Here is a 252132-nt window from a genome sequence, read left to right on the forward strand (position 1 = left end):
CATTACGCTGTTACGTTACATTGTTACATTACGTTGTTACATTACGTTGTTACATTACATTGTTATGTACTTTGTTACATTACCTTGTTATGTTACTTTGTTACATTTCATTGTTACGTGACAATGTTACATTACCTTGTTATGTTACTTTGTTACATTACGTTGTTATGTTACTTTGTTACGTCACTTTGTTATGTCATTTTTGTTGGGACCTCACCATTAGGACTACACAATGTGGCCTACAAAAGCCTTCACATGCGGTCAGGACAAAGGAGATAAAAAACTACAACCGCCATTTTAGTTTCACCTCGCACCTAGGAAGTGCAACGTCACACAACTGGTGCCCTATTGGCTGACAACCACAGGTACCCCAGGGGGTCCCCGGGAGCAGCCGTGAGCTATATAAACCGGCGCTGCCTTAAGGACTTCCTCTCTCCACCGTAACATGCGTTACAACATTTTCCTTTGTCCTAGGCCGCAGTCTTATCCCCAAGCTCGCTGGACGAGCAACAGACTGTTTTCCCTCTCTTTTCTCTACTCGCTTTATTTTTCTTTTTGTTTTTATCATTTTGGATCCTGAGGAAACCGCCGCGACTCTCCTGTTTATCCGCAGAAGGAAGAAAAACACTTTCTTCGTCCCAGCTGCCAGCAGAACGGATAACTTCTACGACCCGTTTTTGTCTGAAGTCAGCTGACTAAATCGCCGAGCCCCGCAATTTTATTGTTGCCTGCAGAAGGGAGAAAACACTAACTGTTTTTCTTCAACTAATTTGATCCGCAAGGAGGATAACTTCTACGCCCCAAACTCGCTTGGATTCAGCCGGCTCGTCTGCACCCTCCGTCGCCGAACGAGCGCTCGCGAATTACCGTCCGTTGCCGGCGTCAAGAAACGCCATCACCGCACCGCAACCTCACATCGACACACCTCACATCGACAAAAGTAAGAGGCTATTTGTCTGGGCAGAAGCAGAGATTCGATAGTGTAGGACATGCTTGTAATTCTTGTCAACGTGTTTTAAGTTTTGTTCAAGGACCGCCGAGTCCGTGGCTTTCTGTATTGTTGTATTCAAAGGCTGATTGTGTACCCACGCCGCTGGGTTGATTTCTGTAACGGTGTTTTGACTAACCTCAGCCATATTCGCGAGCTGTGTCTGTGATAGTGTCTACTATCAGTTTAAGGACCGGGGTCCCGCTGAACGAACGCCAGTTCATTCACGAGCTCCCGTGTGATAGTAACACGCCTCCTGAGCCTTCGAATATTGCGCGCGCATTCTTCCCCTCTCTTTGTTTGTGTCCCACTAACACACACACACGCACACATACACCGCCCCCACACGTATCCTCCGCCAGCTGTTTCCGTCTCCGGACGCTAAGGACATAGCTCCATCTGGTGGCTGTACCCGGCCATCTCTCGCTCTCTCTCTCTCGCGCGATTCTATCGGACGTCAGTGGCTCCGCCCCTGAACGCTGTGAGGAATAGCTCCATCTGGTGGCTGCACCCGGCCATCTCTCCCTCGCTCTCTCCCCCTCTCTCGTTACTCCATCTGACGTCAGTGGCTCCGCCCCTGAACGCTGTGAGGAATAGCTCCATCTGGTGGTCGCGCCCGGCCATATCTCTCTCTCTCTCTCTCTCTCTACACACACGCACGCACACACACGCACGCATACACACACACACACACACACGCACTCCACGTGGGTCTCTTCCTTTGTTAGCTTAGCTTTGTGTGTTAGGTAGTTAGGTAATAAGGCTTTGTTAATTGCAGTGTTATTGATTGTGATCATTATTACTGATTTTAATAAATCTTATTATATTATAACTAGCGGTCTCTTGTGCTTGTTGTGTATATGTCACTGGATAACAGCAGGTTGTGAAGGCTGGTGCTCGAATTTCACGCCTTTTGAATTGTTCGATTGTTTTATACTTCTATGCCAATGATCACGATGATTGGCATGTGAGTGTAAAACCTTTTATATTGAGACTGAATACAGTTTTAGGTTATCTTTTCCCTGATCCCAGGGTGGTGCCCCATATATTCATGATTATATCATAATAATATATTAAATATAATTATTAATATCGATAATCATATTGACATTAATAATTAGCTGTTGATAAACAAATCTGCTACTGCTACATCCCCAACACTTTGTTACGTCACTTTGTTACGTCATTTTGTTAAATTACGTTGTTACGTTACTGTTACTTTACTTTGTTACATTACTTTGTTACGTTACTTTGTTACGTTACTTTGTTACGTTACTTTGTTACATTACTTTGTTACGTTACGTTGTTACGTTACGTTACGTTGTTGCGTTGTTACGTTACGTTAGCCCCTTTTAGACAGACGATTCCACCGCAATGGCGGAAAGGCGAGTCAAGATATGACGCGTACCTGACCGTTTAGAGAGAACTTTGTTTGCACCGCAACGGCGTCTGCATTTAGATAGTACCCCGGTTTTGCGGAACAAGTGAGACGTTGCGCAGCGTGGCCGCAGTCTCATATAGACTTGTCGGTTGTGTGACGTATTCAATGAGCGTCAGAAATCTGATTAGTGCCGCTGCATCAAAACAACAACGAAAGGTGAACTTTTGCTGGTCTCGCATAATTACACGACTCTTCAACAAGTGAAGTTGTTGCATTATAAACATGTGGATATGTATAACAGCGGCCTCGTACGAGCAACTACTGCCGTTTTATATTCTTCAGATCTACGCTTTGAGCTTGAAAAATCCGCCAGTGGCGTGTAGCCTTCATAACGCGTCTTCACTACATCATGTCTTTTCTGCCTCAGGTGCTCAGAGCATTCAGATAGAACGCGGATCGCCTCTGATGCAGCTCTGTGATGACCTCCGTTGGGTCTCAGAGGCATTATATTCTGTTACGTCTTTCGGCCTCGTGAACGTTTAGACAGACGATGGGGCAGAATAATGGCGGAATACTCCCACAACGAAAAGGCAGTCTAAAAGGGGCTGTTACATTACGTCATTACGTTAAGTTGTTTATGTTGTTACGTTACATTGTTATGTTACTTTGTTACGTTAAGTTGTTTATGTTGTTACGTTACTTTGTAACGTACTTTGCTACATTACGTTGTTACGTACTGTGTTACATTACGTTGTTAAGTTACATAAATACTGCATTGAAAACGTTCATTTATAGAGAAAGTATTGTATGTACAGGATATATACTCACAACAACATGCTTCATTTAATCAAGTATTGTACTTAAGTACAACGTTGAAGTCAACGATGGACTGGCCATCGGGCATATCGGGCATTTGCCCGAAGGGCCGATGGCGATTTTGGGACGAGCCTTTTTTTTTTTTTTTTTAACTAATGGTACTAGTGTTAGTAATGGTATTAGTCATGATACCTATTCAGTGTTTCCCACACATTGAATGGACTTAACTAGCGGCTCTAATGAGGAGGGCAGCAGCGCTTATTATAAGGGGAAATCCTCGCGGCTGGTTTGGTTCATCAACGTTCTGTTTTCCCCCGTTGCCATGGCAAGGCATCCCCCGCGCCCCCCCCCCCCCCCCCCCCTCAGCTGTGCGAGTTGGACAGTGCGTGCGCATATGTCAAAACCAAAACACCAAGGAAGGCTGAGGAATAGTCACCCACTTATATTAATAATAATAATATAGCCTATATTATAATAATAATAGTCATAATAAACTAATAGTATAAAGCAGCCATCCCCAATTAGTGGCCGGCCCGTGCGGACCCAGTGACACTATGCAATAACCTGCCATAAGGTGAAATAAAGAGTTTGGTAAACTTGGAAATATATTCACAGATTCAGGATCAATAAATCTGAAGTGAAACGTTTTCAAACACAAATGATGCCTCTTTCCCACCGTCATATCTTAGACTACAAGCTACAAGGACCAAAACCCAGATTTTTTTACATAAATAAGTCCTCCGAGCTGGACGGAGAACATTGATCTCTATACACAATAATACACAATAATAACATTTGCACATAAAACAATGTTTAGTGGTCCAATGAAAAAAAAGAGACAATTTGGCCCTCAACTTGGCAACCTGGACATAATTTGGCCCTCAGTGTAGAGCTTTGCGATATTACGATATATCGTAGTACGATATAAAAATGTCTACTGTAGGATATAACCCTCTGTCGTTTATATCGTAATTTTAACGTGTAGGCTACTTGTTTAGCACTGTTGCTACACGCATTTCCAACCGCGGTCAAGCCAGCCGCAACTTCGATCTCCGTGGTCAAATCAGCCGCACTTAAATTTCAAGTGTACAAGTATTCTCAGCGTTGCGGTAAATGCGGAGAAACATCGCATTACTTCCGGTTTTCAAAATAAAGGTATTAAGAACAGTAAGCTATATATCGAACCTACCAAACATTGAAAATAAAATGTTACATTAAAGTGTTTCATGCACCACCAAATGATAAAAAACACTTGTTATCATTTGTTTTACTGTACCAATGTGGAGAAATTCAAGTATAAAAGTCCCATATTTATACCTGGAGATTGCATCGTTGCCCATATTTGACTTACTGTAAAAACACTTTGCTCAATAATTCCTGGCTATGGGTGGTATATTTGACTTCTACACATAGAGGACTACACGTATGTTTAATATGAAGCATTTTTACTGTAGCAATGTGGAGAAATTCAATAACAAAGTCCCATATTTTTACATGCAGATTGCATCGTTGCCCATATTTGAGCTACTGTAAAAAGACTGTGCGCAATAATTCCTGGCAATGGGTGGTATATTTGACTTCTACACATAGAGGACTACACGTATGTTTAATATGAAGCATTTTTATTGTAGCAATGTGGAGAAATTCAATAACAAAGTCCCATATTTTTACATGCAGATTGCATCGTTGCCCACATTTGAGCTACTGTAAAAAGACTTTGCACAATAATTCCTGGCTATGGGTGGTATATTTGACTTCTACACATAGAGGACTACACGTATGTTTAATATGAAGCATTTTTACTGTAGCAATGTGGAGAAATTCAATAACAAAGTCCCATATTTTTACATGCAGATTGCATCGTTGCCCATATTTGAGCTACTGTAAAAACACTTTGCGCAATAATTCCTGGCAATGGGTGGTATATTTGACTTCTACACATAGAGGACTACACGTATGTTTAATATGAAGCATTTTTACTGTAGCAATGTGGAGAAATTCAATAACAAAGTCCCATATTTTTACATGCAGATTGCATCGTTGCCCACATTTGAGCTACTGTAAAAAGACTTTGCGCAATAATTCCTGGCTATGGGTGGTATATTTGACTTCTACACATAGAGGACTACAACTATACTTTAAATCAAGCATTTTTACTGTACCAATGTGGAGAAATTCAATAACAAAGTCCCATATTTTTACATGCAGATTGCATCGTTGCCCATATTTGAGCTACTGTAAAAAGACTTTGCTCAATAATTCCTGGCAATGGGTGGTATATTTGACTTCTACACATAGAGGACTACACGTATGTTTAATATGAAGCATTTTTACTGTAGCAATGTGGAGAAATTCAATAACAAAGTCCCATATTTTTACATGCAGATTGCATCGTTGCCCACATTTGAGCTACTGTAAAAAGACTTTGCGCAATAATTCCTGGCTATGGGTGGTAAATTTGACTTCTACACATAGAGGACTACACGTATGTTTAATATGAAGCATTTTTACTGTAGCAATGTGGAGAAATTCAATAACAAAGTCCCATATTTTTACATGCAGATTGCATCGTTGCCCATATTTGAGCTACTGTAAAAACACTTTGCTCAATAATTCCTGGCAATGGGTGGTATATTTGACTTCTACACATAGAGGACTACATGTATGTTTAATATGAAGCATTTTTACTGTAGCAATGTGGAGAAATTCAATAACAAAGTACCATATTTTTACATGCAGATTGCATCGTTGCCCACATTTGAGCTACTGTAAAAAGACTTTGCGCAATAATTCCTGGCTATGGGTGGTATATTTGACTTCTACACATAGAGGACTACAACTATACTTTAAATCAAGCATTTTTACTGTACCAATGTGGAGAAATTCAATAACAAAGTCCCATATTTTTACATGCAGATTGCATCGTTGCCCATATTTGAGCTACTGTAAAAAGACTTTGCGCAATAATTCCTGGCTATGGGTGGTATATTTGACTTCTACACATAGAGGACTACACGTATGTTTAATATGAAGCATTTTTACTGTAGCAATGTGGAGAAATTCAATAACAAAGTCCCATATTTTTACATGCAGATTGCATCGTTGCCCATATTTGAGCTACTGTAAAAAGACTTTAAGCAATAATTCCTGGCTATGGGTGGTATATTTGACTTCTACACATAGAGGACTACACGTATGTTTAATATGAAGCATTTTTACTGTAGCAATGTGGAGAAATTCAATAACAAAGTCCCATATTTTTACATGCAGATTGCTTCGTTGCCCACATTTGAGCTACTGTAAAAAGACTTTGCGCAATAATTCCTGGCTATGGGTGGTATATTTGACTTCTACAAATAGAGGACTACACGTATGTTTAATATGAAGCATTTTTACTGTAGCAATGTGGAGAAATTCAATAACAAAGTCCCATATTTTTACATGCAGATTGCATCGTTGCCCATATTTGAGCTACTGTAAAAACACTTTGCTCAATAATTCCTGGCAATGGGTGGTATATTTGACTTCTACACATAGAGGACTACATGTATGTTTAATATGAAGCATTTTTACTGTAGCAATGTGGAGAAATTCAATAACAAAGTACCATATTTTTACATGCAGATTGCATCGTTGCCCACATTTGAGCTACTGTAAAAAGACTTTGCGCAATAATTCCTGGCTATGGGTGGTATATTTGACTTCTACACATAGAGGACTACAACTATACTTTAAATCAAGCATTTTTACTGTACCAATGTGGAGAAATTCAATAACAAAGTCCCATATTTTTACATGCAGATTGCATCGTTGCCCATATTTGAGCTACTGTAAAAACACTTTGCGCAATAATTCCTGGCTATGGGTGGTATATTTGACTTCTACACATAGAGGACTACACGTATGTTTGATATGAAGCATTTTTACTGTAGCAATGTGGAGAAATTCAAGTATAAAAGTCCCATATTTATACATGCAGATTGCATCGTTGCCCATATGTGAGCTACTGTAAAAAGACTTTGCGCAATAATTCCTGGCTATGGGTGGTATATTTGACTTCTACACATAGAGGACTACACGTATGTTTAATATGAAGCATTTTTACTGTACCAATGTGGAGAAATTCAATAACAAAGTCCCATATTTTTACATGCAGATTGCATCTTTGCCCATATTTGAGCTACTGTAAAAAGACTTTGATCAATAATTCCTGGCTATGGGTGGTATATTTGACTTCTACACATAGAGGACTACACGTATGTTTAATATGAAGCATTTTTACTGTAGCAATGTGGAGAAATTCAAGTATAAATGTACCATATTTATACCTGAGATTGCATCGTTGCCCATATTTGAGCTACTGTAAAAAGCCTTTGATCAATAATTCCTGGCTATGGGTGGTATATTTGACTTCTACACATAGAGGACTACACGTATGTTTAATATGAAGCATTTTTACTGTAGCAATGTGGAGAAATTCAATAACAAAGTACCATATTTTTACATGCAGATTGCATCGTTGCCCACATTTGAGCTACTGTAAAAAGACTTTGCGCAATAATTCCTGGCTATGGGTGGTATATTTGACTTCTACACATAGAGGACTACAACTATACTTTAAATCAAGCATTTTTACTGTACCAATGTGGAGAAATTCAATAACAAAGTCCCATATTTTTACATGCAGATTGCATCGTTGCCCACATTTGAGCTACTGTAAAAAGACTTTGCGCAATAATTCCTGGCTATGGGTGGTATATTTGACTTCTACACATAGAGGACTACACGTATGTTTAATATGAAGCATTTTTACTGTAGCAATGTGGAGAAATTCAATAACAAATTCCCATATTTTTACATGCAGATTGCATCGTTGCCCATATTTGAGCTACTGTAAAAACACTTTGCGCAATAATTCCTGGCAATGGGTGGTATATTTGACTTCTACACATAGAGGACTACACGTATGTTTAATATGAAGCATTTTTACTGTAGCAATGTGGAGAAATTCAATAACAAAGTCCCATATTTTTACATGCAGATTGCATCGTTGCCCATATTTGAGCTACTGTAAAAAGACTTTGCGCAATAATTCCTGGCTATGGGTGGTATATTTGACTTCTACACATAGAGGACTACACGTATGTTTAATATGAAGCATTTTTACTGTAGCAATGTGGAGAAATTCAATAACAAAGTCCCATATTTTTACATGCAGATTGCATCGTTGCCCATATTTGAGCTACTGTAAAAAGACTTTACGCAATAATTCCTGGCTATGGGTGGTATATTTGACTTCTACACATAGAGGACTACAACTATACTTTAAATCAAGCATTTTTACTGTACCAATGTGGAGAAATTCAATAACAAAGTCCCATATTTTTACATGCAGATTGCATCGTTGCCCATATTTGAGCTACTGTAAAAACACTTTGCGCAATAATTCCTGGCTATGGGTGGTATATTTGACTTCTACACATAGAGGACTACACGTATGTTTAATATGAAGCATTTTTACTGTACCAATGTGGAGAAATTCAATAACAAAGTCCCATATTTTTACATGCAGATTGCATCTTTGCCCATATTTGAGCTACTGTAAAAAGACTTTGATCAATAATTCCTGGCTATGGGTGGTATATTTGACTTCTACACATAGAGGACTACACGTATGTTTAATATGAAGCATTTTTACTGTAGCAATGTGGAGAAATTCAAGTATAAATGTACCATATTTATACCTGAGATTGCATCGTTGCCCATATTTGAGCTACTGTAAAAAGCCTTTGATCAATAATTCCTGGCTATGGGTGGTATATTTGACTTCTACACATAGAGGACTACACGTATGTTTAATATGAAGCATTTTTACTGTAGCAATGTGGAGAAATTCAATAACAAAGTACCATATTTTTACATGCAGATTGCATCGTTGCCCACATTTGAGCTACTGTAAAAAGACTTTGCGCAATAATTCCTGGCTATGGGTGGTATATTTGACTTCTACACATAGACGACTACAACTATACTTTAAATCAAGCATTTTTACTGTACCAATGTGGAGAAATTCAATAACAAAGTCCCATATTTTTACATGCAGATTGCATCTTTGCCCATATTTGAGCTACTGTAAAAAGACTTTGCTCAATAATTCCTGGCTATGGGTGAAGCATTTTCATTATACTTCAAGAATGATGCAGTAATCAAGACAACATTTCACACGTTTAATAACATCTTCTAAAATATGATGATAAAGTCATCAAACCCTAAACACTAAACACAAAATCCTACACAATCCGAAATTGTTTACTTTTCACACAACATGCATTTCCAGTCCACATTCTTCTTAATTTGCAGCTCTGCTGTGTCCATTTCTAGGCACTGTATGTGGAACCACCTGCAACAGCTGTCACACTGAATCTGTAAAAGGGGAAAATAATTACTTGAATTACCGCAAACACCATTGTAGCGGCTGTCTCTTACTCATATTTGTCTCTCAAATAGTTGCTGAGAGGAGACACAAGGAAGACATGCGATTGAGGAAAGCTATAGGAAAAAAGTTAGAATATTGAAAAGCACCCAGTGTGTGTGTAATGTGTGTGGGCATGCTCCTGCTCTGCTATTATTTGTGCTAACACATTTGTCTTTCTGCTCCAGGATCATACTTACCTGCCTGTCTGCCTGCTTCAGTGGTCTCCATTTGGTTTGCCCATGCCAGGCACGCCCTGTCATTATCCTCAATTACCACTCAGCTCCACTCTGCCATTTCCCATCCAAACCTGCACTGCCATTACCCTCCTCCTTTGTCCCCAGAGTCTCTTCCTTGCAATTTACTCTTTATCTTTATCTTACAGTAACAATACCTTTCAGACAACAGATTTGGTCCAGCATTTGTTTTCCTTTTATCTCTCCCCACAACAAAACAACTTCATATATAATCTATATAAAATGATATCTCAAATGATATGCATTATAATGTTGGCACGTAAAACAGTAAATCATGTACTCTTGGTTGAGGCCTTTTTTAAAAGTCCTTTTTTGTCTCTTTACCTTAATTTACTGTAATCTCTCTCTAATGCCCTATTTAGATACAATGCTAAAATTTGCTGATAGAGAGAGAGTTAAATAATCCTTACCCAGTCAGTGAGGGAAGGCCCAGGAGCAGGTGGTTTACTTGCTGCACACATGGCACAGTTGGTTTCTGTGTTAAGCACTAATACAGAAATGCACATTTTAGATCTTGAACACTACATCAACACAATACAATTACTGTACAAAATGCTTTCACACACCTGAGGCTTTCAGTATTTGCAGAGCAAAATGTTTGCGCTGCACTGCCATTTCTTTTTTTGTTGTTCCAAAAGTCATTATTGGAGGTTGTGGAAAGGCCTCCATGACTGCCTTCGCCATCTAAATAATGACACAATATGTGATGTATATCTAATAACAAAAAAGTAAAATGTTAAGACTTAACATGATGGTTGTCCTCCAAATATTTTTATCTTTAATTTTAATCTTACCATGGTGACTATGACACCACAACTGCTGCTGTCCTGTTGGACTGGGTGGTGCATGACAGTCCCTTTCAGTTTTATGTCCACCCAGTCTGTTTTACTGTGGCTGATCCTCCTCATTTTGAAGTAGTCTCTGTGTGTGAACAATGAATTTTATGATGAATGTACATACACATACAATATGTAAACAATAAAAGACGATGGTGTTGACCACAGCTTTATGGATTGGATATTGAAAGACTGAAAAAAATGTTGCACTATATAAAGACATCATGAAATGGGTCATCTCCAAAAGTGCCTTATATGCCCTTTTTGGCTTGATATGACATCCTGATATGCATAATTATCTAAAGTACAAGTATTTCTGTGTCTTTTTGGGGCACATTTGTCAATGATCCTTACATGCTTTTACTGTATTGTGGCACACAATCCTCCTCTCACTCCTGCTCTACATTTGTAATGTGCCCGTCACTGTAACTGCTGCCTAATTGAGGGTTCAGATGATTTCTGTTCTGTCATGATTTATTGATTTGGGTGTTATGATTAATGAGATACCTAAAGTGAGTGTTTAAAAATGATGTTGACAATTGCTGTCTCACATGTTGGCATTTAAAGTCTACCTGAGGACATGTATGGCAACTGATGTGGCAAGGGAAAGAGCTGTTCTGTTTATAAAAGAAATGTGCATGCAGAATATTTTCCCTTATGTCTCTTCCTTGTATCTTAAATGTGAGTGACTGAGATGTGAGGAAAAGATGGAAGTCAGTTAAACATGGATCAAATTGCCCATATGGAGCCTGCATGTACATTCTTCTTGTCTATTACCCTTTTCATGCTGTTGGAAAATGCCTGTTACCTTTTCCCTGTGTTACTACCACTAGTAACAAATACAAAAACAATTAACTAGTTATGCTGATTAGCTGAAAGACAATAACTACCGGAATCTTTGTGCAGCATTGTCCGACTCCCCCTGCTCATTGGAATTGGTTGCTGGATCAACCAAATACAGGCTGCTTTCTGCTGCATTGATGTACTGTAACCATAGGATCCCCCAAAAATATAATTCAAAATGTACATACATCAATCAGGAAATAATTTAACACAATTATATTATACAAATGTATTCACTACTAACCAGAAACTTCCAATGTACATTTCCGATATTGACAAAAGACACAATGGCTTTATAGCTGTCAAAGTTGACCTGTAACACAAAAAAATTACAATACGAAAATCTAATTTGAATGAACTGTTTGAATGAACCCCCCCCCCACACACACACACACACACACACACACAGAGTTACCTTGGACAAACTGTGTCTTCTGATTTGTTCTCTTTCACCAAAGAGGATCACACCAGCAGTGTAATAATTGAGGATGTAAATGGTATTTCCCAAATTATAGTTACTGGCTGTGTCATGAAGGAGGCACTCGATGACCTTAAGAGTTGGTGGACATGCAGACAGACAGTTTATCAGCAGTGAAATTCAACAGCATTTGTAAACATTATAGACCGGCTTAATATATTGCTCTTTTTTTTAAATAACACTTATGGATGAAAAATACCACATGGGCTATTAAACACTTTGGCCGTTGACAGATTCATTTGCTTAAATATGTGTTTCAATGCTTTTTATGCAAATACAGAAATGGCAAATATACAATATGAACCGTCAAGTTGACATTCATCATAGCATGTAGTGAGTCTGCACCATTACTGCAGAACAATTCTGAGAGCCCTTGAAGCTGCGTTACCTACTAATTAGTAAAACCGACACTACTTCTTTTGCAACGTGTAGCTTTTGTCCATCTTGTAATTACTGTAAATACATATCCACTGTAGATGCATTCAAGTTAACACCGTTACAAAGACAACTATGTCAAAGACTAAGAATCAAATGTTGCCTTTATGGGTTGGCAAACGCAATCACTACAAGTACTGTAACTATCACATGCTTTTAATTACTTAGTATTTTCATTTTGTCTTTAGATGAAGTTGTTTTCTCTTCTCATTATGAATACATACCTCGCCTGTAAGCCATTGGTGAGGTTTTAGAGATAGGAGTTCGCTGTGGTGTATGATGAAGCTGTTTCCTCTTAACTGAGAGGGCACCACAGAAACAACCACTTCTGTGGCCATACCTTTCCACAATGCAGTAAGCTGAGGATAACCAAAAAAGTAACTGTTCAAACTGGGACACAAAAATAAGATTCTTGAGTGATGACAACTTAAACATAGGCAGTTCAATAACACAATATCAGGTTGTTTTTGTTTGTTTTTTATCAGTTTTTGGAAATATAACATCACCAAAGTGTTTTATTTGTACTCTTCATGCCAGTGGTATTTCTGTTACTTACCTTTTTTTAATATAATTTTTACTAAAAGAATGTACATCTTTCATTTCCCTGTCTTTTCCATTTGGATTCAGCAATCTATTCCATGTTCACATGGAAGTAGTTGTTTCCTCATGTATTTTTCACTCTACATACAATTTTTACTTACTTACTTACTTATTTATATTATATATATATTATTATATAATGACCACACAGCCAGGCTGGTGGAATTTGGTCTCAGTACAGCTCCTTGGTACAGGTTCCAACATTACATTTAAACATATAACATAAATACATACAGACAGACACATTTCATCGTACTTTAGGGGCCATGCATAATCCTCAGCGATTGGAGTTCAGGATATTGATTGCAGTGGGAATGAAACTGTTTTTGAAGCGGTACGGTATCACTTGTATGTCATAGGTGCTAAGACCTCTAACGGGCTGTGCTATTGGTTTAGGCACCCTCCAGAGGTTCATCTCAGGACCTGAGAAAGAACAATAGAGGGTGCTATAGAATACTATCCCCCTATTATGTATTTAGCTGTGCAATTATGTATTGATGACATTTGGGAATTTACTCACTAGAAAATGCAGTATAGTTTAGTAATGTATTGATTTAATTGGTAAATCTTAGTGTCCATACCTGTGATAGAGTATTCTATGTAATTTGAATGGTTCTTACCTGTGCTGCCTCCTCGTGAAGCTCAGTCTTTTCCAGTGCTGAAGGTTCATGAGATTTGGCCTGGTCTTGTGGATGCTATTTTTAAATATAATGTTATCATAAATAAAAAATCATGTAAGGGTTTAATCATAATCATGTTCAAATATGGATAGGTAATTGCATGCTTAGGCAATTTACTGTCACACTCGTATTAAATTAAATCTTCTAAACATACATATATATATATATATATATACACACACACACAGTATGTGTGAGATTTATATTTATCTTACCTGTAGGCGGACTGTGGCTGTTGGTGGCATATCCTTCTCCTCATGACAAGAAAGTATTTTCTTGCATGCTCTTTCCATTTCCTTCACTGTTTTATTGTCTTTGTTTACAAGGTGAAGTGTAAACGGTGGACAGGTTTGTTTTTTCTGCTGGCAGTACTGTTTTATTGTTTTCACTATGACGTCCGCACATAACGGCAGCGGAAAGTTGAAAATTCCGGAACTTATTGCTGGAATGGCAACAGAACTGATGTTATGCTGTTCTGCGGTTTTAAGTAGACTTACAACAGCCTTCCTCAAAAGGGGTTTTGCCATTCTGATCATTTTTGGTGTGGGATTCCTCTGTAGACAAGGTCCCACCACATGAATGAATTTCTGACACGGCAGGTTTCCTGCTGTCGTGACAAGAGCTTGTCCTGTTTGTAACGGTCCCTTTTTCGAAATGTGATCGTTGCTCTCGGCCTGGATGTCTGGTCCACCAACATCACACAATGCCTTTGCAAGTCCCCCGTTGTGTGCCAGATTGGAATTGGCAGCATTCACAACTGCATCAACTTCAAAGTCAGTCAAATCAGCTTTCCAAACTGACATTGTGACATTGTTGGAAAGCTGTGTTGACAGTCTCTTGCATTTTGTCATTGTGTCCGCTGCTTCATCATCCTCCTAGTGTTATAAAATTTGTGTTAGTCATGATTCACAAGACAATCCCTTAAGAAAATAGTTTTCCAACATAGACATAGTAATGATAACTGCAATGAAATATACTAAGTAAAGTTCACAAATGCAACTACATTATGACTGACTTTCACAACACTTCTCCATATCATGGCCAAACAAAGCCAATATCTTAATAAAGAAAAAATACAGAGATGAAGGAGGGACTTAAATTTATGAAAAAAATCACAGATGTACAAGACAAAGACGTCATAAGACTCATAACACTAAATGTAAACTGTGTATTCAAAACACAATAAATTGAGCTATGTTTTGATATTAGTAAAACATAATGTGTAATATAACCTGCGTTGGAGCATGGACTGGGACGTCTGCAATAGTGGCCTGAGTGTCCTCTTCCAGGGTAGCGTCTTTTGTCTCAGATGCTCTTGATTGAGACTTTGATGTGCGTTGTTTCTGGAAAAAAAGTCATAACAATATAAAAAAGTACTTTATTCATCCTTTAAATTTTTTTTTTTAAGTTTTCATCTAGGATTACAATGGCAAGTTGAGGAACCCTTCAAAAATGTTCTTTTCTGCAACAGCGTGTGGCTGGTACCATGTGAGTCTATGTGTGTCATCTTAGCAATATAAAATGTATATAATGATATACACATGAATACTAATTAACTCTTGTAATAATGTAGTAGTGAGTAGAGAGTATTCATGGCTTGAACGTCAACATGTTGACAGGTGTCACAGCTGGTGTGATCATCACTAAATGGTCACTAATTACCTTTGCTTTGTGACTCTTGAACACAAATGCCTTTGAAAGAGGGGTCACATAAACTCCTCTTCGCTTTGGTTTCCTCTGCTTCCAGCGTTCAAGGTCAACTCTGTGTTTCTTTTTTCAGGAGAGAATAAGTATGATTACTGTACACCGCATCATTTAAGGTTTCAAGGTTAGAATAGTAGGTGTTAAAAGATAATACTACCACATTTAACATACCATGATTATCATGATCTGTAATTAATGGCTAAAGAACAGATGAATAGTTCAAAATCACATTTTGGGTAACATCTTACACTGCTATACATATGTACTCTTTAAGCAGACTAATTACATACATTTGTAGCATATGATGTAGCATATGTATTTTTTTTAGCCATAAATAAGAAAAAGATTATTTCCCTTTTAGATATACTTGGAAATCAATGTTTGTAGTTTACCCTCTTAATCGAACGCAGAGAGTCCTTGTATTCCCTTAAAAGGGCATTGTGGGTCAAACGATACGCCTGAACAAAGTCATCAAGCCTTGTGTAAGTGCGACGTTCGAAACGGACCCTTTTCAGGTCCCACTGGCTCTTTTCCATGACTCCTTGGGTCCGGTTGTCCTTTGTGAAGTTCTGTTATGACCCAAAAATTCAAAACAAACTGTAACTTATAGTTATTATTTTACCAACTCAATACGTGCTCTCTGTACATAAGAGCAACACACTTGTCATACATTAATAATTGAATTGATGATTTTACCTGTGTTCTTTTGTTTGAACTTCTTGTATATCTTTTTCTTAGCCTGTGATACAAAGGGCCTTCACCATGGCGGCTAAGGTCACCTAGCAAATGAAATACATTACATTATGAAGTATCCATGACAGGAATAGTGACAGATCAATGAGAAGTATTAAAAATAACATGGGAATGAAAATGCAGATGACAAACTCACCTAGCATGATGCTAGACCACAGAGCAGCGTGGGGTAGAAAGTACCTCTCTAGTGAAGGCACAAATGTTGGGCAAAAGTACACATTCGGTTCACCATTTTGGTCCAGAACTCCATCGTGTATTACCTGCTCAAAGTGCCTTTGGAATGGTGTTGGTCCCACATCATTCTGGAAGAAAAAATATAGCAGTTTAGGTTTGTTGTGGTGTGGAGTACCAAAAAGGCAATGATTTTCTTTTCTTAACTAAATTTATAACCATGTAAATTATTTTATTTCACTTACATTTTAACAAAGGAATTTTAATATTATTGTCTATTACCATGTACATTCAAACTTGAGTAAAGTAACATAAAACAAGTAAACATACTGTTTATTCAATTAAATGTCATAGAATAGAATAGAATTACTTAATTAATCCCAGACTGGGAAATTATTTTGCCACAGCAGCAGTGGGTCAACAAGAAAAAACACTGTACATGAATAACATAAATATAAAAACAAGATATATACAGTAAGTATAAATACAGAGCAAACATATACAGTAAACAATAATACAATAGAGTCCAGAAAAAGTTCTCTCTGTCAGACAGAGGTGAGGGAGTTATTGTGGAGTGTGATGGCTTGTGGCAGGAAAGATTTCCTGTATCTGTTGTTACGACAGCGGAGCTGAAGCAGCCTGTTGGAGAAGGTGCTCCGCTGTCTGACTGGTGTGTGGTGGAGAGGGTGGTCAGGATTATCCATGATGGATAACAGTTTTTTCAGTGACCTACTCTCCACCACAGCCTCCAGAGTGTCCAGTTTACAGCCGATCACAGAGCCAGCCTTCTTTGAGTTTGTTGAGTCTGTTGGTGTCGCTGGCTCCGATGCTGCTCCCCCAACAAACTACAGCAAAGAAAAGTACACTGGCCACCACAGACTGATAAAAGATCTCAAACATCTTGCTGCATACGTTGAAGGATCTCAGCTTCCTCAGGAAGTAGAGTCTGCTCATCCCCTTCTTGTACACAGATTCGGTGTTGGATCTCCAGTCCAGTCTGTGGTTGATGGTAACACCCAGGTACTTGTAATTCTCCACCACCTCCACATCCTTTCCCAGAATGCACAGCGGTTGGGAAGCCGTCCTCCTCTTCTTCCTGAAGTCGATCACCATCTCTTTGGTCTCGCTGATATTCAGCCGCAGGTGATTCTGTCCAGACCACTCCACAAAGCTGTCCACCAGTGCTCTGTACTCCCCCTGCTGTCCCTCACTTATACACCCAACAACAGCCGAGTCGTCAGAAAACTTCTGCAGGTGACACGACCCGGAGTTGTACCTAAAGTCAGTGGTGTATAAAGTGAACAGGAAAGCTCCTGGAGCTCCTGTATCACTAACCACCACATCAGACAGAACACTGCCCATACGGACAAACTGTGGCCTGCCTGTCAGGTAATCAACGATCCAGGAGACAGTGGAGGTGTCGACACCCATCCCCCGCAGCTTCATGCTGAATGGTGTTAAAAGCACTGGAGAAATCAAAGAATATGATTCTCTGATGATGCTGCCACCACCATCCAGGTGCGAATGGGCTCGTTGCAGCAGGTAGATGACAGCGTCGTCAACTCCCAAGGAGGAGGAGGAGTGCTGCACAGGAGAGCTCACTGTAGGGGGGGGGGGGGGGGGAGCATTTGGGGCAGTGGGGGTGTGTGGGGGTCTGAAGGTGTCGGGGAGATGACAGAAGGCTTTGAACTGAACCAATTGAAGAAACTGTTCAGCTCGTTTGCCCTCTCCAGGCTGCCTGATGGCTGTCTTCCGCTCACCTTACACCCCGTGATCTGCTTCATTCCCGTCCACACATCCCTCACATTGTTCTGCTGGCGTTTGGCCTCCAGCTTCCTCCTGTAGGTGTCCTTACAGCTCCTCAGCATTTCCCTGAGTTCATGCTGCACTCTCCTCATAACCATGACACAACCAATGCGAACATTCAAGAATCTAAAACTGACTGTGGAAGCTTCTAGATGTTTTTTGATTATTACCTGTTTTTAACTTTTATTTATCAGCACAGAAATTGACAACACTAAGCATAAAAAAGTGACACCTGCCTTTGTTAGGAAAAGTAACAGCTCCCGTCATAAATATTGTTACTTCTTTCATCATATATTTTGAGTAACAGAGCGCAATGCTATGTGCCATTTGTAAAATTGATTACCTACCACAAAGTTTTCCTCCTCTATTGTTTTCTCATCTATTTCAGGGGGTCCAGCTCTGGTCATAAGTCTTTGCAGGTTGTGAAAATGTTTTTCAACCTCCTGCCCGCTGCATGAGCTTGAGAACACCACAGTAGTGCTGCGGACTATGTCATCAAGCTCATGGAGCGTGGTGGCTTGTGTCATCAGCCCGAAGACGTGCATAGCCAGGTGGTAGTGTTTGTAAGCACTGTGGAAAAAAAGTAAATACATACTCAAAGTTAAATACATTTGAACACCTTATCATGTTAAACAGAAATACACATAAACAAACCACTTACTGCTTCCGGCAAAGGTCCTTTGCATTTTTCATGATGTGGCTGAGGCATCGGTGTAGAATAGGTGTGTGGTAGGCCTCTTTCTTTCCTTGTCCAGTGACAATGTCAAAGTACATTGACAGAAGTTCTTTAAGACTCATTCCACAAAAGTTCTGTGATATGGACTCCATGAGGACCAGAGAACCATCACAAATGTACATCACACACCTTTTCTTGATATGCCTTCCATGGCATCTGATGCAGTCCGTCATGAATGACCCCAGGAAAAATGACACAGATGCTGTTGTGTGGTCGCATGTGACAAATGTGGCCACAGGGACTGGCGACCCACCTTTCAAAGGATGTCTGACCACTATTTCATAGATGTAAATTGGCGCACTTTCCCCCTTTGCCTTTTTAATGATGCTCCCTGTTGCATCAACATAAACTATGTCCTCCTTAGCCCTTTCAGCAAAAAGCTGAATGGTCTCCAGAGACCACAGCATCACTCCCTTTGGGTGCTGGAGCACCTTTTGGATTACACCCCCCCCCCCTTCCTGAAGCTCGTCTTCAATGATCTTCTGGAGGCTAATTATTTCATTCTTGTCTCTGCGTAGTTTCTTCCTTGCACTCCAAGAAATTGTCTTCAGGACACCCGTTGTTGGTACTTCATCCCTGCACCCGGAGTCCTCCACAGTCTCATCTAGTTGACTAAGCTTTTCCAGGTATAGAGAACGGGGGAGTTTTGAAGTCAATGTTTGTGCAATGACTTCCCTTTGTTTACCACGGACAGGCCTCCTCTTCAACTCGCCACGATTGTGTCTGACACAGTCTCCCTGAAAGGTCAGCATTGCTTTCAATGAAGATTCACTGTCCACCTTCACCTCCACACATACAGGACAGTCATCAAACATACAGTACCCCAAACAGGTGAAGAGTGGGGTGTCTCTTGATCAAGTAATTGGTTTGACACTGTGGCGTTTAAATGCAAAACTGCAATAGGGATGAACTGTGCGAATCCCTTTTGACATGACATTTGTCCACTGACATGTCTTGAATTGATTTTTGTGTTGTCTCTTGCGCAGATATGCCCAGTCCTCTGCAGAAATGAAAAAAAAACATGGCTGCTGTGGCAATTTCTTGATAAAAAATAAAGTATCCGAATCTGCATTGCCTGAAGAGGGTGTGTGATTGTCCGAACTGTCTGATTGACTGAATGTGCTTTGGTCATCTGGAGGAGGAGAAGGAGGACTGGAGGTGCCATGTTCATCTGAAGTGGGGCGAGGACTCAAAGTGCTGCCCTCCTCTAGAGGAGGAGAATGACTGAAAGTGCTTTTTTCAACCGGAAGAGGGGGAGGACCCAAAGTGCTGCCGACAACTTTAGGAGGAGGAGGAGGAGGAGGAGGAGGAGGAAGAGCAGGACTGAATGTGCTACTGTCCAGTGGAGGAAGAAGAGGAGGACTGAATGTGCTGCTGTCCACTTGAGGAGGAGGAGGAGGAGGAGGAGGAGGAGGAGGAGGAGGAGTGTTGCTGCTGCTGTCAAATTGAGGAGAACTTAAGATGCTGCTTTCCACCGGAGGAGGGGGAGGACCCAAAGTGCTGCCGACAACTTTAGGAGGAGGAGGAGGAGGAGGAGGAGGAGGAGGAGGAGGAGGAGGAAGAGCAGGACTGAATGTGCTACTGTCCAGTGGAGGAAGAAGAGGAGGACTGAATGTGCTGCTGTCCACTTGAGGAGGAGGAGGAGGAGGAGGAGGAGGAGGAGGAGGAGGAGGAGGAGTGTTGCTGCTGCTGTCAAATTGAGGAGAACTTAAGGTGCTGCTTTCCACCGGAGGAGGGGGAGGACCCAAAGTGCTGCTGTCAAATGGAGGAGAACTTAAGGTGCTGCTTTCCACCGGAGGAGGGGGAGGACCCAAAGTGCTGCTGTCAAATGGTAGAGGAGGAGGACTCAAGGTGCTGCTGCCATCAGGTGTAGTCTTTCCTGTTAGACCCTTGTTCAGCAAATTACAAGGCCAAAGATTAATGATATTTTAAGTAAAGCACACTCTTCAAACGTCTAAAGACGTAACACACATTAAATCATGCTTAGCTGACTTCAGGCTGACATTACAGATGCCAATACTAACAATACTAACATTGATGATAATAGTAATAATTATAACAATGATAATTATAATATAATAATAACTATCATTATTAACAATTCAAATTATAATTCAATAAACTGCAAAGACAGCTGGTTGAAAAAATTAAAGAAATGTCAACACAGTGATGAATACAAATTAACTGAATAAATTACAAATGTGTTACATTACAACTATGTAAAATACAGAACATTACCTTTTGATGTTTGAGGTACACTTGTTTCAGTCTCACCCTATTTATGTGTACATTAGGGATTGCTAAATCAAGGCATACATCTCCCCAGAAGCCTTTAGCTGAACAGGTTTTTTCATCAGCAACGGACACACCAGCGGATGCTCTTAGCCTGTCAATGCTTGATTGGATTTCATCCACTGTTTTGGTTATTTTCCTGGACTTTAGGACACAGAACAAACAATGATTTATTAAGAAAACACAATTATTAGAAAGCATATTTTTTTGAAGAAGATCAAGATCTTTTTTTGACAATGGAATTGTTTAACACGTACCCGTCCAAATGCAGAGAAAACATAGTGTCTGTAGGTCACAAAAAAACACAATGGAAGAGGGAAAATAAATAAAATAATCATTGAAACATGTGATTGAGATTTAGAGTCTAACCAACTTTTATATGTGAAAACATCCACTTAAATGCAATTGTTGTATTATAACATTTGACATTTTTGGGGTACAGGAAATTTTTAAGGGGGGAAATAAGAGATCAACAGTATAAATACCTGTGATAAATATTGTGCTTCGGCGAGCTGTCGATTTAAATTGGTTTATTTGAGAGTGTTATGGTTAAGAACATAAGGATGAAAGTATATGAATATTAGTCAAAGTATGTCTCAACTATGTTTAATTAGTTGTTGCAGCCCATTTGAGCCCATTTGTTACACAGATTGGCTAATATTATACCAATTTTGTACACCTCAGTATTTTAACGTAGTTCAGAAAGCCATATATCCTCTGAATTTCGTCAAGCTGTCTTTATTGTTGAGGTTCACAATGGGTCATTTTGAAAACCAAAGTTCAAATGTAAAAAATATTTTAAAATAACCTTAATTAATCACACATTTAAAATATAGGAGTGAAAAGTCTCATCTTTCCAGTCATACATAACACAATTCCAATATTGTGTAGACCACAAGATGCAGCATCAGCAGCTAAATTGTAAAGGAAAGGGGTGCGCTGGATTTATAACACATGACAAAACGAGAGCATCATTGCGAAACGGAATGCGGCAAAATAATCGTTTTATTTCAATGATCTTGTTTTCATAATCGTTGGAAGCCAAAATCGTAATCGAGATAAAAATTTGATTAATCAAGCAGCCCTAGTAGCGGTTGCCTTTTGTCTTTTATTGTTATATTATATCATATCATTATAAAGTACGCTTAGGCCGCAGAGAGGAAAAAAATGTCGGACAAGGACGGCGGAGACCTGGCAGAGTTTAAGTAATTTAAAAGCTAAGTTAAAAGTTCAAATTTACAGTGTCTTTATCAAAAAACAATTGTTAACGCAATACTTACCCGCTCTTTCCAGGCATCGTCTTGTAATAAAAGTGAAATACACAAACAGGTTAACAAATTATCCGTCAGTTTGTGTGATGTCTTTGCCAGTGTGCGAACTATACCGCGGCTTTCGGGGGGGGCTCACTTATATAGGGGGGTGGGGGTGGGGGGGGCTTGCGCGTGCCTCAGAGCGAGGACTTTTACTCAAAACACATCCATTATTACAAGCCTGTACGTCTACTTGCCTTATGTCAATACAAACAAGCACATCCAACCTCCACAAACGCATCAAATCTCAATCAAATCAAAATCAAAACCAAAACATGCCAGTCTGGCTACAAGGAATCAAGTCCGCATTAACATGCGCAAAATAACTTGAAATACTATCACACGCATGTAACGCCCGCCACTGTAATAATGTCCACAAACGTAATAAAAATCTGCAGCATTTAATGTAATAAACCCACAAATGACTCTTCGCCAACAACAACCTGCCTCAAGGTATTATGGGGTATGGGTTGTGTATGTGTGAAACCCCCCCCAAAATCTGTCGCTCCACTTCAAGTTAAAAGTCATTACAGGTACTCCTAAACTTTTATAATTACCTTTGATAGAATCTCTGAAAAAGGAATGTAATTTATTAAGATAGATGAAAGACAGTATCGAATACTTAGATAAAAGTTAATAGATATACATTTATTTATAAACATTTTTATACATTTTTGCTCTGAAATGTGTAGAAATCAGATGCAGTATAGCACCCATAGCCAGGAATTATTGCGCAAAGTGTTTTTACAGGAAGTCAAATATGGTCAACGATACAATCTCCAGGTATAAATATGGGACATTGTTATTGAATTTCTCCACATTGGTACAGTAAAAATGCTTCATATTAAACATACGTGTAGTCCTCTATGTGTAGAAGTCAAATATACCACCCATAGCCAGGAATTATTGAGCAAAGTCTTTTTACAGTAGCTCAAATATGGGCAACGATGCAATCTGCATGTAAAAATATGGGAATTTTGTTATTGAATTTCTCCACATTGGTACAGTAAAAATGCTTCATATTAAACATACGTGTAGTCCTCTATGTGTAGATGTCAAATATACCACCCATAGCCAGGAATTATTGAGCAAAGTCTTTTTACAGTAGCTCAAATATGGGCAAAGATGCAATCTGCATGTAAAAATATGGGACTTTGTTATTGAATTTCTCCACATTGGTACAGTAAAAATGCTTGATTTAAAGTATAGTTGTAGTCCTCTATGTGTAGAAGTCAAATATACCACCCATAGCCAGGAATTATTGAGCAAAGTCTTTTTACAGTAGCTCAAATATGGGCAAAGATGCAATCTGCATGTAAAAATATGGGACTTTGTTATTGAATTTCTCCACATTGGTACAGTAAAAATGCTTCATATTAAACATACGTGTAGTCCTCTATGTGTAGAAGTCAAATATACCACCCATAGCCAGGAATTATTGAGCAAAGTCTTTTTACAGTAGCTCAAATATGGGCAAAGATGCAATCTGCATGTAAAAATATGGGAATTTGTTATTGAATTTCTCCACATTGGTACAGTAAAAATGCTTCATATTAAACATACGTGTAGTCCTCTATGTGTAGAAGTCAAATATACCACCCATAGCCAGGAATTATTGAGCAAAGGCTTTTTACAGTAGCTCAAATATGGGCAACGATGCAATCTCAGGTATAAATATGGTACTTTTATACTTGAATTTCTCCACATTGCTACAGTAAAAATGCTTCATATTAAACATATGTGTAGTCCTCTATGTGTAGAAGTGAAATATACCACCCATAGCCAGGAATTATTGATCAAAGTCTTTTTACAGTAGCTCAAATATGGGCAAAGATGCAATCTGCATGTAAAAATATGGGACTTTGTTATTGAATTTCTCCACATTGGTACAGTAAAAATGCTTGATTTAAAGTATAGTTGTAGTCCTCTATGTGTAGAAGTCAAATATACCACCCATAGCCAGGAATTATTGAGCAAAGTCTTTTTACAGTAGCTCAAATATGGGCAAAGATGCAATCTGCATGTAAAAATATGGGACTTTGTTATTGAATTTCTCCACATTGGTACAGTAAAAATGCTTGATTTAAAGTATAGTTGTAGTCCTCTATGTGTAGAAGTCAAATATACCACCCATTGCCAGGAATTATTGCGCAGTCTTTTTACAGTAGCTCAAATATGGGCAAAGATGCAATCTGCATGTAAAAATATGGGACTTTGTTATTGAATTTCTCCACATTGGTACAGTAAAAATGCTTCATATTAAACATACGTGTAGTCCTCTATGTGTAGAAGTCAAATATACCACCCATAGCCAGGAATTATTGAGCAAAGGCTTTTTACAGTAGCTCAAATATGGGCAACGATGCAATCTCAGGTATAAATATGGTACTTTTATACTTGAATTTCTCCACATTGCTACAGTAAAAATGCTTCATATTAAACATACGTGTAGTCCTCTATGTGTAGAAGTCAAATATACCACCCATTGCCAGGAATTATTGCGCAAAGTCTTTTTACAGTAGCTCAAATATGGGCAACGATGCAATCTGCATGTATAAATATGGTACTTTTATTTTGGCATTTCTCCACATTGGTGCAGTAAAACAAATGATAACAAGTGTTTTTTATTCATCATAGGTGCATGAAACACTTTAATGTAACATTTTATTTTCAATGGTTGGTAGGTTCGATATATAGCTTACTGTTCTTAATACCTTTATTCTGAAAACCGGAAGTAATACAATGTTTCTCCGCATTTACCGCAACGCTGAGAATACTTGTTCACTCGAAATTTAAGTGCGGCTGATTTGACCACGGAGATCGAAGTTGCGGCTGGCTTGACCGCGGTCATTTCCACTGCATGCGTCTCCGCTGCGTTGCGTCTCCGCCACGCCAGCGGAGCAGATATGTTTCACTTTAGTCTATGGGTGCCCACCAGGTCCGCTGCGCTGCGTGTACGCTGCGTCTCAGCTCCGGCAGTCCGCAGCTCTCGGCAACAAATACGGACTTTATTTCTGGCGGATGCCGGACCACGGCGCAGCAATTCAGCACAGGGCAAATATAGCGAAACAGGAAGTTCGGTACATACTCAACAATAAAACTTTTCAAAATAAAACACTTGTGTTAATAAAACCACTTGACTACGTCAAAAAAAGTATTGTAGGCCTACTCCTTCATTGGGAACACTGACCTTTGTATCGCTTGGTTGCTGTGTTTACACATATCTTTAACTGCAGCGCGCGATTACGTATTTATCGCGAACGACGGACTGTGCCGTGGCGGACTCTGCGGACGGCGGACCGAAGCCGGATCGGAGACGCACCGCAGCGGAGACGCATGCAGTGGAAATTGGGCGTCGTTAACGTAGGCTACACTACGGTTGTGATTTAATACGCCGTGTAAAGCACAACTCAATGTCGGAATGACCGTTGGATATCCAAATTTTGAGTTCAAAACAAGTTCTGAAGGCGAATGTAACTGCAGCAACGCTACTGCGTTGTGGTAGCATTTTTACGTCACCCGCAAACGTCACCTGTTTACGGCACAGGTCGTAGTAGTGCTGAGATGTGATTTATTTATTTATATATATATATATATATATATATATATATATATATATATATATATATATATAATTCTAAGAAAAAATACTATATCGAAATTTGTCAGTAATTGATGTCATATTTTGGTTCTCAAAATTCACCAAATTGATACATTAAAATGAAATTAGCCTATTAAAAATTTTCTCCCTGGGGGCAAGTACTTTACTTGTGTATTTCCATTTTATGCTACGTCCTACTTTTCCTCCACTGCATTTTCTGCATAATGTGTAATTTCACTTTGACGTACTGATAACACTTACTTTTACTTGAGAAATGCCTTGAATGCAGCACTTTTACTTGTAGTCAATGTGGGAATTTCACGACAGCCATAGCCGTCGTTGCCCCGCACTTTGGCCTTGATGCCCTGTGAAAAAATGTTCAATTTACGGCCAAGGTGGCCTTTGTGCCCCTGTCAGAGTCCCAGTGTAAACAGCGCTAGTGACGCGTGGTGGGCATTACAACCACCCTAGTGCACACAGTAGGCTCATCCCATGTCTGTGGATCAGAGCGCTGCTCTGCTGTGATTGTTCCAAAATACAACCTGCGCAACTTCGCGAGCCGCGCAGGTGAAGTATCAACATCACATGCAAGAATGTCAACCGTTCGTCAGCTTAATTACAGCCACCCGAGTGGAGCTGAGTGAGCGGGCAGTGAAAGCACACACGCATTTTTATTATAAAAAGTACAGGTCCGGTTCCGCTCCGGTCCCGCAAACACCACGAGTCTAAAGCCCAAGCCAGACCCAGAATCCCACTGTGTCCTACACAGTCATCAACAGTATGTTGAGTCATAAAACGGCTTGACAGCGGGGTTGAACACTGAGCGATAATGAGAGGGCAGCGGCGGCACCAGAAAATTATAGGAGGTGCTAATGAATTCTGACACCGACAAATAATAGATGTGCTGTTCCCGTGGCCGTGCTTATACACTACATATTGTTAAATGCATGTTACTAAACGTTTATCATAAAACAAACACAAGCATATTTAACTACTTTTAATGAAATGAAGTGCCAAACAACAAGCACAAAAAACAATACAAATCCACCACAGAGAACATCTGTGGATTTACAAGGGTGTAACTGAGAATTGTAGCACAGTGTATAGTTGTAAACAGTATACTCTTACAACTGTCTCTTAACTCACTAAATATGTTTTCTCTCTCCTTCTGTTCTCCTCTCCTTCACTCTCCACTCCTGTCTTCCTCCTCTTCCTCTCCTCTAAACTCCTCCTCACTCACTCTCCACTCCTGTCTTCTTCTCCTCTAAACTCCTCCTCCTCACTCTCCACTCCTGTCTTCCTCTCCTCTAAACTCCTCCTCATTCACTCTCCACTCCTGTCTTCCTCTCCTCTTCCTCCCTTCTTCTCCTCCTGACTCACTCTCAACTCCTGTCTTCCTCTCCTCTAAACTCTGCTTCACTCGCTCTCCAATGCTGTCTTTCTCTCTTCTCTTCTCCCCTCCTCCTCCTTTCTCTGTTCTCCTCACCTACTACCGCCCTTTGTCATCCTCGCTTTCATCCTCATCCTCCAAGTCCGTCATCACTCTGTCCTGCGTCCGTAAATCACCACCACCATCGTCCACTCTTATTTGCTTTTTGGCTATCACAAATTGGTCCATTTCGCTCTGTTGACACAATCGCTAACTAGCCGCTATGCATCAACCACCACTAACGTGAATGTCAAATTCAGCCTGCCGGCTGCGTGCAAACCAGCCAATCAAATCGCACGACACAGGAAAAAAAACAAAAAACAATCACCATAGGAAAGTTATAAATAATATTACTTCAGATGATTGATTGTTAATGTGTGAGTGTCTTAATTTGTTCTATATTTGTTATAGTTTTCAATCCATAAATATTTCGAGGGGAGGGGGGGTAAAAGGGGGGGCGCAGCCTTTGACAGGAGGGGACCCTGCTTGCCCCCCCCCCCCCCCCCCCCCCCCCCGCGCCGTCACTGTATATATATATAAAGATTTCATACAGAATATGTTTTATTGCACTCAAGTAGTAATTCCTTTGTAAGATCTTATTTAAAAAAATGTCCAATAGGCTATAACATTAACTTGATATTGGTATTAAAACTGTTAAAATGTTTTGTTATGAATTAGGATGTTATGGTATTAATCTGAAAGGTAAAACCATCAAGTGTGATATTAGTACTTTTCAGCAGTAAAGAATATGAATAGCCTACTTCTTTTACTACTGCTAACACTAATTAAATCAAGCTTTGTTATTTACAATATCTGCAAGTAGAATGTATTGCATGTAATGTCTTAATATTTGTATTTAGGTGATTTAATTGATGAATTATTTCAATTATATTGTGTTTATTTATTCACGTTTTTATTAATTCATTCAATGTTTTTCTGGTGACGTTTTAGTAGTATATTACAGTTTTTCTCAATTGTTTACACACAAATACTGGTACTTGAGACACAATGACTACAACATGTAACTCATGCACCAACACCCTGAACTAACTCTGCTAAACTGCAAGCACAATTCCTGCTTTACACTCAAATTGCAGTTTTAAAACACACTTTCTTCAAAACACTACACACAATTCTCTGCATTTGGCACAATTTTCATGAAGAAAATCTCTTGTTTTCACAAGGAACACACTGCCATTCAAAATTCTAAAGTTAATTTCCCTACTATGCACACTGACTCATCACATGGGAAAACACCTGCAACACAGTTTTACAATTTGCAATCAGAGCATTAGCATTAAAGTGCAACAGGTGAGCTCTTCTGTTTTGGAGCAATGGATGCCAACATTGGCAACAGAGGCAGAGCCAGAGGAGTGAGAGTACGAGGAGGAGCCTAGCATGAATTTGCCATGCTAGGCGATATTTCCCCCGCTGCTCGGCCATCGCTTGCATTGCCTGTGATGTGGATGAGGTGCTGTGGCCAGACCGAAACAGAAGAGAGGATGCGGGATAGTTGTTGTTGTTGTATACAGTCATTTCTTCTGGTTTTGTATGTAGACCACTGTATATGCAACTTTGTGTTGGTTTGGATGAACACTGTGTACATTACAGTATTTTTGTGGGGAAAATAAAATATACAAAAACAATATTCTAAAATATTTTACAACACATTTATGTATGTACTGTCTGTAGTGAGTGTAACACTGAACAAAAAAAGGCCTAAGTCATTATGGTAAATGGAGAAGAAGTGTTCATCGTGTTTTACATTGAGCAGATCAGTGTTCAACTGGTTCTTATAAATGTCTATTCATATGATGGTTTGTGTGTGTCATTTGACAACAAAATACCATTTTGAGAAGAAATAACATTGTTTTGAATGTAAAGTTTCATTTTGCAGGAGAATTGAGGGGTTTTGCCCATTGTGTGTGTGTTTTGTTGATTTGTGGGTAGAGTTCTGAGAGTATGAGGCATGCTTTCAGAAAATGTGTGTAAACGATCGAGAAAAACTGTAAACTAAACGTGGCTTACACACTTGTAGTGAGTAGAGGGACTCACACACACACACACACACACACACACACACACACACACACACACACAAACACGCACACACACATTCCGGCGCCGTCGCTACACGCGTGCAGCCTGGAAAGCGACCAGTTCTCGGACTTTTTATATTTCACCAAATTAAATTCGCTCAAAACAACGTGATCCGGTCCGCGGCTGCAACTACCTGAAACATGGACTTGCCCGGGTTCGGAGCTTTGGTGGCCGCGTTTGCGGTCCTCTCGGCCGGCTTAAGGAGCTCCGTGGCCGTGGAGGAGAGGACATTGGCGGGAGGGCTGAACAGTTCCGCGGCGGCCAGAGCGGAGAGCTCCGGGGACGGGGACAGAGGAGCGGCGCGGACAGGCTGCCCGGGCCGCTGCCGGTGCGAGGTGGACGTGCTGCTGCACCGGGTGGACTGCTCGGACCTGGGTCTCCGGGACATTCCCAGCAACCTCAGCGTTTTCACCTCTTACCTGTAAGTTAAAACGCAGGGTTTTCATTCTCCAGGTATGCACTTAGTAAATGAGCTGCTACCCGGTTTGTGCGTGTATGTGTGTGTGTGCAGTCTAAAAATGGAGCTCCTGTCGATCTGCGACATCACGTCATGAACTGGCGTTTAGAAGATGTAAACAAAGAGAAGTAGAGATGAAGATGTTCTCCAAGATGTTCTCAAGAGGGTTTACATGTTCATCAGGAAGGTCTATAGGTTCCTAAAGAGCTTACCAGAGCTCCTCACATGTTTGGGCTTCTTCAACTGTTAACAGTTTATCATTCAGCTGTTATCAAATCACAGAAACAGAAACAAAGTTGAAATGTTAGAGACAATGATCCCTTCATGTTGCTATGGTGACAGTGCTGCTGCAGTTTGATGGTCAAATAAGTAAAGATGTGAGTTGTGCTGAGAAAGAAAAGGCTCCGTGACGTTTCTGCTGCTGCTGGAGTGGAAACACTACAACTACACATTCAAGTCCATTTCACCTCACAGCAGGTGAGCAGCCTCGATACCAGACAGCTCTGGTAAAACCATGACATCACCGTGGTGCGTGAGTGTGTGTGTGTGTGTGTGTGTGTCTGTGTGTGTGTATGACGTTATATTTGTGCCACATTTATGAAGGAGCAATGTGAGATTTTGAGCGCAGAAAAATATATTTTGCGAGCACAGAAATTATATTTTAAAGATAAATGATACGCGAGCAAAACATAATGTCATTTGAGCAGGCAAAAATATATTACTCTCACTCAGTTTTACTCATGCCCTCTCTCAAACTCTTGCTCGCTCGCTCTCAATCTGTCCCTTCTGTGCACGCTCAACTTTGTCGCTAGCTCAACTTGGCACAGCTTTACAAATGTGCCACAATAGCAACCAATCAGAGACTTGGAGAAGCTCAATTCTGATTGGCTGTTTCGTCTCCAATCACAACGCTTCCATAACACGCTGAACGAGTGGGATTTTAGATTTCCAGCCAGCAGAATGGCAGAATCAAATGGTGAAAACAATAATACGCCACAACGTCAGGTGAGTTATGTCTTCCAACAGTGAGACGACCTGGGGCCTGTACTACGAAGCGAGTTCAACATACCCAGGGTATGTTTCAGAGATCCAGCTTAAGTAACCCTAACAAAGACAATCGGAGATAAGCGGTCACACGAAGCTGGTTATCAACTCGTTAAGTCAACCCAGGGTTTACCTGTCCAGCTATGAGCGCGTGCACATGAAAGAGGCGGCGTTTGCAGCATTTGACCAATCACAAACATGTATCAGTCTACGGCAGCGGAGCGGCGTATGTTATGTACGAGGAGCGAACCATAATCTTACAGAAATATGAAGAAGTTAAACATATAATACAGGCAAAAAGCAACAGTTTCATCTGCCAAATGCAGGAAGGACAGCTGGCAAAAACTTGCCGACGGTGTGAATGCGGAAGTCGTATTAATAGTAGGCTATTAGTAGTTGTATAATATGACTGCCCCATCAGAAGGACACTAGAAGATCTGATTGAAGGACAGCAGTAACTTTGCTGTTAGCTTAGTGGTAGCGTTACCGCCCCATGTACCGAGGCTCCTTGCTGCGGTCCCGGTTCGAATCCGCCCTGTGGTCCTCTTTTAAATCATGTCGTCGCTCTCTCTCGTCCCTTTAACTCTTATGACGTCCTTCCGCAATAAAAGGCCAAACATATAACTTTAAAATAATGAATTTGTTACTTGGATGTATTCTTATAACGTGGTTTATGACAATATCAGCCTCATTCTTTCAGCTGCAATCCCGGCGGTGTAAACTTGGGAGCAAATCAAATAAATATAAAAACACAATTCAAAGTGGTAAGTAGGCTGTACACTGACACAGAAGTCTTTCCCTCCGATGAGAATCTGTATCTCTCATATAAAACATCATCAGACACAGACAAAATGGTTTTGCCGGTCCCTGTACACTCTATAGTTCTCCTACGAGACCCTCTCACGATCCACCAAGCTTTTTTTTGTTTTCCCTTATCCGCGCACCAAGACAGCTGGTCAGTAGGTGGTGTTTTTCTCCACGTTGATCTCTTGTCAGGAACATAACCTGCTCCGGAGCAGGTTAGCTCCACAGCGTAAGTTACCATGGCGATCTACCCCGGTAAGAAGTGAACCAGCATCGTAGGACGGAAAACCCAGAGTTAACGCTTAAGTTACCTCGCTAAGCACAAATCCTGCTTCGTAGTACAGGCCCCTGAGCATGAAGATTGAAAAGAGTGTAACAGGCCCATCCTGTCTCAAAAAGAAAAACTAGTACACATGTTTCCTGGAGGCTGGATTGTTCTGAATAAAACTAGAAAATTATGTAATAAAACTGAAAGTAGAATGGCAGAATCAAATGGTGAAAACAATAATACGCCACAACGTCAGGCGAGTTATGAATTTCTAGCCATTCTGCCGGCTGGAAATCTAAAATCCCACTCGTTCGGCGTGTTATGGAAGCGTTGTGATTGGAGACGAAACAGCCAATCAGAATTGAGCTTCTCCAAGTCTCTGATTGGTTGCTATTGTGGCACATTTGTAACGCTGTGCCAAGTTGAGCGAGCGTACAGACAAAGTTGAGCGTGCACAGAAGGGACAGATTGAAAGCGCGCGTGCAGCGGTCTGCAGCGCAGCGAGCAAGAGTTTGAGAGAGGGCATGAGTAAAACTGAGTGAGAGTAATATATTTTTGCCTGCTCAAATGACATTATGTTTTGCTCGCGTATCATTTCTCTTCAAAATATAATTTCTGTGCTCGCAAAATATATTTTTCTGCCCTCAAAATCTCACATTACTCCTTCATAAATGTGGCACAAATATAACGCCATATGTGTGTGTTAGAAAACCTGCCTGTGTTGGCTGTGGTCGAAAATCAGCACAATGTCCAGGCTTCAAATTTCACTCTCATTAAAGAAAAACCTTCCTCTATTCAGGATAGCACACACACACACACACACACACACACACACACACACACACACACACACTCACAGACATGAGTACACAACAGTCGATCAAAGGTTCTTTGTGTCTTCATTAAAGCTCCAATCAGGAATTAAATCCAGCAAAACCTCAAGGAGTTTCTCTGTGTGTGTGTGTGTGTGTGTATGTGTGTGTGTGTGTGTTTACAATCCATTTCAAACTGTTGCCAGGTTTTTTTTGTTGACAGGTGGAGAGACATCAAGTACTCACATTATTTACTCATGCACGAGAACTAATACTACACATATAAAAGTCCCAGTCGGCAACATTTTTTTGATCATATTCACTGAAGCCGACACTATGCTCCGATAGAACAACATAAATCATCCGGTTTTAGAAAAAAAAGCGTGCCTCTATGTGCATGTAGAGCCTGTTGTTTGTTTTGCAAAGATCCGAAAGAGCCTGGATCATCCTGTCCAATCAGCACGCAGGGCTGTGTCCGTTTACACAAAGGGCCCTTGTTTCGTGGCGCAGCGCGGCGCAGGGTGGCGGAGCCGGCGTAATGCAAGTTTCGACCCACCCAGCCTTGCGCACGGTCAGTTTGGCAGTTTGGTGGATCGCCTGCGCCAAGATGGGTGTGGCGGCGCAGCAGGGGGAGGCGTCACAGATTCAGCTTGGCGTAGCGGAAGTTTTGTGGCAAAAAGCCCGGCAGCTCCAACCTAGTCTACTCCTGGCGTAAGGCGCAAGGCGCAAATAAATTGCATGTAACGGAAACTCAGCCTCTCCGACCAAAACATCTCCCTCTCTCTCTCCTGTTTTTTATAATATGGGCATTGTTATTATTATGATACGCACGCACAGCGCGTGATGCGCGTGGTGGGAGCGGCGGCGCTGCTTCTGTCATCGTGTTGTCAAGTGACGGAACTTGCACTGAACCTCCCCCAACGCATTAAAGGTGAGGTGAGGAGCTCGTTTGATTGGTGAAGATCTGAATCGGCTGTATTAATCCCAGTCCACGCCTCGTCTCCTCCTCGTCTCCCACTCACGCCTTCTTCTCCTCCCTCTTTCCCACTTGGCGTGCTTGCGCTAGCCTGCGCGGTGCACGAAACTCGCAAAGTACAGGCTGATACACCCCGTCAGCGTGGCGCACGTGCGCTGATGCCTGTGATAAAACCAGAGTCAACATCAGACCCACGTTTCAAAGGTGGCGTAATCTAAGGGATTTCAAAGGGCACAAAGTCGAGGGGAAGGAGCTCAGTGGTCGTGGGGGAGGAGCGTGAGAAGTGTAAACATTCAAAATCTGCCCTCGATCCACCGGACTTGTGGACTGGGACTTTAAATACTCCATTACAAGTAGGGACGGGACTCGATTAAAAAAATTAATCTAATTAATTAGAGGCTTTGTAATTATCGAAATTAATCTCATTTTAATCGCATATAAATATTTGACCTGAGAACAGTGAGAAGTAATTTTTTTCACATGGATTTTTAGTATACCATTGAATAATGACTGAATACATAAGCTTAAGCAACAAAATATTGTTTATTTTTGTTCAACCAAGTCCAACAGACCAGTGCCCCCCCCCCACACACACACACACACAAATGGACCCCCCCCTGCCCCCCTGTTCAGACCATGCGTGTATTTCTCCGCGACGGTCGACAAGCGCTTCTGCTCAGCTGTTGTTCATTCAGAGCTATTTTTTTTATCATAACCTCATAAAATAAATACGCCATGTTTCTGTAACCAAGAAGTTTGTACACTTCTTTTATTTATCCATTCAGAGAGAGAGAGAGAGAGAGAGAGAGAGACACACACACAGAGACAGAGAGAGTGTGTATGGTAGTAGTAGTAGTGTAGATATACAGTTGAAATACACATATTTGTTTATCTACTCTTCACATTTATTAAATGTATTTTCTCTTCCTGTTTCCCAGTGCGAGTTGAGATACACAAATATCACAATAATATTGAAAATTGCTTTTATTTTGAAAATTGACCGGATTGTCTCGTGTTTCTTTGAGTGATTTCCTGGCAGAATTGACACGATCCCTCGCGGCATGCGGCAAAAAAATATAGCAGACGCCGAAACGATCACTTCACTGCGCGGGACGGCCGCGCCTATTTGCGGCGCTCCGCGTCTGGTGTGAACTACACTATCACTTAACAAGGGCGCCGAAAGGAACCGGGCTCCGCTACGTGCCTATTCGCGGCGCTTCCGCGGCCGGTGTGAACCAGGCGTAATCGGTCCGCCTGAAACTCATCCAGTGAGAAACGTTCCGCGGTGCAAAAATAAGTACGATTAAAATGCGTCAATTTTTTTAACGTGTTAATTAAGAAGAATTAATTACACAAACATTAACGTGTTAAAAAAATTTACGCATCAAATCAGCAATGCAGGTGAAATGTTGTAATTGAAAGAAACATTTAAATTGTTTAGCTGGACTTATAGGACCACAGCCCTATAAGTGGCTCTGTTGCTGACTAAGTAAAGGTGCGTTCACACCGAACGCGACGCATTTTTCGTGTGACCAAGTTGCATGTAAAGTCAATGCACGGATGCACCCTACCGCTTATTCGAGTTCCCTGCGGCGCAAATTCATTTCTTGAGTGACAAAATTTGCATTGGCGCTCTGACGTGTAGCCAATCAGCGTTGAGATGCTCCTCGTGACGTCACTCGTCAGTGACTCGGTAATGGAGGCAAACACAGCGTCTGTGGTCTCCCAGAGATCTACGATAGTATCTACAAACAAGGTCACTACCATATTTATGCCCAGACGACGTTATGTTCAGTGATTACAGAGTAGCTAAGCAGTGGTAGCCTAGCCTAGCTCTAAGCGAGCCGAAAGCCAAAACAAGCAATTTTTAAGTTATTTGCATATTGTCTTAACGGACAGACTTTTTTTTTGTTTGTTTTTATTCATGAAAATAATGGCGAACCACAGCGGGCCTATATATTTTTTTTCCCTGAGTGTTTTTTTATTTTTTATTATTCAAAGTTTTTCCCAGTTTATGGAGACAAGACATGGCATAAACCAAACACACGGCAGGTACGTAGACAGGGCAAAATCATACACTAAATTGGGGAGGGGGGGGGTACATGATCTCCAAAACAATGTCAGGGGAATCACAAAAACTCAACGAGGGATGGATGTAGAATACGATGCTAGAAGGGCAGAATCTAATTCAAATATCTCCTAATAACATCCCATTGTCTACCGAGACCCCTATCGAAGTCTTTCAGAAAACCAGCTGCTCTTTCCATGTTAGGGAGGTCTAAGTATTCCTCAAGCCATACTTCCTTTGAAAAGCAGGCCGGCTTTCGCTCTTTCCAATTACAAAGAATCAACCTTTTAACTGTGAGGCAGCCCAGCACCCATAGGCGATTGATAATGGGGCAGGTTATTTTGCCAGGCTTACAGCCCAAAATGCATACCATGGGAGACAGGGTGAAGGTGACATCAAGGATCTCTGTCATAATTGTATGCATCTCCGACCATAGAGTTTGGATGCTGGACATTCCCATAAGAGATGAAATAATGAGCCACAAAGGCCACAATTATGCCAGCACAAATCATGAACATTTTCCAACATCTTTGCAAGTCTGACGGGAGTCATATAGGCTCTACATACTGAACCATCTTGTATCTTACACATTTAGACAAATGTATCCCGGAATTCCAAATAAAGGTCCACTGTGCAGTTGACAGAGATAATTTAAGGTCACCCTCCCATGCCACTTGAGTGGAGATATACAACTTATAACAATCAGATGACAAAAATGTATAAATACAGGAGACCGAACGTCTTGATCGAGTCGCTCTCGCTAAAACTTCATCCTGTTCTTGGCAAGAGGCAGTCTCTGTCCCCTCAAATTATATATGTAAGTCTAGGCAAAACATTCATTTTCAAAAGTTCAGCCCTGCCCCATAGACAAAGTGGTAAGCTGGACCATCTCTCAAGGTCATCTTTTATTGTACGCAGGACAGATGGGCCATTCAAACTAGGGATGCACGATATTGATTTTTTGAAGCCGATACCGATATCGATAACTTTCTGCTCCTCGGGACCGATACCGATACCGATAACCGATAATATTGTTATTCGTTTTTGAATGTATATTCAGATCAAATTCAGGTCAAAAACACTAATGACTAAGCTTAGGTAGATTTAGCATAGCTTTGCCTTTTACCAAACACCTAACCAGATGTATCACAGTGACATGATAATTATTACTATGAACAAAAGAAAGCCAAGAACAGTTTTGACTCTTCAATAAAATGACAATATTTATTTTTTTCAAATAAATATGTAAGTGAGTCAGTCAGTCAATGACAACTTTCCCTGAGCAGCATGGGATATGCACACACAAGTGCTGCTACATTAAACTGTTGGTCCTGATCCACACAGAAATGTAAACTACGGTAATAGGCAGAAATATCAGCAAAGCAACAGCCACTACTGCGGATGTGATCCCCTCCATTCAAGCGCTGACGCGACTGCTAAAACAAACGTTACCAACAGACCACGGAGTGAAAACATCAAAGGAAACCCCGTTAAAAGCAGTGGAAACGCGTTTTGGTGACATCGAGGAAAAGCCACTGTATTATCTCTCAACTATATTGGACCCGAGGTACAAGGACCGCTACTTCACCCGTGCATCAAAACGCTAAGCTACGGGCTCGCTGCTTCTTTAGCGGCGCCGGCGTCTTCATACGCTTTTAACACACCGTCGTAGCGATGGTGATGTGCGAGGTGACTTTTAAGGTTGGATGTATTAAAGCTCGATGCCTTTTTCCCTCCTCTTGGAACTTCTGCATTGCATTTGTTACAAATGGCAAACGATTCAGTTTCCTCAGAAACTTTGAAGTAGTCCCACAGTACAGACGCCATGCGTGTTTGTTTACTAGTCTTCCTCCTCCACTCGCTCGCAGCCTCTACGTCACAGCCAGGCATGAGAAGGGAGCGCTCGATTTGTGGATTAACTCCCTCCTCCGAAACCTGTGATACCACAGTAACCACATCACATGCTAAACGGGAGGCGCCTAGAAAAAAACTAACGTCCCTCATCCCAATCCACCCGCTGTTTTAACACAAACATCCTATCTTCGGATTATCGGAGGTATTAATAATTGTATCGGATTTATCGGGTTGACGTCATAATTCCTATTATCGGGCCGATAATTATCGGTCCGATAATTATCGTGCATCCCTAATTCAAACTAAATATTTCTGTAACTGGGGCTTTAATAATAATTCCTAAATATTTAATCCCTTTAACTGCCACAAAAACGGTGCATCCCCAAGATCAGACTTGAATGTGTTAGAAGTAAGAGGTATCACCTCACTTTTTTTTCCAATTAATTTTGTACCCTGAAAAACCTCCAAAGGTATTAACCAAGTTTAAAACAGCAGGTAAGGAAAACATTGGTCTACACACAATATATCGTCAGCGTACAAGCTCAGTTTATAATCATAGTCAAATAAGTTAACACCGTGTCTGAACAAGCACAGATTGCACAGGCCAGGGGTTCCAACGAGATGACAAAAAGAAGAGGGCTGATCCGACATCCCTGCCTCACTCTGCGTTTCAGGGGGAAAAAATCAGAAATGAGGCCATTAATTTTGACAGCTGAAATTGGATAACAATAAAGAGCCTTAACCCAACTAATAAACCTTGGACCAAAACCAAACTTTTCAGAAGAATAAAAAAGGTAAGGCCATTCAATTCTGTCAAAGGCCTTCTCTGCATCAAGTGATGCAGCTATTGCAGGCTCATTAAGGTAGTCAGTGCCCAGTAGTACATGAAAAAGTCTGTTCATATTATTAGCAGCTAGGCGGCCCGGAATAGAACCAGCTTGGTATACATGTATAATGGATGGGACTACCCCTTCTAAACGAAGGGCAAGTGTCTTTGCCAATATTTTGTAGTCACTATTAAGAAGATTTAATGGCCTATAATTTCCTGCTAAAGTAGGGTCTTTTCCAGCTTTAGGCAATAAGGATATGACAGCTTGGAGGGAGGCATGGTCTCACGTTCAATGATTTCTTCATGAAATAAAAGTAATATGGGGGACAACTGATTTTTGAAACATTTATAAAATTCTGCACCAAAACCATCCTCCCCTGGAGATTTCCCACAAGCCATCTTCCCAATCGCAGTCTCAATCTCTGACCTTGTTAAGGAGGTGTCTAACTTAAGTTTATCCTCCCTCTCCACAGAAGGGAGCTCAAAGTGCTCAAAGAAGGCATCCATCTTTTCTTTACTGACTAGAATAATACTGTTTAAAAATTTGGGAGATTAACTTAAAGTGATGGTTTCTGAGTTAAATGCACCCTAGGTAATTTCCACCATGACATCGAGCCAAATACCCCCTCAGAAGGATTTTTAGCGGTGGTCATCCTTGGTCAAGATAGGGCTATCAGCCGAATGGCTTAGTACTAGCGCGATGGTACATCTTGATTATCTCGTAAATTACCCCACTAATAATGCATGGAATGTTACCAAACTTTTGCAGTAGTACACATAGGGTCTGTATTCACAAAACGAGGCATTTGAAAGTTTGTAAGTACACCAGGGGCCAGTTGTTCAAAGGTAATCTGATCGGATTTTGGTAATCGGATTGGATCAAATCTTGAAAATGGGTTGTTCAAAAGGGAAAGAAGGATTCTGAAATCGGATTGGATCACAGAATCCAATCCTAGTTTTAATCCGGATCAAACCTTCAGTTTGTGTTGTTCAAAACATTTCAGTAGGATTTGGATAACTTTGATCCAAAAAAACAGGATTATCCTGATCCCAACAGGGGGTAGGATTTCAAGGTGGATTTCAGGAAGAAAATGTAGTAAAACTTTAAAATTTATCAAATAATACATTTTTATCATTTAGTATATATACACTTTTATTTATATTTTGCACTTGACTTGTTTAAGTGTTAGTGATAAAGTAGACATAGGCTACTAAATAAGCCTTTCAGTATGGTAAAGTCAAAATGAAATGAAAATAAAAATGATCTTGTGAAAACAATGAAACCGTGAAACAATCCCCCAGATTTCAGATTTAAATAACAAACAAAAATAACATATTACATTTTTCTGTCATCACTGTACATTCATTTTAAAGAAACAATCATCAGAGATGAAACTATCAAAAATAATGTCTAACAATTGCATCCCTGACTACACGTCCAGTCAGTCCCTCATTCTGACAGAACGCCAGAGGTTGGTCTGGTTCTTCCACAGGCTCCGGTGCATCATAAGCTTCATCACAGAGAGGGACATTGCGCCTGGTAGCGATGTTGTGCAGGACAATACACCTAAGTATGATGTTGCATGCTCCCTGTGGCTCCACTCGCAAGTATTTAAGGCATGCAAAGCGTCTCTTCAGAACTCCATTCAAACGCTCAATTGCACATCTCGTTTTGCAATGAGCAGTGTTGAAGCGTGCCTGCGCAGGTGTGGTTGCTGCAAGAAAAGGAGTCATCAGCCATGGTAGGAGTGGATAGGCACTGTCTCCTAATATTATGCCATCCGGTCGGTTGGTTTGGAGCTCTCTGTATAAAGCACTCTCTCTCAGGATACGTGCATCATGAACAGACCCAGGCCACTTCACAACACAGTTTGTGATGATGAGGTCAGCGTCGCCCACAAGTTGGATGTTGATGCTGCGCCTCCCCTTTCGGTTGATGTACTCCCAATCCCTCTCATGAGGTGCTTGGATATGCACATGAGTGCAGTCAATAACCCCAATAGTATTGGGCATGTTCCCCAAAAGAAAGAATTTGTGCTTGGTCTGGGCAATCTGGTCATCCTTTGGAAGGGAAACAAACTGATTGACCAGGCTGGCCAATGCAATGGACACAGCTTTCACTACATCACTCACAGTTGATTTGTCCACTCCTATATTGTCACCAACAACTTGGTTGAAAGTCCCAGATGCATAGAAGCGCAGACCAATGAGGACCTGTTCTTCCACAGACAGACTGTGACTCCTTCGGGTTCTCCGTTGAAGCTTTGGCCTGACAAGGTCTGCAATGTACCTAATATCAGTATTCCCAAAGCGAAAGCGAGCATACAGTTCTTCATCGGTGTATTGCTCCAGTGGTTTTGCACGCTCAGCATATACCCTTTGACGGTATCCTCTTCCACCAAAATGGTGGTAGCGATGGACAATACCTGCCATGTCAGTGCCTCTCTCTCTCTCTCTCTGAGAAAGGCTGAATATAAGATGGCTGTCAAATACCCACCCACTCATTAGCTGATGTGCTTTGGCTTGTGTTCAATTAAATCAATCAAGCCCAAGGCCTTTAAATACTATGTTCACTACAACAGATGAGGTGGAACCATGGACTCAAAAGGACCTAATTTCACTGTTGCAGAAACCCATGCACTGCTGGAGGGTGTTAAGTGCCATTATGCCTCAATAGTAGGAAGCTCTGTTGCGAGTGGAATGTTGACTAATAAAAGGAAGAAAGACATTTGGGTTGAAATCACCCAGAATGTCAATGCAATGGGGTCTGGCCAGAAGAGGACCTTGGAGCAGGTGAAATTCAGATGGAAGAATCTGAGGGCCAGAGCAACAAAGGACCTTGCTGAAGCAAAAAACACCCAAACGGGCAACAAACCCTTTAAGAAAGGTGAATACACAGATGTGGTTCTGGACATTATTGGAGGTGAGAACTCTAAAGCTCTGCACGGGATTCAAGGTGTTGTAGGGGATGGTGAGCCTACCATTGTAGAGGAAAGTGAGCCAGTTCCTCCAAATGCAGAGGAAACATTTATTCTGGATCTCAGCACTATTTCTGAAGAACAACCTGGATCCTCACTGGTAGAGCCAGCAGTCACAGGAGCTCAGAAAAGAGGCTTGAAGCGTCCTTTGCCAAATAATAATGATGATGCCTATGAATCACTTCTCAAACGAGAAACTGAAAGAGCAGAGGCACAGATACTCCTGGCAGAGGAACAAATCAAGCTGACCAAACTGCAGCAAACCAAAGTGAAACTTCAGATCCGCCTCCTAAAAGCAGGGCTTGAAAATGCTGGTCTCTCCTCAGATGAAGAAGAACCCTGAGATCATTCTTTATTTTGTAACTATTGGACATTTACCCTTTTTTTAAAATGATTATTTATTCAAGACGTTTTCAAAATATCCACAATGCATTTGTTAATGTATATTTGTTGTATTTGTTGTGGCTCCGATGAGGGGTCATAAAATAAATTATGAATAGAAGTGGATATTTGTGATTTTTGTGTTTTGTCTCAAAATAAAAAACACTTACAGTGACCCCATGTTGGCTCTTCTACCTGTTTTTCTTAAGATAGCTGTAGCCCACATTGTGATATGTTGTCCCATTTAGAGCACTGGCAATCCGGATTTGGTAATCTTGAAAACTGTGAATCTGGATCAGGGTGATCCAATCCAATTTTGCTTTGAAAAACCGGCATAAAAGTAAGAAGGATTACCTGATCCCGGATAGCAAAAAATGGGATTTCCAAATCCGGATAATTTTTATCCGGATTAAATGTTTTGAACAACTGGCCCCAGGAGTTTATTTAAAAGAACACTTGCCTGATAGCTTCTATCCTCGGCTACCAACACTAACTAACGCTACTGCAGTGTAGATGCTACTTCGGTGTTCACCCAGCCGATGCCGCGACGCAAGTTTCACGTGAGAGTATGAAAACGTTTCGTTGAATTTTGATAAATGCTTGTATTATCAGTGTCATGATCTGTGTTTTCTTGATTTTGATTTCCTGTTTTATTTTGTAATTTTGCCCTCGTGATTCCCTGTCTCGTACTTCCTGGTCCTTGTCGTTTCCGCTGTCTTGACTCCCCCACCCTCTCGTGTTGATTACCATGCCTGCCCTGATGTGTTTCACCTGTTCCTCGTCAGCTCCCTGCCTCCCTGTGTATATAGTCTGTGTGTTTCCCCTGTCTCATTGTTGGGTCATTGTCGTTGTCGCTGTCGCTGTCTGTCACTCCCTGTCTGCTGCACCACGTCATGTCCATGGATTTATTCGTTTCTGCCTCCCGTGTCTCTTCGTGTTTTGGTTCCTTTTTCGTAAGTGTTTCTTTGACTGGTGTTTTTGCCCCTGAGGTCTTCCTGAGGGGTATTCCACCAAACTCGCTGGTTAAGCCTGGTTAGAACTAACGCCAACTTCCACTTGCGGCTAAACCCGTTCCATTAACGCATTTCAGCCGCGCCTTGTTGAGGCTAATTCAAGCCAGGTTAAAGTTGTCTTGTGTTACGCCGTTCACGGGATATAAAGCCAGCCCAGAATCGTGAATGTTGAATCATCGAGAAAATGGCAGAAAAGACCAGCGCAAAAAATATTGATGGAACTGTATGAGGAGTACAAACCCATCATAACCAATAAAGGGAATACTGTAGTGATAAATAAAAATCGCGAGGCTGCTTGGGCAAGAATTGCCGAACGATTAAATACGGAAGTACCATTAAGAGTAACATGTTCTAATATAACTCTGACTACAATTTGTCGAACGTGACGATAGCGTAGAGGTAACGTGCCGGCTTTGCATGCGGCCGCCCACGGTTCAATTCCCGACTATGGAAGATTGAGAAACTTCTTTCTTTGTCCGGAACTCTCTCTCTCTCTTTTTTTTTGATAGGCCTAGTAAATGTATCTACATTGACCAACTCATTTATCTCAACAATTCAATGAACACATTCAATGAACCTATTAATGAACTCACCTGAAAGGAATTTATGTGGCTGGAAATTGCATGCAGCAATGCCTTTGTCATTGGGATCTATAACATGCTATTAATAATAACATCCTTATGCCTATCATGTTTTTGCAAGTTATATTTGGGTTCTGGGGAAATTGTATGACATATTTATCATAGTTAAGGTAAAATGTTGGTCTAATTCTCTGATCTAAAGACATACAGGCAAAAAAACACACATGAGATGTCTTCGCCGGGATGTGAACCTGCGATGCGCACATCCGGGGGCAGGAGCATCACCACTCACCCAACTGGGGGCTTTAGATAATGATATGGCCAGTTGGTCTTAAACAAAATAAACGATTTATTCATATTTTTTTAATTGCAAGCATGTATTCTTAGACGCTTGATGAAAATATAGTCTGTTTGTACTTGATATATGTAATTTTGGTCATTTTTGGTCTTTCACGTGACGAAATCACGAGGACTAGGCTTGGCGGAACCTTCTGCTGGTACAGTAGTTTCCGACAGACGGACTTCTCTGAAACCCCCGCTAAAGTAAGCCTGATGGTTACACAGCAAATTTCCCAGTGTTAAATTAACACCCACAGTGTTAATTTTAACACCAGCAAAGTGTCTATATGCATCCACTCTCAATCGTGTTAAATTAACATTTATGAAAGTGTTAATAAGTTGACACCCAATTTTAGTTGATTTAACACTCTGTATTGTCAAAAATCAACACTACATAACACTTTGTGGTGTTGTATTCACACTACACTGGTGTTAGTGTTAAAACAAAATGTTAAAAAGAACACTGCTTTCTTCAACACCAACACCAGTGTAGTGTGAAGACAACAAAACTCAGTGTTGAAAATTACTAATTGTTACACTACTAGGTGTATACCAATAACACTATCGGGTGTCAAATTTCCCCATACCCCACCAACTGAAATAAAAGGCAAATGGCAGAAAATGTAGAGAAAATGACCTTTGTATTAAATCCATTTTTTACAATTCAATGCACATTTCAGACAAAACTGCAGTAGGGCACAATATACATACTTTCATCATTTTCAGGTGAAAACTGTCTGTCGTAAGGCTTATAGTACAACAGATCATCCACACAAATTACTCTAAACACATCATCCACCTCCTCAATGCTGAATGCATTCAGGTGATCATCAAAATGCATGGTAATAACTTTGGTGGCCAATAGAAACACTTCATCCTCTTTGATAATGATATTGTTAATCTTATCAAAAGTAGGCATTTCATTTTCAACACTTGTACAGACAAACATTCCAATCTGGTACTCTGTTCCATGGATTTTCACCCAGGAAGTAGTGGAGACACTAGACAGATTCAAAGTTGGACAAGACCTCAAGACCACATTGCCCTCCAGATTGCTAGTTGAGACATGTTTAACAGGACCAAACTGTAATCTTTTGAAATAAAAATTCTCCCAATGAAAAGCCAACTGATGCTGATGTTTCTTCACTAATGTTTTGGTTAAGTTTTTAAAATTCTTCACCGACTTCTTAAAGAAGTTGTGCTTGCCTTCGAACCTCATACACCACACATGTATGAGTGGACCTATTTTCCGAATGCATCTGGGGTAGTGTATCATCAGATGATGCTTTGGAATGAGCCTCTTATCTGTAAACACCAACTTAAAAAGTTTGTGATGGTCAGAAATGAGGTGCTTCAGATAATAAGTCATACCATCTGTTATAATTGGAGAGAATACAATGTTTACAATCTGAATCAAAAGCATAATCACATTCCAATAACTGTTGTTCTGGTCAACTAGGTCTCCAAAAATCAAGGGAGTATTCCGCAGGAGGCACCAAGACTGAATGGCATTGAGCCCGAGGTCATTGCCATCATCATTAACTTTGACTCCACTGGGTCTGTTCTTTCTCTCACTGTAACCATAGTTAAAGCTCTGAATCCTTTGAGAGAGAGCGTTTAAAGAAATGAAGTCCTTCACCAAATACTGAAAAAGAAGCTTCAACTCATACTGTACAACACCTTCTAGTAGGTCGTGCATAATATCCACTGCATAATTGTCTGAGGAATGAAAAAATTGCAGTGCATTTAGGGGACAGGTTCTCTTAACACCAAATGAGTGAACTAGAGTGGGATTTTGTGCCATGGCATTGCAGTGTTCTGAATAGAGCTCCTTTGTGCGAGGAATTAAGTCTGGGTCATCCTCACTAAAGACTGACTGCAAATGTGTTTTGTCAGTTAAACAAAATCGGCAACAGTAGGTTGCACTGAACGATTCAACCATACCAAATAGTCCATGTATAGCTAAATTATCCCCAGTAACCTGAATAACAGACCCCTTTAAGGGTGCATCTGAAAAGGGCACCTGGATCCCCTGAGTCTCCAAAACTTTTAAATCATGAACAAGAGGCTGCAGGATTGGATCGAAACCATATTTCTTCAAGTCCTCTGAGTGAAAAAGCGCCACAAGATGAATGTTCATCAAAACAGAATTCAGCTTCATTGGCAAATTTCGTAAAATAAAGTAAACACAGCCAAGTTTGTGAATTCCCTTTTTAGATCCTAGCGGATTGGCCGTTTCAAAATCATCATAATACAGCTGAATTTGAAGAGCGTGTTCTTGTTGTGAAAATAATGGATGATTTCTGAAATATGAACCATCATTAATGTCTTTGAAAATGCCATCTTCATGAAGCTTTACTTGCTGGAAACAGTTGCTGAGTTCCCGGTTGGTAAACATGGACTCAAGAGTTCCCAAAATAGGCACATAAACAAATTTGTCATTAACAGGAATTTGACTGTATACACCAGTAGTTCTATCTTTGCGGAGATCGTAACGCACACCAAGAACATGCTCTACTGGTTCAACGATTTTCCATTTTTTCTCAAAATGTCTTTGCCTCTTAGTTTCTGTATTGAGGAATGAAAATGGATTTTCAAGTTGCTCAAAACAGTCTTTAACTTTATTTAGAGTTTGTTCGGTTACCTCAGATGAAAGACATTTAAGAACAGCGTCATGTGCTTGGACATGGACATCATTGACAAATTCCTCCATTGAACCAACTAAAGCACAGCACAGTACTTTCAGGGACTCCAGATGCTTGTACTTGAGCGACAATAGAGCTGCACATATCCAGTAACTGTCTTTTTTCAAGAGGAGCTGGGTAACTGACGAGAGAAACTGCATTCGGCAGTGGATCAGGAACAAAAACATTACTGTCAACATTGTCCAAAGGATCAACAGAACTTGAAGCTACACAGTCTGTATGTACTCTTAATAAATGTTTCTTAAATCCACAATATGTGTAAAAAACAGAGGAACACCCACTCTCGCCACATTTCAATCGCAATGTCCGTCCAGGGTACAAAGCATGACTAAACTTCAAATGTTGAAAATAAACAGAGCAACTTTTGTGCTGTACCTTGCACACGTAGCACATTTTCAAACCTCAGTATGATCGACTTTGGCCCGGATTTCCTTGACCCGCGGACTCTCTTTTGTAGTGCCGACATCAATCCCATACACGGTAGTTTGAATGAAGGTGTAGAAGTTGCACAAGGCCTCATCGTAGGATACAGCAAAGACGAAGTGGGCCTTGAACAGTTCGTCGAATGCAGCCACAGCTGTCTGCGCCACACAGGGGATGGCCCTCTGGTCGAGGATGACGTAGTACTTCTGGATACTACTCTTCTTTTCTCCAACACAGAGGAGGAAGGGCTGTGCTGATCCAACTCTGTCAAGGAATGTCACCATGCTTGTCCCAACCTAAGAGTGTCAGAGGGAAAATTAGGAATGGTATTTTATGTTTGTTTACTCACACACACACACACACACACAATTTACTGCATTTACGCAAAAAAACAAAACAAACAACATTTACCACTTTCCTTTAGCTCGATAGGCATCTAAACACCTCTAAATGACATGGCACAAATTCTCAAGAATCAGTGGATTAAGAGTTAAAAGTGGCGAAGCAACAATCAGTCACCATCTATATCCTGAACGTACCTTCATGAACTTGACCACATGGTCAGTAGCTTCAGTGGCACTGATTTTCCCGTGTCTTTTCCCTTTTGCGGTTGGAGGCAAGAGATGAATAAGCAGGAGGATAGCTGCCAAGTCACTGTCCCATCCTAGTGGATTAGTATAGTAACACCCACATCCCATGAGTATACAGACATTGCTCATAGGCGCATATGAAGAACACAGGCAAACACAATACGTGTACACTTACCATAATCATTCGCTTCCTCTTGAGCAGACAGAAGGTCATCCACATGAGTACCAGGGCGAAGGCTTTTGCAGACAGTGATAATCCTAGGTTTGTAGAACGTTGGCCATTTTCCGATAAACTTGCCCGAGACGTCTTCTCCAAATAGCATTGTGAAGTCTTGGTTAATCTAACACAGACAGAAACCATGTCAAAACATGGTACAAAACACATTTATTAATTGGTACATCAAGCTAGTCTCTGTTTTTCTTACCAAGCCTGGTGTATCCAAGAATCGGGGAAAGTGATCTAGGATGACCGAAGACTGGTCTGGATCGTGTAGCATACTCTGACGGTGCTTGAAGGTTGCCTTCATTTTCTCCCTCACAACTGGTTGGTCTGCTGAATGCTTCATCGCAGACATTGCTTCTCTGCATTCATCACCTGACAGCTGCTCAGATGTTGATGTCTCACGCAGGGTCTTAGGGCCATGTTGATCAGCAGACTTGGAGCTCCTCTTGAAATCACTTGTGGTATTGCGCTGAACCGTTTTCAATCTGTAGGCCAGGTAGCCTTGGCCACTGTGAGGATCGTAGTAATGTTCCTGTCAGACAAGAAAACAGGCAAGAGGTACTGTCAATATTAAAAGCCATCAAAACTGATGCCTGTATCAGGACCTCAAAATAAGGCTTTTCTCTATACATGACCACATAAAACTCTGCTACATAATACTTACATATCCAGTTGGTGAGGCCTTATCCTTCAAATTGGGGAAAAGGGTGACTATTCCAAGGGCATAGGTCACACGGACATTGATTGGTGGGACCCTCCTACACCATAGCAAGATATTACCATATCACAAAATTATCCAAAAACAATCAACTTTTTTCTCTGTCAACAGTTAATATGTTGGTTTTTGCACTATTCACGATTAAATAACGAGTTAACATAACTTGTAAATCATAGCATTCTGTTTTCATGAACATTTTACACAGCGTCTAAACTTCTCTGGAATTGGGGTTGTATTTTATTGGTCACTTACCCATGACTCTCAATCATATCTGCGACCAGGATGTTGACGAGTTTCCTTCTTGTTTGATCAGAAAGGCCTTTGGTCGCATTGTACTCTTTGATTATGTCTTCACCCCCATTTTTTTGATGTAGAGCTACATAGACCATCTGCAATATAGAAGTTGCATGTAAACTTGCAATGCATTTTGAAAATGGCTCGACATTCCACAATCTAAGAACAACTTACATCTTTTGCTGCCTTACTGTCAGGTGGTCCTTCTAACAGTTGCCTTCTCCGTGCTTTGTTTAATTCTGTAATTACAGTGGAGCCTGAACACACAGACTCAACTGATGAGAATGATCCCTCATCTGAGCAGAAGGAGGCCTCAGAGACCTCTTTCTCAGCTAAGGGTAGAAAGAGGGTGTGGCAGTTTTATAATATTTAACTTTAATTGGAAAATATATTTTGTCACTGTTCCGAATGTAAATGCAATGGGAGGGGTGTTTCTGTGTCTTACCAGAGTCCTCAGTAAACACTTTGAAAGATACTGCAGCAGATCTCACTAACTCATCAAAAATGTCAGCATCTACATCAACTCCTGAGGAGTCCTTCAGGTTCACATCAGGTTCATTTGGCAGGCTGAATTTGGCTGAAACTGAGATCCAAAACACTTAATTTCCCAACTATTAACCACTTTTTTTTTTTGTTTTGTAAAATTCCTGCATCCCTGCAACTAATACTTGGGTGCCTAACACAGAAATGGCTTATTATCTCATTGGGCTATAAGAAATCTGGTAGTAAGTAATGCACTACCGTGACAAGGTGCCAGTAAAAGCTGTTTGGCAACAGCACCACAACCACATGCCATTAAGTATAACCTATGTTGTGATGAAATAACTTCAGATAAACTCTCAGTAAGGTTCTGCTTTAGAAAAGTACATAAAATAATCATAAGGTTAATACATTTTGCTATTAATAATCAAGAACAGACTCAAATGGGCATGCAATAATAGGTGTGATGTGAAAAATCAATAGGTTACCCTTTTACTTACCTTCCTGAATGAACTGAATGTAATCGTAGCCGTCATCCTTCATTGGTATTCGAACCCATTTCAGGACACCCTTGCACTCCACTTGAACCAGCATTTCTTTGTTAAAAAATAAAACAAGATACAACACAAATGTCAGGCAAACAGTTAAACATGCCAATGCACCAGTAAATATGTTCATGGTGATCTGACTGACTCCATATGCCTAATACTACTACTAAAACAGACTATTTTAAACAAATCTAAATCAAATAAATTCTGAAAAAATAATTATATTACAATGAGTTCAGTCATTAACAGATAAACAGGCTAAAACAAACTTGCCTTCAAATAGAATATATTCAATTTTACATTAATTCCTCCTCCCTCACTCTCTCTCCCTCACCCCCCCCACCCCCCCCCCCCCCCCCCCCCCCGTCACTCACTCGCTCTCCGAACCGCGAAGAAGTCAGAGAATTAACAGATGAAAACAGAGTAAACGGCAGCTATCCGGTCCCGCACGCGCGCGCGCGCGCACGCACGCACACACACACACACACACACACACACACACACACACACACAGGTCTGCCGGCTGCGCAGCCGTGAGAGAGGGGACGGGAGAGCCCCCGGCGCTGCTGCAGAGGAGCCGTGGACTGCTGAGCAGCAGCGCATTTCCCCTGCTGAGTCGCTAAATGTTTCGCTAGTCGCTTGGCTAGTGGCTCTGAAAAGCCGCTAAATCTAGCGAAAAAGTCGCCGAGTTAGCAACACTGCACGTACATTCCAACACGAATATCCCCCAGAAACTACACACCAAACCAAATGTCTGCGGCCAGCGTCTCTGTGGATGAACGAGGGTTAAACAGTTTTTAGACCTGACGAAATGAAATTTAAGACCTCGAGTGAAAATGTGGCCGTTTTTAAGACGTTTTAAGGCCTTAAATTTAAGGTTCAGAATTTTAGACTTTTTAAGACCCCGCGGGAACCCTGTCATGTCAATGAAGGCTAGCATACATGTTTCTCCATCTGAGCTTACAGCAACCAAATGTAGCTACGTTAACGTTAACTTAACGTTAGCCTGCTTGCTTAGCATTAACGTGCTACTCCCGCCGCCATATAGGCCCATTTATACCCTCCGGATCCGGACGAAATTCGTCCGTCCGTACCAAACGTACTCTCCGCTACTGGCCTTCATACCTCCGTCCGGTTTCAGCGTTTTTACGGACGTAACGCGTGTCGTGTCATAAATGACAGGGCCGTTGACATGGCAACCGTTGCAATTGCTCCGTTTCGTCCGGAGCGCTCCGGATTCGTAAGCTCAGAGGCAACGGATCCGTTGACGGATGAAACGACCTCCGGATACGGACGAAAGTGTCCGTATCCGCACAGTAGGTTCATTATCAGGGAGTAAACTGTACACTAACGTTAACCTAAGAGCATTGAGTCATGCTAAAACCATTAGCTATAACCTAGCTATTACCGAACGTTATCGGATAGCTAGTAACGTTATTCCCGCTCATGAGTGGGAATAACGTTACTAGCTATTACCGAATAACCTAGCTATTACCGAACGTTATCGGATAGCTAGTAACGTTATTCCCGCTCACACAGTAGGTTCATTATCAGGGAGTAACGTTAAACTGTACACCAACGTTAACCTAAGAGCATTGAGTCATGCTAAAACCATTAGCTCAGTATTAGGACCGCTTCTGTTCTCACTATACACCAGATCACTAGGTTCTGTTATCACATCGCATGGATTCTCCTACCATTGCTACGCTGATGACACCCAGCTGTTCCTCTCTTTTCCCCCGTCCTCTGACGCTCACATTGCAACTCGCATCTCGGACTGCCTGGCTGACATCTCTGTCTGGACAACTGCACATCACCTCAAGCTTAACCTGAATAAAACCGAACTCCTCTTCATCCCAGGGAAAGACTGCCCTCACATGGACCTGTCGGTCACTGTTGAGGGCATCACAGTATTTCCTTCCTCAACTGCGAGGAACCTGGGTGTAATCCTCGATGACCAACTATCCTGCACCCCCAACATCACTGCTGTGGCCCGATCCTGCAGATTTGCCCTCTACAATATCCGCAGGATTCGGACCTTCCTCACAAAGGATGCAACGCAGCTCTTGGTCCAAGCACTGGTCATCTCCCGCCTTGACTACTGCAACTCTCTCCTGGCCGGACTCCCGGCCTATGCGATTAAACCATTGCAGCGTATCCAGAACGCTGCAGCACGCCTTATCTTCAATCTACCCAAATTCTCCCACGTGACCCCCCTCCTCCGTGACCTCCACTGGCTCCCTGTTGCAGCACGCATCCAATTCAAGACGATGACACTGGCCTTCAGGGCCATCAATGGAACGGCACCTGCCTACCTTCAAACACTGGTCAAACCTCATGCCCCGAAGCGAGCACTCCCCTCCTCTACTTCAGCTGGCCGGCTGGTACCACCATCGCTGAAATCAAACAAATGTCACTCAGCAAAGTCCAGACTCTTCTCTGTTCTGGTGCCTCAGTGGTGGAACGAACTCCCGACCAATGTCAGGACAGCAGAGTCATTTGCCATCTTCCGAAAAAGGCTCAAGACTCACCTGTTCAGACTTCACCTCGACTCTACATAGCATGACCCACTAACACCCTCCCTCGACCCCCCCCCCCCCCCCCCGCAAAAAAAAAAAAAAAAAAAACTCGGATCGTAGCACTGTTACTCTTGAAGTACTACTTTACTCAGATGAGGACCTAGCACTTGTTCTATTTTTAGCTCTTACTGCATCGGCAATGATACGTCGTGGTTTCTTTGTTTCCTTCTTTTGACAAATGTACTTATTGTAAGTCGCTTTGGACAAAAGCGTCTGCTAAATGACCTAAATGTAAATGTAAATGTAAATTAGCTATAACCTAGCTATTACCGAACGTTATCGGATAGCTAGTAACGTTATTCCCGAGCGGGAATAACGTTACTAGCTATTACCGAATAACCTAGCTATTACCGAACGTTATCAGATAGCTAGTAACGTTATTCCCGCTCACACAGTAGGTTCATTATCAGGGAGTAACGTTAAACTGTACACCAACGTTAACCTAAGAGCATTGAGTCATGCTAAAACCATTAGCTATAACCTAGCTATTACCGAACGTTATCGGATAGCTAGTAGGCCTACTTTGTGGAATTCATGCAAAACAGACGGTTACAAATAAATAAGTTATGAAGCTAATATATATTATCATCATATATCATGCGTGTGACTAGTCTTGATTACCAAGTCAGTCAGTGAAATTGAGCACTTACCTTCTACCGTCTTCCCCGAAAGAAAATGGCGCAGGAGAAATTTCTTTCGTCTTGATCACGTCCTGGAGAACCGTTACGTGAGGGTGTGGCTTAGATCTGCATTAACACCGTTGACTGCTAACACTCCGATTTAACAACGTCAATTAGTCACAGGCAACACTAGCAGTGCTATTTTATAACTGGGTGGTGTTAAAATAACACCAACACTCTTTAATCAACACCGACACTGACATATTAACACTCATATATTTGCTGTGTAGCCTGCCCCAGGGCAGGCTAGTTTGGTCGGATAAATTCCCATGGTTACTTAGCGGAGAGTGCCTCAAGTCACGTTGATGGAACGCAACTCTCGCTAAAGGTAGCGAGGCTTATCGAAATTAGCCCGGCTTTGCACTTAGCGAGTTTGATGGAATACCCCTCTGGTTTGATACTTTGTTTTTTGTCTTAGTTTTTGGTTTTGTATTTAGTTTGTTATGGAAATAAAACCTTTTTAACTGCATTTGGGTCCTCACCTCCTTTTTCGAGTCCACGTCTTGTCCGAATCCTGACAATCAGGTCAACACATTTTTATTAATGCTTGTATTATCAGGTTAACAAGTGTTGACAAGTGTTGACCTGATAATACAAGCATTTATAAAAATTCAGCGAAACGTTTTGCTGACCATCGCTAAAAATGCTTCCGAGGGGGTATTTGGCTGGATGTCATTGTGGAAATTACCTAGGGTGCATTTTACTCCGAACCATCACTTTAACCTCACACTGTAGTCTACCTTGTTCATCACTAACAGCTGGAATAAACTGCCTTTTCTCTATCTGTTTTATTCTGTTCGCCAACATCCTCCCTGCCTTGTCACCTGACTCAAAATACAATCTTTGTGTTCTAAATAAAGCATCTGTTTCCTCCTGTAAAATCCTAGGTCTGCCCTAGTAGCAGTGAGAGATTTTCTAAGATCTGAGTTCGAAGAGTCAGCCATATGCTGTTCCTCTAGTTTCCTTAGTTTTACATTTAAATATAACTTTTTCTCAATTTTTTTTACATTTCTCAGCAGTTGCATAGCTGATGATCCATCCTCTGCATGTAGCCTTAAAGGCTTCCCATACAGTGGACACAGTTGATACTGAATTCAAATTTATCTAAAAAAATTCAGAGATTTTGTTTCTGAGGACACGTGGATGCAGTCTATTCTAGAATAGGAGCTATGTGGATTAGAGAAAAGGTATATTCTTGATTATCTGAATTTACCATGCGCCAAATATCACTGATTGATAACTGCGTCTGAAACTCATGCATTGTAGCTGAATTTCGCTTATCAGATGGAAGAGGACCATTCAACCTATCTAACAATGCATTTGACACACAATTGAAATCTCCTGCAATAATAATACCATATAGCAGGAAATCACTGGATAGAGGGCTGATAAAAAATCACCTTAATCATATTTAAACTTTTATCCATCATTGAAAAAATACATTCCAACCCCTTTAATACTCAACTTGTACTCTAACTGTTGGAGCCATTCTTTATTTTGTTTCTAGTCACCTATTTTAAGACGTTAGAAATGGCACCACCTGGTGTTGACCGGTGGTAGTGACAGGAGGCCTTTATGATTAGGTCTCTGATGACACGCAGGTGTGCAAACCAACAGGTGAATGCTGAGAGAGCACACAGTTTTTACTGCTCTGTTTTTGTTCTCCATTTATGTCGATACCAACACTAAGTGACACTTAGAACGCTACATTTTAGATATCACAACAGATTGTGATAATAGCGTATGTTTTGTTTATTTGTACTTTTTAGTTTAATTCAATTGGTGCATGTTAGAGCTGCGAGCCAACACATGCACACACTCGCACACAATCCACCCATAACCAACCGGACAGACGACAAGCAAATCAACAACCAAGTAAGTGCAAACTCAAAGCACGTAAGAACCTCTGACAGCATAAAGGCTTTAGCTAAGCACCACTCGTAGAAGCTATTGACCTAACACTAACCATGTACCAAAAAAGAAAGGGGAGGGGTTAACATACGAATATACACATAAAAGGCTGAGAAACATACAACAATAACAACAGAAATAGCAGCACACCTGTCTGGCAATAAGGCAAGATACACAACATAAACGTCCCTTATCCGTGAAAGTGTGGCGTAGTCACAGCTGGAGTCACTCTGCCTTACCCAAGATAAATTAAACTAAATTCGAGCCCATTATAGGATGAGGGGGAGGAAAAAAAGGGGGACTGAGAAAAGAGAGAGAGAAAAAAGAAAAGAAAAACTCATTCAGAGGGTGGAGGGATTCCCACATAGGTCTCAAGGTATATTGCAAGTGTGTAATTAAAACCAAGTAATGCACACCCATGAAACTGGGCACCACCATCGAATTACCTGATGTCCTGCGCACAGCTCTGGGACCCATTTAGACTACATTTCTGTCCACAGTCATATCAGGAATCAAAGAATCATGGAAGAAGCTGCCTCAGGTCTTTTTCGGCATCATCGCGAGAAGAGTATATAAACTTCTGCTCATCAATGGTGACGATAAGAGTCTTAACGGACAGACTTAGCAAACTATAACTTCAGACTTTTTACCAATCGTCGTTACTTCGGCATTGTCTTTATCCGTGTATTCAATTAAATCACAACAATGTATTTTTATTTCGGAGCATAGCGACCGCTGCTGTGAATACAGCTCTATGAGATTCACCGAACCCGCTCTCTGGTGCGTCCAGCCTGGGCAACGCTAATGAATTCAACTGACACACACGAAAATTTGCATTGCATTCGGTGTGACCACCCCTAAAGACAGTAAGTCAGGGATGAAAGTTGCACCATTGGTCAGGTGGACCAGGTCACCAGGAGGCGCTGCTCTTGAAGCTGCTAGAACAGTTGCCAGAGGGATTCAGAGCAGCAGACACAGTTTGAGCTACCATTAGCACAGCAGACAGAGCTAGCGTTAGCACAGCAGCTGGAGCTATGAGCATGAGCACAGCAACCGGTGCTAACACAGCGCTAAAGGCTTGATTATGCTTCCGCGTAGTGATAACGCAACGGCAACGCAACGGCCACGCAGTTGCTTGGAGACCGTGATGGTTCTGCGTTGGGTTTACGTGTCGAAATGCAATTCAAAGCCACACCGGGAAAGGGCGCTATGTTTTTTGTAAAGACTGACCGACCGACCGAGACTCTTGGCGTAAATCATCGTAAGCTTCGTTATAGCATATTTGTTTACTTTCCGGCTTTAAACGTCCACAATTTTTCAGAACTTGGTGTTTTATTTATTTGTGCAAAAGCGAGAAGGTGCAAACAATAAAACGAGGTGAAAACAATAAAAGTAGCCTTTTAAAAGTTTAAATGGCGGTGTTTATGAGTGGAAACCGGATAGCGGTCTCCAGCGGATGTAGTTAGCGGACCAATCACAGCCGATGCCGCTGCGTTGGTGTTGCGTTGCTGTTGCGTCGCCTCGACGCGCGTCGAGGATTTTTGGGAGGCACACGTCAGGCCCTTGCGTTGACGTAAGGGGGGTCCGCAAGGACGTAAGGGGTCCGCAAGCCCCCTTGCGTTGTGTCGACGCGGAAGCATAATCCAGCCTTAAGATCTTTCATTTACATTTATTGTAAGGTGCTGACCTCTAGTGGTTGTAGTTATTATGATGGGAGCTGAGGAGGAAGTCCAGTTATGTGTGTGTGTGTGTGTGTGTGTGTGTGTGTGTGTGTGTGTGTGTGTGTGTGTGTGTGTGTGTGTGTGTGTGTGGGAGGGGGGGGGGGCATGTATATGTGTGCATGTGTGTGTGTATATGTGAATTAGGGCTGGGCGATTTGGCCTAAAAATAAAATCAAAATTGGTATTGGTACTATTGGATAATTTTTTATTTAAACCTCGATTTGTTTCTGTTTTTCTCTAAACAAACTAAAAGGACCAAGGCAAAATTTAAATCCATATTTTCTTTATTAACACAATAAAAATAAATGAGATTACCAAGTAGTCTAGGCCTATGTGAACAAATCAATTGTTCAAGAGTTCAAGTGCAGCACCACTTAGCTGTCATTATTGTGCAAAGACTTTTTTTCTTTTAAATCAAATTGAAAAAAATGACTCTTGTAGACCATCCCTGAAAAAACGTGTTAAATGAAATACAATAAATAATATGTAGCCCGGGTGTAGAAAGCACGGTTTCAAATAAATTAGTTCCTAAATTAGTGCAGTAATATATCGGTAAGATAGCTAAACTAAAAGTAATTTGGTTTAAAGTTCCAGTCGGCAACATTTTTTTGATCATATTCACCGAAGCCGACACTATGCTCCGATAGAACAACATAAATCATCTGGTTTTAGAAAAAAAAGCACATCTCAAGGTTCAGGTAGAGCCTGTTGTTTGTTTTGCAAAGATCGACAGAGCCCGGATCATCCTGTCCAATCAGCATGCAGGGCTGTGTTCATGCACACACAGAGCCCCTCCCCCCTCGGGCTCGTTCCACTATCACGGGGGGAGGCGGAGGGAAGTAGCAACAAGCTTCCAATTCCTCGTTAAAAACCGAAACGAGGAGGTCCAAAACAACCAAGGAAAAGAAAACGCCGGTGGAAAATAAGGAAAAAAAGAGAGGTTGCGACAGTGCCCGTGATAAAACCATTTACATTTACATTTACATTTAGGTCATTTAGCAGACGCTTTTGTCCAAAGCGACTTACAATAAGTACATTTGTCAAAAGAACCAAACCAGAGTCAACTTCGGACCGGCGTTTCAAAGGTGGCGGGATCTTAAGGATTTCAAAGGGCACGAAGTCGAGGGGAAGGAGCTCGGTGGTCGTGGGGAAGGAGCGTGGGAGTTGTGAACATTCAAAATCTGACAGAGTGCCCTCGATCTGACTGGGGCTTTAATAAAGAGTATAAACTCAGACATCAAGACAAATTAATCATAAATGAGTAAATTATTGCAAATGTTTGTAACAGTTAGGTAAACTGTGGAAAAATAGAGACTGTGCCTTTATTGTGTAATTTGATTCATTGCATGTATCTGTCAGTGTCACCTGTTGTGATTGGCCGCGGGTAAGGAAGAGCCCGGGAGGGGCGGGGCTTCAGGAGGAGGGGCGGGAAGACGTGAGAGGGAAGAGAGATAGGATAGAGCCAAGAAGCAGTAAACGAATAGGGCCTATCCACAAATAGGGCCTGTGCTTACAACCCAACACCGTTGTTGTGGAAAAATGAATCTGCCCAATAAAGATCAACAACCAGGATCAGCTCTTTCTCCGAGGTTTATTTCACTAAGTATTCTAATCTGCAGAAGAAAGTACTGTTCACCCCTGCCTTCTGATACAATGGTTCAGACTCAGCAGGAACGACCCTGAGTCCAACAACAGTCTCCCTTTTAAGGAGGAGGAACCAAAGGACGGATCATGTCCTATCTTACAAAGACAAGATGTACAGGCAAGGTCAAGATTTACAGAACACAGGCGTCATAGTCCTGAAATTATCTTATAACAATGTGGCACTCATGTTCATATCATCTACAAACAGACATTCATTTTCGTCATAGCATAACAGTCAGATGAGGAGATGCGGATGGCGTCAGCCTGACAAATATTCTGATTATAAAGTACAAACATCCAAAATTCCCATTACAGTCCCCCCTTTGAACATTTTATGTTCACTAGAAAAGGTAATTTATAATTGTCTATGTCTCTAATTTATGGCAAGGTTTAACAGGGCATGCATTGAACCTGGAGAAAAAGCCTTTTATATTATGAAAGAATAAAGCATAAGCTGTTCTTAATTGCATTCTTCATTACACATGCATGTGGGAATAGTGAACAAGCAATATTGATCAAACAAGAAAATTATACCATTAAAAGCACAAGCTAAACAATTTCATATCAGGAGTTGCCATCATGGTACCAGGAACAGAACCTCTTTCCCAGGAGTATACAACCTTCTATACTCTACTGATAACATGTCTGCTATGAGCACAATAATCACAAATATACCAATAATAAGGAAAAAGAAATGGATAATTATTAAAAAAAAGAACCCTCCAACCCTGCTTTCTCTCTCTGATACAGACCACCCTTCCCTCAAACATACAGGTCATGTGTAGTGACCTGGTGCTTTGAAACCTTCACCTTACAGGGAAAATGATGCACAAAATATGATAAGCAGGTGAAGTGAGGATATAACATACATGTATCTGATCGAATTTCTACCTCAGGGCCCCATAATCTACCATCGTAGCTCAGCTGCTTTCTAAAATCTACAGCCCCCTGACAAAGTCGTTTGCCATTCTTCACCGGGTTGAGACGAAGGGCTTCTAAACCACCCTCCCCCTTTGTAGCGGACTGGTTGAGCTGTAGAAGGTAAAGGAACTAAGTTCGGACAGGTAGACAGGCGGTTCCTGAGTGAGACAATTCGCACACAATTACATTTCAAGGTTCACACAAAAAGGGTTTTATTAGTAAGCATGAAGTTGTAGTGTGATCCCCTTCTAACATCTATGTGTGAGTTAACATATCAGATTGACTCACTATCTGAGTCCAAAAAGGGCGGTACCCACAGATCTTCATCTGGAACAATGGTGATTTTCGGGTACTGTCCTACGGCAGAGCTCACCGCCGAACCCACGAGAGCTCGGCACAATGGCAACAGAAGGCAAGAGTCTGGCGAGATAGCAAGACCCACACCAGCCTGGTCTCAAGGACTGATAGACGTGCTGTCCACACACCCACACATGCTGTCTCAATGCACCAAACCCATCGCTAGAGGGCATGGTTACCACGGGGTTGTCCTCCCCCTCTCTGCCTAGACTGTGTGTATGTGTGAGGTTCAATCTGCCAAGGTAAGGGTTCACGCCCCTGCACTCAGGTTTGGTGTATGCAGAGTTCCATGCGCTGCCACACGTGGCCTTGACTGTCTGGTTACAAAAGGACGTGCCCAGGTTGTGGTCAAGCGATGTCCGGCACTCTCTCACAAAGCACACAGCTCCTCGTTGCCGTGTGGGATTTGTGATGATTCGTTCTGGTGATTCCACAGGCTTGGCGAAGGCCACCATGACCCCCATGGTCTCAGAGATGTTCAGTGGCCAGGGTGCCACAGGCAGTGCTGTGCCCACGCCATTGGGGAGTTGGGCGCAGACATAACAACTCTCATTCGTCACCAATCTGGCGGCCAGAGCGACGGTTTGGCACCAGGCGTTCTGTTCCGGCCGGGTGACCGGGGCGACGTCCACCGTGGGTAGTTCTGGTCGGTCCAGGCCTGCGAGGCCGAAGTAGGGCTCGATCTGCAGCAGGAGAAGCAGGAGGAGATGCGTAGTCAGCAGGTGCAGCTGACGTCGCCCCCCGTTCTGGAGTGGCGGGCTGCTGAAGGTCGATGCCATCTGGCTCTCTCTGATCGGCCTGTGTAGGAGCGTCGGCTGATGGCTCTGGGATCCTTCTGCAGTGGCTGGCGTGGATCCAGGTGGCTCTCTCTGCGATCTTTACTGCAGTTTCTGTGACCAGCAGCACCTGGTAGGGCCCGTTCCACCTTTGTGATCGCCAAGTTTTCCTTCTCAGATCTCGGACCACGACCCAGTCACCTGGCTCCAGGTTATGCAGTTTTTGTGTGGTGGGTGTTGGCAGTGCGTCTTTCACCTGTTTGTGAATATCAGAGAGAACAGAGGTTAGGTGTGCGCAATACCGCAACATTTCATCCTCACAATGCCCTGTCTCAGGGAGTTGTCTTAGCTCAGGCCCAATCCCGGTTCGCAAAGGCCGGCCGAACAGGATCTCAAATGGGCTGAGGTTATTTCTGGACCTGATTCTCCCCCTCATGTACATCAACACAATGGGGAGGGCCTTAGTCCAGGGTAGTTTTGTTTCCTCGCAACATTTGGCAAGTTTGTTCTTTAGAGTCCCATTTTCGCGTTCTACCGCCCCACCGCTAGCTGGGTGATAGCTACAATGTCGCCTCAGGTCGAACCCAAGGTACTGGCTGATGCTTTTAAGCGTGGCATTTACAAAAGGGGTCCCGTTGTTACTCGAAATCCGTGAGGGCACTCCCCATCTGGGAAGAATTTGTGTAAGTAAGGCTTTTGCCACTGCCGACGCGTCTTGTTTGGAAGTGGGAAAACCCTCGACATATTTTGAAAACATATCGACCATCACAAGGCAGAATTTCTTTCCCTCACTTGGTGTTAGTTCTATGAAATCCATTTGTAGGTGATCAAACGGTCCGCTTGCTGGGGGATGGGCGCTCTGTCTGACCCTGATGCCTCTGCCCACATTGTTTGTTGCACAGATCACGCATCTTTTGCAAAAATTTTGGGAGTAGAGTCAGAAGCATTTAGTGAACCAATGTCTCTGGATGTCACGTGCCATCCCCTCTTTTGACGCGTGGTCTTGACCATGCGTCAATTTAGCGTAGTAGTGAAACAAATAGCCTGGTAGGCAGGGCTTATCGTTGGGACCATACCAGACATTTTGCTTCACCACCCCGCCTGCCCGTTTCCAAGCATGTTTCTCCCCCTGTGTTGCTCTGGTCTGTAGTTCTTGTAAGTCTGCATCGGGTGTTACAGCTGGGCTGGAAGTGATAGTGAGCTGTGTTATCAAAGGTTGCTTAGCAGCGACCTTGGCTGCAGAATCAGCACAGGCGTTTCCTTGTGAAACGTAGTCTGTTTTGTGTGTGTGTGCTTCGCATTTGCATATGGCGATGTGACGTGGCAACAGCAAAGCATCAAGGAGAGAAGCAACCAGTCTGTGGTGAGCAATGGGTTTGCCCGATGCAGTCAGAAAGTCCCGGTTGGCCCAAATTTGTCCAAAAGAGTGGCAAACCCCCCACGCGTATCTGCTGTCTGTGAAAATAGTGACAGTCTTACCTCTAGCCAGTTTGCATGCCTCAGTCAGAGCCACCTGCTCTGCAGCCTGTGCTGAATAGTTAGATGGGAGAGGCTCAGCCAAAAGTGTCTCATGTAATGTGGTGACTGCAAACCCTGATTGGTTGAGGCCTGTTTCCAGGTTCCTTGATGCTGAGCCGTCCACAAAGAGCTCCATGTCGGGGTTGTCAAGTGGTGTTTCCCGGAGGTCAGGTCTGGGGGAACAGATTTCGTTAATGACAGCCACACAATCATGGGGCTCCCCATCTTTAACTGTGGGGAGCAAAGTCGCAGGGTTTAGTATGGTGCAGCGTTGTACAGTGATGTTAGGCAGCTCCAGCAAAATGGTATTGTATCTTAGCCACCGCGCAGGGGACAGGTGTGAAGTTTTCTTCTCTAAAAGGATCATAGAGACTGCATGTGGTACTAATAAGGTTAGTGGAGAGTAACCTACAATGTCACGTGAAGCTACGACCGCTTTTTCAGCTGCGGCCACAGCTCTGAGGCAAGCTGGAAGGCCGGCTGCCACGGGATCAAGTTTGGATGAGAAATAGGCGACAGGCCTTTTTTGCCCCCCATAGTCCTGCAGTAACACGGAAGTCATGTAGTGCCCCTTCTCGTCAACAGTTTGTGTAAAAGGTCGGCTGCAATCAGGGAGCCCCAGAGTGGTGACCTGATTACAGGCGAACTGTAATTTGGATGAGCTGACCTTGTGGCCGTTGTCGGCCAGGTGTTTTAGCAGGGCCAGCGTGTCAGCCACGCAGGCTTCTCGTGTGGGAGAACAAATCATTAAGTCATCCACGTATGCCAGCAAGGCGCTGTTTTGTGGCAGACTTAAGGATTCTAAATTGTCGCGCAGAGCGGCGTTGAAAATGGTGGGAGATTCGGACAGGCCCTGGCACAAACGGGTGAATGTGTACGTTTTACCTTCAAATGTGAATGCGAACCAGTACTGGCTGTCGGGATGTATGGGGACGCTGAAGAAGGCATTAGCCAAAACAGAAAACCACTTACTTTCAGGTGGGACCTGTGAGAGGATTGTGTGAGGATTTGGTACCGTAGGGGCGCGCGCGTGGATTGCTGCATTTACCGCCTGCAGATCCTGGACAAACCTCCATTCATCTGGCGCGCCTGGAGGCTGAATCTTTCTCACCGGGCATATCGGTGTGCGGACGGGTGAATTTTCGCAGGGGACGATGACGCCTGCTTTGAGGAAGGCCTCAAACACCGGTTTGATGCCCTCCACAGCCTCTTTCCTTAGTGGATACTGCCGCTGGCAGGGCCTGTAGGAGGATTTTGGAGTGATTACAATTGGTTCAGCATTCTTTATCAACCCTACATCATGTTTGTGTCATGCCCATACCTCTGGTGGTACCTGTTTTAGCTCTGGGATGTCACTGACCTTATTGACCATCATCCTCGTGTGTGGAGGTGTGACGTGTGGTGCGTGAGATACCTTTGGGTTTTGAAGTTTAATTTCGACGGTTCTTCGAGCAGCGATCGCCTTTTGAATTTTAACTCGGTGCACCTTTAACCCCTGATGATACTCGGTGTTGGGGTCATCCGTTTGTGTCCACTCAGTTGCATCGATGCATTTTTTCAGCCAAGGTTCCAAGTTTTGTGACTCCCCTCCTTTGATCAAGGAAACAAATGGGAACTGCGGCACTTGGAACGAAATATCAGACAGGCACACAGAGATTACACATCGTGCGTCATCCCAATATAGATAGAGCAGTTTTAGGTTATCACACAGGCTGTTCTGTCCAAACCATGTTTGTTCAAATGGTTCATCTTTCCCTGTGTTAGTGTGTGCAGCACAAAACAAGTCTGTGTGGTGCATGACATCAGCGTGTGAGTGCAGCTGTGTGTGTGAGTATGTTTGTTATTGCAGCGAGGTCAAAGGAGGGGAGGTGCCACTGATACTAATAAGTTATTTCTGTGCTGATGTGTGTGAGTTTTCTAAGTGATCAATGGCCTTGAGTATGGAACTGCAATTGTCTTGTGTAGGCTGTGTGGGTGTGCTGGTGTGCTCACGTGTCCCATGGCTGGGATGGGGGTCTGTCTCTGATCCAGATGCGCCCGTCACTCTCCCTGGCCCTCCTTCTTTGCTTGAGGTTGCCTTTTAGAATTTCCAATTGCCTGAGACTAAAACTGCCTCTATCGGGAAAACCGCACTCAGTGACCCAAATTTCAAATTGATCGACGCAAGATTCACCGTAGTTTGTGATCATATACTGGAGGTTTGGGCTAAGAGCCAGGCCATTATCCCGTTTGCTTTGTGCTGACCCCATTTTCGCGTTTAATTTAGGCTTTCGTTAAAGTCGAACCGGTATGCCAATTGTTTGATTGATTTTGTTTTTGTTCTTGAAAACAGTCCGTAGGCTGAGTTAAAAAACAAACGGCAAAAAAACTTTTGAGGAAAGGGTTTTTCCCTTTCTATTCTCTCCCTCCTCTCTCTCTCCCCTGCAGCGGAGGAAGGGGGGGCAGAGGGGGAGCGCTGTTGATGAGACCTTGGGATACCACAAGGTCCCTATTCACAGTTAATATTACTTATAATATATTTCTCCAATCTCCACCACACACACAGACATACAGGCAAAGGATAATCAGAGATGGAAAACGATGAAAAGGGCACAAACGAGAACAACACACAGAAAATGACAACTAGGTCCTGGTCCTCGCAAGGCACCTACACACAATGCAAGCTATAGGGTCCCTTCTAAAGAAAAAAGCGCTTATCACCCATTTGTTGAACCGACTTAACCCGTCTGGGTGAATAACACTGGCAGTGGCCAAATCTGCCAGCTAACTCAGCTGTCCTACTGGCTCGAAGATAGGGATGTGCTTATACCACTGTCTTCCTTTCGATCCAAATACCAGGTGATACCAAGGCTGGTATCACCGATACTAATACCGACACTGATACTGTTGGATGTCCATGTGTATATGAAAATTACGACTCTTACAATGCATTAATATTTCCTGCAAAAGTGGACTTGGAATCGATATTTTGATGTGAAGACTGATTCTAAACAAAACACACTCCAAACTGGAAGTATCGATACTGGCGGACCGATATGCACATCCCCACTCGAAGACAACCAAAGAAAACGTTGCTGTAAATCCCTCCAAACGGAACTAGTCCGTGAGACAAACGTTTTTACCAAACCTTATACTTAACAGACTCGAACTGAAAAGAGCAGTTGATCAAGCTGCTGGCCGACCCTTGCACAGACTCGCACTGTACGTCGATAACAAGTGGACTCGAACCACTTGCAGAGGAGGGACTGGAACCCTCGTCTTTGGTACCACAACCAGACGTCAATAACAAGTGGACTCGAACCACCTGCAGAGGAGGGGAGCTGACAGACTCGAACTGTACCTCAACCCTCGTCTTTGGCCCACAATTTGAAAAGAAACTCACCGGAGAATATTGAAGAGATCCCTCCACCAGGTTCGCGGGCACCAACAGTGAGAGAGCACGCCCGATAGTTGGACGTTAGGCCCCCATTTTCCCAGCTGGATTTTATGCCGAGGTTGGAGTAGGAGCGTCGCTCCACTGTGCACAGATTTCACCGTCAGTCCTCGTCCGCACGCGCCTCTCACTCTTGGTGCGCACCCAGGGACGCCAATTGTTGTGGAAAAATGAATCTGCCCAATAAAGATCAACAACCAGGATTAGCTCTTTCTCCGAGGTTTATTTCACTAAGTATTCTAATCTGCAGAAGAAAGTACTGTTCACCCCTGCCTTCTGATACAATGGTTCAGACTCAGCAGGAACGACCCTGAGTCCAACAACAGTCTCCCTTTTAAGGAGGAGGAACCAAAGGACGGATCATGTCCTATCTTACAAAGACAAGATGTACAGGCAAGGTCAAGATTTACAGAACACAGGCGTCATAGTCCTGAAATTATCTTATAACAATGTGGCACTCATGTTCATATCATCTACAAACAGACATTCATTTTCGTCATAGCATAACAGTCAGATGATGAGATGCGGATGGCGTCAGCCTGACAAATATTCTGATTATAAAGTACAAACATCCAAAATTCCCATTACACCGTGCAATGCGATTGGCATTTGCTAGAGATCACAGAGATTGGCAGATTCGCCATTGGCGCCCTGTGCTCTTCACGGATGAGAGCAGGTTCACCCTGAGCTCATGTGACTGACGTGACAGGGTCTGGCGACGCCGCAGAGAACGTTCTGCTGCCTGCAACATCCTCCAGCATGACCAGTTTGGTGGTGTGTCAGTGATGGTCTGGGGAGGCATTTCTTTGAAAGATCGCACAGCCCACCATGTGCTTGCCGTAGGTACCCAGACTGCCATTAGGTACCGGGATGAGATCCTCAGACCCATTGTGAGACCATATGCTGGTGCAGTGGGCCCTAGATTCCTTCTAATGCATGACAATGCTAGGCATCATGTGGCTAGAGTGTGTCAGCAGTTCCTGCATGATGAAGGCATTGATGTTATAGACTGCCCTGCCCGTTCCCCAGACCTGAATCCTATTGAGCACATCTGGGACATCGTGTCTCCTTCCATCCACCACGCCATGTAGGACCACAGACTGTCCAGGAGTTGACTGCTGCTCTGGTCCAGGTCTGGGAGGAGATCCCTCAGGAGACCATCCATTGTCTCGAGGGAGTGCATACAGACACGTGGAGGCATTCTGACAGGTCTTGAAAAATCTCCACAAAAGTTGGATCAGCCTGCGATCTGATTTTCCACTTTGATTTTCGGTAGGATTCTGAATTAGGGTTGCACATCTCTCTGTGATAAACGATTCGATATGCATCTAGATACACAGGTTACGATTCTATTCAAAAATGATATCCTTTTATTACAGACCGATTCGATTCAAATTGATTCCATACAATGTAAGAACGATACGATTTGATTCTACGGTTAATATTTGTTGTAGATATTTTATAAAATAAAGAAGCCAATTCTATGAAAGTGACAGTACAATAGTTTCTTTTCAAATATGTAAAATACCACATATCCCCAAGCATTGTGGCTGTATGGCACTGGCAAAAAAAACAAAAATAAAACAGAACAACAAAATCACATGTCAATGTATTTATTTTTAGACATGGACCAAACAAAAGTGGCTAAATCATTGGATGGCGGTCACACGGCGGCGTCGCAGCCGCCTACCTGTCCTGCGCCCGCCTCTCCACCTCCACCTCCTCCATTTTCTATGTTGTCCCTTGTTTATCACTCATACCAGCTAGGCAGCTACGGCGTTTCGCGGGCAGCTTCAACTCTCGTGTTGTTTTAAAGAAGCTGGTGTAATGCCGCCAACCGCTTCAAAGTCTTGCAATACTTGATCCATGGGCCCTAGTTTTGTAGACCAGGCGCAGTCGGCGCACCTGCGCCACGCCGACAGGGTGTGTCCACCTGGACTTTGCAAGTTTCGTGCACCGCACAGGCTAGCGCAGGCACTCCTCCCGTCACTCCCACCCGGGGAGACGAGGAGGAGACAAGGCATGGAGTGGGATTAACACAGCCGATTCAGATCTTCACCAATCAAATGAGCTCCTCTCCTCACCTTTAATGCGCCAGGCGAGGTGCAGTGCAAGTTTCGTCACTTAACAACCCAATGACAGAAGCAGCGCCGCCACTCCCACCACGCGCTGTGCGTGCGTATAGTCATAATAATTATAATGCCGATATTATATCACTATAGGAGTTGTAGGCACATTTTAGGCATGTCTATCACAAAGCAGGGTCAGGGCGCACAGCAGTAGACATTATAGTGGCGAGAACCCGGTGCCTGCACGAGCCGGCCGGGCCATTCATCATCATCACCGTCTTCATCATCTGCGCTCCACAGCTGCACCGGATTCCCCGTCCAACACCAGAACGGCGGGACACCGGGACCTCGCGTGCTGCTCAGATCAGCTGCAGCCCCAACTCCGGTTCCAGCTTGCGGCAAAGTTTGCACGGACACAGGCTGCCGAGGCGCGAGACCAGGTACGAGCTGCTGTATTTTTTTTAAAGATTTTTTCAGGCATAGACGCATTTTATTAGCAGTGGATAGATATGAAAAACAGGAGAGAGAGAGGGAGATGTTTTGGTCCGAGAGGTCCAAGTTTCAGCTGTGTTAATTCAGTCAGGCTGAGTTTCCGTTAAGCGTGCCATCCGCCTTTGATCTGGCGTCAGATGTGACGGGACAATCTATAGATATAAATTCACGTGTTGATTCAATTAGTTGCATTAAGTAGTGTTTGTTGTGATTATTTATTGCATTTAAATGTGCCTGGAACTGTGGAAACCTGCCTGTGAGGTCTTGGTGACGTGTGCGCACTGCGCGCCGGTCAGCCAAACTGCCACTGGGCTTTCGGCGCAGTCTCGAGGCTTTTTGCCACGAAACTTCCGCTGGGCCAAGCTGAATCTGTAATGCCTCCCCCTGCTGCACCGCCACACCCATCTTGGCGCAGGCGATCCACCAAACTGCCAAACTGACTGTGCGCAAGGCTGCGCTGGTCGAAACTTGCATTGCACCGGCTCCGCCACCCTGCGCAACCTGCGCTGCGCCACGAAACTAGGGCCCCATGACTCTATAACCGATTCATCTAGGCATTCATTGATAATTCGTATCGATTGAGGAGGCTGCTACCGATGCAGCCATATCTCTCACTTGTTGAACCGAATATCCGGTCGCATCGGTTTATCGTTCACAACCCTATTCTGAATCAAGACCTCCATAAGATGAGGATTTTGATTTCATTAATCATCCTTATGTTGTTTTGTTGTCAATGCATTGCACTTTGTAATGAATAAAGATGTCCAACTGGAATATGTTATTCATTGAGAACTAGCATGTGGTGTTTAGGCGTTCCCTTTATTTTTTTGAGCAGTGTATATTTACTACATTGCAGCACTGATGTGTCCCTGTTATATACTGGGCCTTTCAAAATAAAAACTAGGTTTTAACCAGCAGAGTAATCGGAGCTCAGTAGTTTTTCATTGATAAAGCACTACTGCCACCATTCCCACCATCCTCATCACCATCCTCTGTGTCAGCATTGTCTCTGTGGCATCGAGTCAGCAGGGTTCTCACAGCTTATGCCCCTTTTCCACTGAGGCATTTTGAGGGCCAGTTCGGAGCCGGTGCCTGATCGCGAACCAGTTCTTCCTGTTTCCACAGACAAAAAAACGTCTCTCGGCGGCCAGGAAAACTGGTTGCAGAACTTTTTGCTGGTCTAGAACCGTTCTCAGGGGCTGGGGGCAGGGTTAACACTCGAGGCAACGGGGGACATACGCTGCTGCGGAGTTTTACTAACATTACTGTTCCTGGTAAGTTTCACTTTTAAAATGTTTCACCTCGTTGCTAATGTTGTAGCTTTATGTAATGCTGGTTACTGTTGTACTAGTATTACTCGTGGGTTACTTACTGAAGCATATAATATGAATACACGGAGGCAAGGATGCAGTACGAGCTGTTCTTTTACTGGCGCTCAAATCACACAACAACACAGACATACACAGCCGATCCCAGAACCCGGCAGTAGTGACAGTCCAATACAGTTGAGCACCGAGTGCTCAATCAAATCCACCACATCCCTCTTTTTCCAACTGAGAAATGGCCCACCTATAAGTGACTTACAATATTAACTCTTTGGTAACCATTAACTCTAAGACATCAACGTGAATCAGACCTTTTCTATGCATATTTCAAATATCAACAAAGCCTGTTTTAAATTAACAAATGGCTTTCATTAATAACAGCAAACCACTTTTCTGTTAAGCAATCTGTTGGGTACATCATCTAGCCTAGACCTTCTGAACATTTAACATTTTCAAAACATTTCAAGTTAGCACTTTTTTTTTCTTTCTTTTTTTAGTTTATGACAGGTAGAGAACGATGACATATAAATGCTCATGAGATCAGTCACTGTATCTGACAGGGCGCCTAACCGCTCTGCCGCTCCTGGTGTAGCATGTGGGTGTGCTGTTCATAGTAACATGAGGGGGGGCGTGTGGCGGTGAGTCCACTGAGACGGGAATCTGAGAAGGTTGCACCTCTGAGTCCAAATGTTCATCATCAAGGTCAGAGCCTCTGAATAAGCTAGGGTGTATCTTCCTCAGATGTCGCCTGTTCCTCCTTTGCATCCTCCCTGCCGGTGTTTGAACAGTGTAGGAGTGTGGTTCATCTCATCGTTGGATGACAACCGCGGGCTCCCAACCGCAGTGTCTCCTGGGGTCAACACTGGCAGTGGCTTTGCCCGCTGGTCATAGTGTTGCTTTTGGCGGGACTGCAGGTCCTGTATTTTGCCGTGAACATGCTGTGGGGCTGACTGTTTCAGCACAGCACTGGAACATGGGAGTGTGCTCCGCAAAATCCTTCCCATCAACATTTGTGCAGGTGAGTCTTTCAATCCTGTCACCGGCGTGTTCCTCAGTGACAGCAGCACCAGATGTGGATCGGTGCCGGTCTGCGTTGCTTTCTTCAGCGCATGTTTTACAGCCTTTATGGCCCGCTCAGCCATTCCATTAGAAGAGGGGAAACCTGGGCTGGAGTGTGTGAGCTTAAACTCCCATGAGGCTGCAAATGCCTTCATCTCATAGCTGGCGAATGGGACGTGATCGCTCACTATCTCCCTAGGAATCCCGTGTCTTGCAAAGACCGATTTCATCTTCTGAATCACTGTGTAAGCTGTCTTGTCAGACAGGTTGAGGACTTCAGGATATTTTGTCAGGTAATCTACTAACAACAGGTAAGACTGACCATGTAGCTCAAAGATGTCGGCTCCGACTTCCACTGCATTTCTGCCACTGCAATTCTGGCACCTGATATGAGTGGCTCAGCCTGGTGTTTGGGCTGTAGCTGCTGGCACTGCACACACTTCTCCACCATTGTCTCTATGTCTCGTCCCATGCCAGGCCAGTATAGGACTCTTCTCGCTTTGGCTTTTGTGCGCTGCACGCCTTGGTGAGCCAGATGCAGCTTCTCCAAAATCACGCTCCTGAAGCTCTCGGGTACTATGATTTTGTCTCCGACCATGACAATGTCATTCTCAGTGCTGATATTGTCCTTCACTTGCCAGTAGCTGTGTAGTTTCCTGTCCAGACTTTTCTTTTGCGTTGGCCAGCCTTTTACATGTTTCTCGCACACAGCTTGTAATATGCTATCTGCTGCCGTTGCTCTTTTGAGTTGGCTGAGTGTCTCCTCACTCAGAGCATCTGTAGCTCCCAAGCTACACAACTCTCTCGTCACAGGGGTTCTCATTGATATTGTCACCGTCTCTGCTTGCCGTGGCGCGTGAGAGTGTGTCGGCAATGTACATGTGCTTGCCTGGTGTGTATGTTATGTTGAGATCATACCTCTGTAATTGTAGGAGCATTCCTTGCAGCCGCGCTGGAGCTTTGCTCAGCGGTTTACGCATAATGACCTCCAAAGGCTTATGATTGGACTGCACAGTCACTGGTCTGCCATAGACATACTGGTGGAACCTTTTGGCAGAAAACACAATGGCAAGCAACTCTTTCTCTATTTGTGCGTACCTCTTTTCCGTGTCGGTGAGCGCTCGTGAGGCATAGCACACTGGGCGGCCGTCCTGCAGCAGACAGGCACCCAGTCCATCTTTTGAGGAGTCAGCTTGTAGAGTCAGCGGCTGCTTGTGATTATAATACCTCAACACTGGGGCTTGTGTGAGGGTAGAGTTCAGTGTCTGTAGTGCTGCACTGTGGTGTGGGCACCACTGCCACGCTATATCCTTCTTCAGCAGCTGTCTGAGAGGAGCCTTAAGTGAGGCTTCGTTTGGTATGTACTGGGCCAGGAATTTTGTCATTCCCAGCAGACGTTGGATACTTTGCTTGTCTTCTGGGGTTGGCATGTCGACAATCGCTTTGATCTTTGTGTCGTCGGCCTTCTGTCCTGCTACCGTGATGATGTGTCCCATATACTTTACTGTGTCGAACTGAATCTTGTCTTTGTTGAACTAAACGTTCGCAGTCTTCGCTCTCTCCATTACTTTCTGTAGGATTGCATCATGCTCCTGCTCTGATGACGCTGCTATGATCATGTCGTCTGCTATGACGTACACCCCTGGAATGTCGCCAAAGGTCTCGCAGTTCTTCTGTTGAAATACTTCACTGGCCGACCTGATCCCGAATGGGAGTCTGAGGAAGCGGAACCGGCCCCACGGCGTGTTGAAGGTGCATAGTTTAGACGATGGCTCATCTAGCTTAATCTGCCAGTATCCATCCTTCTCATCTAAAATGGAGAAGATGGATTTCCCAGCTAGTCTGCTCCGCACATCTTCGGGAATAGGAATGGAGTAGTGTTGGCGCTTGACTGCCTCATTCAGGTTGCAAGGGTCCAAGCACACCATTAGCACACCATTCTTTTTCCTTGTGGCAACAAGACTGTTCACCCACTCTGTAGGCTCGTTGACAGGTGCTATCACCTTCCTGTTCTGTAGGTCCTTGAGTGTCTCTCTCAGTGAGTCCATAATAGAGAGGGGTACATTTCTGCTTGCATGAATCACAGGCGTGACGCTGGGGTCGATGTGTATGTGATGAACTCCAGGAAACTCGCCCAATCCTGTGAAGACGTCTGCATACCTCTGTAGTAGCTCCTCTTTGGTGGCTGGAGGTTTTCCTTGTTGTGGAGCTGCTGCTGTGAGTGCATCCACCCTTTTCACCAGTTGCAGCTCTTCACATGCCTCTCCGCCCAGAATAGGCTTGTCTGCTCGGCTACTCACATGAAAGTTCAGCACAGCTTCGCGTTTGGACGTCCTGCATTCTAATGATGCTACGCCTTCTGCTGGTAGGCGTGCTCCACCAAAAGCTATTAGCACAGTCTCTGTAGGCCGCAACTGAATGGGACCTGGTAGCTGCCGGTACACGTGCATGGGAAGCACATTTGCATCGGCACCTGCGTCCAGCTTGAAATTAATTGCTACACCCTTGATTGTGGCTGTTTCGTGCCATACAGTGCCTTTTGCTTGGTGTGCTGCTTTCTTGTTGTTCCCATTTCTAATCATGCCAATGTAGAGAGAGTCCACTTCACTTTCTATGTTATTTATAGTCTTTGATCTATATTTGCTGTTTTTCTATGTGCTACCCCTGCACACTTTTGAGAAATGGTTGTTTTTTCCACATTTGTGACACATAGCGCCATAAGCTGGACATCGACGGGGCTCATGCGTTTTTCCACACTTGCGGCAGACACTTGTTACTAGGGGTGGGACGATACGGGTAACTCACGATTCGATACTGTGACGATATTTGGCCCACGATAACGATAATATCACGATACACGATATCTGCGATATTCGATATATTGCAAGAAATTTCATCAAAGATATATCACGATATGTGACTGAAAAAGAAAAAATATGCATAAAAAATTAATTCCAAAACTTCGTACAATGTACAAAAGAATAAACACTGTTGTAATGTGTGTCTTATGTAAACCAGGACAGTGCTTTCTGATACTGAAAAGTCAGTAGCAACTTGTTTTATGTAAACTTGGGCCCGTTTTAGTTTAACAATAGCTAAACAAGATAAGAATAACATCAGAATTAAATGAAATATTGGGCACATTTCAGTATGCAACCAATTATGTGCAGAGTTATGTTCACCCATCCAGTACCTGGGAAGTCGGGCCTCATGCCCACACGGCTCTGCGGATCCACACATGCGGACCCTGCGAATAGGCGGGAGGGCCGCGCCTATTCGCGGCGCTCCCCGTCTGGTGTGAACGACACCATAGCTTAACAGGGGCGCCGAATGGAAGCGGGTGTGAACCAGGCGGCACCGACGGGAGTCTAAAAAAACCTGTAGACCCAAAATATCGATATTTGCCGTCAGTGTATCGATTTATTTATTGCGACAGAGAGCACAACAATATATTGCAATATCGATTTTTTTTCCCACCCCTACTTGTTACCTGCTTCTTGTGGCTTGGTTTGTACTTGTTCCAGCTGCCCGTGCGTGTTTGCCCTCCTGTTTTGCTTAATGCATCCACTGCGGCGTTGTGGACAACTGGTGACGCTTGCATTGCTTGTATTTGTGTCTTGGAGAGCTCTGCAGACTTCAAAAGTACAATAAGGACATACCTTATTGTACTTTTTACTGCACTACATTTATCTGATATAATATTATAAAAAGGACAGGAAAAACTTGTCATTCTTCAAACTCAAAGTGGTGAAAGAAGTATGTTTTAAGTTATTAAAATGGAGGCTTCAGTAGCATATTTATTAAACACATTCCTACCATATTTTATATTTATAAAACTGTGGAATTAAAATCATTTTTAAATTAATTTATTAGTAAAATCAAACTACTTTACAGATCTGGATTCAACTGAATCAACTGAATTATAATATCACACTTCTGACTGCACAACATTTTTTGACAGCTTTAGTTACTTTACAGATTTAGATTATTATATTGATGATGTGTTATCAATTAGTGTTAGATGTATTATTATTAAATGCTCTTCATTTCTCATAAATTATGACATCAGTTCTGTTTAATATCAGTCTTCTCCTGTTTATCACACAATGATTCATCAATGATGGACATGATGGAGATACTGGGTTGTTCTTTAGTGGAGATACTGGGTTGTTCTTTAGTAGAGATACTGGGTTGTTCTTTAGTGGAGATACTGGGTTGTTCTTTAGTAGAGATACTGGGTTGTTCTTTAGTTGAGATACTGGGTTGTTCTTAAGTAGAGATACTGGGTTCTTTAGTAGAGATACTGGGTTCTTTAGTAGAGATACTGGGTTGTTCTTTAGTAGAGATACTGGGCCCTAGTTTCGTAGACCAGGCGCAGTCAGCTCTCAGCGCACCTGCGCCACGCCGACAGGGTGTGTCCGCCTGGACTTTGCAAGTTTCGTGCACCGCGCAGGCTCGCGCAGGCTCGCGCAGGCACACCTCCCGTCTCGCCCACAAGTGGGAAAGAGGGAGGAGAAGAAGGCGTGAGTGGGAGACGAGGAGGAGACGAGGCGTGGACTGGGATTAATACAGCCGATTCAGATCTTCACCAATCAAATGAGCTCCTCTCCTCTCCTTTAATGCGTTAGGGGAGGTTCAGTGCAAGTTCCGTCACTTGACAACCCGATGACAGAAGCAGCGCCGCCGCTCCCACCACGCGTCCCACCACGCGCATCACGTGCTGTGCGTGCGTATCATAATAATAACAATGCCGATATTATAAAAAACAGGAGAGAGAGAGGGAGATGTTTTGGTCCGAGAGGCTGAGTTTCCGTTACACGTGCCATCCGCCTTTGATCTGACGTCAGATGTGACGGGACAATCTATATAGATATAAATTCACGTGTTGATTCAATTTGTTGCATTAAATAGTGTTTGTTGTGATAATTTATTGCATTTAAATGTGCCTGGAACTGTGGAAACCTGCCTGTGAGGCCTCGGTGACGTGTGCGCACTGCGCGCCGTCAGCCAAACTTCCACTCCAGCTGTGATTCGCCTTGAATGAATGGACTTTATTTACGCCTTGCGCCTTGCGCCGAGAGTAGACCAGGTTGGAGCTGGCGAGCTTTCAGCGCAGTCTCGGCGAGGCTTTTTGCCACGAAACTTCCACTACGCCAAGCTGAATCTGTGACGCCTCCCCCTGCTGCGCCGCCACACCCATCTTGGCGCAGGCGATCCACCAAACTGCCAAACTGACCGTGCGCAAGGCTGCGCGGGTCGAAACTTGCATTGCGCCGGCTCTGCCACCCTGCGCCGCCCTGCGCTGCGCCACGAAACTAGGGCCCACTGGGTTGTTCTTTAGTGGAGATACTTGGTTGTTCTTTTGTAGACAGATACAGGATTGTGTTCCAGCTCTACTGGAGATGTCTTACATGATGTGCTGACAAATTAAATGTTTGTAACGCAATACACATAGACCTGTTGTTAGTGTGAGTAACGTTACATCCTGGTTCCCAACACACAGAGAGACCTGTTGTCATGGTATTGTTACATCCTGGCACCGAACCCACAGAGAGACGCCACTTACCTCACTTTTAGTGGAAACTCTTTCGTAGGACGGATTTACATCTAATTCTGTGTTCACACTGAATGCTTGATTTGATGGAAGTATGATTCACTCGTGCTCAATGAGGAGCTTCCCTCCACGTGGACACCAACCAGGTTTCATCCATCATGGCTGAAATCACCACTATTGCTGCTTTGTACATGTTGAAGTCCTTTGTACATGTTGAAGCCTTTCATCTACACTCACCGGCCACTTTATTAGGTACACCTTGCTAGTACCGGGTTGGACCCCCTTTTGCCTTCAGAACTGCCTTAATCCTTCGTGGCATAGATTCAACAAGGTACTGGAAACATTCCTCAGAGTTTGGTCCATATTGACATGATAGCATCACGCAGTCGCTGCAGATTTGTCTGCTGCACATCCATGATGCGAATCTCCCGTTCCACCACATCCCAAAGGTGCTCTATTGGATTGAGATCTGGTGACTGTGGAGGCCATTTGAGTACAGTGAACTCATTGTCATGTTCAAGAAACCAGTCTGAGATGATTTGCGCTTTATGACATGGCGCGTTATCCTGCTCAGAAGATGGGTACACTGTGGTCATAAAGGGATGGACATGGTCAGCAACAATACTCAGGTAGGCTGTGGCGTTGACACGATGCTCAATTGGTACTAATGGTACCGTGACAGACCATACATACATACCTTCGTTTGTACAGAGATCTCAGCAGTGGCTATGCCGTCTTTGTTGCACTACCTCTTCAATAGTTGGTCATTCTTTCATTTCTGCATGGTGGACCTGAACCGGTTACAACCTTTTCCATGGTTCACTATTTTATGTGCTTCTTTGCGCTTTCTTTTTGTTGTTGCAAGATCCGTGTTAGATACATGGGGCCCATTCATTGCACTTTTAGAGGGGCACTAGTTACGCTGGGGGGCGGGGTATGCGCTGTTTGCCCAGTGGCTGTCAGCTTTGATCAATACTACGTAAAATGAGGAAGCACAGCGTGCACTGTTTGCGAAATCGCAATAACAAACGCAGCGTAAACTGTGCCAGTCTTAGTAAATCTACCCCTAAATGTTTTTTTATGTGACCTGTGTGTGTGTGTGTGTGTGTGTGTGTGTGTGTGTTAAACAGTGTCTGTGTTTGAACAAACTATGTGTGTCTCTTTAATTATCTGTTAATTAGTTGACTGTTTGCCTTCATGGTCTGATAAACATTTGTAAATTCCTCACTTTATTGACTGAATATAAATGGTGTTTGAAGGTAGAGAGACATTGACCAACAAGGTCCTATTTGAGTATAAATTACAGGTACCTTGTATTAGTATTTCTATGCTCTGCTACTTTGTACTTCTATTCCACTACATCTCAAAGCTAAATATTGTACTTTTTCCTGCACCTCATTTATATGACATCTTTAGTGTCTTTGTGGACGACAGTTTTTGACATACATTCCTTCAGTAAGTTGTCGATGCAGGACATTCACTTGTGGAATATTTTCTCTTTGTGTCTCTGCAGTGATCTCAGTATGAATAATATGACTGTGTTGTCCAGTGGAGCTCTGACCAACCTGCACTTCCTGGAGGAGCTGTGAGTCACACACACACACACACACACACACACACACACACACACACACACACACACACACACACACACACACACACACACAATCCCACACAACATTCAAGCACAAAAACCCAGATGAGATCTTCTCCTTTGCAAGAAGATCTCAACTGTGTTTATAGGAGATACTAGATGTTTGGCTGAGAGTTACTAACACAGAGTCTGGTTGGACAATGGTTGTTGAGCAGTCAGCCAGGAGACTGTATGCTGGTGCTGAGATGCAGGTGCAGAGGTGGACCAGGTGCAGGGAGAAAGGGGACACTACTTCTGCCCTGGCACTGTCGGAAGAGTTGTGCTTGAGAACAGTACAGTTGCTCATGCCCCCCCTGGAATTAAACTCCAGGTTCACAACCGGCAGTTCCAGGGAGAAGAGACTCCTGCCGCCGGCCCCATCCTCTCAATCACCTGCGTGGTCCCTGAACCTGAACCTGGGAGATGGAAGAGAGGATAGAGTCCACAACACCGTCTCTGTGTTCGTTCCGCTCTGAGATCTGAAAGAAAGGAGTGAAATTCTTTCACATGAACATTTTTATTTTATAACAAACCAGTGTTTTAGGTAAAACAAGAAGGAATGAAAATAATCAGTTTGCTTCAATTGATTTTTTAATTTAATTTAATTTTGTGTTTATTAATGCTATTGTTGACAACAACCATGTCAACAGCATTTCCCTGTGTATCTGTAGAGAGACAGACAAGTAGAAACAACCACACAGGTAGAGACAAACAGGTCAAGACAGACAGACAGGTATGGAGAGCACACAGGTAGAGACAGGTTGTCACGATACTAGAATTTCAAAGTTGATACCAATACCCACGGAGAAAACAACTTTTATGTTGTTTTCTGACGTAGTGGGAAAAAAGAAAAAACATTTCCATAACTGTAGGGTATATATGTATATCTAATCCCATACTAACTTTTAGTATTGATTATTTTCTGAGTGTCGATTTTTTTGACAACCCTAAGAGACAGACAGACAGGAAGAGAGAAGCAGACAGGCTGTGACCAGCTGACCTCTCAGAGAACTGAACCAGAATCTGACTGCTGTTCTGCTCTGCTGCCAGCTGTGTGTGTGTGTGTGTGTGTGTGCGTATGTGTGATATTTGTCACCGTGGCGTGAGAAACGTCACTAGGGTGATAGGACACTGCAGAGGTGTATGCTGGGTACATGCGGACTGGCTGAACTCTGTTTGGCCTCTAAAAACAAGAAGACCTGCAGGATCCAGTTCAGCCCAGTGTTTTCTACTGGTTGTAAAGTGGAGGCTTACTGGGGAATGTCAGAAAATCATCTGCACCATTCCTATTATTATATCTGTAGTTATTTTCACCATTGTTTTCTATTCCTTTTTATTTGGACTTATATAGTATTTTATTGATTTCACATGGTTTTATTTACTTTGTAATCATTTTTCATACTGTATCTATTTGTCTTTTAGTCTTTGTCTTTTATACGTGGTTTATACATATCTTATTTGATTTATCCCTCTTTATATTTATTATTTGTTATTAATTCCTTTTGAAATGATTTTTTATCATGGCTCTCCTATGACTCCATAAAAAGTTGTGTCACTCTGTAGCAGCTGGTTTTGAGGTCATACTGCAGTATAAATTAGAGGTGTAACGATTCATTCGATTAATCGATGAATCGATAGTCAGTCCTATAGATTCTACTAAATCGATCTGCTAAAATAAATAAATAGAATGAATCGTTTTGGCTTCACCAATAATCAATATAAATGCATTTAATCGGATGAATCGTGATTCTTACTTATGATTAATGTTTTAATACGTTTAAGACACACTCTCCCCTGCCAGCATGTAGTCTATTGAATAATGTTCAAAATAACTGAGCAATGTTTAATTACATTTTTGTATTCAGCATAAAATATTATGCAGGACTAAATAAATATGTTATTTTTCACATTTCAGAAGAATACAGATAGTCTCACTTGCATTATTGCATGTTTATTTCATGGATATAGAATTTTGGTTACAAGTTACTGAATCGAATCGTGGTTTACAGAATCAAATCGAATCGTTACAAAAAAAAAAATCGTCCTTGAATCAAATCGCCAACTACTGTATCGTTAATCGAATAGAATCGCTGTGAAGCCAAAGATTCACACCCCTAGTATAAATGTATACATATAAATGTTAAGTTCAGTGGAATAAATCATCTCTGGTCAAACATGGATGGTCAATTGATGGATGGAAACACATCTCTCTGTCTCAGACGTTTGGCGGGAAACGATCTGTCATTCATCCCCAGAGGAGCGTTCATCGGCCTCTACAACCTTAAAGTGCTGTAAGTCCACACACACACACACACACACACACACACACAAAGCAGCATTTCTGTTCAAATTTTAAGTCAGTTATCACAATGATTTTCTATGATTTGAGTCATAAATCCAACTCTGAGTTAAGTGTTACTAGTTAATATATACATGTAAGTTGTTTCTGTCGTGTCCCAGGATGCTTCAGAACAATCAGCTGCTGTCTGTGCCTGCAGAGGCCTTCAACACCCTGCACAACCTGCAGTCACTGTGAGACACACACACACACACACACACAATCACACACACACACGCAACACACACAAGCATACACACTAGTGCTGTCAAGCGATTAAAATATTTAATCATGATAAATCACATTAATGTCATAGTTAACTCACAATTAATCACACAGTTTTATCTATTCTAAATGTCCCTTCATTTATTTTTGTCCCATTATTTTTATCATTATTGTAATGCTCTTATCAACATGAAAAAGTGGATTGGCTTGCTTTTTATTTATTGAAAAACAACATTGGCAAACAGAGTGACACTAAATGAAATTATAAAGTGCACACGTCAGGTAAACTAGGACTCAGCCTATAGTGCAGTTAAACCATGGCTTAATACTTTTTCTCAAGTTTGAATGTAAAAGTCAGGCTACTGCTCTTTATTCACCAGAGAAACCGTGACGGCTCGGTGCACACTGTGCACACGATGCACGGCATGTGCTTGAAGGGGAGTTGCAATCGTGTTACACTGCACTATCCGTTGTCAGTGAGACAACTTTGTGTTCGATGTCCCACTCTCCAGCTACTTTCAGAAAGTGCTCTGCAACAGCCTCTCCTTTGCCTCTCTTCTGTCTTCATAACAGTAGGTAGTTGTGATTACTGAGAGACGTCCAGTAATCACCAGTGAGCGCGACTGCTTTTGTCTTCTCCAACGCCTGCTTAGCCTTCTGCGTTTCGTGGCTTGTAATGGTGGCTCTCCACAACGTTAACAGGCCTACATGCAGTGGCCACCCATTTAGCTATGGCTGCAATATCTTTGTCTTAGTTGTGGTATCTATTTGCTTCTGTCTGAAGTCATCCATTGTTGCCTGGCTATGACGAGGGGGCAGAGACTTCGCTTGGCCATCAAGTGGTATTTCAGACTGGACGTGCTACCGATGAAAGCTCAGATACAACGACAAAAGACACAGATCACTTTGATCGTGTCAATGGATTGGAACCATTTGGTAACTTTTTTAAGGTAAACTTTCCATCTCTCATCGTCTACCGTTTATCCGGTGTCGGGTTGCGGGGGCAGCAGCTTTAACAGGGGACCCCAAACTTCCCTTTCCCGGGCCACATCAGCAAACTCTGACTGGGGGATCCCGAGGCGTTCCCAGGCCAGTGTGGAGATATAATCTCTCCAGCTAGTCCTGGGTCTTCCCGTGGCCTCCTCCCAGCTGGTCGTGCCTGAAACACCTCCCTAGGAAGGTGCCCAGGAAGCATCCTTACCAGATGTCCGAACCACCTCAGCTGTCTCCTTTCAACGCAAAGGAGCAGCAGCTCTACTGCAAGTCCATCACGGATGACTGAGCTTCTCACCCTATCTCTAAGGGAGATGCCAGCCTGAGGAAACTCATTTTGGCCGCTTGTACACTTTCCATTCAGAATCTTATTGGCATCCATTTCGGCGTCTCACGCTCTTTGGTTGGCTCCCAAGCCCAAACAGCGTGCCTATTGGTTTGTTTCTGATCTAGATCCGGTTTTGTTGCAACACCATGTGAAAAAAAATGGCACAGTTCGATGGGCCAAAAAGAACGGTAATCATGCACAAAAAAAAATGTACGTTGTTACAGTAAAATGGGTTTGCGTTCATGGCGTTAATAGCGCGTTTAACTGACAGCACTAATACATACACACACACACGCATGCACTCAGACACACACACACAATCACACGCGCACACACACACACGGACACACAAGCATACACTTGTACACGCACACATGCACACAAACATACACACACACGTGCACACATATAATCACACACACACAAGCATAAACGCACACACACACAGACACACAAGCATAAACACACACACACACACAAACATTGGAATGAGGCCAAGTTGAAAGTTGATTGAAATTAGTTCTAAATCAAGTAATAACATCAATTAAGCCCCATTCACATACGCCGCTACTCGCCCATCGCCCCTTCCTTTCTCGCTGAATTCTACTTGCTGGCAAAAAAACCTGCCGTTGGCTGGTAATGGCCAGGCTAGTTCAAGCGGTAACTCTCTGTGGAACTCTCTGTTGACGTCTACTGTCAATCATCTCTATTCTACGTTCCGATTGGTACTTGCTTGGTACTTGCTTCACTCGCATCGCAGAAAGTTAAAATGATTTTATCTCAATACCCGCCCACAACTCATCGCCTGTCCTGGCCACATTCCGCTAAAACACATTCACATTCCATTGACAGTTGTCGCTCAGAGATGGGCGAGTGGTGACGTATGTGAACAAGGCTGTCAGTCAGACTGACACACAGGCATATAGCCACAGATGCATGTTAATGTTGGAAAGCAGGTTTAGTTGGAACTGAGTTTGTTAACCCTGAGAAGACGGAGACTCTGGATTCTCTGGACGGAGACTCTGGATTCTCTGTTCCAGAAAGAGTGAACTTAATCTTCAGGACTCTCACTGACAGACTTTCTTCAACAAACCCCAAGTTCTATCTTTCTCCTCCCCTTTGCTGATCCTGAATCAGTGCTTTCATTCCCCAACGATAACTTAGTAGAACGTTACAGTTTCTCCTCACAGTCTCTTACATCTGAACATATACTCCCGTCTGTCATTTCCAACATTTCATATCGCCACATAATAATGTTTAAGGACACTTCTGTGTGTTGAAGCAGCATTCTGTTGGGGGTTAAAGCTGCTAAGTTGAAATAGCCACAGATAGATATAGATAGATAGATAGATAGATAGATAGATAGATAGATAGATAGATAGATAGATAGATAGATAGATAGATAGATAGATAGACAGACAGACAGACAGACCGATAGATAGATACTTTATTGATCCCAAGCTGGGAAATTAAAGTTTAGCAGCAGCATTACACACAGTGACAACACATTAACTAAAGATAAAGAACACATTAGGTAAAGACACAACATATAAAAAGAGCAATGTAAAATGTATAAATAGCAGTAGATTAAAGTGCAAATTGTGCAAAATGGGGCTGATAGGCAAATTGCAAAGGGTCCAGAAACGTCCTCACCTGTGGCCTCAGCTGGGCTAAGACCGGTCTCTCCAGGACCTTCATCACATGCACGTAACTGAGTGAACTTACTCAGAACATAGTCATTGAACTAATCCAGAACAGCTGTTCACACAGACAGATCGTCAGACAGACAGACAGACAGACAGACAGTGTTGCGTGCAGACCTGAGGGCTACTGGACCAAAGCAAATTGAATTTGACAATGAAAATTGAATCAAATGTAAAACGCAGAATTTCGTTGAATTTCTAAAAAACGGGGTTTCCTCGAACATTATACCTGTTTGTCACTGCACCAAAGCTGAATAGAGTAGAAGAAATGTTGGCGAGAGTCTCTACTGTGTTTTAGTGTATTTAACAACAGTGCCCCCAATGGTTTATCAGGACATTACAACCAGAATCAGAGAGGGAGCGAGGGGGGCTCACAGTCTGGTTATCGGACCGTCGGTCTGAAGCTGATGAACACTTGCTGAACAATATGCTGAACACAATAATAACTGTTACCATGACGATCACATGTAGAGTTTAATGGCATGTATGACTATAGGTTGAATGAATGTAAAATAATGTTTAAATAATGACACCATGACGGCTACTTCACTGGATGGTAACATGTACGAGCAGTGGAATAACTGTAATGAACACATGGGTTTCCCAACAAAGTGACTGAGATACAGATCAGATTGATTGATCCTGGCTGTTATATGCAACATGCTTTCATGCAACCGGATCACGGATAACTTCAGCCGGGTAGGTTTGGTGCAATAGCCCCCTGAACACCCACAATATTCATGAGTCATGAAAAGTCATGTTTGTATTTGCAAAGGAGTAACTCAAGTGCTGTAATTAAGAACACATTCTAGGTCAGGGTTCTCAAACTCAACTTACCTGTGGGCCGCTGGAGGTAGAGTCTGGATGTGGCTGGGCCGCATCAAGTATTCCACAAAAAAAGGGGGTTCAAGTATTCCAAAAAAAGTACAACCGATCCAATCTTCTCAATCTTTACTAATAACAATTCAGAACATGCAGAACATGAACAGTTCTTCAGAACATAGGCTTCTCTTACTTCCTCCTACTATATACCATATACTATATTCCGGTGTGCTCAATAGTCCAGAAATTAGGGTAAAAATGACCAACGTTGCTTATTCATGTTGTTCTCACGAGCCTGAGCTGTGGTAGCCCAAAAGTGTTCAAAAATACAAATGACTCCAAGCGGAGAAAGTGAAGAAAAAAACGTGCGGGCCACACTAACACCAAGCTTTGATTTCAGGTAGGGGGCCGCAAAATATAATTCTGGGGGCCGCGATTGGCCCCCTGGGCCGCAAGTTTGAGACCCCTGTTCTAGGTACTTGTACTTTTCTCGAGTATTTCCAGGTTCTTCTACTTTCTATATTATAGAAAAAAAAAAAGAAAAAAAAATATTGTGCTTTTTAAATATTGTGCTTTTTACTACATTTGTCACATTTTTCAGCCACACATCTCCTGATGTGTATTTGTGACGAACTGAAGAATTACTTACTTAGAATTACTTCGGACCCACGACTCTGCGGACAATTAGTGTGTGCTCATTAAAATCCCTGGTTAAATTGAGAGCAAAATGTGTAATAAAAGTCATTACCGACTTTCTGCCTGCCTACGTGTGCTGCATTTGGGTCCTCACCCATTGTATTACACAATGCTTTATACATTAGATGTTTTCAGCTAACTTTACAAATACCCTGATGAAAGCAAAATAATAATATGTTGTAAATAAAAGAGAAAAGATTTTAAAGACTTAACAGCCAAAACATTTTGTGAATACATAAAATAAACATGATTGTTTTTGTTTATATTGTATTGCATTGCATTGAATGTTTGAGTGTTAACAAATATTTATGTTTGACAAAATCACAAAATGTATAAGTTGCCAAATTGAAAAAGTGTAGATTAAAATTACATCTTGATGTTGCGTTACCTTCTTCTGAACCTGACCCTAGGCTGCGGTGGAATAGTCTTCTTCTCAAGGGTCCTAACTGAAGAAGTGACCTGGAAGTAAACAAGTGGCCGCCATGATAAGAGCCGTTCGGATTCTCTAAATGCAAAGGAAAGGAGCTCCAATGCTTCCTTTCAGATTTTCTTTAGCCTCAAATTAAAAGTAAAGGAACTTCCTTTTCCAAAGGAAAGGAGATCACGCCAACCCACAATTCTTTACGGAAGCAACATTTAAAGTGCTGCACAGCTCGGCCGTTCATGAAAACAAACGATATGTGCATTTGTATTGTAATGTTCACAGGTACTCGGACACGGGAATCACTTTATCAAATGTGTGTGGACAGAGATAATAATTGAATGTATTTTAATTTATTTAAATCATGTTACAAATCTTTGACAGAAATTAAACTAAAACCACAAATGAAATGTAAATACAGCAAACGGTCAAACAGGAAGGAGGAGCTGCTAAGCCAGAAGCCGGTCAGTGAACGAGCTGTTTATAAAACCAACAACATGGGGAGAAGTCGACGACGTGCTTTTTTTAGTCCATTATTGTAGTTTCTCCAGCGCAGCGAACGTCAATCGCCGGTGCCGATCATCAGCTGTCAATCATCAGCAGCATTATGATTATGCTCAGATGATTCTCTGAGCACCGCGGCCGTCTTTTCCTAAATCCTCCAGAACAGCTGTTCTGAATGAGTTCAATTAACTCATGTGTGGAGGGGGGATGGTGCACCTCTCTCCTGCAGGTGTGGAGGTGGCTCGCAGGAGCAGTGCAGGTGATGAGGAAGTGGATACCCCATACTCCACGGCAGGAGGCCGAGGGGACACACGAGGGAAGCTGGGACTGGAGCGGTGGTGTCTATATGTGCTTGTGTTTGTGTGAACGAAGGGACAATAAAACACCAGAACAGTCAACAACTGTATGTGTCCTGTACTTACAAGCCATCATCAATGGAGCTCCAATAATACAATTCACCATGGCAACCTAAGAGAGTTAGCGATATTATGTCATGTCAGTCAATTGATCTGAAAGTTCAGTTTAGTTCTACAGTGTACCTGTGGTATAATGGTTAGCAGTGCTTGGTTGACAGGGGTTCAATTCCTATTGTGAAAGAGTGAAAGGAGCGAAATGAAATAATATTCTTTTCGATTGAGGTGCAATCCCACAGGATTGAAGAATACTGTACCAAGGTAGCCTAAGGCATATGGTTTTAAACATATTTCACATATGAAACAAAGTAAATATCAGTGGCTATTCAAGTTGTCGTAGCTTCAACCCCCAACAGAATGCTGCTTCAACACAGAAAAAGACCTAAGAGGTCTGCAAAGAATCTTTTCTGATTGTGGATTATACTGCTAGAATTACTTTTACTTCCATATTGATGGTTGACGAGGAAAGGACCCCCGTTTCTCCACAGCTGGTTCAGGATCAGCAAACGGGCGGAGACAGATCGAGAGAAACTCTGGGTTTGTATAGGTTTAGGTTAGGTTACAGAGTTCACAGAGTCAGTTACCATGGTAACTGACCTAAAGTTTAAGTTCAGAATTTTAGCAAAACTTGCTTTCTGGAATACACCCCAGTTAGATTTATTTCATTTATTATAAATTATATTTTCACAGCTCCTTTCTGAAAGGTTACAGTAAAGCTACAAAGCTTACAAAGAGTTACTGGTCCTCCATTAATCATATACTTGTTGTGTTACTGTTAGGGTTTGTGTGTTCTTGAATACACATGAATGAACATAAAGGAACTCGAGTGATTAACATTATGTGCAAAAGTCTTAATGTCATTGGCACGAAACACATGAGTTGAACGGTAACTAACACTCTACAAATCTCTCTGTAGCCGCCTCGACGCCAATCACATTTCCAGCATTCCCATTGACTGTTTCTCTGGCCTGCGCTCACTCCGTCACCTGTGGTTGGACGATAACTCTCTGACGGAGGTACCAGCAGAGGCCCTGAGTGAGCTTCCCGCCCTGCAGGCCATGACGCTTGCGCTTAACCAAATCAACCATGTCCCAGATCATGCTTTCAGCAAGCTGGGCCGCCTCGTGGTGCTGTACGTACAATACAAACACACTCAGAGTTGTTGAAAAGCCTTAAGTTGTACAATCATATATGTCAGGCAGGTGAGCAACATGTTAGCTTCTATGTTGGGCAGATGGTTAGTAGGCTATGTTAGGTTGTCAGGCAGTAGTTTTGTATGTAAGTATGTCAGGCAGTAAGTTTGTAAATTAGTATGTCAGGTAGTAGGTTTGTAACTTAGTATGTCAGGCAGTAGAGTTAGTATGTCAGGCAGTAGGTTTGTAAGTTAGTATGTCAGGCAGTAGGTTTGTAAGTTAGTATGTCCAGCAGTAGGTTTGTAAGTTAGTATGTCAGGCAGTAGGTTTGTAAGTTAGTATGTCAGGCAGTAGGTTTGTATGTTAGTATGTCAGGCAGTAGGTGTATAAGTTAGTATGTCAGGCAGTAGGTTTGTATGTTAGTATGTCAGGCAGTAGGTGTATAAGTTAGTATGTCAGGCAGTAGGTTTGTATGTTAGTATGTCAGGCAGTAGGTTTGTAAGTTGGGTATGTCAGGCAGTATGTTTGTAAGTTAGCTAGTATGTCAGACAGTAGGTTTGTTAGTTAGTATGTCAGGCAGTAGGTTTGTATGTTAGCTAGTATGTCAGGCAGTAGGTTTGTAAGTTAGTTAGTATGTCAGGCAGTAGGTTTGTATGTTAGTATGTCAGGCAGTAGGTTTGTATGTTAGCTAGTATGTCAGGCAGTAGGTTTGTATGTTAGTATGTCAGGCAGTAGGTTTGTATGTTAGCTAGTGTGTCAGGCAGTAGGTTTCTAACTTAGCTAGTATGTCAGGCAGTAGGTTTGTAACTTAGTTAATATGTCAGGTAGTAGGTTTGTATGTTAGTATGTCAGGCAGTAGTTTTGTATGTTAGTATGTCAGGCAGTTATTTTGTTACAATATATAGCCAGTATGCTAGGTATTTGGTTGGCAATTTGGTTCATTTTGTCGGCTCTTTCTTTGGCCAGTGGATAAGGTTACTCACTAGGTAGGATTAATTAATTGGTTATAGTATCAGTTGAAGATCAGTTCCAATAAACTGGACTTTGATGGGTTAAATTCAAATAAAATCTGAAAATCTGAATCTCTAGTCTTATCTGAACCTGTGTGTGTGTGTGTGTGTGTGTGTGTGTGTGTGTGTGTGTGTGTGTGTGTGTGTGTGTGTGTGTGTGTGTGTGATGGCATTCAGAGCGGCAGCAGATTTGACACAGTCTGCTGTCATTTTTTTCAATCAACTTGAAGTTAATTTGCATGAAATTACCAAAAGATTTTAAAAAAACTTCTTGAGGCCCCGGGGCCCCTTTAAAGACAAACACACACACATATACTATCTTTGTCTGCTGCATTAGTCCATCAGTGTCTCTCTCTCTCTCTCTCTCTCTCTCTCTCTGCATAGGCATCTCAACAACAATAGGATTGTTTCCATGGGAACAAACTGCTTCCACGGACTACACAGTTTGGAGACGCTGTGAGTTTCTATCTCTCTCTCTGTGTGTGTGTGTGTGTGATTTGGGAAGGACCTGCATTTATATAGCGCTTTTAGCTAACTAGTTACTCAAGACGCTTCACACTACATTCAGTCACTTTTTCCCGTTCACACACACATTCATACACTGACGGTGCAGCATCAGGGGGCAATGCTCGCTCTACCTCTGAGCCTCAGCCGCCCATTTGTAGAGGAGAGTTAAATCAATCAAACATTCCAAAATGTTTTTTTATTCTTCCCCAGTCAATAAAGTGCTCAACATCAGTTTCATCTCCAGCATTTAGAGATATCCTGTAGACATCCTGTAGTCATGACAAAAATCCTAGTGATTAAAACACATTATTCAAAGATTTTTTTAATTGATCCATTTTCAAATATTTTTAATATCAATATCAATGCTGATTTCCATTTACACAGAATCACAAATCTTTTTGAAATTGATCATATAAAATACACAGGGTTGCATTTTGAGAACTATATAAAAAATATGTCAAAAGAAGAAATCCTAAAAGTAAGGGAAATTAATAATATATGATCGATAGAGATAAGCTAAATAACAATAGGGCCTTTGCTGGCCCAACGTTGTCATTATCCATCCTTCGTCTACTGCTTTCTCCTGTATTCAGGGTCGCGGGGGTTGGGGGCTGGAGCCGATCCCAGCTGACATTGGGCGAAGGGGCCTTAATTAACAAAGACAAAATAAAATAAAGGAGACAAAATTGAGTTTGACCGGGGGGTCACTGATGTTTTTTCACGTTAGTAGACGTGCCAGAGAGGAAACCAACCAGGTTTCAACCATCACCGCTGGAATCACCACTATGGCTGCTTTGTACATGTTGAAATCCCAGATCCACCAGGCCTGTACTAGGAAGCAGGATTTGTGCTCAGCGAGGTAACTTCAGCGTTAACTCTGGGTTTTCCGTCCTACGACGCTGGTTCACTTCTTACCGGGTAGATCGCCGTGGTAACTTACGCTGCAGAGCTGCTCCGGAGCAGGTTGTGTTTGACAACCCGATGACAGAAGCAGCGCCTTCGCTCCCACCACGCGCATCACGGGCTGTGCATGCGTATCATAATAATAACAATGCCGATATTAGGGGCGGTCGGTGGCGCAGTGGATAAGGCAGCCGCCCCATGTACGGAGGCTCAGCCTCGACGCGGAGATCAGTGGTTCGACTCCCGGCCCGGCATCTCTTTCGCGCATGTCTTCCCCCTCTATCTCCCCTTTCCACACTGTCTCTCTGCATTGCATAAAAATAAAAAAGGCTTGCATGGCACTCCAGCCATAAAAAATAATCTTTAAAAAAAAAAAAAAACAATGCCGATATTATAAAAAACAGGAGAGAGAGAGGGAGATGTGTGGGTCCGAGAGGCTGAGTTTCTGTTACGCGTGCCATCCGCCTTTGATCTGACGTCGGATGTGACGGGACAATCTATTTAGATATAAATTCACGTGTTGATTCAATTAGTTGCATTAAATAGTGTTTGTTGTGATTATTTATTGCATTTACATGTGCCTGGAACTGTGTAAACCTGCCTGTGAGGTCTCGGTGACGTGTGCGCACTGCGCGACAGTCAGCCAAACTTCCACTCCGCCAGCTGTAATTCGCCTTGAATGAATGGACTTTATTTGCGCCTTGCGCCTTACGCCAAGGGTAGACTAGGTTGGAGCAGTCGGGCTTTCGGCGCAGTCTCGGCGAGGCTTTTTGCCAAGAAACTTCCGCTACGCCAAGCTGAATCTGTGACGCCTCCCCCTGCTTGGCGCAGGGTGATCCACCAGACGCGCCATTCGCGCCGCGCCATTCGCTTCATTCGCGTCAGACGCGCCATTCGCGCCGCGTCAGACGCGCCATTCGCGCCATTCGCGCCGCGTCTCATCGCGCCAGACGCTCCATTCGCGCCGCCTCCGCCTGAATCGTGTGTCATCGCGCCATTTACATTGGTTTTCAATGTAGAGTCGCCGCTCAATTCGCGTCTATCGCGTTCGGTGTGAACGCCCCTTTAAGCCTTTTTGTCACACCATGAGTACCCCTTCACTCATGCAATGACTATGCTGCCACATTCGTTAATTTATCCACATACCCCCTGCAGTTTGCTTGCGCACCTCAGGTGGTATATGTACCATATACCCCTTGTTGGGAATCACTGCCTTAAACGATCAATGTGCACTAGGAGACACAAACATTTTAACACTATGAGAAGCATTATGAAAAGTTCTCCCAAAATACTGTTAGGCTTATCAAAAGTATGATCTATTGACCGTAGGTCACATTACTTTTTAGACATGTCATTTCTTTCAACCTTGTTACTTAAATTTAAGTAAAGGAATTATATTAAAAAATATTAATTAATTCATTTTAGTTAATATAATTATAATAAATGTAATACTGTAGGCTAAACTATGAATAATATATCATTACTTGTGTGATACAATGCATTATTAAAGCAAGAAATGACTGGATGACTGTACCAATGACTGGATGCAAAGGCTGACCTAAAATTGCAATACACAAAAAGGCCACAAGATGTTTATCTCACTAAAAGCTACAAGTAACAGCAAGGATTTCTCTTATTACCAATTTGTGTTGCTAATCAACTGTCAATACAAAATAAAATGTTAGGTGTGTGAAATTATGCCAGGACTTGGAAAGAATAGGATTTTCATCCATTTAATTTTGAATATAAAATAAAAAGTGATGACACACATAACAATTGAAGTTAAACACTTATATTTACAATGAGTCAATAATTACTTAACTGTACAAAATAAAATAAATTGCTTAACTTAACAAATCACTTAACTGTACAAAATAAATAGAAAAAATAAAGTAAATAAATACACAATTATACTGTATATTAAGAATATGAATATCAATAAAACAAACATTAAAACGAAAAGGAATGGGTAACTTACATGCAGCATGCAAACCAATGAGAGCTTTCAAATGGACCAGAACACACACACACACACACACACACACACACACACACACACACACACACACACACACACACACACACACACAATCCAACAAGTGGGAGAGATGCTGATGCTATCCCATCTGCCTCTTCTCAGCAGCAACACCCAGCACTCCTTAAGCATGGGAACCTAAAAAAGATGAAAAGACAAAAGAAAGATAGAAATGTGAGAAAAATAACACAGGTGATCATAGTAGTGCATTTCAACCTCTACAAAAACGTTCTAAGACTGTGACACAGTAAATGCGTATTCAGATCTAATGTTTTAATTCTAAATGACAGTGATTCTAATATAAGGTTTCATGTGCACTAAAGGTAGATACTGCTTTACATTTTCTCTGCAATGTACTTTGTGCAAGGACAGAGTTTAACTTAATCTGATCCACTATGAGTGTTTCAAGTCAGCGTATTATTTTACCTCATCACAAAAGCAGCCTTTTCATCAGATCGCTCTTCTCGGCTACCCTGTCAATGATGACATCTGTATCAAGAGACATGAGGATGTCCTTTTCAGTAGCCATCAGCATAAATGCCTCCAACTTGTTTGCGGACAGGCTGCTTCTGAGTCTGCTTTTAATGAACTTCAGTGTTGAAAAGCTTCGCTCACAGGCCACCTGAGTAAGGGAGAGGGTCAGAAGGTATTTGTACGCAAGCCCAAGGAGATGATAGGCATCTGAGAGCATGTTGAATCTACGAAGAACTTGATAGCAGCAGAGTGGGCAATCTTTGCAGGAATTGCAGATTTTGGTTACTATGCCACCATCTTCTTCAAATTCTGCTGAGGCTTCCTCTGCTGTTCTTGTCTTATACTCATCCACATGGGACTCCTTCAGCCTGTCCCACTGTGCGGCAAAACTTTTCAGTTCCGACTGTAGCTCATTCACTGTAGCCCTTGAGTCGAATTTCAGGAGACACATGCTGAGGTTTTTAAGTGCATTGCCCGGAAGAGTAATGGCTCTGATCTGATCAAACCTCCTGGGGTCCAGCCAAGCCAGGTCAGCAATTAGGGTGCCATGCGTGAGGAAACGCCTGTGTATTGCCTCTATAGCCACGTCCAGGATGGGGTTGTGCACCTTAACCTCGTACAACTTGCCAGCCTCCATGGGGACCTCATCGTCTGCCATCTCTCCAGCCATGCGTCTTCTTTTTTTGGCCCTCTTCTCAGGCAGTGCAGCCTCCACCTCCACATCTGTGTTTTCCTCCCTCTCCTCCAGTTTCTCATTTGCCCATTTAACAAATGAGTCTGCGGCCGCCCTCACACTTCTGAAGTCCCTCGCAATGCCTTTGAGGCCCTCTTGGGTGGCAGTCACCATACGGTGGACAGAGAGGATGTCCATGCCCTTGGACTGGAGGTATTTTGAAAGAGGAGTCGTATGCTCAAACACCCTGAGAAATATCTGAGCAGTCAAGACAGTCTCATGTCTTAAAAGGCCCTCTTTAAACCCTCGCGCTCTGGCACGTACAGCTGGCTTTTCTTTTTCTTTCTTCTCGATGGCCTCCAGGGTGAGGACGGCATCGATGAAGAGACCATCCTCTGGCTTCCCGAAATGCCCGAAAAAAAATGAGCCTCGTGCTTTGCCCACCATCGTGTCTCCCCAATTGGGCTGAGGCGCTTGTGTCTTGTCTCCTCCTGCTTGGTTTTCTCCCATAGACTGACCCTCTGATATGACTCCCTGATGAAGACAGCAATATCATTGATAAGACCAAAGAGGGGTCAACACATGTGCATAGCACCACACATGCACATGTGTTGGAGACTGTGCAGTCATCAGAGCCGAGAAGCCTTTGTATTGGCCCTGCATATTTGATGCCCCATCGGTTGCATTCCCAATGCACATCTCCTTGTCCAGGTTCAGGCGCTGTAAAACTCCTGAGATTAAATCAATAAAGGACTGTCCTGTGGATGCTTCACACCTTACCACTGCCACCAGCCTCTCCTGCACAGCCTCATTGACGTATCTCAGTATTACGGAGCACTGGTCATGGCCTGTTATGTCCTGGGTGGTGTCTAACTGAAGAGAAAACATCCCTGCTTCCCGGACATCACTGGCGATGCTTTGTTGAATGAAGTGCCCAACAGCGTCAATCACTGAGTCTACAGTGGTTTTGGAAAGTAGGGTGATGAGGGAGCCTCTGCCTCTTCCACTGGACTGGTGTGCCTTGCTCTTCTCAATGCACTCATTAAGGTGTTCTCTGAGGCAGATATCATATTTACCCAGCAACAGCACCAGCTCCAGGAAATTGCCATGGTCTATTGTTTGGTCGTCCAGGGTGTATGCGGCTTCATTGGCTACATGCCTGTAGCTCAGCCCTCTCTTGCCAAGCACTTTCACCACATCAACCACACGCTCCAAAACTTGGCGTCTCTTTTTGACTTGTTCCCTGTGGGCTGATATCTGGCTTCCAGCGAACAGGGTGCTGATGTCACTTTTTGAGCATCTTAAGAAAAATGCCTCAGCACAGGTATGGTGTGTAGTGCTCTTCTCGTGCTCCATAATGCGCACATGTACATGTCGCCAGTCAGTCATGCCAGTAATAAATGGGCTGGTATCAGTTGTCTTCGCAAATGCCAGACACACAAAACAGAACAGTGAATGACGTTCTTTGCAGTATGTGACCCACTTCCTGCTCGTCCCATCCTTACAAGTAAACACCTTCTGAACAACTGCACTGGTGGTGTTCTGCTGTGGGTGGTGATCTAAGAATGCCTGTAAAAAGGCAGGCTCTGGGCGAGCAAAGTAGTTGATGCCTTGGCTCTCTCTCTGTGGCTCTTCTGCATCTCTCTGCTCCAACTCTGTACATCGAACCGTCTCACTCTCCTGCTCTTCCGTCTCTCTCTCTCTGACTTGTTCTACCAACTCACTCTCCTGCTCTTCTGGCTCTCTCAACTCCTCCCTCTCCTCACTTGCCCCCTTCTCTAAGGATGGTGAATCAACCTGAAGTAACAAACATTATCATTATCACAGTCACAACCTCAAGGCCCACATTTTTCCAAAGAAAGTAGCAGAGGCCAATATAACATTTTATACCATGAAATTGCACAAAATCACATGCACACTGAAACATTTTGTTTCATGATTATAAATGGATTTAGGATTGTGGCCCAAGTAGGCATTAAAACTATATTTGAGCTTTTCATAAATATTTACCAAGTAATAAACTGGGCCCACTATTTACTGATCTGACGAAAGTACAGTATGTTTTGCAGCTTCTGGAAACTGGCAGCAGCCTGGAAGTAGCCTACTACTACAACAACAACAACACCATAACCATACCACAAACACCATACACGACCTTTAAATGAAGTATCTTATGCAGAGTTTATGTTTATTTTAAAATGATAAAACTACATTACTTTTAATCCCGTGCAGTTATTATAAAATTTTATACACATGTCAGTCTATGTAATTACTCCCCTTTCCCTTCCCTCTGTAACTGATACACCTTTGGAAAGCACACGAGCAGTCAGCAAGTTGGGACAATAGAGCAGAGTAGTGCTTTTATTAACCCCGACGGAAATTAAGGAGTTGAAAAGTTGGCTAAAATTGACGAGAATCAAAGATACAAACACAGAGCTGATCAGACTTTCTGCCGCACTCGTCGGCGCCCAGATTCTTGATGAATGACAAAATACATTCTACACAGGGAAGCCGTCATACCACACACCAGCAGACGCCACCGCATCACAGACGGTGCAAAACAGCAAGCTTTTACTTCGTAAGGCAGACGCACGACAGTCACACAAACAGAATGAAGAATAAAGAAACAACCTGGCGGCAGCCACCGCGACAGTCACACAAATGCAATGAAGAATAAAGAATAAATAAACAACCTGGCTGCGGCAGCGTTGTAGCTAGCCATGCACACCATTTAACCTAGCCTAGCCTACATTACATGACTGGCAGTGAGCAGCACCAAAATAATATCCGACGGTCCGACATTAATTCATATCTGAGTGACAAGGTTAGACAGCACTTAACTTCGACAGAAGATCAATATTTCTTTCTCACACATAGATGTCTGATTTATAAACATTTTGCTGTTCATTAATTAATAGCTGAAGTTAACCTTGACTTACCGTCATGGCCGCCTCGTCCACCTGCTGTCGAGCATCTTCTCCTCCACTACCTGTTGATGCTGCTGCTGCAGATGTGGAGGCTCCATGTCCACGAGCAGCAAACATATCAGCTATTTTTAGGCATTTCGTAGCATCTGCCTGAAGGGCTGCTTTTTTCTGGTCCCTGGCTCTTTCAGCGCCACCCTTTCTTTTCTTCCCACTAGGGTCCATATTGCCCGTTTTCGATCTGCCTGCTAGCAGTGGCTAACCAACCAAGTCACCAACGGAGGCTGAGATGGAGGGGTAGGCGTAATTGGCCTGCCCCTCACCTCATTGGCCCAGGCTTCAATCAATCATGATAAAGGGCAGATCTGCCAGTTTAACTTGCATTAACTTGAATTGACGTTAATGTGGCCTGCATTGAAGTTAACGTGGCCTGCTACGTTAGACGCGAGTTTGGCATGAATAAAAAAATAAATAAAAGGCTTCAGGCCACCGGGCATATGCCCGCCATGCCCTATGCCCAGTCCAGCGGTGGTGTCGGCCCTGTGATAGACTGGTTAACTGTCTGTCTCTATGTGTCGGCCCTGTGATAGACTGGTTAGCTGTCTGTCTCTACATGTCGGCCCTGTGATAGACTGGTTAGCTGTCTGTCTCTGTGTCGGCCCTGTGATAGACTGGTTAGCTGTCTGTCTCTATGTGTCGGCCCTGTGATAGACTGGTTACCTGTCCAGGGTGTACCCTGCCTTCACCCAATGACAGCTGGGTTGATTAACCCTAAAAGGCTGTTTTTTAGGAATATATTGTGGATCTGTTAAATAGTGGTCTGTATGGCATCACATTCAAGTCAAAAGACACAAGCACGATAAAAAGCAAATTATATAATTTCACACTTGCAAATGTAACTCCCACTTGCACGATATAAGTCCTCGCTCACAAATTCCACCACTATAAGTAGAACAGTCAGCTGCTAGCAGGAAACAAACATAGGGAGAGGCAGATGGCGATCACGAGAGGGTACACAAACTCATTCTCATCTGTCCCATTGGGGGGCAGAATCCAAGGGAGGCCCTTGTGTGCCTTGTCAGTCTCTCCCTTTGTCTGTCTGTCTGCTGCTGCTCTTTCTGCTGATTCCGCCTCCTCTCCTGATAACACCTGCAGTTAATTCAATCAAGACCCACCTGCTGCCATATTATTTAAACTCTGGTTCTTCATCCAGTATTTGTCCAATTGTGCGTTGAAACATGAGGTAATTATTTCTGTTCATAGTTTTTCTCCCAATAACATTTGTCTGTCTTTCTCACCTGCCTTTCCTGACTCTGTCCATTTTTGTGCTTCAGGTTTTTTCACCTCTATTCTGCTTCTCGGGCTTCCACAAGCAATTTGTTTTTCCCTGGATTCATGCCAGCCTGTCTACACTCAATCCCCCAGTGCCTCCATCAGATCATCCAGATTCTTCCTGGCATCTTTAAAAAAAAAAAAATTAAAGTATTTTCATTAAAAGCTCTGTTTAACTTCTAACACACAGCACAACTAAACAAAAGAGACAGAGGAAATGCTCTATCCATGTTTGTCAGTACATATGTAAATCACATTTCAGAGTAAATACATTGCTGGCTCCATAGATGAAGCTACTTATCAGTATCACTTGTAAATCTTCAGATGTTGCCTCTGTTTCTCTTCAATTTCTTCAACTCCTTGTTGTCAGACCTCAACTAGCTGGTGAAACCAAAGATTTAAGATGTCTGTTGGAAGTTGTCAATCAAGGTACAGTATAAGGAAATTACCAATCATAAGAGGGCGAGGGTCTCCCCTCGGATCCCCGCGAGCAGAAATGAACCAAGCGAGCAGGAATCAGACCTCCAGTCACAATGAGCTTCTAGAGCATTTTCTTGCCTGCTGGCAGCTGACTGCTCTACTCGCGGTGGTTGGATTTGTGAGTGAGTGGGAGTTAAATTTGCGTGTTTGAAATGATAGAATTTGCATATGAGCTTGTTTTATCGTGCTCTGGGGAAATTAATTGAAAAATATGAGCATTCCAACAATATATGACTCTTGTGAAAAAAGTAACCTAACAGATATTGCTGAGTTGGGAGAGTTGTTTTGGAATGTGATGGCTTGTGGCAGGAAAGATTTCCTGTATCTGTTGTTGTGACGGCGGAGTAAGTTTGGCACATAAAGTTGAGAGCACAATTGAGTTTACATAACACACAGACTTGACATATTTGTAACCTTAATATGAAATGAACAGAGCTGTTTTCATTGACTACTCCGTTCAGAATATTGCAATTATCAGCATCAATTAAAATGTAACATTATGTCACCCACTGGAAAACATACAACGTACTTAGCACCGACATTAACCACACTGCATTACAATCAATATTGCTTGTTGTCTGTAGAATGATCGAGGGTCTAGCTTATTGTTTATCACAGCTTTATTGAAGGCGGTCAACATACAACTGTCCCACTGTAAACAGACCCGGTCCCAAAGCAGTCTACTGCCGTAAAGCGTAACAGTGTTGTAACAACTGCTGTACCTTAACTTGGCATACTATCATCTGCATACATACATGACATCTGCCTTTTTTCTAAAGTTATGTTAAAGTTCCCATATTATACTGTTTTCATCAATTCCACACAGCTGTCAGAGGTCCAACAACACTGTTTTCGATATGCATTGCCCCAAACCCATCTGTGGTCCTGAATTCCAGCTGTCTAAAAGTTGCTCAAATGAGCTCTACTGAGAACATGCTGCTTCTGTGTCTGCACCTTTAAATGCTAATGAGCTCCGTCTGTTATCGCCTACTCGGAGAGAGACAGGATAGCTTGTGCTACGCGGCAGCATGTAGCAATGTTTACGTGGATGTATCACTATGGCTCGCCTATGTGGCTCAGGTGAAGTTGCTGGGGCCCGTATTGTGGGGACAGATACTTTTACTAGGGTCAGTGTCGAGGCAAAGGCAGCTTTGTACTGACCTATGTTACTGAAGCAGCCCGATGTGAAGTGGTTAGCACACACATAGAAGCTAACATGGACCGTAGCCGTAAAAATGAAACGCAAGAGACCAGACCCGGACCACCGTGCACGGTGCTCTGTCGGACACACGCCCCTGTGTTCCGTCCGACCGGAGGCAGCAGTGAAAAAGCACCAGAACGTGTGAGACAGACGGAGGATTGTCTCCAGCTTCACCTGCACAGGGATTTATTCACGGAGCACCAGCCGGATCACCCAGCGCCATGACCGGTAAGTTGGGCTGCACTCTCCGTGCACGCTGTGGGTCCGTGCGCGCTGTCTGCCCGTGCTCTCCGTGCGCGCTCTCCGTGCCGCTCTCCGTGGGTGCTCTCAGTGCACGCTATGGGTCTGTCGGTCGCGCTCTCCCTGCTGTCTGTCCGTGATGTTGGTCCACACTCTCCGTGCGCGCTGTGGGTCCGTGCGTGCTGTGGGTCCATGCGTGCTGTGGGTCCGTGAGTCCGTGCCGGTCCGTGCTGCTGTCGGCCCGGGCTGTCGGTCCTGCTGTCGGTCTGTCCATGCTCTCCGTCCGTCAGCTCTCCATGGGTCTCTCTGGTTGGAGCTGTCTGTCCGCTCTGTCGGCTCTCAGCGCTGTGTTGCGAAACGCCCCCCTTTCGGATCTCCTATCATCGTGCACAGGAGTTCGGGCTTATGCAAATGACTCCTTTCGTTACGTAAAGAAAGGAGCTGAATCTGGGATCTTTTTTTCTAGGAGCACCGTTTTACCAGAGGGTGGGCTGCAGAGACCATGCAGGAATTGCTTGTTTTCCTCATCCTGGGAGTTGGCAGGCTCAGGGAGGACCAGTTTATAGGTGTAGAGACCAGAGAAAACCTGTTTTTCATAATATGGCCCCTTTAACTACAAAGTGTATTAATCATAGTTAATAACAGCACCATAATAATAATAAACAGTATTTCAACTGACTTTTTTCTAAACTTAAAGTGTCCTATCAATTCAGATTAGGCTTGCATTGCTTACTGACACAGGCTAAGTATCAAATATCTTATACAGCACTTTTCAAAATAAAACTCAGGAATTTCTCTTACCAAAACATTGCAGCAGTTCTCTATAACTCTTTAGCTCAAAATATAACATACACATAACCATACACATCCAACATGTGATTGTTTCATTTCTTCTCTTTCTTTCTATAGGTGTTTTTTGTTGTCCTTTTGTTTGACAGTCTTTCTGTTTTCTCAAGTGTAGGGAGCGTCGTCCTGATCTTTCTCCCCATCAGTAGTTCTGCCAGGCTGACTCCCATGGTAGTACAGGGAGTCGATCAATAGCATATGAGGGCTATCAGTGGATCTTCAGGGATTCTCTTTGCAGTCTGTATTTCTCTTTCCGTGTAACCTTCCTTGAGGGTGGAGGGGACTGAATGCGATGTGTCTGAAGTCGAGCTCTTGGGCCAACTCCTGGAAATCTGCACTAAAGAATTAAGGTCTATTGTCACTCACCACTTCTTCTGGAATTCCGAACCTAGCGAAGGTTGCTTTCTCTCTCTGAATAACCTGAGTGCTGGTCGTATATGGTAGATGTAGTACTTCCAGGTACCGTCTGATATCACAAGGTAGTTGTGCTTTGTATTCACAGGGGTCGAGAGCGATTCGTTTCCATGGACGCTCGGGCAGTGGTGTGGAGATGAGCGACTCCTTTTGTTGGGCTTGCTTCTGCTCCTGGCACATCTGGCGTGTGTTTACAGTGTTCTTAAGGTCTACAGAGAGCTATGGCCACCTAACCAAGGCATTTGCGCTGCCTCTGCAATTCAATTAAATTCAATTTTATTTATAGTGTCAAATCACAACTAAAGTCATCTCAGGACACTTAACACATTGAGCAAGACTAGAATACGCTCAAAATTTCCAGAGTCAACACAATTTCAAAGTCCCAACATCACCCACACCATATAAGGTTCTTCGGCTTGTCCTCATAGGAGAACCCTTTTTGGCTCCAGGTGGAACCTTTATAAAAGGTTCTACGGAGAACCCCACATAAAGGGTTATACCTAGAACTGTGTGTGTAAGGTTCCACCCAGAACCCCCCATGAGAGGTTTTACAAATAACCCATACTGGGGGTTCCACCAAGAACACCTTTATTTTCCAAGGGTTTCATCTAGAACCCAAACAGGGAGTTCCACACAGAACCCCTCATTAGAGGTTGTACAAAGAACCAATGCAGGGAGTTCCACTAAGAACCCTTTCATATTTCAAGGGTTTCATCTAGAACCCACACAGGGAGTCCACTAAGAATCCTTTCATATTTCAAGGGTTTCATCTAGAACCCACACAGGAAGTTCCACTAAGAACCCTTTCATTTTTCAAGGGTTTCATCTAGAACCCACAAAAGGAGTTCCACCAAGAACCCTTTCATGTTTTTCATGTTTCATCTATCCCTTTTCAATGTTTTTCACAAATAACCGTCTTGTCTTCTGAGGGTTCTATAAAGAACCATATTGTATTCTACAGATCAGTTTACTTCATATTATATTGTGGTCATTTATGATGTTGACATTGAACAAACATTCAAAACATTTTAATGAGAAAACATTTATTTAAAGATAGTCCAACAGAACAGGCTGTGTAGGTCCCAGGGGAGAACAGGTCAAAAGTCAGCATAGTTCCAGTGGAGTCAGCAACATGACAGGCCAGACACATCATGCTGTCCTCAGTAGGTGAATTTGTGTTAACTCCAGCAATGGTGACATGGCAGAAAGGGGAGACAAAAAAGAGTTTTAGTTCCATCAATCCAAGGTGCACTTATTGCATTTACTGCGCCTTATTGTAAGCTATCTACAAACAATAAAATAATGCATGGTCCAATGAAAGGAATCAGAGTGCATACTGTACGTACTAATTGTGTCAGTGGAACAGAATCATGAGAAAGTGAGGGAACCCCACAAAGTTTTCACATTGATTTAAATAATGTTAAAATACTTTTCAGTGTTGTAACGAGTACTCAAAATGTTACGTATTGTAAAAATAATGGAAATCTCGGCAAAACCCTCTTTTTCAAGCCAATGGCACACTTCGGCTTTCGTCCAAGCTGTGTAAGTCATTTCTACAAGCAAACAAACAAAACATAACAAGAAACAAATGCTTAGTCCACCTTTCACCATAAAAGTCCTCGGCTAGGGTCAAGAATGCTGAAATAAGATATTATATTTAGCTCACCTTGATTCTCTGAAGTTTCTTCTGTTCTCTCTCTCTTCTGTTCTTCTTTGTCGTGTTCTGTTCACAGTAATCACTATTGGTATGTCACACCTGGTTTGTAGAGGGGGAAGACCAGACCATATGGTGCAATCCATGGGGCAACCAGCTCTTAACTCACACATTTAGTTTGTGTTAGTGGGTCATGCTATGTAGAGTCGAGGTGAAGTCTGAACAGGTGAGTCTTGAGCCTTTTTCGGAAGATGGCAAATGACTCTGCTGTCCTGACATTGGTCGGGAGTTTGTTCCACCACTGAGGCGCCAGAACAGAGAAGAGTCTGGACTTTGCTGAGCGACATTTGTTTGATTTCAGCGATGGTGGTACCAGCCGGCCAGCTGAAGTAGAGGAGCGAAGTGCTCGCTTCGGGGCGTGTGGTTTGACCAGTGTTTGAAGGTAGATGGGTGCCGTTCCATTGATGGCCCTGAAGGCCAGTGCCATCGTCTTGAATTGAATGCGTGCTGCAACAGGGAGCCAGTGGAGGTCACGGAGGAGGGGGGTCACATGGGAGAATTTGGGTAGATTGAAGATAAGGCGTGCTGCAGCGTTCTGGATACGCTACAATGGTTTAGTCGCAGAGGCCGGGAGTCGGACAGGAGAGAGTTGCAGTAGTCAAGGCGGGAGATGACCAGTGCTTGGACCAGGAGTTGCGTTGCATCCTTTGTGAGGAAGGTCTGAATCCTGCGGATATTGTAGAGGGCAAATCTGCAGGATCGGGACACAGCAGTGATGTTGGGGGTGCAGGATAGTTGGTCATCGAGGATTACACCCAGGTTCCTCGCAGTTGAGGAAGGTAATACTGTGATGCCCTCGACAGTGACCGACAGGTCCATGCGAGGGCAGTCTTTCCCTGGGATGAAGAGGAGTTCGGTTTTATTCAGGTTAAGCTTGAGGTGATGTGCAGTTGTCCAGACAGAGATGTCAGCCAGACAGTCCGAGATGCGAGTTGCAATGTGAGTGTCAGAGGTTGGGGGAAAAGAGAGGAACAGCTGGGTGTCATCTGCGTAGCAATGGTAGGAGAATCCATGCGATGTAATAACAGAACCTAGTGATCTGGTGTATAGTGAGAACAAAAGCGGTCCTAATACTGAGCCTTGAGGGGCACCCGTGTCCAGAGAACAGGGTTTGGACATAGAGCCATTCCATATGACCTGAAAGGTGCAATTTGTCAGGTATGATGTCAACCAGGTGAGAGCAGAGTCAGTTATGCCAAGTTCAGCCAGGGTGGAGAGGAGGATTTGGTGGTTGACTGTGTCGAATGCAGCAGATAGGTCGAGGAGAATGAGAACAGAGGAGTGGGATGAGGCTCTGGCGTCTCGCAGGGACTCGGTCACTGTGAGGAGGGCCGTGAGCAGTCCTGAATCCTGATTTATTAGGGTCAAGGAGGTTGTTCTGCGAGAGATAGGATGACAGTTGGTTGTAGGCGGCACGTTCCAGATAGTAACAAGTGCGTGAACGTCTTCAGAGGTGAGGGGGCTAAAGCTGGTAAGGCCATCAGAGTTGAGAGTTGGGGGAGATGTTTTCTGGGAGGGAATAGGCGTGAATGAGGAGCTGATGTCATTTACTTTCTTGGTAAAGTAAGTTGCAAAGTCATCAGCAGTAAGGGAGGAAGGAGGGGGAGGAGTAGCTCAGGAGCAGCTCAGGAGGGCATCCATCTCATCTAAAAAGTCACGAGAGGACCGGGTGGGCGATAGATCACTATGATGTTGAGCTTGAAAGGAAGGGTGATAGAGATGGCGTGGAATTCAAGTGCAGATCGGGGTAGGTGGTCCAGAGGAAGGACCTGGTAGGACCACCTGGGTGAGATGAGGAGCCCAGTACAGACTTTAGATTTGGAGGGTGGGGGTTAAAATCCCAGTCACAGCTAATCTTTGCCTGGGTCAACAAGATTTGCTGATGAAGGTCTTGCTTTCTTATAACTAATGGTTGTGAAAATAAATTGGTAACAGAACATTTCAGTTATAGGACTTTGTATGTCTGATCAGAAGGTGTAAGGTAATAGACTAGAATGGTGGACCTGATGACTCAATGCAGCTAGCTGGTTAGCTGAGGCACTACTGCCAGTGACTTTAGACTGGGTGGCAGGTGTTCAAATCCCAAGATGGGCAATTATGTTACAGTTTGATCAACAGGATCTGGAGAAGAAGTAAAAAACAAATAAACAAAAAAAAATGGATATGAAAAGTATTTATATCAGTAGTCACAAGGAATTGTATTTTGCATCATTATTGGTAAGTGTTATCAGGAAGTATGTCCCTGGTGACACAGGATCTTATACCCATGCTTTCAACAATCCCTGAAGAACTCTTTCTTCCAAAAACGGTTCTCTAGATCAAAATAGTTCTTACTGGAACCCTTAGTGTTACCAAGAACCCTTTTAAAACCCTTTATTCAGGAAAGGGGTTTTAAAGGGTTCTCTGGATCAAAATGGTTCTTACGGGAACCATTAATGTTACCAAGAGCCCTTGAAAAACCCTTTCCAGAAGCAAATGGTTCCAGGTAGAACCTCAGCCCTTGTAGAAGAACCCTATTGGAACCCTTATTTGTAAGAGTGCAGGGGCAAGCGTTACAGCAACAGTGGCAAGAAAAAACTGCCTTAATAGGCTTTTAGGCAGAAATGTCGTGCAGCCCAGGCCCTTGGGTTCCAACTGCATTTGGTGTTGGTAGTAGTATAATAGTAGCATTAGCGGTAGTGGTGGCATTAACAGAAGCAATAGTATCAACAGTAGTAGTCCATGGCAGCAGCACGGGAGTAATCCCGGGAGTAGTCAAGTTAGTAACAGTAGAGATGCCGATTTTAGTCGATTACTTTAATCAATAGTCAGCCACCTTAAAAATACTGGCGGTAAGAGTCAAACAAGACCACAGCATCGGTGCAGTCCGGATCAGGTTCCATCACGGCCCAGGGAAACCTGCTAGGCGAGAAAGCACAGGGACTCCGGGGGAACATACACAGTGAGAGAGCGAGAGAGAGGGAGAGAGAGAGAGAGAGAGAGAGGCTCTAACTATAAGCGGTCTCAAAGAGAAAGTTTTTAAGCCTATTCTTAAATGTGGGAACAGTGTCTGCCTCCCGAACCAGAACCGGAAGACGGTTCCACAGAAGAGGAGCTTGATGGCTGAAAGCTCTGGCCATGGATTACTGGAAGTCCTCAAGTAGACTGTTATTGTTGAGAAAGTCACACAGCTGATTGGCGACTACTTTCTCAAGGTTCTTAGAGAGAAAAGGAAGATTTGATATCTGTCTGTAGTTTGCTAAAACCCCTGGATCTAGAGTAGGCTTCTTAAGAAGAGGTTTAATTACAGCTACTTTAAATGACTGTGGCACATAGCCTGTTAATAAAGATACTTTGATCATATCTAGTAACGACGCACTAACTAAGAGTAAGACTTCTTTCAGTAGCCTGGTTGGTATCGGGTCTAGGAGACAGGTTGAAGGGTTAGAAGAAGAGATCATTGACGTTAGTTGGTTAAGGTTGATTGGAGAAAAGCAGTCTAAGTATATATCACGTCTTAATGCTGTTTCTATTTCCTGAGTTCCTCTGCACTTTGTGAGCCCCTGGTGTCCATTGTGTATCTTCTGTAAGATGTCTGCTCTCAATGACCTTGGAACAACGATCCTGCATCCTCGTGCGACCAAGCCATCAGCTTCAGACAGCTCGTTTTTTACTTTCATCTCATCTCTGGTATACAGTGGAATGTCACTACTGTATTTGGGCCATCCTGTTTTGATGGATTTGATGACAGCCTGTAGCTCACTATCGGCTGCTGCATTCTGATGCTCTCCATTCTGGTTGGGGATGCTGGGATGCTGTGTATCACTGTGGCTATATAGCATTCTACATCATTGTGAGCCGCATAAATACTTAAATAAATACTCAAACTTCACACACGCCAGCCAGACACTCTTTCTATATCTTGGCATGGGGTGTTTTGGCTTCGGTGAGACGCCTGGAGCAGTAAGCCACCGACCTTCACTTCTCACCATGGAGCTGCAGGAGTACACCTCCCAAATCGTAGCTACTGGCTTTGGCGGACACAGCTCTGGTCCTAGCAACATCATAGAAGGCAAGAACTGGCGCCGTAGTCAGCATCTCCTTAATGTTCTCAAAGGCTGACTGCTTTGAGTGGCTCGAAGTCCAGGTGTTCTTGCTCTTCAAAAGCTCATACAGCAGTTGACCTATTGTGAATAGGCCAGGAACATACCTACCCAGGCAGTTTACCATGCCCAGTACTCTTTTCAGTCCCTGGACGTTTCCTTACTAACTGGTCAATAAGATGCTTCAGAAAGTGTAGCTGGCTTTGTCTGAGGGGGCATTTCTCTTTGTTGAGTTTCAGGCCTGCTGACTCCACACGTTGCAATACCTTCTCGAGCCTGGTGTTGTGCTTTCCCATCGAGGTCCCATAGACCAAGATGTCGTCCATGAACACTTCCACACCTTCCAGCCCCTGCAGTGTCCCAGCATTTTCCGCATTTTCTGGTGCACTGGAAATCCCAAAAGGTTATCTTTTAAAACAGTATCTGCCAAACAGTGTTATAAAAGTTGTCAGCTTGCAGTTTGCAGATGCAGTGGGATTTGCCAGAACCCACTCGCACCATTGAAAGAAGAAATCACCGCTGCTCCACTCGGAGGTAGGTAAGATACACTGCTCTCTTTTGACTGACTCGTTAAGTCGGTCAAAGAACGGGGACAGAATCGTTATGCCTCTGAAACGCCAACAGAGGTGGTCACAGAGGAGGAACGAGGTGAGCAGTGAATGGAGCAAGCCAGTCAGCTGGAACAGATGGTGACATTGTGAAGATGTCTTACGTGGCTGATGAACCACCGGAGGATGGACAAGCTCAGAATGTGGATCTGAAGAAGATGCAAAGCAGCTAATTGCTCACACAAGGCCGCCATTGTTTCATCAACATGATGCACAGCAACTTGCTTGCGGTTGAAGAATCGTGTTAATATGCAAGATCAGCAAAATGTTTTGGTGCGCTCAAGCTAATCAACGCTTATTTAGATTTCAAGATTCACACACACAGTAGAAAAAGTTCACACTCAGCAATGAAATTCTTATGTGCAGTTTCGCTTGACACAGTGACCTCAAAGAGGCTTAGAGATGATATTGATATAGTGCAAATATGAAGATATGGATATAAACATAAAAGGATATAATGCATTTAATACATCACATGACCGTTGGCGCTGCAATGTTTCACGTCACCACCTGGTTCGGCAATGCCGGAATGCTTCTGTAAAAGGAGACACACAAACGCTCTTTATAAATGTGTGATCGAGGTGTATCGAGGGCTCTTCTTTCTTTGATTATGGAGGAATCTCTGTGTAAAAACACCTATGGTTTACAGACATCTTAGACCTATGTTAACTTGTTGAAAAGGAGAATCATAAGGGACTTTTAAGGTGGCATTCCAAGTTTGACCCAATATTCCCCTTTAAATTAGAGATTCCCAATTTAGATTTAACATATCTGATGTATCATGCTAATCCCAGTCCAGATCCAACATTCCTAGTCTCTGTATATATGTGCTATAGAGACATCTCAATGGCTGCTGATATCTTTGATGTTACATTCTCAACTTTCATTCACAAGTTCTTTCCCTGTCATTCATAATTACTCTCTTTTTAGGGATTTGAACTACAACAATCTGGTTGAGTTTCCAACGGCCATCTGGTCTCTAAGTCACCTGAAGGAACTGTGAGTCTCAACTGTTTGGATGTGTTTGACTGAGAAAACTTATCCATACCATGTTTCTGTCTTCAAGAAAAAAAGGTGTAAACTTACATGTGTCATATTAAAAAGTTGAAATGCAAAAAAACCCACAAAATTATTCACATATTTGCCTGAGAATTACATTATGTCAGTATACGATAAACCATTTTAATTTTATGCACTGGACTTTCAAAGCCACATCATGGCAAAAACGTTATGTTGCTTTGTTTGGTTGATTTTTATAATTGTTCAAGCCCTAAAGAGAAAGAGACTTCACTGCAACTGCACATTTACAATATGTTGCTTTACCATTAACTGTGTTTACATTCAACTGTCAAATTAAATTTGCAGCAAACTTTCGTATTGTAGCGACCCTGCAGTAATGTTACTGTTATAATGTGTTCTGTGTTCTAAAGTTCTGTGATTTCGGACTGTCAGTGAACGTGTTTAGTATAGACAGGTATGTGGTTGGATGAGTAAGCAAGGGGGCGGGGTGAGTGTAGGAAGGAGTGTGTGTTGGCATGAAAAAGTGTGGGAGCTATTGAGGAATGAGAGCTGTAAGACAACCTCAGCGCTGTTGTCATTTTGGCGTAGTTACGGCCGACAGTAACTGTTGTGTTTCTAATAAATGAGAAAGGTGAGACCAACTCCTCGTCATTCTTCTGACGTCCGGTCGGACGTTACAGTATGTTGAAAAAATGTATTTGAATTACCATCAACTGGTTTGCAGAGAATAAACTCAAGTATTAGAGTTTGAGATAGTGACCAGGAAACAAAAGAAGTTGACAAGAGACGTCTTCAGGAATTTGCTTCAATGGGAAAACAAAGAAAACCCCTCAAACTTAAAACTTTCATAGTTCTTTCATGTCGGTGACTATTGGTCATGTTTCATGTTGTCTGGAAAAATAATAAATATTGATTAGCAATTCAAGCAAGCAATCGAAAAATGTAAATTAGATAAATCACAGGGTAGCTATGGATTAAGGTTGAGTAGGTGATTGTATTCAGAAACATTTTCTGTTATATTACTTGAAATCATTGTAACATACCGATAGCAACAAATACATTAAATACTCTGACATAAAAAAAATAAAAATGTCATCTGTGGCCGTGGCAGGACTGTAAAATCCCCTCCAATCAAAAAGCTTGGGCCGGCGAAAATAATTGGACGGCCTACCTTGTCTGTCAATGATTACTTCCTGATTACGTGCACTCTGCCGATATCGAGCACTAGTTTGGTGTTCTAGAGGAGCAACTTTGAATGGAGGTCTGAACGAAGGTGGTGGGAATTTTTGGGTTCGGCGATGGATTCAAAGTCAAAGTCTTCTCCTAGTCTGCTTTTAATAATACATTTACATTTAGGTCATTTAGCAGACGCTTTTGTCCAAAGCGACTTACAATAAGTACATTTGTCAAAGGAAGGACAAATGCTAAAAATAGAACAAGTGTTAGGTGTAAGTAGTACCTTAAGAGCAACAGTGCTATGACCAGAGTGCTAAAGGTAAGGTTTTTTTTTGGGGGGGGGGGGGGGGGCGGGGTGTTAGTGGGTCATGCTATGTAGAGTCGAGGTTAAGTCTGAACAGGTGAGTCTTGAGCCTTTTTCAGAAGATGGCAAATGACTGCTGTCCTGACATTGGTCGGGAATAATACCATTAAAGTTCTAACAATAACTTTGAAAACATTCAACTTTGTGTTTTCCTGATACTTACAGATCAGAGTTTACAGTAGAGATACAGTAGAGGGGGGGGGGGGGGGGGGGTGTTAAACTAACTGACTAAAACTAACTTGTGTTTTGTTTCCTGTTTAGTGGTTTTCACAGTAACAACATCCAGTCCATCCCGGAGAATGCCTTCACTGGGAACCCCTCACTGACCACCATGTATGTACTACTGACTCATCAACTAAAGGCTCTATTACTAGCTTTTTCTGGGAGCTTTCAGGTGTAATGAACTTCTTGTCCATGTTGGCTTAAAAGTTAAGCTACAAAAAGTATCCTACAAGTCTTATGGATTAAAAATGAGCTCATGTGTAAGCAGATCCATCTCCAATATGAACTTATGAAGAACATATGACACAGTTGAAAGTTCAGGAAAAAGGTCATAAGGGCACCTTGAGCTGGGATATTGTTCAAGATTCAACTCATGCTGTAGGCATGCTTCTGTTTAATTCTTCTATTAGTCTTGTTTCATGTGTCTTGTTTAACGTGTCTTTTTGTATGAGAATCAGTTTTATTGGCCAAATAAGTGTAAACACATATAGTATAGTAATGTTGGGGTAGTAGCAGGAGCAGATTTGGTTATCAACAGCTAATTATTAATGTCAATATGATTATCGATATTAATAATTATATTTAATATATTATTATGATATAATCATGAATAAACGGGGCACCACCCTGGGATCAGGGAAAAGATAACCAAAAACTGTATTCAGTCTCAATATAAAGGTCTTATACTCACATGCCAATCATCGTGATCATTGGCATAAAAGTATAAAAACAATCAAACAATTAAAAAGGCGTGAAATTCAAGCACTAGCCTTCACAACCTGCTGTTATCCAGTGACATATACACAACAAGCACAAGAGACCGCTAGTTATAATATAATAAGGTTTATTAAAATCAGTAATAATGATCACAATCAATAACACTGCAATTAACAAAGCCTTACTATCTAACTACCTAACACACAAAGCTAAGCTAAACAAAGGAAGAGACACGTGGAGTGTGTATGTGTGCGTGCGTGCGTGCGTGCGTGCGTGTGCGTGCGTGCGTGTGTGTGTGTGTGTGTTTGTGGAGAGAGAGGGAGAGAGAGAGAGAGAGATGGCCGGGCGCGACCACCAGATGGAGCTATTCCCCACAGCGTTCAGGGGCGGAGCCACTGGCGTCAGATAGAATCACGAGAGAGGGAGAGAGAGCGAGAGATGGCCGGGTACAGCCACCAGATGGAGCTATGTCCTTAGCATCCGAAGATGGAAACAGCTGGCGTAGGATACGTGTGGGGGCGGTGTATGTGTGTGCACATGTGTGTTAGCCAGAACAAAGAGTGTGCGCGTAATACAAAGGATCAGTAAGCTATTACCATCACACGGGAGCTCGTGAATGAACTGGCGTTCGTTCGGCGGGACCCCGGTCCTTAGACTAATGGTAGATCACTTAGTGAGCTTGTGAATGTGTCCGAGGTTGGACACGCACTGTTTACCGAAATGAAACCCAGCATTCAAATACAACGACGCAGAAAGCAACGGACTCGGCGGTCCGTGATCAAAACTTAAAACATGTTAACAAGAATTACAAGCATATCCTACACTATCAAACTTATGTCTCTGCCCAGACTGATAGCCTCTTACTGGTGTCGTTGCGTAGGCTGTGAGTCCGCCCCGGCGAAGGCGGCGTTCCTTAACGCGGCGGCAGCAGCAGCGACGGTATTTCGTGAGTCCCGGCGGCAGCGGGGGACGTGAGTAGGCTGAGTCCAGACGAGAGCGGGGCGTTTTTCCTCTCGTTGATCAAGCTTGAATAAAGAAAAGAGTTTGCGTTTCTTCCTTCCGCAGGCAACAATATAATCGAGTAAAAGAAAAGGGGCGAGTCGCGGAAAATGGGGAAAAACAGTCTGTCGCTCGTCCAGCGAGTTCGGGGAGAAGACTGTGGCCTAGGACAAAGGAAACGCTGCAGACGTTATAAGTTCGCCTCCTGTTGCAGCGGTGTGCTGCGGTGGAGGAGTCTACCTTGTGTTGCAACGTGGTGTTGCGATGGAAGAGAGAGTTCTTAAGGCGGCGCCGGTTTGTATAGCTCACGGCTGCTCCCGGGGACCCCCTGGGGTACCTGTGGTTGTCAGCCAATAGGGCACCAGTTGTATGACGTTGCACTTCGCACCTCGGCGAGAAGTGAAACTAAAATGGCGGTTGTAGTTTTTATCTCCTTTTGTTCCTTTGTCCTGACCGCATGTGAAGGCTTTTGTAGGCCGCATTGTGTAGTCCTAATGGTGAGGTCCCAACAGTAAGTATCGGTGCCCACGATCCCTGCGGCAGGGGGCTCGAGATGGTACCTAGAGGACTCTTCTTGGTGGGCCTAACCTTGGAGACGTGGAAGGTGGGGTGCACTTTCATCGTCCTGGGGAGCTGAAGTTGGACCGCTGCAGGGTTGATGCTCCTTGAGGTGGGAGTTTGATGTCTGACCACTGCTTTCGTATAGCTGCCAGAGGGCGGGAGTAGTGCAGCCCTGGCCTTTTCTCCAGGTGAGGTGGCAGGATAATGGTGGGACCCATGTGGGTGTCGACCAGCTTAAACTGGTGGGAGAGGGCATCTGGCTTGATATTTCTAGAACCAGGGTGATAAGACAAGGGGAAGTTGAACCGGTTAAATAATAATGGCCACCTGGCCTGTGGGGATTTAAGTCTCTTGGCGGTTCTGATATATTCAAGATTCTTATGATCTGTCCACACTAGGAATGGCTGTTCAGCCCCCCTAGTCAGTGCCTCCAGTCAACTCCTCCAACACCAGCTTTTTGGCCAGCAACTCCCGGTTTCCTACTTCATAGTTCCTCTCTGCAGGAGATTAGTCTCTGGATAAGAAAGCATATGACTGAACTCTCTTGTCTTAAGGGGCGGAACTTGTGGATTAAGTCTCTTAAAGTGATGGTTCGGAGTGAAATGGACCCTAGGTAATTTCCACCAAGACATCCAGCCAAACACCCCCTCGGAAGCATTTTTAGCGATGGTCAGCAGTGGTCAAGATAGGGCGATCAGCCGAACGCCTTCGTAATAGCGCGATGGAACATACAGTATATCTCGTAAATTTCCCCACTAATAATGCATGGAATGTTACCAAACTTCTGCAGTAGTACACATAGGGTCTGTACTCACAAAAAAAACGGCACGTCGGTGTTTACACAGCTTCTTCTTCGTTGGTGTTTAATGGCAGTCGGCATATACAGATACGTTCACGGAAACAGCTGGGTATACGCCGACTGCCATTAAATACCAACGAAGAAGAAGCTGTGTAAACACCGACGTGCCGTCTACGCAAACAGCGTAGCTTTAGCAGTAGAAGCTATCAGGCAAGTGTTCTTTTAAATAAACTCCTGATGTACTTACAAACTTTAAAATGCCTCGTTTTGTGAGTACAGACCCTATGTGTACTACTGCAGAAGTTTGGTAACATTCCATGCATTATTAGTGGGGAAATTTACGAGATATACTGTAAGTACCATCGCGCTATTACGAAGCCATTCGGCTGATCGCCCTATCTTGACCACTGCTGACCATCGCTAAAAATGCTTCCGAGGGGGTGTTTGGCTGGATGTCTTGGTGGAAATTACCTAGGGTCCATTTCACTCCGAACCATCACTTTAAGGCAGGGATAAGTGAGTATAAGTGGCAAGTCAGGTGAGTCAATGACATGTAGCACAATGTTCTCAGTCCAAGGTGTTGGACACCATGGGACGTGGAATAGGTTCCAACCGCACCCTGACCCCCCCGGTTCACTGATAAGCCCCGCCTTTTAGTGGACAGCCTGTCAGCCTTTTAGTGGAAAGACCTAAAGGGGGACATGGCTTGAGACAAGACATTGTTCACCTGGGACAAGAAATCAATGGTTGACTTGACAAACTTGTGGCAGAAGCTCACAGTTTGACTGAATAAGTTGAGGAAGCGGAGTCCCATGTGGCTCAGGTGGAGCGGTGGGTGGCGGAGGCCACCGCGGTGCTCTGCACCTGCTTGGAGCACCAGACCACCATGCAGTGCAAAATAACGGACCTGGAATCCCGCTCCCGAAGAAATAATCTACTGGAGTTGCGGCCAGAATTAAGATCAATGACTATTTGACAGACAGCTTGATGCTGTTTACAAGGACCCACCAGGGATGCTGCTTGAGCCCCACCCTATTCACAGTTTATATAGAGCCTCTCACTCAAGCCATTAGACAGAATAAAGAGTTGACAGGAATCACTATAGCATCAGATGAACATAATATAGGACTTTTTGCAGATGATATCATCATATCTCCAGTACCCAAACTCAACATTACCCAAACTTATCAGGGTAATGGAGGAATTCGGACAGATGTCAGGCTACAAATTAAACATCACAAAAAGCAGGTACTCTCTTTAAATTACACGCCACGTAAAGCAATCAGACAGACATATAAATCGAAGTGGGAAGCTAAATCTATAAAATATTTGATTTGGCCTTCTCAAACTCCCAGGTTTAGACTTGGAGAAACTGATCATCACTTGCTCAATTGACCAAAAAGGAATAACAGCTTTTTATAGATTTGTAGAGGGACAATCTTTTAAAACATTTGAAAAACTTAAAACGGAGTTTGACTTAGAAATAGGGATATGTTCAGGTACCTCCAGTTGAGACATTTTTATAATAAAGAAATTAAAAAAGTAATCTCAATAGATGTTAATGAAGTAACTGAAGTGCTGACAAGTGCATATAAACAAACACTCTCAACAATTGTATCTACACTGTACAGGAGTTTACAAAAAAGAAATGGGAGAAATACCCTAATGTTAAAACAAAATGGGAACTGGAATTGAACACTGAGCTGACAGTTGGTGATTGGCATTCCATACTGAACACCCAAAAAACTTTGACGAACTCAAAAAGATGGAGGGAATTTGGTTGGAAAAATGTCATCTGTTTTTTCATCACTCCACACATTAAAAATAAACAATTGGATAGACAGCAGCAATGTTGGAGACACTGTGGTCAGTAAAATGCTCACTCACATATTTTTTGGTCATGTGTAAGTACAGCCATTTTGGATCAGTGTCATTCAGATTATGGAGGAGATATTAAGGTGTAAAATCCCCGGTGACCCCCGGATTATGTACCTGTGATTGTCCCCAGATGGTATGATTGAAGAAGAGGATACTTATCTTTTTAAGATATTGATAATTGCGGTTAAAAAGGCCATTGCGAGGAACTGGTTGAAAATCGACCCTTCTGAACTGGGTCAGTGGACGGACATTGTAGAGAAAATGTACTCCACGGAAAAGAGGACCTACTGCCTGAGAACTTAAGCAGAGTTCTGTGGACACCGTTGGGGAAAATGGACTGCATATAAGAAAAAGTATGGGGCAGGTATCTAATTGGACTGAGAAGGGCAGGGGTAAAACAGTGAGTTAAGTCAGTGAGGAGTCGGGTCACCCAGTGTTTTTGGTGTTGTTTGTTTTCGTTTTTAAGTTTTTGCCTTCTATTGGTATATTTGTAACTTGATTGAAAAATTAAAAAATGAAGAGTTAAAAAAAAAGGCAGAAGTATCCAAACATCCTGAACTGATTCATCCTGTTTGTCTTTAGTGCACTGGAATGTAAATGGATGGACTTTTACAAACTGCAAGCTCAGAAGTTTACTACTACTGTCATTAAATCCAGATATTATTTCCTTAAATGAGACGCATCTATCCGATGAGGGTGTTATTGAGGTAACCGGCTACTCCTGGTATGGAAACAACAGAAACAAACATAAACATGCCCCTAAGAGTTCGGGAGGACTATTAGTTAAAAATTAACTTTCTGAACACTTTAAAATGAAGGTCGTGGATAAATCTGTGGATGGTATACTTGGAGTGCGGTTTGAACATCGAGATCAGCAGTATAGTTTTGTGGTTTTCTCCTGTTATTTGTCCCCAGAAGGATCTGTAAGGGGAAGAGACTGCAACACGTTTTTTAGTTTATTAACTCAGGTTTATTCTTTGGATACAGACGCAATTTATATTTGTGGCGACTTTAATAGTCGTATTGCTGATAAAGAGGACTGTATTGGGGACTTAGACAATGTTCCACCAAGAGTGGCCTTAGATATATGCCTCAATAGTCATGGTGAATCCTTCCTTGAATTTCTTAAGGATTCTAAATGCTCTGTCTTTTAATGTCTTTTAAATGTTAGGATAAATCTAAATGATGATAATTTTACCTCCATATCAGTAAGAGGAAAAGCTGTGGTGGACTATATAGTGACACCCCATAATTGCCTTGAGTCTTGTCTTGACTTTAAAGTAATTACTGCTACAGATCTTATAGATCAAAATGCTGCGACCTGTATTAATCTCATTGGAGAAAGACGTCACTTACCTGATCCTTCATTATTGCTGTTAACATTTAAAGTTGGAGTTCAAATAACAGAAGAAGATATACGAGTTTCGCAATCCAAAAGGAGATGCAGAATCTCCCCTGAGAACTTTATGTCCTCTGATACTTGTTGCTTGGCATTAGCAGAGTTAACTAGAAAACTTGAAACTTGTCAAGGTTCACAAAATAGTGCTGATAGATGGTACAATTACTTTTGTGATATGATCAGTTTGGAAATGGAAAAATGTCAAAACCAAAACTTAAATGAAAACAACATTCAGCAGGTAAAGAGGGGCTCAAAGCCTTATTGGAACTTTTACCTTCAAAAATTGTGGAATGAGCGAAAAACGATGGGATGTGATGATCCTTTGAGGAAACAACAACTGAGAGAAAATTACAGGCAAGCACAGTCTATATTTGATTTAAAAAAAAATTAAGTTTCTACAAAAGGAAATTTATGAGAGGGCAGTCCTTGAGATTAGATTATTAACAAACTAATAATCCACAACAATTTTGGAGGGAAATTGATAAATTAGGCCCGAGGACGATACAGAAAGTACCCATGGAGGTTGTTCTAAGTAATGATGTCCTGGAAAGTAGGAAAGAGTTTGTAATCAAAAAGTGGGAGCAGGATTTTGCTGATTTATATTCAGGAAGTCATATTCCTCTTATTTTTGAAGATGAAGCATGTGAATTAAAGGATGATTTGGAGAGAAATATGAGGCAAGAAAACTACTCATCAAATTTGTTTTTGAATTATGATATCACTCTAGAGGAAGTGAGAACTGCTATAAACAGGTCTAAGCTGAAAAAAGCAGTTGGTGTGGAAGAAATCCCAAATGAAGTATTAAAGTCACCACCTCTCTTAAACATGCTTTTTTTTTAAAAGATTTTTTGAGGCATAGACGCCTTTTATTAGCAGTGGATAGATCGGAAACATGAGGAGAGAGAGAGGGGATGTGACATGCAGCAAAGGACCTCCGGCCGGGATTCGAACCGGGGTCGGCTGCGTATGTACGTTCGTACATGGCATGCGCTCTTAACCACTCCGCCAACTGCGCGCCTCTTAAACATGCTTTTCTGTTTATTTAGGTTTTGCTTTAAATATAATAATGTTCCTTCTGCATGGCATACATCTATTATCAAACCTATTCCTAAGTCATCTAAGAATGATCCTAGAATACCACTCAACTACAGGGGAATCAGCCTTCTTAGCACAGTGTATAAACTATGTAGTAGTATTTTGAATGTGAGGCTGACCCAGTATCTGGAAACAGAAGAATATTTAGTTGATGAGCAGAATGGGTTCAGAAGAAATCAAGCCTGCATTGATCATATTCACACGATTGCAACAATAGTTAATAAATCTACTTTCATATGTTCTGTAGATTTTCAAAAAGCTTTTGATTGGATAAATAGGGATTTGCTTGCTTTAAAACTTTTAAAAGCAGGGGTGGATGGTAAATTCTATCAAGCTCTAAAATCACTATAAAGTTGCTCTGTTGCTTGTGTTCAGGTAAATGATTTACAAACTGATTGGTTTAAAACCCTCTTTGGTGTTAAACAAGGTGATGTCCTGTCCCCAAGCTTGTTTTCTTTTTACATAAATGACCTGGCTCTTGAAATCAAGTATGCTAATTTAGGTGTACATTTGAATGACTTAACTGAGGGTATTTTGCTGGGGCTGAATCAGAAGATGATTTACAGATTATGTTAAATTTATTAAAGACCTGGTGTTACAGATGGAGGCTGTCAATAAATCAGAGTAAAACACAGAATTCATTTTCGGGGGGAAAAAGGGTTCCAAGAAGTGGGAACATTTTCACTTTCTGGAACATGACATTGGAATATGTATCTGAGTACAAATATTTGGGATTCCCTCTTGATGAATTTATGACTTACGAAAATGGAATTAAACTCTTTAAGCTAGCAGAGCTTTGGGGTCTGTTGTTAACTAGTTAAAAATATGTAAAGACCTCGGATATTCCACTTACTCTTAACTGTATGATGCATGTGTTTCTCCTATTTTGAATTATGCTGCAGGGATATTGGGGATTTAAAGAAAGGTCAATTTCAGATGCAGTACAAAACAGAGCTATACGTTGTTTTCTGGGCATTCATAAATGTGCCCCTTCTCTTGCTGCTCAGGGTGACATGGGTTGGATTCCTGGGTCAATAAGGAGGAAATGTGAAATGATTAGACTGTGGAATCGTTTCATTAATATGTCAGATAATAGGATCAGTAAGAAGGTTTTCCTTTGGATTAAAGTTCAGAATGGTCCATGGGCTGCAGAGCTTCATGCTGTCTTCGGAGAAGCTGAACTACAGTATATCTATAGAAATAATTTCTCATGCAGTGTAAACACAATTAGAAAAAAGTTACTCTTTGGATTTGAAAAAAAGTGGTTAAATGACATCTTGTTAAAACCGAAATTACGAACATATATTCAAATCAAACATAACTATGCTACTTAATTTTATGTAAAAGCAAACTTAGCGAGAAATCAAAGATCCTTGTGTGCTCAGTTAAGAACAGGAATCCTTCCTCTGGCCCTTGAAGTTGGCAGATTTAAAAACATCCCAGAGGAACACTTTATTTTATATTGTCCTTTTTATGATGAGCTGAGAATACCTTTTTTCAACGAAATGTTTATTCAGTATCCTGAAATATTTTGGAGCACTGATGATGACAGGATTGAAGGGTTGTTTAATTTCAATGTTTTTAAGTTAGCCTCTTTTGTTGCAAAAGCCTGGAAGAAACGTCAGGATGGTTTATTTTGTTAGTATTAGTATTGTTAAGCATCTACTTTTGGTGTCTGGTCTTTTTGTTGTCTAATATTGGTGTCTTGTAAGCCCTTGTGGGCTAGGCATATTGATTATGCATGACACAATAATACATTTAATTAATCAATCAAAAGAAATCACTGCTTGGGCTAAAGGCAAGTAAAAAAAAACAGAACTAGGTCAAGAACACAGAGATTAAACTGAGGAACGACTGCTGGAACACTCACTGAAACTCACTAGATGAACTGGCAAACATTGAGGGGAGCACAGAGACTAAATACACGCCACACAAGTGTAACTAATCAGGGCGAGGCAGGTCAACACACACAGGAGGACAGGAAGTGAAGGTCTGAAATCTGAAATGAGAGGCAAAGGTAAGTACAAAATAAAACAGGAAGTGACTAAAAATGTACAAAGACAGAAAACCATAATAAAAATTCAGGACTAGATAAGACAACATTCATCTTTGTCCTTACCCTCTTTTTTTCAACATACCTATTCCTCTTGAATAATACTGGCTCTCGCATTTCAAAAGTCTGAATACAGTTAGGAAGTAGATTTGAGTTAAGAGTTTATGCTATATACATTATTATCTGTGCAGCGTTAAGTTAATGGTAAGTTGTTATTCAGTACGTCGCTTCATGTTGTAGTGAGTGTGAGACGATGAAGCTGTTTGTCTCCTTGTGTTTTACAGATTTTTCTATGACAACCCGATCCACTCTGTTGGCAGATCTACCTTTCAGAACATACCAGAGCTACACACACTGTGAGACACGCATCAGATAAAATACTGAGATTTAAGGGAAAAATTCACCACCTTTTTATGTGGATGTCCCAACAGTGTTGATGGGAAATGTGGTCGATTGAAGCAAAACATTTCTCACTGATATAATGACCCAGCTGTTAAATCTGTTAAGACCTGTCATAGTGAAGTAAGCAAGAAATAAAGTTACCGGTACTATAGATCGCTGCACGAATGAGTCCTAAATCCATTAAATTACTATTTTGCTCTTCTTGTTCCCTCATCTCGAAAACATTGCGTTGTTTGAATGGCTTTGTTTTTTATGATGCCTGAAAAAAGGTCCGTAGTTTACACAAGCTTTAGAGATTTTAATGTTTTGTTCTACAATTAAAATGTCAGTACCTGTTGACAGAGTGACCTGTCAACAGGTAGCCCCGCCCCCTAAAGCATCCCCTGCTTTCTGGTCTGTTGGACTCTAAATGGACCTCTCAATCAGCAGGTAAGCCCCACCCCCTAAAGCATCCCCTGCTTTCTGGTTTGTTGGACTCTAAATGGACCTGTAGAAGAATTGAAACTAGAGATTGAAACCATAAACTCATGTTTACAATGTTTACTTAGATATTATGGGGGGGGGGTTAGCTCAGGAGGTAGAGCAGATGGCTGGCCTCCACAAGATTCGCCGGTTCGTTCCCCGGCTCCTCCTAGCTGAGTGCCTGGTGTCCCTGAGCAAGACACCTTACCCTAATTGCTCCTGATGAGCTGGCTGTCGCCCTGTGTGGTTGACTCCGGCGTCGGTGTGTGAATGTGTGTGTGAATGGGTGAATGTCAGTCATTGTTGTAAAGCGCTTTGGAGAAAAGCGCTATATAAATGAGGCCATTTTATATTACATCAAGAGAGAAGTAGGACCATTTTCTCATAGACTTCTGTACAACCAGAGAGGAGTCGCCCCTTGGTTGCCAGCGGAGAGAAGGACATTTTATTGACCTTCAGATTTGGCTTCACTTTTCAGAACCAGATGTGGCTGCCTACTTAGTGATGGTGATTTCAAGTCATGTAACAGTAGTTCCTTCATAGCCCATGTTAGCTTTTTACTTCTGTCGAATGCATTCATGTTTAGGAAATCATAAAAGTGGTTTTAATTTGTGAAGATTATTTGTTGAACAAAACGTGTAAGGGGTTTTGTTCAACAAATAAAAATCTCCTTAGCTTTTTGTTTATTTCCAGACGGTGGCTTGCTCGAGATGCTGCTCAAAAACAGACTTCTTTGTTCTCTTTACATTTGAGGTAGCCTATCCCAAAATATGACTGCAGGAGATGTTGATGAAAATGGACAGGGATATGTTTGTACATACATACATATTTTGATATACAGACATATTTATTGTAGTCAGAGTAGGAATGCAACGGAGAGATACGCCGGGTTCACACTGGACGCAGAAGCGTCGAGGAGCGGTGTGCTCTGTCAATTGCTGTGTGAGTAGTAGTCTAGCTCTGGGATGCATAATTTATCAGAGTGAAATAATTTATAATATAGAATTTAAACTGTACCAGATTATCAGAATCATTTCTTGACAGATTCGCTCATGACAGAAAAAAAAATAGAAGAGCCTGCACGGCTCTCCAAGCGGGAAAACTCAGCTTGCTAGGTTAATAAAGCAGCAGTAATCTAGTGCTTCAATTTACCATCAACGCTGATTGGACATCCACGTAGAACATTTTTCCTTTCACTAAAAAGGAAATCAGTAAATCAAACACTAATTACACAAACTGTTCGTGTTTCCTTGACATAAATCTGCTTCTGTCAGCTTGAAATGAACACTAACTTTCTGCCTTTCTGTTTCATTAGCTCTCTGAACGGAGCAGCAGATCTCACTGAGTTTACAGATCTGACGGGAACTAAGAGTCTGGAAAGCTTGTAAGACACAGACACACACTCACACGCACATGCGCACAAACACGCACACAAGAATGCTTGATTATGTTTCAGTGTGTGCTGTGTTAGCCGAGATTAGTGTGTGTTTTGAGAGTTGAACCTCAATCAAACTGCTGTTATTGAGTGGCAGCAGTTATTATTCTATCTGACAAACTTTCACGTTGTTATGACCCACATTTTCTATTTAAACTCGGCCCCTGAAAGCCCTGTGTGCTTTACAGTCACCTCGAACTGAACCAGTTGGTGGAAATAAAAATGCCAAGCACGCCAAACATTTTTCATATCTTTGCTTTAAAATGATCCCTCCAAGTGTTTTGGTACGCCTCAACATCCTATCTCAACAGGACATCGAATGGAGCGAAACTGCCCCTCAAATCTTTAGTAAATCAAGGTATTTTTTTTAGACTACTAACATGAATTTCATGAGGTTTTGTTATTTTTGTATTCCACCTTAAGACATCATAATGCTCCTGAGAATCAACTCAACACACTATATTAGATTTGATTCACATAAACACACCATAAGCACATGCAATGCTCACACTTTTACGGTACCTAAACATGCCAAAGTACAATGTACTTCACCGTTGAAGCATTTGAACACACCATAATGGTCATTTAAATGCACCTCAAAACACCAGAAATCACCTAAACACAACATTGTACATGTTTAGGATTCCAGAACACACCGTAAGACCAACTAATATACCTTAATTACACTTGAACACACCATCATTCAACTAAGCAGGTCATCAGCTTGTCCAATACGAACTGTGTCTTGCTTGGGTAGTAAACAAGATCAGGCATCAGTAGCAGGTGGCGGAGACAAAAAAGCAAATGGCACCCTCCAAAGAATTTACAGGAAGTCATAGACATAAGTACATCCTGTTCGATGTGATCTGTAGGCTATCTGAATTCTACATTCAGGTTGAATTCTAGTGATGTGGATGTGAGGTCTTCTGGAGAGAAACCGTCATGCTCGCAAACAGCTGCTGTGTGTCTCTTGCTGGCAACACACCTCCATCTCCATCTGTGCCGTCATCCACTTGCAGAACATCTCCTGATGGTGATGCAGCTGCTCGGCTTGCATGAATTCATCATGCTGTTTCCTCTGTTACCCCTTTTCCACCGAGGCATTTTGAGGGCCGGTTCGGAGCCGGTGCCCAATCGCGAACCAGTTCTTCCTGTTTCCACAGACAAAGAGCCGACTCTCGACATGGAAAACTGGTTCCCGAGCGGCCCCAACTCTTTGCTGGGCTGGAACCGGGCCCGGCTTACGTTAGGGGCTGGGGGCGGGATTAACGCTCGAGGCAACGGGGGAAAATACGCCGCTGCAGAGTTTTACTAACGTTACTGTTCCCGGTAAGTTTCACTTTTAAATTGTTTCACCTCGTTGCAAACTAACGACACATTTCTGTTTAGTTTACCAAGCTGGTGATTACGTTCGTAACTGCAGCAACTAGTGGCTATGCATCCTCGGGTAATGTAAGCTGACCGGCTAGCTAGCCAGCTAGCGTGATATTGCTAACAACAACGTTAGCATGCCACTTTCTGACTGCCGTTGGCTAACTAAACGTTACCAACTACCAACGTGACTTAACATCTGTGTTTGCAGCGTCGTGGACACGTTTGTGATTAAACCGCTGTTCTCTGGTTTGTGTTTGTAGAGCTGTCGGACATCGGCGATATTGAACGGAGGTCCAACCTGCAGATGACTAAACATCAAACACTCCGATCTATTGATCACACACTGTTCTACACTTTAAAAAATGTTGTGATTTTAGTATTGTGTGTATTTTATTGTTATTGTATTATTTACCAAAATAAACACTTTTTCTGAAGAGACATGTCTGCTATGCTTGAAATTAGCGCTGCGGGGAAACCTCAGACGTATACAGTGACATAATGACGTGGTTCTCTGGGCTCTCTAGCCGGTGGAAACGCAAACAGGTTCTCGGATGGTTCGCAAGTTAAACCAACTGCGAACCAGCACGGCACCGGCCCGGCTCTTGAACTAGGTTCGCGTTGGTGGAAAAGGGGTATGTGTGTCCATTAAGGCCTCTATCACATCACTCACATCTCTCTGCGTCGTCCTCTTCCTCTTCCTGCTGGTTGATGGTCTTGGGGTGCTGGTACTAGAAGGGGTAGGGGCAGGGCTCCAGAGTGCGACCATTTTGGTCGCATATGTGACCAAAATGTTTATGAGTGCGACTGAAAAAAATTGTAGGTCGCACTGGTGCACCTAACGCTGCTCGGGTGAAAAAAAAAATCATAAGCGCAGCATCTCTTTATGTTCTCCTGACGGTATCGTGGTCTAAACCAATAAGAGACAGAGCTCGGGCGGGTCCTTGCCTCTGATTGGCTGTGGTCCTTTTCACACTGCTGTAAATTGTGTCAGTTCGAAAATGCGAGCGAGCAGAGCAGGTACTCCTGAGCGCTTCGACAATGAGCGCTTCGATTTTCTTTGAAAGTGAAGAGAGTCAGAAAGCCTCGCCCCGAGACTAATTAAAAAGCCCAAAAATATGCCTTCAGACAGGACTGGTTGAAGCAATTTCCCTGGCTGATGTACGATGAAGAAAGGGACTCAATGCACTGCATTTATTGTCGGGAGTGCGGTCAGCATTTGGCCGGTAATAGTGCGTTTGTGGAGGAGTCAACAACATTTCGCATCGAGACATTGAAAAAGCGCAATATGTCCAAAAAGCATACTACATGCCGTGATAAGTGTGTTAATAAAGTGGCCCCTCATCCAGCTGCATTTCAGCGTCAGGCTGTATAAATCACGTCCGCTGAGGAATCTGAAATGAATATAAAATTCAACGTCGCATACAATATTGCAAAGGAGGAGTTGCCGTTCACTAAATTTAAGTCCGAAATTATTCTGATGAAAAAAATGCCGACACACTAAAGAACAAGACAGCTGCGGAGGTTGGAAACGCCACGTACACGTCATTCATGACTGACGGCGACACAGACGTCTCTACGAAGGAGTGCGTTATTGTCTACTGCCGCATTTTGCATAAAGGGAGGCCGGTCAACATGTTAATTGGACATGTCGGGTGGAGCATGGACACGCACAGTGTTTGAAGGTCCACATTACAGCATGAGAGATCATGAATAGGAAATTGTATAGTAGCCTATTCCTAATATTATTATTAAAAATGAATAGCCTAAGTAAAAATATAATTAGGCTAGGCTAAGATCACATAAACAGTTTTCCATTTGCAATCTATAGGCTAGTGACCTGTATGATCTTTTTATTGTGCCACAAAGCAAGCATTAACTGCGCTTGGGCATCAGTGTGCAGATTGGCTGGAGAAAACGGTTCCTCTGGGTGCTGATGGTGCTGCAGTTAACCTAGGCCATAAGGGGGTGTCATTATGTAAAAGGAGAGCGATAAAAAGGTGACCTTTTGGCGTTAAAGGCGACGCGATGAAAAATGTGGGTGCACCTTAATTTTGTGCTGGTGCACCTAAGAAAAAAAGTTAGGCGCACCAGTGCAACCAATGCAAAAAGTTAGTCTGGAGCCCTGGGTAGGGGGTTCCAGGAGATGCACTTGTACCCTCTTGGGCTGTGTTATATCATCCGAGTTTGACTCCTCTGGTGTCAGTGAAGTGTCTATCAAAACAAAGGTGGAAAAACATTGTAAATACCACACTGTAAACCCGAATAAGTTCAGAAAACTCAAAATGTATGCATATTGATACATTTTTTGAGTTACACTTTACTTAAAAAATATGTGTTCAGTTGACCTATATTAATCTATATTCTAAGTTCAATATAATTTTTTTAATTTTCCTTAACTTAATATTTATGTCTTCGTCATACTTAAATTATTTAAATTGAACTTTCATTAAATTGAAGTGCACTGTACTTAAAAAGTATTTTAAGCAGTTATTAAAACTTGTATGTATACAAACTTAAAATGTTTTTACTTCAGTCTTACTCAAAAAACATACTTGTACTCATAAGCTCATGAAAATTGTATTGATTTAAGTTCTGAATACTCAATTTTTACATTAAACACACACACAACTTCAGGTACAATTTCAGTTTGTTTTTATTTTGCATTAACATTGTTTATCCAAACAAGTATGAACAATTACAGCAATATTTCTTTAAAACCCTGCTGCAAATGTAACTGGACATTAAACAGCTCAGTCACCTCCTGAACGGGTAAGGTGTCTGTATATCTGTGTGTGTGTGTGTGTGTGTGTGTGTGTGTGTGTCCATCTACATGTCATGACATGACTGAGCATGTTAAAGTGCTGAAAGTAAAACATCTGGCAAGACTTTGTACACAAATTAAAAGGATCTTACAGCTCATCAAACTGCAAAGCAATTTTAAACATAAATAAAACTGAAATAAATAATACCACTGGCCTTTGTGCATAAGTCTTACAACAAAGGACCAATAGCTCTTTCATAAAATAAAATAAAAAATAAATAAATACATTATTGTAAAGGGCATATCTCACACTATTCCGATTTACAGTTGTTAACTTTTTAAAAATGCAACCATGAACAAATGAGGTAGACTTGGTGGATAAGGGGCATGTAAAAAGTGTGTGACCTGCTTGTGCTCCTTCACTTGCACCAGCTCTACACATTATAAAGGAATTTTCAGTGAATAAATGACAGAATTATACAATTGCTAATAATTAAAACTGTTATCTTTTTTTAAAGTGAAAACATGAACAGGTAGCTTTTATGGTTAGACAGCCTACCAGGTGTAACTTCCATTCAGATGCTTTGGGCAAAAGCATATTCAACATACTGTCACATTAAGACACTTGGCACCAAAAACACGCGTCTGTATGTGCATACAGACGTGTGCATGTCCATAGACACAAAGTATAATGTGGTCTACTCTTTCAGTAACAGGTCATTTTTTTAGATTGAGTAGGCAGGGTTTGAGTAGTTTACCATCATCAAGACCCATCAGCACTTTCTGGATGAAGGTAAAAGTGTGAATGAGTTTCCTGGGGTAGTCCAAATGCAATACATACATCAAACCAAACAACAATACAAATGCTTTAGCCAACCTGGGGATGTTGCTCATCACAAGCTCATCTTCTACCACAATAGCAATGGATGCAGGAATGAAGTCAACTGGACTTGTAGTGCTCTCGGAGACCACCGTGACAAGGGCAACAGGCGTGTCAGTGATGTCTGGCTCAGGTGAGTTGTCCTCCTGGAATATGCAGGTTATACAAGGTTAACTTTCAGGAACTAGACAATTGCATTATATTACTATTTCACAGGTCATGACTCAACAGCTAAGTATTAGGTAGGTATTTCAACTGACTATTCTACTAGTCACCATCCAACAGGTAGGTATACATGTAAGTATGTCAATGTGTCTCATATAGGTCTTTTAAACCCTCCAGCGGTCATCGGGTCAAGGAAGGAAGCTGAAGGAAGGGGGAAGAAGGGAGGAAGGAAGGAAAGAAGTGAGGAGGGATGGAGGGACAGAAGGAAGGAAAGAAGTAAGGAGGGATGGAGGGACAGAAGGAAGGAAGGAGGGGAAGAAAAAGGGAAGGAGGGGAAGAAGAAAGGAAAGAAAAAGGGAAGGAGGGGAAAAAGGAAGGAAGAAAAAATGAGGAAGGAAGGAATGAAGGGAGGAGCAGGGAGGGAGGAAAGAAGGAAGGGAGGAGGTAGGAAAGTAGTGTGTGTGTGTGTGTGTGTTATTTCATGAGTGGTAAGGTCAGAAGGTCAACCAAATGATTAGCCCTCTGGGGAAGGTGAGGTCAGGGCTTTGTGGGAAGTTAAACTTAAGGATTACAGGGCTTCTATACCAGATACTGTATGTATCCATATGCATCCACACTCACGCCTCCACACAGGGTTTGGAATGTGGTTGCGGTGTATAGTTAGGCAGCTTTTAGTGTTGAAAATAATGCTATCCATACAAAGCAAGCAATATCACCTCATTGATACTAACAGTTCTGCGAAAGCAGTGCATACTTACATTCCGTGTCTTGAAGAACGGTGGGTCCTCCTCACACAGATATACTGGGAGGGCACATAGGGCTGCAATGCGTCTCATGTTGACATCTTGTTCTTGCTGAAAGGACAAGAAAATTGAACATAATGAACTTTGTTGCTGTCACTGTTGTCCGTATAACTTGATTTGGACCAAATTCAACTTAACTCACCTGGAGGTCATAAATATGTAGGATGTCATGCAGCGCCTCTGCTATCTTGCTGGTGTGTTCTGCCTTCTGTCTGTATATGGCCAACAGTTGTGGTGTGTGCCGGTCAAGCTCAGCATAAAACTGGTTCCGTAGACTGACGTTTGTGATGCGGTGGAACTCTACACAAACCTACAAAACTAAATAAAAAAACACAATAGGACAAATGAATTGTGATGAAACATGTTTAGAGAGGGCAGACTGAGAAAGATGTGTAAAGATTGGTAGAAATGAGAAAGAGTGAGCCTGTTTTACCTGCGATTCCATCCGAAGAGCCGGCCATTTCTGTAGGAACTCCTTCACCATTTGATCCCCCTGAACGATCTCTTGGCGATGCAGGGCAAAAGTCATCAGTATGACAGTGTTGCCTCTGAGAAGGGCGGTCTGAAGTCACACAAGGGACATGTAAAAACTGTGTCCTGCTTGTGCTCCTTCACTTGCACCAGCTCTACACGTGTCTTTGTGAAACCGCGATAAATGAATTTTCACTGCATTAATTACAGAAATGTACAAATGCAGGAGGTGTAGAGACATGGCAAAGGACTAACTCTTGAATAATGGCTATGTAGTGCTTAAATAACTGTGTCTGGGTGTCTGAGGACACAGCACCGAACTTGCACTTCCACTCCATCATTTGAAGTGCTTACTTTCAAACTAAATTAATTCTCCTACAAGTGAGTTTAAATCATTTGGCTTACCAAAGAAAAAGGTCAGTGCTGGTCCATATTCTCAACTTGATCCTGTGGAAACAGATGCAATAAGCAGTAAGAAACCAGTTAAATTATGTAGGCTACTCAACAACAGCTTTACAATTTATTAACCCAGAATCTCAAGTGTTAATATAACTTACCAATAAAGTTGTTCTCAGATGATATAAGTGACTGTAGGTCATATACAGTCAATTACATAGATCTTCAAATGCACACACACAGACAGACAGACTTGATTATTACAAATAATAATAAAATGTTAGCCCATTTATGGAGTGGGAGCAGCACAAGCTAAATCTCAGTTACCTTGATTTGTGTGCATGCTCGCTTCTCTGCATCCACTTCAGCCTATGAGGAAAGAAAAAATGGAGGTTCAATGTAAGCTTGCAGATTGCATAAGCTAACCAACTTCATGTCCATGCATTACCACGGATGTAACTAGCACTGAAGTGCATAAAAGTTACTGCCACAAGTTAGCCATTAGCCTCAAAGTGAGCCGGCTAATGGCTAAACTAGCTGCAACTTAACGTTCGTCTTAAGATAGCTACTAGGCCTACGTTAGTTCATTCGGGTGCATATAAGAAGAAAAAAAATATTTACCAGATAAGGGCGCTTCACATAAATATCAGCGCCACACAAAGAAACGCTATGGCTGCTAACTGAAAAGAGTTACTAGCTAACATCGTCATCATTAACGGCAGCACAGGCGCCGCAATTCAAAAATGAGCGTGAATCACCGCGGCCATTGCTCGGTACCCTAAATGTAAAAACAGCGCAGTCTAACGATCAAACACTTTATTATTTGTTATACCCATGCAACATTATAACAAGCAAAGCAGTTTTGACAAGTTTGTTTGGTTTACTTACAAGTTAATCCATGAACGAAGATGAGACGCGGACTCTCGCACACGGCAGCCATCTTAGACAAAAAAAATTACGTCGGTCAGGGCAGCAGATTCACAACGTCGTGACGTCGTGACGTCCCTGTACGTAGCGTTTACTCATACGTGATGGGGGATACTTTACTCATAAGTGCTGTGCCACAGAAAATTAAAACTAGATTAATCGTTCACATCACTGATTAGTTATAAGTTCTTTCAACTATTAAACAGATTTTAATTATTGTGCCCTCAGTCCTTATAAGTTAGTAGTACTGTTGGGGTTTACAGTGCAATATAAAAACCAAGCTAAGAACATAGACTTTTTACAGCATTTGCAGATTTTGAATGCAGGGCTTAAAAACATATCAGGGGTTACTCAAATGACCCTCTGGGAGAGTCTGGAGGCAACAATTTGTTCATTTATGTCTATTTGTGATGGTCACGTGAGCTAAGCAGGCTAATGAAACCTATAGAAAGTAGCGATAGCTGCTTAGCTAGAATGCTGGGACCGACGTGCAAAGACTCATTGGAACACATAGACATGAATCACACAAATTAACATTTCTTCACTAAAACCTGCAGCATTGCCACGACATGAGTTAAAGCTAGCATAGGCTAACAAAGTACACCTCTTCCAAATGTGCCAGTGCAAAGGAAGTGTACCGAGCACTCACACTAGACAAACAAACCTGACTTGAATGTGCTCTTCGGAGGAGAACATTTTAATATTGTCCAGGTAAACGAACCCAAATTAGTTGAGCATGTCACGGAGGACATCATTGATCAGAGACTTCAGAAAGGCATTACAAAGTAATCAAAATGTCCCAAAGGTGTTACATCGTGTATAGCGGGGTGAAAACGGTTGGACCCAAACACAGGCAAAGACAAAAAGGTAAATGACAAAAAAGGTTTATTTTAACTAACAAAACAAAGTCTAAACTGTACTGGCTCTGGAACTTAATACCCATAACCTTTTGGTCAATCATCACGAAACTTACAACATGTCAACATATCTACCAGGAAGTTAGTCATTATGGCATTTTCATCTGTTTTATTTTAACAAACTCCTCCTACACCTTACAATTTCTTCCAACAAATTTACTTATTGGAAGTTGCTTTGGATAAAAGCCTCTACTAAAGAAGAAGTGTTTATGAATACACCATAGTACTATGTATTACACCGTTGATGTACAGGAATGCACCACAAATCATCTGAACACACCATTACACATGATCCGTATTCCTGAACACAACATGGTCTCTAATGCACCTGTGCTGCTGCAACCCAACAAACCATAATGTACCATGTTTGACCCTCATATTGCAATAGAATTGTTGGTCAATATGCACACCTTCATCACATCTTTCTTCTCTGTGTGTGTGTGTGTGTGTGTGTGTGTGTGTAGGACCATCACAGGGGCTCGGATCACCTCTCTGCCCAGTTCAGTGTGTGAACAGCTTCCAAACCTTCAGCTGCTGTGAGTTCAGATATAACCTGCATCCACATCTGTAGACTCGTTTTAAACAGGAATGTGAAAGTAAAGAAACCAAGAGGAATCCTCCATTTCTGAAAAGTGAAGCTCATACTGAAGCGCTTTAAAGCTGCATTTCCTCAGCTGGCAATAAGAGTGCGACTCCTTGATTATATAGCAGTCTATGAGAAAATGGTCCTACTTCTCTCTTGATTTATTATCTCAGTAAACATTGTAATTATGAGTTTATGGTCTCAATCTCTAGTTTCAAGTCTTCTTCAATCCAGCATGATGTTCATTTAGTACATTATGGTCCATTTAGAGTCCAACAGACCAGAAAGCAGGGGATGCTGATGCTGATTGACAGGTCGCTACCAAGCTACTAATGCAGTTACCTACTAACAATTAGCTGTAAAGTTGACCTTGAATTATGAAGCTAAGCAGCTAAGCAGAGTCCAGATGGATCCAGATCTAGTTAAGGGTGCTGCTCGGGGTGCCGCTGTGTTCATCAGATCCACCCGTCGCTCCTCCACAGTCCTAATATGGTCACTTCCATTAATGTGATGGTCTTGTAGTCTCTAAAATAAAATAATGGGTTGGTTTTTTTTGGGGGTGAGCATTTGATTTATTATTGATTGTCTTTTGTGGGAGAAAAGTATCAGTTAAACCCACAACTGAAATTTACAAGATACAAAAAGTTTTTTTTTTTATTATATTAGTATTTATGAATGTTCATAAAAGACCACAGGAAACGTAACAATAAATACATGTTAATGCGTCTTTCCAAGCCTTTGCCTCACTCAGTTTGTCCTTACTGTCCTTACCAAAAGTCAGATGACAGTTACAGTTGCATTTCATTTTAGATAATTTCTTTCTGTTTTCGTGAAAAATATTACTTTATAATCTCAGACAATATTTGATTTATTGTCTCGTAAATGTACAACTTTAAGTTGAGTTTACCTCTGAATGTTACCCATCTCCTCTAGCTCCATATTTTTTTGACCTATGACAATATGACGTTCTCCAAGATGTGACAAAGCCAGATGAGAGTGCCGGTCAGCAATCATCCCAGGAAAAAACAGCCACATATTGAACTACCAAAGAGCTTATTAAGATAAGACCAATGGTGAAAACACACCAGGGCAGCAACAAAAGACAAAGTGTATGGAAAGCTGTGGTGGCCGCAGCCGTTGTTATTCTGCTGCCGAATAGCTGCTGTTTGACTGACTGCTGTGACATGTTGACTGATTCTACAAATAATGTCTTCCCACCTAAAACACATGCACATAAAGAAAAAAATGATTATTGAGGCAAGCCGCATTTTGCTGCTGCCTTTCTGCAGATGTTTAGTTATAAATCAAAGTACTGGACATGTTAAAATGTTGACCTGAAGATAGAGCTAGATGGAAATTATTTCATGATTTCATCTATTCAGTAATTGTTTGGATATTTTCTCTGGTTCAAAGTGGACTGATGGACATAAAAAATATATCTGAAGCTGGAAATCTTTCTTCTCTTGATATATTTTTTAACATTATGGCTGATGCTGTGAGCTCCTGCTGACATGCAGGTCTGTGATGCTTACTATGTGTTTTGGACTGATGACAACTGAAACTTTCTCTCTCCAGAGATCTCTCCTATAATCAGATCCAGACTCTTCCTACCTTCTCCAGCTGTGAGAGCGTTCAGAAGATGTGAGTTTTATGTTCTAATCCCATCATCATTTTCTTTTATCCGTTTTTATTGTTCTTCATTTGACACTTAATTTACCACTTCCTCAATCACAGGTTCAATTAAATTACTAATTAGCCTACCTGTTAAAAATGTACTCAGTAAAACAAGAACCACAATATTAAAGTACCTACAAGGAACATTAATTTGGTGTTGATTTTGTGCACAAAATGGGTAGTGTTTCTGAGCACCAGAGTTCCTAGAGAAAACCTCTCTTTTTACTGCAGCAGGGTCTTGCAGTTTGTCCTGCTCAGTCCTTGTTCTGGTTGTGCCTCTTACCTCCAAGGTGTACAGCAGGAGGAGTGGCTGCTCTTGGGTGTGGAGTTCTCAGCCTCCCACCAGAGCACCGACTGCAGGCAAAACCTGGAAACCAAGTTTCTGATGAACATGCATGACTTTATCTGATTTCATGAGAATCCAATGATGACAAGCATTAAGAATAACTATATAGAAATGGCCAAACTTCCCAATGATCGGCTTATTTACTTCTGTAGGTCATATAGAGGCGTCAGTATTTTTTCTGATCAAATTTTTTGAAATAATATAACAATATATAAAAAGCATGCTGCTTTGTTAAAACTGTCTTTTATACTTTACATATGAAAACCCGGGGAAAATATATTGTTTAATAATGCTGGAGGCGATTGGAGGCAATTGTGTCGGAAAGTGTTGTAATTTCTGCATAATTAAAAATGTATTTTAAATAATAATCCTGCTAATCCCCATTTTTTCAAAATGTATCTGTAATCTTAATATTTTTACGTAACGTCATTTCATGTATCCTGTTACTCCCAAAGCCAGTTTTCAGACCTGCGAAGCCTCCAATCTGCTCCACAGTCTCTGTATTCTTAACATTTACCACTGCAACCAAGAAAGTACACAAGTGCAGCTAGCTGGGCATTGTGGGAATAATTAGCACCATTGTATTCCATGTTTGACCAATCAGATCACAAGTTTCTGTGCTGTAAAACAGATTGATGAACGTGATGTAATGGAAATATCAGAGCGTGTGTGTCTGTGTGTATGTTGCAGTGATCTACACCATAACAAAATAGAGGAACTGGAGGAGAACACCTTCCACGGTTTGATGTCACTACGCTCTCTGTAAGAAAACACACACACACACGCTTTCATTAAGCTGGAGATCCTGAGCAGCGATCCGAAGATGCCCTCTTTAAACACTTCCACATGGAAACACACACAGGTCCAGGTGGTCCGGTTGTTGATGGGGCTGGTATGATGCCATGGATTGGCTCAAAGTCAGGAATCTACACAGAAACACTGCTGCTGGGGGCGGCCAGTGGCGCAGTGGCAATGTGTCTTAACGTCCTTAATGCGGTGGTCCAGGGTTCGACCCCTGCCCAGGACGCATTTCCCGCATGTCATCTCCCTCTCTCTTTCCCCATTTCCACAATGTCTGAAAAAGTAATAAAAGAGGCTTGAACGGCACTCTAGCCCCAAAAAAAGAAAGAAATACTGCTGCTGGAAGAAGTACTGAGAAGCGTTAATGATACAAAATCGATGTACTTAAAGGAATACTTAACCTATTTGCATTAAGCTTTGTATTGTTAGAAACCCGGTAGTATTTTTGAAAGGTCGTCATCATTCCCTCATTTTCCCAGAGACTGAGATCTCCCTAGTTCTATTCTGAAAAAGAGCCTCCGATGATGCAAATATCCTTGTCAGGGACCAAGCAGTGAGGCAATGAGAAAACCAGGATTTAAAAAAAAATAAGGGTTTTTATTTACCCAAAGACAAAGCACAAGCTTAGCAATTAGGCCTATAAAAGAGGTCAACTGAATAGACTCCTAAACACAGAAGAACATATATAGTGGCTTGGCCAAACCAATTAACAGAACAGGGGAAAACAAAATGGAGGTTAAAGGAGTCATCACCTGGTTTTATACGTATCCAGCCCCCCTTGGATCGCTTTGGATCAATTCGTAAAACTTATTAGAAAAAAAAAAAAAAAATTTAATCAAACATTGAGCTTGTTCTGACCCTTTTTCGTACCGCGATTTTATCACGCGAGATTACGCGCGAGGTTTTGACTGGTCCGGATGTGCATTGTATAATATGTAATGAGGCGCGCGTTGATTCGCCGCAGGAAGGACAGAGCCGGGGGGGCTTGCCTGCATGCAGACTCCAAAACATAATGGCGGCGCTTCGGCGATTTCAGGTAGCGGACGGGGCGGGGTTGGGTGGTGAAAGAGGGGTGGGCTTATGCAAGTAGCCGCCACGGTGACGTCACCGAAGGCGCAGAATCAAAATCTCGTGCTTTAGGAATGCACACCCTTGTGTGCTATTCCTGTTCGGAAAAAGAGCAGAAGCGAAAAAACGGCGCCACTCTCAAACTCCAGCCTTTCAGGCAAGTTTCAACTGAGGTCAAACACAGATATGCATGTTTTAACAAGAGAAATTGCGATTTCCGGGTGATGACTCCTTTAAGTAGAACCCCCCCCTCCCCAACATGGCTGGAGATGACCTGGCCCAACTGACCGCATAAAGCCCTGATTATGCTTCCGCGTAGTGATCGCGCAACGGCCACGCAACGGCCATGCAGTTGCTTGGGGACCGTGATGGTTCTGCGTTGGGTTTACGTGTCGAAATGCAATTCAATGCCACACCGGTAAAGGGCGATATGTTTTTTGTAAAGACTGACCGACCGACCGAGACTCTAGACGTATATCGTCGTAGCTTCGTTATAGCCTATTTGTTTACTTTCCGGCTTTAAACATCCACTATTTTTCTGAACTTGGTGTTTTATTTCTTTGTGCAAAGGCGACAAGGTGCAAACAATAAAACGAGGTGAAAACAATAAAAGTAGCCTTTTAAAAGTTTAAATGGCGGTGTTTATGAGTGGAAACCGGATAGCGGTCTCCAGCGGATGTAGTTAGCGGACCAATCACAGCCAATGCCGCTGCGTTGGTGTTGCGTCGCCTCGACACGCGTCTAGGATTTTTGGGAGGTACACGTCAGGCCCTTGTGTTGGACGTAAGGGGGGTCCGCAAGGACGTAAGGGGTCCGCAAGCCCCCTTGCGTTGTGTCGACGCGGAAGCATAACTCAGCCTTGAGTCTTTCCTCCGCCCCTGGCCACGCCTTTTGCCTCTCCTGGATAGATCCCAGCTGCACCACGGTAACTCAAAGAGATTAACCCAATAGAAAAAGTTAATACTGAAAATATACGGTATAAACTTTACAGTGTAAAATGTGTGCACGCCATTTAAACAGTGTAAAGTTAAAAGAAATAAAAATAAACGATCAAATAAATGGTGGTGTGTGATGAATGAATTGTTTGGGGTGTGGTCTGCAAAAAAACTTAATTAGTGAAATTAAAGTAGGTGAGTGTGATATTATTGTGTGGCCCTGGCCATCACAATCCTCATGCTGCATCATCAGAGGCTCTTTGGTTAGAGAGGGTGAGACTACAACACTAGTTCCTCATGTTTTCAACCCGCCTATAGGGGGCAGCACTCACTGAGACTTCAGACCTATTACAGACCAGTGGTGGGACCTCACTTCAGAGTTGGGGTGTTAGTGGAGCTGAACCGGTCCTTTTAGAATAAAAATGCTGCTCTGTGCTCTGTCCAAAATCCACTGGCCAGCTCTCACGCCGTCCCACATGCACTGATCCAGAGGCCAAGTCTTTACTAAAAATATGTGCAGACTTGTCAGTAAAGTTTCAGTCATGCTCTCTCTTGTAAATGACTTTGAGATGGCGTTTCTTGAAAACAACATAAAGCCATGCGTGTGTTATATTACAAAGTGCTGACGTATGTACAACAGGCATTCGGGCTGAGGCCCATTTAGTCTCGGAGTTGTGTGAGTGCAAACTGGCGGGGGACTGGGGAGGGTGGACAGATCAGTGGGAGGGGCCTGCCGAGCTGTGCATTGTGGTAGTTGTTGTCTTTCATCCACATGGCAACAAATTAGTTAATTTGACAACATATATGACCCACTTTCGATACAGATTCATGTTTCCACCGATGAGGTATGCCTTAAGTAAAAGTGCAGAGTTTTTAGAATCAAATATATTTAAAACACCAAAAGTAAAAGTTTGTGTATTATATAATTATATATAATATTTTTGTAATACTATTGAAGCAATAATTTGTTCATCATTTAATGTTGCAGCTGTATAATGACTTCATATACGGCTGTGTATTTAATTATATAAAATAATACGTCTACAAACTACAATAATGGACTACAAAAAGCACATCGTCGGGGGGTCGCTTCCGGTCGAGTGAATGGAGTAGTCGCGTCTCTCCGAGCTCCCACCACGCGGCTCTCAAATTGCCAGATTTAGATAACTTTGCCGTTCGGCCTTATTGACACGAATATATTAGGACTACAGGAACAAACTCACCAAGATGACTTCTAAATCGGAAAAATCCTCCAAAAAATCTGAACATTCTGATGCTTCTTCAGCTAGCATCGACAACACCACTTTGGCTAACATGCTAACCAACCTGCGGGTGGATTTACTGACTGGCCCAAACTCGCTCTCTGCCCGGTTTGAAAACAAGCTGGCAGCAATCGATTCTAAATTAGACGGAATGCAGGCCACAGTGACTGCTCACGAGCAGCGAATTTCTTCCCTGGAATCTGGGATGGACAAGCTAGAGAGCCTGGAGTCAACGCTAACGTTAGTTGAAAGCTAAACACACCGACTTGGAGGGGAGAAGCAGGCGCTGTAATCTTCGTCTCCTGGGGGTGCCTGAAGCAGTCGAGGGCCCCCGACCATCTGTATTCTTCAACGAACTCCTGGTTGTCATAATGGGAAAAGATGTGCTAACATCCCCTCCAGAGCTCGACAGAGCCCATCGTGCACTCAGGCCAAAGCCAAGTCAGGGGGAGAAACCCAGGGCCGTGATAATGCGCTTCCACGAATTCCAAACAAAGGACCTGGTAATCCGTGCAGCCCGGAGGATGCGAGGCAAGCTCAAGTACAAGGACAGTCCGGTTTATGAAGATTACTGCCCCGAAGTCAGCAGTGGAGCAGTGCGCCGAGTATAAGGAGGTAATGCATCAGCTGTTCCTTCGCGGTCTCAAGCCGGCACTACTGTACCCGGCGCGACTGTTCATCACTACAGAAAGCGGACACAAACAACGTCTCTCATCGGTAAACGAAGCCAACCGGTTCCTGTCCGCATACCGTAGCCGGGACAATCAGACGACCGAGGACTGAGCCAGGATAACGCCGCTTCTTCACAATCGTATCCAGGCTGTCCCATCTGAGCTATGCCGGACTGTTTCGGGAGCACAGGGACATTATGTTGCTAAGACCCACTCACTTTTTCTGGACTTATTATTTTATTGTGATGGGATTGTGTGCTGAAGGTCCCAATTTACAAGGTAACGTCACGTGTTAAACCTTACTTGTTTTCCTATATTAAGAGTTAACATTATTTGTGGGCAGTCTTTAGTTGCTAGTTGCTGTCTCTGGGCTTGAGATTTATAAATGATTTATAAATGATTTATAAATGTTGTTGAGTTGAGAGTTTATGTGTAAAATGTGTACAGTAATGCAGTGTTAAATGTATACTGTAATGCAGCGCTCACATCACCGACGGCCTAAAGCCTCGGTTATGCTTCCGCGTAGTGATCACGCAATGGCCACGCAATGGCCACGCAGTTGCTTGGAGACCGTGATGGTTCTGCGTTGGGTTTACGTGTCGAAATGCAATTCAACGCCACACCGGTAGAGGGCGCTATGTTTTTTGTAAAGACTGACCAACCGACTGAGACTCTTGTGACGTATATCGTCGTTAGCCTCGATAGCCTATTTGTTTACCTTCCGGCTTTCTCCTAGTCACAGTGAACGATGGAGACCGATACAGAGAGACTGCTGGCATTGGAGATCGAAATTATCGAAGCAGAGGAAGAAATACTTCTATTGCAAATAAGGGCGCAACAAAGACGACAAAGGAGACAACAGCGGAGGTGGTCTGTACGTCCTTTAAACGTGCCGAGGCAGAGGACAGGCCAATATGTGACTCTTGCCCGACCAATGCGAGATCTGGACCCAGAGACGCACTTCAAATATTTCCGAATGTCGGCGGAAAGGTTTGACGACCTACTTCGGCGTGTGCAGCCGTTCATACACAATCAGAGCACACACAACATGCCCGTGGATGCCGCTGAAAGACTGGCCGTGACGCTGAGGATTTTGGCTTTGGGTGGAAGCCAACAGGCTGTAACTACCAACTGGCTTCCTGCACGGTGTCCGGCATTCTGTCCGAGGTGTGCAAAGCGTTGTGGGAGGCATTGCAGCCAGAATTCCTGCCCTGTCCTACTACTAGCCAGTGGGAAGCAATTGCTGGTGATTTTTGGCGCCTCTGGAACTTTCCAAATTGTGATGGGAGTTCAGATGGAAAGCATGTCACCACCATGCACCGCCGAATGCCGGGAGTGATTACTTCAATTACAAAGGAACTGACTCCATCGTCCTTATGGCTACTTGTGATGCAAGATATCGCGTTGGAGGGTACGGACGGGAGAGCGATGGTGGTATTTTCCAGCGCAGCACATTTGGAGAAATGTTGCTCAAACAAACACTGAATCTGCCCCCGCCAGCTGTTTTTCCTGGCACCATGACCAAGGCCCCACACCTGATCATCGCTGATGCTGCTTTCCCTCTGCACAACAATATCATGCGCCCCTATGGAGGTATGTAACAGACTATATTCCACACACATTGTCCATTAAAACCATAACATCTCATGTATGTGAGTTTGCTGCATTTACAATCGTGTTCCTAACTTCATACTGGTGTTCATACTGGTGTTCATGAGGTGCATACTCTCTCTGCAATCCAAGATGGCAGCACCCTAGGTTGCATGTGTGTTTGTCTCTCTGTCTGTCTCAGTTTCAGTTTTTTTTTTTTTTTTTTTTTGCTTCTATGTCTGATTTGTCGTAAAAAAAAAATGTCTGCATCAACTACTACTGAGCACACTGGACTTTAAATGAAACAATTTTGAATCGAATACGGACTACGTGGATACATCTACCTTCAAGCCACCTGCCTGACCTGCTAGCATCCAGCTACCTGCATGACCTGCTAGGATCCAGCCTCCAGCCACTTGCTTGGCCTGCTAGCATCCAGCCTCCAGCCACCTGCATGACCTGCTAGCATCCAGCTTCCAGCCACCTGCTTGGCCTGCTGGCATCCAGCTACCTGCATGACCTGCTAGCATCCAGCATCCAGCCACCTGGCTGACCTGCTAGCATCCAGCCTCCAGCCATCTGCATGACCTGCTAGCATCCAGCTACCTGCCTGGTCTGCTAGCACCCAGCTACCTGCTTGGCCTGCTAGCATCCAGCTACCTGCATGGCCTGCTAGCATCCAGCTACCTGCATGACCTGCTAGCATCCAGCCACCTGACTGACCTGCTTGGCCTGCTGGCATCCAGCTACCTGCATGACCTGCTAGCATCCAGCTTCCAGCCACCTGGCTGACCTGCTAGCATCCAGCCTCCAGCCACCTGCATGACCTGCTAGCATCCAGCCACCTGACTGACCTGCTTGGCCTGCTGGCATCCAGCTACCTGCATGACCTGCTAGCATCCAGCCTACTATCATCTCAAGACCCCAAAGCAGCACTGCTAAAATCTCCAGGCCTACAATCTGCAACCCATCTCAAGTACTGTGACATATACTAACCATGTCAGGTAAAATTTTTGCCCTCCTGGCCTTGTTCTTTATACCTGTGTGTGAACATGAAAGAATTGGGAAAAGAGTGTGTCTTTGCATACAGTGTACTTGCTAGATAAATCAAAGGTGACCAGTGCACAGGAGCTGACAGGCTCCCAGGGGTGCTTGGTATCTTGTGTATGCCCTATCCTTAAACAAGCAAACTTTAAGCATCTGTTAAGCTTCCTCCTGTTAAATGACTATTTCATCCCATCCGAAAACTCTTGGCCTGTTTTCTTAAACAGATCTGATATTATAAAAAACACAAAAAATGACAGACACACACTTAGGTGTGTCATCATGCTTCTGTTACTATTATCAGGGAATGTGCAGCCTAATCCAGGGCCTGCCACCACCACAATGTGTTTACAGACCCCTGCAGACTTTTTAGATAGAACTGGTATTGGTTTTATCCATATGAACGTGAGAAGCCTATTGCCAAAAATGGACATGGTTAAAATTTGGGCAAATTCTACAAATGCTGACATTATGGTTATATCAGAGACATGGCTGAGTAGATCTATTCCAGACAGTCATGTAAATCTGGATGGGTATATAACCTCTTTCGTGCAGATCGCCGCGCTAAAGGTGGAGGAGTGGCAATCTATACAAAAAATACATTTCAGACAACAGATCTTATATCAAAGTCAGTTCCTAAACAATATGAATTACTTGTGTTGAAAGTTGAATTTACTAAAGGTTGTGTTATGACAATAGTGGGATGTTATAGACCTCCGTCTGCATTAAAAGATACATTAACCTCAATATCAGAGTCCTTGGCTAATGTTAAACACAATGAACTGGTTTTCATAGGAGATCTGAACTGGGACTGGTTGTCTCCGGTCTCTGATCCTTTTAAATGTTTTTGTGATGATGCACACTTGACACAAATGATAGAATCTGCGACAAGGCCTAACCCTAAACACCCTGAAAAGTCATCGCTTATTGACCTGTTTCTGACAAACTGTCCTCTCAAATACAAAGCCACTGCTGTATTTGCAAATGACATCAGTGACCACTGTGTAATTGCTGCAGTGAGAGACATGAAGCTTCCAAAAGTAAAACCACGTATCATAACCAAAATGAATTTTAAATCTTTTTGTGAGCAAGCCTTTTTACATGATCTTTATTTATGTGACTGGGTAAAAGTTGGTCTGATGCCCGACTCTGATATGGCTTTGTCTTACTTTAAATCACTTTTCCTAGACATTACAAATAAGCACGCTCCTCTTAGAAAATACAAGGTTAAAGGCCGTGTCAATCCATGGTTCACTGATCACCTTTCTGATAAAATTCATGAGCGAAATCTAGCTTGGGCAACTGCAAGAAAATCCAAAAGGCAGTCTGATTGGATTCATTTTCGACATCTGAGGAATAAATGTATGTCCTTGATACGTAAAGCTAAATCAGACTACTATATTAAAGAAATGTCTGACATGAAAAATACATCTAAATTCTGGAAGGTTTTTAAGTCCATGTCATCAAGCACAAGTGACAGTGTGTTACCAAAGGAAATTTGGGTTGAAAATGAAATCATTACAGACAAAACAAAGATGTTATATATTCTAAATCAGCATTTTATCGCCTCAGATAAGCTGTTTGAGAAGGTAATGCCACTTAAAACGGCACAAAACTCCTCTTACTCCGAGCAAAAGCTCCCTTTTGACTTTAATGTTACTCCCATTACAATTAATGAAGTACGTGATGCTCTGAAAAAGATAAACATTAAAAAATCAGCTGGCCCTGATGGATTGGATCCACATTTGTTGCAGATTGCTGCTGAGATTATTGCTGAACCATTAACCCACATTTTTAACCTGACTATAGAAAATGGTCAAATTCCGAAAATTTGGAAGGCAGCCAACGTTGTTCCATTGCTGAAGGGTGGTGATGCAGCAAACGCTAACAATTATAGGCCTATATCCAAACTCTCAGTGCTTGGCAAGATTTTGGAAGGACTTATTAGTAATCAGTTAAAGGAGTTTCTATCGAAAAATTGTATTCTAAATGATCTGCAATCCGGGTTTAGAAAGAAACATGGTACTGTCACTGCTACAATGAAGGTTCTAAATGACATAATAACAGCAATTGATGAGAAAGAACACTGTGCTGCACTATTCTTAGACTTATCAAAGGCTTTTGACACAGTCGACCACTCTGTTTTATTACAAAAGCTAGTGAACATAGGATTTTCCTCAAAATCAGTTAAATGGTTTGAGAACTATCTGAGTGATAGAACACAAAGTGTCCAAGCTGACGGTTTATCGTCTAGCTGTAAGAATATACACTATGGTGTCCCGCAAGGATCCATTTTGGGTCCTATTTTATTTATAGTTTATATTAATAATTTGTGTTGCAATGTTACAAATACAAAATTCCATTTTTACGCAGATGACACCATTATGTATAGCTCTGCTTCATCCTTAGCAAGTGCAACTAAGGACCTCCAATCGGCTTTTAATGTTGTTCAGCAAAACCTACATGGATTAAGACTTGTACTAAATATTGACAAAAGCAAAATGATCTGCTTTACAAGAAGTAATATAAAATCAGATATGGATGACAACCAGATTGTTACTCTAAACAACAAAGTGATAGAGCGAGTCGCAACCTACAAATACCTGGGCTTTTTTCTAGAAGAAAATCTCTCTTTCAAACACCACATTGAGTGTCTTACTAAAAAGCTAAGAATTAAACTGGGTTTCTTGTATAGAAATAAATGTTGTTTTTCTTTTGGTGCCAGGAAGAAAATTGTCCAAGCCGTTCTTTTATCTGTTATTGACTATGGTGATATTTTATATATGCATGCAAATTCATCATCTCTGAAAATGCTAGATTCTGTGTACCATGCAGCATTACGGTTTGTCTCAAACTCTGGCTTCCGAACACACCGTTGTAAATTGTATGAGAAAGTTGGTCTGTCTTCCTTATACACCCGTAGGATGGAACACTGGTATATGTTTCTTTATAAGGCAATATTGCACGATCTGCCTCCGTATTTGTGTTCTCTAATGGTTCCTAAAACAAACAGTGCTCGTATCACTCGGTCTAGCAGTTTGATTATGTATAACGTTCCTCAGACTCGCACTACGTTTGGTGAAAGTGCTTTTAAATCTTTTGCCCCGTCATCATGGTGTAAGCTACAGGAACACCTTAAACTGGAATCCCTAATCACCCTGAACAATTACAAAAGCAGGATCAAGGACTATTTAACCACAAACTGGACACTGACTTACTGCCAATTAGATTGATGCTTTGTCACTTTTTATTGTGTTTGTGTCTGTTTTTAGTGTGAAATTTTGTGTTTTTGTTGTTTTTAATGTGAAACTTTAAATGTTTGTATGCTGCCTTCTTGGCCAGGACTCTCCTGAAAAAGAGATTTTGAATCTCAATGAGAATATTCCTGGAAAAATAAAGGTTAATAAAAAAAATAAAAAATAAATAAAAATAAAACTTGCAATATTTGTTTTAATAGGGAGAAAAGAAGACCTTCAATTACCGCCTCTCCAGAGACGGGTCATTGAAAACGCCTTTGGAATCATGGCAGCACGGTGGCGAATTCTGGGCCGGGTGATTGAGTTCCGACCTGACAAGGCTGTGGATGTCACCAAGGGGTGTGTTGTGCTTCATAACTACCTGTCCTACACAGACGCAGCGAATGCACCAGAAAACCGCTATGCACCACCCCAATTTACAGACACAGAATCTGGCGGAACTGTACAGCCTGGTGAGTGGCGCAGGGAGGTGGATGGAGATTCAAACCTGACACCCATAAATCGTCAAGAGATGACCAGTCGCCGTTCTGGCCCAGCTGCATTAGGTGTACGGGAGGCCTTGACGAAATTCTTTCTGTCGTAAGAAGGAACTGTGCCATGGCAGGCTGACATTGTCTCACGTGGCACACTTGAACAGTGACGCTTATAAACTTGTGTAAATAAACATCCACAATTTTTCTGAACTTGGTGTTTTATTTCTTTGTGCAAAAGCGACAAGGTGCAAACGATAAAATAAAACAAGGTGCAAACAATAAAATAAAACAAGGTGCAAACAATAAAAGTATTAAAAAAGTTTAGTTAAAAAGTTAAAGTGTTGTTGGGGTAGTAGCAGGAGCAGATTTGGTTATCAACAGTTAATTATTAATGTCAATATGATTATCGACATTAATAATTATATTTAATATATTATCATGATATAATCATGAATAAACGGGGCACCACCCTGGGATCAGGGAAAAGATAACCTAAAACTGTATTCAGTCTCAATATAAAGGTTTTATACTCACATGCCAATCATCGTGATCATTGGCATAGAACTACAAAACCAATCGAACAATTAAAAAGGCGTGAAATTTGAGCACTAGCCTTCACAACCTGCTGTTACCCAGTGACATATACACAACAAGCACAAGAGACCGCTAGTTATAATATAATAAGATTTATTAAAATCAGTAATAATGATCACAATCAATAACACTGCAATTAACAAAGCCTTATTAACTAACAACCTAACACACAAAACTAAGCTAAACAGAAGGAAGAGACACACGTGGAGTGTGTGTGTGTGTGTGCGTAGAGAGAGAGAGAGAGAGATATATCGCCGGGCGCGACCACCAGATGGAGCTATTCCTCACAGCATTCAGGGGCGGGGCCACTGACGTCAGGTAGGATCGTGAGAGAGAGCGAGAGATGGAGCTATGTCCTTAGCGTCCGCCGGAAACAGCTGGCGTAGGACACGTGTGGGGCGGCGTATGTGTGCGTGTGTGTGTTAGCTGGGCACAAACAAAGACAGGGGGAGAATGCGCGCGCAATATTCTGAGGCTCAGGAGGCGTGTTACTACGGGGCTCGTGAATGAACTGGCGTCCATTCAGCGGGACCGGTCTCTTAACTGATAGTAGACGCTTACTGGGCTCGCGAATATGGCTGAGGTTTAGTCAAAAACACCGTTACAGAAATCAACCCAGCGGCGTGGGTACACGATCAGCATTCAAATACAGCAGCACATAAACAACGGACTCGGCGGTCCGTGATCAGAACTTAAAACACGTTAACAAGAATTACAAGCATATCCTACACTATCAAACTTATGTCTCTGCCCAGACTGATAGCCTCTTACTGGTGTCGTTGCGTAGGTTGCGAGTCCATCCTGGCGATGACGGCGTTCGCGGCGGTAGTTCGTGGGCCCCGGCGTCAGCGGGGGACGTGATGAGTCGGCTTAGTCCAGACAAGAGCGGAGCCTGTTTCCTCTCGTTGATCAAACTGGAATAAAGAAAACAGTTCGTGTTTCTTTCTTCCGCGGGCGGCAATATAATCGCAGCTTGGCGATTTAGTCAGCTTACTTCAGACAGCGTCTGGTAGCTGGAATGCAGGAACCGGTTTTGTTCCTCTTGTTGCAGGCGAACACAGAGATAATCGCGCGGTTTGGCGATTTCTCGTGGAAAACGTGGAAAAACAGTCTGTAGCGAGATGACTGTGGCCTAGGACAAAGGAAACGCTGCAGACGTTATAAGTTGGTCTCCTGTGGCAGCGGTATGCTGCGGGTGGAGGAGACCACCTCCTGTTGGTGGAGAGAGCTGGAAGCAGAACCAGAAGAGAGCTTCTTAAGATGGCGCTGGTTTATATAGTTCACGGCTGCTGTAGTGTAGTTTTTAATCCCCTTTGTCCCTTTGTTCTGACCGCATGTGTAGGCTTTTGTAGGCTGCATCGTGTAGTCCTACTGCTGAGGTCCCAACAGTGTAATGAGTCCATCCATCCATCCATTTTCTACCGCTTATCCTGTATTTAGGGTCGCGGGGGGGCTGGAGCCAATCCCAGCTGTCATTGGGCGAAGGCACTGTACACCCTGGACAGGCCGCCAGTCTATCGCAGGGCCGACATGTAGAGACAGACAACCATTCAGTGTAATGAGTCAAAAGTTAAAAGTACTAAAAGTGAAAAGTTACAAGGTGCAAACAATGAAATTAAATAAAAACAATATAAAATATGACACAAAAAATTCTAGGACAGCAACTATTTACAAACACAATGAGATACAAGTGCAAAAAGGCAATGATTCCAAACTTTGCAGGAGTGAACTACCTTCCATTAACATAAATGACTGTCAGTAAATGACAATGAAGTGATAATGGCTGCAAAATGTGAATATTTAGGTAGGCTGTGATTGTGCTAAAGCTTCAGTCTTTTTTATGTCTTCTCGTAATAACATGTACAGATTGTCCATGGAACCAGACCTAAACTGTGGTGCCACCCTCCCCAGCATGTCCACCACGATCAGGCCGAACCGTGAGAGCTCGTCCGAGGATGCTGCCACCCTTTCCTCCAGTTCAGCTCTTCTTGTTTTTAGCTGCTCCAGGTCAGCCAACCGCTGGTTGATGTAGTCATCATTGTGCTCCTTCCTCTTCCTCTTTTGGCCCATCCGGGGCAGTGGAGACTGACCTGGGGAGCCTAGGGATGGCCGGGGCAGTGGAGACTGACCTGGGGAGCCTAGGGATGGCCGGGGCAGTGGAGACTGACCAGGGGTGCCTAGGGATGGCCCAGCTGTTGGACAGGGGAGCTGGGGAGACACTGGTTCTTCTGAAATGTCTTGTGGTCGCAGGGAGACAGACGATGTTGATGGGGTAGGCGCAGGTGATGATGATGATGATGATGATGATGGGGTAGGCTCAGGTGATGATGATGTTGATTGGGGAGACTCAGCCGATGGGAGAGACTCCGACAAAGGACACGGTGGCAGACTGGATTCTGTGGGGGTGGGTGAGGTCTGTGGTAAACAGAGAACAAAGGCAAAACATGTGCAATGTGCTACAAAACTAGAGGATAGGCTAGCGCTAGTTGGTCGTCGTCATTGTCCATTCTGGTCATTACATATGGATTACTAGCGAGTAAAAAAACTGTTTACAGCCATGAAGGCACACGTTACATATATTTTGTTGCCAATCAGTCAAAACACTCATCGTGAACACAATAGGATAGGGTTTGATGAGACTGCTAGTGTGCTAGCAAGCCCAAACAAAGGCACGCATGGTCACGTAACAATGCCTTTGATTACATACGGACTACTAGCAAGTAAAAAAAACAGTTTACAACCATGAAGGCAAAAGTTACATATGTTGTTGCCAATCAGTCGAAGCATTTATCACACCGTGAACACAATAGGCTATGTTTTGCACTCTGACGAGACTGCTAGTGTGCTAGCTAGCCCAAACAAAGGTTGACCAGACAGATATTTACCTTGGCAGGAAAATTCGATGAGGTGGCCCGATGTTTGATATGCGGGCTCAACCAGGAGAGCATATGGTAAATGGGAGGGACTTTCTTGCCCCCTGCATCGCCGCTGCATGTGGACATCTGTTTTCCGACACGAGTGAACCGGTCCCTCACATTCTTCCACTTCAGTTTGCATTCCTCCACCGACCACCCGAGGTTCTGAGAGATCTGCTCCCATGAGTTGACGGACATTTGGTGGTCCTTGTAATTTCTCGCAGACACCTCGTACAGGTTTGTGTGCTTGCGAACCTCCTCCGCCAGACGCTCTTCCAGGTTGTTAATTTTCACTTGACCAACTAAACAAAACTGACTCGAAGACTTTTAAAAATGGCGGTGTTTATGAGTGGAAACCGGAAAAGGGGTCTCCAGCGGATGTAGTTAGCGGACCAATCACAGCCGATGCCGCTGCGTTGGTGTTGCGTTGGCGTTGCGTCGCCTCGACGCGCGTCTAGGATTTTTGGGAGGTGCACGTCAGGCCCTTGCGTTGGACGTAAGGGGGGTCCGCAAGAACGTAAGGGGTCCGCAAGCCCCCTTGCGTTGTGTCAACGCGGAAGCATAACTTGGGCTTAAGCCGCGCACCAGGGTTTTTCAGAGGGCGTGCAGGTGCCTGGCTCTGTAGAAGGACACTATCCTCTGGTGGACACTCTCATAATGTTCATAGTGTTAGGGGGGTTGAATTGTGATTGGCAGCTGCGTGGTGGGGGATTGGGTTGAGTTTCGGAGTATGCGAAGCACTCATGTGATGGACGTCGTCAGAGTTGGTTTGGTAGGCTTCGGGTTATTGTTGTTTGTGTGTTTGTTTTTTTTCTATTTTTGCTTTTTGTTTATTATTCCTCCCTCTTTTCATTTGGTCATCGGTCCCATTTATTATTCGATTTCTCTCCTCAGCTTTGCAGCTTTTCTTTTTTTCTCACAATACAGATGTTAAGTTACACAATACGATTGATACAGAGCCAAATGTACATTAAGTTTCAAATATGCCGGGTGTAAATAACAACATTCGATTCCTATCTTGGAACGTTAAGGGGGCGAACAAAGTAACTAAGATAAATAAGGTAATTTCCCATCTTCAGGATCTTGGCGGAGATGTCGTCTTTTTACAGGAGACACACCTTCGTAACGGGGAGACACTACGCATCAAAAGGGGCTGCTTTAGCCACTTATATCATTCAAAGTTTGGAGTAAGAGCCAGGGGTGCTGCAATTTTAATTCGCAACAATATTTCATTTGAGGAAGAAAATGTTGTAGCTGACCCCAATGGACGGTTTGTTATGGTGACAGGCAAATTGTACAATACCTGGGTCGTCTTGGTGAGCATTTATGCACCCAATTGGGATGACGAGCGATTGAGGCTCTTTACCTCCATCCCCGATGTTGAGTCTTACCATGTCATTATTGGTGGGGACTTTAACTTGGTACAGAATGGGGACCTGGACAGGTGTTCTACCAGACCATATTCTTTAACCAACTCCGCCAAATCATTAAAGTCCTTTACTGGGGAGCTGGGCCTGTCCGATCCATGGAGGCATACATTTCCAGACAAAAAATCGTTTTCATTTTTCTCGCATGTACACCATACATACTCCCGAATAGACTTTTTTCTCCTGGACAACAGATTACTTCAATATATACACTCATGTGACTACCACAGTATTGTAATTTCTGATCATGCTCCCACTTCTTTAGATATAATATTCCCCAATCGTACCCCCATTCTTAAACAGTGGAAACTCAAATTTATTAGCGGATGACTCTTTCACAAACCTTTTGAAATCAAACATTTTGTTCTTTTTCTAAATGAATGATACACCTGACTTGGCAAGAGGAACTTTGTGGGAAACCCTCAAAGCATTCCTTAGGGGTCATATAATATCTTATACGACCCACTCAAGAAAGAAAGAGAGATCACGAGAATTTGAAATATCGCAGAAACTTAAGGAGATCGATGACAGCTATGCTGGTCACCCAGACCCATCACTTTACAAAACACGACTGCAGCTTCAAACAGAGTTTGACCTTTTAACAACAAACAAAGCTGAACTACAGTTACTTAAGTCAAGACAACGTATTTTTGAATGACAAAGCTGGTAGGCTTCTGGCTCAGCAGGCCAGAGCTGCAGCAGCGTCCAGGTTTATTCCTAGTATTAAATCCCCATCAGGTGCTGTCTTTTCAGACTCAACAACCATTAACGAAATCCATCCATCCATCCATCCATTGTCTTCCGCTTATCCGGGGCCAGGTCGCGGGGGCAGCTGCCTGAGCAAGGACGCCCAGACTTCCCTCTCCCCGGACACTTCCTCTAGCTCCTCCGGGAGGACCCCAAGGCGTTCCCAGGCCAGCCGGTCGACATAGTCCCTCCAGCGTGTCCTGGGTCTTCCCCTCTGGGTCTCCTCCCGGTGGGGCATGCCTGGAACACCTCCCGAGGGAGGCGTCCAGGGGGCATCCGGTACAGATGCCCGAGCCACCTCAACTGGCTCCTCTCGATGTGGAGGAGCAGCGGCTCTACTCTGAGCTCCTCCCGCATGATGAAGCTCCTCACCCTATCTCTAAGGGAGCGCCCCACCACCCTGCGGAGGAAGCTCATTTCGGCCGCTTGTATCCGGGATCTTATTCTTTCGGTCACGACCCAAAGTTCATGACCATAGGTGAGGGTAGGAACGTAGATTGACCGGTAAATTCTCTTCACCACGACGGACCGATACAGCGACCGCATTACTGCAGCCGCTGCACCAATCCGCCTGTCAATCTCCCGTTCCATCCTTCCCTCACTCGTGAACAAGACCCCAAGATACTTAAACTCCTCCACTCGAGGCAGGAACTCTCTCCCAACCTGGAGGGAACAAGCCACCTTTTTCCGGTCGAGAACCATGGCCTCAGATTTGGAGGTGCTGATCCTCATCCCAGCTGCTTCATACTCGGCTGCAAACCGCCCCAGGACATGCTGGAGGTCTTGGCTCGAAGGAGCCAACAAGACCACATCGTCCGCAAAGAGCAGGGTTGAAATCCAGTGGCTCCCGAACCAGATCCCATGGCTGCGCGTAGAAATCCTGTCCATAAAAATAATGAACAGAACTGGTGACAAAGGGCAGCCCTGCCGGAGTCCAACATGCACCTGGAACAGGTCTGAGTTACTGCCGGCAATGCGAACCAAGCTCCTGCTCCGGTCGTACAGGGACCGTACAGCCCTTAGCAGAGGGCCCCTGACTCCGTACTCCTGAAGTACCTCCCACAGAATGCCACGAGGGACACGGTCGAATGCCTTCTCCAGGTCCACAAAACACATGTGGACTGGTTGGGTAAACTCCCATGAACCCTCGAGCACCCTGCGGAGGGTATAGAGCTGGTCCAGTGTTCTACGGCCAGGACGAAAACCGTATTGTTCCTCCTGAATCTGAGGTTCGACTATCGGCCGAATTCTCCTCTCCAGTACCCTGGAATAGACTTTCCCAGGGAGGCTGAGGAGTGTGATCCCTCGATAGTTGGAACACACCCTCCGGTCCCCCTTTTTGAAGAGAGCAAGGTCCATTCGGACTCAATGTCCCCAGCCTCCCTCGGGATCTGGTCAAAGCTCTCCCGAGGTGGGAGTTGAAGACCTCCCCAACGGAGGGTTCCACCAAACGTTCCCAGCAGACCCTCACAGCACGTTTGGGTCTGCCAAGTCTGTCCAGCTTCCTCCCCCGCCAGCGGATCAGCCCCTCTCTTCACCCGAGTGTCCAAGACATACGGCCAGTATGGCCTGGAATCCCCGGTTGGAGCACTCTCCAGTACCCCTCCCAAGGACTCCAAGAAGGCCAGGTACTCTGCACTGCCGTTTGGCCCATAGGCCGAAACAACAGTGAGAGACCTATCCCCGACCCGAAGGTGCAGGGAAACGACCCTCTCGTTCACTGGGGAAAACTCCAACACATGGCGGCTGAGCTGGGGAGCTATGAGTAAGCCCACACCAGCTCGGCGCCTCTCACCGCGGGCAACTCCAGAGTAGAAGAGAGTCCAGCCTCTCTCAAGGAGTTGGGTTCCAGAGCCCAGACTGTGCATGGAGGTGAGCCCGACTATCTCTAGCCAGTAGCGCTCTACCTCCCGTACTAGCTCAGGCTCTTTCCCCCCCAGTGAGGTGACATTCCATGTCCCCATGGCTAGTGTCACTGTCCGGGGATTGGGTCGCCGGGGCACCCGCCCAGGACAGCCACCCAAAACACACCGCACCCGCCCCTTCTGAACCCTCCTGCGGGTGGTGAGTCTACTGGAGGGAGGGCAGAGACCCGGCCACCAGGCGCTCCCCTGCGAGCCCCAACCCCGGGCCTGGCTCCAGGGTGGGGCCCCGGTGACGCCATTCCGGGCGACGTAAATTAACCATTAACAAAACATTTGCAAAATTCTATTCTGACTTATATACCTCTGACTGCTGAAAGCAATTCAGAGATCATTTTGGCCTTCACAGATCCTCCACACTTGCCCCGATAATCAATAATCACCATTTTATACCAGCCAATACGGACTCCGCATTTCAACTTTGGTCCGACAGGGGTATTGTCTCACTCAACGATCTTTACGACAGGGAAATAGTCATGTCCTTTAATGACTTGTCAACCAAATTCCAGCTGCCTGTACCTTTTTCGTTTTTTTTTTTAATTAGACATTTCATTCAGAAACGGTATCCCAACTTTCCAAATTGTCCACCAAAAACACTAATTGACACACTTCTCACGATGAACCCTGACCAGAAGAGGATTATTTCATGCATCAATGGTTCTATGGAGTCCACCAGCTCAGCTTTTCCCCGTCATACTAGAGAGGCATGGGAGCAGGATTTGGGGCTAAGTATTGATGATCAGCAGTGGGGAAATATCCTTGATCTTGTTCACAATTCCTCTGTTTGTGCCCGGCATGGACTGATTTAGTGTAAAATCATACATAGAATTCATTACACTAACCATAGATTGTCTAAGATATATCCCAATGTCCAGGATGTTTGTAACAGATGTGGTCAATCCCCTGCAAATCTTGTTCATATGTTTTGGTCATGCCCCAAACTGTCAAACTACTGGTCCAGAATTTTTGACACATTGCAAAAGCCTATAATGTTGTGATAGCTCCAGATCCCCTTTCCGCCATTTTTGGTATCCCAATGGGTAAGGGACTTCCAGTTGCGTGCCGCCACGCCATGGCCTTTAGTACCCTGCTGGCCAGACGCCTAATCCTCCTAAACTGGAAACATGTCCTGCCTGCATCCTATGACTGATGGATCAAGGACGTTATGTATAATGTGGCGCTGGAAAAGCTGAGGTTCTCGCTGAGAGGTTCCCCAAAGAACTTTGAAAAAACATGGAGGCCATTTATATCTCTAATGGACACGATAGATGTTATGCCTGATGAACCAAATGACTGACTGAACTATATTACTATATTTATAACTATTATAACTATATATATTATAACTATCTTCCCTCCTTCTACTCACTATAACTATTAACCATTTATTATTTATTTATATTCGTTAATGTCTCATGTTTTTTTTTCTTCTCCAGTGCGTTTGTTTGTGCTTGTAGCCCGAGGCCGAAAGGGTGAGGGAGGGGTGGGGTGGTCGAGGGTGGGAGGGAGGTGGGGAAAAGCTACTTTTTTTTTTTTGGTGCTCAAGAAAACATTTGTTAAAAAAAAAAAGCACATCGTCCACTTCTCCCCATGTTGTTGGTTTTATAAACAGCTGGTTCACTGACCGGCTTCAGTCCAGCAGCTCCTCCTTCCTGTTGACTGTTGCTGTATTTACATTTCATTTGTGGTTTCGCTTTTGTCAAGTTTGTAACATGATTGAAATAAATAAAAACACCATTAAATTATTATCACTGTCCACACACAATTCCAATTACTATATGTCTGCATGAAAGTCATTGTTAAATATGCAAATGCACATATCGTTTGTTTTCATGAACGGCTGAGGCTTTAAATGTTGCTCTCGCAAAACATTGTGGGTCGGCATGATCTCCTTTCCTTTCGCATAGGAAGGTCCGTTGCATCCGATGCTAAAGGAGATCTGAAAGGAAGCATTGGAGCTCCTTTCCTTTGCATTTAGAGAATCTGAACGGCTCTTATCATGGCGGCCACTTGTTTACTTCAGGGTCACTTCTTCAGTTAGGAACCTTCCTAAGCAAAATAGTTAGCTAGGTAGCTAACTATGCATATAGCTGGCTAGCTGGGTGTCTCTCAGAAACCAGACTTCATTCGGTCGCCTCGACTTCAGCCACATTCCACCTCTTTGCTCATTTTTGGATTAGCCAACCGTGTTGCCAGATTGACATGTGTCCACTCAGGTCAGTAGATAGTAGCTGGTTTTAATCCCTAATTCCTCCCTTTCTCTCTCTGTAGCGATTTATCGTGGAACAGATTGTCATCAGTGAAACCAAACTCCTTCTCTGCTCTGCCTGCTCTCATCAATCTGTGAGTAACCAGACGACATACCCATGTCATCACCTATGTTTCTTTGCGGGCTGTTATGAAACATGGCTCAGTATCAATGAACCGGAACCAAAACCAACAAGTGAGAAGAGCTGTTGTGGTTTGAGTAAAAAGCTCAACACTGACCTCTCTTAAATGAGTTTGGAGAATCAAACAACAACAAAAAACAAATCATTATTACATTGAAATTTGCTTGACTTATTGCTTCCTGGAAATAAATCTCAGGAGAATTCAGGTTGTTTCTTAAAACAGATATTTGTGCATAAACATTTACATCAATGAGGAATTACAAAGGTAAAAAGTTCAGTATTTTAAGAGGAAAAACCTCAATGTTTGTTAAAGTAGACAGTACTTGAGTAAATGATTAGTTACATTCCACCACTGTTCAATGACATCAGGTAGAAAACATGAAAATGATTGAATATCTTGTCTGTACCTTTCTGCAGTGACCTGTCGTCCAATCAGCTGTCCTCTCTGCCTCTGATTGGTCTGCAGAGTTTAACTCACCTGCGATTGGCTGGAAACACACAGCTGATGGAGTTAATAGGACGAGAGGACCTGCCACGAGTCAGGTGAACACAATCACACACAGCCGAGATGAGTCACATTAGTCAGAGGCCTGTAGCCTACTACTCAGCGAGTTCAACATACCAGGTATCTTCCAGTTATCCAGCTTAAGTAACCCTAACAAAGGCAATCAGAGATAAGCGGTCACACGAAGCTGGTTATCAACACGGTAAGTCAACCAGGGTTTCCCTTTCCAGCAGGAGCGCGTGCACATGAAAGAGGTTTGCAGCATTTGCCCAATCATTGGATCAGTCTACGGGCAGCGGAGCGGCATATTTCACGTATGAGGAGCAAACCATAATCGTACAGAAATACGAAGAAGTTAAACATATAATACAGGCAAAAGGCAACAGTTTCATCTGTAACATGCAGGAAGGACAGCTGGCAAAAACTCACCGACTGTGTGAATGGGTAAGTCGTATTAATAGTATTATTGGTAGTATAATATGACTGCCCCATCATGAGGAAACTACTAGACCTGACTGATTAATTCTATCAGTTAACTGTGCTGATAGCTCAGTGGTAGAGTTACCGCCCCATGTACAGGCTCCCTACAGCAGTCCCGGGTTCGAATCCATCCTGCTGCCGTCTTTTAAATCATGTCGTCCCTCTCTCTCGTCCCTTTAACTCTCACGTTGTCCTCCCGCAATAAAAGCCCAAAAAATAACTTTAACAAATTAATGTGTTGCTTAGATGTATTTTTATGGTGTGGTGTATGACAATATCAGCCTCATTCTTTCAGCTGCAATCCCAGTGGTGTAAAACGGACTTGGGAGCAAATAAAATAAATATAAAAACTAGTGCTGTCAATCGATTAAAAAAAATAACTAATTAATCGCAATTAATCGCTTTTCTTCTTAAGAATAAAGTATGTTCTAATGGATATTTAAATGTAAAATAATGGAATTAATATAGAATCAACACAAAGGAAGTATTTAAATTCAAATACTATTGTTAAATAGCAGCTTTTTTAACTTTAAGCACAGATTCTCTCATGTGAACTACAGATTTCCAAAAAAACCATCAAGGCCATTCAAGAACATTCAAAAAGGTCCACAATAGAACATGCAAATGTGGAAAAAAGAACAAGGAAATATTCTGCTGTGAAGTCAGAATGATAAATCCTTTTCACTCCATAGAACAAGTCAGCTTAGTCCTCCTTAACATTCAGCCCGTTACTGAGACAGACCAGTCTGTTTACATTGTCAGAGGACAAAGCAGCACACGCCACATCTAGTGTTTCTCACGCAGACAAATTACCTGGATAATAAAAAAAAACTGCTCGGCCATCGCTTGCCACGATCCCCCCCCTCCCCGCTGATGCTGCAGCCTCAGCCAAAATCTTACGCTGAACTCCGTTAAAAACTAATGGCTAACGGCTTTGCGGCACACGTCGTCATAGGTCTTACGTCAGCCGCCACGGGAAGTAAACAAAACACAGCTGCGTTAATTTCGTTAAAAAAAATTAACGCGTTAAATATTTCATAATTAACGCAAAGATTAACGCGTTAATTTTGACAGCACTAATAAAAACATAATTCAAAGTGGTCGGTAGGCTGTACGCTGACAAAGTTAAGTCATTCCCTCCGATTAGAATCTGTATCTCTCATATACTGTAAAACACCGTCAGGGAAAGAAAAAGGGTTTTGCTGGTCTCTGAACACTCTAGTTCTCCTAAGAGACCCGATCCATGATCCACCAAGCTTCTTTTTTTTTCTACGCGTTGATCTCTTATCAGGAACATAACCTGCTCCGGAGCAGGTTAGCTCTGCAGCGTAAGTTACCATCTGGAGTCAGGTGAAGAATATGAAGAGAGGTTTGGTCACCATTCATCACCAGTGAACCCCCATAAACAACCCACCATGAACGCTAATTTCAAAACAGCAAAGACTGGCTTCATGTTAAATCAGGATGGGCCAAGGCCACAAGTTCATGTGGTGCTTTTTATTTTCTGTATCAGCAGCATGAAATCACGGTGGATTTAGCAAGCTAGCTCGCTAATTAGCCAGCCCCTAAATGAGTATACCAAGGGCATAGGTTTGCATATGGACGGTACTATTCACCATGACTTCAATCAAAAGATAATGTGGATGATTTTGTTAAACATTTTGGTAGAGACATAATTTTTCTCCCAAAATATTGGGACATGTCTACAAAACACATAACATCATGTTGTCCCATGAGCAATCGGCTTGTGAATTTGTAGCTCCTGATGTGCAGACGGCTCCTCTGCCATCAGTGTATGAATGTGTGTGAATGGGTAAAAGTGACTGAATGTAGTGTAAAGCACCTTGAGTAGCTAGTAAGCTAGATAAGCAGCAATTGGTTTGAACAGGTAGGTGTTCTCACCTGCTAGGCTCTGGGCCTGCCGCACCTCCACCCGTGCCCTTTATGCTAGCTACGGGGTCATCAGCTGGGGACCACCATTCACAGATGTTTGCCCCTTAGCCCAGAACATCTCCTGGTGGCGGGGCAGTGAACAGGGACGTCTCCCAGTCACCCCCCGCAGCTAGCCTTTCTCAGGAGTTGCTCACTCCCCATGCTCTGCCCCACCTCCTCAGCTAAAGCCAGAAACTTGCTTTCTCTGTCTCCTCAACCAGCTCCTTGGTGGCTTTGTGTAGCTTTTTGCCTTAAGTAGGCAAGTTGTTGAGCATATTAAAAAGAAAATCCAGGTCCCAAGACTGAACCTTGAGGTACACCAAGAGAATTTTCTAAAATTGCAGATGTAGTGTTGTGTACTTTAACACACTGTTTTCTCTGTGTAATGTATAACTCTATCCATTTCATTGAAGCCAAGGAGAAATTAAAATAAGATAATTTAGTCATTAAAATGTTGATTTACAGTGTCAAATGCCTTGCGCAAGTCAAGAAAGACAGCTCCTATGACGCCACCTGCATCTAATTTTGATTTCATGTTTTCCAAGAGATAGCAAATGGCCGTCTCAGTTGGCAGTTGGCTTTCCTAAAGCCAAACTGCATTTCATTTAAGGTGTATGGACTGTTATTTAAGTGCACAATAAGCTGTTCAGCCACTAATTTTTCAGCTATTTTGGAGACTACCGGGAGAATGCTTATTGGTCTGTAGTTACTTATTATTGTAGTGTCTCCTGATTTAAAAATAGGTGTAATGACTGCGGATTTCCAGGAATTAGGGAAAGTACCTTCATTTATCGATTGGTTAATAATACTAGTGATTGGAGCAATAAGAGGTTGTTTAAGAGTTTTAAGTAACATAGTGTCCATATCAAATGCATCTTTGGCTCTGGAATTCTTAAGACCACAGATAATTCTATCAACCTCTAATTGTGTCACTTCTTTCAGATTAAAAACTGCAGCAGCAGTGTTCAGAGTCCTATTTGGTTGTGTTAAATAAATAACTTTATGAGTCAGGTTCTTTACAGAATCTATAAAGTATGAATTTAGGGCTGTTGCAATCTCATTTGAATCTTGAGTTATACTTTCATTTAGCTGCAGCTCCTTAATGTTCTTATTTGCAGCATTCTGTCCCGTTAGTTTCTTTATGTTTGTCCAAATCTCCTTTGCATTGCCTCTTGCATTACTTATTGCATTAATGAAAAACTTTGCCTTTGCATTCCTGATTTCTTTAGTGACTTTGTTTCAGAGAGAAGTGAATATTTGTCTGTTATGTGTTGTTTTTGTCTTTAGGGCAATCTTAAGTGCATGATCCCGCTGTTTCATCAGTGACCATATTTCACTATTTAGCCATGGAAGGTGATATATTTTTCTTGGTTTCAATTTAATCTTTCTCATGAAACCGTTCATAGTTTGTTGAACTACTGTCATAAATGTATTACAGTTGTCGTCAACATGTTCATGAGTAAGATGATCAGACCAATTTATTCGATTTATGGCATTTTCTAAGTTGTTCATTTCACTCTTAGGTATCCTTATTCGTTCTGTTTTTTTTACAAGTGGGATTATTGAACCTATTTTTGGAAGGTTTTCTTGAGAAGAGTATTAGGTTATGATCAGATAGACCTGTAACCATATTGTATATTTTTTGTATTCTTTCTCCTTTGTTGCTAAAAACCAGATCTATGCATGTTTCTGATGAGCTACTTATTCTAGTAGGCTCCTTATTAAGTTGTGAAAGGTCGAGTCTGTCTGTAAGTGACTTAAGTTGTTTCCTGCTTATTCTGTCATTCCAGTTTACATCAAAATCCCCAAGTAAAATGATTTCTTTCTTAAAATTACATTCTTTGAGAATGGCCTGCAATTGCTCATAAAAAATACTGGGGGCTGATGGAGGTCTATAGATCCCAATCAATATGAAAGACATTTGTGGGGAGAGTGTTATGTTAACACCTAGACATTCCAGATTGTTCACACATGACCAGTGAATCTGTTTACATTTTATGTGATCCCTGATATAAAATATCACCCCTCCTCCTCTACCCTCAGACCTATCTTTTCTAAAAATGTTGTAACCTGGTATATGTAACCCAGCCAGTGGAGATCTGGCATGAAGCCATGTTTCAGATAAACATAAAAACTCTAGGTTCGACTCAGCTAGCAGATGCTGCACTTGGTCGCATTTTGATACAATACTTATAATATTCAGGTGACCACCCAGTAGGCCCCTTGGTTTAGCTTTTTGGTCCCATATGACTCGAGCATGGTTGAGGGTTTGAAAGAACTTATATTTGCGATATTTACTAATGGCCTTATTAATTTGTTGCTTTTGATTTATGATAGTCAGGGACAAAGACTCACTCAACCTAACAACAGTCCCAGGTGGTAATGTCTTTGTTGTATTTGACGTACTTGATGAAGAGGCTTGTGGATCTTGTGGTAGTAGTAGTAGCCCAGCTAGTGGTGGTAAAGGGCCAGTTGGCACTGGTGTAAGCCCTGCTAGTTGTGGTGGTAGCTCAGCTGGTTGTGGTAGAAGCCCAGTTAGCAGTGGTGGGAGCCCAGTTAGCAGTCCAGCCGGGTGTAGTTGTAGCTCAGCTAGCCGTGGTGGGAGCCTGGCCTGGTGTGGTGGTAGCCTGGTCTGGTGTAGTAGCAGCCAAGCTAGTGGTGGTAGAAGCTCAAATTGCTTTGATGGAAGGCCTGCTAGCTGTGGTGGAAGCCCAGTTAGCAGTCTGGCCTGGTGTAGCTGTAGCTCAACTAGCAGTGGTGGAAGCTCAGCTAGTTGTGGTGGTGGTGGTGGCCCAGCTGGTTGTGGTGGGAACCTGGCCTGGTGTGGTGGTAGCCCAGCAAGTGGTGGTAAAAAAAGCCCAGTTAGCAGTGGTGGAAGGCCTGCTAGCTGTGGTGGAAGCCCAGTTAGCAGTCCAGCCTGGTGTAACTGTAGCTCAGCTAGCAGTGGTGGAAGCCCAGGTAGTTGTGGTAGAAGCCCAGTTAGCAGTGGTGGAAGGCCTGCTAGCTGTGGTGGGAGCCCGGTTTGCAGTCCAGCCTGGTGTAGCTGTAGCTCAGCTGGCAATGGTGGAAGCTCAGCTAGTTGTGGTGGGGCCCCAGCTGGTTGTGGTGGGAGCCTGGCCTGGTGTGGAGGTAGCCCAGCTAGTGATGGTAAAAAAAAGCCCAGTTAGCAGTGGTGGAAGGCCTGCTAGCTGTGGTCACACTAACTCTCCTATTGGCTGACAACCACAAGGACCCCAGGGGGTCCCTGAGAGACAGCTGTGAGGTATAAAACCCGGCGCCACCTTAAAAACTTTCTCTTCCATGGCAACACACAGTTGCAACAGGGGGTGAGCTCCTCCACCGCAGCACCCCGCTGCAACAGGAGGCAAACTTTTAACGTCTGCAGCGTTTCCTTTGTCTTAGGCCGCAGTCTTTTCCCCAAACTCGCTGGACGAGAGACAGACTGTTTTCCCTCCTTTTTCAGCGACTCGCCTTTTTCTTTTATTATTTCGGATGCTGAGAAGATCGCCACAACCGCGCGACTCTTTGTTTGCCTGCAGGAGAGGAACACAAACGGTTCCTTCGTCCAAGCTTCCAGCAAGGATAACTGCTACGACCCGCTCTTATCTGAAGTCAGCTGACTAAATCGCCAAGCCGCACGATTTTATTGTTGCCTGCCAAAGAAGAAAGACGAATGGTTTTCTTCATTCAAGTTGATCAGCGAGAAGGATAACTGCTACGGCCCGCTCTTGTCTGGACTCAACCGATTCGTCGCGTCCCCCGCTGCCGCCAATGACTCGCGAACCACATCCCGCCGGCGCGTCAAGAAGCACCACCAACGCACAAGACGGACTTATACACATCGACAAAGTAAGAGGCTATTTGTCTGGGCAGAGACATAAGTTTGATAGTGTAGGATATGCTTGTAATTCTTGTTAACATGTTTTAAGTTTTGATCACGGACCGCCGAGTTCGTTGCTTTCTGTGTTGTTTAGGCTTGGGCGGTAATAAGGTAATACGGTATACCACGGGTAGAGAGAGGATGGCGAGTCGCGTCTTCTGCAGTTTGGCAGTATATTTCGGGTTCCGACCTAATGAGAAGTAGAGCTTAGTTCGGGCCCAGAAAATCAAGTCCGACCCTACCCGAGCCCAAGTGTAATTAAGAGCCCGAGCCCGATTTCAAGCCGACAATTATTTTTCATGCATGAGGCTGTTGTATTTGCATATCCGTGGGAAGTGGGGGTGCGGCTGCGAATGCACCGCTAATCAGTCACAAAAATATACGAATAATTTTATAGGCTAAGTTAGTGCCGCGATTAGGATATGACACGTATGTTATCGCCTTCTCCCACTAGTCACTTGAAATGATCCCGTACCTCGGACTTTCCTGATGACTTGCTCAACGTTAATTGTCCTGTTTTTAATTAATCCTTTATGTCTCCAAGTTCCATGTTGCACTTTAGCGTAACTCCTTTATTCTTTGATTTAGCTGCACAGAGCGGAACCGTTATGAATGATGCGTGCGCACTATGTGTAGCGTCTTTTTTTTAATTTACTTTGTGTAACTTTGTACACATTTCTTACATAGACCTACTCTGCTAAACATAATCATAACCAATAATATTTAATGTTTATGCCTAGCCTTCTCCTCAGATTAGGGGCATAAATGCAATGATAGAAAAAAAAAAGAACAAACGAACACAAACCCTTGTTTAAAGGCCCGGCCCGGGTTCGGGCAGAGAAGCTAAACTCTAATAAGTTTGGTGACGTCGTCTGAGCCTTACGTCATAGTTTTTAATTAGTCACGGTAATGCCGTATAAAATAGGGAGGAAGTTTGACGGTATCAAAATTTGGATACCGCCCAACTCTAGTGTTGTTGTATTCGAATGCTGATTGTGTACCCACGCCGCGGGGTTTCATTTCGGTAACGGTGTGTGTCCAACCTCGGACACATTCACGAGCTCAGTAAGTGATCTACCGTCAGTTAAAGGACCGGGGTTCCGCCGAACGAATGCCAGTTCATTCACGAGCTCCCGTGTGATGGTAATAGCTTACTGATCCTTTGTGTATTACGCGCGCATTCCCTCTCTCTTTGTTCCGGCTAACACACATGTACACACACATACACCGCCCCCACACGTATCCTACGCCAGCTGTTTCCGTCCCCGGACGCTAGGGAAATAGCTCCATCTGGTGGCTGTACCCGGCCATCTCTCTCTCCCTCTCTCGCTATTCGATCTGACGTCAGCGGCTCCGCCCCTGAACGCTGTGGGAAATAGCTCCACCTGGTGGCTGCGCCCGGCCATCTCTCCCTCTCTCTCTTGCTATTCTATCTGACGTCAGCGCTTCCGCCCCTGAACGCTGGGAGGAATAGCTCCACCTGGTGGCCGCGCCCGGCCATCTCTCTCTCTCTCTCTCTCTCTCCTCTCTTCACACGCACACCCACCCGCACGCACACACACACTCTCTTCCTTTGTTTAGCTTAGCTTTGTGTGTATTTAGGTAGTTAGGTAATAAGGCTTTGTTAATTGCAGTGTTATTGATTGTGATCATTATTACTGATTTTAATAAATCTTATTATATTATAACTAGCGGTCTCTTGTGCTTGTTGTGTATATGTCACTGGATAACAGCAGGTTGTGAAGGCTAGTGCTTGAATTTCACGCCTTTTTTAATTGTTCGATTGTTTTCTACTTCCATACCAATGATCACGATGATTAGCATGTGAGTATAAAACCTTTATCTTTTCCCTGATCCCAGGGTGGTGGCCCGTATATTTATGTCTATATCATAATAATGTATTAAATATAATTACTAGTATCGATAATCATATTGACATTAATAATTATCTGTTGATAACCAAATCTGCTCCTGCTACATCCCCAACAGCGTCATGAGTGGATTTGCATTTAATCAACACATGTCTCTCTACAGAGGAAGAGACATCTGTGGATGTCTACAAGGTGACTGTTCTCGGGACAGCTAGACAATGTCACAACCAGGAGCACAACCAAGACCCGATGAGCCACTCATCAGGTCTTGATCAATGTATGTGAGACAAAGATGTCTCGGAGACAGTTCAGGAAGGGGGAAAGATCAAAGGGTCTTTTCAACAAGAGAAACGAATAGTAGTATGAGATTAAAATAAGAATTGTAAGGTAACGCATTTTCTTCTACAGTATCTTATTCATCATTGAATCATTTAATTCCACATAGGAATTGAGTGAAGATGTTTTGGGGCAGGTTCGGGGAGAAGCTGCTAGATCTTCAGGGTTTCATTCTGCATAATGAGTGCTTTCACTTTCAATACTTGATACTTTTGTACATTTAATTACCATAAGTAAGATTTTGAATGCAGAACTTTTACTCATATTTCTATACTATGGTATTGCTACTTTTTATAAGTAAAAATACTTCTTCCGCCACTATAATTAACAAAGAATTAAAAAGGGGTTTATCTGTGTGTTCAGGGTAATGGAACTTCCATACGCCTTCCAGTGCTGTGTCTTTGTCTCCTGTGAGAGGAGAGGAGGAGGTTCATCCTGGGAGAGAGAGGAGGCAGCAGACTCTACTGGAAAAGAAACCTCTATCCTCTCTAGCCAAGGTGACACAAAACACACCCTCCCATCTAAAAGAAGAACTGCAATAAAACCTCTAAATACTGCAGTCAACCTAGGCTTAATTGTTTGAGTAAAATGATATACCAAATTAAAAGTCTTTTGACGACTGATGTCCTGCTCTCCTCGCTGTGTCTCAGCAGTGGATCGCGGTCGGGAGGATTTTCTGGTGAAGTTTAATGATGAACCTAAACTTCAGCACTCTGTGGACTGCAGCCCTGCACCAGGTAACACAAACTACCATTAGTAATACTTGAATCCATTCAGTGACATTATACTTGTTATTTACTTAAGTAAAGGAGGTGAGGAATCCTTCTGTCGTGATCAATACCTCATTGCCTTTCCATGTTTTTCATACCTGTTATTTTGTACCTGAAAATAAAAATGAAGTTATTTATATTATTTATATACCGTAGTACATATTTTTTTATATGAAATTTTATTTAAGTCAGTCAATGAATGATGTCAGTATGTAAGGAATTGGGGACCTGGGACCATGGCGGCAGCCTAGACAGTCTGGGGATCCACCCTCCATAAACTTTTTTAAGAAAGTCAACAAGTGTGTGGGCAGTTTCTCATGTTGTGACATTCATTGGTGGGAAATAATTTTGACACTGCAGCAGTGGGTCGATAAAACACTGTACAACTACAACATAATATAAAAACAAGATAAATACAGTGTATAAATACAGTGCAATCTATACAATGAACAATAGTAAACTATACAAGATGCATGTGAAAATAGTCCAGAGTGACAGACAGTTCACAGACAGAAGTGAGAGAGTTGTTGGGAAAGGTAATGGTTTGTGTCAGGAAAGATTGTTCTCCTTCTTTATAAGTTTATTGAGTCTGTTGGTGTTGCTGGCTCCAATGCTGCTCACCCAACAAACCACAGCAAAGAACAGTACACTGGCCACCACAGACTGATAAAAGATCTCCAACATCTTGCTGCAAACGTTGAAGGACCTCAGCTTCCTCAGGAAGTAAATAAAGTCATGGGGCGAAAGTCATGAAGGAGGTAATAGCAAGATACTTCAGGGAGGTGACGAGAAATCAGAAGCTTGTGTCAATAGTCTTGAGAAATTAATTGATAATATACACTATTTTGTAACGGCACACTGAAGATATAAGAACTAATTGCCCTGAAATTGTAAACCTCCAGGAGTGTGTCTCTAATGAGGCAAAGTACACAGATGTGTGCATGAAACTAAGGACACTTAGGAATCAAAACGTATTAAAAGGGAGGACAGGACACACAGGGATAACTTGTTCATATTCAACCTTAAAGAGGTAGTGGCTCGAATGCCCTGGCTTACTTTACAGAGAATATCCCAAATGGTTCCCCGTCTTTGGGTCTGCTGCACTGGAGCTGATGAGATGCCATCATCTTGGACATTTACCAAAGCTTGGAGACGGCAAGGTACATTGCTTTCACCCACTAATTATAAAGTGACTCCACTATACTGATGTACTGGATTGCTTACTAAACTAAGCATGGAAAAATCCCTACTGCATGAGGCCGAGCACCTCAGCACTTGGTTGTAGCGACAGGCATACATTCCTTGGGTTATGCTGCTCTTGCAACTCACCAGGATGTGTTTGAGTTTTTCCAGGGCTGCACACCGGAGACAGGCTGGGTCCTCTCCAAAACATAGATGTAAATTACTTGGGAAGGGATGAACATCATAGGTGGCTGTGATAATAAATCTAAAAAAGCCTGCTAGTATGCATGTTCCACAGTTCACCTGTGTGACTCTCCTCTGGTCAATGACATCCCACTTCATCCAAGGGCCTTGCTGGGATTGGGAGACTGTGGCACTCTGGCACATCTGCCATGTGGGTGTTGTTGCTCCCAACCCAAAGCCCCTTCTGCCTTTTTTGACGTGCCTCAGTATGTCGCGGTGTCTGAGGGCAGCTTTTGCCTCTGCTATTGCTGCAGCATGTTTCCACTTCCTCCCTGTTGCTAGGGTGGAAGCAGCGGCACTCAACAATAGAACATATCCAGCCTTGCTTTGGCACACTTGCACTCCTCCACCAGGCCTGAGATTGCCAGAGAGAGGGCTCCATTCCCATACAGCCCGATGCTGCTGAGACATCTTGACAGCCCAAGCCACTTCCTCACTTGAGCATTAACCAGTCTCTCCAGTGGAATGGCATGGGATACTGTGACCTCGTCAGATGGAAATTGGCCACATGATGGGCCATACTGAGGGATTCCCATTCGTGACCAGTTGATGTTTTATTAACAGTAGCAGTTGTATCAACAGTAGCAATGCATGGCACAGCCACCCCAAGATGAATCCATGCCAAACATGTCCCCGTAGACCAAAAAGCAGTAGTAGTCGAGCAGTCGCACAGCAGGCAGGCGGAGCTACATTATGGTGTATCCAGCATCAGGTCAGTTAGCAGTCTGCATCTGTCAGGACCTCAGTAGACAAGAAAGCACAACCAGACTCCCGGGAGTAATCCTTACTAGCAAAATACTAGCAAGACCATGGTGTCGGTGCAGTCAGGATCAGGTTCCACCACGGTCCAGGGAGACTTGCAAGATGAGAAGCTCAGTGTGTCCGTTACGGTTGCGTGTATTGAAAAGGGGAAAAGAGGGTTGGACCCAAATGCAGGCAACTGAACAAAAAGTACAAGGCAAACATGTTTATTTAACTAATTAAAGAAAGTATCAACTAAGGGAGGCCACAAGGCTATTTCAAACATTCAAAAAGAAACACTTAAGATAAACAAAATATCACAAAAGGAGATGGGAGGCTGGACACAGGAACACGAGTTACTCCGCGGAACGCAAGGTAGTGCAGCATGGAGGGAACAAACAGCAATGACACATACAATGACCCGACAGAGACACAGGGAAAACATTGGGTGCAGTCGAATAGTCAAAAAATAAGGTCCTAACTCCTATTCCTATCTCCTATTCCTTGACCTCTGGGGAAAACGTCACGGGGTTAAGGAAAGACGATAGGAGAACGCAAAAGGACTTGGGACTTAGGAATAGCCTAGTCGACCGCGGTGCTCAGAGAATCCGACCGGACTTTCACTAAGATACGTCATTATAACGCGGCCGCTGATGATTGACAGCTGATGATCGGCACCGGCGATTGACGCGCGTCTGCGCTGGAGAAACTACAATAATGGACTACAAAAAGCGCATCGTCCACTTCTCCCCATGTTGGTTTTATTAACAGCTGGTTCACTGACCGGCTTCAGGTCCAGCAGCTCCTCCTTCCTGTTTGACCGTATTTACTTTTCATTTGTGGTTTTAGTTTCGTTTTTGTCAAACATTTGTAACATGATTGAAATAAATAAAAAAAAAACATTCAATTATTATCACTGTCCACACACATTTATTATCACTATTCCAATTACTATATGTCTGCATGAAAGTCATTGTTAAATATGTAAATGCACATATCGTTTGTTTTCATGAACGGCCAAGGTGTGCGGCACTTTAAATGTTGCTCTCGCAAAGAATTGTGGGTCGGCGTAATCTCCTTTCCTATCGCATAGGAAGGTCCGTTGCATCCTATGCTAAAGGAGCTCTGAAAGGAAGCATTGGAGCTCCTTTCCTATGCATTTAGAGAATTCGAACAGCTCTTATCATGGCGGCCACTTGTTTACTTCCGGGTCACTTCTTCAGTTAGGAACCTTCCTAAGCAAAAAAGACTATTCGACTGCACCCACAGACTATATACACAGGAAGGCAGGGAGCTGATGAGGGACAGGTGAAACACATTAGGGCAGGTAGTGTAATCAACATGAGAGGGTGGGGAAGTCAAGAAACAACAAGCACCAGGAAGTACAAGACAGGAAACCACACAGGGGACAAAACTACAAAATAAAACAGGAATTTTACCAATGAAAAACACAGATCATGACAGTGTCATTATAAATCCCAGCAGTCTAGGCCTATAGCAGCATAACTAAGAGCTGGTCCAAGGCAGACTTGAGCCAGCCCTAACTATAAGCAGTGTCAAAGAGAGAAGTTTTAAGCCTATTCTTAAATGTGGGAACCGTGTCTGCCTCCCGAACCAGAACCGGAAGACGGTTCCAGAGAAGAGGAGCTTGATGGCTGAAAGCTCTGGCCCCTGTTCTAATTTTGGAGACTTTAGGAACGACAAGTAGCCCTTTATTCTGAGAGCGTAGTGCTCTAGCAGGACAGTAGGGTTTAATGAGCTCTTTAACCCATTTATACCGGATGCTGCGCAATGCGACATTGCCCCTCCCGCCGGCTGCTGCGCACATGTATGCCTGATTGATGACGTTATTGTCGACGAATCACACATTTTGTTGGTCATGTGGTTTTAAAATATCAACAAGACCCACCACATGTGTATTTGAACCAATGATAGTGCACTATATGCTGCATGCGGCGACGAATCAACAATGCTGTGCGTCGCAGCAACCGCCGGGAGGGGGTTGCACTGCGCAGCATCCAGTATAAATGGGTTAAGATATGATGGTGCCTGACCATTAAGAGCCTTGTAAGTGAGGAGAAGGATTTTAAATTCTGTTCTGGATTTTACTGGGAGCCAGTGCAGAGAAGCTAATAGAGAAATGTGATCCCTTCTTCCAGTTTTAGTCATAACACGCGCTGCAGCATTCTGGACCAGCTGGAGAGCTTTAAGAGATTTATTAGAACAGCCTGATAATAAGAAATTACAATAGTCCAGCCTTGAGGTAACAAATGCATGGACAAGTTTTTCTGCATCTTTTTGAGACAGCATTGGCCTAATTTTAGTAATGTTACGCAGGTGAAAATAGGCTGTCCTTGTCGTTTGTTTAATATGTGAGTCAAAGGACAGGTCCTGATCAAAGTTTACTCCAAGGTTTCTTACGGTAGTATTTGAGGCGATGGCAATCCCATCAATAGTCGCTATATCTTTAGACAGCGAGCTTCGGAGGAGTTTAGGCCAAGTACAATAACTTCCATTTTATCTGAGTTTAACATCAGGAAATTGCAGGTCATCCAGGATTTTATGTCATCAACACATGCCTGGAGTTTAACTAGCTGATTGGTTTCTTCAGGCTTGATTGATAGATATAATTGAGTATCATCAGCATAACAATGGAAGTTTATAGACTGTCTTCTAATGATATTGCCTAAAGGAAGCATTTACAAGCTGAAAAGAATTGGTCCAAGCACAGAACCTTGAGACATCCAGACCTGAGACATCCAGACCTGAGACATGCAGACCTGAGACATCCAGACCTGAGACATGCAGACCTGAGACATCCAGACCCGAGACATCCAGCCCTGAGACATCCAGACCTGAGACATCCACGTCCGCGACTACTTGTGTTCTCAGGAAAATAAAAAAATACCTGAGCCGTCTCAGATAAATCATTCACTAAAAAATAATAAAGAACACAAAAACGGAATTGTCCAGGCTGCGTTGATTATTTATTTTCTCACTTTTATTTACAATCAATTTCAGCATAACATAGATCAAGTCCAGTAACTGTATACTGTAAAAAACAAAACAACAACAATAACAACAAAAAAGACAAAACAGAACCAATAATATCCCAAAGCACTCACTCATACATCATTCATTCACTCACTCATTCTACCCTAACCCAGAAATTTCATGACCACACACATAGCCAGTATGTCTGTTGCATGCACATCTGTACATGTACATTTTATATGTTTTAGTCAAATAGACAGAAACCAAAGTACACAAGAAATAAGCAGTTCACTGCACAGCCAGAAAAAAATAAAATAAATAAATAAATAAAAATAAAAAATACAATTCTTACATTAAACTTTCAATTTTTTTTACCAAGTTTGACCAACAGCTGACATTTTGTGTTTTAGCTGAATGTAATCGTGCAGTGGTAAGCTTTAGCTGTGCAATGTCCTTGTATGAAGAAAGCCATTCCTTGATTGACATTACATGTGGGGGTTTCCAGCGGCAGGCTATCATCCTCTTAGCTGCTGTAAGCCCAGCAAACAGAAGACGGCTATTATTTGTTGTTAGTTTCAGAGAAGAAATATCATTAAGTAATAGTAGAGAAGGAGAGCAAGGAATAGTTCTCTCCACTACAACAGACAATATACTTGAAATATTTTCCCACAATCTGTTAACTTCCGGGCACTGCCAAACTAAATGAAAAAATGTACCAACGGTATTGCCTGAAAAAAAATCACAAAATGGGTTACTTTTAAGTTTCATTTGATAAAGTCTTTGGGGTGTAAAATAAAATCGATGGACAAACTTATAGTGAATCATCTGATGATTCGGGTTTCTAGATGAGATAGTAATATTTGACCATATAGATTGCCAGTTGAACTCTGAGGAAGCATTTATAATGTGACTTTTCCAAAGTCTATTTAAAGGCAGATGTTTATATGAAGCCTCCACAATCAGTTTGTACAACTCAGAGGCAATACCCTTATTTTTACCTTTAGTATTCAGTTTAATATGAAAGGGATGATCTTCTAATTTGGAGTCCCACGGAACACCTTGAGCGCGCATTGCTGCCCGTAACTGTAAATAAAAGAAAAAGGAAGTGCCCGGAAGATCAAAAGTTTTTTGTAATTCCCGGAATTCAAGGAGACCTTGTATCCCTATAATGTCCTGGAGTGTATTAACTCCCTTATCACTCCATTGGGGAAAAGAAATGGGTTTCCCATCTATTAAAAGACTACAATTATGAAAGATTGGAGACTGACGAAAACATTTTGAGTATATTTTTGCAAACTGTTGGACTTTAAGCCACACAGTGAAGAGATAGGAGATAATTGGTCCAAAGTCACGTTTCACTAGCTTATGAGAAATATTAGAATGTATCAAGTTATGCAGGCTATATGGAGATGTTAATTTCTCCTCGATGGGGAGCCATGAAACCTGACTGTTTGGATTTAACCAGACAGCAAGTGGACGTAGGACAAAGCTCCACGAGTACCACTCAAAATTGGGCAAGTTCACACCACCTGCTGATTTGTGCCTTTGCAATGTAGAGGTTTTAATTCTCGGTTTTTTCTTGTTCCAGAGAAACTGATTTATGATAGAATGCAACTTTTTCCAATAATTGTTTGGAGGGGCAAGAGGGATCATTGAACTTATAAAATTTACACGTGGCAAAACATTCATCTTAATCACCGATAATCTAGAATGAAAGGAAGTAGGGAGTTTACCCCATTTCATTAAGTCTTCCTCTACATCCTTCAAAGCCTTATTATAATTATTTATGGTTATCAAATCCAAAGAAGGAAAGATAGAAACACCCAAATATTTAAAATTAGTGACAACAGGTATAGGAAAGTTTAAAGTAGGAGTCTGATCGCTTTGTTTACCCAGTAACATTAATGCTGATTTGCTCCAGTTGATTTTATATCCAGAGATATTACTAAAGGTCTCAAGTATTTTCATCAGATGTGGAAGTGATTCTGCCAGATTCTTTATGAAAATTAAAATATCATCTGCGAATAAAGAAATAGAATGAGGTGTATCACGTACAGTGATCGGCTCTATAACCTCTGACTGCCTTATTGCCTGAGCTACAGGCTCTAATGACAGTGAAAAGAGAAGAGGGGACAATGGGCATCCCTGACGTGAAGACCTCGAAATTGAGAACCTAGGAGAAAAAATATTACCCGTTATCACTACAGCAGAAGGATTAACATACAACAGTCTGATCATGAGAATAAAGTTATCACTAAAGCCCATATGTCAGAGCACAGAGTAACACCACTCCAGCCGGTCAAAAGCTTTCTCAGCGTCCAAAGTAAGAATAGAACTATTATTTTCTGAACTGGAGGCTGAGTGTATGATGTGAAGTAGTCGGCGGACATTATCCGAAGCTAGTCTTGATTTTATAAACCCGGTCTGATCATGGTGAACAAGATGGGGCATATAGCACTCTAACCTGGATGCCAAAACCTTTGCATACAATTTAATTTCACAGTTAAGGAGACTTAGAGGCCTGTAAGATGAGCAATCGACAGGAGGCTTATCTTTCTTTAACAAAAGAGATATTATAGCAATATTGGAGCTTGTAGAGAAAGATCCTCTGCAGATAGAAGCATTTATCATATTCAACAAATGAGGTCCGAGCTGAGGCCAGAGAGCCAAATATAGCTCTGGAGGTAGACCATCAATGCCTGGTGATCGGCCTTTATTCATTGATTTGATAGCTTGGCCTAGCTCCTCTATAGTGATTGGTGCCTCTAATGAGTGTACAGCATCCAAGGGCAATTTAGATAAAGATAACGAATTCAGAAAATTATTGGAGGTTTTTTCATCATAAACCACCTCCGATGTATATAGTTTTTGAAAAAACCCTTTGAAGGTGTGATTAATCTTTACAGGATCAGGGGTTAAAGTTCCTTCTTCATTTCTGATCGCTGCAATGTTTGCTAATTGGTTATTTGCTCTAAGCTTTAGCGCGAGAAGGCGACTAGGTCGGGCGCTATTCATATAATGATTTTGTCTCGTGCGATGCATAATAAACTCTGTTTTTTGTCTCAGCAGGCTACTAAGTTCATCCAATAGGTTCTGGCGCTTGTTAATGTTTTCAAGCGACATATCATTTACCAAACTTTGTTCTGTTGCTACAATTTCAGCCTCAAGAAAATCAATACGGTGCTTTCTACTTTTATTAAGATTTGATGCGAATGATATGGTTTTATTTCTGATGCAACCTTTAATTGCGTCCCATAACACTCGTGGGTCGTCAACGGATGTGCTGTTTATTTGTATAAAATCTTTTAATTCAGCCTCCAGTTCTGTTATATACACATCATTTTGGAGCAAACTAGCATTGAAACGCCAACGAGGGGCTCTGGGTTGGCCAGCTCTTGAAAAGGTGCATAATACAGAGTAGTGCTATCAATATTACTAAAAAGAGTTTGGGAGACAAAAATATAATAGATTCTTGAGAAAGTCTTGTGACAAGCAGAGTAGAACGAGAAGTCCCGAATAGAGGGGTTCATCAAACGCCACATATCCTCTAGTCCATAATCAGCAGCCAATTTTCGTAATGCTTTAGAGGACAACTGTTGATCTCTACTCTCTGTTACCCCTGTTCGGTCTGTCTGATGCAGCCACACAGCATTAAAATCACCTCCTATCAGGAGCTCAAACTCAGGGAGGTCTAGTAATATTGATGTTAATGAATCATAAAAATGTTGATCAAAACAATTTGGAGCATAGGCACAAATCAGAGCAATTTTGACACCATCAAAATAATATTACAGAAAGTGATTCGCCCATCATCACTGCCCCCTGTTCCCAGAATACTATAATTGAAATTACTTTTAGCAGCTATAAGGACGCCTTTACTTTTTTTGTCAAAACAGGAGGATGCGATAACATGATAGTATTTATTCTGAAATCTATGTACATCAGACTTCAAAAAATGTGTCTCCTGTATAAATGCAAAGTGTATATCTTTCCTGAACAGTTTCTCTAATTTGCTTATTCGTTTCTGGGGGGAATTAAGGCCCCGTGCATTCCAGGATAAGACACTGATTTTATTCATAGGCTTTCAAATTCATGTATAGCATGATCAGGCAAACAAACCCAGCTAGGTAAATTGAGATACAAATTAAATCTGGACTGAATCTGGGTCCCCATCCCACCCCCCACCATACACACCCACACCCACACACACGCACACCTCCAAAAAAAACAACGAGACAAGGAAAAAAAAGGGAGAAAAAATAAGACACAACAAAACAACACAAAGCAAGAAAAAAAAAAAAAAAAACTATCGTAAAAAAGTATACCGGTGTCCATGAGGGAAACAAAGAGTCCCTCCACCCTCCATCCAAAGAAAAAGGAAAGAAAAAGGCCTTTGTACCACGGGGCAGTGAGCGGCTTATTGCGGGCTACAGTTATCAGCGAAGAGGAAAAAAAGTAGGAGCATGTAGTGCCGCTTAATTAATGTAGCCCACATAAAAAAGGCTGCCACAAAAAGTGTGAGAAAAAAAAAAGGAGAGCAAAAAAAACGAAACAAAGGAAAGTTTGCATTGTTAAACTGTCACTGTGGCGATTTAGCGTCAATAAATCCAAGTAATTCAGTCTTGTTTCAAGTTGAATCTTTTAGGATCAGTCTAGAATCAGTCTTACCAACTCCGGAGATCCTTCACCGCCACATTTATTCGTCCATGGTTGCAAGGAACCGCTCGGCTACACTTGCCTCCTGGAAAATGTGCACGTCGTTTCCCCGGGATAACTTGATGGTGGCCGGGTAGAGGAGGAAAGCTTGGAAGCCCTTGGTCCTCGCCTCGTGCATAAGTTTGTAGCATGGCTTCCGACGCTTAGTTGTGGCATCACTGTAGTCTGCGGTGAATCTCAGCTGGATATTATGCACCTCCGGAGGGTTTTTCCTTGCTTCGTTTAGCAATGTGTCTCTGTCGGTGTAACGAAGGCACTTGATTATCAGCGGACGGGAGCGTTGTGTTTTACCGCTGGCCGGTGGACGTCCCAGCCGGTGGCCCCTCATTAGCTCCGGCGGTGCAGACGCCAGGGCAGGGAACCATAATGGAATATTCTCCGTAAGATAGGCGAGAGCATTTTGTCCTTCTGCTCCCTCTTTTAAGTTGAAGATGAGGAGATTTTCCCTGCGCGCCCAATCCTCCATTTCCGTGAGTTTAGTTTCCAGAGCTTGCTGCTTCTTCAGGCATTCAGAAGTCGTTTTTTCTGTTGTGGCAACACGCTCCTGTATATTGACAGTTTCTGAGCGAATCGATTTTATCTCTTCGGTGTGACGAGACAGAATAGAATGCATACTTTCAATTCGCTTTTCAAGTCTGTTCATCCGTGCCTCGGACTTCTCGTCGGCGTCTTTGAAGTATCTTGCCATTGTCTCTTCAATGACTTTCACGAGAGACGCATTTTCCTCACCGAGCTCTTTCTGTAGAGAAGGCATCAGCACTTGTTTAGCTGCCGTAGTTTGTCTTGTGGTTGGCATTTAATGAAAGTTATCTGATTTGAATGGCTGCCCACGCCGCCGTAGATTTTGGAAAAAGTTTGGAGGAGAGTGGACGCCAGAACGGTCTATGCTGCCGCCATGACACCAAGTTTGGCACACAATCTGCACTTTTTCCAATACCGTTCCATGTTTTTACGTGCTAGTTGCGAATGGATTGCACCTCAAGTGGGCGCGAATGCGTTAGTAAATCTGGCCCTGAGAGTAGTAGCTTTTTTTTAGGATAAGTAGTAATAATTCAAAAGTTATCAAGTAATGGTCGGATAAAGAAGAATTTTGAGGAAAGATTATTAAGTTAAATTACACATTTCTAATCAGAAATGTCAAGGAGAGGCAGCACGTTCCTGCAATCAGGTTTGGCTGATTAGCTGATCAATAACTACATAATTGATCACAAAAATAGTCAGTCAATGAGGTGACCTCTTCTTAGTAGAAATCAGCTTGTTTTAGAAAAGTTTTTCCTCTCATTGAAACTCATTTAGAAAGGTATAGAAACCAGGGGGATTAACTTTCTTTGTTTTAATCCAAGTTTAGAGCTAAAACTTTTAGGGTCCTAGATTCGTGGTGCAGCGCAGGGTGGCGGAGCCGGCATAATGCAAGTTTCGACCAGCGCAGCCATGCGCACGGTCAGTTTGGCAGTTTGGTGGTGTGGTGGTGCAGCAGGGGGAGGCGTCACAGATTCAGCTTGGCGCAGCGGAAGTTTCATGGCAAAAAGCCTTGCCGAGACTGCGCTGAAAATCCGCCAGCTCCAACCTGGTCTACTCTCGGCGAATTACAGCTGGCGGAGTGGCAGTTTGGCTGACCGGCGCGCAGTGCGCACACGTCACCAAGACCTCACAGGCAGGTTTCCACAGTTCCAGGCACATTTAAATGCAATAAATAATCACAACAAGCACTATTTAATGCAACTAATTGAATCAAGACGTGAATTTATATATAGATTGCCCCCGTCACATCTGACTTTGGATCAAAGGCGGATGGCACGCGTAACGGAAACACAGCCTGACTGAATTAAGACAGCTGAAACTTGGACCTCTCGGATCAAAACATCTCCCTCTCTCTCTCTCCTGTTTTTCATATCTATCCACTGTTAATAAAATGCGTCTATGCCTGAAAAAAAATAAATAAAAAATACAACAGCTCGTGCCTGGTCTTGCGCCTCGGCAGCCTGTTGTCCGTGGAAACTTTGTCGCGAGCTGGAACCGGAGTTGGGGCTGCAGCTAGTCTAAGCGGCACGCGAGGTCCCGGTGTCCCGCCGTTCTGGTGTTGGACGGGGAATCCGGTGCAGCTGTGGAGCGCAGATGATGAAGACGGTAATGATGATGATGAATGGCCCGGCCGGCTCGTCTATTATGTCTACTGCTGTGCGCCCTGACCCTGTTTTGTGATAGACGTGCCTAAAATGTGCCTACAATTTCTATAGTGATATAATATCGGCATTATAATTATTCTGACTATACGCACGCACAGCGCGTGATGAGCGTGGTGGGAGCGGCGGCGCTGCTTCTGTCATTTGGTTGTGACGAAACTTGCACTGCACTTCGCCTGGCGCATTAAAGGTGAGGAGAGGAGCTCATTTGATTGGTGAAGATCTGAATCGGCTGTGTTAATCCCAGTCCACGCCTTGTCTCCTCCTCGTCTCCCACTCACGCCTTCTTCTCCTCCCTCTTTCCCACTTGCGCGGGTGGGAGTGACGGGAGGAGTGCCTGCGCTAGCCTGCGCGGTGCACGAAACTTGCAAAGTCCAGGCAGAGACACCCCGTCGGCGTGGCGCAGGTGCGCTGCGCGCCGACTACGCCTGGTCTACGAAACTAGGGCCCTTAGAGTGTGTAGACATTTACTAGCTGTATTTATTTATTGATTGTAAAGTAAATTAATATTTGGTGTTTCCATCCTCCAGGACCGTTCCGCCCCTGCCTCTATCTGCTCAGCAGCTGGTTGATCCGCGGTGGGGTGTGGCTCATTGCAGCACTCTCATTGGTCAGCAACAGTCTGGTCGTCCTGTGTGTCTTCTTTTCCCCCGCCACCTCTGTGACTCCACCCAAGCTGCTGATTGGTCTCCTGGCCCTGGTGAATGGCCTTATGGGAGTGTGGAGTGGGTGGTTGGCAGCGGTGGATGCCTGGACGTTTGGCAGTTTTTGGAGGTACTAAACAGAATCAGCGGGAAACTGGGCACTTTGTGGTGCCTTTGGGGATCTGCTTTGACAGGGCTTGTGGGGGACTGAGAATGCCACAAAATTTGGGGGATTCTTAAGGTTGTGGCAACTGAGAAAATACAAATAGGTTCATTAAACTAGAATAAAAAGAATGAAGTGTAATTTCACTTAATAAGCCATGTGATTTTAAAACAATAAATTACTCACAGATAACGACCTGGATCTTATTTTAATAGATTTGTTGATCTGTCAAAATGGTGATAAGGCTATATATTATGGACCCCCCCCCATCTTTATGAACAATTTAAAGACAAAATGAGTCATTAAGTACTGTATGTTGTTGTATGTTTTATCTCAAAATGTAACCACTTGTGAAAATGTATCAACTCCATCTGTGATGATCAATTTATATTAAATAGAAAATAAAATACATTTAAAATAATAGTTTTATTTAAAATAAATGTAAATATTATATAAATACATTTATATAATTTACCCTCTTTGCCAAGCTATGATAAATTCCCCAAAAAGTAATAACGAATTTTAAAATAAAAGTACTTGGACTTGCGTTGTGCATGCATTGCAGGTATGGGGCGAGGTGGGAGAGCAGCTTCCTGTGTTGCCTCAGCGGCTTCCTGTGTGTGTTTGCATCGCAGACCGGCCTCTTCCTTCTCACCATAGCAGCTCTGGAGCGATTCCTGGCTGCCACCGGTGGGAAAAACATGCACACATAAACACACACACACACATCGTGTGTATCATGTACTGTCTGATTTCCCTCTCCTCTCTCTTCAGGTGGCTCCGCGTCGGCTCTTGCCCTCCGTCTGGCCATCGGTCTATGCTTCCTGTTGGGCCTTGCCGTCACACTGCCCCCCCTGGTGGCTGGACACAGCAACACTTCCCTCTGTTTGCCACTGCCTTCCTCCTCATCCTCTCTGGCCGTCTCCGTTTCCCTGGTGCTCCTCGACTCGTTGTGCTTCCTCGTCATGATGCTCGCCTTCACTCGTCTCAACTGTCGGGTCAACAAAGCTGTGCCCGCCACTGCAGAAGATGTGGGATTGACTCGACATGTTGCCTGGTTGCTCTTCTCCAACTGCCTCCTCTATCTCCCCGTCGCCTTCCTCTCCTTCTCCTCCCTGCTTCGACTCTCTGCTGCCGGGCCAGAGGTGGCGAAAGGGGTGCTGCTCTTCGTGACTCCTTTGCCGTCCTGCGTCAACCCGCTGCTCTACATCCTCTTCAACCCGCTCGCGCGGCAGGAGCTGGTGGCGCTGGCCAAACACACCTGTGGGGCTGTGGCAGTACCCACACTCTACAGGGTAGGAGGAGGAAGAGGAGGAGAGGGAGCAGGAGCTGGAGGAAGGTCAAGGCCAGACATGATGGATTCGCACAACGAGGATGCAGAGAAACAGTCATGTGATTCCACACAAGCACTGGTTGCAGTTAGAGGCACGAAGGAGATGTTCGTTGTTCCTCATCAGTAGATTGAAACACAAACACACACCGCATCTTATTGTCTGCCAAATTTATAAACGATAAACAAGACATTCACCTGAGCTCATTGGTTAGATTCAGTCTGTGGTCCTTTTTAAGTGTTTTGGTGAATTTCTTTCTTTCTTCTTTTATTGTAAACCAAAGCAGAAGGACTTCAAGATTGCATTTCAATGAGGGTGTTAGGTTTTGATCCTTGCAAAAGAGAATGTAAATTACCAAAAGTAACAGTAGTTAACTTGTGATAATCAGTTTAAGTGAAGTATTAATTGATGAATTATAGAGGTGTGACGATACACTCCGCTCACGAGACGAGACGAGACACGATATTGGGTTCACGAGAACGAGACGAGACGAGATTTTAAGAAAACTACAATGACAAAATATATGACTGGACTAACAGACTTTAATTTAACAGAGTTGCACATGCATTTTGAAATATTTTATTATAACTCTTTACATGCATGATGTAAGCATGATCTTTTAATAAACTTCTTTCATAAATTTAAACTGAAACTAAAATTTATAAAAGTTAAAATGAAATAAATAAAATAAAATATTTCTTTTTCCCAAGTGTAAATATGTGCAAAACCAAATCAAAGTTCTACTTTGTCAATATAGAGTGCAAATAGTGCAAACGGAGCCTGACCAAGTATGTCATGAACAACATGCTGCAACTACAGCATCTTCAGCATCTCTGACATCACAGCTGTCAAGTGTATCAATGCTTCGGGAGTTTTGTCTCATCTCTGGGCTGGTGATGCTGCTATGGCAGCTTGCTGCTCAAGGTAACGAGCCAGCATATCCAACGTGCCTGTCATTAACTTGTTTGATGGTAATTGTAGCCGTTTCTGCTTGGACATTTTCACCGCGGTAGCCGCTGAACTACGATGAAAAAAAGCAGTCACACGTCTCACCCGCCCGAGTAAACGAGCGACGCGGGGAACACCGAAGCCAGCTTGGGTTGCAAGATTTATAGTGTGCGCAAAACAGATGTACGACTTCAATCCCGCGTCGCGCACGGCCACGTCCATATTACGTGCATTGTCGGTAACAATAAGCGATGCCGGGGTTGGGTTTTTTAAGCTCCGAGTCAGTAACAGCTGTCTGTAAAACCTCAGCTATGTATAGCTCACAAATCTCGCGAGACGGATTTTTGACGCGACAAGAATTATCGGTGACTTTAATCTCGCGAGTTCTCGTGGTACGAGATCTCGTCACACCCCTAATGAATTATTAAAGCAGGACTTTTGGCAGGTGAGACAAAAACATGGACACCACACACACACACACATTTACAGCATTGTGTTACCAACATCCACCAAATGCTGTTTTGCATTGTGTATGCGTCTGTCCACATGAAATGTGTTTTTGTGAATGTGTGAAAACTGTAGTGTCTGTCTTTTGTCAGTCGACCGCCCAAAACTGAAAAAGAGGAATCAGAAGACCTTAAACTAAATAAATTCATATTAAGCTGCTGAACAATGTCAAGTGAAAAAGAGCTGCTTCTTTAAAAGTCGTTATTATTGATAACATTTAAAAATAAAACATTTTCCAACTCTACATTCAAAAATTACATTTAAAATATTCCACAGCTTTAATTCACTTTTTTTATTGTGCATTTAAAGGTGCAGTTTGGCATAGTGTACACGCTAGTTCTTCAGCAATTGCTTTTTCAAAGACACTATAGCATGAAAATACTACAACTTTTTTTTTTTTAGAACTTAATTTTTATTTAGGCAATTTTTTCACAATAGTAACATGACAAATCCATTTCCCTTTATGTAAATTTTTTACAGCTGCACATTATCTTAACACTTGTTGTAGTTGTAGAATAAAGCAGTGCAATAAAATAACAATAAATAGAACATAAAATCAATTATACAGATTTAAAGTAAGAGAAAATATAAAACAAAAATAAAATAAAGGAAGATGAATTATGGAATATAATACAAAGAATGGTAATATTGTTAATAATAATTTGAAGGAATTAATAAATAAAATAAATAAATAAATGAAAGGGAGAGAAATCCACTCTAGGTATCAAATTACATGGTGTGATGGTGTGAATGTGTTTAGTACCTGATCAAGAGTCTTATGCTACAAACTTATTGTATTAGCAGAGCTGTAACAGGTTTCCATCGTTTAATAAAAATAGGTTTTTGAAGTCTTAATGAATATGTCATTTGCTCCATCTGGTAAATGTCCCATACTTTCTGGATCCATACATTATAAGTAGGAGGATCTGGCATTAGCCATCTGATGGTTATGCATTTTAACGCTGCTGTGAGCAAAATGTTTAAGAGATACTTCACATCCCTTCCTTCTATACCCTCAGGAACTGCTCCCAATAATGTCACTATAGGGGTTTGTGGAATATCCCGTTTGAAAACCTCTCTGAGAGCATCAAAAACATCCTTCCAAAATAGGCTCAATTTGGGACACAGCCAGAATATATGGGTATGATTGGCATTCTCAGTGCCGCAATTCCTCCAACATGAGCTACCATGTGCTGGTCCCATCTTAGTTGTTATTGCTGGTGTTCTGAAGAACCTAGTAACTACTTTCCACTTAAATTCCTTCCATGTGTCGAGTGATATGTTTTTGTTCATGTCCGCCTCCCATCTCAGTCTTATATATTCAGAGTTATGTACATTTGTTAAGAATATATTATATAATTTACTAATTATTTTCTTATCGCCATGACTTATTTGTGAAATGAGAAACTTTTCTATAAGGGTGGGTCTTATAAGTTTTCCCCAATCTTTGTGTGTCATCAGAAAAGATCTCAGCTGCAGATATCTGAAGAAGTCTGTCCTGAGGAGATCAAATTCATTTTTCAACTGTGCGAAGGTTTTCAAATTGTCATTCTTGACTAGCTGGTGCAGATAGTTTAGGCCATGGTCTGACCACTTCCTAAAACCAGAATCTAAATTATTAGAAGTGAAGATCTTCATAAGTCCAATATTTGTTAATGATGAGAGTACCTTTGGCAACCCAAAGGCTGACCGTATTTTATTCCAGATTTTTAAAGTGTTTTTTGTCCAGTCCGACATTTCTTTTGTAGGAGTGTCTAAAAAGGCTAAGTTCTCCAAAGGCTCTGGGCATATACTTTTCTTGATATTAAGCCATCGTGTAAAGGTATCATTCTGAATCCATACTACAAGTGGCTTGATCTGTGCAGCCCAGAAATAATATCTTAAGTTTGGAAGTTTAAGACCTCCATCTGATTTCAGTGACTGTAAAGTTTTAAGTCTAATTCTGGGGCGTTTTTTTTGCCATATAAATTTTGATATCATTTTCTCAAGGTCATCAAGGGTTCTTTTAGGAATTTCCACAGGTAGCATCTGAAATAAATATAATAGTCTAGGCAAGACGTTCATACGAATACTTTCCACACGACCCAGTAGGGAGAGTGGAAGTGAGGACCACCGTTCTAAGTCATTATCATATCACTTGTCGACCTGATAATATAAGCATTTATGAAAAAAAAATTAAGCGAAACCTTTTCATACTCTCGCGTGAAACTCGCGTCACGGAAACAGCCAGGTATACGCCGACTGCCATTAAACACCAACGAAGAAGAAGCTGTGTAAACACGGTGCCGTCTATGCAAACAGCGTAGCTTTAGCAGTAGAAGCTTTCAGGCAAGTGTTCTTTTTAAATAAACTCCTGATGTACTTACAAACTTTAAAATGCCTCGTTTTGCGAGTAGAGACCCTATGTGTACTACTGCAGAAGTTTGGTAACATTCCATGCATTATTAGTGGGGAAATTTACGAGATATACTGTAAGTACCATAGCGCTATTACGAAGCCGTTCGGCTGTTCGCCCTATCTTGACCACTGCTGACCATCGCTAAAAATGCTTCCGAGGGGGTGTTTGGCTGGAGGTCTTGGTGGAAATTACCTAGGGTCCATTTCACTCCGGACCTACACTTTAAACAGCTCTTTACAGCTTTGTAAACATACATTACTAGTATAACAAGCTCTGAAAAAGAGTTAGAAGTAGTCTACTCTTACTTTAAAAAACTTAGGATAAATGATAATGGCGAGGACTACTATAACCTTATATTGCTCATGGGGCATGCTGGTGTATGTTAAAAGGGATATAGATTGCACTGTTAATGACCCCATGTGAAATTTCAGATTTGATATGATATGATAACAGAGAGGGGAAAAGAAACAAACAAGCGAACAACAAAAAAAAAACATCGCTCATAATATGAGAGTCACTCGTCATTATCATAACCGGTTCTTACTGTTAGTGTCACTGTATAGTACTGTATAGTACACTCAGCCTGTATAGTACACTCAGCCTACTATCTCGGTTGCTGGGAGGATTTTCTTCACATAGTCCATGGCCTTCTGGGGGTCCACAAACTCCTTGTCCTCGTCCCGGTGTGTGATTCGAAGTCTGGCCGGATAGAGTAAACCGTAGCGGGTCTCTTTCCGACCTCGTAGTGCTCTCCGTACATCCGTGAATGCAGCTCAAGCTTTGGCAACACTGGCGGTGTAGTCGGGAAATATGGCAATGTGGTGTCCATTATAAGACAGTGGTGCTCCGTCCCGGGCTTTCCGTAGGATCTCCATCTTATTTTATTATTTTATTTTTTATCATTTTCAGGTTCGGCTCAAAGAAAAACGATATTTCAAAAGACGGCTGTGTCACAGTTTGTGTGTGTGTGTGTGAGAGAGAGAGAGAGAGAGAACGAGAATGACAGGGAGAAAGAGTGCTATGCGGAGATGAAAGAACCGAACGATATTTAGATTTTTAAAAAAAAACCTGAATAAATTTGTGGCTCGGTGTTAAATCTGTGGCACTGCTCCACACATTGGTCTATGTATGGGAAACACTGCAGTTAGATTGAGACAACTAAACTACCTTTGAGATGAACTGCTCCTCGCCTGGAAAGTAGACAAGATCAGGCGACAGCAGCAGTGGAGACAAAAAGCTGCTGTCCAGTCGGACAGTTTCAAGCAGCCTTCAAAGCATTGACAGCAAGTCATAGAAATAGTTACATGTGATCTGTCGGTGACCTGTTCAGGACTACGTTCGGATTCATATTTTAAAAAAGCGCATTTAGATTTATTTATATTTGTTTGTAAAAATCTGTGGAAATGTGTATATCTGGCTTTTTATTCTCTCCTTTCTTGTTTTATCTCTGCATCTGAAAGCACACTGTAATTGCTCATTTTGATAAGTTCTATATAAATTACCTATAATATTGTCATTATTAGTAGTAGCAGTACCAACCACAAAAGATATATATAACAGAACTATTATTGCACAACATGAGACTAATAGCCTACAAGCTAGCGTTAAATATTAGAATTACACAGATATTCACATTTTCTACTAAACGTGGTGTTTGTTGTAAAACAGCCGATTATCTCTTAGATGTGGCAACAGCCAGGCATTTCCCATCATCCCCCGGGTCTTGCAGTTGGTGTAGAGCAACTGCAGCTTCTGGCTCTAAAAATGGTGGCCGCTTTGATCTTTTTAGTTATTTTTGGGCGGTTCTTGCCCTTTATTGAGAGAGAGTGAAGGGGGAGAGAGGGATGGGGACAACACTGCAGAAACGGCTGCCGGTCGGATTCGAACCCAGGGCGCTGTGGTGAGCACTCGGCCTTGTTACGTGGGGCGCCGACTGTACCACTGAGCTATCCTGGCGCCCCTGATCTTGTAAGATACATTACCCACATGTGCATGATGCCTGAGCAAGTTGGGATCAAGTCGGATACAAATCTAACCTGCATGCATTGTGTGTCGATCACTGGCTCGTCTCCAACAAGCTGTTACTTAGGTTGAGACAACTAAACTACTTAGTTAGGTTTAAAATACTAAACAAGTTAGGTTGAGACTACTAACCTACTTAGTTAGGTTGAGACTATTAAACAAGTTAGGTTGAGACTATTAAACAAGTAAGGTTGAAACTACTCATCTACCTTTTTATTTCACACCACAATTCTGAAGCATGCCCAAGCCCGACCCAGAATCCATCTGTGCCTTGCAGTCATCAACCGTATTTTCAGTCAAAAATCTGCTCAATAGTGGGATAATGAGCAGAAACAAAACAATTATACTTCATGTCCACATTGCATACCCATGATTTTGCCCGTGCATGAGCAACTGTACTGTGCAGAAGAACACCTCTTCCAACTGAGCCAGGGCCAAGGAAGTGTACCGTGCTTGATTACAATACGGAGTTTCACAAACAAACTGGACATTGGGTGGGAAACGTGCTTGGGCATGGTATGGATTGCCTAGTGCGAGTGTGTCCATAGTTGAGGCAACTTAACTACATAGTTATGTTGAGATAACTAAACGCTATAGTTAGGTTGAGACAACTAAACTACATGGTTAGGTTAAGACATTACATAACATTTAGCTGATGCTTTTATCCAAAGCTATTTCCAATAAATGCATTCAACCGTGAGGGTACAAACCCAAAACAGCAAGAATCATGTGCTGCACTCATGTGCGGAGGATACAACTTGGCAGTCAGATAAACTCTTTCTCCACATCAACTTGTATTAATATCAAGGAAAACACACAGTGAGAAGTCATACGTTTTCACAGTGTTCCCATTTTAACTTGTTTATTTTATTATTTTATAACATTTTAACCTCAAATGAGCTGCATCAATTATATTCAAATACAGTGGCAAGAAAAAGTATGTGAACCTTTTTGAATTTCATCGTTTTCTGAATAAATTTTTCATAAAATGAGATCTGATCTTCATCAAAGGTATTGACAAATATAATGTGCCTGAAATAATAACATGACATTTTTTTTAACTTTCATGTCTATGTATTGAGAACAACCAAAAAAGCATCTCTGTTCATGAGTCTACAATACGTAAAACATTGAACAAGCAGGGTATCTATGGCAGGACACCACCAAGGAAGCCACTGCTTCCTAAAAAGAACATTGCTGCACGCCAGAAGTTTGCAAAAGAGCACATTGACACTCCACAGTGGTATTGGCAAAAAATGTTGTCGACTGATGAAACAAAGATTGAACTATTTGGAAAAACACACAGCACTACATCTGGCGTAGAAAGGGCAAGGCATCATGAAAACATCATCCCAACCGTAAAGTATGGCAGAGGAAACATCATGATTTGGGCCTGCTTTGCTGCATCAGGGCCTGGCCAGCATGGAATCATTGAGGGGAAAATGAATTCCCAAGTATATCAGATGTTGGGACCTAACCGTTAGGACTACACAATGCGGCCTACAGAAGCCCACACATGCGGCCAGGACAAAGGGACAAAGGGGATTAAAAACTACACCGCCATTTTAGTTTCACATCTCACCCAGGTGAGAGATGCGACGCCACACAACCATCCTATTGGCTGACATCTTCAGGGAACCCCGGGGGGTCCCCTGGAGCGGCCTGAGCTTTATAAACCGAAGCCGCCCGGAGAACGCTCTCTTTTTCACTCTTACTCCGACTCCTACTCTGGCCTCTTCCTACAACCGGCGCAACACCACGTTGCAACGGGAGGCGACCCCCTCCCGCAGCGCACCGCTGCAACAAGAGGAACCAAGCCGGTTCCTGCCGTCCAGCTACCAGACGCTGTCTGAAGTAAGCTGACTAAATCGCCAAGCCGCGATTATATCGCCGTCCGTGGAAGAAAGAAACACGGACTGTTTTCTTTGTTTGAGTTTGATCAACGAGAGGAAACCCGCTCCGCTCTCGTCTGGACGAAGCCGACTCATCACGTCCCCCGCTGACGCCGGGGACTCACGAACCACCGCCGTTACGGAACGCCGTCATCGTCTTATGCAACGATACCAGTAAGAGGCTATCAGTCTGGGCAGAGACACAAGTGATAGTGTAGGATATGCTTGTAATTCTTGTTAATGTGTTTTAAGTTCTGATCGCGGACCGCCGAGTCCGTTGGTTCATGTGCTGCTGTATTTGAATACTGATTGTGTACCACGCAGCTGGGTTGATTTCTGTAACAGTGTTTCCGACTAACCTCCGCCATATTCGCGAGCTCAGAAAGCCTCTACTATCAGTTAAAAGACCGGTCTCGCGGAATAAACGCCAGTTCATTCACGCGAGCCCGTGTGATAACGGCACGCTTTCTGTCCCTCCGAATATCGCTCGCGCATCCTCTCTCTCTTTGTTTGTGACCCGCTAACACACACACACATACACGCCGCACACACGTGTCCTAAGCCAGCTGTTCCCGGCGGGCGCTAGGGACATAGCTACATCTGGTGGCTACATACGGCTATCTCTCTCTCTCTCTCTCTCTCTCTCGCTACCCCATCGAACCTCAGTGGCTCCGCCCCTGAACGCTGCGAGGAAGAGCTCCATCCGGTGGCCGCCCATAGCCACCTCTCCCTCTCTCTATCTCCCTCTCTCTCTCTCGACACGCACGCACACACACACCACGTGTGTCTCTCCCTTTGTTTAAGCTTAGCTTTGTGTGTTAGGTAGTTAGGTAATAAGGCTTTGTTAATTGCAGTGTTATTGATTGTGATCATTATTACTGATTTTAATAAATCTTATTTTATTATAACTAGCGGTCTCTTGTGCTTGTTGTGTATATGTCACTGGATAACAGCAGGTTGTGAAGGCTAGTGCTTGAATTTCACGCCTTTTAATTGTTCGATTGGTTTTGTACTCCTATGCCAATGATCACGATGATTGGCATGTGAGTATAAAACCTTCATATTGAGACTGAATACAGTTTTAGGTTATCTTTTCCCTGATCCCAGGGTGGTGCCCCGTTTATTCATGATTAAATCATGATAATATATTAAATATAATTATTAATACCGATAATCATATTGATATTAATAATTAACTGTTGATAACCAAATCTGCTCCTGCTACAACCCCAACATAAATGGTGCCCCGTGTGAGGCCTTCTTAAACCAGCTTTATCCAGAGATTTATGCACAATAACCTGAGAATTATAGTAATAATAACAATAATGGGAATTGTTGTTATTGATATCATTGTTTAGAAATCGATGTTCAAGGATCGATTTGTTTGCTCCCTGTTACTATTTGCCAAGCAAATACAGTTGAGGGTTGCATATGCATGTTGTGATTAGCCATTTATTGTTTGACAACAATACTAACAAACACAGGGTTAGGGATACTAAGACGCGTTATAACACTGTTATTACTCACCAGAGGTGCTAGAGACACCTCATTGACAGTCCACAGGCTGTAGAAGAGTACTAACATTTCCATTGTAAGTCACAGGTCGACGCAGCTCACCTGTGCACCCACATCAGTATAACAACAAATACATTCTTTTTCTTGCGATTAGCACCGAACAAGTAAAGCCACCGTATTCTCCCTTTACTAGAAGTAGAGCAGAGAATAGAGCCACAGAGTGTACCGACTCTGTGAACGTTGAAATTGTACCTTGCTATTTCCACCACGGGTTCTAGCTCGAGTTAAAATTTCAAAATAATTCCCTAACTGTTCCTGCCGTGCATTTCAGTTAGCGTGCCTTTGGCAAAGAATTAAGTAAGCAGCCTACAGTAAGTCTGAGTTGCTGTATAGAATCATTAGAGCGTGAAGCTGACCTCTCTAAAAGAGAACCGCCAGTCACCTTATCAGGTGATTTGCATAACCCCCCTCCTTTCTCTCCAGACACAATGGAGAACTTTTGTGAACAGTTCATCTCATCTGTGGCACAGAGCCTTCAGACAGGCTACTCTGAGTTTTTGCAGAAACTAAATCTCAGTGAGTGCCAAGAGGAGATCAACGTGTTACTGAACAGCAGATCTGATGAAGTAACATCATCCAAGGGTCCATTATTAAAATGCTTGCTACTGACTTTCTACAAACAAACCTGTCTCTTGGTTCAGAGTAAATCTGCCCTAGAGAAAAAAGTGGTAGCACTAGAGGAGCAAAGTGCTTGTCGCCTCCACGACGCTCAAGCAGCAGACATGAGAGCCATGCGTTATTTAGATGTCCTGCACACCACAGAGTCCCAGTTTTTGTCCTACAAGAACAGGTGGTCGAAGTCTAAACCAGAATGTCCTCCCTCAGCCGACTCGGCCAGTCAGTGTGATTCAGGCTTCTCCGACTCCCACTCTTTTTGTAGTGAAAATACGACTCCCCCGCCATGCAGAAGATGGGAACAGTTACCAGCGGACACAAAGTCCTTAAGACAAACTCCACTGAGAGATAGCGGTAACGGCTACGCAGCTTCCCATTGCTCCGACACAGACAGCGAAGAAACCAGCAGTGGAACTTACACAAGTTCTCCTCCAAAATCTTCCTATCTTTGGAACAAACCTGTAATTTGCGACGCGCCTCCTCAACCTAGCTTAGTCTCGCCTTCACCAGAAAGGACGCCACAGCGCTTCCGCTTTGAAGAGCTTGAGAGCATGGCTAAAGATATTCAACATTTTGATCCCGACAACTCGAACCATAATATTGACGAATATTTGAGAGAGTTAGACAGACTCCTGATTGACCTCCCCCATGCCTCCTCACGGGAGAAGCTCAGACTAGTCAGGAAGACCACAACCAGACATGTCCGCAGTTTCATAGGAACACTTGCACCCAGAACCCAGGACCGATACCCCAGACTTTGTGCAGCACTCCGGAAGGAGTATAGCCGGGACTGGGATCCCGCCGCCGCTACGATCAGTGCCCTCGCCGTCGTACATGAGGAGCAGGAATCACCCACGGAGTACTATTGGCGCTTCAGGGCCGCCTATGCTCAGGGCCGTAACTCCCCAGGAGTGGAGGAAGAGCCTGCCTTCAAGGCCCTCTTCCTGCATAACCTACACGAAAGTGTGCGCTACGATGCCACCATACACTTCAGGACACATCGACTCTCCATGCAAGAGATTCGTAATTACGCACAGATGGCTTGGGAAACCCACTCAGCGCGCAAACTTAAAAGCCAGCCCGCTAACTTCGACACATCTGCGTCCAAAACGTCTGCCGCCTTAAAGCATAGCCCTCATAACAGCGCGAAAGGGGGTGAGCGGCCAGCACGCCCCAGGAATCAGACAAAACCAAGCAACGAGAGTAACTCCCAAACATCCGCCGCCTTAAAGCAGAGCCCTCGTAACCGCGCGAAAGGGGGTGAGCGGCCAGCACGCCCCTGGAATCAGACAAACTCCCAAACTGACGAAGATAGGGATCCGTGCGACCCGATCGAGAAGCTGATAAAAACGATAGCGCTATGGCGTGACTCGACCCAACCATCACTAAACTCCCCCCAGAAGCCTGGTAAGAGACGGCGTGGGGATACTGAGCATCACCGACATGCCCACCAACTGCGTCGAGATGGGCATTCACACAGAAGTAGTAGGAAGCCCTACTCCGAAATTCTGTCCCAGTCACGTGAACCAGCAGTGTACAAACATGACAACTCAGATAATGACAGCGCCTCTGACATTTCCTCTGTTTCTGGCTACATGGAGCGTTACAGCCCTGAGCCACAACATAGTAAATATGGCTAACTTAAATCTTCTCCAGGAGTAAACCAAACGACCACTAACCCCTTCTCCTTTTCCTCCTTCGTTCCGTTTCATAGTTGGGGTGTGTCCTGTTTGAAACTACCTGAGTGTAATGACAATGTTGATGTTTGTGAAAATTGTGTCTTAGCAGATGTTTGATATAGGTTAGATGGTTAGAAATCTCTGCCCAGACCGTAGAAATCTCTGCCCAGACCTTGCCTCAATCTCTGCCCAGACAATGCCTCCATCAAGTTATGGACTTTAACCTGAATGACTGTTTAACCTTTTTTCCATGGAATATACAGACTGTTTGGACTCCCCCATGTTTCAAGGAATACATGGACGGTTCGGCCCTTATGTTGCTCCGAAGGTTGCGTCCCACACCTCGACCTTCAGACCAAAAGGGGGACTGTTGGGACCTAACCGGTAGGACTACACAATGCGGCCTACAGAAGCCCACACATGCGGCCAGGACAAAGGGACAAAGGGGATTAAAAACTACACCGCCATTTTAGTTTCACATCTCACCCAGGTGAGAGATGCGACGCCACACAACCATCCTATTGGCTGACATCTTCAGGGAACCCCGGGGGGTCCCCTGGAGCGGCCTGAGCTTTATAAACCGAAGCCTCCCGGAGAACGCTCTCTTTTTCACTCTTACTCCGACTCCTACTCTGGCCTCTTCCTACAACCGGCGCAACACCACGTTGCAACGGGAGGCGACCCCCTCCCGCAGCGCACCGCTGCAACAAGAGGAACCAAGCCGGTTCCTGCCGTCCAGCTACCAGACGCTGTCTGAAGTAAGCTGACTAAATCGCCAAGCCGCGATTATATCGCCGTCCGTGGAAGAAAGAAACACGGACTGTTTTCTTTGTTTGAGTTTGATCAACGAGAGGAAACCCGCTCCGCTCTCGTCTGGACGAAGCCGACTCATCACGTCCCCCGCTGACGCCGGGGACTCACGAACCACCGCCGTTACGGAACGCCGTCATCGTCTTATGCAACGATACCAGTAAGAGGCTATCAGTCTGGGCAGAGACACAAGTGATAGTGTAGGATATGCTTGTAATTCTTGTTAATGTGTTTTAAGTTCTGATCGCGGACCGCCGAGTCCGTTGGTTCATGTGCTGCTGTATTTGAATACTGATTGTGTACCACGCAGCTGGGTTGATTTCTGTAACAGTGTTTCCGACTAACCTCCGCCATATTCGCGAGCTCAGAAAGCCTCTACTATCAGTTAAAAGACCGGTCTCGCGGAATAAACGCCAGTTCATTCACGCGAGCCCGTGTGATAACGGCAGGCTTTCTGTCCCTCCGAATATCGCTCGCGCATCCTCTCTCTCTTTGTTTGTGACCCGCTAACACACACACACATACACGCCGCACACACGTGTCCTAAGCCAGCTGTTCCCGGCGGGCGCTAGGGACATAGCTACATCTGGTGGCTACATACGGCTATCTCTCTCTCTCTCTCTCTCGCTACTCCGTCAGACCTCAGTGGCTCCGCCCCTGACCGCTGCGAGGAATAGCTCCACCTCTCTCTCTCTCTCGCTACCCCATCGAACCTCAGTGGCTCCGCCCCTGAACGCTGCGAGGAAGAGCTCCATCCGGTGGCCGCCCATAGCCACCTCTCCCTCTCTCTCTCTCCCTCTCTCTCTCTCGACACGCACGCACACACACACGCACACGCACGCACACACACACATACGCACACACACACACTCCACGTGTGTCTCTCCCTTTGTTTAAGCTTAGCTTTGTGTGTTAGGTAGTTAGGTAATAAGGCTTTGTTAATTGCAGTGTTATTGATTGTGATCATTATTACTGATTTTAATAAATCTTATTATATTATAACTAGCGGATATTATAACTCTCTTGTGCTTGTTGTGTATATGTCACTGGATAACAGCAGGTTGTGAAGGCTAGTGCTTGAATTTCACGCCTTTTAATTGTTCGATTGGTTTTGTACTCCTATGCCAATGATCATGATGATTGGCATGTGAGTATAAAACCTTCATATTGAGACTGAATACAGTTTTAGGTTATCTTTTCCCTGATCCCAGGGTGGTGCCCCGTTTATTCATGATTATATCATGATAATATATTAAATATAATTATTAATACCGATAATCATATTGATATTAATAATTAACTGTTGATAACCAAATCTGCTCCTGCTACAACCCCAACACAGACAATTCTTCAGGATAATGTGAGAATGTCTGTACATCAGTGAAACTGTGCAGAAGGCGGGTGATGCAACAGGACAATGACCAAAAACACCGGAGCAAGTCCATAAGAGAATGGCTTCAGAAAAACATAATCTGCCTTTTGGAGTGGCCAAGTCAGAGTCCAGACCTCAACCCAATAGAGATGCTAGGATTGACTTGAAGAGGGCCAAACACATGAGACGTCCAATGTGACAGAGCTAAAGCAGTTCTGCCAGGAAGAATGGGCTAAAATTCCTCCAACAATGTGCAGACCTGATCCACAGCTACAGTAAGCGCCTGGTTGAGGTTGTTGCTGCCAAGGGGGGGTCAACCAGTTATTCATTCTAAGGGTTAACTTACTTTTCCCACTGCCATTTTGAATGTTGAATGTGTGTTCAATAAGGACAGATTTCAGATTTCTTTTGTTATTATTTTAGACACATTGTCACTACCCTTGACTTAGATGAAGATCAGATCACCTTTTATGACTAATTTATTCAGAAAACAATGAAATGCAAAAAGGTTCACATACTTTTTCGTGCCACTGTATATCATGAATTATTTATGTACTTATTTACTTGTATTTATACTTATATTTATCATGTATAACCTGGGACATTCCCCGAACAGTTTAAAGTGTAACTCTAAGTCAATAAACAAGAGATTGCAGAGTGAATCGTACATACCGAAGATGCAACCAAAATGCGACCCCAGAAAACACTGGCACTCCAGTTACCCTCTCAACTGCCGACTCGTTTTCACACTCTCCAAGACGAACAGGTCGAGGAGGAGGAACTGGACCCCTAATCTCACCCAGGTGGTCCTACCAGGTCCTTCCCCTGGACCACCTACTCCGATCTGCACTTGAATTCCACGCCGTCTGTCACCCTTCCTTTCAAGCTCATCATCATTGTGATCTATCCCCCACCCGGTCCTCTCCGTGACTTTTTAGATGAGATGGATGCCCTCCTAAGCTGCTCCCCTGATGATGGCACACCACTTGTCGTCCTCGGTGACTTCAACATCCACCCGGGAAAGCTGCATTCATCTGAATTCATTGACTTCTTCTCCACATTTGACCTCTCCACCCACTCACCGGGCCGGGAACCAACTTGACCTTGTCTTCACAAGATCCTGTGGCATCTTGGCTCTCTCTGTTACCCCGCTCACCGTGTCCGACCACCACTTTCTCTCTTCACATTCTCTCTCCCCATGAAGTCCACCACGTCCCTCCCCTCTATGCCTCGAAACTGCCACCACCTGCTGCAACCTGAAATCCCTCACTCCCTCCGCTCTCTCCTCAACTGTTCTTTCCTCACTACCATCCACAGAACAATTCTCCCTAATGCCTACTGAGGAAGCCTCCTCCATCCTGATGTCCTCACTCTCCTCTTCTTTGGACGCTCTCTTTCCCCCCACCTCACGAACAGCGCAATCATCTCCCTCCCCTCCCTGGCTGTCCGAATCTCTGCGAACCAACAGATCGGTGTTGAGATGAGTGGTGCATAGATTCAATACATGGGAAAATCCTGGGAAAACAGAAAGGTGTGACTTCTCTCGGAACAGCTGGGTTCTTTCTACACAATGTCACAACAGGGGCCATTCATCAGGACTTGATCAAGTATGTGAGATAAAGATGTTTCGGAGACGGTCCAGGAAGGGGGACAGATCAAAGGTCTTCTTATCAGAATAACAAGTTAACCACAATCAAATAGGGACAGCAGGACATTTGATGAGTACAAGAGAAAGGAATATTAGTATGAGGTAAAAATAAGAATTGTAAGGTAAGACATTTTCTTCTACAATTCTCCATTTTGTCCTATAGGACAACACTAAATTCACAAGAAAATGTAATCAAATGGCACATGAAAATTACAACACAATACATCAAAAACATCATGAAAGAGTTCTTCAGGTAAGTGGGTAGTTGACTGAGCCATCATTTTAGCAGTCACCTTAGCTGTAGTAGTTTTGCATATTGTTCTTACATAAGTAAATAATAAGAGGTAATGAAAAACAGATAATTCCAAAAAAACAACAAAAACAAACAAACAAACAAAAAATACAAGACTATATTCGTTTCCAATCATTCAAAAGTTTTGCTAATATTGCTGGTGTGCACCTCATCAGTGCGTGCAATGATAATCTGTCACATAAGTACAACATTCAACACAAATCACTGCACAGGTATCACCCTGGGATGCTAAAAGATTGTCTAAAGCTGTAGGCAGGAGGCAAAGGCGAGGTTGAAGTCCAAATTATTAAAGTCCTTGTTGGTACTAGAGGAAGGCACAATTGTGACAATTGAAATGACAATTTGAAATTCATGTCATGACCACTTCCGGTGCCTTTTATACACAATTTGAATGGTCCTGGAACTACACTAAGGGCGTTTTCACACCTGTGGTTCGTTTGCTCTGGTCCGAATCAGGGACCAACTTGTTACAATGTTGCAAATTGCCTCGAGTTTGGTTTGTGTTCACACGGCAGCATTCACAAGCCGACCAAAATGTTTAATGCGCGGGGAAACTGCTCTCTAATTGGTCGGAATTTCCTCGTGGGGAAACTCCCGGAAGTAAACAAAGAAGAGCAGCCTCCAGAGCGCTACTTTTCAATTTTACAATGGAGGGAAAGCTACGCGGGTTGCTCTTGGCCCTGGTCATCGTGTATTACGTATTGCACTTATCACTGTAGGCAAACGGTATTGTTTGAAAATGAGGCAAGGCTAAGGCTGGAAAACAATGTCATGATTCACTGGAGTCGCCGACGATGCATATCAAGACACTTCAGGCGGAGGCGCGCATTAATCCTCCTGAACTGTGACATGCTCATCAGCCAAAAATATTTCCGCAGATCCATCAGGTATGCCAGTGGTCTTCAACCCAGCCTTCACCTGATAAGCACTGATTTGAATAGAGACAGCAAGCGTGTGCTCTTTTGTTGAGTCTGCTTTTAAAGGCTGAGTTTCTCCAACGCATTAGCATGAAATTACAAATGTGTAAAATTACAAAAAGGTAATTAATTGTTAGGTATTATCTCTTTTTGTGGGTAGCAAGAAGAGAAGAGACATATGCTGTTTTATATCTGTCCAGATTACATTTATGTTTATATTAGGGTATTTAGTACTTTTATCCAAAGTGACAAGCCTTATTAAAAATGTAGATTCTCAAAAACAGCAAAAATGACATTGGCCTAATTCATTCAACAATATTAATAATAGCAGTTTGCCTATGATAATAATCTATATTTTACCAAATATATCTTTCTGTTACACAGGAGCATATGGACATATCCACGTAGCGATAGTTGGTGGCTCTGCATCAACAATACCTGGACGGACAAGGAATGGCTGAAAAATGTCAGAATGCGAAGAGGCAGCTTCAACCTACTGTGCGACACTCTCCAGCCCTGGCTGACACGCCAGAACACTAAATACAGGCAGGCAGTGCCTGTAGATGTTCGTGTGGCAATTTGTATTTTGAGGTTAGCCACGAACCTAGAGTACAGGTCTATCTCACACCTGTTTGGTGTTGGCTTATCAACATGTTGCTCTATAACTCAAGAGGTTGTGACTGCTATAAATGCTGTGATTAAGCCTCAGTACATTAAGCATCCCTCTGCAGCAGAGTTCAGGCTGATTGTACAAGGTTTTCGAGACAGTTGGAGATTCCCTCAAGTGGCAGGAGCAATAGATGGAACCCATATTAAGATCAGAGCTCCACCTGACAACTCATCTTGTTACTACAATCAAAAGGGAGACTATTCAATTATTTTTGCAGGGTGTGGTGGACCATAGGATGAGATTTTGGGACATTAATATTGGGCGACCAGGCAAGATACATGATGCTCGTGTGTTCTCCCTCTCGTCACTGTATGAACTTGGCAGTGCAGGCACTCTTTTACCACACTGGACTGAAACATTTGAGGGGATCAACGTGCCTCTTTGTCTGTTGGGTGATTCGGCCTACCCTCTACTAACTTGGCTCATGAAACCTTACCCAGAGGGAGGAGGAGTAACACTACAGCAGCTCAACTTCAACCACAGATTAAGTCAAGCCCGTATGACAGTTGAACGTGCCTTTGGGCGCCTCAAAGGACGCTGGCGTTGCCTCATAAAAGAATGTGATGCCAACATAACTTTTGTAAGCCGCATTGTGTCTGCTTGTTGTGTGCTGTATAATTACTGTGAGGTACATAATGAAGACTATCTTGAGAGGGAGTACGGAAGAGTTACAGAGGAGGAAGAGGGTGAGGGTCATCATGAGCAGGGGTATGCACAACAGCAACACAATAACATCAGAAATGCACTGTGTAGCTACTTTTCTACAATGTGAATGTTAAAAATTATCAATACAGGTCAGTGTTAGCTTCCCAAAGGGTGAATGTTAAAAGAATGTTAAAAATGTAGTTATGGGATGTTATTGGAGTTATGAGCTGTTATCTTCCTTGATGAATTAATTTGTACTTATTCATGTGTGCTAGTGTAAGTGCTACCATTTTCTGAAGGCTGGGAGCCTGTTTTGTGTGATTCAAAGAGGATGAAGTGGAAACACTTTTGCTTTTAAATACTGTTTATTGCCTGTTTAACTTGTGACAAATGTAACGTTGCCACATGTACAAACTGAAACTTATTTAGAAAATAAACTGTTTTCAACAGTGTTTTTTGGTAGATTGCTTGAAATTACAGTAAAAGAAAATTCCGCTTTAAGCTTGAAATGACAATAAAAATGTCTTGTGCAAATATAAACCTAAACCCTCTTTTTATTTCAATCACAAATACTCAAGAGTGCTTCTCTTTATAGGATATTCACCTCATGTGAAGCCCAGGAGCTTGAAAACAACAAACGAGGAAAATGAGGTAGCATGTTGCTTAGAAATGTAAACACACACAGAAGTAGGGTTGCAAAATTCCGGGAATTTTCAAAAGTGGAAACTTTCCATGGGAATTTATGGGAATTAATGGGAATTAATGGGAATTTATGGGAATATACGGGAATAAACTGGGAATTTTTAAAATTGATGGTTGGCTCTTCAAAGGGGACTTAAATATAGCTGAGGAAAGTTATTTTGTAGCATAATCTTGACTAAAACAAACAGATGCCATTCAAATACACTTGAATATCCATGCCATTCCTCAACCACATGCACAGAGCACACTGCTTAGTGCATGGCTATTGAGACCACACCCTCTACTGGCACTGTGCATGCCTCCATCACATGTACAGAAGATCACTAGAAGACTGGACCACACTTTTGAGCCTGAAGCACAAAGACTATTGAAGGCACACATTTGAGCTTCTGGACTAAACAAAGTGAAGTAAGTTTTGATGCTATTATGGGGAAATATATTTATTTTATTAAAGCTCTAGTCTACGATTTGAAAGGTTTGAAAAAAGCCCCCCCACACACACATTTATGCTTGGATATAATATTTTCCCAGTTAGTTCCCCTAAATTCCCATTAATTCCCATAATTCCCATTATTCCCATGGAGAGTTTCCAAATATGGAATATTTCCAAAATTCCCAAGCTTAAGTTCCCGTGGAAATTTACCGGAAACTTTCCGGAAATTTACCGGGAATTTTCCACCCCTTTGCAACCCTACTCAGAAGCCATACTTCTTCATAACAAATCTGTCTATTCTTGATAACACTAAACCAAAAACAGAACCTTCTGCATAGCAAGAAGAAACTCAAACTCTGAATTGTGATATTAACAATTTTAATGAGGTAATAATACAAATATTTATTTTCTCCATAACTGAATAAACAAGCTGTCAGAGGAAAATAAGGTCCCCAGAACATTGTCTGAAGCTAGAAAAGGTGGCAGGGTCTGACACATAAAAACAAAGTAAAACCGTATGAAACAGTGATGTCCTTTAGGGTCAGTTTGTCTATTCAGTCATGAAAACAAAAAAAGGTTGTTTATTTAGTTGAGGCATCTTCTGATTAAAGTGTCTTCTCCAAAACCACAGTGCACCTTTTTCAAAAAAGTGAAACAAACAAACAAAGCCAAAAAAAAAGCAGAACAGTAGGCTGTGTTGGCTGATACAGCTGTGGCATGGCAACGTATTCTCATGAATTTTCCTATGGAAACTTACGAAAAGTTATGTACAATTTTTTCGTGTATTATCCTACGAATATCAAAATGACGCCAATGCGCATGCGCGATTCCCTGCAGTGAAAAATGGCTTCCATTCCTTTCACTCATAATGGAAAATGCAGCATAATGCAGCATTTTAAAGCTGTTTCGGCATTAAAGTATGTTTTGATGACATTCCTAGCGAAAAATATGCATTTTGTTCTCATATTAATCCTTCAGTGAATGTATATGATCTTTCGTTTGTTGGTTAGGGTTAGGGTAAAAGCTAAGGTTAGGGTTAGAATTGGAGGAGCCTGGTATCGAACCAGCAATCTTGCAGTCGCCGGCTTAGCCCCTCTACCTCCCGAGCTAAACCCCCTGAAGGTTATGGTCAGGTTTAGGCCTGATGGTCTCTAACTACCAGCATAAACGTAGGAAATCATACGAAATTATCGTGCTTTACTTTTCGTACTTTTTAGTACGAAAGCTGAGTGAGAGCAGCCTGGGCATGGACGAGGCACTAGGTGGTGATGTTGATGGGGGTGCCCAGGGTGGATTGAGGTTGACCGGGATGCAAAGCACTTGCGAGAGTGCCCATTATTTGCATAAACATCTGGTTGGTAGCCTGTTGCTGTGCCTGCATAGACCGGAATCTTCTCTCCTCAGCCTCCTGTTGTGCCTGAAGTATCTTCTCAAAAGCAGAGCCATCTGCCTCTGTTCAGCTCTGTGTATATCCTCCATCATCCTTCTACTGTCAGCCATGTGTGTACGAAAATCATTATCAGTTCGGCATGATTTAGCCTTTCTTTTTCGAGCCTGAGCTCCAGGAATGGCCAGTCTCCCTCCTCTGGTGCACTCCTCACTGTCCCTGCTCTCCGTGCTCTGGGCATCTGACACGTCTGCATCAGCAGGGGTGTTTATGGCAGAATCAGTATCACAGGATACATTGCTTGAATCTCCCCCTGTTTATTGAAGGAAACAATTTCTCTGTTACTCATGTCAATACTGCAGGAAGAATAAAAATAATGCATTGTGCCATGTACACAATACAGTGTGGATGTGTTGTAATGTCCTAATGCCAACATTAAGGTAAATATATATTATCGAATAATTGCAAAGTATACTACTGTCTATACCTTCAACATAACTTCTGTAACTTGGATGGTATTGGCATAAAGTTGAATAAACTCACCATCAACATCTGTGTCAGTTGCAGGAGCCAGGCTAGCTGTGCTAGCATCATTAGCATCAGTGGAAGCGGGCGATGTTGTTGAACTCTCATGGGACTCCACAACATCCACCGGATCAACGACCGGTTTTGTCCCAAGTATTTTGTCCAGGCTGTCGAAGCAAGGACATTTGTCTTTCTCTTTACCAGAACTTCCTGTTTTTTTTAGTGCATCACGCACTTTGATGTACTCCTGACAAAGTTTTTTTGATTTGATGCGGCACTGAGCAGCAGACCTCCGGAACCCCCTTTCCCCGAGCCGTTTGCTGAAGAGTGAGTAGATTTCGGTGTTTTTATGTGTTGTCGAAAGTTGTGAGTTTATATAGTCATCCGACCAAATCTCTATGAGGCACTGCACCTCCTCACGAGTCCACGTCTGTCCACGATTACTCGGATTCATCTCGACCATCTTCTACCCAAATGCACAGCGCAGCTGGCTACGGGAGACGGTTTAGTCCAAAACAGGCTCAATGCGGCCGCAGTTGGGTCGGATCGAGGTCTCGGTCCGGTTGTTTTGGTCCGCACCCGAGTGCGATTGATGTGTTCACACCTTCCCAAACGAACTGCACCAAGGGGGGAAACGCTCCAGGATTCGATTCAACCGAACTAAACAAGGCAGGTGTGAAAACGCCCTAAGAGAGATGGTAGCAGGGGCATCCATGCACGCCTGACACTTGTTTGTGGATATTTTGCAGGGTAAAGTTCTAATTTCAGGTGAAAACTGGAAAGTTCATGGGTGTGAGATGTGTGTATTCCCGCAGTCGGAAATGGGCAGAGTCATCAGTAGGAGGAGTTCATTGGTATTATGTGGGATGAATCCACATACATAACTGTTGGTAGAATTGGAGCTTTGGTCAGCTATCATTCTAGGCAGGTTGATATAAGTGTTTGTAGAAATAATTTGGTCATGTGTGAGAAATGTATTGGGTCCAGTTTCTCGTCTCTGTTGAAGGATGGAGCATTCAAGGAGGGACGAGATATTGCTAATATGCTTTTTCTGGTGGCTCCGTGGTTTCAGTATTAAGATGGGGATCTTCCAAAGCAACCTTCTGTCCCCATTGGTTGATACTGGTACTGCAAAGGAGCCACAGAAGTGATAATCTGGGCCCAGTATTTCAAAACTTGTAATCCGGATCAGAATAATCTGGATAATGAAATCCTCCTTTTCTCAGTCATGGATCAAGGTGATCCTGCTGACTTTATCTGAGTATTTCAAAACACTGGCCGGGTGGATCACCGTGATCCTGACCTGGCTGGATACGACTTTCACATCAAAAATGTAAGTTTACCGTTGTCTAATGTTTAGCGGTTTAAGGACCATATGAACGCCAACCAACATATCGTGCTAGCTAACTATGTGAATTGTCACGTACTTAAAACCAGGCTGTAGCGATCTCTAATTGAGCCGCGGTAGTTAACTCGGCTCCATTGACTTGCGTGTTAAGCAGCTAGCGGGCTAGCGGTAGCTGGCTGTGTTTATGAATTTTGCGGTCCATGGTTTGATTTACGAGGTAAATAATCTGACGTACATTATACCATAACTGTTTAAACTAACATCAACCTGTTCGGAGTTTATTAGCGTAACGTCATTGGCAACAAAGCCGACTTAAAATAGGCTACATGTAAAAAAATAAATAAAAATAGGCTACATGTGAACAGACCAGACTGCTACAGTGCTTTGGAAACCTAACATTACACTGTGTATGCGTGTTGTGTATGAACTATGCAGTTCATTCAGAAGTGTCAGAATGCTACAGTAATGCTGGGAAAATCATGCTGTTGTCATCATGCACACAATTTCTGTGACTATTTTGGATTCCAAATGAAGACAAAGATATATCTCATACTCCTTCCCTTTCTTCTACTTTCAGAGCCCACTCAGCTATTAAGGACAGGGTCTGTATGAGTGCTGGAAATCCTTGAAAATGCTTCAATTGCAGTGATAAATTGTTGGATTTTGAGTGCTGAAAAGTGTTTGAAATTGTAGTTGCGTTATTTTCCATGTATTATAGCTTAATCAGTGACACAATTAGATACATTTTTTCCATCCTAATTTGTCTCCCTTTATGTAGAAGGCTCTCACTAAACATAATTGTGGTCATTTAAAGCAAAATAGCATCTGATTTGGTTAAGTACACAAACACTTACTGAAATACATTGCTGCATGTCTTTGTTTTGTTATAATTGATTCAAGTTTGTTTGGAACCTGCATTCATGTCTTTGTCTGATTAAATGTATGTTGTGTGTTTTGGTACATATGTTAAAATGTTTGACACTAGAATTTGAGAAATAGGTCTGTATTTGTCACTCTCATTTATGGCAGTTTCAGGAAAAATAGCCAAACACTTTTGCTACACCTTAAATGTTCTTAAATTACTCCAATTTGTTTCAAGTAATGCACTGACAATTTAGATTAAGTGTAATGAACATCTTGAGTAACAATATCTAGGAGAAGTGGAGCTGAGACATTGTCAATCCAAGTCAAATCGACCTCTGAGGTGGGATCCAAATTTTGGTATCAAGTTGATCCAGATCTCTGCCATAAGTTTTGAAATACCCAAATCCAGCCTTTTATCTAGATTCAAGGGAGGATTGGATTACCAAAGCTGAATCCTGATCTTCAGGAACAGGATTCTCTGGATCTGTGTTGAAATACCCAGTTTTCAGATCAGATCAAGATTTAATCCAATCCAACCAGGATAATCCAGTCAGATCACTTTTGAAATACTGGACCCAGGTCACAAGCAGCAGCCATGTTGGTGTCCTCCATCAGCATCTGGTCGGAACAGCACCATGGACCGTCAGCACTGGTCCATGTTGGGAAATGGTCCTCATTTATATAGCGCTTTTATCCAAAGCGCTTTACAGTAATGACTGACCCATTCACGCACACATTCACACACCGACGGCGGAGTCAACCACACAGGGCTACAGCAGCAGGAGCAATTAAGCCCTGATTATGCTTCCGCGTAGTGATCACGCAACGGCCACGCAGTTGCCACGCAGTTGCCACGCAGTTGCTTGGAGACCGTGATGGTTCTGCGCTGGGTTTACGTGTCGAAATGCAATTCAACGCCACACCGGTAAAGGGCACTATGTTTTTTGTAAAGAATGACCGACCGACCGAGACTCTTGACGTATATCGTCGTTAGCCTCGTTATAGCCTATTTGTTTACTTTCCGGCTTTAAACATCGACAATTTTTCAGAACTTGGTGTTTTATTTCTTTGTGCAAAAGCGACAAGGTGCAAACAATAAAACAAGGTGAAAACAATAAAAGTAGCCTTTTAAAGTTTAAATGGCGGTGTTTACGAGTGGAAACCGGATAGCGGTCTCCAGCGGATGTAGTTAGCGGACCAATCACAGCCAATGCCGCTGCGTTGGTGTTGCGTCGCCTCGACGCGCGTCTAGGATTTTTGGGAGGTGCACGTCAGGCCCTTGCGTTGGACGTAAGGGGGGTTGGCAAGGACGTAAGGGGTCCGCAAGCCCCCTTGCGTTGTGTCGACGCGGAAGCATAACTTGGGCTTTAGGGTAAGGTGTATTGCTCAGTGACACCAGGCACTCAGCTCGGAGGAGCCAGGGATCGAACCGGCAAACTTGCGGTTGCCAGCCAACCCGCTCTACCTCCTGAGCTAAACCCCCCCATCCTGCTGGGCTGTTGATCTTCTGCAGTGTGAAGAGCGGATCCATGTGGGGTGTCCTTCACACTTCATGACAGTGTTGTTGGTCAGCAGTATTTGAGATGGACCGGTCCAGCTGGGCTGGAGAGCGTTCCTTCGCTTGAACTGCTTCAGGGTTGAAATCACCAGGCTGGAGGTTGTGACAGTCCCCGTCAGTGGGAGGCGTCTGGGCTGTGATCACCTGTTAGTGCAGAGCTTAGTCAGAAGAACACAGTTCCTTGCAGAGTTCTCGTGTGATAGAGGAGTTGAAATGGGTGCCTTTGTCGCTGTTAATGCAGCGGGGATCCCAAACCGGCAGACAATGTCTCTGAGGAGCACAGTAGTCACTGTTGTGGCGTCTGCTTTTCTGTTCGCCAAAACTTCAGTCTATGTTGAAAACATATGATTAAATAACAATAACGTTAACATATGACTTTGTACAAAGTCAATCAGCATATTTATAAAAGAGTCCTCAGGGGGGAATGTGCTTCTTGGTTTGTGTCGACAAAATTGTTTGAATTTAGTGACGTAACAGGAGCAAACGTAAATCTGCTTATTGCAGCAACCATTCCCCATTTGCTCCTTTGAGACACACCATGTGTCACACAAACAAGTTGAGGAAGCAGGAAATGTGTCGTCGCAGGAGCTCCACAAACCATAAAACAACACAACCAGGCAGAGTGCTCAGAGGTGGGGCAGCTTGTAACGTAACCACGTTAAAGCAAAGAGCTCAGCTTGTTGGGCTGAGCATGGGGGGGGGGGGGGGGGGGGGCAGTTTCTAGGGTCTCAAATAGGGCACCAATTCCATAACCTGAGTCAAGTGTAGGGCTCTCTGATTTCCATGATGCGCATAGACTGAATCGCGAAATCCAACAAGAAAAACACCTGTAAAACGCGGAATTTCGTGGGATTTGTCAAAATCTGAAAATCAATGTTTTCTCTAACATTATAAGCGTTTGTTCCCGTACCTAAGCTGAAGGGGGAAAAAAAGGGGGGGGGGGGGGGGGGGGGGGGGGCGTTGTGGAGAGTCTCTATTGTGCTTTAGTGTAATCAACGGGAACACCGCTTCATCCAGCATCATTGAAAAGTGAAGCGTAAATAGCGGCGAGTGGATCGACAGACGCTGATTTTAGACACAGTGAAAGTCGGGGGCGGGGTGGAGGGGTGGGCTGCTAGAATGTTCCTTCAGTAATTTTCTATAGATTAATTTATCACTTACATGATTACCTAATCAAATGGCAACAACAATCGCACCGCAGCTGAATCACTGATTGTAGATTCGACACTAGCCAATACAACGCTAGCTAATTCAACACCAGCCAAATTAAGAGCTAAAAGAGAAATCGGACCGCAAATTGTATAACTTTGTGTCTCTACCCGCTGACAGGAACTGCACCAATGTTACACCACTTGTTTCCCCCTGTGCCAACTCACACACGGCCACCCTGGTTTGAGCCATATGACGGCAACTACACCTGTCTGTCTAGAGAAGAAGGTACGGTTAGTGTAGGAACTTTGGCTCCCTGTAATCTAACCCTGAAGTTATCAGCAGGAGACTGGGGTGTGCAGGATGCCTGGGTGAGGAGACAACTTGTGACCAGGGCGGACATCTGGTGGTTCTGCGGTGGTAAGACACTTAGACCAACATTAACAATTGATTGGATAAACTATTTGTACTATAACCAACAGAGATTCATCAATTAGACCAGAGACGGCATCAAGGGGTTAGCTATACAATTAGATAGGACTAGTCTCATGGCATGGCAGAAACGGCTGACGCTGGACATGCTGCTGGCCGAGAAGGGAGGCGTGTGTAAGATGTTTGGGGATATGTGTTGCAATTTCATTCCCAATAACACCGCCCCTGACGGCAGTGGGACTAGGGCGCTGGCAGGTTTCACATCGCTATCCGAGGAGTTCGCGGAAAACTCAGGTATTGACGATCACCCTTACTTTTCATGGATGGAGAACATGTTCGGGAGGTGGTCAGGGCTCATACAATCAGTTCTGGTAACCATAATCATAATAACCACAATTATGACTGCGTTGTGTTGTTGTTGTGTTCCATTCCTGAGAGACTTAGTTCAGAGGCTGATTGACGTTGCTATGAACAAGATGTTACTGTACACCAGAGAACCGGATGAGGAGGATAAAGGTGATGCAACATCATATCTATCAGATTACAGTGACGATGAAATAACCCCTGTGAAGTGTGCTTCCTGATTCCTAGGTGAGCAGAAAGTTCCAGGTGATCTGGAAGCTGAGGACATGCGCGGGGACTTCTATGATGACACTGGAGTTTTAAAAAAACTGTTAACTGTCAGTGACGCGTTATCTCCTGTGCCTTTAAAAGACTCAAGTCACAACAGTGATTTGAACACTTCCTCTGTAGCATCCTCACACGTTGTTGCATTGTAACTGCTCCTCTTGTACAAGATTAAAGTCAGACGTCGACTTTACTTATGTCTCCGATCTCCTCCTTGGGTGAATTAATTAGTTTACGGGCAAATTCTTTTAACAGACACAATTTGATGAAAAAATGCTATAAATTGTAAAATACAGAATTTAGAAAAATGAAATTGGAAAACAGAATTTAGAAAAATGGAAAACACAGAATTTCAAAAAATGAAAACAGAATTAATTAATAAAAAATGTATGTGGAAAATGCAAAATTTCGAAAAATGAAAACAGAAAGCACGGAATTTAGAAAAAATAAAATGGAAAATACAGAATTTTGAAAAATTAAACTGGAAAACAGAATTTAGAAAAATTAAAATGGGAAAACACGGAACAAGGGATTTAGAAAAATTAAAACAGAAAACAGAATTTAGAAAAATTAAAACGGATCAACAGATATCTCAACTGATCATGTCTTCCAGGTCTACCACTTGTCAACTTGATCCACTTCCTACCACACTGGTCAAGGCCCGTCTCCCCACACTCTCCTCACTCATCACACAAATTGTTCACTCCTCTCTGTCAAATGGTATTGTTCCCTCTCTACTCAAAACTGCTTCAGTAATACCGATACTAAAGAAACCTGGCCTAGACCCGAATTAATTCAATAACTATCATCCTATCTCAAACCTCCCATTCATCTCAAAAGTTCTCAAACGTACAGTAGCCTGCCAACTTCACGACCATCTATCAAGAAACAACCTCTTTGAGCCTTTCCAGTCTGGTTTCCGTCCCCATCATAACACAGAAACAGCTCTCACTCAATTAACAAATTACCTTCTCTTAGCAGCGGATTCAGGCCTACTCACCATCCTCATACTCCTAGTCCTCAGTGCCACCTTCGACACAATATCTCACACCATCCTCTTAGATCGTTTGGCCGGCACTGGGGTCTCTGGCACTGCCCTTCAGTGGTTTCATTCTTACCTGTCTGACCGTTTGCAGTTTATCCAAGGAGAAAACACCAGATCATCACCCTCACCACTCCTCCACGGTGTTCCACAAGGTTCTGTCCTCAGTCCCCTACTCTTCATCATCTACATCCTTCCCCTTGGTATTATCTTCCATCATTTTGGTATCCACTTCCACTGTTATGCTGACGACACCCAAATCTACATCACCACCAAACCAGACACTACATTACCACCTACTGCCCTCATCGACTGCCTGCATACCATCACAAACTGGATGTCAAACAACAAGCTCAAACTCAATGGCAATAAAAGTGAAATTCTTCTCATCGGATCCAAATCATCACTCTCCAAATCCCACCCCCTCAGTATCCTCATTGACGGTTGTCTGGTCCCCACTTCAACTGAAGTTAAAAGTCTTGGGGCCCTAGTTTCGTAGACTAGGCGTAGTCAGCGCGCAGCGCACGTGTGCCACGCCGACGGGGTGTGTCCGCCTGGACTTTGCAAGTTTCGTGCACCGCGCAGGCTAGCGCAGGCACGCCTCCCGTCACTCCCACCCGTGCAAGTGGGAAAGAGGGAGGAGAAGAAGGCGTGAGTGGGAGACAAGGAGGAGACGAGGCGTGGACTGGGATTAATACAGCCGATTCAGATCTTCACCAATCAAATGAGCTCCTCTCCTCACCTTCAGGTTCAGTGCTAGTTCTGTCACTTGACAACCCGATAACAGAAGCAGCGCCGGCGCTCCCAGCACGCGCCTCACGTGCTGTGGGTGCGTATCATAATAATAACAATGCCGATATTATAAAAAAAATGGAGAGAGAGAGGGAGATGTTTTGGTCCGAGAGGCTGAGTTTCCGTTACGCGTGCCATCCGCCTTTGATCTGACATCAGATGTGACGGGACAATCTATATAGATATACATTCACGTGTTGATTCAATTAGTTGCATTAAATAGTGTTTGTTGTGATTATTTATTGCATTTAAATGTGCCTGGAACTGTGGAAACCTGCCTGTGAGGTCTTGGCGATGTGTACGGACTGCCGGTCAGCCAAACTTCCACTCCGACCAGCTGTAATTCGCCTTGAATGAATGGACTTTATTTGCGCCTTGCGCCTTATGCCAAGAGTAGACTAGGTTGGAGCTGGCGGGCTTGATGGGGAGGCGTCACAGATTCAGCTTGGCGTAGCAGAAGTTTCGTGGCAAAAAGCCTCGCTGAGACTTCGCCGAAAGCCCGCCAGCTCCAAGCTGGTCTACTCTCGCCGCAAGGCGCAAATAAAGTCCATTCATTCAAGGCAAATTTCAGCTGGCGGAGTGGAAGTTTGGCTGACGGCGCGCAGTGCGCACACATCACCGAGACCTCACAGGCAGGTTTCCACAGTTCCAGGCACATTTAAATGCAATAAATAATCACAACAAACACTATTTAATGCAACCAATTGAATCAACACGTGAATTTATATCTATATAGATTGTCCCATCACATCTGACGTCAGATCAAAGGCGGATTGCACGCGTAACGGAAACTCAGCCTCTCGGACCAAAACATCTCCCTCTCTCTCTCCGGTTTTTTATAATATCGGCATTGTTTTTATTATGATACGCACGCACAGCACGTGATGCACGTGGTGGGAGCGCCGGCGCTGCTTCTGTTATCGGGTTGTCAAGTGACGGAACTAGCACTGAACCTCCCCTAACGTATTAAAGGTGAGGAGAGGAGCTCATTTGATTGGTGAAGATCTGAATCGGCTGTATTAATCCCAGTCCACGCCTTGTCTCGCGGTGCACAAAACTTGCAAAGTCCAGGCGGACACACCCCGTCGGCGTGGCGCAGGTGCGCTGAGTGCTGACTGCGCCTGGTCTACGAAACTAGGGCCCTCAGACTCACAAGGTCACAGAGAATTCAAATCAAATCAAACTTTATTTATAGAGCACTTTTCATACACCGGGTGTGCAGCACAAAGTGCTTTACACAAGAAAGATAAAACAATAAAGAAAACCCCTCCCTCCCACCCTCCATACTACATACACGCACACACACACATGCACATCTGCACACTCTTACTACCGGCAATAGGGGGACATGGCAAGGCACTGAGGATTGAGGAAGCGCCGTCGTTGAGGCCATCCACACTGGGAGGAGCCACAGGCTGTGCCACGGGGGGCACCAGTGCCCAGGCCCTCCGAACCTGACAGACAACAGCTGGTCGGGCCGAAGGGACCCAAGTACAGCACCCCCAGCAGCAGCCGAGGCTCAGCACACCAGCGTGGAGGACCCCCCTGAGGAAACTCTGGAGTTAAACCTTAAAAACTAAAGACATAAGATAGGATAAAAACTTTGACAAAAGATAAATAAATGGAGTGAACAGTTAAAAGGATAAGAATAGGTAAGATAATAAATCAAATTAAATAGAACCGTAGGTAAATAAAACAAATAAAATAATTTAAAATTAAAATCGTCTTAAAAAACAAGATAGAATGAACAACATAAAATACGATAGAACCACATAAGAATTAAAAAGGAATTTAAAATATTAGTTAAAAGCCTGATTAAAAAGGTGTGTCTTTAACCTGCCTTTAAAAATATCAACAGTCTCTGCAGACCTGAGGTTCTCCAGCAGGCTGTTCCACAGGTGGGGGCCATAGTGGCTAAATGCTGCCTCACCATGGGTTTTAGTTCTTGGTTTTGGTATGGATAAAAGGCCAGTGCCAGAGGACCTCAAGGTCCGCGAGGGTTGATATGGTAAAAGCAGTTCAGATAAATAGGAGGGCGCAAGGCCATTAACACATTTAAAAACCAGTAAAAGAACCTTTAAATCGATCCTGAAGCGGACGGGGGAGCCAATGCAGCAATTTAAAAACTGGTGTAATGTGCGGCTGAGTTTTGTCGTAATTGGAGATTTAGAGCACTCTTTTTGGTAAGACCAGAGAGCAGGGCATTACAATAATCTAGACGACAGGAAATAAAAGCATGCATTAGCACCTCCGTACTGGCCTGGGAGAGAAACGGGCGGACTCTGGCTATGTTCTTAAAGTGTAAGTTTGGCGGAAATTGAAAATAAAGCTATTTTCTGAATGAAAATACATCAACTAAGCCGTGGAGGAAGTAATTATCGCTCATCACGCAGTTCAGAGCTAGCACGGGTCGGAGCTAGAGTCCAAAATCGCAAACAGTGGGTTAGCATGGGGCAGACAGCCACACGCTTTCAAAATCGCATTTTTAAACCACTAACATTGCTCAAAACAGCGCCAAACCTCGTCAGCAGCTTGCTCTGGGTGTCTACACATAAAACGAAGCACCAACAACTCAGTTCATGAACCCGAAGTTTATAACAGAAGACAGTTAAGAACACTCACCAATTCTACCCCTGCCAGCTCCTCGCGAAGGATAGTCCGTAAGTGTCGATTACCGAACGCAATGCAAAAGTGAAAGTGAAACTGAAGATTTCGCCCAGAATAAAACGAGTATACTTTTAAATTAGTGGCAGTTTGGCCAAATATAAGTTAATAACGGTGGGTAAAAACGTCGGGATAGTTTGTATACACTTCCAATCAGTTCAAGACAGCAGCCTTATCTGAAGCACATACATGTCACGCGAGATCTCACACGGGAACACGAGAGCTGCGTTCGGTAATCGACACTTACGGACTATCCTTCGCGAGGAGCTGGCAGGGGTAGAATTGGTGAGTGTTCTTAACTGTCTTCTGTTATAAACTTCGGGTTCATGAACTGAGTTGTTGGTGCTTCGTTTTATGTGTAGACACCCAGAGCAAGCTGCTGACGAGGTTTGGTGCTGTTTTGAGCAATGTTAGTGGTTTAAAAATGCGATTTTGAAAGCGTGTGGCTGTCTGCCCCATGCTAACCCACTGTTTGCGATTTTGGACTCTAGCTCCGACCCGTGCTAGCTCTGAACTGCGTGATGAGCGATAATTACTTCCTCCACGGCTTAGTTGATGTATTTTCATTCAGAAAATAGCTTTATTTTCAATTTCCGCCAAACTTACACTTTAAGATGATAAAAACCTATTTTTGTCATATTTCTGATATGTGGGATAAAATTCAGCTCAGAATCAAAAATCACGCCCAGATTTTTTACTGATTGTGTTGGTTTAATATCTTGAAGTTTTGGTAAAAGTTTCTCTCTCTGGCCTTCAGGACCTATAACTAAAACCTCAGTTTTGTCCTGGTTGATCTGTAGGAAATTCACTGCCATCCATGACTTGATGTCTACAATGCAGTCAAATTGCCCTGTGTCATCAGGAGACACGGCCATGTACAGTTGTGTATCATCAGCATAGCTATGGAAGCTGATGCCATGTCTCCTGATGACATCCCCAAGAGGAAGCATGTAAAGATTCAAAAGAAGTGGACCTAAAATTGACCCTTGGGGAACCCCACATCCACTTTCATAAAAACATCGGTCTGTGAGATAAGAACAAAACCAGTTGAGGACAGTACCAGAGAGGCCGACCAGATGGCTGAGTCTGTTTAATAAAGTGTGATGGTCTACTGTATCAAAAGATACAGTAGAACCAACACTGTGAGCTTTTTGTTATCTAAATTCCATCTGATGTCGTTTAAAATCTTTAAAAGTGCTGTCTCGGTACTGTGGTTTCTCCTAAAACCAGACTGATGTTTCTCTAAGATGTTATATCTGTTTAAAAAGTCATTAACTTTGTTTTTCTAAAATTTTACTTAAAAACGGTAAGTTGGATACAGGTCGGTAGATTAAAAACATTGGGATCCAAGTTGCTCTTCTTAAGAAGGGGCTTCACCACCGCTGTTTTGAAGGCGGTGGGAAAGACGCCCGTCTGAAGAGAGCAATTCATGATGCTTAAAAACTGTTCCTCAAAGAATCCATAAAATGATTTTAAGGGGTTGGGTTTACTTGGGAGAATACTCGACCAAGTGTCCTTGCATCAACCAGGGCAAAACTCTCCAGTGTTTCCTCAGGTAAGGACATCAGTTCAGGTGTGTTAACAGATCAAACTTGATAAGATAAAAGGCAGGATCTGATGTCCCTGATTTTGGTTCTGAAGTTTCCACTATGCAAAGTGTTCTCATACTACAATAGGAATTATGATACTCTAGTGTCAGACTGATTCACTCCACTAATAATATCCACCTCATATAAGAATCCGTTACATGGAGAAACACTCAGGCCCATAAGGTCACGGAGAATTCCACCATGCAAAGTGTTCATATACTACCAATAGGAATCAGGATAATCTGTATGGTAGCCTGGTTACTCCAATACAATATTATCCATCTCATATAACAAACCGTTACACAGAGAAAAACTCAAACCCATAAGTTCACTTCATAGAGAATCGCACCATGTAATCTGTCATTATACAACAAAAGGCCTTTTTGCTTAAAAACTCACCAGAACCGCCTGCAGTCGATCACTGCTATTTGAAATTTAAATCACATTACCTGGGTCTATTGAAAATCCGGACCTGAGACAGGGCATTGTGAATATCAGCAAAAGTTAAACATTTTCACCTGTTCAGACTTCACCTCGACATGACCCACTAACCCCCCCCCCCAAAAAAAAAAGAAATACCTTACCTATAGCCATTGATGGGAATAACGGCGTTATAAGTAGCTTTACTTTTTTCAGTAACGAGTAATCTAATTGATTACTCATCTCATTATTATAACGTCGTTATCGTTACTGCCAAAAAATGTGTGCGTTACTTAATTGAAGGCAGAAAAAAACAAATGTTACACTATAGTAAACAGAGGTGCGTCACGCACTAGGACCAGGCGGAAAACGGCTGCTCAAGCTGAAGCCTGTGTGATTGGCCGTCCCCGCTGTCACTCCTTCTTGCTTGCACACCGGTCTGCTAGTCTGCGGTCAGGAGTCCTACAGGAGTCCGCTACTGTAAGTTGGGAGTTTGTTCTGCCTGGTTCACGTCAACTAGAAGGATTGTAATATCAGAGGTTTCATTTACATTAACGTTTGAATCGGTGTCCGTGTGCGTATGTGTTTGGTAATTAGACGCAGCCAGGATGTCTAAAAAATGAAAAGTGGACATAAGAGACTTCTTTAGAAGTCAAAGTGTAAGTTACTCAAAGAAATGCGTTACACCCACCCTGCAACACCTTCACTGGCTCCCAATAAACAGCATATCCACTTCATGATCCTCCTCATCATTTACAAAGCTCTCAATAATCTGATCAATAAAATGTATTATTATTATTGTTGTTATTATTACTATTGGATTAGAATTGGGTGATAATGTTTTTCTACATGATTTACAACCAATCAAACCAAAAAAGGGAACAGTAAACTTAAAAGTAGCAATAGAAAACTAGAAGAACTACTAGAAAACACAGTGAACTGAAAGAGTTAGACTTTTATTAAAAATACTTTTGTCCCCCCCACCTCTGAAATCAAAATTTCCTTGCATACAACATTATGTAAAAACATACGTACAGTATGTCTACTGTTTTTTTCCCCTAATTTACACAAGAGTAAATATATTTATTATTTATTTTTGGTACATTGCTTAACAAGCATAATTTCATTTTGCTTAGTTGTGACCTGTTGAGGTGCAATAAATATCAAAAGTTCCAAAAGATATATTGTGTTATTTTTATCAATCCACTCTATAAGCATAGTAATTATAATATCTCCAATAAAATTGTTTAGATTTGTGCACTGTGGATTTCTGTTTGTAATGTATTGAGTATCCATTTCATTATAATACTCAGATTTATCATAAATAATTGAACACACACACATGTATTTTAAGTTCTGTCAAAGAGGGATGGAGATGGGGTCCAAATTATTTGACACATCAGTATTTAAAAATTATTTGAAAGTAACGCAATAGTTACTTTTAGAATTTGTATCTCAGTAAGTACTTTAGTTACTTTCTGGGAGAAGTAACTGGTACTTTTTAGAGTAACTTGCCCAACACTGCCTATAGCACTCTGATCATAGCATGTTGCTCTTAAGGTACTACTTTACTCAGATGACGACCTAACACTTGTTCTATTTTTAGCTCTTACTTTATCGGCAATGATACGTTGTGGTTTCTTTGTTTCCTTCTTTTGACAAATGTACTTATTGTAAGTCGCTTTGGACAAAAGCGTCTGCTAAATGACCTAAATGTAAATGTACATTTTACAACAGGCTTCCTTTGAATTTGGCGCCGATTGCTAATATTTAAAATCACTCCCTCCAGTCCAGACGTCCTCTAGCCCAGGGTTAGCGAGTTGCCGACAACGCCATATTGTGGAAGAAAAACTCTTCAGGTCCAATTCTGTGGCTGGTTCAGATTCAATTTAATCACTGCAGTGGAGAAAGGAAGTTACAGCGTTGCGATAAAGTCCATTCTGAAGAATATGGGGCAAAAGAGAGCCTTATACACAGAGCCAAAGGGGGAGGTTGATGAGTGGATTTGCATAGATTCAATACATGTCTCTCCCAAAAGGAAGAGACATCCTGGGAAAACAGAAAGGTGTGACTTCTCTCGGAACAGCTGGGTTCTTTCTACACAATGTCACAACAGGACTTGATCAAGTATGTGAGATAAAGATGTTTTGGAGACGGTGCAGGAAGTGGGACAGATCAAAGGTCTTCTTATCAGAATAACAAGTTAACCACAATCAAATAGGGACAGCAGGACATATGATGAGTACAAGAAAAAGGAATATTAAAGGAGTTCGTTCTAAAACCGAACTACTGAGGTGCCTGACACCGGAGAAGCGTGGCTGACGTGCTAGCTGTTTTTGCGAGTGCTACGCTCACTTGATTGCTCTGTGCTGAACAAACGCATGTCGACAACTTCTTCATGTTGAAATCAGACGGTCCATTTATTTCCACGAGCATAGTTCCCAGCAGCAAGCGAAGTGTCCGCTCAAGCGGTCAAAAACCCTTTGCCCTTCCGATTCAAACCCCTGCCAACAACATTGTATACCTATATACCTGAGGCCAATTAGCAGACATGCGCCACCCAGTGTTACACAAAAGAAATTACAGTGGTTGAGATTCTATTAGCCACGAATGTGTGAAACCGTCTATCGTCATTCTTGATATACTTTAGAACTGAAATACTGTCTATCCTCCAACTTGAAATACTGTCTATCCTCCAACTTGAAATTTAGTTCCATCTTTAGCATCGAGTCTACCCGTACAGCAAGAACTGCTGCTGTCAACTCCAGTCGTGGAATAGTTATGACCTTCAGTGGCGTCACTCTAGCCTTGCCGAGCAGAAAGGAGACTTGGATGTGATGTTGCTGGTTCAATGTCCTCAAATATGGGACAATCCCATATCCAGCTTCACTGGCGTCAGCGAAGTGATGTAACTGGGCCTGGGCGACCTCACCGAAGCGCACTGGCTTGACACATCTGGGTACCTCAAATGCATTGAGCTGGTCCAGGTCTTTTAACCATACTTTCCACTAGCTTAAGATGTCAGGTGGTAAGACATCCTCCCATGCACATCCTCTTCTGCACAGTTCCTGCTGCATAATTTTAGCAGGTAGGGTCACTGGTGCCAGGAAGCCTAGAGGGTCGTACACTGAGCAGATGGTTGACAGCATACCACGCCTGGTAAATGCCTGTTGCCTCACCTCGATCTTAAATTTGAAAGAGTCGGTTTCTATGCACCACAATAGACCCAGCGCTCTCTCTACTGGGAGCTTGTCTCGATCCAGATCCAATTGTTTTAGATCCTTAGCCCTTCGCGCTGGTGCGATGGCCTGCAAGACAATGCGGCTGTTGCTAGTCCACTTCTCCAAGATGAAACCTCCCTTCTGGCACAATACAGTTAGGTCTTGGATCATCTGGATAGCATCCCCTTCGGTGGCTGAGCTCTTCAAAAAATCATCTACATAAAAGTTTTCCTTGACAGCTTGACATACACTGGCAGCAAACTCAGACTGATGATCGTCAGCGCTTTTCCTTAATACATAGCTTGCACAGCTTGGAGAAGACACAGCACCAAACAAGTGAACAGTCATCCTGTGCTCCACCAGGTTTTTAGTGATGTCTCCATTTGGCCACCAGAGAAAACGGAGGAAGTCCCGATCTTATTCGGTGAAACATAGCTCTTATATCGCCCATGAATGCTACAGGTTCCTCTCTGAAGCGAAGCAGGACTCCAAGCAGTGAGCTGGTAAGGTTAGGGCCCTGAAGCAGCTCCTTATTCAAGGATGCTCCTTGAAAAGTGGCTCCACAATCAAACACTACCCGAAGGGTTCCTTTCCTTGGGTGGTGGACCGCAATCTGAGGAATGTACCACACTCTGCCAGGCTCGCCCTGAAGCTTCTGGCTCTGTGTAGGTGCTAGCGATAAGGCCATTCACATACTGTGCGTACTCTTGGTGTAAGCTACCATTCCTCAAGAACCTTCTTCTTAAGCCCTGCATCCTTTGCTTCACCACAGCAAAGTTATTGGGAAGAGAAACATCCTTTTTCTTGAAGGGTAACTTTAAACAGTACTTTCCATCCTGCAGCACTGCTGAATGCTCCATGATCTCCATAAATCTGATGTCGTCTCGAGCATTTCCCTTTTCTCTGCAGCCTTTTCACTGAAGTCCTGGTTGTATTGACTGACAAGCATGTCTTCGAGTCTTTGCAGAGAGATGCGGTTCACTGTGGCGGAGGATAATGATGCATCACTGTTTCCACTCAGTGGGCCATTAACCACCCATCCCAGCACTGTCCTAATAGCGTATGGTCCATTCTGGCAGCTATTGATGACCTCCCAGGGTTCTAATACCTTGGGTACCTTAGTTCCAATTAACAGGTCAACGTCCGCCTTCACGCTTGAGATGCGCACCTTTGAAAGATAAGGCCACTTAGCCAGATCCTCAGACCTTATCATATTATCCACAGTGACTGGCATTTCTTTTTGTGTGAATACCTCAGGAAGGGTGTAAAAGGTTTTACTGTCCAGATCAGACACCTCCAGACCTGACAAAGAGTATGAGACAACCTTTTCTTGCCCCATGGTGCGCAGCAGGAAACTTGTTCCTTTGCCTGTGGGGTCATTCCGTGTCATTTCATCAAATTTCTGAAAATCTTCCCACCTGACCATCTCAGAATGTCCTGAAAAAATTCAAGTACAAAGACACACTTGTTAATAGGACTAATCCAAAATATTAGGTCTCTACTGTCAATAGTTTTCTCATGAAACATCATTGAATGAAGGGTAGTTTAGACGGTTTTTGGCATCATGCTCTGAAAAGCCATTTTTAAACAGCAATATCTGGAAAACTATCTCACCTGTGGCCTTCAATTTTTTTTACAGAGTATATATGTTACTAATAGCCTCCAGACATGGAATATCAGGGATGTAGCTCAATGATAACCTAGTATGGTAGGTACTTAAAAAGGGGCTTGTTGAAATAAAGTAGTACGTTTGAAGAGTGGCTGAGCTCCCATTTTTGTAGATAAAAGACTTCTATCATTTCTGCCTCTATCTCTGGTGTTGGCTTAAACATTCTACAAAATATGGTCTCTCTTAGATTATTAGTTTCACAGATATTAAGGCTCAAAAATGGAAGTAAACACATCTTTGCCCAACTTCAGAGTCATATTCCAAAAAACTGACAACAAGTATCAGGTTTGAAAGATCATATTCTTTTTAAAATCATATAAAAAAAATCTGGAGGGTGTTTTGCCTCATTTTGTCGCAGTGATTTTTTAAAATCCTGATATTGGTGGGGTTTTTGTGTCCGTTTTTGGTACTGCATGTCTTAATATCCTACAAGTAAACATCACAGCAGGGCAATTCAAATGTGTTTTTTACCATTTACCAAAGACTTACATGTGACTAAATGCTACTGATAAATTTAGCCTTACGAAAACATTAAAATGTAGCACAGTTGTAGTTACAGAGGCAATACGTCCTTGAATGTGAGTTAAACATGGTGAAAGCAGCTTTTAATGTCTTAAACCATGAACAAACACAGCATAATATTGAAGACTGTACATTTTGTCATACTTTAAGTATATAAATTACACAACCAAATCAAATAATAATCTTAATTTGAGCATAAAGATTTTACATTACAGTAGAAAAGTCTCCAAAGTTTGATATTGAATAACAGTTTGTCTCTATGCTCACTATGAGACAATATGTGAGTTATGATCAGAAATGGTGGATAGGAAGTATCAGAGATGTTTCAGATGAAGATGAAGATGTACTGGTTCAGTTCATGCACCAACATGACCCTACCAAGAGTTTCTACTGGCCAAGAAGAGAAGACATGTGCAATGTCCCACTGCAGCATAGAATTGCAAGATTTGACGTTCCCTCTACAGAAACTGGGCGCATGTATGCCATCAAAAAAGATGAGCACAACAGAGCAGAGATGTACATTAGACAATTTGTGACTGACAAATTAATGAATGTGACGAAGGAATTGGATCTAAAAGATGAAAAATGTGTGATCCCTCATAGTGAGCATAGAGACAAACTGTTATTCAATATCAAACTTTGGAGACTTTTGTACTGTAATGTAAAATCTCATGCTCAAATTAAGATTATTATTTGATTTGGTTGTGTAATTTATATACTTACAGTATGACAAAATGTACAGTCTTCAATATTATGCTATGTTTGTTCATGGTTTAAGACATTAAAAGCTGCTTTCAGCATGTTTAACTCACATTCAAGGACTTATTGCCTCTACAACTGTGCTACATTTGAATGTTTTCGTAAGGCTAAATTTATCAGTAGCATTTAGTCACATGTAAGTCTTTGGTAAATGGTAAAAAACACATTTGAATTGCCCTCCTGTGATGTTTACTGCTAGGCTATTAGGACATGCAATACCAAAACCAGCCACAAAAACCCCACCAATATCAGGATTTTAAAAAAATCACTGCGACAAAATGAGGCAAAACACCCTCCTGATTTTTTAATATGATTTTAACAAGAATATGATCTTTCAAATAAAGTAAGTTTGGACCAGATACGTGTTGTCAGTTTTTTGGAATATGACTCTGAAGTTGGGCAAAGATGTGTTAACTTCCATTTTTGAGCCTTAATATCTGTGAAACTAATAATCTAAGAGAGACCATATTTTGTAGAATGTTTAAGCTAACACCAGAGATAGAGGCAGAAATGATAGAAGTCTTTTATCTGTAAAAATGGGAGCTAGGCCACTCTTCAAATGTACTACTTTATTTCAACAAGCCTCATTTTAAGTACCTACCATACTAGGTTATCATTGAGCTACACCCCTGATATTCCATGTCTGGAGGATATTAGTAACAGATATACACTGTAGAAATTTTGAAGGCCACAGGTGAGATAGTTTTCCAGATAATGTCGTTTAAAAATGGCTTTTCAGAGTATGATGCCAAAAACCGTCTAAACTACCCTTCATTCAATGACGTTTCATGAGAAAACTGTTGACAGTAGAGACCTAATATTTTGGATTAGTCCTATTAACAAGTGTGTCTTTGTACTCAAATTTTTTCAGGACATTCTGAGATGGTCAGGTGGGAGGCATTTGATGAAATGACACGGAATGACCCTGTGATGTTCAACTTCCGCATCAGATTTTCAGAGCAGAATGTGGCTGAACTTCCAGGATCTAGAAAAGCATATGTTGTAATTACATGACTTCCCTTTGCAGACTTCACCTTGACCCTGTATGTCCACATGTTTGAAGAAAGGACTGTTGCTGGCCAGGTGAGGCTCCTAACTGTTCCTGAGCCAGTTGTCTTTTAATGTGTAGCACAGTAGGGTGAGATTGTCCACAGATTTTACATGCCAAGCGACTCTCACAGTCCCTGCTCATGTGGCCGATGCGTAGACATGCAAAACAAACTCCATTTTGCCTCAAGAAAAGGATCTTCTCCTTGTGCATTTTGCCTTTAATCTGCTTGCATTCCTCCATAGGGTGGTGACGATCACAACAAAGGCACTTAGCTTCCTCAGTGTGCTCTGTGCCCAATGGTTGCTCCTTTACGTCCTCAGATACGTCCTTGAAAGTCACAGCAGTAGCAACAATGTTACCCTTTACATGGCCCCTGGGCTGTGATTTAAACCTTGATGGAGGCCTTGGTGCAGAGGCAGTAGGTGCATCCTGTATGTCGCCGAACAGAGGGTCCGAAAGGATTTTGACACGGCGTTCGATAAGCTGGACCAAGTCAGTGATGTGGGCTCGGTCATTAGACTTTTCCATGATGTCATGTTCATATAAAGTGTTCCTGCAGAAGACCCTTTGCCACTAGGTAGCCATGGTCAGGTGCCATGTGCTGACAGCTACGTACCAACTCTTGTGACTGTCCTCTGGTGAACTGCTCTAGATAATAAAGACAGTCTGCACTTCCAGCTTTGCTTTCTACACCTTGTTCAAAGGCTTTAATGAACGGTCTGAACTGGAGAGGGTCCCTATCAAACACAGAAATCTCTCTTGATGGCAGAGACGATGTATGATGTTGGCTAACCAGGGCAGCTGTGATGTCATTTTGCCTTTGCATGATGGCCAGTAGATCTGCGGAGTGTGTTCCATTGACTGGCTGGTCTGTGAAAAGCCTTTGCTGCTCGTGTTGTTGTTGTTGCATGGTTGTCAACTGCTGCTGATAGTCAGCTGGTTCCAATGTTCCTTGCTGTAGCTCACGTGGATTGTACTGATGTTAAGAGGCATCCCTATACCACAGCTCAGTTTGTCCTTTGAGCACATCTGGTGACAGCGGGTTGTTGGCTGGTAACGGTCCTTTGGTGGAGATGTATGGTGTTAGCTTTGATAATCCAGGTTGAAATTCCTTTCTTTAGGACTTAAGACATTTATTGATTGCATTTTCCTTTTTTCATTTTCCACATAGGAGTTCATGCCATTTGAGGGTGCTGCTGAACAACTTTTCTGTTCGGCAGCCTGTAGCACAGACAACTTAGATGTAGATGTAGATGCAGATGCAGCCAACTCTGCATCTACATCAAGCTGCTCCCTTCTCCTCCTTAGTTGCTGTTCCTGCTCCTCGAGGGCGTGTCTTTCCTTTAAAGCTGCCGCTCTAGCAACAAGTGCAGCTCTCTCGGCCTCAGCCCTTATCCTAGCTGAGGACGTGCTGGATCACCCACTGCTAACAATTTTATGTGACCATTTGCTACCAATATTGGACACACTGTCGTTTTGATTGACACCATCGCCACCCTCACCATTTTCATGCACAGCTTTAAAACCCAAATTTGCTTTACCATGACCATTTGCATTTAAACCAACATCCAACATTTCAGGTAACACAGTTGACAAAGCCACATCACCATTTTCAGAGCACATTGCAACAAAAACCTTTGTTTCAGAAATAACATCATTGTTAGATATCATCTTTGCTTTCAACCAAGTCTCATGTCTTTCCTTTTCATCAACAGGCAATAAACTCAACAAAGACTCATGAATGCATTTTGGATCATTACATGTTTCTATCAGTTCCTTCAGAGCAATTTGTAACTGTGGTTTGTGATTTTTTAAACCTTGCATCGATTTTCTAATGATGCTTGCGTTGTCCAACTTAAACTTTCTGTCCGTTTGCAACGTAATTAGTTGATCCACAAACGTTTCTGCGCGTTTAGAATGCTTGTGGTCAACAGCGCTAACCACACTGCCGCTTTTACTAGCGGCCTGCATTACCGTCTTTTCAATCGCGGGGGTATTCTCCATGATAAACAATCGATGACACAACTCGCTGTTGAGTCAGTAACGCAAAGTCACACAAAGCTCGCAAAGTCTCCACAGTCAACCCGCCGGTGTTTGGCACATGCGTTTGTTTTTATACCCGGATATGTGTGCACACAATTTAAATGGCCATTGAAGATTGTAGCGCTACAAATACCTCTTTCGTTGGGCGCCGTGCAGTCATCGGGTGGTCCTTTGTACTCCGTGAACTGATTTCGGTATCAAACCAGTAACTCCTTGTCACCGGACGGCCCCCGTAATATCCAAACAATAATCCACAAGTAAACAGACGGCTCTTGGCTGCTCCTAATTCCATGCACGCATGCCGAAGTCTCCGACGTTTGTACGATAAAGTCCGAAGTGATGCGGGGGTTTTGACTAATGTTAAAGGAGTTTGTTCTAAAACCGAACTACTGAGGTGCCTGACACCGGAGAAGCGTGGCTGACGTGCTAGCTGTTTTTGCGAGTGCTACGCTCACTTGATTGCCCTGTGCTGAACAAACGCATGTAGACAACTTCTTCATGTTGAAATCAGACGGTCCATTTATTTCCACGAGCATAGTTCCCAGCAGCAAGCGAAGCGTCCGCTCAAGCGGTCAAAAACCCTTTGCCCTTCCGATTCAAACCCCTGCCAACAACATTGTATGTGCTACCTATATACCTGAGGCCAATTAGCAGACATGCGCCACCCAGTGTTAAACAAAAGAAATTACAGTCGGCACACAAAGCAACATTTGGCTCCTACAATTAGTATGAGATAAAAATAAGAATTGTAAGGTAACGCATTTTCTTCTACACTCCCTCACTGCTGATGACTTTACAAGTTACTTTACCAAGAAGGTAAATGACATCACCTCCTCATTCACTCCTATAACCTCCCAGAAACCATCTCCCCCAACTCTCACGCTCTGATGGCCTTACCAGCTTTAGCCCTCTCTCCTCTGAAGATGTTCACGCACTTTCCATTTCATTCAATTAAATTTTATTTATAGTGTCAAATCACAACAGAAGTCATCTCAGGACACTTAACACATTGAGCAGGACTAGAATACGCTCAAAATTTCAAGAGTCAACACAATTTCAAAGTCCCAACAACACCCAGGGGAAAGCGTTACAGCGACAGTGGCGAGAAAAAACTGCCTTAATAGGCTTTTAGGCAGAAATCTCGTGCAGCCCAGGCCCTTGGGTTCCAACTGCATTTGGTGTTATAGTATAGTAGTAGAAGCATTAACAGTAGTGCTGGTATTAACAGAAGCAATAGTATAAACAGTAGTAGTCCATGGCAGCAGGCACAGCCACGCCGAGATGGATCCATCCCAACCACGTCGCCGTAGACCAAAAAGCAGGAGTAGTTGAGCAGTCACACAGCGGGCAGGTGGAGCTAGAATGTGGTGTTTCCAGCGTCAGACCAGTTAGCAGTCTGCATTGGTCAGGACCTCAGTGGACTCTGCTGGACCAGAAAGCATAGCCAGACTCCCGGGAGTAGTCAAGTTAGTAACAGTAGAGATGCCGATTTTAGTCAATTACTTTAATTAAAAATACTGGCGGTAAGAGTCAAACAAGACCACAGCATCAGCGTCCTCAAGTAGACTGTTATTGTTGGGAAAGTCACACAGCTGATTGGCGACTACTTTCTCAAGGATCTTAGAGAGAAAAGGAAGATTTCTGTAGTCTGTAGTTTGATAAAACCCCTGGATCTAGGGTAGGCTTCTTAAGAAGAGGTTTAATTACAGCTACTTTAAATGACTGTGGCACATAGCCTGTTAATAAAGACACATTGATCATATCTAATAGCGACGCGCTAACTAAGGGTAAGACTTCTTTCAGTAGCCTGGTTGGTATCGGGTCTAGGAGACAGGTTGAAGGTTTAGAAGAAGAGATCATTGACGTTGGTTTTAGGTTGATTGGAAAAAAGCAGTCTAAATATATATCAGGTCTTAATGCTATTTCTAAAACTCCTGAGTTTGAGGGTAACGCGGTTCCCATTGAAGGCAAGATGCATGTTATTTTGTCGCGTATTATTGCTAGAATTTTATCATTAAAAAAGTTCATAAAGTTGTTACTTCTAAGATCTCTAGGAATGCATGGCTCAGTAAAGATGTGACTCCTTGTCAGCCTGGCTACAGTGGCTGCACTAAACTTGCAAAGTCCATGCGGACACACCCCGTCGGCGTGGCGCAGGTGTGCTGAGAGCTGACTGCACCTGGTCTACGAAACTAGGGCCCATAGTCTTCATCACGCAGCCAGGTTTCAGTCAGGCAGAATAAATCAATATGATTATCTGACATAGCGTAGTGCTACGCTATGTCGGCCCGCACCGTCTACAGCTAGCGTCTAGTTTCTTTGGGATGAATAAACCACAGTTAGGTTGAGACAACTAAATGGCACAGGTTGAGAAATAGTCCGATATTTGTCAGTGACTGTTACCCACCACCTGTGTTCTTCATCTTGGGGGACGGGGGATACCCATGTTTGTCGGTGGAAATCTCCATCATAACGCCGTGCAGGGAACCTGTAAGGGGCAGAGTGGAGACACGGTTCAATAAACTGATGCTTCGGTCCGAGAGGTCCAAGATTCAGCTGTGTTAATTCGGTCAGGCGAGTTTCCGTTACACGTGCTATCCGCCTTTGATCTGATGTCAGATGTGACGGGACAATCTTTGTAGATATAAATTCAAGTGTTGATTCAATTAGTTGCATTAAATAGTGTTTGTTGTGATTATTTATTGCATTTAAATGTACCTGGAACTGTGCAACCTGCCTGTGAGGTCTTGGTGACATGTGCGCACTGCGTGCCGGTGAGCCAAACTGCCCCTCCGCAAGCTGTAATTCGCCTTGCGGCAAGAGTAGACCTGGTTGGAGCTGACAGGCTTTCAGCGCAGTCGCGGCGAGGCTTTTTGCCACGAAACTTCTGCTGCGCGAAGCTGAATCTGTGACGCCTCCCCCTGCTGCGCCGCCACACCCATCTCGGTGCAGGCGATCCACCAATCTGCCAAACTGACCATGCGCAAGGCTGCGCTGGTCGAAACTTGCATTGCGCCGGCTCCGCCACCCTGCGCAGGTGAGAGCAAAGAGTAAAAGCGTCTGCACTGTAAGAAAGTCGGAAGTAAGCAATTATTCCACAACTACTACCCTGCTAAAACTTGCAAATTATATTTTTTCTGCATCCACTTACTGGTGATATTTTAATGGACTTGACCAAGGCCTTCGATCTGGATGACCACTACCTTTAAGACAAACTGTCCTCCGTTGGTCTGTCACATAATGCATGATTATGGTTCATCATTTAACAACTGATGACTGAACTCTCTTCTCTGTCAACTTAGACACTCTACTCAGCTTTTTTTCTCCAGTCAGTCAGACAGTCTCCAAGTCAATAGGGAAGCCAGTTAGTTTGGCAGTTTGTTGGATCGCCTGCGCCAAGATGGGTGTGGCGGCGCAGCAGGGGGAAGCGTCACAGATTCAGCTTGGCGCAGCGGAAGTTTCATGGCAAAAAGCCTCGCCGAGACTGCGCCGAAAGCCCGCCAGCTCCAACCTGGTCTACTCTTGGCGTAAGGCTAATTACAGCTGGCGGAGTGGCAGTTTGGCTCACCGGCGCGCAGTGCGCACACGTCACCAAGACCTCACAGGCAGGTTTCCACAGTTCCAGGCACATTTAAATGCAATAAATCACAACAAACACTAGGCTATTTAATGCAACTAATTGAATCAACATGTGAATTATATCTATACAGATTGTCCTGTCACATCTGACGTCAGATCAAAGGCGGATGGCACGCGTAATGGAAACTCCTGACTGAATTAACACAGCTGAAACTTGGACCTCTCGGACCAAAACATCTCCCTCCCTCTCTCCTGTTTTTCATATCTATCCACTGCTAATAAAATGCATCTATGCCTGAAAAAATCGTTAAAAAAAATACAGCAGCTCGTGCCTGGTCTCGTGCCTCGGCAGCCTGTTCTCTGTGGAAACGCGCAACTTTTCCGCGAGCTGGAACTGGAGTTGGGGCTGCAGCTGTTCTGAGCGGCACGCGAGGTCCCGGTGTCCCGCCATTTTGGTGTTGGACGGGGAATCCGGTGCAGCTGTGGAGCGCAGATGATGAAGACGGTGATAATGATGATGAATGGTCCGGCTCGTCTATTATGTCTACTGCTGTGTGCCCTGACCCTGTTTTGTGATAGACATGCCTAAAATGTGCCTACAATTTCTATAGTGATATAATATTGGCATTATAATTATTATGACTATACGCATGCACAGCGCGTGATGAGCGTGGTGGGAGCGGCGGCGCTGCTTCTGTCATTGGGTTGTCAAGTGACGAAACTTGCACTGCACCTCGCCTGGCGCATTAAAGGTGAGGAGCAGGCGCGGCGCTACTATTGGGCCTGGTGGGCCTGGGCCCACCCATTTTAGGCCTGGGCCCGCCCATTTTGACTCATGCCTACTGATTAGTGAGTGATTTTCTTTCTAGCTGTTCATCCAATAAGCAGCCTGAGGAAAGCTTTGAGTGAAAGCTTCTCAGCCAATCAGCGGCTTCTACCCCGTGTGGACTACTAAGCCCGCCCACTGGCTGCATCGTCACCAGCAAGTGATCCAATAAAATGAATGACTTTGGCGCGCAAGCTTTGAGATGAGAAATCAGACAGAACAGACAGACCATGATCCATGAGATAGACACAGACGGTAGCTATTAAATAGACGCTCCAAAGATATAATTCCGTTTCAGTCTTGTTGTATGAACGTTCAAAAGAGATACATGAAGTCAGGCTTACTGCCAAGGTCTTTGTCCGCTTCAGCACTGAGCTGAGGACAGCGACACAAGAGCCACACAGGTAGGCTACTGAGTCGCTGTCCTCAGTGCTGAAACAGAGATGAAGGGGAACCCCGTTTTTTTTTTTTTTTTTTTGGCTTATTTTAATTGGCCCATCCACTTTTCTTGTGGCCCACCCACAATCAAAATCCTGGCGCCGCTAGTGGTGAGGAGAGGAGCTAATTTGATTGGTGAAGATCTGAATCGGCTGTTGATACTATACATTGGTCCTGAAGGCCAGAGAGAGAAACTTTTACAGTTACAGGATTTTAAACCCTCAAAATCTGTAAAAAATCTGTGCATGATTTTTGACTCTGAGCTCACTTTTATTCCACACATCAAAAACATAAAGATAGGTTTTTATCATCTTAAGAACATAGCCAGAGTCCGCCCGTTTCTCTCTCAGGCCAGCACGGAGGTTCTGATGCATGCTTTTATCTCCTGTCATTTAGATTATTGTAATGCCCTGCTCTCTGGTCTTCCCAAAAAGAACAATTTACAATTACTACAGAACTCAGCCGCACGCGTGCTGACGAGGACCAGAGGGCGGGAGCACATTACACCAGTTTTAAAATCGCTGCATTGGCTCCCCGTGCGATTCAGGATCGATTTTAAGGTTCTTTTACTAGTTTTTAAATGTCTTAATGGTCTTGGGCCTTCTTATTTATCTGCTACACTTTTACCCTATCAACCCTCACGGAACCTGAGGTCCTCCAGTGCTGGCCTTTTAACCATACCACAGGTAAGAACTAAAACACATCCGGAGGCTGCCGGAGAACCTCAGGGCTGCAGAGAATTTTTATGTTTTTAAAAAGAGGCTCAAGACCCACCTTTTTAATCAGGCTTTTAAAAAGCTTTTAACTGACTTGTTTTCTAATTCCTTTTATGCTTCTTACATTTTTTATTATTATTCATTTTATATTATTTATTTCAGCTTATCCTGTTTTTTTGTTTTATTTTATTGTTAGGTATGAAATAGCTGAGGGGACCAGTGCTCGGGGCGAATAACTATTGTTATTTTGTGGATTTTTTCCTAGTCATCTTTCATCTTCCGGACGAATTTGGAGTGGCTACTAGTCCTACAACTATCAAAACGTGCGGTTCGATCGGGATCGGCGTGCTATTACTTTTCTTAGCCGAATACGAGTTTTTTGCGACATAAGTCGCGAAAAACCACCAAAAATGTCCCATTAAAATGAATGGGACGGGCGAAAAAAAAAGACAAATCATTGTTTTTAGTCATAGTTTTTCAAACGTCTCCTGCTCAGGCATACTTTCACCTAGAAACTCCATTTAAACTTTAAAATGTAGACACAAGTCTTGTGTATTGGTGTGTCAATCCACGTTTCAATAGGTCATATAGTTTTTGATCAATGACCATGATTGTTTTGGGAGAAATTAGGAGATTATAATGGGTGTGTATTGCGCGGAACACTCTGGGCTAGAGTGGGTGACATCATCGCTTAGAGTGGGAAGCACCACAGAAATTCTTCAGATTTTTTCTCTTTCCAAACTCCTCCCGGCCACAATTTTCACTCTACACACGTGATATTTTCCAATTTTGTAGACAAAATTGTCCTGTCTCTCACAATCTGCTCAAAAAATCTGTGAGATTTACAGAATTTGAATTAGAAGCCTCTAAGCGCGGCCACGTCTGTTTTTCTCCCCATCGACTGCAATACAAATTGAGAAATGGATTTTCAAAGAACGCTGAAACTCACACATTTCTAACTCGCCCTAGCGTCCACATTTCTGACACTGGGAAAAAATAAAAGTGATCAGTGTCTTCAGCAAAGTCTTGTAGCGCTAAAGGCCCCTACACACCGCCCAGACGTCCAACTGCCTTATCCGACCACTCTCCGCCCACTTTGTTGCCTCTCGTCTGACCCGTTCGGCAGAAAAGTTGCGTTGTACACACCGCTTCGACGTGCTTCCGACACCACAGCAGCGTGTACGTTCTGCGCTTGCGCGAGATGCAATAAGCCTCCTTAACAGCGGGTGGCGCTAGTCTCGTGCCAGTACTCCAAAACAGGAAAACAGGAAATGACGGAACGGAGTGCAGATAAAAACAATGCACACACAGTCTTGGTTCAGTATTTGTTCGACTCGAGAAGACCTTTGTGGACTAAATACTTGGCATTTCTGGAAAGATGGCTCTGGCTAGGGTGACACTCGCGTTGTGTGCTCTCGGGCTCATTATTTTATGAAGACGTCGTCTCAGTAGGGAACGAGTAATACGGAGTTTACCATCGTCACTTCCGCCCCGCCCACACACCGCCATTGGATACTCTGATTCGCTAGCACACCGCCAATCAGAGTATCCAATGGCTCAGACGTCCAACAGCCCACCTCCTCAGACTTCGCATGCTCAGTCTGATCAGACAACGTCCGCGCGGCTCCGAAAGCTTCCGACGCAGCTGTACACACCAAACATATGTGTTCCCGACCTCGTCCGAGCCTCTCCAAACGCTTCAGACGTCCAACGGTTGGGCCAGTGTGTTCCTGCCTTAACGGTGCAAACATTTTGGCGATAAGAGTTTCGGTGTGAGTGTGCAGCTTTTGTTCGGACTCTACGCCAAGCCGAAATGGAGAGATAGAGACAGGCTTTAGACAGTTACACACACGCGCAGAGGGCCGTCGCTATGGTGATGGCACTCTGTGGCTTTGATCTTGAGAAGTGACAGCAGGTGCGCTCTGATTGGCCGACAGGAGCAGTCAGTGGGAGTTGTAGTTTTTCAAACAATACATAATACATGGGCTGTGTTCGAAATGCCATACTAACGTCCTACTCGTACTCAATTGTGACGTAAATTTGAGTACGTAGTGCGTTCAGATACAATAGTATGTGAATTTGTGTACGCGAGAAATGCCCGGATGTATACTGCATTGGCAAGAATTTCTGAGTATACAGCGGACCTTGCTAAATCTACTCAACTTCCCCAAAATGCATTGCGGCTCGTCTGACGTCACAAGTTTTGGATAATGGCGGACGACTGCGGTGATTCTGGCGACAGCCCGACACAAACCGCGTACACATGTAAGTACCTTGTAACATGACTTTTATGTTTCCAGCTGACTTTTAAATCGTATTGATAATGAACGTTACTTTATTGTTGTTGGCATTGTACGTTAACGTTACGAATCGAAGGTCCTGCCAGCCGGCTAGCCTACTGACGGTAATTTACCATAGAGGTTAGCGAGCGTAACCGAAGCGGCAAATGTGCCGTTTTTACCGACGTTAACTAATAATATAGTGCTTATGTTAAACCGTGGTTATATATTTACTAACGGTGGTAAATAACGCGGTGCACCGTTGTCCGTTAAAGGGAGGGATGCAGACACCGGGCGCCTCATTCAGTGAAGGGAACGATGAGGAGACGTTCAACGGCAGGAGGGATGCTGCTCTGAGAGGCTTCATTTAAGAAAATGTGGTATTAAATGTTATAATTCTCATATGCAGGGCTTACTACTACTGTTGCATATTTAGCTACTCAATGATATAAGGTTGAACACCAGCGTATATAGATGGGAGATGTCCTGCTCTCCTGAGATGTCTACCTGAAACGTTCTGTTGAACAGCAAGAAATCATCAATGAACTGTAACAGTTTTCTATGTACTGTTCTTCATATAGGATGTTTCTTAAAGAACAGGGGTGGAGGGAAGGTGGAGCTGGATGAGCTAAGAAGGAGTGGGAGAACATGAAGCAGAAATGCAAGGTGAGTTGGAAGCAGTTTAAAGTATTTAACACTACAGCATAAAAGAAACCAGATGAAGTTGTCTTTCTTATTAATAATCAGGCAAAGTCAGTGCTGGGTAATATCTACAATATGTTAAAACATCAGAGTCCATTAAGTTGATCCCATGTGGAACAGTATTACTGTCCATATTCTAATATATGACTAGTGGTGAATAGTTGATCTATACAATGATTATGAGAAGTGTTGTTTGTATGAACTGAAGATGTCAGCACTGAGGGAGGAGAGGTCACTGCTGCACACTGGAAGTGTTTGTATGTATGTATATGTTGTTTATAGGAACTGACAGTGTCAGCACTGAGGGAGGAGAGGTCACTGCTGCACACTGGAAGTGTTTGTCATGGATGAGGTGATGGAGCAAAGACCTGCTATTACCCCACTACACCCCATCTCCTCAGCCATGATGCCAACCACTGCAGCAGGGTCTCTCCTCCAGAGCAGGAGGGAAATAGACCTGCAGGCCTAAAACATGAGTCAACAATCGTGTATATATATTCAGATATTTATTATTCAGATTTGTACACAACCTAATAATCGTAAAACATTAAACAAGAAACATTTGTCTGTAAGAACTTCTACTGTGTGGTATTACTTATAAACTGCACTACTGATGAACACAAATAAAACCTCAACAATAATCATGTTCCTGCAACACAGGGATCTGGACATTTGGAGCAGACGCTGCAGCTACGAGCCTCTGAGGATGTCTGAGGACTGCTGGAGACTCTGAGGATGTCTGAGGACTGCTGGAGTGGCTTGTTGGCTTTGTCGCTGTCACCCCCATCACCACCGTGGAACTATGGACATGGAACCCATCTGTTCTGTTAGTAAGCAGTGGACGAGGTTCTCCCTGGAACACCTTGAAAGACAGAAGTCCTTCCTTAAATCCCCTTCCCGAAGTAGAGGCCCAGCGGGGGAACATGAGGATTGACCTGCAGTACGGCCGTCTGGCACCAACCTGTAACAGAAAACATCAGATATTACATTTATTCTGAATGCTTTCCTATTCATTTGTTGATAAACTACTTATTTCTTCTTATCGTAGACGTATTGCAACCTGTATATATAACATGGATTATTTGTCTAATAAATTATTCACTAATATCCCACTTGCTTGTACTTGTTTATTTTTATCACACTAAACTCATACATGATATTATTAAAACCACTTATATTAGTCTATATGTAGCCTACATTTGTTTATGCATGCATATGCACATCTATTGATAATCAAATAATAAAGGAACGTATTTAAACCAGATAAGACATATTACTTACTTCAGACGGAAATCCAAATTCCATGTATGTGAATAATGTAGCTCCTCCGACGGGCAGATTGCCTCCGTCGTCTCCGCGGTGAAGGTTGCTGGTGTTCCGTGGTCAGAGGTATAATACGATCTATGAACGGACGATTAATGATCGATAAAAGTTGCTTAATAGTCGTGATCGATGGCGAGTGAAGAAGCTACTCGGGTAAGAGGAAGAAAGAGGGAAAGCGTGGGAGCGCGCATATAAACTGTAGAAAACATTTGACAGTTGTAATTTGACTTAAAAATATTTAGAAATATTTAATTAACTGTAATAATAATCATGCTTTATATTTTGATAAGTCATTTCCATTAAACGGGAGCTAGAACCGCTAACGTAATCGATTCGGTTACGTGAGAGAAGATGAGGACGAGATGTCAATAAAGTTAAAAAAAACAAAAAAATGTAGTATGAGATGTGTATACTTCGGTGTGAACAGTCTGAGGGTAACAGCATACGTTAATTTAGTAGGCAGTATGCAGTACATACACGTTGAGTATGTAGTAGGCAGTACGTTAGTATGGCATTTCGAACACAGCCCTAGTAGTTCTCAGTACTTGAGTCTCAGTAGTACAGAGAACTTGAGTGACAGCTGAGCTCGGTGACATGTATCAAACTCATCAAATACACAATCCAACAACTCCAAAACGCTTTTGTGGACAGGTTGTGACCTGCACATTCACCACGCTATGTGATAATAATGTAACGTTACGAGACGGAGCCATTTTAGAGGTAAATTCATGCGAAACTGCTGATGCGCGTTCCTTTCAGGGACAGTTTTTCAGCAGTCTCTGTATTTGCCTCTAAAACAACTCCGTCTCGTTTGAAATCTAGAAGAATCTCATCGTAATGTATATACACTCCGGCAGTAGCCCCCGTGGCCCTTTCAAAATTTCCCGCGGGGGAATTTTCTAGTTTTATTTTTTATTGTTTTATTTATTGGGTCTATTTTATGCATTTTATACATTTTACTGTTTTTATTCCCTCCGATTTTAGCTTCTATACCTTTTCTCCTATTTTACTGTTTTAGCCCCTCGGTTTAGCCCCTTGTGGTGTGGAGCCCACTGTCTGTCTGGGCTGTGGTAGTCCCTGTGGCGGTGCCCCCTGCAGTCATGGACCATGTTTCCTCTCGGTGTGCGCGGCCCCCAAAGGTAGCTTCTTCTTCCTCACCTCAGATCTCGGTGCCCAGCCATGTCTCCTCAGCAACAGCTAGTGTATGTGTGTGGTTGTGTGTATGTTTGGGTGTGTGGGTGTGAATGTCTGTGAGTATGACTATGTATGCGTAAGTGTGTATGTCTTGGTGTATCTCTGTGTGTATATTTGTGGGGGTGGGAGGTTTGGGTTTTCATGGTGTTTCCTTGTTCCTCATTTTTCGTTTCGTTTTTCTTTTATTTTCTGTGAGGCACTTTGTGCTACTGGAAGTATGAAAAGTGCCATATAAATAAAGTTGATTGATTGATTGATATATAAAATTGTGACTATAGCCTCTACACTTATGTTACTAAATGCAGTTTTGAAGAGATTGAAACATATTTTGTGCTCAGTAAGAAAATGATTAACAACTCAACACTGCATTGCCATCCTTTCAAGCAAGTGGTTTACAGTTAAGTATAAATTTGCTATTTTGCATGTCCTCCTGTATGACAGATTCAACCTGGTTATTAAGTAGTTTAAATTGGAACATGGATGGCGTTTTAAAAGCTTCAATGGGATAATATCATATTATGTGCCATTGGTGAAATAGAGCTGTCTTGTGTGTTGGGACCTCACTAGAAGGACTACACAATGCGGCCTACAGAAGCCTACACATGCGGCCAGGACAATAGGACAAAGGGGATTAAAAACTACACCGCCATTTTAGTTTCACATCTCACCCAGGTGAGAGATGCGACGCCACCCAACTGGTCCCTATTGGCTGACAATCTTCAGGGAACCCCGGGGGGTCCCCGGGGGGTCCCCTGGAGCGGCCTGAGCTTTATAAACCGAAGCCGCCTGGAGAACGCTCTCTTACTCACTCTTACTCCGACTCCTACTCTGGCGTCCCTTCCTACAACCGGCGCAACACCACGTTGCAATGGGAGGCGACCCCCTCCTGCAGCGCACCGCTGCAACAAGAGGAACCAAGCCGGTTCCTGCCTTCCAGCTACCAGACGCTGTCTGAAGTAAGCTGACTAAATCGCCAAGCCGCGATTATATCGCCGCTCGTGGAAGGAGGAAACACCAACTGTTTTCTTTATTTGAGTTTGATCAACGAGAGGAAACCCGCTCCGCTCTCGTCTGGACGAAGCCGACTCAGCACGTCCCCCGCTGACGCCGGGGACTCACAAACTACCGCCGTTAAGGAACGCCGTCATCGTCTTACGCAACGATACCAGTAAGAGGCTATCAGTCTGGGCAGAGACACAAGTGATAGTGTAGGATATGCTTGTAATTCTTGTTAATGTGTTCTAAGTTCTGATCGCGAACCGCCGAGTCCGTTGGTTCATGTGCTGCTGTATTTGAATACTGATCGTGTACCCACGCAGCTGGGTTGATTTCTGTAACAGTGTTTGCGACTAACCTCCGCCATATTCGCGAGCTCAGAAAGCCTCTACTATCAGTTAAAAGACCGGTCTCGCGGAATAAACGCCAGTTTATTCACTCGAGCCCGTGTGATAGCAGCACGGCTTCTGGGCCTCGGAATATCGCTCGCGTATTTTCTCCCTCTTTGTTTGTGTCCCGCTAACACACACACGCCGCACACACGTGTCCTAAGCCAGCTGTTCCCGGCGGACGCTAGGGACATAGCTACATCTGGTGGCTACATACGGCTATCTCTCTCTCTCTCTCTCTCTCTCGCTACTCCATCGGACCTCAGTGGCTCCGCCCCTGACCGCTGCGAGGAATAGCTCCACCTCTCTCTCTCTCTCGCTACCCCATCGAACCTCAGTGGCTCCGCCCCTGAACGCTGCGAGGAATAGCTCCATCTGGTGGCCGCCCATAGCCATCTCTCCCTCTCTCTCTCTCTCTCTCGACACGCACGCGCACACACGCACAAGCACACGCACGCACACACATACGCACACACACACTCCACGTGTGTATCTCCCTTTGTTTAAGCTTAGCTTTGTGTGTTAGGTAGTTAGGTAATACGGCTTTGTTAATTGCAGTGTTATTGATTGTGATCATTATTACTGATTTTAATAAATCTTATTATATTATAACTAGCGGTCTTTCGTTGTGTATATGTCACTGGATAACAGCAGGTTGTGAAGGCTAGTGCTTGAATTTCACGCCTTTTTAATTGTTCAATTGGTTTTGTACTCCTATGCCAATGATCACGATGATTGGCATGTGAGTATAAAACATTTATATTGAGACTGAATACAGGTTTAGGTTATCTTTTCCCTGATCCCAGGGTGGTGCCCCGTTTATTCATGATTATATCATGATAATATATTAAATATAATTATTAATACCGATAATATTAATAATTAACTGTTGATAACCAAATCTGCTCCTGCTACAACCCCAACATGTGTCAGTAATTTGCAAATTACATGATCTGCAGCAAAAATGCTTTTAGTAAAACAGAATGTGTCTCTTATGTTTCAGGGATGGATTTCTGGTGCACCTTGTGACCAGCTGGCCATTATGATGTTACACTCCCATTGTGGTGACTTTGTGGTTACAATCAAATTACATTGTTTAGTTGATTGTGTTCAGATATCTGCTGAATTTCATCAGATCACCAGTAAAGACCTCCTGGGGACTTTCATTGCATCCTTTGACAAATGTACATATTAAATATGTGTCTCGCCTGCTAAGACTGTACTGGGTCAGGAAGAGAGCTTTAGGTCAGAAGATGGAAGACCTTCTGGATAAGCTCGATGAAAAGGTGAGTGCAGTGCCTAAAGCTGCAACCATGCAAAAGTTGAGGGAAATGGCCTGTTTTCACTTTGACCTCCAAACCTTGACCATTTGTTTAGCAGACTTAAGGAGCCAGGTTGTCCAATTCCTTTTTCCCTAATCAATTTTTGGGGGCATTTTTAGGAGTTCATGAATATACTTTTGTCATTACAGAGACTGACAAAAGAAATACCTTTTCTTTACAACCTACGCATGTTTCTGGGGTCTGAACTGTGTTTCATCCTCATAGAGGATTTCTGACCTTACATTTTGTAAATTCACTTTGGCACGATACTAACTGATGTATTTGTGTGTTTTCCACTGGATACTCTTCAGATCAGACATAGTGTCACAACACAAGACAGCGGCACTCAAAGGCCTGCCCATTTTTGTTTATTTATCGCTCAATTTTGATCTAAAATGTTTTGCAAACTAAAATGTTTGCAGCAATCTCACTCTTCTCCTTTCTGTAAATCAATTCTGGAATGTGGGTCCTGGACTCAAATGTCTCAAAAGCTCATCCTCACCTCTGATGAGGACATGTTTAACTGAAGAGGAGAAGAACTGTCCTATAGCACCACCTGTGGGAAAGACACAAATATAAACTCACCTGGAATGATTTTTACTTTGATTTGACACTGTTGTTCAATGAAAGATACATCTAAATAATGAATACACAATATTTGTATAATACAATAATACAATAATTACTTATCTCCTCAAATGCAATCATTTAATTGATTCAAGTGCAGTAGGCCTACAGTCTTTTCTGACTGCTAAACGACAGCGGTCTGCAGCTACACGTGTAAAAGTCTAACACAGTCTGCATCACCAACACTCACCTGAGTAAACAGTTCACATCAGCTGCTAAACAGACTCAGTGCAGCTAACACTGTGAACCATCGTCATGGAGACGACACCTGTCCTGTCACTCAGGACACACAGAGGAAAAACACTACCATCAGACACCAACACAGAAGTTAGACACTTTTCATCTTTACAGTTTGAATCATTTCAGTGACTTCACACAAATCAATATTTTCTTTCAAGAAAAGAGTGAAATTCTTTCACATGAATATGTTTTTTTATAACATACCTTTTTTTAAGGTCAACTAGAAGGAATGAAAATTAGCAATTTGCTTACATAGATATGCATTTTATTTTGTCTGTAGTCTTTTACTAATGCTATGAACGTTTCCTTCCTCTTCCTCCAGTTGGGGGCAGCCTATGGGTCCTTTTGTAAAAATATATTTTACAGTAAAAACGTATATATTTGTCGGGTCGGCCCCGGGTTCCTTCTGTGTGGAGTTTGCATGTTCTCCTGTGTAAGCGTGGGTTCTCCCCGGGTGTACCCTTCCTTCGCCCAATGATAGCTGGGATCGGCTCCAGCCCCCCTGCGACCCTGAATAGAGGATAAGCGGTAGAAAATGGATGGATGGATGGAGTCTATAATTGCAATACAGAAATCAATTCCTATAAAGGATGCAACTTTTACCCTTGTTTCTAAACGGATTTTGCTGTGGTATCCTGGGGATGTGATGTTGGGGGGGAGGGTGCTGATGAATCCAGGAATCCCATGGGTTCGGTAAAGGTGGAGAAGAGAATCAGAGTCTCTGTTTGGCGTCCCCACGTGTAATGGCAGAGTAGCATCACCACGCGATCCATGTCCAACTGGTAGACTCCGCTGCAACAAGCCCTCCAACTCATACGACCAATTAGGTCGTGTGTCACGTCCTCAAATACGACCTCTGGGAGCGTATTGCGGAGATTCTTCCGCAACGATAGTAGTGGTTAAGGTTAGGGTTAGGTCGACGTGTGGAGGGGGTCTCTGCCGATGATTGACGGGGGGCAATCGTCCGCGCACGCGCGGGGGGGGGGGGGGGGGGTAGGTTTAGGTCGACGTGTGGGGGGGGTCTCTGCCGATGATTGACGGGGGGCAATCGTCCGCGCACGTGCGAGGGGGGTAGGTTTAGGTCGACGTGTGGGGGGGGTCTCTGCCGATGATTGACGGGGGGCGATCGTCTGAGACACCGGAGTGTCGATATTTACTTGACCGCTAGAGGGCGCGCTATTTTGAAACGTAACATATGGTCGTAATTCGGTGCTTGACACACGACCTATGTGGTCGTTTTCTCGAGGAGGACAGTCTGGGTAGACAAGTTCAGTGAGCAAACGCTCTAGTTGATAGTACAACCTGGCGATGAGTCTTATCGTGTGGGTCTGATTGTGGAAATGAGTTTCACCTGGTGCTGTCGGTGAAACAGAAGTAAAAATGCACTTTATCAATTCCTATTTCCAATTTGTATTCGTCAATCTTATTTATCATTTAATGATTGTTGAGTATGTGTGAACTATCAGCACACTTGATATGTTGGTTTAATCAGTCAGATCTGTGTGAGTATGATGGGGCAGTCATATTATACGACTATTAATACTATTAATATGAGTTACGCATTCACACAGTCGGTGAGTTTTTGCCAACTCTCCTTCCTGCATGTTGCAGATGAAACTGTTGCTTTTGCCTGTATTATATGTTTAACTTCTTCGTATTTCTGTAAGATTATGGTTCGCTCCTCGTACGTGAAATATGCCGCTCTGTTGCCCGTAGACTGATCCATGTTTGTGATTGGTCAAATGCTGCAAACACCGCCTCTTTCATGTGCACGGGCTCATAGCTGGAAAGGGAAACCCTGGTTGACTTACCTGTGATGATCAGAGCAGGAGGACCCACAAAGCAGAGGCACAGACAAGCGAGTGGCAAAGGGAAGGTCAGTTTATTTCCAGGGTTCGTAACCAGTAAATCAGTCAGTACAGGCAGAGGTATCAAAGACGCTAGGCAAACTCGTGGTCAAAAGCAAACGGGATCGAGGGCTCAAGGAAACTGTGAATATGCACGGAGAAAATCGCTGGAACACTCACTGGAAACAGACAAGATGATCTGGCACAGAGGGGAGGGGGAGCACAGCTTAAGAACACACGGGATGGGGAGACAATGACACACAGGTGAGGGACATCAAGTAATTACAGACAGGAAACTCAGGACAAGGGGGGAAGGTGATCAGGTCACCAAAATAAAACAGGAAATAAACAAGACAGGAACAGGAACAACCCTAGGGGGCCCTGACATTACCGAGTTGATAACCAGCTTCGTGTGACCACTGATCTCTGATTGCCTTTGTTAGGGTTACTTAAGCTGGATAACTGGAAGATACCCTGGGTATGTTGAACTCGCTGAGTAGTATAGGCCTCAGGAGTGTGAGGTCATGTTTAAAGTGACTGTTAATATAACCTGACTGATGCAGAATTTTACATACAGAAAGTACATACTGATATTGGTATTGTAACCTACTTCCGGCCGAGTACTTTTAATTTGAAGGGACAGAACGGAAGTGTGAGTGGTCGGAATGTTGGCTAGGTTGTGTCACGCTGGTGAGGTAATGTCTCGTCTTGGGTTTTTGTCTTGTCATTTCCTGTTTTATTTTGAAAATAACTCCCTTCTCGTTTCAGGTCACTTGCCCTTCCTCATGTGTTCCCTGGTCTTATGTCATCCCTGATCCCTGATTGTTGTCACCTGTTGCTCGTTATCCCTCTGTGTATTTAAGTCTGCGTCTCCCTTTGTCTTGTGCCAGTTCGTCCTTCGTCCGTGTCATGCCAAGATCCTCCAGGATTATTTGCCTTGTCGAGTTAAGTTTGTGTTTTTGCTTTCTTTGTTCATTTTGTTTATAGTTTGATTCCCTAGCCTGTTTTTCCTCCCGTTGGAGCGGTCTTTTGTTTGTTCGTTTTTATTTTAGAAATAAAGCCTATTTTTACTGCCACTGCCCTGCATCTGAGTCCTCCCTCCATGCCCAAAGCCTGACAGGTTGTTCAAGGCTGAAGCGCTAGAAAAATAAAGTGCGACCCGTTCCGTGAATGGAGTTTCCCGTCTCTTTATTTTATTATATCTAAGTATAGGCGCAATTACAACCGCTAGGTTACATTGGTGGCAGCGGTGGGATATCTTCTGCTTGGACGCCCATCGTGAGATAAGTGTATTGGCGACAAACAGACGAAGCAGTTCATGAAAAAGTTAGCTAAGCAAGTAGCCAAGCTACTAGCGTAGTTAGGTTAGCTTTGCACAGTCTAGTTAGCCCGTGTCATGACTCGCCTGAGGACTTCGCCCTTCTTCTCACCGTCGTTATTAGTTTAGTTAAAGAGTGAAACCAGCATAAAGAAAGAAACGACAAAAGATCAGCAAAATGTGGAATGTGGAGGACCCGCTGGGCTACAGGGAGCGGCGCGGGTCCTCTGGGCCTGTCTGCAGCGGTTCAGGCCGACTACACTGCAGTAAAAGAGAAATTGCAGGAGGCATTTGGACAAAGACATTTTCTGGACTGTTTCAGAGCAAACATTTCTGCCCGCCTTCGTGCCCCAGGTGAGAGCTTGGATGTTTTTGCAGCAGAAATAAGTAAGCTAGTTCAGGAAGCATTCCCAGGCTATGGTGACGTAGCTCAGAGAGAAGAGAAGTTTCGTAGGTTTCTGGCGGGGCTCGACCCAGTCCTGAGAGCTAAATGTCACGAGCAAGGGGCTACTGATCTGGAGGAGGCCCTGGTCATTGCCAGTCGATGTGAGATGGCCCGTGAGGCTTTAAAGATGGACTGTGGTAACACTCTGGTACGCCAGACTCCAACTGGCAGTGGTGCGGCAGCAATGGTGCACTCTGTATCTGATGGAGGGGGTTTGTACAGAACCATGGACAGACTTACGGGGGACATGAGAGAAATGAGAATGGAAATGAGACGAATGGCAGAGGAAAACAATAGACTGAAAACCAGCAACTGGAGAGAGGAAGAAAAAATCTCTCACCCAGCGCGTGGAGGCCAGTGCCAGTGTATGTGTGGAGAACAAGGCTGCCAGTCGCGTCGCCCACGGGGTGACCCGAGGGGGCGTTCCCCTGATCGTGGCTGGCGCGAACGAGAAGCAGAAGGAGGTCCCAGTTACCGGGCGTCCTACAGTGACCGGGCCCCCTCTCCAAATTGGCGGGGCCCTAGACCTGCCAGAGGCTCCTTTCATGATGAATCACAGCAAAGACGAGGAGTGCGTTTTCTTTCTCCCAAGATGGAGGATCCAGCAAACCTGTCGGGAAAAGAGATGTAGCTGATGTTGCGGCCCAAACACCAGCTATCGCACTTGGGGGCCCTTTGGAGCGGGAAATGCTCCCCATATCAACAGGTGACACCAAAATACATGACACCACAGAACTGCAGCATACGTCATATGTGAGGGGCAGCATTGAAGGGACTGAAATCAGTATATTGGTGGACTCTGGAGCAACTGAGTCATTCATCAGTGCTGATTTACGCATGTCCGTTCCAGCACTGCGTAAACGCCCCCTAAGTCTAAATTTCATTGCTGCACGTGCTGTGAATGGCCAGGTGCTTGACACATTGGGCACCATAACAGCCACCCTACACCTAGGGAATGACTCATGGCAGCAAGTATTTCATGTGCTTAGGGGGTCTACACAAACAGCACTATTGGGACTTGACTTTCTTATCGCTAACCATGCACTCCTGGACTATGCTCGGGGCAAACTACAATTATGGGACACTGTAATTCCCCTTTTGTGCAGCAAAGACTTGATTCCAGAGTGTTGCAATGTGTCCATTACCACTGCCACAACACTGCCCCCCCTCAGCGAGATGCTGGTTCCAGTAAATGTGTCCCCAGCCGGACTTATGGGCCAGCTCCCTGCCTTTGTGGGCTACTTGGCACCTAACCTCCAAAGCACATGTGGGTGTGTTGTGGCTCACACAGTGACGTCAGTGAAAGATGGGGTCACCACTGCCCGCGTGCTAAACCCTACAGATCAGGACATTGTGCTCAGAGAGGGCATGCACTTGGGGGAGTTTTTCTCGGTGGATGAGTCCGAGCTGGTATCACTCCCACAGATTGCAGCCGAGACAGTCTCTGCTATTTCACCTACTGAACTGCCCCCTGTGTCACTAGAGGATTCGCCCGCTAATCAGCAACAGAAATGTGATTGGGTGCTTTACTAGTAAAACACAGGGAGATTTTCAGCACATCAAAAAAGGTGACAGGCAAATGCACACTTGTCGAACATCACATCAAAACCAACAACCATTCTCCCCTGCGACAGCGTGCCTACCGGACCTCACCAGACAAGCGAGAGGAAATAGACAAGCAGGTGGCAGCCCTGTTAGCTGATGGGGTGATTGAGGAAAGCAGCAGCCCCTGGGCCTCGCCGGTCATCCTAGTGAGGAAGAAAAATGGTGAGTGGAGGTTTTGCATTGACTATCGTCGCTTGAACAGTGTAACCGTCAAAGACTCACATCCTCTCCCCAGGGTGGATGACACCTTGGACGCGTTAGCTGGCTCCATGTGGTTCAGCACCCTGGACTTCTCTAATGGTTACTGGCAGGTGGAGGTCGCTGAGGGGGACAGGGAGAAAACTGCCTTCACCACCGGCAGGGGCCTCTACCAGTGGCGGTCGATGCCTATGGGCCTCACTAACTCACCTGCAACCTTTCAGCGTATGATGGAGCTAGTGCTCAGGGGGCTTCCCTGGCAGGTGTGCATGGTCTATCTGGACGATGTGCTGATTTACAGCCCCACATTTGAGGATCACCTGTCCTCTCTGTGTGAAGTTTTCTCCAGGATTCAGGCAGCAGGCCTCAGGCTAAACCCTAAAAAGTGTCATTTGGCCCAGGGCCATGTAGTGTTCCTCGGCCATGTTGTGTCTCGCCACGGCCTGCAGCCGGACCCTCGAAACACCGACAAAGTCAGAACATGGCCCACCCCTCAGAATCCGACCGAGGTGAGAGCATTTGTGGGCCTTTGCTCCTACTACAGACGTTTTATTAAGGACTTTGCCCAGTGTGCAGCTCCTCTGCACCACTTAACATGCAAAGACATAAAGTTCCAGTGGACAGCTGAAGCTGAGGCAGCCTTTCATTATCTGAAGGGAGTACTCTCATCGGCCCCAGTGGTCGTAATGCCTGTCTTCCACATTCCCTTTAAGGTGTACACCGATGCCTCCAGGGATGCTGTGGGGGCTGTGCTGGCTCAGGACAAAGAAGGGCTAGAAAGAGTGGTGGTGTACGCTAGTCAGTCACTGGCTCCCACGGAAAGACGCTGGTCCACTTTCGACAGAGAGTTGTGGGCTGTGGTGTGGGCTGTACGTAGGGTTGCAAAGGGGTGGAAAATTCCCGGTAAATTTCCGGAAAGTTTCCGGTAAATTTCCACGGGAACTTAAGCTTGGGAATTTTGGAAATATTCCATATTTGGAAACTCTCCATGGGAATAATGGGAATTATGGGAATTAATGGGAATTTAGGGGAACTAACTGGGAATATATTATATCCAAGCATAAATATGAACAGAAGTCATAAGAAACATCCATACAAAATGTTTTCAACAGATATTTCAACAGATTTATTTGAAAGTAGAACAGAACATGTTTTAATTAGTTGCTTCATGGGTGAAGTCAAAAACAGGAATGTTAGGTTCAATACTCCCAACCCCACTCATTCAAAAATGGAATGGAATGTTCCCGTTCATTGTCTATGTAAGAAGCCGTGCGATGCCGTCACGGAGCAGCGAATTTCGAGAGACGGAGCGCCGCTGCCCGCAAGCTTGCGAAAATCTTTTAAACTGACCGATGTCGATCTAAAATAAAGACAGATTCAGCAACTGCATAGCTTATTTCTCTCCTAAAATGTTTTCAGAAACACATTTTAGTGAACTATTTTTGTAAAATAAGAGGGAGGTGGGAGGCTGCGAGGGGAGAACGATACGAGCTCGGAGGAGCACAGAGCACAGAGGGGAGGGGTGTGTGTGTGTGTGTGTGTGTGTGTGTGTGGGGGGGGGGGGGGCTTTTTTCAAACCTTTCAAATCGTAGACTAGAGCTTTAATAAAATAAATATATTTCCCCATAATAGCATCAAAACTTACTTCACTTTGTTTAGTCCAGAAGCTCAAATGTGTGCCTTCAATAGTCTTTGTGCTTCAGGCTCAAAAGTGTGGTCCAGTCTTCTAGTGATCTTCTGTACATGTGATGGAGGCATGCACAGTGCCAGTAGAGGGTGTGGTCTCAATAGCCATGCACTAAGCAGTGTGCTCTGTGCATGTGGTTGAGGAATGGCATGGATATTCAAGTGTATTTGAATGGCATCTGTTTGTTTTAGTCAAGATTATTCCCGTATATTCCCATAAATTCCCATAAATTCCCATTAATTCCCATAAATTCCCATGGAAAGTTTCCACTTTTGAAAATTCCCGGAATTTTGCAACCCTAGCTGTACGTCAGTTCAGACATTACATTGGTTCAGCGGCCTTCACCATCATAACTGATCATAAGCCTCTGCTGGGCCTTCGCACCATGTCAATTGACAAAGACCCCACAGGAAGGAGAGCGAGATGGTTATTAGAACTGGACCCTTTTAATTGGGTCATGCAGCACAAAGAGGGTCAGCAGCATATCAACGCTGACGCTCTCTCAAGGCGGCCTCAGGACCCAGAGCCTTGTGTAGACAATAACACCTCTCAGGAGACAGCTGCTCAGGTGAATGCTGTAGACTCAGACAGGGAATCAAATCTCTCCCGATCTCAACCAACAGCCGCGGACCCCTGCACCTTGGACCTCACCACAGGGGCTTTGCAAGCAGATACAGAGCGTGAGGTCGATGACGTGTCTTTCATACATGCACTTTCACGTGATGGGACCGGAATGGAAGAGCTGCAAAGGTCCGATCCTGACATAAGTGCAGTGTTGCAATGGATTGAGGGGAGCGGTTCTCGACCGCTCCGGGGTCACATGACAGGTAGCTCTCGTCGATGTTGGAAATTATGGACTGAATACCCCCGTCTTTCTGTTAAAGATGGACTGCTCCGCCGGACAGTGAAATCTTCCCGCACGGGGAGTGATCTAAGTCAAGTGGTCGTGCCCTCCTCACTGGTTCCTGATGTGCTGCAGCACCTACATGGAGGCCCTGCCTCAGCACACTTTTCTGCGGAGCGAGTATGGGAATGGGCAAGGCAAACCTGTTATTGGCCCTCTATGTTCAAGGATATTCAACAGTGGTGCGAGCTGTGTGTCCCATGCCAAACGCGCAGAGCCCCTGCACCCAAGCATCGAGCGCCGATGGGGGGGTCTCAAGCGACTCTGCCATTTCAGAGAGTGGCAACTGACATTCTTGAAATGCCTATGACTTCTAAGGGTAACAGATATGTGTTAGTGGTAGAAAACTACTTTACAAAGTTTGTGAATCTGTATGCTCTTCCTAACCAAACAGCTCGGTCTGTAGCACAGTGTTTGTTTGAGGACTATGTGTTAGTACATGGTATTCCAGAAACACTTCACAGTGATCAGGGTCGGCAGTTCGAAGCCGAGGTTGTGCAAAGACTGTGTCTCCTTTTAGGGATTAAGAAAACACGCACCACCCCATATAATCCCAAATCGGATGGCATGGTTGAACGTTTTAATCGGACCCTCATTGACCAGCTTGCCAAGTCACTGCTTGCTGGTGGTGGTGAATGGGATGATTATCTGAAACATGTGGCTTTTGCCTATAACACATCTGTTCATTCAAGTACCAACTACACTCCCTACTATTTGACTCATGGACGAGAAGCTCGGGTCCCGGTGGATGTGTTGGTGCCGTCACTGGCGTGCTCGGACTTACCTTCTTCTCATGCTGACTTTGTGACCTCTCTGGCAGAGAAGCTGGAGACTGCTTTTGGTGGTGCCAGACAGGGCGGCACCCAGGCTCGAGAGAAACAGAAGCTGTACTATGATGGCGTAACCCGCTGTTGTGAAAAAAATAGTAAGCTTGAATATACGAGGAGAGTCTATGGGTTATATCAATAACAGCGCTTTATTAGCACAAATATCAGGAAAACATATTCCGGCAGTTATACGTGCACGGACCTAAAAGTGAACTCAACATAGGGTTGAATTTACTCAAAAGGCGCTTTACAACAGAGTGCGCAGTGTATTTCAAGAGACTCCGCATGAGTCTGATTGGCTCATTCTATAGATGCAGGCGGAGCGTAATTTTAGCATGCCGCGGCCTGGTTGGAGCGCTGGGTATCTCCACCCACACTGGCTCATACGGTCCATCCCTCCGGGTGCTGTCTTCTATGTATGTGTATGTATGTTGTCGAGATGCACATATATCATATACTCCCCCCCTGTGCGGATTCCGCTAAGGAATGTGTCCTATGTATATTGTTTGGCCCCTACCCCCGCTGCTCTCTCGCCTGTGCCTGTGAGTGTGTATGTGTGTGTAGTAATTTAAAACATGTGTGATTAGCTTATGTATTTACATTTTTCTCCACAAATCCCCCTTTTCACACCAACTAGGTGTGAACATTTTGTTTAAAGGTACTCTTCTCCTTCCTCGTCTTCCATGTTCAGGCTCCCATCCTCAAGTTCCTCATTAGCTAGTAGGGGCATCATATATTTTGGTGGGTCTTTTTCTTTAGTCAGTGCAGTTTGCACTATCCTGGAAACCATGGTTCTCAGACATGGAATGCAGCAGCACCCACAGGTGACTAGTATGGCCAGGAAGATGGCTATTGAGGCTGCTAAAGATATTATTACCGCTTTCCATTTTCCAAACACTAGTTCCATCCATTTGGTGAACGAGTCATCGACCCCTGATGCTTCGTGCATTTCTTTGGAGAGTGCTCTTAGGTTTTCTAATGCTCGAGTGACTGAGCCATCTGGGGCCGTGTTATTGGGGATTATGGTACAGTAAAGTTTTCCGAACATGGCACAGACACCCCCTTTTTCAGCTAGGAGCATGTCTAGCGCCATTCTATTTTGCATAGTGATGATCGATGTGGGTGCGAGCTGCTCCGCCAGCCCTTCTACTGCATCCCTAGTGGCATTAGCGAGGCGCAAAAGATTATAGTGGATATAGTTAATGCGGTCTACGTTTTTATTGGGGAGTATCCAGAGAAAGATCGATTCGAACCCTGCCCCTACTTGATTGGCCAATTTATACTCGTCTGGCACGCCTCGAGGGATACCTATAGCGTCCACGTATGTGGTCCCTCCAAATGGGTCTTGCAAGCTTGTGTCCCTTTTAGCAAGTATATGTCTTCTTCTTCGCCGGACGAGGGCGTTAGATCCTGAGGGGTTTTTTATCACTCGACTGCCTATTAACGTAAGGGGCATCCCTAGTCTGACCATGGCGCAGGTGCCTATGGTGGTGTCGGCCTCTACTCGAGAATAGAGACGCAACCCTCCACAATAGTAAAACAGTCCCGCTCGGGCCCATGGTCCTATCACATCCCCAGATGTTGTCCTATTACACCAATCTGAGGGTATGTTTCCCACATTAACTTTTGGTTTGCTGCTGGCGAAGTTGAAACACTGATACCTGGGATCTTTTCCTTTTATGGCGGTAAAATAGCCGGCCCTAGTTTTATTATCAATGGGTGGGAAGACTGATGCCAGGGATTGGCATCCTGAGGGTGTGGCTTTTCTGGTTAAGTTCATCATACATTCATAACCTACTTTGTCTTTGTCTGGATATAAGGGGGCAGGTTCGACGAACATGGCAGGACGCGCAGCCGCGCATGCTACACATCCCGTCATGTTCTGGCGCTTAGCATTATCCGTAATCCACCTTAACCAAATGTTACTTTCTCCGAAGCCTGTAGCCATTTTTACGACGTCTAAAGGAGTTAATTCTGTGTAATCCTGGGTCATCACTATCGGACTGGTAGTGGGCGGCTTTAGGGCAGTGGAATTAGCTGTGGTCGTATTCGTTGCACTACCTTTACTAGTGGGGGCGTATTTGGGCGGGTATATGTTTACTTGTATTCCTCGTATCTGGTCTTTTCCGGTGACGTCTACTCCTAATGCGATCCATATGCGATTTTTTCCCGTGGAGCTTGCCTTAATGTTATTGATAGAGAGAGTGAGCGGATTGCCGGTTGGACTGAAATCTCTTTGGAACGAAATGTGGTCCCAAAACTCGCTGTGTGTGTGTCTGGTAAAACCGGACCAAGTCCCAGTGAACTTTGTTACTAGATACCACTCGGGACAAAATGGCTGTGAATCCACCGAGAACCCAAACCCACGTTGGTAAGCATTCCCAGTGGCCTCGCAGCTCTCCACTATTTGTGGACTATGACACAGATAGACATCGTAGCCCCGCCAACTTGCTTGGGATTCCCCGCAGTCTATCACGGAGCACAGGTCGAATGTGAACATTGTGGTATCCCCGGCAGTATAATTTAAAACTATTTTAGCACCGCACGCGACTTCGGGGATCTGGAAAGTTTTCGTTTGTTCCCTTTTGGGACGGGTTAGGTAAATGTTGGTGGAATTGTCTCGCTCTTTGTTTATTAGTTTGAGTCCTAGTAGAAGGAGTATTACCGCCACCCCGGTTACACCCATGATCACGGTGCACATCGTTTTCCCCCTTGGGAGATAGTCTGCATATCTCCACCTCCGTCTTTCCTCCGGTGCAACAGACGGATCTCCAGAGAGTCTCCTAAAACTCCTCGGAGTCGTCATTTTGGGCCAAATCTGTTCTCACTTCCTGGAGTGAGCGAGTAGGTGGTGATGCTGGGGCACAATGTGTCAGGTGGTGCCAGGGAGCTCCTGCTTTTCCCTTGACCTGGACCGAGTGTGAAGTAACCTCCTTCACTTCGTACGGACCAGTCCACCTGGGGTCTGTCCACTTTCTTTTGTGAACCTTGACCCTGACCCAGTCTCCTACTTTGACTATCGTCCCCTGCTCTTCGGGATCCTTCTCCTGTGCCTTCTGCACCTGTAATGAGAGGGCTGAGACAAGAGATATTAGTTCTCTCATGTAGTCGGATTTTTCTATCTGACACACATCTAAAGGAGGTATATGTCCTCCATCACGTGGCGGGCCAGGCATTGGCCTTCCCGTCAACAACTCATGGGGCGACAGGTGCGTGCCTCCCCCTTTTGAGGTTCTCATGGCCATGAGAGCCAAAGGGAGGGCCTCCAACCATGTCATGCCCGCACATACCTTGGCTATTTTAGCCTTCAACGTTTGATTCGCGCGTTCCACCAGTCCCTGGGACTGTGGATGGTAGACCGAACCAAAACTGTGTGCAATCCCCAGGAATGCCTCCACTTCACTCAGCATCTGATTGTTAAAATGTGTCCCGTTGTCTGATCTGATACGTTTCGGTACCCCATATCTGGGTATTAGCTCTGTTTGCAACCACTTTATTACTGTCTTCCCGTCTTCTCTATTTGTGGGGATTGCTTCTACCCATCTTGAAAATCTGTCTACCATTACCAAGATGTACCTCTTTCCCTGTACTACGTTCTCCTGTCCCATATCTGTATAATCTATACTAATATCTTGGAATGGTGCGAGAGGTATGGGGTAGGATCCCATGGGCGTTTTGAATGGTTTTCTTGGGTTGTGGTTTCCACAGACGACGCATTCTTCGCAGTATAGTTTTGCCATGCTGTCTAGGTGTGGGTGCCACCAGAGTGCTGAAATGTTCAACAGTGTTTGTCTTTGTCCTTCATGGGTTGGTCCATGGGCTTCTTTTAGTAGGGTCGCTACTAGTTTTGCTGGTGCCACTATCCTTCCATCATGTGATCTCCAGAGACCTTCTTTCTTTGTGGCCCCCTTTTGTGTCCATGTCGACCATTCGTACGGGCCTGCTTGTTCTTGTATCTTTTTTAGGTCCTCTTCGGTGAGTTTAGGTTGGGGGGGCGTCAGCCTGAGTACCATTTGCTTTGGCTGATATCCTCCTGCCTTTTTGGCCGCCTGATCTGCAGCCTCGTTTCCTTGACTGATCCTGGTGCCTGTTTTCTCATGTCCTTTGCACTTCATTATGGATACTCCTCTTGGTAGGGTGATTGCTTCCACCAGCTCTTGTATTTCTCTTTGGTGTTTGATTGGGGCGTTGCTGGATGTTACGAATCCCCTCCGTTGCCACATGGGTGCATCTACTTGTGCCGCCCCATGTGCGTAAGCAGAATCTGTAAAGATGTTCACCGTCTTTCCTTTGGCCAGTTTCAAGGCTTCGGTGAGCGCCTTGACTTCTGCCATTTGCGCTGAAGCGGGTTGTGGTATTACTTCTGCTTTGAGCGTCTCATGTCTTCCATTGGAGTGTTGCTGAACCACTGCATATGATGCCTGGTTCAGTCCGTTTTCTCCTCGGTAGCAGCATCCGTCAGTGTAGAGCCAGAGTTCTGCTTTGGGATCTATGTCATTTTTCAGGTCTTGTCTGAGCTTACTTTCTTTGACCGCAAGTTCTTCACATGAATGTGGGGTTCCTTTCCCAAAGTTTCCAGCCATGTTCCTTTCGGCTGCGACAAAGGTTATATGTGGCCTGGTGCATTCTCTTTGAATCTTGGTTTTTCTGGCCATGCTGAAAGTAAACTCCTTACTTGCCAAAAACGCTGCAACTCCATGTTCAGTGTGGACCTGTAATGGGTGACACATCACTACATGTGCTGTTTTTTGGAGAGCTTTTGCTACCGCTGCAACATATCTGGCGCACATTGACTGTCCGGTTTCCACTGCATCGAGTTTTGAAGAGTAGTATATCAACACATTCCTCTCTCCCCCTTTTTTCTGATACAAAACAGCATTTAAAAATGCATTTTGTTCAGAAACATCCAAATGGAACACTTCTGTGTAGTCCGGTGAGGTGAGTGCAGCAGCTTGGGAGAGTACTTGTTTCATGTCAGTGAATGCTTGTTCAGCTTCAGAAGTCCAGGGTAGTCGTTCTGTGAGGTTTCGAGCCCCTACCTCGTTGATCATTGTCCGCAAAGGTTGTGTCCGATTGGAGTAATCAGGTATGTGGGATCGGCTGTAGCCCGTTAGTCCCAGAAATGACAGCATGTCTGCCACCGTGGTGGGCTTTGGATGGTGTAGGATTGATTCCCTGTGGGCCGTAGATACTCCCAATCCTGATGCCGAGATTTGTCGGCCTAGGAATAGGACTTCTTCTCTGCATAGCTGCACTTTTTCTCTCTTGACTTTGTAGCCCTTTTTGTGCAGAACTGAGAACAGTAGGGCAGTGGCCTCCAGGCAGAGGGTAGATGTTTCTGCTGCCAAGAGAAGATCATCTACATATTGGATGAGCACAATCCCTGGTGGCCATTGGAGTTCTAGTAGGTGTGCTTTTAGTACCTGATTAAAGAGACCTGGCGAGTCCCTGAACCCCTGTGGCAACCGATTGTAGGTGTACTGTTTGCCCCCAAACGTGAAAGCAAACATGGCTTGTGATGTTTGTGCCAGTGGAACACTGAAGAAAGCGTTTGCCAAATCTATGACAGTGAAGTATCGAAATGCTGGGCTTAAACTCGTGAGTGCTACGTGTGGGTCTGGTACTGGATGAACATCTGGAGTCGTTGCATCATTTATAGGGCGGAAATCTTGTACCATTCTCCAGCCCTTTCCCCCTGCTTTCTGTACCGGTAATATGGGAGTATTCCATGGGGAGTGGCACTCGTATATTACCCCGTCGTCCAGAAGGCCCTGTATCGTGGGGGCAATTCCCTTCATTTGATCTTGGGTTAGGGGATACTGCCGTCGATAAATAGGAGGTGCATCTGGGTCTTTCAGGGTGACAATCACTGGTTGTGTTTCCAGGGCTCCTACGTCATGGGGGGTTATAGTCCAAAATCGTGAGTTCACCGCATTCAAAACCGCTGCGGCTCCTGGGTGGTCCGTACATGGGAGTCCATGTTGTCTTGGCAGTGGTATGTGTTCTGGGAGGGAGACATCCGTGGTATGGGGGCCCGTGAAGCACCACATATCTTCCTCTGGTGGGGCTTGGGCTCCTTGGCGGGGTTTTTGGACTTGGAGCGGCCATGTTGCTTAGATCAGTCAATTGAGATATGTCTACCCCTCCTGTGGGGAGGCCAAAGTGGTCCTCGTTATCTCTCATGAAGTCCCGATCGTATCCACATGCCGCTGATTTAGGGTTGTATCCTCCAGCCGCTCCCCGTTCCTCTTCCTCTTTCTGGCCGCCAATACTGCTGGCAGGTGACTTTACTCTGGTTGACCCCTCCTTCCTTGGGTCGATATGGTTTCCACCACTAGGTGGCTTCGAGGGATTTTTTGTGAGAGGTCCTTCTGGTTCACTTTCTGACCAGGTCTTTTCTGAACTGCCTTGACTCCTTGATCCTCCAGGGGGCTCCAGTGCCGTTATTCGCTGTTGCAGTCTTTCCACTTCTCTCTTCATTTCCTCTCTGTCTTGGTCTTGTACGAGGACTTCCACGCCGGCCAATGTTAGTACTGGTGCTTGAACTGCTGTGTCTGTGGTCTGTGCAGGCATACATCTTTGGTGGGTGTAGGGAGGTGGGGCTGTTGGGGGAGATGTCGTTTCCAGAGGCCCAGCTGTCAACTTCTCTGGCAGGACTGGATATATGCCCTCTCCCCCTCCCTGTGTCTCTTCATGTTTGTCTCCCCTCTCCATTCTTCTCTGCTGAAACAGGTCTTTTAGCATTAGATTTGTTACTCTTGTCTCTTCTTCTTGTTCTTCAAAGATCTTTTTGAGTGGTTTGAAAAATGATCGCTTGTCCTTTTCAACCTCCATGTTCTGTCGAGCTCTCTCTAATCTTTGTTTGACATCATTCACCATTATATTCATAGCTTCTCTTGATGGCAGCCCGTCCTTGGTGATCCATCCCTTTATCTCCCACCTTTTCGCTACTGATTTAACAATCTTCCCATCTCCCTTTTTACTTCTATCCTCAGTCATAACTCTAGCCTTCAAGGTCTCTACGAAGTCTTCCATTTCCCCCTCGTTCAATCCCTCAATATAATCAAAAGAATCGCTCCTAACGTTACCCAGACCAGCCCCAATCCCACTAGGTTTATTTAACAGACTCGTCTTAATAAGTTTTTCTAGTTCTAGTATCTGTCTACTCACTACCGTTATCGTTGGTATATGTATCTCTGCTGTTGCTGCTGAGTGGAGAGTGTCACTTCCTGGAGCGTGCAACAGGGTGTCGGCTGCTTCCTCTTCTTCTTTGTTATCTATATCTCTAAACTCTTCTATGTCTATATCATAAAACTCCATGCCATGTCTAAATTTTCTTGTATTACAACCACTGCCTACGCTTCTCTACTCGACAGCGCGGTTCCGGAGAAATTGTATCGTTTCCAAATTACTATAAGTTTTCCTGTATTACAACCACTGCCTACGCTTCTCTGCTCGACAGCGAGGTCCCGGAGGAGTTGTATCGTTTCCAAATTACTATAAGTTTTCCTGTATTACAACCACTGCCTACGCTTCTCTGCTCGACAGCGAGGTCCCGGAGGAGTTGTATCGTTTCCAAATTACTATAAGTTTTCCTGTATTACAACCACTGCCTACGCTTCTCTGCTCGACAGCGAGGTCCCGGAGGAGTTGTATCGTTTCCAAATTACAAAGTACTATTTATGCAGTCTGTTGGTTAACCCAAAACACGCTATGTTCGTTAATAGAGTGACTTAATTATGTGCAAGAATTCTCATGTTTCACGGGGTGTGGTGGGTCCGCTACTTCATGATACTGTACACATAAAAGCCCTTCTATTCGTCCTTCATCTCGTGTTTTCTGTTAGGTTCAGTCACACATGTGTACACACTATGGCAGGTTTATTTTATCACTTTTGCAGAATATGTTTTCCTTCTATTTTTAACATTTTATCCTTTAGTTAAATTTTGTCTAAAGTATTCATACTCACACTCGGTATTTGTTGATCACCTAATTTATATTTTTCAATATACAGAATTCAATTAAATAGGTTTCTGCTTACCTTTTCGGTTGAGCGCTCATGTGATCAACGTTCCCGAGAATGGATGAATCCTTCTGGCCTCCACTTTCTTTCAGGAAGCCCCCCTCCTTCTGCAAGACAGGAGGTAGTCGT

The 252132-nt window shown here is 43.4% G+C and overlaps 3 protein-coding genes across 3 annotated transcripts; 1 reads left to right on the plus strand and 2 right to left on the minus strand.

Moving 5' to 3' along the window:
• Positions 1 to 29828: 29828 nt before the first annotated feature.
• LOC311031893 (leucine-rich repeat-containing G-protein coupled receptor 5A-like) lies at positions 29829 to 177851 on the plus strand (the record flags this gene model as incomplete). The annotated part of the gene is made up of 20 exons (XM_084038449.1): positions 29829 to 30109; positions 77626 to 77697; positions 79965 to 80036; positions 80206 to 80277; positions 87105 to 87320; positions 88716 to 88787; positions 107695 to 107763; positions 109586 to 109657; positions 119332 to 119403; positions 121227 to 121295; positions 130505 to 130576; positions 132199 to 132264; positions 133334 to 133405; positions 153621 to 153692; positions 154157 to 154282; positions 163107 to 163240; positions 163394 to 163480; positions 176103 to 176346; positions 176945 to 177069; positions 177154 to 177851. 20 exons carry the CDS (start codon positions 29829 to 29831, stop codon positions 177837 to 177839), a joined length of 2751 nt encoding a protein of 916 aa, XP_083894575.1. The 3' UTR covers positions 177840 to 177851.
• Positions 40199 to 41233, minus strand: LOC311031938 (putative nuclease HARBI1; the record flags this gene model as incomplete). Its single annotated transcript, XM_084038534.1, has 1 exon — positions 40199 to 41233. One exon carries the CDS (start codon positions 41231 to 41233, stop codon positions 40199 to 40201), a length of 1035 nt encoding a protein of 344 aa, XP_083894660.1.
• LOC311032156 (uncharacterized protein) lies at positions 47193 to 49319 on the minus strand (the record flags this gene model as incomplete). The annotated part of the gene is made up of 7 exons (XM_084038807.1): positions 49220 to 49319; positions 49004 to 49140; positions 48698 to 48791; positions 48236 to 48565; positions 47986 to 48151; positions 47760 to 47884; positions 47193 to 47516 (listed from the first exon to the last, which is right to left on the minus strand). Exons 2-7 carry the CDS (start codon positions 49138 to 49140, stop codon positions 47193 to 47195), a joined length of 1176 nt encoding a protein of 391 aa, XP_083894933.1. The 5' UTR covers positions 49220 to 49319.
• Positions 177852 to 252132: the final 74281 nt, after the last annotated feature.

The sequence above is a fragment of the Eutrigla gurnardus genome, assembly GCF_963514095.1.
Source record: "Eutrigla gurnardus genome assembly, chromosome: 21".
In the NCBI taxonomy this organism is placed as follows: Eukaryota; Metazoa; Chordata; class Actinopteri; order Perciformes; family Triglidae; genus Eutrigla; species Eutrigla gurnardus.